We start from the raw sequence: 288,358 nt of genomic DNA, 5'->3' as shown, positions 1-288,358 counted from the left end.
GACCCTGCAGCATAAGTTCCATCCTTCTAACGTGGGTCGGATCCAACGCTGCAGGATCCCCTTTAGTCCTTTTTTATATTGTTGTTGCCCGCCTCCAATCTTCAGGAAGTGGGGGACACCCCTGCAATCCCTCAAGGGCCATAATACTGTACCGGGTGAGTGAGGGACACCCCCACAACCTTCGCTCCCCATGTTCAGTATTTATTACCCAATTTGATCAAATTAAATTGATCAAATGGTACTGGCTGAATTTGGTCAGATGTACCATTCGATCAATAACATTTCATCAAATTGGGTAATACTCCAAACCTTGTCTAAGGCTGTAAATTCAACCAAAGTCTGATCTGAATGTCATCCTTCCACAATTGTGAAATAACCTGTTTGATGGACAGCATTTGATGTTCTAAGGCCTGTCTCTTATACCTTTGATCTATCAGCCTACTTGTTCTAACTACTGCAACTACTACAAGATGGAGCATCCAGACTCCATCTTGGAACACACCACCCGGGCCACCACCCCATCCCCAAACACCCATGTCCAGTCAACAACCTCACTCCTTCACACACCCCTACCTCAGTACCGGTTACAATATTAAGCCCGTCACCACCTCCGACAACAAGCCACATCAAGGCCAATAACAAGAACCTCATTGGTGCCCTGATTAATGCCCTTTCCCTCTCAGCTCACGCCCTTGATATTGCTGATATGATCATCTCTGATAACTTAGACTTCCTGGCCATCACCGAAACTTGGCTGCACAGTGCATCAGGACCCTCACTCTCACTCGCAGTGCCAGACAATTACTCCATCATTAGACAAGACAGGGACTCCAATCAATCCAAGGGTGGAGGAATTGCTGTCATCTTTAGAAGTTCTCTCGAACTTAGAATGATGCCCAACATCCAGATTCCATCTGCTGAACTTCCATCCTTCAAGTTACCCATCTCCCCCAACCAAACTATTAATGTGCATCTCCTATATAGGTCCCCCGGTCCCATCACCTCATTTTTTGATGACATATCATCCATTCTTGCCTCTAGCACCAAGCCGAACTCGCAAATACTTCTACTTGGTGACTTTAATTTAGGCTACCGAGATGTGAATGATCCCAAAGTCACAGACCTTCTAAACATCCTTACTGATTTTGGTCTTACCCAACACATCAAAGAGCCCACTCATATCAAAGGCCGCACTCTCGAATGGGTTGCTGACTTAAACTGCAAGCTTAACCTGATCTCTGTGTCTCCCTGCCTTTGGTCAGACCACTTCAAAATAATATTCGCAATCAACTCGAGTCCTCAAATCCGCAAACCGAACCGTGCCCCTGCCACTCCCACCCGCAACAAGACGGATTACTCGACTGAGAAACTTCTTCCCATCATCCTTCCCCTGCTAAATACATCTCGGACCTCGAGCTATGATCCTACAATCCTAGTCGATATTTACAACCAGGATATGCTCAAAGGCCTTGATACTATTGCATGGTTAAAACTGCATAAACAGAAACCTCGATCCCATCTGAACTCCTGGTTCACCCCCCATTTTAGAGACTTACGCAAAGAAAAAAGAAAGGCCAAGTCCTTGTGGATAAATACACCTTCCCTGGTTAACAAAAACAACCTTACCCAGGTCTCTTGATATGATATGATATGATATGATATGATATGATATGGCATTGGTAACGCGCCTATACACAAGTGTTTCAAGGCGTGATGAGGCAGGGAGGGGGGACACAGGGAAGACAGACAACGATCTTACTAGTCCAGGTCTCATTCAGATCGCGCAAGTGCTTGGGCAGCAGGGAAGGGAAAAGGGAGAGGGGAAAGTGCAGTACAGGGGTAGTAGAATAACAAGATAAATAATAAGGGCCAGCTGGTGGCAATTGCAAGGTAAGTGCAGACAAGTGCTGGGAAGGGAGGCTGTAGGGATACAGAGACAGTCCCGCAGTGCAGGGGTTGCCAGGGAGGCAGTGCAAGGGAAGAGTGGCTTGTCCAGGGACCGAGATCGGTGAGAGTGGCCCAGTTGCAGATTCAGTGCAGTTTCAGTCAGGAATTTAGAAGGGGAGAGGGGGAGAGAAAGCAGAAGCAAAGAGGAAGGTTTTGAGGTGCTTCCGGAACCGGCAATGGTTCTCATCAAGTTTCAGGGAGGCAGGAAGGCTGTTCCAGAGGGAGAGAGATCTACCCCCAAATCGTTGCTTGGAGAAGCGGCTGACCCTGAGGGAGTTGGAGGCGGATGAGCGAAGAGCTCGAGAAGGAAGATATTTAGGAAGAGAGAGTTGAAGGTGTTTTAGCCCCAGGCCCCAGAAAGCCTTGTGGACAATGCAGAGGGTTTTGAACTTAATCCTCGCAGCCACTGGGAGCCAGTGCAGAGATTTCAGTCCTGGAGAGATGCGGTCCCTGGGATTGAGGCCAAGGACAAGTATCGCAGTAGTGTTCTGGATGAGTTGCAGAGGGCGGAGAGTAGAGGCAGGCAGATTTAGATAGAGGCTGTTACAGTAGACCAGCTTAGAGAGAACCAGGGCTCTGGAGACAGTGAGCTTCTGGGGCAAGGAGGGGAAAGGAAGAATGCCTCTGAGGAGGTGCAGCTGGTAGTGTGACTTCTTAGAGACATCAGATATGTTAGGAGGGAAGGAGATTGTGGAGTTGAAGATGACCCCGAGGTTTTTTGCCTTGCAGGTAGGAGCAGGAAGAGGGCCAAGCGAGGCCGGCCAGAGAGCTGCAGGGAAAGAGGGAGTGGGTGTGCCGATGAGTAGAATCTCAGTCTTTCTGAAATTAAGGCAGAGGTCATTGGTGGTAGACCATTCCTGGATAGCAGACAGACAATCAGAGATGAGGGAAGGGGAGCAGGAGGCCGAGGGTAGCCTTAAAATGAGCTGGGTATCATCCGCATAGCACTGAAAGTTGGGGCAGAGAGCAGCGATGCGGTGGGCAAGGAGTGCCAGATATTGGTTGAACAGCCAAAGAGAGAGGTTAGATCCATGGGGGACACCACAGGTAGAGAAAAAGATGTCAGAGAGGAAGGACCCCAGTTGGACCTGGGAGGGATGATTGGAGAGGAAAGAGGTCAGGCACGCCAGAGCCTGACCAGTGATACCCAGGTTATCACGGAGACGGTTGAGCAGGATGGCATGGTTGACAGTATCAAAGGCAGAAGAGAGATCGAGCAAAATGAGAACACACGGAGTGTTAGAGTCAAGGGTGGAGAGCAGGTCTTCACGGATGTTCAGGAGAGCAGTTTCCATGCTTCTGGCAGCTCTGAAGCCAGACTGATGGTCATGAAGACAACCAACAGATTCAGCATGGAGATTAAGCTGGGAGATGGCCAGTTTCTCCAGGAGCTTGCCCAGGAAGGGAGTGATGGAGATTGGGCGATTGTTAGCCGGGCAGGAGGGGTCCGAAGAGGGTTTCTTAAGAAGAGGGTGCACAAGGGAATGCTTAAGGGGGGATGGGAAGACTCCAGAGGCGAAGGAGTGATTACAGAAGTCAGCCAGGGCAGGAGCCAGGGAGTTGATGTGGTCCTTGATAGTTTTGGAGGAACAGGATGTTTTTACAAGACTTTCATAGATCGGACTTGTCTGGAAACCTCATCAGCAGAGAAAAGGGAAAAGGCAAAGAAGGAGGGAGGAGGGGTGGCTGCAGAAGGGCCAGAGGAAGAGCAGGGTATAGAGGGAGGGAGGTGATAGGAGAAGAGTGAGGACAGGATGTCCTGAGTTTTCGAAATGAAGTGAGAAGCCAGTGCCGTGCAGAGGGCCTGGGAGGGGACAGAAGAGGTAGAGACTGCAGCAGGGTTGGCCAGTTCCTTGCAGATTTTAAAGAGTTCAGCCGAGTTGTTAGATGCCGCAGGGACACGGCATGGATAAGGGCTCTCTTCTTGGTGAGAACGGAGAGCCGGTACTGCCTTTGGAGCAGGCGGCAGGCCAGTTTGTCAGAGGATGAACATGAAGCACGCCATTTCCTCTCTGCCACCCTGCACTTGCGTTTTAGGGTGACGAGATCCGAGTCATACCAGGAGTTACCTTTGGCTTTGGGTTTCAGGCGGATTCTCATGACAGGGGCAAGGATATCAAGAGTATCAGATATAGCAGAGTGGAGAGGGCTGTGTCAGGGTGGGAGTCAGCCGAAGGGGTAGGGGGGGAATGAGAAGGTTGCAGCAAAAGCCTCAACTGACACGCGCTTCATGGGTCGGATGACCGAGAAGGAGGGTGGCAGTGATGAAGGTGGCTTTGCCTGAGGGGTAGGGAGGGTGAGGTGGGAGGATAGGAGAAAGTGATCACTCCAGGAGAGAGGAGTGTAGAGAGGGACAGAGAGGGGGAGGTCAGAATAGATCAGAGCATCAAGAGTGTACCCTGCAGAATGAGTCGGCCCAGATGGGAGAATAGAGAGTGAGAGAGAGTCGCAGAGGTCGCAAAAGTGTCCAGAGGGGGGACAGGAGGCATCCAGGTGGATGTTGAAGTCTCCAAGACAGAGGAGTTGAGTGGTTGAGGACAAGAGTGAGGAGGAAAGGTCCGCCCACTCGGAGAGGAAGGAGGAAATCTGACCAGGTGGCCGATAGATAGTAGCCACAGTAAGGGAATGGCTAGGAGAGAGTCGGCAAACAAGGCATTCAAAAGAGGAGTAGGTCTGCGTAGGAGTGACAGTGGCAGGAATCCACTCAGGGAAGATAAGGGCAACACCTCCACCAGCACGGTTGGGCCTGGGCACGAAGAGGATCTTGTAGCCGTCAGGTAGGAGTGTGTCAAAGCTGGTGACAGAGCTGGCCGTGAACCATGTCTCAGTGAGACCGACGACATCAAGGTCCAGTTCCTCAAGAAGGCGACAGATATCAGAGGAATGTTTGACAGCAGAGCGAGAGTTAAGAGTTGCAATGTGGAGAAGGTTGCCATCCTTGAAGGACTTCCAGGGAGGGGTACAGATCAGAGGTACGCCCTGAGGAGGTGAAGAAGGAGCACGAGCGGGGGAAGGGAAGGAGGAGGAAGGCAAGGTAGCCGAGGACAGAGGAGGGGGGACAGCAGGAGAGGAAAGGAAGTTGATGAGGTGCAAGAAGTGTCTATCAAAGAGGTGAAGGTTGGCCTGAGGGCCTTGGACATTAATGATGGCCTTAGAGGAGTGGAAGGAGGCCAAGAGGACATCCCAACGGGTGCCACCATTAATGGGAGAAGAGGAGAAAGGAGCGAGAACAGAGCCCATATGAAGGGTCCATAGGTCAGGTGAAGGCACGACAAAGAGGATGTCGGTGAGAGTTTCCTTGGAGGAGGCACTGGTGTAGGTGTCAGCGATAGGGAGGCCTGGGTTGGAGACCAGGATGTCCTTTTTAAACTTTTTCCTACCAGATTTATTGAGGAGAGCAGGATAGTCAATGGAGAAGCAATTAGAGAAGGTAGGCGAGATAGAGAGCACCCTAGAATAGAACAGAGGGGGGGGGGAGACAGACGAGAGCAAGCGGACAAGATAGCGAGCAGCAAACCAGTAGTGCAGTAGGACGGACTCTCCACCTATAAAACTGCTATTCATGCAGCCAAAAAAAGATGTCTCCAACAAACGTGTCATGCAGGTCCAATCAAATACGAAGGACATTTTAAGATCCTCAAGGAACTAGAGTCACCTGTTGCCCCTCTAGTGACCTGCTCACCTGACGCTGCCTGGTGTACAAATATTCAAAAGGCACTCTTAGATAAAATTGCTCTACTACAAACAAAAATAAATGTTAAAAAGAACAACCTAACCGACCTCACCTCAAACACCCCATCGTTTAACATTCCAGCCTCTACACGCACTATATTACCTTTCAGCTTTTCTCCGCTATCTATTGCAGAAGTGAAAAATTTTATCACAAAGCTTAAACTCTCAAACTGTCAAGGTGATACCTGCCCTGCACCCATCATCAAGGAAGCTGCGCATGGCCTTGAGCCTTTCATCACTACCTTTATAAATGCCTCCTTCAGTTCAGGCATCGTCCCGGATAACCTCAAGGATGCCTGGGTCATCCCATTAATCAAAAAACCCTCCCTTGACCCAAGCAACCCTGCCAACTATAGGCCTATTATTACGGTACCATACCTCCTAAAGATTCTTGACCGGATCTGTTTTAAAGAGGACAAGTTGATTTAAACAACCGAAATGAGTGCCAGTGTTGACATTAAACACTGGAAAGAAGGATGTCGACACAAGGAGTGTTTCAGCCACTGGTAGCTTGACTAGTGTGCTTGGACTTGGGTGGCCTTCATCAGGACAAATGAGAAGGAGTAGTTGTTGAACATTGGACGTGGGATCCTGTCAGGATCTGCCGAAAAACCGACAGAGGAAAGTGTGTCAGGGTGTATATGGCCGCTTGGGACAAATTGTTGGTATCAATCATAAGGCACTAGATGCTCATTATTTAGATACCACTTACTCCATGGAAGAGAGTGGTGGAAGTCTTACCGTGTATGGCTTGTTCACACGGTGTCATTTGGGAATCCACGCTGAGGTTAGTGATGGGTTCCAATCAAAAAGAAACCGTTATGGTAATTAGTGCTTCACATAGGAGAATTACTGAAAGAAATGAGAAAAGCAGTGGTTGCTGGGGGTAGTTCAATCAAGACCTGTCATCCCGTACTTATTCAACAATAGCCGGGGCTACACACTTGATCCGTATTAGCAGTTATGATGTGTTAATAGTGCAGAGATGGCCAAAAATGGTGCCTGCCCCATGTTGGAGGAAATGTTAGTATCCTTTGACTAATCCTGGGTCCAGTACGGCCAACTAGGATTAGTGTTCCTGTGTACCGATACTACTAGCCAGCTTTGATATGATATCATAGTTTATTTATATAACGCCTATACACAATGTGTTTCAAAGTGCTTAAGTGGTGGCTTAGGGGTTATGTACGACTTGGCGTGCCCCATGATTAGTAAGTGACAACCATGCCGGCTATGCTATCTCGTGAAGAATGTATCTAAAACTAACAATTAGTCCACCTATGAATAGGAATGCCATGTACACTAGGATGGACTAAAACAATATGTGTCTTAAGGAACCATACCGACTATCCCCCACTGCCGTAGCGCATATAAGTCATAGGGCTGTGATCTGCTGCTCGGCCCTAGGCCAGACTGCACTATTATAAGCCGTAAAGACCTGTACACAGCCGCGCTGACAAAACACTGTGCTGTCAGTAATGACAAATACGGGAGAACCACTGCACTAACGCGATCAACGAGAGAAAAAAAAGAGTTTAAAAAAAAGTAAAAAAGAGAGAGCCCTAGCTCGAGTATATCAATGATGGGTCTCGTGCTGAGGAAGTCGGATCGATGGGCCAGATCGGCAGGTCCTCACCCTTGGTTGACATGGCGACGTGCCCTGTATTACTGTGCTTGAACCTCGCCCCACCGATTCGTGCAAGTGGTGGGCGCCTCATACGTGGAGCCATGATTGGTATAGGAAATAATAGTGATATTACTTCTGTCCCTAGAGATTCCGTGTCTGCGCTGGCAATATCGAACAGTTGAGCGCCACGTCTGCTCAAACACAAAGCACTGCTGACTGTGCTGGAAGTAAGACAGCGATGGTCGTTGCTATGGAAACCGATCCAAAAAACAAGTCAGCCATGTTGGACTGGTGGCAATATGAGCTCACCATTGTCTGATAATAAACAGTATGCAAAATGTTATCATATTAAACTGTCCATAGTTTCATAAATATGTGGCTGTGAACTGTAGACAAAGTTAAAGTGGTACAGTTATTTACACAGGAGAACGAAAAATCCTATGCGATGTCAATGATTGCGTTGGTTAGTCTGACATCATAGTTGATAATGTGTTTGGAGAAATCATGGTGCATATGAAAAATTCTGTGTCATTTTAAACCAGTTTTTTTTTACAACAAATGCGGACAGACATGGGTATCATTCGAACCTTGCAGAATGATGTAGTATCGTCATCACTCTGGATACAATGAACGAAAGTGCATGTCTAATTTCATATCTAGAAGGGGAATTTCTTGAGCCCTTACCTGATGTTCATGCATTTTTATTACCAGGAAAAAGTGCCTTTAAAACATATGCAACAAAAAGACAAACGTTTTACGACATTTCCCTAGCAACAGCCTACAGCATCTCAGCACGACCGTAAGCGCATTCACTGTGCTATTTGTTTGTGCAGCACCTATGTTTTGATGAGGTGCTGCATACAAAAAATGGCCACAAAAAAGGCAGTCTTTAATAGGGCCTATGAGGTTCCCATACTCAAGAGTTTTGGCAGTTTGAAACCTACTTTTCGGGGTGATGTAGGAGCTAACCTGTAGAACTATAAGACTTAAAGGCATGGTCCAGTAAAAAGTTTTATTGTCCCTATGGGTCGGCCATGTTTTTAGATAGAGGGTGGGGATAAAGGTGATTCAAGAGGCAATCTACTGTGTGCAGCTGCATCACTTTTTAGTGGCTCCAGTTTTAGAAAGTTAGAGGCTTTCTTTCAGTTTGTGGGACTCCATTTCATTTCTAAATCGCTGTACTACATATACCAACGTGATTATCTGTTTCCGGCCATTAGTGATGCTTGGAAAATTGAACAATTGTCTCCAGTAAGTACATTCGAAGGGAAACGTTTCAGGCTAGCCGGCGATGGACAGTGCGACAGCCCTGGATTTTCTGCCAAGTACTTCACCTACCACTTTCAGGACATGGATAGTAAGAAAATTGTGAGTTCGGTGGTCGTGCAGGTAACACAATGTACATCCTCAGTGGCCATGGAGAAACTAGGATTTATAAAATCAGTGGAATATCTACAATCAAAGGGAATGCACATCGACCTCATAGCCACGGACAGACACGTTTCAATTGCCAAGACAATGAGAGAGCAGTTCCCACATATTAATCATCAATTTGACGTATGGCATCTTGCTAAATCAATCAGTAAGAAAATCTCGGCTCCAGGAAAAAAAAAGGTTTTTGGAAAGTATTTTGCAGTGGTCCCAGTCTATCACCAACCATCTTTGGTGGAGCTCAAAAACTTGTGAAGGGTCAGTGGAAATACTACTTGAAAAATGGCGGTCACTGATGCACCACTGTACCAACGTTCACCGCTGGACAGAAAACCAACATTTCCACCAATGTGAACATGGCCCTTTGTCCCCAGAGGAGGCACGGAAGAAGAAGTGGTTGATTCCATCTTCACCGACACACAAAGCCATTGAGAAGATTGTTTTCGACAAAACTCTATCAAGAGATTTGAGAGGACTGACAGAATTCTGTCACACAGGAGATTTGGAGGTGTTCCACAATATGTGCCTAAAGTACAGGCCAACGCGCTTGCATTTTAGCTTTCGGGGCATGAAACATCGCACTCTACTAGCGGTCTTGGCCCATAACAGCAATGTCGGACGTGAACAATCTAGGACTAGGGGTAAAGTAAGGATGCCTCGCTACACTTTGGTGTTTTCAAAACGAAGTGAGCAATGGGTGATCAAACCAGTCTATGATGAAATGCAGTTCGACTTTGTGAAAGGCCTTATTGTTGCTGTGTTAGAGAAGCACAGATATGGAATTTTGGACATTTCTGTGCAGAGCAGTGATCCATTGCCACCGAACATTGCAACTGTGCCATGTCCACCCGAAGCACAGCTGGTTGTGAAGTACAAATCCCGGTTTAAATAATTGCAATACGATTGTGTTTTTGTAAATAAATGCTATTGTACAGTGTACCTGTAACGCTAACCCCTACCTTCACCATCATGGGTGGCGAACAAGCTGGGTGTCATCTTTGAATTCTCTCTATTCACCTCATATATGTGTATGTATATATTTTTCTCATGTCTCATCTCATGTAAATGTAAATGCTGCGCACTGTTTACGGAGGGGAGGCTTGCGTATTGCAAATAATAAAACAAACAAACAAACAATAAATCTCACTTTTAACTCAACTCCTGTGGTACTTTATACTTTCCCTGACCTTCTGCCAAAAATTAAATGTCTCCATAGTTATGATTTTTTGGGGCTGCAAAGCTCGCAGATAACGGGGACAGAATTGGGGGCCTTAGAACGCGCCAAGCGGGCCGTGGCATTTGGGAGAGAAGCCAGTTCGCATTTGCACATTGAGGCGCACTACATAGAGGGATTCTAAACTTCAAGTTCTTACAGATGCCTTTACTACGGGATGTTGCAAATAAAGAATGCGAAGGACAGCAGCTTTGATTTTCAGCTCGCACCCAGAAGAGGCCCACAAGTCGCACTGGAAGTATAAAGGTCTATTGTTTTTTTACTTTGAGACAGGGAGGGACCATGCTGAAAGAACTACATTTGAAGGGGGTGCGCAATAACGTAAGAGACGATAAGGCAGAAAATTCAGAAACTAGACCGAGTTTCATTTTAGTTCAGTATACGAAAAATCGTTGTCAAGAGCACAGTCCGTTTTACAGACTGCATTACGAAAAGACACAATGGAAATTTCAAAAATAATGTGAGTAAATCTTTAGACGCTTTTATACTGGAATGAAGAATTAATGAATGGATGCATGAATAAATGAATGAATGAAGAGCTAGGAAAAGCAAGGAAAAAGTGTTCGTAGTGGGCACATGGGCATGCAGGTCCACTGGTCTCACCGATCTCGGTCCTTGGCCCAGCCACTTTTCCCTGCACTGCCTACCTGCACTGCGGGACTGTCTCTGTATCCTTCAGCCCCTTCTCCCGGCATTTACCTTGCACTTGCCACCAGCTGGCCCTATTATTTATCTTGTATTCGACTAACCATGTACAGCACTTTTACCCCCCTCCCCCCTTCCCCATGCGCGATCTGAAAGACACCTGGCCTAGTAGGATTGTTGTCTGTCTGCCCTTGTTCCCCCCTGCCTCATCGCGCCTTGAAACACTTGTGTATAGGCGCATTACAAACGCCATATCATATATCATTCCACACGCATGTAGACTGTCGTTTATCATTGTGTGTTGGCCTTGAATTATTTCGTTACTTTTCGCATTGATTTTAGAGCCGAACATACTCCATTGAACTATCCTTGCAAGCAAATAGTTTCTGATCGGCCATAATAAATAAAATGAGTAATATTAATGAAGATCGGCTGGCGAGATTAATTATAATTTTTTTGTTTTCATAACAGGTATTTGCTCCCCTTATGCTACTGTCATCGGTTTGAGACACCGGCAGACGGTTTTTTCATGAGACACCTGCAGCTTTGTGTGAACAACTGGAGCACACTGACAATTTTATGGGACGATCGCCAAGGGCCCACATGCCCTTACGCTGTACTAGTGGCTAGAAGCAACATATCAACCTTAACGATGGACTAGTGCCTAGTTGATGGAACAGCCTTGCGGTTCACCGTGCTTCCAAAGTGCTTCTTTTAACGAAAAGCAACACCCTGTGTACCATTGCGGATACAGATAAAAGAAAATAAATGGCTTTCGGAGTTCATATGGCAATTGCTGAATATTCTCTAAACATTTAATGTCAAATAAATGTACTTTACCAAATGTACCGTGTTGCTGTTTGATTTTAAAGTACAGTTTCATATTCCGAATTGTGGCGCGCTGTGTTGTGAGATGGTCTGTGTTGGTTTCCGGGTTCTGTGTGGAGTCGCGTAGAAGACGACTGGGCGCGTTTGCCTACGCAGCACAGTAACGTCACGGAGAGAGGCGGGGAATATGAATGTTTTGATAATGTCAGGCTCAGGGGCAGGGGAATTGATTTAGTGCTGCAGAAGCAGGTCAGCCAGGGCGATGTGGCAAGTGATAGGATTATCACAAAATGGCGGCTCCCTGGTGCCTGTTTTCGCGTGCGTTTAATGGACGAAAACTCGGGTAAGGTCCATAGGAAAGTTTTCTAAAATCAAGCCACTTAGGCTTAAAAAAACATGGCCGACCCGTAGGGACAATAACATTTTTTACTGGACTATGCCTTTAACATGACAAATGAAAAAATATATATATTTAACCTAATAACGAAACAGTGGTCTTGGTTGGCCGGTCAACATTGTGTTTCCGCCCATCAACCAGTATGATCCTGGATGCCACACAATGGGCCTCATTACAACTGCCGCCGGAGTTGCATTTTTACCGGCACCCGCGAATGGGCAAGAACCGGGTCATGCTGAGTTTGGTGGGCCCGGTAATTGCCCATTTGCGGGTGCCGGCAATAAGGACTCCGCCCCCCATAGGGCTGAATGGGAATGGTAAGCTCGGATGCACCGGCACCATTCAGACCTGGCGGGCTGACAGGCGCCCGCAGCACAGCTCGTAGTATGGCAGTCAGGGAGCTACGGTACCGGCATGCTTACCGGTACCATAGGTCCCGGACCGCCATCCTTATAATTAGGCCCAATGTGAATGTCTTAGGGGTTTATTACCAGTTTGACGTTATCCAGTAGAAGAGCCTGTAATACCATTTACCAGTACTTTTAACCATCTGGCAAAGTATGGGTTCTACGGAACCCAATTGCTGGAATTACCAGCGCTGACATGTTCTCACCTGGCATTACCGCTGATTCTAACACAGGCAATGGATATACCGGCAATGCCGAAAATATGTGCTAGTAATACCGGCAAAATGTTATCACCGGCACATTATGAGTAGGATTTACCGGTAATATCGGCAGAAAACCAGCAGTATTACCAGCAAATTCAAGATGGTGATACCACCACCGCAAGGATGCCAGTAAACTGACCCAGCTGAAGGAGATAAGGCCAGAGGTACACCCAATCCACCCATGTGCACCCAATGCACACAGAAACAGTACTAAAGGGCCACACCAACCTCAAGAACACTTCCCAACACATTCATACTGCCACTAACTGTAGCTCACATGTACCTGGAGGGACTGCATGCTGATGTGCCTCTGATGGGGCTGGAGCAGCAGCAGTGGCTACAGGAGGCCAGGGATAGAAAGAGGAGGAGAGGAAGAAAATGATGGGGATAAAGGTGATTCAAGTGGCGAGGTAGAGGCGGGCCACAGTCCCTCTCACAAGGGTGACATCCTAGAACCTCACAAACAGTCAGGTTCACACCCTGTACTGCCTAAACAGGGAGGCAATTTATGACCTGCTGACTCTAATCCAGGCTGACATCGGGAGCTGGATCTGCATCAGGACAGCTATACCACTGCTGTTGAAGCTGGTGTCGGTCCTTCACATCCTGTCCACTGGGATGTTTCAGATTGCCTTCTACAGAGTGCTGGTGCAGGTACTGGAGACCCTGCAGCGCCATATGAGCCAGCACATCGCCTTCCCAACCACCCAGGCACCAACCACCAAAGCCTGCTTCTATGCAATTATGGCCATACCAAATGTGTTGCCAGCATTGGACTGCATGCCTCAGAAGAAGACTACAGAAAATGGACGCAGTTCCATTCCCTCAACGTCCACATGACCTGTGGCACACACATTATAATCACGCAGTGTTGTGCCTAGTTCCCGGATCAACCTATGACTCCATGGTCCTGTGGAACAGCACCCTGCCAGCTTACATGATGCGTACAGAGGACAAAGGACCTGGATGTTGGGTGAGTACATGTACTTTTTCATCTACATTGCAACATGTGTCACAGGCAAAGGGGTGGGGGATATGTCACAAACGCATGTCCGGCAAGCACCCTGCACATGCAGAACAAACCAGGGCACGCCTCAACTGACAGGCCACAACACACAGGAGTAGTACATAACTGGAGATATAGCAGTCACTGACCAGGCCATTTCAAAACCAAAAGGACATCCACGTATAAAGCACTACAGGTACCAGAATGCAACTCCCACTCCCCTCAAATGCCAGTGAATCTGTAAACCAGGCCACCTAGGGCCATGAGATGTATGTCCTGGTTGGGCATGGGGCCTGCATGCATAGACTGACAGTTGATATTCCGCCATCACAGGCAACACCACTGCTGAGCATCTTTAAGCACACATGTAAATGGCAATGTAAATGTTAGTGGGTCTTGTACCATGCACTGTTGTCAGTTGCAAAGTCGCTTTGCACCCTGGTGGGTCTGCAATGGAAGGAGTGTTGGGACGGATTGTCAGTGGGATTGAAAGGGAGAACAGCAAGAGAGCTTTGATCTGCCGTCAGCAGCTTCAGTTCTGACAAATCGTTCACAGAGCACTGGGACGTTTACGGTTGATAGCCGTCATATGGTGTTGATGCATTATAGGGTATGTTTGTATTCATGTTGGGTGGTGTGATTTGCGTGTGGTTAGTGGTGCAGTAGAGTTATGGTTGTTTTCAGTCCAGAGTTTGAGGGTGTGTATGCAGAATGTTGACTTTTAAGTATGGTATTTTAGTGCCAATCAATTTCCTACCCTCAGAAATCCATCCAAGTGTGACACACTTCCCACCCAAAACAATCCATCTAGGTGTGATACATTTCCAGCCCCGAACAAACTGTCACAGGGAGCAGAACCCAGCACAATACAGTCATTGCACAGTGTCTGTCTCGGGGCACCGCAGGAAGCATAAGGTCTAGCTTTACTATCAAACCAGATGCATAATGTGGCTAACCTACACAAACAGGCTAAGTGTAAAATATGGCTAATTCACACAGTTTGGCTGCATACAAGATAAGGCTAAACCTTTCTCCTTACACCCCTGAGAGCTCCCCAGACGCAAGAGGAAACGGCTAGGCACATGTGAGGACCAGGGCGACCATTGAGCAGACCTTTGGACTCTTGAAGGCACATTTCAGGTGCCTACACTGGTCTGGGGGTGCGCTCATGTACAGGCCAGAGAAGCTGGGGCAGATGATAGTCCTGGCCTGTACAATGTTTCATATCATATGCTTCCCATGCAACATACGCCTACCCCCAGATATGGACATTCCTCTGCCAGAAAATGATGATGATGATGATGATGCAGCACCCGGCAGGTCCATGCACGCGGGCATGGTGGCCAGGGATGGCTGCTTGGCCCATCAACAATTCATAGAGAACTTTTTCAGAGCACCCTTTTTACTCTGCACTTCCCTTGAACCTTACTGCATATGATGTGCACACACATAAATACTCGCTTCAAAATAAGAAATGTCCACTCAGTAATTCAAGTGTAAACTATTATGTATTGAAATTACAACACCCTGTGCTCCCTCCCCCTCATCATGCACCTGATTCCCCCCACACCCTCCCCACACACCCTGTCCTCACACACCCTCTTCCCACTCCCAACACACCCTGTCCTCACACACCCTCTTCCCATCCCAACACACCCTGTCCCCACACATCCTCCAATCCACTCCCAACAAACCCTCTCCCCACACCCCTCCTCCCCCTTCCCACACACCATTTCCCCACAGCCCCCACCCCCTCCTCATATACCCTGTACCCATACACACCCGACCCACACATCCTTTTCGCACCTCCCCTCCCCACACACTCCAAACATCCATAAGTCACAGTGCCAAGCACAAAAGTGTAATTCCAGGAGTCATTATTTTGGACTCTAGGCCACTGGGCCCTTGGAAGGACCAGTAGTGGTTGCAATCGGCTGAGAGTGGCGCCTCAAGCGGCCCTTCTGCAAGCTCCCTGGGGTGGTGATGGTTGAGGGCGAGTCAGAATCTTGGACCCCCAAATGCTCCAGGTTCACCTGCAGGATGTGGGAGAGCGACTCAGCCATGGCTGAGATCCCCTCATTGCCCTCCTCGACCCTTTGGGTGAGCATGACCAGGACACCGGTGGAACATCCCTGGGCCCATGCGCTTCTGCTGCTGCTGGCTTGTATGCACTCCCACAGGAGCCATAGCTCATTTATCAGTTGCTAGGCCAATTCTGACATTTCCCTTGTTGCGGCCCGCCATAGCACAGAGCCGCAAAACAATGTGCTGAATGTTGGGCATGGGTGGTGGAAGGGGCTGAACAGTGTGGCCGGGTTAAACGATGTGGTCGGGTAGGGGGTGTGCTCATCCTCCTCCTTCTTCTCCTCCTCCTCCTCCTCCTCCTCTGTGACCTACCTGCCACGATAGGGTGGTGGCTGGTGTGGCAATGGTGTTGTGTAGGGCACGGGAGGGACAGTGAGGTCACTGGTGATAGGTGTGGTCTTGCTTACAGCTGGCAGGGGCAGTGCTGATTGTGCAGCCATCACAACAGGTGGTGGTGGTTGGGCTGCAGGAGTTGGTGGCAGTGATTGTGCTGCCGGAGGTGGTGGTGTGGCTTTCCTCCTTCATGTACCTCGCCTGTTGACATTCCAGCCGTGTCGCTGACGGGGGATGTGCCTGTTGGGGTGGGATAAGCAAGTAGTTAGTCTTCAGTGAGTCACATCTGCAAGCTTGCATTACACTCATGCTACATAGTGTGTGTCCCGCTCTTGTCATGCTGTTTATTTAGTCGGTTTGCTCTGATGTGTGCTTCTACATATGGGTGGTGGGAGTGCACATTGACTGTTGGTCTGCCAAGGTGGCTTGTTGTGTGTGCAGTGGGCCTATGATTCCTGTCCTATTATTCCTTGGCGCACATGAGTGCTCATCCTGTGACCATGTGTGGGACAGTGCATTTTGTCTATGGTGCTTGTGCATAGCTACATCTGCCCGCAACCTGGGCATTTGTGTGGGAGATTGGCCCATTTGCTGTGGATTACATGTGTTGGACCTGTTCACTTGCCAATTTAGTGTTTCTCTGCCTTGGGATTCATTTGTTTGGACACAAAATTGGCATTTACATAGGGTTTGTTGTACTTACCACCATGGCCTTGGGTCCATGCTCTAGCCTCTGCTGCCTCGACTCCCTCGATGCACCTCCATGTGTAGGATGCTGCACATCTCCTCCCAGGGCATCGGGTCAGGGCTGCTACTGTTCCTCTTCCTGTGGCAGCGGATTCCCTCTGATGGGTGGCCAGTATGTTCCTGACCCTCAGCCGCAAGTCGTACAAGTGCTTGTGGCAGTCATGTGGCATGTGTGAGATGGTCCCTTCTGCAGTCACCTTGTCAGCCACCTCCTATCAGATGGCTGCCTTTCTCCTCTGTATGGTCCTGCGATGTCCAGCCCCAAAGAGGGCCTCTGCATTAGCCACCACATTGTCAATGAGGGCAGTCTGCTCAAGCTCCATGAAACGTGGTTTGCGAAATCAGACCTTGGATACTCTTGATTTACCACTTCCTGGCATGTCTCTGGTGTCAAATCGGGTGTATGGCAGCAGGAAGTGACTGATTTTAAGTGGAATATATTTTCACAAAATGGCCACCGGAGAGCTTCCCGTTCCTGCAATGACGATATTTAAGGTGGCGGTATTTCCGGTGCTGGAAATTCTGGTGCTGGAGTTACAGGCACTGGTGATTACAGCAGTCTGGGTGCAGGTATCATTTTTGCTGAAAACACTGGCAATTTGTTATCTTTGACAGTATTTCTGGTGTAGAGGAGCAGTTGAATGACTCTTCAAGACGTCCCGCCCCATACTTCCCATATGCTGGAAACCAGAAATCGTGCCATGCACGACACCAGTGATTGTGTCTATTCCACAAAGAACCTTCGAGAAAAGGTATCCATTGAGAAAACCCTATGTGATGTATTCCCGTAGAGATGACAATCTCTTGAGGAAATCCCCAAAGGAAAATGAAGATGAGAGAAAGAGAAGTTGGTGACATCACAAGAAGCAAGCGTGATGAACTGAGAAGAGTGGTTAAGGAAGAGGATGTATAGACTTTGTGGAATCTGATGACGAAATAAAGAATCGAGTAAACTTTCATATGTAGAATGAAGATTGCACGTGTGAAGAGCTAGTTATACATAGTGAATAAACTGTAGGCGGTGCCGCCATTATTTAGAAGCTGGACATCGGTGTCACATATTTAGTAAGCACAGACCCACGAGAAAGAGGGATCAGAAAGCTGTGTCACAGCAACATGAAGCTAAGAGCATTGAAATGCCTGGAAGAGCTGTCTGGCCTTGTGTCAAAGGATGGAGCAGCCAAGAACTGGTTATCTATCCTTGAAGAACATTAACTGTGAGACGCTGAATCATTTTGTGTTAAGGTATAAAGAAAGAACACTATTAGTGCCAAGTTTGTTAATTAAAGACAATTGAATGCTGCAAAACAGGCTGAAATATGGTCTCCTGTAACGTGGGCTATAGATAGAAATAGAAGATGGGGATGCTGATCCAGACTTGAGATAGCGTGTGCTCGCACTCCCTTTTATTTCCAGGAGCAAGGGTACTCTGCAAGGCCAAGTTCAAAGAGAATCTGAATGGCAGAAGGCATGAGCGATGAGAGATATTGGGCTAATTTGGTGGGGAGACATGGTCAAAGTCCACCCACTGACACCTGGGGTACTGGCTTACATGCTTCTAGTCAGCTGAATGGTCCAGAAGGGTACAAGTGTGCCAACCAATTATAGAGGACCATATAACGAAGGGACTTATATTTTGAGAGCCAATGAAATACCGTGCAACTAATAACTGATGAAGGTGACTTGCACTAGGGGTGAGCATAAGTTGTCCACCTAATCATAGAGACCCAATCACAACCCGTCCTTATATAGAATGAATACTTAGATGTTCCCCTTGAGCGTATAACAACACCCAGTAGGTTTTTCTTATTTGCCACGTAGTATGATGTCATGTATGACAAGTTTTTACTATAAAAGTGTTTTTTTTATGAAATTCTTTGAGAGAACACACGCGATTGTCCGTTGATGTCTGTAGTAACTCCCTATTTTAGATAATTGATAATAAAACAGTTGGATGAGACTTTTTGCCAACTTTCTGAGTCAGTCTTTTTTGGTGTAAGAGTTATTCTACATCCCATCTATGCATGACATGTTACTGATTTAAGGACACCTGGGTTCACTGGTATGACGGTAATCAGGCTTCTGGCAGGGGAGAAAGTGCGTGGCTGCGGACCTGGGATATACTGGTTATTCCAGCTGTTGACCTGCCGGTAACGGTACTACCGGCACAGTGGAATTTCTGCCATTTCTCCAGAAAACTAATTATTAGTGCCTTAGTCTTGGGTTCAGCACATAAGGACACCAAATCTCAAATGCTTATGATCACTTTGACTGTTTTTTGCTATAGCCAGAATGCTTTTTCAGAGCTTCATTGTGAATGCAGGTACAGTTTACTAGGTGCAACCATGAGGCCAAACAGGCACACTAGCAAAGAAATGCTGGAGGCCTATAATGTGCCACATTTGCTGTGCTGCTGGTGGTCAGTAATAACATATCCAAAACACGCTATTACCAAAGAAGTGCTTTCTAAAAGCAGCACCACTCAAATATCAAGAAATTGGGTAAAAGCCATAGAGGGTCTTTACCAGTTTCCCTGTATCCCACCGGTAACACCAGCGGTATACTGGGAAACAGACCAAAGGTTACCAACCCCTGATATCCCAGTATTACTGGGATATTCCAGGTGCCGGCAACAGCAGTAACTACCCATTCCATGGATATGATATGATATGATATGGCATTTATAACACGCCTAAACACAAGTGTTTGCGCGACGAGTCAAGGGAGGGGGAACAGACAACGATCCTACTAGGCCAGGTGACATTCAGATCGTGCAAGTGCAAGGGAAGGGGGAAAGGAAAGTGCAGGGAGAGGGGCAGGGTAAATTGCAGTACATGAGATAATAAATAACTAGATAAATAGAGAGCGGCCAGCAGGTGGCAAGTGCAGAGTGAGTGCAGACATAAGTGCTGGTGGGGGACTGTTGGGATGCAGAAAACAGTCCCCTAGTGCTGGAGTTACCGGGGAGGCAGTGCAGGCGTGCAACTGGCAGGCCTGGGCCCGAGATCAGAAGGGTTGCCAGGTAACCAGTGCAGTATAGTATCAGGCAGGGCTTCAGCAGGGGAGAAGGGCAGAGAAAGCAGAAGCAAAGACGAAGGTTTTAAGGTGCTTCCGGAACCGAAGATGGGTCTCCTCAAGTTTTAAGGGAGGCAAGTAGGCTGTTCCAGAGGGAGGCCGTGGCCGAAGAGAGATATCTATCACCAACTCGTTGCTTGGAGAAGCAACTGACCTTGAGGGAGTTGGAGGCAGATGAGCGAAGAGCTCCAGAGGGAAGATATTTAGGAAGAGAGAGTTGAAGGTATTGTGGCCCCAGGCCCCAGAAGTCCTTGTGGACGATGCAGAGGGTTTTGAACTTAATCCTCACAGCAACTGGGTGCCAGTGCAGAGATTTCAGTCCTGGAGAGATACAATCCCTGGGCTTGAGGCCAGGGACAAGTCTCGCAGTCCTGTTCTGGATGAGTTGCAGAGGGTGGAAAGTGGAAGCTGTAAGATTTTGAAAGAGGCTGTTGCAATAGTCCAACCTAGAGAGAAACAGAGCTCTGGAGACAGTGAGTTTCTGGGGGAAGAGAGGAAGGGAAGAATACCTCTGAGGAGGTGCAGCTGGTAGTTTGACCTCTTGGAGACAACAGAGATCTGAGGAGTGACAGAGAGTGTGGAGTCAAAGATGACACCAAGATTTTTAGCCTTGCAAGTGGGAGCAGGGAGAGGACCAAGAGAGGCCGGCCAGAGAGCTCCAGGAAAGGAGGGAGTGGGTTTGCCGATGAGGAGTATCTCAGGCTTACTGGCACAAAGGCAGAGGTCATTGGCGGCACACCACTCCTGGATAGCAGACAGACAGTCAAAGATGAGGGACGGAGAAGAGATGGCCGAAGGTAGCCTGAAAACGAATGTCATCCGCATAGCACTGGAAGTTAGGGCAGAGAGCGGCAATGCGGTGGGCAAGGAGTGCAAGGTATTGGTTGAACAGCCAGGGAGAGAGGTCAGACTCCTAGGGGACACCACAGGTAGAGAAAAAAGATAGCAGAGAGGATGGACCCAAGTTGGACCTGGGAGGGTTGGTCAGAGAGGAAGTAAGTCAGCCACGCCAGGGCCTGACCAGTGACACCTAGGTTATCACAGAGACAATTTAGCAGGATGGCATGGTTGACAGTGTCAAAGGCAGAAGAGAGATCAAGCAAGATGAGGACAAAGGGGGTGTTAGAATCAAGGTTGGAGAGCAGGTCTTCACATACGTTCAGGAGAGCAGTCATGTGCTTCTGGCAGCTCTGAAGCCAGACTGATGGTCATGAAGACAATCAACAGATTAAGTGTGGAGAATAAGCTGGGAGATGGCCAGTTTCTCCAGGAGCTTGCCCAGGAAGGGAGTGATGGACATTGGGCGATAGTTAGCCGGGCAGGAGGGATGGATTCCCATGGAGTCACATAGGACTGCATGGAGGGTATTGCCAGAAATTCCGGCACCTCTAATAACGGTGACAGAAATATCAGCTGTTTTTTGCCAGTGGGGGCCTCATTTACATCCAGCTCTTGGCTGGAGGTAAATCAAGTAACCCCCACAGGCAAACGTGTAGTTTGTCAGTGAGCGAAAAGTGCAGGTTACAGAATTACTGCCACTTTTAATGGATTTTATTCCAGACTGACAAACCTATTATGACCCCAGTTAGCATTCAGTTTTGTATGGTAACAAATGAAAACATCCAATAGATGCAAGTCACTAACAGTCCCCAGGAGCATCTTCCAACTCATTTTATGATGATTTTCCCACAATAAACATGTTCATGTTGGGTGTGCCCATAAATATTCATGTAGGTTGCACCAATACATGCCAATATTACAATATAAGAACATATCCAGTTAAAAATGTAATATATCCAGACTTGCTGCACCAATGTAGCCAAGACCAGCCACATAAAAGCATTCATAATGTTTGTGTTAATCTTGATGCTCAGTAAAAAATACCATGCCAGATAAAGAAAATGTACCCAGGCTGGCTGCAGCATTGTAGGCCAGTCTAACCAGATCATAAACCTTATTGTGCTTGCTTTTGTATTTGAATTTATTTGAAGAACAGAGATGACAATTATCATCAGAAATTACTTACAATAACACATTTATAGATGGTGGATGCATTCTCACGAAGGATGTCTGTACAAAAGCATAAAGATGAAAACAAACAATCAGCCAGCTTATGAGGGTGTAAAAAAAGACATATACCGGGAAAAAAACAAAACAAACAGTGTACATAAGAAAACATGTGACTTACAAATGTAACATCACCCTAAGGGGACATGTGCCTCAAACTAAAGAGGATTACTAATTAAACATATAACATGACATTATTAGGCATCAGTGGAGGCAGTGGGGGGTCAGGTGGAGAGGATGGGGGAGAGGGCAGGAGAGCTCACTCTTTAACATCTAAGTAGAGTTTAAGCCATGCTTTGAAGTGATCCACAGTCGGGTTGGCTTTGATTGTTATGGGCAGTGTGTTCCAGTGAAGCGGCGAGAGTAGAGAGAAAGAGCAGAAGCAAGATCAGGCAGAGGGAGGGTATTGGGTAGTGATTTTGATTGCAGGAGAGGATTCGAGGGATCAAGATGGTGAGTAAACTGAGATACAATATGACAGGAACTGAGTAGTAAGATCATTAATACCACTGTAGACTAGGAGAGGAAACCTGAAAAGAGAACGGTAGTGCATGGAGAGCCAACCAATATGTTGTCAGTATTTAGAAGTGTTGGCAGATCTGGTTAGGTTGTAGAGAATGATGGTAGCAAAGTTGAGGACTTTGTCTAGAGCAAGGTAGAAGTAGACAGGAAGGTCAAGGAGTAGGCTTTAGCAACATTTCAGTTTGCTGACAACAAAAGCAGAGATTAGAGTGTTTGAAAACTATGACGTTTCTGAATGTTGAGGAGGTTGATACGTGTAGCAGAAGTAGTGTTAGTGAACATTATTTTCAATTGTATGTCTCTATCGGAGAGGACCCCAATATAGTAATCCTTGGGTGGGAGAACATGAAGGGCAGGTGGGAAGGTGATAGGAAAGGGGGGGATTGGCATGGACTAGTAATGACATTGGGGAGCAAAAGGGTTGACAGGAGAACAAGATGGGTTGGAATTGTGAAGGATGAGTGCTAGTTCAATAGGAGACATACTAAAACGAAAGAATGGAGAGTGTCCCAGTCGACTGAACTGCATGTGGGAGAATGAATGACAGAAAAGCAAGTTGCTCTGGGGGCAGTAAAAGCGGGTGCATCTTCCTAACACACCTGTACCTATACGTTTGTGCAAACACACTGCCACACCTGGCGCCTCATGAAAATAAGACAAATGGTTGGTGTTCAAAAACTGGTATAAGTTGTTGGTTTATGTATGTGATACCAACCAGAGGTGTGGATTGGCTACACTCTTCAGCAATCTCTAACAATAAAATCAATTAATAATACAAAATCAATGATACTCAAAGCTGACCAAAATAAATTAATACATTAAGCAAAACATAACATGAAGAAAGGCATATATTTAGCCTAATAAATTGTTAATGATTGTGCCGAACCGATATGTGTTTTGAGGAACCGCTCTTTCTCAGGGCTGTGCTTAACATCTGTATGATCATATAAAAATAAGTCAACACAATGAAAAAATAGTCAATAAGCAAATTGCAGTACAAAGATGAGTGAAAAACATATCAAGGTGAAATAAAAGCAATTGATGGCAAGAACCAAAATAAACCAAAAACAGGGAGAGAGAAAACAAGAAGAGAAACAGCACATTCTACAATTAGTCACAGTTCTGTTCTTACATATTAGAACAGTATATGCATTGTTTACATGGGATTTAATGTGCAAATTATGTCTCGGTATCATGACATTTTATGCCTATGCCAATTCCAGACCACGTGAAAACTAGTGGAAAACATGACACGTTAGACTCTGAGGCGAGGTTCTTTCGATGCAGTAGGTGTCCATGGATTATGGCTGTGGTTACTTGGTATGTTGCCTAGCTCGGCATTGTAAGGGCATGCGAGTGCATACCGAATATGGATTGACTCTTACATATGTTAGTTGTGAGCGTGTAATGAGACGTGCATGGCATGCAAGGTAGTGTCGTGGGCTCAAGGGAGGGGGGATTAGGAACGATGGTAAATAAGCAGCCTCCATACCTGATGGAGGCTGCCCCCTGTTTAGATGGATGTGATCTGTTAGCAATTTAGGGCAAAGACTATACAGGGTTGCACATCTACGATGGACATAAATGTGATGTTGGAAACTTGCTTGGGAAGCGCCTCGCCTCAGATTCTAACATGCAATGTTCTCCACTAGTTTCCACGCAGTCTGGAATTGGCATAGGCATAACATGTCATTTTACCAGGATATCATCTTCACATTCAATCGCATGTAAAAAATTCACATAATATTCTAATATGTAAGAACGTGACTGCGACTAATCGTAGAATGTGCTCTTTCTCTCCTTGTTTTCTCTCGCCCTGTTTTTGTTTTGTTGTTGTTCTTGCCATGAATTACTTTTGTTTCACATTGATATGACTTGTTTTTCGTTCATCTTTTGTATTGCAATTTACTTATTGACTATTTTTTCTTTGTGTTAATTTATTATTATTTGGCAATACGAATGCTAAGCACAACCCTGAGGAACAGTGGTTGCTTGAAACACGTGTTGGTTGGGTACAACCTTTGACGATTTATTAGGCTACATATATGCCTTCCTTCATGTTATGTTTTGCTTAATGTATTCATTTATTTTGGTCAGCTTTTTGCCAATTTGTGTGTTATTGATTTGAATTATTAATTCACATTATTGTGAACGATTTCTCAAAAGTGTAGCCAACCTACACTGGTGGTTGGCATCGCATACATATACCAATGACATATACCATTCTGGAACAACAGTTGTCCATTTGTCATTTTTTCATGAGGCTCCAGGAGTGGCTTTATGTTCGCGCAAACTAACAGGATACATATACAAGTTTAGCTGCATGATAACGCTTATCCTGTTCGCTTTAATCTTGATACCTGGTACAACATTACATCCCAGAGTACGAAAACATAACCAGACTGGCTACAGCAAACTAGGCCAGTTAAACCACATAATAACACTTAATACTGCAGGGATGCGGATTCTGGACCAGGGATGCAGGTAAGGAAAATAAAACTGTTTATGTATGCATGGCTGAATGTTAAAGAATACATGAATAAGTTAATCAACGGTTTGATTCAACCACGATGATCTGTAAAAAGTGAAATTCTACAGTAGGAAATCATAACCAGACTGGCTGATGCAGAATAGGGCATTCCATCCACATAATTACACATATCATGTTTGCTTTAAACTTGTACAAAGTCCTATGCCACAGTCAGAAATCATAACCAGACTGGAGGCAGCAAGGTAGGCCAGTCTAGCCACATAAAAACCTTTATCATGTTTGCTTTAATTTTGAGACCCAGTAAAAAATACCATGCCAGAGTCCGAAAGCAGAATCATTCCAGCTGCAAAAATGTAGGTAAGTCTAGATAAATAGAGCACTTGTCATGTTTGCTTTAAACTTGATGGCCAGTAAAAAATGGCATGCCATAGTCAGTAGAGTAAACGTCGACCCAAACAACATTCACTTATTCCTTCACATTCAGCCATGCATACATAGACAGTTTTATTTGCCTTACCTGCATCCCTGGTCCAGATCCACATCCACACAGTAGAGGCTCCCATGTTGCCTCTCCTGCTCTCTGGCTCCTGCCCAACAGGAACCAGGAAGCAGAGAGAAATGCTTGGTTCTGCAAATGCGTAGAAGAGCTGGTGTGCTCCCTCCAGGTGATTTGAATGGGCGGGGATACACAGCTTCACCCCCGTGCATTTTAAGAGCTGCAATGCCCCCTAGCTTGCATCCCCCATGGGCCATGCAAGACTGGGATATCAAAACACCCCCTATCCTTGCATGGCACATTTGTTCTTGGGTACGAAAACCAGAGGTCGAAGTGGGTCAGAGAGGTTGGGAGCGGTGCTCCCATACCTTTTATTTTTAAGTTTCACTGTTCCTATACTTTTATTTTTAAAAGAACCCGTTCTGGAATGGTTTAGTTTTAAAATAAAAGTAAATAAAAGCAATGCACATTCCCATAAATTGCAGTTGTGTTTGTTTAAGGGTTTGGATTGTGTGTGGGAGGGGGCGCAGGGATGGGGGTTGTGGGGAGTGGGGCAGACCACCAGGGAACATAGTTCCACTACTTCTTTTCGTACACTTCGACCACTGACGATAACTGTCAAAGGGAAACTATGCACTCCTTCAACTCTTGCTGCAGCCGAGGAACCGCTTACTGTTTTCAATGGACTTCGTTGGTGTCTCGTTCGGAATGGGTGGGTTGATATCTCCTTGCCCATTATGGATGTACCACTGCTGGTTGGGATATTACAGAGGTGGCAGGATGTGTTGTCGAGGCTTGTTAGGTCCATTTTACAGAACCATAGGTGAGAAAATCATACGCTCAAGTATGCCACGTAGTCTGAATTTGTGTCAGTAGCAGAGAAGCTCCAGATGGAGCAACTAGCAACAAACAAGGTCAGGGTACATACAGCAAGGGATCTGCTAGAGATCAAACTTTGTCCCATGCTCCTTCCCTGAGAGACATGATGTGTCCACGAATATGGAGGACAACAAGTTGGCCAACTTAAACCAAACCCGTGATTTCAACCCACGGGCATTCCACCTGCAGCACACAAATAGTTGGCAGTGGCTAAGAGAGGGCACCAAACAGTGTGAAAAAAGCATTTCAAAAGAGAGAGCTCTCTATATTTGATTGGAAATCATGTTCTGCTTCATCAAACATAGCAACCACATAATGGAGTCAACCACGCAAGATAGGTACACTAATATATTTACGAACAATTGAGATAATTCATTTACGCTGCTCTGATTTGTGCTGTGATTACATGCACTTTCTGACCACACGTCCATGTAAAGATGTCATTTATTACATAGTTGTGGTGTTACTCATTTCCTTGATAATGAATGAACCGAATTTGTACTGGTGTATTTCATGTTTGAACATGCAAGTTGAAAAGTTATTCGCATGGTGACTATAAGGAATACAGTATAGATTGACTCATCCCATCTCAGAGACATTTTATTGGCTCTCTGGTCGTTGGTGGATTATGCCTGCCTCCCCAAGGACTGAGAATTCAATGGCCATGGAAGCTTGGTTCAGAGGTGTGGTTACTGAACCCTAAAAAGGTCAAATGTCTCCTTTTCAAATTGTAAATAAACAGTTGGTCCAAATACATTGCCAATTTCTTGTGTTCTAATATGAAAGCTCGATGCAGCCTTCCAAGACGCTGATCATGCATACCCTCCAGGAAATTACAGCATGAAGGTTTTAGCGGCATCATAAATGCAAGTTGTGCTTCTTATTCCACAGGGTTCGAAGCACTTACATCTGCATACCTTACCACAAACACGTTGTGAGGAGGAGAAGGAGGAAGAAGACGACGACGAGGAGGAGGAGGAGGACAGTGTGGCCTAGATGTCCTTTCAAGCATATACACGTTCAGGCACTCATCATTCTCTTTTATATTACTTCAGTGGGTGCGAGTTTGAGAGTCTGCCTCGTGTACCAGGAATTGTTTGGGAACCACAGCCAATCCTTGTGATCCCGTAATCAGTTTGTTGAAACCCCCAATCATCTCAACACCGGTTTTTGATCCACTCATCCATGGTTATTTTGTCATACACAGTGGACACGGAACGTGCTGCATTTTCTTTTTTTAATGTATTTATTGTTTTTGTTTTTATCAGATTTTTAGAACAATGTACCAGTCCGACACCTCTGAATTCATATCAGATGGTATTTCCCTGCATGTGTGTTTACCTTAATATATTATTTCTTTCTTAAAAGTTTGCTTTTTAATTGTGCTCGACTTCTAATAAGTTATACGGTAAGCCCAGTGCACCAGAGAATGTGCTCAGCGTGCAGTACATTCCCAGCGGAGCCTTCAGTGGGTGTGATGTGTAGGCACCCTTAAGCACATAGGCTTTAGTGTACACCTCATTCCTATTATTTTGTCTTGGCTCACGGATAGGATGCACATCTGGGAAACTCACAATCAAATGGAACTAGGCAATCACAATATTATTCCCAGTGCAAGCGATGGCACTTTTATGATTTTCCTTTTTAGGTTGCACATAAATAATGGACATGTTTTTTTGAAAAAGTTTTTCTTTTCTTAAATAGAGGAAAACACTATGATCCATTCCAGTAAATTTGTAATATAAAAAAGATCCGCTGAATAAGGCAGGGCATTAGTAATGACAGTGAACTGTCTGAGATCTACAGTGAATTGCTGTGCAACCTTTTCTAAAGAGTATTCTAAGAGTATCAGTAACTGAAGCACCTGTGCTAAGGTCTGTCCTAAAGATACAGGGTGAATCGATATACTCCATTTGGTTCTATGATCATTCATCAACAGTGTTTTTATCGGTGGGTTCTTTGCCTATTTTTTTTTTTTTAAACTCATCCAAAAAGTAATTTTTTTATTTTTGGGGCTGTCTCTCCACAAACCCTCTTTCCCAATTAATGTTATGCTATACACAGGGGGGTTATTTGTGGGGAAGCCTGGGGCCGCAACTGCGACCCCATAGGTCTCCCTTGCTACCACAGTGTTCTCCCTTGCTACCCATAAATAACATTTCTAAAAAATAAACATTTCTTTTTTGTATTTTATTTTTTTAATGCAGGGTCCTGGGCTGTGGCCAGTGCATTTGTGGTTCTTTGCTTCTGGAGTGGCTGGCGTTCTTGTTCAGATGTCTTAAAAATGTATATTTAAAAAAGAACAGGGGTTCCACAAGTCTAACACTTTCAGCAGTGACCCTAAATAAAAAAGAATAGGAATACCAACTAATGTGTCTTTCTGGAATTCTAAACAATAATGCTAAACTCACCACTTACTACGAGATAAGCCTAGAGCGCATGTGAACTGTCTTACTTTGCCCACCAATGCATTGTCACCTAATGAGACTAGCCTACCCTGATTGAAATTGCGCTACCCGATGAGATCAGCCTACCTCCGACTGTGAAACTGCTTAAACTACTCAAAGGAGTAACCCACACTGCCTACCAATGCCGTTGACCAAGGGAAATTACCTACCATGATGGCTGATTTGTGTACACTGATCTCCACTGCTCAGTGGGACTAGCCCACTTTGCCTGTGAAACCCTACACGAATCGCCCATCCACCTACTCCTTAACCAGCCCATACCTGACACACACAACAACATAAACATGGCACACCCACTCCCTTGCTCCCACACCATACCACCCACCCCATTCCTACCAGCACTATACATAGATAGGACCAACCCTTATCACATCACCCACCTTAACAGCAGCACCAACCATACCACCCCACCTACTAAACAACCCACAAATAACCATATCCACACTCTTCCCATGCCCCTCCACATGAGAAATCAAAGACTAGGTGGCCGATCTGCCTACCACACAACCTATACCAAATCTCTGCTTATCAAACACTCCCCTCATATACCAGTTCCAAACAACATCTCAAAGCCAAACACACCTAACATAACCAACAGTCTCCATGGCACCCTTGCCTTAACTAAAACAAAGATTAAAACAAAGAATAGGCGTCCCCGACCACATGAACCCAGGGGAGAACCAAAATAATATGTACCAAGAGGGAAGAGGGGTTCACATGTATGCAACCGGAGAACAAATCGCCGGGATAAACTGCAACAAGCACAGGAGTCAAGTCGGGGGATAGATCAGGTCAAGGAAAGTAGAATTTCATCAATCTTTAATAGACACATATTCAATTATATCATACATAGTGCTGAAATTACAATAAAAGCAGCATAAAAACATACCATCAATACTCCACATTTCCTATTAAAGTGCATATTAGCTTGATAGTATTCCTAACATATTGGAATAAATACACTGGGAAAATTATAATGGTAGTTTGAATTAACTAGAAAAAACAAAAAGGAAAAAATATTCAAAAAGAAAAAAACAAAAAGAAAAAGAAAAAAAAAAAAAAGAAAAAACAGCTGTCTAAGGCAGATCGAGCTAAACCTCCTCTGCGACAACCCACATTGACATCTCAGTGGGGCCTTCCTCCGATTGTAGGACATTTTCCATGTGGGTCCTGCAATGCTTGCAAATTCACTACAGCATGCACTACCATATTCATTAATGGTAGAGTTTGGTCGCTTAGACAACACACTACATGTAATTCCTTTAATGTTGTCTATGTTATTGTCTGCCCATGTAATAAATCTTACATTGGCAAGACAGTTAGACCCATTAAAACTAGAATTTCGGAGCACAAATCTAGAATCCGGACTAGCACTCACAATGCTCCACTAGTGGCCCATTTCTTGGAATTGGGCCACAGCTGTGATGAATTTAAATGGTGGGTATTGGAACGAGTCCAAGGTACTGATCGCCATAACACAGCATCTAAATTAGCACAAAGGGAGCAGTGGTGGATGTACCACACTGACAGTTATTATACTGGACTCAACCACCAAGAAGAATGGCTACAATGTGCTATCTGAGAACCGATCCTGGGACTGCGTTTCTCGTTTCCAATTCTGCCTCGATTGGACCTAATGAATGGACTTTCTCTGTCAATGTCATCAGAGTCTTTTCCTTTCATTTCATTACTTTTCTTATAATTATTTTATTTTTCATTATTTTTTCACTTATCTTTTTCCTAATGACAGGACTATGACATCCATGTCACATGACAACCAGCAACTTCGGGCCTTTACCTCTGTCTCCCTCTCCTCGGGGCTTTCTTTCTCTCTCCCTTTTCTCTCCCGTCTATTCCTCCTGTATGCACTGTCCCTTTAAGGACGTGACTTTCTAGTCCGCGTCATGTGATCTTTGACGGCAGTCACATGGGACGTGGAGACGGTATTTCAGGCATTTTGAGTAGCTCCCTCATTTGACTTCCGGGAACTAAGCCGAAGCCATTGGAGGAACTTTCGCATTCAGCAGCAGTCAGTTGACTCTGACCTGCATAGCGGCTACAGCCTCATAGGAGGACTACATCGTAGATAGGTAAGAGTGGGAGGTTCTACTTAGTCTCTTTCGGTTTTCTTCTGTTGCTCGTATGCTAGTCCTCTCCTTATCTTCTTTAACCCCGGGATGGGTTTCCCTTTTGCAGGATACGGACCGCATTGGGTCTCTAGATGGCCCCACCTTCTCGTGTCCTAGCGAATCCCGCATTGCACCTTTACAAGAATTCGGAGCTGTATTGTTTAGACCCACTCATATTCTGGAGGAGCTCTTTTTTCAATTTGAAGGTACGGGTTGCACTTTTTTTCTATAATTTTACATTGAACCTTTTGGTTGGCTTGCACTCTGCTTTTGAGCTTTTTGACCGACGGGATGACAGTGTGAGCTTGAAATGCCTTTAGGCTCCCTTTCCCGTACTGCCTGGCTGGATTGACTTAACTGCATATTCACGGCATAATAGGCAGGGACGATCAGGCCCCTGGTTTTCTCCCTAAATTGATCGGGAGTTGCTCACTTCTAGTTCTTCCCTAGAACAGATTGTGGGGCTATCCCTGGAGTTAACATAGATGGGAATATGACTTTTTACTGCACGGATAGGGTCACGCATGGGGTTGCTAGATCAGGTCAAGGGAATATTTTAATGAGTGATTTTAATGTTTAAATAAAAAATTGTCTATTGTTCTAATTAGTTCTTTCTCTTTTCTTCTTTCCTTGATGTATATCTTTTTACAAATGTTAGTTTTGAGTATCACTAAGATGGAGAAGTATCTCATCGTTGTGAATTACGGAAGATCTACATGAAGATAAATGTCTGCATGGAAGAATTTTAAAACTATTTCCATATTGCCTGTAACCAAGTGCTTTGTGCCTTGAGATATGTGAAGAAATGAAATGTTTAAATTGTATTACTAAATTATCTAATCTGTCCTGTCCTGATGAAGACGACTGTCAGGCCTTCTCTCTCCTGCTAGGGCAGGAGATAGACTGCCTAGACTGTGCTAATTAGTTGTCGAAACCACCCGTGTATGATACCTAGTACAGCCCATGAAATGGTCGGTTGCTGTACGAGGTACTGGTTGTTGACTATCATGGTCAGATTGGAGACAAGTAATGCTTCTGTTCTATTAAGCTACGACGCGACTATACTTGTCTGTTTCCCATAACAATTTATTGGATTGAATAGGGGACAACTTTTTTACCTCGCAGGAGATACTGAGTGTTCAGTCTTGCCTGGATGAGTGCCCTTGTTTTTCTGTTTTTTCTTTTTTTTTTTTTTTTTTTTTTCTTTTTGGTTTTTTCTTTTTGAATATTTTTTCCTTTTTGTTTTTTCTAGTTAATTCAAACTACCATTATAATTTTCCCAGTGTATTTATTCCAATATGTTAGGAATACTATCAAGCTAATATGCACTTTAATAGGAAATGTGGAGTATTGATGGTATGTTTTTATGCTGCTTTTATTGTAATTTCAGCACTATGTATGATATAATTGAATATGTGTCTATTAAAGATTGATGAAATTCTACTTTCCTTGACCTGATCTATCCCCCGACTTGACTCCTGTGCTTGTTGCAGTTTATCCCGGCGATTTGTTCTCCGGTTGCATACATGTGAACCCCTCTTCCCTCTTGGTACATATTAACTAAAACAAAGGACTACCAGAAAACACAACTCCAGTGCTCACTCATCAACACTCACTCCCTATCAATGCACGTTACAGAGATCCATGATCTCATCACCTTCCTAGACCTAGACATATTAGCCATAACGGAAAACTGGATGCATGACGCCGCCGGACCAGCCATATGCCAAACCCTACCACCAGGGTACATTATCCTATGCCAAGACAGAACATCTGGTAAAGTAAGAGGGGTTGCCCTGATCCTCAAGTAAACCCTCAATGCTAGACAGCTAAAGACCAACGAAGCTGACAACCTTGACTCACAATCAGCCAAAATATCGGCCTTACCAAACAACACCATAACAATACATATTGTTTACTGCCCACCAAGCCAAACCCTCAACTTCCAATCCAACATTACCCACACCCTAGGTGACAACTTAAAATCAAACTCTAAAGTCATACTCCTAGGCGACCTCAACCTGGGCTTTAAAGACCAGAAAAACAAAAAAAGCAAAGCCCTCGCTAAAGCCCTCCTAGAGCTAGGTTTCATCCGAGTCAATGAACTCACCCACATCAAAGGTAGGATCCTAGATTGGATCGCTGACCACAACTGTGAGACTGACATCAGCTCAAACACCCCTGACCACCACTTACTGCACTTCTTTCTACCACTAAAAACAAAAGGTAGCCCACACCCACCTGCTCCAGCCACGTTGGCAAGATCAAAAAAAACTACTCACAGCAGACAGATTAATCCCCCTCCTGGAAATATCAGCACTTGCCCACCTTACATCTAACGACCCAACAACATTAGTCGAGATTTACAACAACACGCTAAAAACTATAAATGAGGTTATACCTCCACTGTAAAAGAAAAATGCCAAAAAGATACTCCATGCTAACTCCTGGTTTACACAAGAACTCAAGGATGCATGTACTGCCAAAAGAGCAGCACTATCCACCTGGCAGGCAAATCCTTCCACTGTCACTAGGGACACATACCTCACTGTAGCTAAACAATATAAAAAAAGCCATAACCATAGCCAAAGCAGCTACCTTCAATGCCAGAATTGAAAAAGATAACTCACATTCTAAAGAGTTATTCACCATCTACAATGAGCTTACGATTTCCACCACCTCAGCACAGCCCACTGAGAAAAATGCCACCTTGTGCAACAACATCCAACATGCTATGCTAAATCAAATCATAACACTAAAAAGTAAAATCAAAACACAATTTGACAAATTGCCCAAACCCAGCTCACCAAAGTCACCTACAGACAAGCCAGACCGGAACACCAAAACTGGTAGAAACACACCCAAACCCTTCACATTTAGAGAAGTAACTACTCTCGAAGTCCTCCAAACCATGAAGAACATCAAACCTTCACTATGCAAAGGCGACATATGCCCAGCCAATCTGATCAAAGATTGTGCAACAGTACTAGCCCCATTTGTCACCACCTTCATCAACGCATCCCTCTCCACCAGCACCGTCCCACTCACCCTCAAGGAAGCTTGGGTACAGCCCCTACTAAAAAAACCTTCCCTAGACCCAGACTCCCCAAACAACTACTGTCCCGTCACCACAGTGCCTTTTCGGTTGAAAATTATAGATAGGGCTGCAAACTTACAGATTCATTCCCACCTAGAAGCACACAACATCCTTGGTAAAATGCAATTGAGCTTCCGCCCCCACCACGGGACAGAATCAGCCTTACTCGACCTCAAAAACCAACTTCTTGAAAAAATGGACAAAGGCAAAACCTCACTTCTCCTACTCTTAGACCTCTCGGCAGCCTTTGACTTGGATGATCACAAGATCCTCTGCAAACATCTCACTGACACAACCCACTTCTCTAAAGGAGCTACCGCCTGGATCACCTCATCCTTGATGGCCTACCATCACCCATTGATTGCAGTCCCACAAGGCTCATGCACTTCCCCCACACTCTACAACCTATTCCCTCTCCCTCTATTCAGAAGAATTCGGCATAGCCTTCACCAACTATGCCGATACACACAAATTGTCATTCCCCTAACTGGCAACTATGAACGAGACCTCAAAACCCTCCAAGACATATACGCCCGCATCCATTCATGGATGGCGGCTAATGGACTATGTCTAAATGGGGAAAAAACAAAAATACTACTGGGAGGCTCCAAAGAAGCCTTAAAAAGACTTGACAACACATACACCTCCTTTATCATTGAAGACACAATCATTACAACATCGGCCTCTGTGAAAACCTTAGACGTCTACTTAGATTCCACATTATCTATGAATAGGCAAGTCAGCTCAATCTCATTAGCAGCTGCACTCACCTCAAAAATCATAAATGCTGTGAAACCCTACCTATCATCAAAGAACCGCCTCAACATTGCCAGAGCCACAATAGGTGCAAAACCTGACTATTGCAACGTCCTACTCCTTGGCACATCTGCAAACAACATCCACCGACTGCAGAGTGAGGTTGTAGATTTCAGCTAGTACTATAGGGTCATTAGAAAATGGAGAAACTAGGACAGGAGACTTAAGGTAGGATAGGAGTTTGTCCTTGGTTAATTTATGGGTGCTCCTGTCCAGTGCTGGTCGTAAAGGTGTTGTAGGCTTTTTGGATTTGGTGGGTGTTGGGATGGAGAAGTGAATGAGATGGTGGTCTGTCCAGGGGCATGTGGTGTTGGTGCTGACTGAGACAGAGTAGTTGTGGTCTGCAATCCATTTGAGGATGTGTCCTTTTGAGTGAGTCGGGTTTGTGGCTCGTTGTAGGAATCCATTGTTATTTTTGGCTTTGACGAGCGAGTTGGCCTGTTTGTCTTGTGAGTCATTAAGTTCTAGGTTTAGGTCACCAGGTAATATGGTTTTGGTGGTAGTTTTTAGGTTTTCTCCCAGTAGGTGGGGTAGGTTTTCCTGGAAGTCTGAACCTGGGCCTGGGGGTCGGAAAATGTTGTGAATAGAAATGGTGCAATTGGGCGATAAAGAGAGTTTGAAGGCTATGGAGTCCGTATTACCTTCCAGCGACGAGTTTGTTTGTCTGATTCTTTGGCTATAATATCTGCACCCCCCCTTTCATGTGCAATCGGTCCTGCAGGTAGATGGTGTAACCTTGCAGGAGGACTATGGAGATAGCAGGGCCTGCAGCCATGTTTCTGTAATGGCTAGGTGGTCTAGGTTGTGGTCGGCGAGTAGGTCCTGGATCTCTATGGCGTGAGCTGGGTAGGACCATGCGTTGGTAAGGGCACATTGGAGAGGGATGGGGAATGTTGGTGTTAGTGGCGGGTGTGACTTGGGGTGACCGGGTTATGGCAATATTGGCCGCTGTTGGTGTGGTGGAGACCTTGTGGCTTGGGGAATGGGGTGAGAAGGACTTAGGGCCTCATTACGACTCTGGAGCTAATGGGTTAACAGCGCCGTAAAAGGCTGCGGCGCCGTTAACCCATTAGCGCCTAATTATGAGGTCCCTTTGCGGGACCCAACCTTAACGGCTGGTCTAGACCAGCCGTTAAAGTAGGGACCCGCAAAGGGACCTTCGCGGTAAGTATGGTACCGCAATTTGCGGTACCGTACTTAGCGCCTTCGCCATTTCCATTATGCCCTATGGGGCAAAAATGGGAATGGGGAAGGGCCATGGGGAAATGGGGAAATACCGCCCCGCCACCCTTGGAATGGGGCGGTATTTCCCCATTTCACCATGGCAGATACGTTACGATACCGGCACCAACCATGGTGCTAATAGCGCCATGGTTTAGTGCCGGTATCGAAATGAGGGCCTTAGTGTCAGCCTGCTTTCTATCCATGTCAACCTGGATAGGCTGGGTGGGTGCTGAGAGGTTTGTGAGGGTGGACTGTGAGGTATGTTTGGTGGGAGAGCTCTTCGTGTTCAATGGGGCTGTGGTCTGTGTGGAGCGCCAGCTGAGTAGATAGTTTCTGTGATCTGTGGGCCTCGGGTACACTGGGTAATGCAGTGGTTGTGTGTGGCACCACAGCATTGCGTGTCTGCGTGCTAAACATTCATAGAGGGAAGCCTCATAATTAGGTTGCTGCATTTGTGGATCAGTGGGAGGACTGATGAAGGTGGGTAGAAAGCGGGTAGATTGGATGTCAGCTGAGTTGGAGAGTTTGGGGGACATGGCAAGCATGCTGGTGTATGGTGCGCAGGTGAGCAATGGTGACGAGCTGGAGAGAGGCATGGTAAGGGGGTGACACCTTATGGTGTGAGCGCTTGAGGCTGGTGTGAGCTCACTGTGTAAGGCACGTGGGGTGGGTGGCTGGTATGGCGGGGGAGGACTGGTCTTGCTTGGCATTGGAGTGGGCGGTGCACTGCTGGGTAGACTCAGGGTGAGGTAGAAGTTAGATTGTTGCCCAGGGTCTAACGCACAGAGTTAATCAGATGTGTGTTTCAGGTGAAAACCAAAATGGGAGCAGGCTATGAGCATTTGTGGATGTGTATACAGTTGTATTAGCTCATTGTGGATGCCAGAAAGAGGCTGTTATAATGTTGTGTGCAGGTAGGCATAGCAGTGCAAGATATATCTTGACTAGTGCAATAGCGGTTTGTGCGCGATGGCAGAAATTCACTAGTAATGTCAATGCAATGGCAGACAGCATTACTGTGCCCAGGCTCAGTGGAGGCTGGAAGTGGTTACCGTAGCAGACTACTAGGACATGCAGGCACTAGCCAGTGCTGTTAATATTGATAGTATTCACATAGTAGTATAAGCTGCTAACACAAAAGTTGGGGCACAGTTAAACGTCTGTGCAGGCAGGAATCAGGCTAGGGAGCTGTCAAAACACGGGCATACATGTTAACATCTTGAGAAGATCATTTTTTATAAGGTGGCAATGCATCGGTTAATTTTTTTATAAACTGTGTGAACAAGACAAGACCAGGTCAGTTCTTTGGCCACATAATACAGCAGTATATACAAGTTTGTGTGTTTCATAAACTCACTATGGCTACGCCTGGATAAGTTGGTAAGTGTACGATCTGCATGGACGAGGATCAGGGTGAAAATGTTAAAGTTGCTCCGTAGCATCCTCCGGTTCAGAGACAGTGCAGCGGTGTAACACTAGGGTAGATGCTGCTTCGCAGATGTGAGTTCCCTTATGCACATACTACATAGAGAGGCACAGACAGGGCCTTCTAAACGGGTCCTTATGAGCAGCGGCCGCCTTCCGCCTGCCGGCAGACTGCTATTTTCTGATATAAGGCACATTGCTAGGCGACAGCATTAAACAGTACTGCTGCACGGCAATGAGTCACAGATGCACTGGACATCTTAGAATATCTGAATCCATGAAATTGGTGGGTTGCTTCGCAGAGCAAGTCAGCTTTTCCATGTGGTTTCATTGGCGAAGGGAGAAATGCCTCAAAGGGGTCTTAGGAACAATGCTTTCTTATGTGCAGGCATCCGCATCAGTTTTGCAAAACTATGTGATGCCACTTCCTGTTTTGTCAAGGGGTGAAAGGTCATGTTCCATTGCTTCCTGTGATATCACTTCAGGGTGGGGTCAAATGACATCACGTCCTGTGATGTCATCAGAGGTCAAGGGTTGTGTGATGTCACTTCCGCTACCCCAGGCATTTTGGTGAAATTATGTCCCTGACTATTTGTGAGCCCCCGCCCCTTATATACCTTTACCCACACCTCCTATATTAATCAATAAGTTTAAAAAATAAAAAAAAGAATTTCGACAAAACCCAAATTGAAAAAAACACTTTAAATGAATGAAAGTCGTACCCTTCATTTCCTGTGTAAATCTGAATGTGGGTGACGGCTTCTGAGAATTGGGGATGAATGATAGCCTACCCTTACTCCTCCCTCGGCAACTACCATTCAAAGTGAATCCTCGCCCCAAAAAGATAGGAGCACACCTTCCTTAAACTCCTTAAGTATGAATGTATTTTTTTCTGTTGAAGACTGGCAAAAAGATTGTAATAAACTAAATGCTAAAAAACAAATGATAAAAACTCCTTAAGCTCCATTCCCAACCCATTCACACCAGACTGCTAAGAGATCTACAATAGTGGGCAAGACATCCAACAAGGTTACTTTCCACTGTTCTTGGCCCTTCTTTCATGTAAAAACTAAAGGCTCATATGCACCCCCTCAGAAACGATGTGCACCTTTTAACCAAGTCTGTCTCTCTGTCTATATTTTTCCACAGACTTATTTTAGAGTAAAATAAACTCCTTCACCTTTTATGGCTACCCTGCCCTAACCCACCCTGCCCCCCTCCTTGCTACCATAGAACCTGAGGAAAATGTTACATAGTCAAAATACACACCATGCCCCTGGTATTATCCTCCGAACCATCCACTGCTTCCTAATCGACACTAAATTGATTATGGCACACGATTTGCTGATAGAGGATCACATGTTTATTTATATGAATTAACGTTATAATAGAATACCCAGCACATAAAAACTCCTCCAGATTTGTACATCTATGGCCCAATGAGTTTAGGCATGGTGAAGTAAAAGAAAAGTGGAGAGTAAAGCAGATGCAGAAAGGTGTTGTGGATCACGAGTTGTATGGCACACCGAGTGACTCTATGCTCATCTTCAAAATAGGTAGCTTTAAAAGGGGTAGGGTAGGAAGAGGAGGAGTACACACATCATGTAAATGACTTAAGTTTCATTGTTTTGTAGAGTGCCTTGTCGATCAATTGTCAGCACCTTATTCAAGTTGGATGTTTTTCTCACCTGGTAAGACAGAAATTGCTGATGTTAACGGATACCTTGCAACAGACCAGAGGTGGTATCCGTGTAAATAGGTCACCTTCACCCCACAGCAATCCAACTCATAATTCAAATGTATTTATTTGTATTTTTATTTATTTGTTTATTTATATACAGAAGGAACAATGTTCTTTTGATCACAAATAAAAGTATAACAGATAAGAAATCAGATTTGACAGGAAGCAGTGAGCTTCTTACACTGGGGTGTGTTTCAGGGATATTCTGACCAGGTTGTGGAGGGGAGTAAATGGAACATTCACCACAGACAACAAATAATTGGTCACAAGTAGATTAAGGACAATGAACATTGACAATTTTTAAGTACACACAGGCAGTGGAGCCAGCTGTGTTTGGGATGTGACCATGATAAGTGAAGTGCAAGAATGGAGGTAGAGGAAGTAAGGGACAGAGGCAGGTTCGGGGTGAGGGAAAAATGCAGGAAGATGAGATGTAGGTTAAGAGGGTAACTCAGAGGTGAGGCGATAGTCTTTTAGTTTGGTTTTGAACAGATCTGTGGGGACTGTTTTTTGAATGTCCATGGAGGGTAAGGAGCCAAAGGGGTAGTCGAGGAGACAGAGCAGAGATTTTGAGAAGGCTTGTAGAGTTGGATAGAGGAGGATAGATGGAGTGGTGCCTTACCATGGCTATAATTGTTAGCCAGGAGAAGACATTTAAATGCGGACATGTTTTGCATTGTCAGCCATTCAATCTGATGATGGTACTATGAAGTAGGTGTTAAGTGAGGGTATTCAAATAGAGTCCTGGTAGTGAAGTTAAGGATCTTGTTAAGGGAACAGAAAGTATAGCTGGGGAGACCAAAGAGGATGCTGGCATATTATTCCAGTTTAGAGAAGACAGGAGTGGTTAAGTAATGCTCAGTGATGCTGAAAGGAATGAGGTGCCTGATTTTCCTAATATTTAGTAGGTTTAGATGAACTGCTGTTCCAGTTTTTGAGATGAAAGTAGAGAAAGTGTGAGAGGGTCATAGACAACACCAGGGTATTTAGCTGAAGAAGAGCAGGGGAGAATGTCAGGTGGGAACTGGATATGAAGAGGAAGAGATGAGAGAGAGCTTTTGGCAGGGAAGAAGTGCACCTCTGTTTTTCTTTTCAGTTTAACATCAGAGTGTTCAAAGCCATCCAATATTTAATGGCAGAGAGACAGTTGGACATTTTGATAGATGAGAGTTCAGAAAAAGAGAAGAAGATTTAGGTGTCATCCATGAAGAATTGGTACTAGAACCCAAAGGAGGAGATTAGTGCCCCAAGAGCAGAGGTGTAAAGAGAAGCGACCCAAGACAGAACCTTGTGAACACCAACAGTTAGAGGAGGGTGTTGAGAGGTGTCATTTCTCCAGGAGACAGAGAATTGGTGAGGTGTCAGGTAGGATTCAATCCAGGCAAGGGCTTGACTGCAAATCCCATGATGAAAGAGAGTATTAAGGAGACCAGAGTGATCGACAGTGTCAAAGGCAGATGACAGGTCAAGGAGAATTAGGACAGAGGATAGGTTGGAGTGCTTAGCAGAGGCAATACAGTTGGACACATTCATGAGAGCAGTTTGTGTGGAGTGACAGGAGCAGAAAACTGCTTGTAGGGGGTCTTGAAGGTTGTGGATGTCAAAGAAATTGGTACCTCTGGCTGACTGACAACCTGACACAGCCCTTTCTAAGCTCCACTCTGTTATCTCTGACACGCTCTATGTCCTTGCACCTGTCATGAGGATCTTCATGAAGCCTAAAACCAAGTGCAACTCCTGGTACGACTCAAACCTCGTCACCCTTAAATGCAAGTGTAGGGTGGCCGAGAGGAAATGGCTTCCATCTTGTACATTCTCTGACAAACTGGCCTGCTGTCTACTCCAAAGGCAATGCACTCTCTCTGTCCTCACTAAGAAGAGAGCTCATACCCAAGCCTGCATTTCTGCAGCATCTAAAACACGGCCGGAATCTTTCTAATCGGCGAGGAACTGGCCAATCCTGCCACAGTCTCTACCTCCCCTGTCACCTCCCAGGTCCTCTGTACGGCCCTGACTTCTCACTTCATCTCTAAAACCCAGGACATTCTGCCCACCCATTAATCCTCTCCTTCTCCTCCCTCCACTCTCTCCTCTTGCTCCAACACCCTGCGGCCACCCCCTCCCTTCTCTGCCTTTCCTCTCTTTACCCCTGACAAGGTTTCTAGACAAGTCCAATCTATGAAAACTTCATCAAAACAGGGTCTTCCCTGTTTCTCCAAAACCATCAGGGACCACATCGACACCCTCACTCCAGCCTTGGCCAACTTCTGCAACCACTCTTTTGCCACTGGAACCTTTTCTTCCCCTCTGAAGCACTCTCTTGTGCACCCCCTACTAAAACAAAACTCAAACGACACCTCTCTTCTGGCTAATTATCACACGATCTCCATCACTCCTTTCCTGGGCAAACTCCTGGAAAAGCTGCCAACTCCCAGCTTAATTTTCACAATGAATCTGTTGGTTGTCTCCATGACCATCAGTCTGGCTTCAGAGCAGCTAGAAGCACAGACATTGCTCTCCCAAACATCCGTGAAGACCTGCTCTCTAACCTTGATGCTAATCTCCCATCTTTCCAATTCCTACTTGATCTCTATTCTGCCTTTGACATGGTCCACCATTCCATCCTGATCAACCGGCTCCATGATAACCCGGGTACCACTGATCAGGCTCTGGCATGGATGACTTCTTTCCTCTCTGACCGACCATCCCTGGTCCAACTTGGGTCTAGACTTGACTACTGAAACAGCCTCTTTTTAAATATGCTTGCCTCTATGCTTCGTCCTCTGCAACTCATCCAGAACAGGACTGCGAGAATTGTCCATGGCCCCAAGCCCAGGGTTTGTATCTCTCCAGCCCTGAAATCTCTCCATCTCTCCATTGGCTCCCAGAGGCTCCCAGTGGCTGCAAGGATCAAGTTCAAGATCTTCAGCATTGTCCACAAGACCTTCTGGGGCCTGGGACCAGAATACCTCTGACCTTTACTTCGGAAGTATCTTCCTACTCAAGTTCTTCACTCCTCCTCCTCCAAATCCTTGATGGTCAATCGCTTTGCCAGATCTCTCTCTTCGGCTGGTGCCTCCTTCTGGAACTTCCTCCTGCCTTTCTGAAACTTGAGCAGAACCATCTCTGGTTCCGGGAGCATCTCAAGACTTTCCTCTTTGCTTCTGCCTTCTCTCTTCTTCTTCCCTACGGATCTCCTGTCTGATATTGCACTGGTCACCTGGCTACCCTCTGAACCACGGGCCCAAGTCCCTGCCCTCCCAGTTGCACCCCTGCACTGCCTCTTGGCTTGGAGGCCCTGCACTTGGGTCTGTATCTGCATCCCTACATTCCCCACTACCTGCACCTATCAGACACGTGTTGTCTGCACCTAACCTTGCACTGCCAACTGCTGGCCGCACTGCTTGTTCTTTGTAGTTTGATCCTGTGTCTTGCACTTGCTCCTCCTCACCTTCTCCTGGCACTGTTCTCCCTTCCCTCTCCCCTGCACTTGAGCGATCCCAATGTCACTAGGCCTAGGAAGATCATTGACTTGTCCTCCATTTGTTTCCCCTCCGTTGCCTCTCTGCGCCGCTTCTTGAAACACTTGTGTATAGGCAGATTATAAATACCATATCCTTTCATATCATATCAAGACGTTTGAACACAACCCTTTGGAGCACTTTAGAGTAGTGTGTAGGGAGAGATGCAGGGTGAAAGTTAGCCGTCAGGTTCGCTTCATGCCCTTGATTTTTTATTAGAGCAATGACCTTGGCTGTTTTGAAAACAGAGGGAAAGCAAGTGGAATCAAAGGACAGTTTGAAGAGTTCAGAGAGCTGAGAGGCCAATAAGGGGGCAATAGGCTTGAGTAGCTGAGGCGCAAGAGGGTCTGTTGGGGCACACGAGAAGTTAGCATTCATCAGTGGAGATAGCAGTTCATCAATATTAGTGTGACTAAAGTGGGAGACAGAGGCAAAGAATTATTTTTAATTTTTTTAATTTTTCTTTATTTGTTACACGCCCAGACCCTTGGATGTCACGGCGAGGTTATAAGACAGCTTTAGAGATTAATACAATCATCATTACATTAGTTACAATGCATTATTAATGGACAGTTGGTGCTAAAATACAATTTACAAATATTCACAATAATGCAGTGATAGGGAATCTTGTTTTAGCTACTAACATTGGTTGAATAACCATGTTTTTAGCAGTTTCTTACAAGCCGTGAAGGAGGTTTATTTTTTAATGAAAGTGGGTAAGGTGTTCCAGTGTTTGGGGGCTAGGGAGGTGAAGCTGCTTCCCCCCGCTCTGGTGGTTTTGAAGCGAGGGAGGGTCAGGAGGAGTTTGTTTTTCGATCTTAGAAATCTCCTGTCAGCTTTGGGGTGTAGGGTATTGTTGAGATAGATGGGTCCTTTTTTGGTCAGGCATTTGTAAGTGATACATAAGGTTTTAAATATAATTCTGGCTTTGATGGGGAGCCAGTGGGCGTCTTTACTAATCTTAGAGATATGATCTGATTTAGAGCTGCCATCAAGACTTTGTTTTGCAGTAGTTGCATTTTGGCTAAATTTGTGTTGGAAGTGCCTAGTAGTAGTACATTGCAATAATCCAATTTCGATAGAACCATAGCTCTGGCTAAGGTGAGGCAGTTTGCTGGTGTGAGAAATTGACAGCTGAGGGCTATTAGTTTGGAAGTGGAAGTGGAAGTGAGTGCGTTGATTTGTTTGGTCATCGTCGGGCTGGTGTCAATGTACACGCCAAGTGTTTTGACGTGCTTCAGCACAGGGATGTTGGTACCATCAATATTGATGGTTGAGTATTCTGGGTGAAGGGTTGCTATTTTGGCTAGAGGTCCTACGATGAGGACTTCTGTCTTCTCATCGTTAAGACACAGGCTATTTAAAGCCATCCAGTTTTGTATGATGGCGTACATTTTATTGATTGTTATGGTGTCCTGCTCATAGTTACCTGTGAGAGGTATAAGGATCTGGGTGTCATCCGCAAAATTTGTGTATATGACACCCATGTCGTCTAATGCTGAGAACAATAGTTTGGTGTAAGCGTTGTACAATGTAGGGGAGAGGCAAGAGCCTTGGGGTACTCCTATGGGGACGGGAATGAGGTTGGCTGCTTCTTTACCTATGGACACTCTGGAAGTGCGGTCGGTTAGGAAAGATTTTACCCAAGCAGTGGCTTCACTAGAGAAGTTAAACTCACGGGCAAGTGAATTGCATAGTTTGTCATGGTCCACCAGGTCAAACGCAGCAGAGAGGTCCAGTAGTAGGAGAATGCAGAGTTTCCCAGAATCTCTGATGGCATCCATCTGGATTTTGAGGTCCAAGAGGGCTGTTTCCGTGCTGTGGTTAGGCCTGAATCCTGATTGTCTGGTGCCGAGGAGATGGTTAGACTCCAGGTGGGTTTGAATTTGGTTATAGGCTAGTTTATCGATGATTTTGAGTAGAAACGGGACCGTGGTTATTGGGCGATAGTTTGTCGGGATGGTGGGGTCTAGGTTTGGTTTTTTTAGAAGCGGGTGACCCAGGCTTCTTTAAAGCAGGTTGGAATTGTATTGGAGTTAAAGGAGGCATTGACAAATTTGGTGATGATAGGGGTCAGAGTGGGTGCACAGGCTTTGACTATTTGGCAGGCACAGTGTCTCCTTTGCAGTTGGACACTTTTAGCTTAGAGATCCTGTTAAATACAAGATCTTGGGAGACGGGAATGAATTGGAAAGGGGGGTTAGAGTTATCACTGGGAGCAGCATAGGGGTTAGGAGTGGGGGAATTTTTGGCTGCTAGGAGTAATCTTTTAGAGTTAATTTTAGTTTGCAACACAGCAATTTTTGAGGCAAGTGCATCTTGTATGGTGGTACACCATTCTTTGCTTGTGTTGATGGGAGTGTCAGTTGGCAAGGGATTTTCAAGTTCTCTGAGGATAGAGAAGAGTTCCTTGGAATCAGATGCTGCATTACTGATGCGAGCATTGTAGGCATTGGCTTTGTGAGTGATAATAGCTGTTTTGTAGATGGTATTGGCGTTTTTGAAGGCGTTAGCCGAGTCAGGGGAGGGGTGTTTATTATGCACATGCTCAAGAGAGCGATTTCTCCTTCTAAGGGCAACTAGTTCTTCCTTCGTTGAACCAGAAGTTGGATTTTTTGTTGATACGTTTTAGTTTAGTGGTGACTGGTGCTATAGTATCAATCGCTATGGAGAGGCATTTGTGATAGTACTCAGCGATGGTAGTGGGATCTTTACTGAGGATTGAGTGGGAGTCTATCAGTTTCTTCAGGGTGGGGTCAAGGTTCTCTACCATGAGCTTTTTAGGATTTCTACTTTCAATGGTGTCCGTGATTTTGTTCTTTGGCGGGCAGCGATCGTCACTAGTGATAGTGAATTCTATCCAGTAGTGGTCTGTCCAGCTAAGTGGGGTAATCGGGCCTATGGTGATTTTGGTGTTGAGGGAGAGGATCCAGTCCAGGGTCCTGCCCTTGGTATGGGTGGGGACATCGACGTGTTGGCAGAAGTTCATGTCGTTAAGTGCCAGGAGGAGGGCTGTAGCTTTGGTCATCATTAAAGCCAAGATTCAAATCGGCAATGATGATACATTTCATTTTGGGTTTAAGGATGGGCACCAGTATTAGTGGGATATCGTATGATGGTAGAGTAGGCAGAGTGTCAAATTTAAGATGAGGAAGTCTGAGGAAGGTCATGAGAGAGTCTCTAATTTGGGAAATTCTGGCAGCAAAGTAGTCAGCTATGTCATTAGCTCTGAGAGTGCCTTTGATTTGACCTAAGAGGAGTGAGTTTAGGGTGCCCTCTAGCCAGTGAGGATGGTTGGAGTGAGAGTCAATGAGGGTTATATAGAATTTCCTTTTCGGTCTATCAAGAGTGGACTTGAGAGAGTTCAGGGCAGAGAGGTAGAGTTGCAAGAGCTCCTTCGTTTGGGAACACCTCCATTTGCGCAGCAGCCAATGCATGTCTGTGCACAGAGAGTGCATTAATGGCGTGACCCATGGTTGAGGATTCTGAGATTTAGGTGTGAAAATAAGCAGTGGGAAGTGAGAGGAGAAAGAGTTATATAATAGTGATTGGAAGCTGCAGAAGGCAGTGTTGGTGGAAGAGGCATCGGGTATGAAGGGGAAGAGTGAGAACTGTAGGTCGGAGAGAAAGAGGGGGGGGAAATAGCAGAAGGTTTACATTTCCTTTTAGTATATCAGAAACAAGCAGTGAGGAAAGGTAAGATGTTGGAAAGGAGATGGTGGTGGAAACAATTGAGTGATAAGATATGAATGGTTTGACATTACTATTGGTGGCTTAGAGAGAGGTGGAGATGAATAATACATCCAAAGAGTTGCCCCTTGTGTGGGTAGGTAGGTTATGGATAGAATGGAGAGCGCAGTTACAAAGAAAAGACTGACCTTCATTCTTCTGAGAAGTGGTTGTAGAGGTAAGGTTAAAGTCACCTAAGAGAATGAGGTGATGTTTAGTTGTAAGAGAATCTCGGAGTTGTCCAAGATCATTATAGTACGGTCCAGTGGGACCAGAATGGCGAAAGATGGAGATGATGTAAACTGAGTGAGGTTGAGCAATAGTAGAGATGGTGAATTCAAAAGAGGTAGGAGAGGCCGTGGCATTGGAGATTTGTGAGACTCCACCCTCTCCTTTTCGCCTCATATTAATGATGTCTCTAAGAAGTCAGACAATAAGCTGCACCTCCTCAGAGGTATTCTTCCTTTTCTCACTTTCCCCCAGAAGCTCACTATCTCCAGAGCCATGGTCCTCTCTAGGCTAGACAACTGTAACAGACTCTTTCTAAATCTCCCTGCCTCTACTTTCCAGCCTTTACAACTTATCCAGAACAGGACTGCAAGACTTGTCCTTGGCCTCAAGCCCAGGGATCGCACCTCTCCAGCCCTGATATCTCTCCTGAGGCTGCAGAGATCAAGTTCAAGAGCCTTTGCATTGTCCACAAGGCTGTCTGGGGCCGTGGACTGCACTACCTCCAACCTTCATTTCCTAAGCATCTTCCTTCTCAAGCCCTTCACTTATCCATCTTCAACTCTCTGAGGGTGAGATGCTTTTCCAGACCGAGAGTAGGGGGTAGATCTCTTTTGTCTTCTGGAGTCTCCCCCTGCCTCTCTCAATCTTGAGCAGGACCACCTCTGGTTTGGAAGCAGCTCAAGATCTTCCTCTTTGCTTATGCTTTCTCTCTCCCTCTCCCTTGCGGATGTCCCTGACTGCTCTGCTCACTGGTCATTTGGCCACCCACTGAACTTTGAGTCCAGGCTCCTGCATGTCCAGCTGCCCTTGCACTACCTCTGGGCCTCCCTCGCACTCGTATCTACAAACCTGCAGCCCCCCAATTCTCTGCTCTTATGAGCAACTTCTGGCAGCACTTATAAGCTACCTGCACTTACCCACCTGGCACTTCTCCCACTCCCTCCCCCCGCACTTGCGCAATCTCACTGACACAAGGGCAAAGTAAGATTGTTGTTTTTGGCCTCCCTTTGTCCACCCTTCTTTGTCTTATTGCGCCTAGAAACACTTGTGTACAGGCACTTTATAAATTACTTATCATATCATATCATTTTTCAGAGTGGTGTAGGGCCACCAGAGTAAAAGTGTCAGATGAAGAAATACAGGTTTCAGTGATAGTATGAAGATCTAGGGGAGGAGAGCTTGATTGAAAGTATTCAGTGATAAATGACGTTTTATTGCTTACATACATTCCAGAGTGAAATGTTCAGTTGTTGAGGTAAAGAAGAGAAGTTGAGTCTCAGAGGAAGAAAGACGAGGTGAATTGGTGATTGAGGATGTATGGTTAGATCATCAGATTTGTTCATTGGAAAGAGGTGGAACAGAGATGGAGTAGTGAGAGCTTCGAGCAGTGAGTTTTATAATAGGGACATGAAAGGAGGAAGTTGTAGCCTGATTGGAGAAAGCATAGGGAGAGGTGAGTATGAGGAGGAGCAGGAGTGAATGCACTATAGGTGAGTAGCACAGTGTGGAGAGACAGTAGAGTAATTAGAAAGCTTGGGGCACACACAGGTGCAAAAGGTAGAAAGGCAAAAGCAAAGACTCATAAGCTAAGAGGCAAAGAGGCTGGTAAATGGCTGGTCTTCATCGATCACTGTTCCGCCCTTAACTGGGACGCCCCAGCTGGATGCCCCATGTTGGATTTTCAGGATACCCATCATTAATTTTCATGAGTTTAATTTGCATACAATTTGCATACAATAAATCTAATGAATATTAATGAGGACCATCCTGCAAAACTATAGGCATTATGGCCCTTGAGGTCTGGATTTGGAAAACCCTGCTCTAACGTTAATGAGTGAGCATATTAGGAGAGTACAAAGAGAGGAAGAAAGCCTGGGTGGTTTGGCTGACTGTGCACCTTGTGTTGCACACCTGAGATAATGCTAATTATTGCATGAAGTATTTCAAATCTGATGCTTGTGTGCTCATTTTAATTTGGGCTATTAGGTGGCACGTGTGTCACCTATGAGCCAAAACAATTGCATTTGGGTACAGATAGGGAGAAATGGAAAATGAGAATGGACACAGCTTGTAGATGCTGTTTGTTTATTTACCCGCCATTTACTGCCCATGGCCATGCTAATTCCAATGGCCATATCCACCCAGTTCCCGCCCCTCTCCGCCCAAAGCACCTCCTCATGGGAACTATTTGAGCTCAGTTTATTCAAGCCTTACCACCTAACGTTGCACTCAAAGTGCCTGCCAGTGTTTTTTCAAAGCAGTCTTTTGAGAGTTAGCGACTTACTTGGATCTGTAAACTCACTACTAGTGTAATTAAAATGCCATAACCAGATCTCCCTTCAGCCTCTCGATTTATAAGCACTAACCGTGTCCTTCACTGAAGTCTTGTTAAAAGCAAGCATTGGATGAGCCATCAGTTTTGGCGTGTGTGTAAGTATTAGGCATTTCACAGGCACTTCTATTAGATGCCCAGGTACTCGCACCATTGTGCACCTGCTACCATCAATGGCCAGTTAATACCACTAAGGCAGTGCCTGGCAAGTGCCTTACCCATGCCTACGCAAAATCCCAAAGTGTCGGCATTGCCAATGCTTGTTCTGATTTTGTCGGCTTTAACTTTTAAGTGGTCAGTGCTCCCTAGGTCACTGCATGTGTTAACGATTATTACCAAAGGCATTATTTGTGTTGCTATGTTTCCATTTTCATTTCTACTTCCAGAAGCATGTTCATGCATGTTTTTACATAGTAACCTTTGGTGACTGGCGCCATCGGTGCATTGACATTATGATACCTGGCCTTAGAAGTTGTGTTTACTCCTAACAAATATGCCCTTTTGTTCCTGATACACCAGAGGCCCTTTCAGATTCAGTCACACATTTGTCATTTGAGTAAACATCTATCCTTTCTTGTAATTGTGTTGTGTAATTTGGCATGGAACCGTGTGACTTGCAAGTGTTTATATTCACTTACAATACAAAGGAAATTAAACTCTTGTGTTTGATAAGAGAATTATTGATAGTGACAAGGAATAAAAGTACCCAATGCAATGGTTTCATTTCACGAAAAAGTGACGTTAGGAATAATACCAGCTACAATTCCCCAATCATCCTAGTAGGGGGCGTGCATCTCCCTTCGGATTTAAATAGTGACATCCCCATTAGCAGTATTGCATAGACAATGAATGAAGAGTATTAGGATGACAAACGATAATGCATGGAATTGTTCTCTTGTGTAATGGCACCGCAGGCATAACATTAGTGCTTTAGAAGTTTGCCCCAAGTCATTCCAGTAGCTATGATTGCCATCCAACCTTCATCTGTCATTCTTCAGTCTGGCATTAGTTAGCACTCCTAAAGTTCCAGGCTCCTCCCCGCTGATTGCACCATAGAGTGTTCTATCATGCAGAAGACATGCAACTCAGCGTGAATGATCAAAATCAAATAATAAATGTGTCATAGAGGATAGAGAAATAAAGTTTTTTCTAATCGGCCAGGCTCTGCCTACTATCAATTTGATGTTCCCTTTCTAGATTAGTTCAATGTTCTGAACATCAATGCTTTGTCGTATTGTCCAGAATAATGCTGATGGCTATGCTTTATTCAAAAACTTCCATCAATCACACAGCGATGTGGGAGCTCACTAGAGCCATTAATTACAGTGTACTCCAATTTGGTCCATTGGCAGGTTGGTGTGGATGGTATGCAGTCCTGCTGTGTTCTTGTCCGGATGGATTGATTGTATACAATCCACACCAACCTGCCAATGGGCCAAATTAGACTACACGTTCTAGCCTTGATCAAGACTATGAGAGGTCGAAACACGTGTCGGCTGACCACCAATCACCCTAATAGAAATGTACACAAACCACCACAAACAAGGATATCAAAACTTAAAATAATTTTCAAAGAACAAGGTACTCGGTACAAACACGTTCTAATGCTGACAAGAGGTGTGGGCAACACCCGTGACCTAGCAGATTAGCCTAAAAATGCACCCCAAAGTGGAGCGTAAGTGGATTCAACAATCCTAGTGCCCAAACACTCCTACTACCATTAATTACAGTGGTTAAGACTATGTTGCTCCCGATCATTTAGTTTAGATTACTCAAATGTTGGGACATGATGAAGCAGATGAGGGAAATCCAGATACATTAGAAGGTAACGTCTGGAGGGCAGGCATGTGGAGGCAACCAGAACAGCAATAACTGCCCTAAGGATTGAACTTGGACTGTCAGTGATATGGCCTTTGTGGATATAATTCCTATTATACAATCACTTAAAGAAGTATTAACTAAATGTACCATTTGAATCGTTGTAAATGAAAATAAACACTTTTTTGAAAATGACTGAAAGCTGCTGTCAGCACGTTTCTAAATCCAAGTCTGTGCCATTTCCCTGAAAAACATGTTCCAAAATGACATTTGCTTCTCTGCATGAGCACAGGGATGAGTAGCAGCTTTATTTGGAGCAACTTGACCATAAAGTCAATTATTTTTTGTATATGAACATGTTCCATGATGTTATAGCAGTGTATGTGAGTTCTTAATAATTCCACATTTAACATATATGAAAGAACTATAACGCTCCTTTATCAAACATATTTTTTTGCAACACATACTGTTGAGTTTATGTGGAGTGCTGAAGAAATGTTAAGAGTTGATAGTGTTAAGGTGGCCCTAAAGTCCTAGGTAAGCTAAGAGGAAACAGACTCAATGCATACCAGACTCAATGATGGAGTAGACAAAGTGCACAGCAAAAGCCAACGTTATTCACATTAAAACAAAGCTCGGGCAGCATATAAGCATTGAAATCTCATCACTCCTGGCATACTTATAAAAAAACATTTGCTTTATTACTACTAATGTGTCATCAATGACGTCAAAACATAATATCAGTTATAAACACCTATGGGTAATGGAGATAGGTTAGTGGGTTCGGCTACATATATATTCCAGAAGTGTTAAACATTTTCATTGGGTCACACATATCTGATGGCTCTATCTGGAAACACCCCTATATTGATAAAGATCAAACTACAACATCTACATGGCAAGGGGTTGGCTGGCATTGTACTTGTTGGGTGGCTTGTTGTAATACTTGAGCTAAAATATGGCTCTGGGGCGCAGTGCATTCTTGTGCGCTCTGAGCCATAATGGATATTTGCTCCTTGCTTCAATGAGAGCTGCACTTACCGTAAACTGTACACTGAATTTCAGCATTGTTAGCATTATTTTATTGGAGAAACATGTTTTCAACGTTATTCGTTGCTTATGTTGGTCTGCATGGCTCATCCAAGGACACAGTGCTCGCAAAAACTGGGATCCGCAGGTGCAGGCTGGTACATGATATGGTTGCTATGGGCAATGTCAAAGTTGAGGATGAGTTACAGAGTTGTTTTCTTTGCTGATTTAAGAAAGGGAAGAGCCCTGCTCCTTGTGGTTGCTGTTCGTCCCTTCGGGCCTGGTACAAGCAGTCAACCACCAATGCGCAGATGCTCAGACTAGAAAGATTGAGAAAATGCCAACAAGCCTCTGCGGAGTGCTTATAATGCAGAACTCTGGAAAAGTCAGGCAGAAAGCAAAGGCCTCAGTCGGAGGGGGGAGGAGGGGTGCTTCGCTCTGAGCCTGTTGGTTGCTGGGCTCTGTGCCTGGATGTGTTCTGAGGCTTTCAAGGTGCTTCTGGCAAGATGAGGAATCAAGTTGCACCAACAGTGGTGTATTCTCTTTAGATTACTGCCTTTTCTGTGATTTACTTCTGTGGCAGTTATTCACTTATGTATGCTCTTTATAAATACATAGCCATGCTCTTTATAAATACATAGCCATGCTCATTATAAATAAATAGCCATGATCTTTATAAATAAATAGCCGTACACAAGCTACGTTATCTTCAAACTGAGTGTGTATGTGTGAATTATTGCATTGCCTACCTGCATCAACAGTTTGCCCTTCTGTGTAATGGTGAAAAAAAGATATATGTCTGTTTGTGCACTTTTTTGGTAGGCAAAACACATGTCTCTGAGGATTTCGGTAGGTTGCCGCATTGCTTACCAACCTGGGACACTTGGCAGGTCATCGGGATATGAGCTAGACATAGAGTAGGGGGAGAGAGGCCCATCGAACATTATTCCATCAGTTATAATGTACCATCCCTCATGTTCAGGCCACAAGACCAGCAATCCCTTTGTACCTGGCCTTATGTGGCAGCTCCAGTCTATGTGTGAATTTGGGGAGTACATCAGGTCTCCTATCTATCTTTGCTTCTAATGAATGGCCAGTGTTTTCCAAGTATTGGTCACATGAGATGGGACCAGATTGGAATAGATGTACCCTCTATTTATTGAAATTTCAGCTAATATGAATGTGTGTGTCATGTTCTCTATTACCATTGGGGACACTCTTGAGTAACTCATCATGGAGTCTTTTGGCTTACTGTTTTGTTGGTTGCACCTGGCTAACAAAGGATGGTTGTGCTCTTATAAAACTTAAATTCATCTAGGAGTATCCTGCTTGAGTCTTGGGAATTGCTATCTCGTTCCTTTGTTCATCTGTACCGATCCACCCTAATTTCACTTTAACCTTGGCAGTTGTTGGAAGCCACCATCAGAGCCCTGTACGGATAAGTATTTCTGTGGATTCAGCCTTTTCAGGTTTCCTGATGCTTTGAGGCGTGTGCTCATTTAGAGACATGCTTTGGCTTCCATTTTTAATATGATGGCTGCCCAACTACACTCTTGCTTCTATGTTTGCAAGCTATATTTGCATGTCATTCATGTTGTATTCACCTTATACGTGGGTCATGTTAGTGTTCTTCATGTCTGTGGATGCTATGTTTATTTTCTTCATGTCCTAATTCATATATCACCTATTGTTGATGTTCTACATATGAGGTGCATATTTGCTTCATGTCCAGTGCATGCTTGTCTTCTGATAGAACATTAGTTTGATTGCTCTCGCCATCTTCAGCTCACATTGCTTACAAACCCTGCTGTACCTGCCGGGGATACGAATGGAACAGCTGTCTCAGTGAGTAATGTCTCTCAACTTTACAGTATTTAAGCAGAGGAGGGTCAGAAGCTATGGATGATGTATTCATCTGCCTCCCAACACTACCCCTTCTGGTTGAGTCCTCAACCACACTCATTCTTCTGCTCTCCCCAAAATATGCAACTTTGGGTACCCATATGTTACTCACCCCCCTCAAGCTACCTTCACATTTCAGGTGTTGGTCTGGACTCCAGGTCATGTAGCAGCAGTCCCCCTCAGAGTCACAATATACCCAGTGCTCTATGTAATTGTGGGGGCCCTGTGGATATGAGGAATTTGACCTGAGAGGTGCAGTACGGTTCTCCATTGTCTGAATATGGGGAACGTCCCCCTTTTATGTATACTCATGCACGTGAGTATCCAAGTGTATCACTATTTTCATTCCTACTGCCTTTTTGGCAGTCTTTTTGCATTGGTGTATTGCTATTCTGAAGACACAGAAAGCTAGTAGTACTAGTACCAGTATGGCCACTAGTATTTTGAATGTGTTAGCCAACCAAGTGGGTATCCATGAGAACAGATATGTAAACCACTCTTCATCTACAAGGTCATCCACCTTCTGCACCATTTTTGTGTGCAATTCATTTAAGGAGGTTATCGCCTCTGTTAGGGTCCCATTTTCCTCATCGTGGGCAGGTATGTACGTTCAGCATACATGCAGAAAGACGGTCCAATATTTGTGCACATGCCACCTTCCATGGCTGTAGTAAGATCAAGCACATATCTGTTTTGTAGAGTCATAAGTCTTTCTCCTCTCAGCTCTTCCCATATGGACTCAAAGCCATTCACAGTGGTATTCATTGTCTGCAGTAGTTCCGACGGAGTTATTTGCAACCACTTGGCATCAGCATGTAATTGCAAGTCGGCAGTAAAAAAGGATGTAAATAACATTTCTGTTCTACTGAATAATTTATGCTCATCTGGTATGGTATCATATTCATTGGCTACTTTTACAGAGGAATAGTTATCCCTCTTTGTGCATTTAAGAGTGAGAGACCTCTTAATTCTTAGATGTGCATTTATCCGGGGAAAATCACCAGTTTTCACCTCACACCTCACTCTAGGGCACTACTAGGGATGGGGCCCTTATTACAAGTAGGGAGCAAATGCCTCCCCAATTCAGAATGAGCTACATGTAGGCTCTGGAAGCACAATCCCAATATTGGTCCATTAATTATGCTGTGCCTCCCTTCATTCCAGGCAAATCGAAAATGCGTTTTCACCCTTTAGTTTTCGCTATTTGTACTGCGCTGGTATTTCTTATGCAAAGAGAGGCATCTTTCAAGGGTACTTTGTGAAGTGGCCCAACTTCATCCTCTACCAATGATAGCATTTTAGTGTATTTAGTCCATTCTTTGAGGAACTCCTTATTTACTTTTTGCACATCCACTCGCGGTTGCTCTACAAGCACCTCTGCTTTGCAGCCAATCAGTCCTTACACCCAGCCTTCTTCGGTAAATACCTGTTCTTCTATTTGTAACAGGCCTCTTTCCCAACATCGCATAATTTCTCTTCACTGTTTGTCAGTGCATTTCAGAAATTGATGGTCTTATTATTATTTCCCCTCTTCTCGAGCTTGGCAATATATAACATATTACCTTGTGTTGTGTTTCGACATTGCTCAATTCTGCCACTTCTTTTTTTAAATTATCTTCTGCTCTGAAATTGCCCTCTGGTCATACATGTTACAAGGTGGGTATGGCAGTGTGCTACGTGTGTGGGTACTTCAGTGGGTATGAATATTCTAGAGGCACTCATTGTGTAGGGTATTATAATGTTGTATTGTGTTGTAACTGTCATTTATATAGCCCCTTTTACCATCATTTTAGTTTCAATACGCTGGTGGTAGGAATGCCGTTGGGGACCGAAGTTCAGAGTATTGGAGGTCACGGAGTAAGATTAGAATGTGTTTATGCATTTGGCTAAATTAGGCTTAGCATGGCTGGCCAGACTCCGGTACAATGTGGATGGGTGCTGAGACGAGTCAGAAGATTGCATGGGTGCTAAAGACTTGGTATTTATTTTATTTTATTTATTTATTTACATTTATAAAGCGCTCACACAGCCCGCAGGCATCGAGGCGCTGTTACAGGAATTGTTTGTTTTTCTTAGTTGCGTAATTGTGTTTTTTTGTCTTAGTTACGTATTTATAACGCGCTTAAACACCCGGAGGTTTCTAAGCGCGGACCCGGGGATCGAACCTGTTGCTGCTTCGTGTCGTCTTGCTTCCAAGACGCGCACGCTGCCGCTGAGCTATCCTCCCGGGACATAGCATGGTATGTGTCCAGTGTGCCCCAATTCATTGTAGGTCTTCTTTGTATACTAATGTCAGCAGTGTTGAGGAATTGTCTGGTGTAAGTAGGCTTAAAAACATGAAGTGTCCAGCTATCCCATATTTTATCATAGGTCATAGCTGCATTCTACTATCAGTGGATGGATAGCCATGCCTGCAGTAGATGTTCACTGAAGTGGTGCATTTATACGTACCAAGAGCCCTGATGGAGCTTAACTTTGATGTTGCTATGTCATCAGAAAATATGTGGAAAAAGACCAGCTACCCTCATAGATTCTTCTAAGCACTATGGAAGGGGATTACCATCAAGTCTTCTAAGCACAATTGACTGACTGACCTAATATATCTACCAGGCGGTTACCACTGGATTTAGGATAGTAGGATTCTCTAGGCACCATGGACCAGCTACTTTTATAGCCTTACTAGATATCTGCATGCTTCTATGTATGCATGTAACATCCGTCTACTTACTGCAATATCAGGATACCGAGGCAGAGATAGGTTCTTTAGGTGTAATGGAAGGATTACCAGTGTAGATCTGGCATGAAAGGCGGGCTAACATTATAGGTCCAGCACAAATGACCATGCCCAAATAAATGTAATGCGTATGCTGGCCACCCTGCAGAACGTCCATTACTATTTTTTAAAGAGCAATACAGGTCCCAGCCGAAGTTCTTTCGGATAAATGAGACTTCTAAACTGCACAGTTTATGTAAATGTAAGCATGCGCTAAACTTCACAATGTTTCAAGTGTAACACATATCCTCTAACAATCCATCTAAGGGTAACACAATTCCAATCCCCCAAAAACAATAACAATCGATCTAGGTATGACCCATTTCCTGCCCTTGCAATTCATCTGAGTGTTACACATTTCTTGTCCCAGCAATCCATCTAAACAGTGCACATTTCCTATCCACGGAAATCCATCTAAATGTGGCATATTTCAAACCCCCAAAATAAGTGTAAATGTAGTACATGTCCTACTCTGCAGTCCCTCTGAGAGCAATACACAGATAACACAATACAGCTAGAATTACTATCCAGGGATTGCAGGGTCAATCTGCAAAATGTTGTAAAATGAAGGTGGTAGAGTAGGAAGGACCGGCAGGGTTTTAAATGAACATACTATTGGCTGCGCTCACGGCCCGTACCAACCCTATATAGAAAAACACTGAGATACAACTTTGGCAGTACCATGCAAAACCACCTAGACTCAACTTTAGCTGTGCAATGGAAAAACACTCAGATTAAACTTTGGAAGTACAATGAAAGAAACACTCTGGTTAAACTTTGCAAGTGCAGTGGAAAAACACTCAGATTCAGTATTTGAAGTACATTGAAAAATCACCTAGATTCAGCTTTAGTTGTGCAATGGAAAATTACTCTGATTCAACTCTGGCACTACTATGTAAAACCAACTAGATTCAACGTTGGCAGTACAATGAATACCAGTTACTCAATTCGGTAGGAGCATTTAGGTGTGAGATATTACTTAGTAAGAGTGAAGGGGTTTAGATGGAGTACAGTAATGGCTGTACTTCCCGCCAAAGCCAGACTTACCTTTTCAGTTGCTGCTAGTGTGTCCTCGCAGCATCAGGAGTCCCAGGTGAACACTGACAAAAACAGAGTTGAGCTGTGCAGTGGGGAGCTGCCCTTTGTTTCTGGCCCTTTGCCAATGATTGGTTGGGCATGGGTGCCATGGTGGAGGCACTGAAAGGAGAGAGGTTCTGTCACGTGCAGTAGCACAGACCCTATCAGGGGACACAGTGGGCGGGTTGGCAGGAGTGGGGAAGTAGGGACTGGGAAAGGGCCTGCGAAGGTCCCACGGTGTCAAAAGGCAAACAGATGGAGGAAAACAAAGCAATAAAAGAGGAAGGGGCAAAAAATAAATGAATTAATATAAACGGGAGATAGGCTGCACAGGGAGAGACTTACCAGCGGATGGACAAGAACCCCGACCGCAGAGCTAAAGAAGGGCCTGGGTTGGCTTTTTTCTTCCACTTTTTTCCTCCATCTGTTTGCTTTTTGCTGCTGCAGTACCTTTGCAGGCCCTTTCCCTCTCCCCAGAGCTAAAGAAGGGCCTGGGTGGTTCCAAAGGTGTGCACTCACCTGGCCACAACCTCCACAGTCACGTGCAGTATCATAAACCCTATCATGGGACACAGTGGGTGGGTTGGTAGGAGGGGGAAGCTGGGACTGGGAAAGGGCCTGCAAGGGTTCTGCAGTAGCAAAAGGCAAACAGATGTAGGAAAAAAGAGGAAGGATCTAAAAAAAAAAAAGAAATACATACAAATGGGCAATTGGCCATGCTGGGAGAAGCTTACCAAGCAGATGGAAGAGATCCCCGGCCCCAGAAATAAAGAGGTATGAGGGAACACACAAAACAGCTCTAATCAAACATCTCTCTTATGTCTCGGCTCATATGCCGATACCTCATATTATTTGAGACAAGAGCAATATTATCAACATTTTGTACCATAAAGTGACAATCATCAATTACACTTCTTTTTGCCCTCCTCCCCGGAGTGCTAGGCTTGGGATATATCTCTGGCATTGTTTAATTTTGCATTATTAAATGTATTGTACTGGTGTTAACATCATGGAGAACATGAAAGGCTCGCCCTTCCTTGCTGTACGAGTTATCGTGTTGCACTGCGAAACAGGGAATAAAGTATAGACACAAAACATAGAAAAATGTTGCTCCTATCATGATTGCTAGGGTATCTTCCTTTTGCAGATACCTATGGATATAGGATTACCAGCACTGTTGTTTCCTGGCCGGCACCCCACCCGCAGAGTTTCACAGAAGCACCGGCACTGTTATTACCGGTGCTAGTGTTTCCATGGTCCCCACTCCCATAGAGTCCTGTGCGACTCTAAGGGAATGGGGAACATGTTACCAGCGCCTGGCAACCGGCCGGTATCTCCAGCACGGTTACCAGCGGACCCGTAATGAGGCCCAATGTCTTATCTCATTCAATGGATCTTTCTGTCAAGGGAAATGTTTTTTTGTTTCTTAAAACAAGGAGAGGAAGTTTCTTTGTAGAGCATTATACATCTTGATGTTCAATACCAATCCTGTTAGACAGACATATTAGGCTTCTAGAAAGGGATAAGTGTTCACAAAAAATGGCAGGACCAGGAAAAATAGGATGGCTCTCGGGTACATTTGCTATTTCTCTTTTACTTTCGAAGGGCCATGCTTTATTTTAAAAAGATGTTGGAACTGCAGTTCTTGTATGTAAGAAAAAATGATGCATCTCTATTTTTCTTATTGCTGATTGGCTCTCGTCATCGATTTTCTCTGAGGACTTTGAATGTCTTCTTCACCTTTGGGCTCAGTATTCAGATACAAGGGGGTCTCGCCTCTACATTGTTTCACGTTGCTGAGGTGGATCAATCTGCATATGCCTTCCACCTATACTTCAGATGGAGCGACAGCTTCTACAGTAAGAAGGGGCCTGAACATGGGGCTTGTGACACTGTCTGATGAAGTAATGGCACAGCACCCTATGATGGGCGTATAGTAAGTGGGGATTTAATAAATTGTCTGAGTCAGAAGGAACACCTTCTTCTTCTGTTGTCTTTGAGCCCCCCTGCTGAGACATACATTTAAGAAATTCTTTCTGTCACAGCTGCCAAATAATTATGCATTTCTTATCGCAACCCAGTTGCAGCATTCTCAGCATCTGCGCCCCGTCACCAGCTCATGTGGAGTCAGGTGATGGTCAAAGCCTGGCTGATTATGTAAGGCAAAGAGTGTCATTTATTTTGCCAATCTGTTCTTTTAATATGCCATATAGCTACTCACAAAGGCTGTTTGCTAGAAGATGATAGGCATTGAGAATTTGTGCTTTATCCCAAAAAGATAGTGATGTGCTCAAACAATTCATTAATGAGTGTGGCAGTTGTCCGCACGGAGCACTTCGCAGACTCTCCATCTTGGAAAAACCTCCTGTATGAGGAATTTTTCAGCCTCATTGCCGTCAGAAATCAGATCTGCACCTCTAGTGTGTGCTGCCCACTTCACCACAATGACATCTGATGGAAGTTCAAGTGCGTCTATGAGCCTTTCTAGTAATGGCACATCCTGTACTGGTGTGATATCTGCGTGCAGGAAGCACCTCCCTTTCCAACATGACAGCCCTGCATGTACTGTAGATGTCAAGGAGCTGGAGTCGGAATACATTGTTTAACGCCTCACAAACATGCTCTTCAAGTGCCAAAATCAAAGCTACCAACTCTGCTGGAAAATGTGCTGGCAGTCTTGCGCTTGTTACTATTTCAAAGATGTCATTCTCTCCTGTCTTCACTACTGCTGTTCCACTGTATCTTTCACCAGAGCTCTGATCTATCGTTAATGACCCATCATTAAAGAGAATTAGCCCCCTTCTAGGGGAGATGCTTGAACACAAGGTACATCATCATAATAGTCAGTGTAGGTAGTATAATCAGGCACATGATCTCCCTCCTTTACTGTTTCTGCTATGAATCTGGCTGGGTTCACTATGTGACACCTGACAATTTTAACCAATGGATTTGATATAAGGACTTCATGGTCCGAGGCTCTCTGTATCGTCAATGTATTTTTTGGCTTTTCAAGGATGGTGAAAAGGGCATGTTCAACAGATAATGTGACTGAACAGCCCATAGTTATGCTTGCGTGGGATAAGAGTGGCACAGCTGTTTCAGTGAGTAATGTCTCTCACCTTTGCGCTATTGATGCAGGGGTGGGGCAGAAGTTATAGATGACATATTCATGTGCCTCCCAACAATAGGGATGGAACAGTCTGGTAAAGTAGTTCTTAGGTGTGAACATGCACTAAGCAAATGGTGTCAAAGTCAAAGCATGTTTTGATAGCAAGTATAAGTGCTGCAAGGAACTGGTAGTGTTTACAACTTGTCAAGCAAAGAACAAGACAGAGTATGTATTCCCGAGTTCTCTGTGGCATTCCTTATTTGGCAGTGTGAAGATCTAAGTGGACTTACTTACATTGGTAGGGCAATTTAAGGACCAGGGATCCCGTTGGATAGGAAAATCAAAGAAATTAGCAGATACAATAAGTCCACATGGGTCCATTCCCTTATCAAAGTAATATTCAAATTGGGTTGAGAATCGGTGCTAGCTTCTGTGTCTTTTGTTGAAGAATTTGCTTCTACAGTTTGTGGGAGACGAGAGGATTCCTTATACAAGGCCCAGAAACAGAAGATCCTTCAATGCCAATTTGGGTCTTAGGCAGATCCACTGCATTAATGTGTGCATGCGCTTTTGGAAGTACTACCTTCAAATCCTTGTTGCGTGTTATGTGTCATCAGCATTTACACCAAAGTATAATTGTTAGACAGCAACATTGATTTTCTTTTCCATTAGATACATGTAAATTGTAAATAGTATTGGCAGGAGTTCTGAATCTTTCTTTTACTTGACATGGACGTGTGGGAGAGATCTAGGCACTCAGGTTCACCTAGTGAGCATAGGATACCCAATGAGGATAAAAAACCCTGCCAGGGATAACAATCAAGAGGGTAGTTTCCATCTCCCAATAAAGGCCAAATTTGCATTACTAATTGCTCTGGTGTCTGTCTGATCACCACAGTTGAGATAAAGTAGTTGGTTGTCACTACCTTTTCCATATTCCTTGCATGCATTCAACAGTCAATACTTCTAAAATATTACACAATCGAGGGAAGGGAGAAGGGAAGTTTGGTCCAGAGTTTTAGACCTTGGGCTTCAATGGTCTTTTCTAGATGGTGGAGTCTCTCTGTTGTGGTCTGATCCTTCAACCTAGCTTTGTTAAAACATGTTTGTATATATCATAGTATATCCAGTCATTTCTCCCAGATGGTTCAGCTCTGCATACCTTACACAAAGCTTTGAATTCGATTTTTGTGCCACTGTAAGCCAATGGTTACGGATGAGACTGGGGGTAATATTCTTGCTTGCTGGCTTTTTGGCCAAGTGTCATTCTCACTGATGGGTTCTATCCTTTGAACATTTCAAGAAGAGGCTTGAAACATTCCTATGATTGCCAAGAAAGAAGAAACCATTGTATATGTTCAATAACAAGTAGAGGGTACCCTAGGCTAACTCTTATTTCATTTCTAGATATTGTCAGCATACATTGTAAGTTCGAAGAGACCCAAATCTGTCAAAAATATAATAGTGTTAACAGGAGAACACAGACTATGTTACAGATTTTTGAAATTATAACATTCCAGTGGTAGTATGTTGTCAAGTATTCTGAATGGCATGTTCACAAATGTCATACTGTACACCAAATGAAGGAAATGCATTGATTGATTGATATTAATTGATATTTTATTTCTATCGTGCTCGTACACAAGTGTTTCAGAGCGCGACAAGTCAGGGGAGGGGAACAGGGGAGAACAAAACAGCGATCTTACTAGGCCCAGTGACATTGAGAACGCGCAAGTGCATGGGAGAGGGGGGAGGGGAAAAGTGCATGGAAGGGGGGAGAGGTGGAAAGTGCGAAGCAGAGGAGAAACAGATAAATAACAATAAATAAATAATAAAGCCAACAAACAGTGGTAATGCAGCCAGTAATTTGAAAGTGCTAGGTTTAAGGCAGCAGACAGGGTAGGTCTGATAGGTGCAGGAAGAAAAAGGGGGGGCTGTATGGGTACAGATACTGACCCCATTGCAAGGGGTGGCCCGGAGGCAGTGCGGGAGGGTGGCAGGATGAGCAGGTACCTGGGCCCAAAAGACAGAGGGTGGCCAGGTGCCGGTGCCAAGAGAGAACAGATCAGTAGGGGGGAGGGGGAGCGAAGGCAGAAGAAAAGAGGAAGGTCTTAAGGTGTAAGTTTTAGAGTGGCAGGGGGGCTGTTCCAGAGGGAGGCCCCAGCCAAAGACAGAGATCTACCCCCAGCTTGTTTCTTAGAAAAACAACTGACCCTGAGTGAGTTGGAGGTAGAGGAGCGAAAAGCTCGAGAGGGGAGGTATTTGCGGAGGGATAGCTGAAGGTATTTTGGACCCAGGCCCCAGAAAGCCTTGTGGACAATGCAGAGGGTTTTGAATTTAATCCTTGCATCCACTGGGAGCCAGTGAAGAGATTTCAGAGCTGGAGAGATACGATCTCAGGGCTTGAGGCCAAGGACAAGTCTCGCAGTCCTGTTCTGGATTAGTTGCAGAGGGCGGAGAGTAGAGGCAGGTCAGTCTTTTAATGTAATGTTTTATTTCTCCACCTGTAACATTATTGTACAAAGCTTATAGAAATATAGTGGACCTAAACAATACCCTGCAGTATAATATCTAGAAAATCAGTGATTCTGTAGTATTAGTTTAAACAATAGGAGTATTTTATTCAGCCTGATATTGTGCTGATCTCAAGTTCACCTGGGTTTTATATACGAGCCAGGTAGCCATCCAACCTTTGGGTGACTTCCAGTGGAGAATGTTAGAAAGGGGCTCTAACATACAAGGACAATAGAATGTGTGGGCATGTTCCGGGACATTACTGTATGCATGGACTCTTAGCCACTCCCACTTAGATGGGTCTATGGTCTCTAGCTCTGGTCACATACACACTATACCTGCTTGTTGTATTGATTGTTGTGGCATTTAGACCATGCTACTATGTTTGCCCCATGGTTGCATACAGACCACACTACTGTGTTGTGCCCTATGGTCGCATTTAAACCACACTACTGTGTTGTGCCCTATGGTCGCATTTAGACCACACTACTGTGTTGTGCCCTATGGTCGCATTTAAACCACACTACTGTGTTGTGCCCTATGGTCGCATTTAGACCACACTACTGTGTTGTGCCCTATGGTCGCATTTAGACCACACTACTGTGTTGTGCCCTATGGTCGCACTTAGACCACACTACTGTGCTGTGCCTTATTGTCGCACCGATGTCCTTCATCCGCCAATCCTCTGCACGGCGCATCACCCCTAGCACACACTTTATGCTACTTTGCCTCACCGTGATCATGTTCCCCTTCTGTGTCATGAAAAGCAATATACTTTGCAACGGTAACAGCTACATAACCCATAAAAATGGACTAGCTAGACCCGCCTGCCCAAGACATTACCCTATCGTCTGCCCCACACCATTCCTGCCCACTACTCCAGCCTTCCTCCCGGTCTCACAATATGCTTATCCTACCCATGACCATGCACAGCTTTATGATGTCCTAGACAATAAGAGCGCAGATAGTTCCAAGCAGAACCCTACCGACATTAGAGCACCCTGCCCCACCCATCATCACAGCCCCTCCACGATGACCGACCTTACTGTCTCTCAAGCAACCACCCTTATCCCTACCGATCGCAACAATAGACTTGGTGCCAGAATCCACTACAAAACTAGCAAACGCCCAGCTAAACTACCCAACAAAACTAACAAGCACACTATAACCCCCATCAACTCTACCCTCCATACACTAAAAGGAGCTCTTCTAAATGTTAGATCACTAGTCGCCCACTCCATAGAAGTCGCTGACATCATTCTGACTAACAACCTAGACTTCCTTGCTATGACAGAAACTTGGTTACATGAGGCTGCGGGACCATCCCTTACCCTAGCCATCCCTGACAACTACACTATCCTCAGAGTAGACAGACCCAATGCTCGAGGAGGTGGTGTAGCCCTCATCTTCAAGTCCTCACTTGATATCAGACTAAGCTCCTCTCCTCCACTCAAATCATGTGAACACCTTACAGTTAAACTACAAACCTCCCCGAAGAGTACTATCACTATGCACCTAATCTACAGACCCCCGGGTCCACCTGGCTCATTTGAGGAAGATATCACCTCCCTAGTAGCCGAAAGCTCCAAACCTTCAGCACAAATGGTCACACTGGGAGACTTCAATCTCGGGTTTAATGACCCTCTTGACACCCCTGCCATTGCCCTAGCCACGGCATTAGAGGAGCATGGCCTCCTTCAACTATGATCCAAACCCACCCACTCGAAAGGCAGAATCCTTGACTGGGTAACCGCCCTCAACTGTAACATCACCCTAAAGGACCCTGTACAGCTCATCTGGACGGATCACCACTTCCTCCCCTTTGACATTAATATCAACAACCTAGAGCACAAAAGGCCTATTATTGCTCCGGCCTGCCTAACTAGGAAAAAGAGCAACATCACAGCTGAAGCCTTAATGCCTCTGGTGACCCCCATTCTGAACGCCCTACCAATTACAACTGACTTAAACTCGCTGGTCAACGCCTATAATGACTCCATGGCTAAAGCTATCGACACCATTGCCCCATTAAAAATGCGCAAAGGGAAACCTAAAGCGCACCTGAATACGTGGTACACCCCAGAGCTCAAACTTCTCCGACTACAAAAAAGCAAACTTGAATCACTGTGGAAATCGGTGCCTTCAGTAGACAATAGAACCAACCTTACCAATATCTCCACCCTCTACAAAAATGAGATCACACGTGCTAAGAAAGAATCTCTTAATTCCAGGATCTCACAGGAAGGCTCCAGTACAAAAGAGCTCTTTAACATCTTAAAGGAATTAGAAAACCCCACTCCTCCCGAAGATACCTGCACAAAGGATAAACCTTGGTGCACAGGGATCCAGAATGCCCTTGCCAACAAAATTTCAGGGCTCCAAACTAAAATTGGAAACAAACGGCAACAGCTCACTCATGACCCCACCTCCAGACCCACCCATCCCCCACTCACCGCTCTAGCTCAGGCTTCACCTTCAAAAACGTTACCATACCTGAAGTACAAAAAATTATAGCATCCTTGAAACCCTCGAACTGCAAGGGGGACAGTTGCCCCGCACAGATTATCAAGGATGCTGCCAGGGATCTCTCCCCCTTCATCACCAAATTAATAAACTTGTCTTTTTCTAACAACATGGTCCCAAGTAATCTGAAACAATCCTGGGTCCTACCCTTGCTAAAAAAACAGACCCTCGACCCAGACATACCCACAAATTATAGACCCATTACCACTGTCCCATTTTTACTAAAGATTCTTGACAGAGCGGCCTATTTACAAATTCAGGATTACCTTGAAACTAACCTATTACTAGGTACTCGCCAATCTGGCTTTCATCCCCAACATGGGACGGAAACGGCCCTTGTTGATCTCAAGAGCCAGATAGACGAAATCAAAGATAAAGGGAGGGCTGCCATCCTGCTTCTCCTCGACCTCTCCGCTGCCTTTGACCTGGTTGACTACAAAATCTTGTGCAACCACTTATCATCGGCAGCACACTTCTCCCACTCGGCGGTCACATGGATCCAATCCTTCCTGGACAACAGGACCATGCGAGTCTTCTCACCCATAGCAGCAGCCGACCCTATTCCCATTACCTGCGGTGTCCCACAAGGATCTTGTGTTTCACCCACTGTGTATAATATATTCACAAAGCCCCTATTCGACAAACTGGACCATCTGGGTGTCACCTACACTAACTACGCAGATGACACCCAGATACTCCTCACTTTATCAGGCAACTACAACGCGGACGTCAACAGGATCGGTGAAGTCTTTTCCATCGTTCAGGCACGGATGGCCACACATGGCCTCTGCCTGAACGATGACTGACTGAACTGCTCCTTGTCGGCTCACCCAACACTATCCGGAATCTCAACCGTAGCTACTCTTGCTTCATCATTGACGGCAACACCATTCCCACTGCCAAAAGTGTAAAAACTCTGGGTTTCTATCTCGACACTAACACCAACTTCGCCAAACAAATTAATATGACTGCCTCAGCCACTGCTTACACTGAGAAACTAATCAGAGCCTGCAGACCTTTGATATCCCCCAACATTTGCCTTACTCTAGCCAGAGCACTTATACAATCCAAACTGGATTATTGCAACAGCCTGTATGTAGGTGCCAATAAAACGGTTGTCAATAAACTGCAAGTTCTACAAAACAATGCACTCCGTGCCGCCCTTAATATTCCCAGAAGAGAACATATCTCAGCCACAAGAATCTCATGCAAATGGCTCTCCATCCAACAAAAAATAGACCTAAAAACTATCTGCCTCACCTACAAAGCTCTTAACCACCTGGCCCCACCTTATTTAACCAATAAATTCACCTTAAGACAGAATATTAGAGCCACCAGATCCTCTAATACACTACAACTGACAGTGCCCAAATACTCCCTAAAAAGAGCCGGTGGTTCCAGCTTCCCAGTTCTAGCCTCACAATTATGGAACACTATTCCATTGGACATCAAATCTACCCCTATATTTCAACCTTTCAGAACTAAGATCATCACCTGGTTACTCAACAAATAACTAACACTGTATGTATGTATGTATCCGCTACGATGTTACTAATCCCACTATAACTGCTTTCATAACTGCTTTTGTAACTATACTTATACTGCACATATGTACAAATGTTCTTACCTATACCTGTAACCTGATGTTTAAGCGCCCATATACCTCTGGGTCAGGAGCGCTATACAAATAAATAAACAAACAAACAAACAAACATGTGAGAGATTTACATTGGGAGTGAACCAATGGTCATTTTTACAACCCAGCCTCAAAAGCAGATTCATCATTAAAAGTGACACCTTTGAACTCTAGCAGACAATACAGCTGGCCATTCGGTAGTTAATGCATTGAAAACAAAATTACCTGTCATCCTATTGCAAATCAATAACTCCTTGAGCCCATGCACTACTTTTGTATATGTGATTAAAGAGCAGGGCACAGGACCGTATCCTACAATTTAAATGCAGGACATGATTCAAATATTATCTTTTACATAGAAAAGGTAAACAAGCTTATAGTTCTGTAGCGATATGACTTAGAAAAATAATGATGGGTGTGCTTTGAAGCTAAGGGTTTCCTCTTCATTTAATATCAAATTCCCATTTAATACTTAACAAAATGAGAACAATGCATCACTTTATAAAGCAATATGCCAAATAGTTCAGCCGCATATCCAATCATGAGCCTGCATGCACACATTTCAATGATCTTGGTTTCAATAAGTTTGCATTTTGTAAAATTGAATTATATTGAAACAAAACAAATATGCATGTAAGTAATTATGGGTCATTTTTCGTCCCCGCCATTTTCTGATCAGAAGTAAAGAAATTAAAATCACCCTATGAACATTGAGTGGGAGTGTATTCAATAGGATTGTCTAACAATGAAGTAGGCAAATGGAAGAACTTGGCCAATCACAGACTGTGACAGAATTATGGCATACGTTTGGGATATGTGGACACTTTAAAATAGTGGGAGCATAGAGAAAAACATTCTGACACTAGGAAGAGTTGCAGGAAAGAGCACCACCTGTTCCTATAGGATTGGATTCAAGAGAGAGAACAACTTAAAGGCTGCAGAAGGGAATGCTTAATTTAGAGGGGTTAATTCTTGTCCACAATGGAACTTGCAGAATACAGTGACTGAGACTCCTGTGGGAACACATGAGAGTTACTCCTGGCTCCTTGCTTCTAATGGCTATTCAGATATGAGTATTACATAAATGATACATGCTCTCCATAACTATTTTCCTGGTAAGTCCGGAAAAAGGGTAGTTTGGGAAGGTGTCATCAAAATACATTGATTGAAATTGGGAAATAAACAGAGTAGTCTCACTTAAATACCCTTGTGAGTAGTGTGTCTAATTATATACATAGTACATCTGTGCATTCAGCACACTGTTTTAAAAAAATGATATCTCATTAAAGTATCCCCAGAGTATTTTCACAGGAACAGTTACCATTGTGCTGTAATGTGATGATGACCATGGCAGAGCCCAATGCCATTTTTGGGGATAATGTCTAGTCTGTGCAGGTTGTAGCTGATTATTAATTAATTAATGTATTTGTTTATTTATTTGAACATTTATATAGTGCACACAACCCAGAGGTATGTAGGCACTAATCTTACGAGATTGGTTGCAGGCATATCAGATTGGTTACAGGCATCTAATTCCGCTTATTCATGAGTGAGTGGTTACAGACATCAGGTATAGTATGGTTACCATTTATCACACGTTCTTATCATGCAATATCATGTACTGTCAAACATTTTTACTGCCTTATGCCAGGTGGGAATGCCTTTTTTTGGCTTCCAGGATCTGCAGAAATTTCTCAAACTTTCCCCACATTGTGCATACTCTTCAGGGGTGCATGTCCTGTAAATGCAGTCCCCATCCCGTCCAGGTCAACCCATACCTTTTTGTAATTTTCAAGATCTTGGGGTTGTTTGATGGTTGTGTGATAGTAATTATCCACTACATCCCCTGTATTATACATGGCCACCATGAGATAATTGGGCTCATCACTCTCGCCAGTTTGTACTTGTGCTTCCATGTATCATGAGGCATCTTCCCATTACCATTTTTGTTTCCTATAGTCACCATCCTCATTGCACTACTAGGAATCACTTCTGCACAGCATTGAACACCTAACTGACACACACAGATCAGCAGAAGGAAGACAATGATGGCCACCAGTAGCTTCATTGCAGTCCTGAGCCATGATAGTACCCACTGGGTTGGACACCACTTCCTTTTTCATTCTCACTCCAAGTTTGTGTACTGCAGCAATTAAGTGAAAAATGTCCCATTATCAGCATCTGAAGAAGGTATAAAAGTGCAACATGCACTCCTGATATTTTGGCACATGCCACCCTCCATTGCTGTGAGGAGGTCCAAGACGTAGCGATTTTGCATTGTCATCAGTCTCAGTGCTCTTAGTTCTACCTTGATGACATTGAACCCTTCATCAGTGTCGTTGACCAGTTGGATGAGCTCCCAACGGATGATCTGGAGCCACTTGCCATTTGCTTGTGCTTGGATGCTGGGAATCAGTGATGCAAAACATGTGTCTGCTGAATTAAAAAGATTGTATTCATCAGGGATCTGTGCCAATAGGTTGGAAGTGTCTTTAGAGACATAGTTGGATGCTCTCTTTTTATGTGACACTTACTCTTGCAGCTTGACGTCTAACAGTATGTCATAGATGGGGGGTTCTTCATTCGTTGGTTGGGGCGCGAATTGCTGTCTGTTGGGTACCCTTTACCCCTTGATGTGTTTCTCTGGAATCACCAGCAGTGCAGAGTGCATCGTTGCCAGAGCACAGTAGCACCTCCATGATGATGGGAGGTGCAAGTATGCCTGTTTGCCACACACCTAGTAGTGATCCATCAGGGCAGCAGTTCATTTACGCATGTCAGGGATAAAAAGAGTTTTATTGCAGCGAGTGTTCAAACCTATGGGTACTTTTCCTTTGCCATGTAAGCACAGTTCAAATTTCTATTCATGCTGGATCTTGATTGGTTTTTCATGTGCAGTGACCCATGTCAGCTTTGTGATGTGTTGATTCCAGGTCTGGGCACTGTCATGGCCATAGCCTCTGGTCCTGGTACTCGGGGTCTCTGGGCCCCATCACAGTGTTCCTGCAGGGCCCCAAGTGCCCAATTATGCCCCTCAAGTCGCTCCTGGGGTCAGTCCTGGCGCCTCTTGTCCCTTTCTGCTTTGGTTAAAGGGGGTCTGTCCCCTCCTAGTTGCATTGGTTCCACAGAACTTTCTGTCCCCCCTAAACATGGTCCTTGGAACGCACGAACGTGGGGCGTGCATCTGGTCTACTTCAATCCGTTCTTCGATCTTGTAACCTATATTTATGATTTATAAATATATAAATAATAAAATAATCAAGTTGAACCCCCAGGTTAATAAACTTGGCACAGTCCTTGGTCGGATGTACTACTTGGGCAAGTACATCCTTTAACTCCCCTCGTAAGCCCCAGTGGAATAATATGGTCCTTTTGAGCTCCGGCCATTCTGCATCGACCACAAGCCTATTGAAGGTAGCTAAGTACGTCAACAGATCTTGGTTTCCTTGACGGAGGGACAAGAGTTCATTGTCTAAGGCCTGTCCAAGGGAACGACGGGCAAAGAGCTTTTCCAGCTCCTGCTGAAAGCCCCCAAAATCATGTAGCCATGGATCATCTCGGCTAATGAAGGGCACAGACCAGTCTGCAGAACTACCACTCAGATAAGACAACACAAAGGCCACTCGCGACTGGTCATTAGGAAACACCCAGGTCTGCAAAGAAAATGGAGGTGACACTGATACATAAAAGTTGCATACTTTCTAGGGTCCCCCGAGAAACGCTTTGGTGGAGCTAAAGGAACTGCTCCAGGAAGGGTGATCTACACCGAATTACTCACTGGGGTTCGCATCGATGGGTTGATCCCAGGCAAAGGGGCTTGGCCGGCCTGTGATTGAAGGAGTTGTCTACCTAGATCATCAGTTTGTTCTTCGGGCACTATTAGCTTTCCGCAATGCTGTATCCTGTCTGGCTGAATGTACCTCCACGCGTAACTGCCCCAGCACCTGCGGAAACTGGTCGGTTTCCGAGGTTTCCATGCTGTGCGTCTGGGTGGATTATAATGTTGAGGCTTTGCGTTCTGTAACGCTCACCTGATATCCACAGGGACGCCACCCGACTTGATTGGACTGCTTCTGACTTGGATTCATTACTTCTGTGTTAATGATTGATGCTGCCTGTGCAGTGTGCCTAATACATATGGCAGCTTATCTACTGTAATACATTAATTACATCTGTGTTAATGAAAGAAGCATAATCCAATTCAACAGATAAAATGTGGAAAAGCGATCACCCAAAGGTCAACCTAATTGAAGAAATGCAATGGGAGCCCAATCTTAAAGTATGAAGAACTAGACATGGCCGGGTGCCCTCCTCTCCCAGTGCCCAGGGGCGGCCGGTGCGCCTGTGCTTGGATCACTCCAGCCGAGCTGAGGGCCATGTTGTAGGAACCAGGGAGGGAATTGACCTCATGGTGTCTGCTGTAAAGCCCAAAGTGTCTTGGATCTGGTGGGCTACGGTGTTATGCGCTCTGAAAATTCACTCCCTTCTGGCCTTCCTCCAACAGGGCCACAGACACCTCCCAAGGGCTGTTTTGCCTCGTCCAGATTAGCACTTGTCAGTTGCAAAAACAAAAACTAGATAGAGCCCCAGGCATTTTACCTGCTGTGCTGCTTTTCCAAGTATGGATGGTGTGATTGTGTTGCCTAGCCATTTTGGCAAAGAATTCATTCCCACATGCGGTAGAATCATGTGGAAAATCATTCCTTTTATGACGCAATTTGAACAGTACCCGAGGGGGAGGTTTTTGTCAAAATGTGATGCAACTTGTACCCTCCCTCCCTAGGCTGAATGTTCAAACATTAAGGCAGCCTGCGCTCCTTTTGAGCCTCCGAGATACTGCTGGCCAGATACTTGTGTTTCGGTGTATCTGGCCAGCAGTATCTCAGAACCTCAAAAGCAATGCATGCCGCAAACATACGTTGTAAAATATAGCAAGCAGTACTTCCCACTGCTGGAAGCAAGGAGAACTAGGCCTCGGTGTGCACCGCACGTGGCACTGTGACACTTGGCTGGTCTGAGGTGCTGGCTCACGCTGGCTCTGCCCTGGGCTCGGCAATGCAGATGTGTGAAGGTGGTGCTGTGTGCCCATCACTCCACCCACACACATTACGTGATTATGATTTCCATTGGCTGAGAAACAGCCAATGGAAATAGTGTTACTGTGCAAGGCATGTATTTATTGTATTTATTTCCACTACTACAACCTGCCTTGCATAGTAACAGTATTTCCACTGGCTGTTTTTCAGCCAATGGAAATCGTAATGTGTGTGGACTACGATTCCTACCCTGAAACTGCATCCACAACACTCACTGCATATGAAATAAATGTAAAACGTACAAAAGTAACCCTAATGCTTGGTCTGTGCTCTTGGGCTTCGAGGGCCACATAAAATGGCTTGGAGGGGCCGCATGTTGGACAACCCTGGTCTAGAGCGTGTTGGAGAACCGTGGCAGAACACACTTTAAAAAGAGCCTGGCACCAGAGGCGCCAGGACTGGGTCCAATGGGACCCTGGGGACGAGGAAGGACTGGCCCCATGACTAGTGGCCATGACACCCTCTCTTGTTCTTCTTTTCTTTCTCTTCCCCTCTCTGCATCTCTTTGTTTATTTATTTTCCTTTCTTCTTCTCATCTCTCCTCCCTCTCTCTTTCTGCCTCTTGTCTGTTCTCCTTCTCCCTTTCTTCTTTCTGCTTTGTTCCTTTTCCCTTACTCTCCCTCTTCTTTTCTTTGCTCTCTTTCTCTTTCCTCCTCCACCGTTTTCTTTTCTTTTTTCTCCGACATTCTTTACTTTCTCTCTAGAATCATTGTTGACCTTTGCATCCAGTTTGAGCATTATTTCACCTCCTATCCATTCATTCAACACAATTGCTTTCTCAAAGCTGTCGTCTTGCCTGCCTCTCTCTCTCTGAACCTGTCCCTCACCTTCTGTTACCTGTGCTTGCAAGCAGCAGTGTTTGTCATATTCTACGGAGGGGATATTGGTCGTTGTGTGTTTATTTGATCTCTGCTTACAATGTCTTCATTGCTGTATGCAGGGGCACATATCTGGGATTTGTATACCCAGCCACTGCTTTTAATGCATGTTTTGGATATAATCCTTGTGCAGTCGAGGACAGATCACAGCTCAGGGAAGGAGGAGGAGCAATGGGCATCATGCACCCTTTGTCATGCTGGCTAAGCATCCATTCTTTCATATCTGGCTCCACCACGTCGTCCCCAAACATTTGACATATCTCGATCATACCTAGTCTGTTCTTTAACTGTTTGACCTTAACAGCGGCAGGCAATTAGGTGCACATGTTTTGCAATACTGTCTTCCAATGAGTGCCTGTTGCGGCTAGAGCATGAACATTTTTCCCAGTTTCTTTAACCCATTACGTATGGTACTTATCTATTTTGTCTTATATCAGTGTGATGACTAACATAAGTGAATGATTGTGGTGTCTCACATGAAGATAACTCAAAAGCACAACTTACCAATGAACACCACACTCTACTTCAATTCCCCTTCATCATTTGACCTCCTTTACACAACCCTTCGCACAATATTTCCCACAAACCTTTCCAGTAGAACACCAAATAGCACCATCTCACTGCTCCCACTGTCAGTGGTTTCAACCCAGCACTCCACCTAAGTCAATGCCTAGCGTGTGATGCCCAGCTAGAAGCCTTAATTATATTTTTTTATGTCTAAAGTTATTTTATTTCTAAATGATGTACACTTATATCACGCCCCTCTCTTTGAACCCCCCCCCCCGGTTTCACTGAACCAAGAAGTAGGTTGTTTTGTAAAGTTAAAATATTTATTTGATGGATTGAACAAGATATATATCACACGTTTATGAATTTGAACAATATATAGATATCACACTTATTGATATTTATACAATGATCACCAATGGGTGATATTACAATCAACAATCTCTTTAATCAGTAGGAGTATGGATGAGAAGAATAATGTGGCATAGAATAAAACTTTGTGTGGGTTCAGTCAAATGCAATGATAGGAAATTAATGCAGCACAGAAATAATACGTTTGTGTGTTCAATCAAATGCAATGTAATCACTCTTTCCCCCTGATACTACTCAATCCCCCCTAATATGCAATATAGAGATGGAATAAGACAAAACAGGTTTCGGGAATATACACACTCAACAAATGCAGTTTCAATCTCAATTTCCCCCAGCAAGCATAGAGAGAAACGGGAATGATTTCAAAACAGGTCAAATGCTTTTGAATGTGGTTTTGAATGAAGGGGAAAAACACTGAAAAATGAATTTAATTCTCTAAATTGGATTCAAAACTAGTGGGAGCCGCTTTCGATAGCTTCACGGCTAGCGGATAGGAAACTGAATTTTGAGGTTGGATGCAAGAAATAGCTATTTTACATGTGATGAAATTGATCCAAATGCAGATTTGCAGCAAACTTTTCAGCGCGTGAGAAACGCGATTACAGAAAAACTATAAGGATATTGAAAATTACAAACAAAGATTTTTTACACAAGGGAGTCTATGAAGCCACAAACTACACGACAGCACAGCCACCAATCCAGTGACGCCCCCGGATGGTTTCTATCTGCCGAGACGCTTGCCTTTCTTCAGTAAATATATTAGCGCAAAAATGATATTATCACTACAATTATCAAAGGACTATATGGGTGAGGTAAAGATTCAATAAAAGACACAAGAGATTCTATAATGCAGTTATAGAGATGCTAGAATGGTTTTGAAATGGATTACTTAAGGCTAAGAGATTGGCTATGGACAATTCTATGCTAAATACTCACAACTATGGTTTTGGAATAGGCGCATCAGGATCTGGTGAAAGGGTTCTGGACTGGGATTCTGCTAGCCCACCGGACAGGATTCAGGCGGTTGGTTCTGCACTCAGCACATCACTCTGGACACTGCACAGCCTCTAGTTCTGGATCTGGAGGTTGGTTCTGGGTTACAGCTCTGCTCTACTGCATTGGATCTCTAGGTTCTAGCAAGAGTTCTTGGCAACAAAGCAGAAACAACACGCTTGGCTGTTCTTTTTGTGGGGTTCCCCTTGGAAGGTTGGGTTAAAATCAGGTTGCAAGATTTTAAAGGCCAAGCTGAGAAAGGTTCAGCTTTAGGATTGGGCCATCTACTTTCAGAGTTCTGGAGTCTTGGATCTGGGTTCTCCTGCAGAGCGCTTTGCCAGTAAATCAGTTGATTGGTGAATGTGTGTCTTTCTCTAGGTCCTAAACCGTCCCTATTTACGTATTTTCGAAAGGGGTGGGTAGGCTGATTATACTAAGCCCACCCTCTAGAAATCCGATTGGTCAGAGTATTTTCCCTCTCCTGATTTGAGAAGGAAATCTAGTGTCACAGTGATGGTGCAATTTGCAATCCAGGGAAAAACCTCCCCTTTGTTTCTACACAGAAAACCTATTTTTCATATAAAGCCTATTTACAATATCACCAACTTGCTAATAATACTTATTCACATCACCTATTTAATAGAGCACGTATCCATCCGAATCCCATCTTCTTGAGAGTTTTGGTTCAAAAGTGACAGTTTTTCACGCTTTTGGTTAGTTACCCAGTGTCAGATCTGTACCCATTTTTCCACATACATGCACACGACATCTGGGCATAATCCTGTAAATGTTCATATTCCTAGCCTTATCACAATTGCTACAACATCAACATTTTAGTGGTCCAGTCTCTGAATATCACAAAGGGTTCAGAGTAGTTTCAAACTGTGAGCAGCAATTTCATATTAACAACCTATAAAATACAGATTTTTACAAGTTTTACACAGTTTTCTATGAGTCTTTTTCCAAAAAGATATTTCCTTGGAGTTTAAGATACACATATTTGTCTAGTCCCGCCTCCCAGGTTGGCTGGGCCAGAGCACTCCCAGGCTTTACTTCCTTTGGAAATTGGTTTCTGTTGACTCCCGAATTTGCATTTCCATTCAGTCAAGGGAGTCTTTTGTCTACACTCAGAGCAACAGGCCAAAATCTCCTCCCACCTCCATTAACAACTCAATGCCAGTTCCTGAGCAGAGAGCAGGAGGAAGATTGCTTTGTTTGGGAAGAAGCTGTGGAATGTTTTTGAAGTCCAGTGTGGCTAACATTAGTTCACTTTTAAAACACTGTTTAAAATGGTATTTTCTAAAATACATATTACAATTTCTTCAAATATACAGACAGATCTCTTCATTCCAGTCTTTTTAAAACATAGAAATTGAATTGTAGCAAACCATATTGCTTTTGATGGCAAGTCTGTTCTTTTCTACAATTTGATTTTAAGACACAAGTTTTAACCGGACAGTATAGGTAGATGACAGCTTGGAAACAGGCGAGCGGCGGTACTGCGCCCATATCTGAAATATTTTTCCCAGGCAAGCACCTTTCGAATGTGGATTTTTTTTATGATGAAAGGTGCTTCTCCTGACATTGTGCTTATGGGGATTCCTTAAATAAGGTGATGGTGAACACCCCACAAGGATATTGGATCGTCTCTGCTGTTTGGGAACCATGATTTTGCACTTTCAACAGTCAAGGAAAAACAGATTTTTAAAGCACTTCTGGATTTTCCTGGCAATGCAGCACTGCCTTTTCAAGTAGTTTCATTTCACTCTGCGGGTAGCCCAGTGATAAGTTTTGCCAGTGTGGTCTCCTGTTTTTACCACTGACATAAGCAATATGGATTGGCGGCCTATTTTTCAGGTTTCCCTGTGCACTTCTTGGAGATGTTTAGCGCATAGGGCTTTTTGGCGGCCATTCTGTTGTTTTTGATGAAAGCAGTGCACAGTGATGTTGCAGGGCAGCCTAGTGGGTAAGAACATCCCACAAGCCACCCCTTGCGATTTGGCGTTTATCGTACATCAATGGGAAGTCGCAAGACTGGGATGATCAGTCTCTTTTCTTTTGGTTCCAAAAATGGCAATGTTCATCATCTTCTCTTCATTCAGGGGTGGATCGACCAGTTCTCCTCGCCCAGTCCTGATGTGAGCATGGAGCGATACCCTGGGCCCCTTGGGTCTTTGCTTCTGGTCCCTGGATGGTCCTCCTTGGTTTTCGTTTCCATGGTTTCCAATTCTAGGATGACAAAGCAAAAACATATTTGTAGACATTTCCCCACCACTATTAATGTAGGGGGGCGGACACATACATTTTGACAAATCAGGACACATTTTTCTATTTGTAAGTTATTGACTATATATGGAATATTTTATAGTGGGAATTTCTATGGAGCTGGAGTGACCCCCTCTGGGGTTCCAGAAGACTCCTCCAGTTGCTGCAGAGTGTGCCTAGGATGGCAACACTTTAGTTGGTTAATATGGACCCACTTATCTTTCCCCTCTGCCAAGCTGCCTTTGGGGATCTGGATTTTGTAGGCGACTAGTGAGAGTTTGTCTACAATTTCAAAAGGTCCCCTCCAGCTAGGCAAAAAATTGCGCTGTTTGGATTGGTTCCTTTGGAAATTGTATAAGTAGACCCGGTCTCCTAAATTGTATTCTTTTCTAGTAGTCTTTAAGTCATAGTGGGTCTTCATGCTGTCTGCAGATCTCTCCAGATTTCGCTGAGCATAGGCAAAAGCATGTTGAAGGTGTTTTCTTAGATTTTCAACATACTCATGTGTTGTGTAGGCATTGATCAAGGTCTGCTATGGGTTCTGTAGAGCAGATGCTGGGCAAGCACCATCCTGTGTGCAGTCATCAGCTCAAACGGTGACACTTTCGTTGCAGATGAGGTAATCGAATGTCCCAACTTGGCCCATAATCTGCCACAAACTTTTTAAATATACTCTCAATTGTTTTATGGTATCTCTATTGCACCACTAGAGGCTAGCCTGCAGGCGATGTGTAATTTCCTTTTCACCCTAAGTATCTCCCACATCTTTGTCATTACTTCGCTAGTGAAGTGGCTACCTCGGTCTGACTCAATCATTTGGGGTAGTCCAAAACTCGAGAAGACGTGGTTGATCATCAGGGTATCTGCTGTTTCTGCCTTGCAGTTCGGGGCCGAGAGACATTTCACCCACTTAGTAAACAAGCATGTCAGGGTCAACAAGTACTTGTTTCCCCTAGAGGAGCGAATCACAGGCCCGATATAATCGACTTGTAAATCTGACCAAGGCAGTGTCATCCCCCTCTTTTGGAGAGGTGCACGGTGTGTGAGGGATGTTGGCTGAAATTGTGCACACACAAGACATCCCTTCAAGTATTGGTCGAGTTCCTGCCCCATGTGTGGTCAGTATGCAACCTCTCTTAAGATTTCAAGTGTTGTATGAAACCCCCTATGACCGGCTGTGGCCGCATCATGGCCGTGACTTAACATCAGGTTTCGGAATGAGGTAGAGACCACCCACTGATCATGGCCAGCTAGGGATTTCCTCACCAACAAACCGGCTTGGATTCGGAACATGTTTGGACATTTCATAAACACTCTGTGGTCCTCTTTCCCTATCTAATCGGTATCCGTCAGGGGAAAGTTCTCAGGGTCCTCAATGTGTTGATAAAACTTACCAATTATTGGATCCCCTTTTTGAGCCGTAATCAAACCAGCATCTGGGGTCTCCTTACGCCATTGTGCAGTTGAGAGTTCATTGTGAGTATTTGTCTGGGACCTAGTGATAGCACTGACCTGGATTTCCCCCAACAGGGACTCAATCTCAAGTAGATCCCCTTGGATGGCTCCAGTTTTGGCCAGCTGATCAGCTAAATCATTTCCAGTTTTGTCCAGTCCCTCTACTTTAGAATGACCTTTGATCTTTTTCCAGTAGATGGACATCCAACTCGAGGTGACCAGATCATCAATGTTTTGAATTAATTTCCCATGTTTCAATGGTTTGTTATTAGCACATAACATGCCTCTGGTTTTCCAGTTAACCAGGTGCTCCACGAACCTGTTCCATACATAATCTGAATCTGTGATTATGACCAGTTCGTGGAGTTGATGTTGGACAGCAGTGAGTATGGCTTGATGCACAGCCATCATCTCTGCCACTTGACTACTTCGGGGACCAATCTTGTACCCAGCGGAGGGTTCTGGGGTGTCATTCACCCATGCATTCCCAACACGGGCCACAAGTTCTTTTTCCCCGTTGTTGTCAACATGGTAAGAGCATCCATCCATATAGACAGTGGGCATTCCCTCACACTTGTCTTCTTCAAAGACTTTTTGTGGGGAATTGAGGTATGCCTCCATGTTGTCCTTGATTTTTAGACTCTCGTCCTCGAGACAGTTTTCTCTGGCACAGTCATGCAAGTCAGCCAGACCTTGCGCAAGGGGACTCTTCTTGTTTTGGCCATATCTGACCTCCACAGGAAAGCCTTGCATTGACAGAATCCAGGAAGTAATTCGGGAATTACTCACATTTCCAGCACGGATTCTGTCACTTTGGGGATATTGCAGAGGCTGGTGTGGAGTCTCCACTATGATGTGTTCCCCCTGGATAAACGGGTGGTAATTCTTCAATGCCCACACCATTGCCAGGAGTGCCTTCTCACAATCGTTGAATTTTTCCTCCACAGAGGATAAGGTTTTGCTCACATAGCAGATTACTTTACTGACCTTGTCGTGCTTTTGATATAATACTGCAGTTAAGCATGTATTTAAGGACCCTGTCTCCAAGAAGAACTTGTTTTTGACAGGGTAAGCTAGGCAAGGCGCTTGTGAGAGGCTTCTTTTGAGTTGTCTTACTGCCTCGGCTTGTCCTGGACCCCACTCCCCCTTGACCCCCTCTTCAAAAGATGAATCAGGTGTCTTGTGATCTCTGCATAGTCCTAAATTAACTTTCTACTGTAATTAGTCAGTCCAAGGAGGTCCTTAGTTCCCGCAGAGTTGTGGGGTCTTTCAATTTCTGGAGTGCTACCACTTTCTTTTCCTGGGGACAGAGACCCTGAGGAGTAATCTCATGCCCCAAGAAATGTACACGGGTTCTATGCCACTGTGCCTTTTGAAAGAAAAGTTTTGCTCCGGCAGCCCTCAACTTTGTCAGAACATAACGGATATCCACTATGTGTTACTCCACAGGTGAGCTTTTGATGAGAACATCATCTACATAGGCCAGGTTACCCTTTTCACCCAGGTTGGGCATGGCCTTATGTAGAAAAATGTTGAATTTATTGCCGGAGTTGATGTATCCGAAGGGAGTCCGGGTCCATGTGTACTGCTGCCACCCAAAGGTGAAGGCCAGCTTGTATTGGTCCTCCCTACTGATAGGTACAGTCCAGTATCCATTGGTCAGGTCTATTGCAGTGAATATCTGTGACCCCTGGATCTGGGTCAGAGGTCAATGTAGGGAAGAGGCCATCAGGAAGTATGGACCCGTTTGTTGAGCTCCCTAAGGTCGGCGCAGAGTCTCCACTGGCCGTTTGGCTTAAAAGATCCCCAGCACCAGATTATTGAAGGTGCTGTGGACTGGACGGATTATCCCACGGGACTCAAGGTTCTTAATTATTTCCGTAAGGGACTCCATTGAGGCGAGAGGCAAGCGATATTGCTTCACAAACACTGGAGACATGCCAGGGTCCGTAGGAATTGTTGTTGTGTGAGTCTCACAGGCATCAGCTAGGTTCACTCAACCATCTGCCTGAAGCCTGGAAAGAATTCTGGTTTTGCTTTCTCAGCAGCCTCCTCCAGCTGGGTGGAGAAGTCCCTGGTCAAAGTGCTGATTTGGACCGGTGGCTTCAGGTGGGAAAGGCAGCCCTCATAGACCTGGAAAATCTCCTCATCCCTCCTGAAGTCAAAAGTCACATCTTTCTTACCATAAGGGCAGGAAGTGTACACCAGGAAGTTCCCCCCATGCTAGGTAAAGATCCTGTCTGGTGTTGTGTTGTCATCACTGTCACTGTCAAAACAGTCCTTGGGGATTGGTCCTAACAGTTCATTTCCTAAATCTATGGAAATATTTCAGTCAACAACCGCCATTCCAATAATGGTGCTTGCGGCTAGAGTGATACTCTTTAAATCGCTGTTATCCACCTCTATTGGAATGGTGCCATTTTCTATATTGACTAGTGGTGTTGGGTTTACCCACCAACCCTTGCTGTTGGAGAGAAGCATTTAGATGAATATAGAGATCAGGGTTTTTCAGTTTCTGTCTTGTTTTAACTTTCACTTCCAGGGAGATTTGTCGGGTCCTTTCTGGGATGGTGACTTCCTCTCCAATCTGAATTTCAACTGCATAAAGCAGCAATTGAGCTGACCTGAATGCTTTCTCTCGGTCATCAAAGCCCATGGGATTATCCGCTAATCAGGACCAAGCTTTGAAGTTTATTAGGTCCAAACTAATGGCCAAGCGATTGAGAATGTCACTGCCTAAGTAAAAGGCATCAGTGACGTCTCGCACGACCCAACAATTATGGACTATGCTCTTGTTGCCTATGGAGATTTTGAGCATACACCTGCTTGGCAGGAGATGTTTGGAATTGGGTGTTTCCAGATCCATTTCCCATTTGTCTTTCAGTTTAAATGTGGGAATGGCTGGATCTTTTGGGAGTTGGCGGAACATGGCTTCGCTGATGAAGCTCTTACCGTTGTTCACACACACTCGGGCGAGAACAGAGTCCTTCCCTTCATTTAACTGAACAGGGATGAACAACTGCTCTCCAATTTGCTGAATATCAGCCAGGCTTTAAGCTGATTTCACCTCTTTCTGGACTATAGGAGTGGGAATGTCTGATTGTGAATTGGTAAATAATTTCAGAGTGTTTCCTTCCAGTGTGGAATGCCATCTTAAACTGGGAGGAAGGTTGCTTTTCAGAAATAGAGAGGACCACCCTTCACCAGTTTGTTGTCCTACTGCTATTACTGTGACGTCTGGGATTTGGTTGTTCTGGAAGTGAAATTCTACTTGGTCAAACTTTGGTTCAACATTGTGGCAGGTGCCGTTTAAACTAACATGGTTGGCACTCTGTTTTAATTTTATTGGTCATCTAGTCTGGTTCCAGAGGACCTGGTTTACGCAATCTGTTAGGGGTGACAACCTTCGCTTGAGGTAATTCCCTAGTAAACAAGGGGTGCCCTCTGGAGTTACAACTATGACCGGGTGCTTCACCTTGTGTCGTCCAATTTTAATATCCAAATCCGCCGTTGTCCATGAAGAAGGGTGAGAGGAATTTGGTAATTCTCCCCCTTTCCTGAATTCAGTTTATCAAAGGCCCTTTTTGACAGATGGGTAGCTTGTATCCAGTGTCCACCAGTGCCAAAATTGTACGCTACCCCTGTATTTGGACCGGGGCATAGAATCTTCCCTCCTTCTCCACAAGGGGTACAGATAATGTAAATTTTTGGACAACTGGTGGGTTAGTTTTTTAGTTTTGGACACTGATAGAGAAGAGATTTGGGCAGAATTCTGTGAGGAGTCTTGGGAATCTGAAAAGAAAAGGTGGCAACTAGATATGGGAGAAGTTTTGGGTTCCCCTGGTTCCGGTGCTGGGCTGTCCCCCATGCCCCTTTTTGGAGGCAGTCACCAGGATGGGTTTGAACCAGGGGATTTTCAGGTTGTTGTTTCTGGGGGTGGATGATGGGCGGTGCTAGCTCAGTCCCCATATCTCCCCAGTCTGGATTTAAATCCTTTGGGACCCATTTCTCTTTGGGAGGAGTTCCCCCATCTCTGAAGGAGAAGATCCTTTTCCCAGGATCCTCTGAGGCTCCCTCACCTTCAAATTGGAAGATTTGTACCCCCTCCTCAAAATGGGTCTGTTTGGGTTCTTTATTTCTCCTACTCCCCCTCTGCTCCTTGGGTGGCAGACTTTCGGGGGCAGGAGATTTCAGTTCCGGTTCCTGGGTTTCCAGGGGGTTTCTACAAGTAGGGAAGGAAGCTTCCTAGAAGGCTTTATACCCCCCTTCTCCTTGTGCCTCCTCCCTGGGAACCGGTGGATTGTCGGGGTTCTGCCCCCGTCATTGTTCTGGAACACCAGGTCCTGTGTTTGAGGCATTCTGTGCCAGCATGCTCATCTGAGGGTTCTGTTGAGCCCTCAGCATGCAACCCAGATCCTGTGCCATGTTTTGGACCTGGCGTTCTAGCTGTGACACCCGCTCAGGCTGATATGGGGTTCTGTTGTCTGGGGGACATGAGGAGGGAAGTTCCCTGGGTTAGCTGCAATTTGGTTAGACCCCCCCTTGGGCTGGAGGAGTCCACACATAACCCAGAATGGGTCTGTTCCCCTTGTAGCGGGGACTTATGTAGTCAGGGGAGAGAGTGATCCCATTTGTGGGACTACCTCCTTGGCTCCCTGTCTGTGACTGGCTCGAGGGCCTTCTGGGCTTGGGATTGCTCTGATTTTGTGAAGGCAGGTTTTTAGGCCCCCCCATCTCCAAATCCAAAACGGGGGCAACATTCACCTCTGCCACCTTGGCAGCAGCAGGGGTGTTGGTTGGTTTGGGGATTTTTGCATTATTCTTGTTTTGTATGGGCTTTTGCACCTCATAAATTCGGGTGACCTGTTCAATGACCCAGTCTAGTGATCTTTTCTCATGAAAATCTCTCACTAGCTGGGTCATGATGTACTTGGGGAGAGTGTGGAAAAAAGTATTGACACATTTTTTGCTGTCTGTGCGCACCTTTCTGGTGGTCTTCGCAAAGGCACGCTTTAATTCCTGCACAAATTCTTGTGGGGCCTGATCCTCCCAACATTGCAAGTTGTAGGCTGCCTTGCGAGCCTCCTGAGGATTTCTGTGCATGGAAAAATGCTTCAAGATGGCCGCCCTATAGGTGGACCATCTAGAATGATTTTGGTCCTCCAGCCCCGCAAAGAAGCTGGAGTATTCTGGTGAGAAGGTCCATTTTACATACTGAATACAGCTTTGGCTGTCCTTCAAATGGAAAGTTTCCATCATCTGCTCAAAGAGCTCTAAGTGCTCCCAAACAGAATACTTAGCATTCTAATGATAGGGCGTGATTACGCTCCTTATCGCTTTGATTTGTTTTAAGGGGTCCTTAAGCAAGGCACTTTTTGCCTTATTGGCTTTCTTGGTTCGGGTAACCCTGGTCCACTCCTCCTCCGACTCAGAGGCACTGCTCCCAGAGGTCCCAGTCTGGTCTTCTAGGTTCTCCCGGATTCTGCGAGCCTGGGAATGGCTGGCAGAATGTGGGGACCTAGTCTCCTGTGCCCCTGGGGCGCTCAGAGGAGTCTTCTGATTCCTCCTTGCTCCCAGGATTCGATGGGTATCCCCCCACTGTCCTAGCTGGGCAGAGGATTTCAGGATGCCCTTTGTGGGCCTACTCTCATGGAGTTCCCCACTAAATCTCACAGTACTGGGTACCCATACCCAGATGCCCGCCCACCCATTCCTGGGAGGTGCTGGTCTATGAGCCCCATATTTCTGATTGGATTGAAATCTGCCATCCCCATGGCCATTGGCCCATGTGCGCCAGTGGACATGGGGGTGGCAGAGTCAAGGGATTGGAAGAGGTGAAGGCCTCTGGTACTAGGGTTCCTGAGGTTATGCTCAGGTGTTTCCCTTTCCCAGCGAACCTCATCTCTATCAGCCCCTGCTCCGTGTTGCCATGCAAGAACCTGAGCTTTCTGTTCCTCTATCAAGGCCTTGCTGGTTTCTATCAATCGCTCTTGCATAGCTACCTGTCTGTGGAGCCTGTCATTGTTCTCACAGAGAGTCTCATTTTCTCTCTGTGCTTCCTGGGTTGTTTTTGAGTACTGGGCCAGTCTTTGCTGCAGAAGGGTTACCTCCTGAGTCCAGTCCATACTGGCCTGGTCCTTCCTTGCTAGAGCCTCCTCCACCCTCCTGGTGTGATCTAGCAATTTTGGATGGTCTTTTTGGAGGTCACCCAGTCCCTGGAGGGCCATTTGATTTTCTTCCAGTTTCTCTTTTAAATAGCAGACTTCCTGGCCTAAGGTGTCCCTTTCCTGAGCAAGAGCCTGCCTCTGTGCCGCCAGGTCATCCCTCTGTCTTTGAAGCGCACCAGCTTTCTGGTGCTCTTCATCAAATTCTGCCTGGGTGTCCAGGTCTTTCCGGATTCATTTATTACTCTCCTCTTTCTCTCTGTATTGTTGGCTTTGCAGGGTGGCTACCTGTTCTGTGCATGCCCTGTTGAAATGTATCTGTTGCTCTAGCTTCTTCTGGCTCTGCAGTAGAGAGTCCAAACTTTCTTGGTGCTCCTTCTGCAAGGCCAGAATTCTCGCATCCTGTTCTGCCTTTTTATATACTGCCTACTTTAATTTTCTGAGTCCTGGCTCCTCTGCAGCCTCTGCTCAGAAGAGTCCAGGTCAGTTTTGGCCTTTTCTAATGCCTGCAGTTGCCTGTTTGCCAGATCTTGGCCCTCGGCATATTTATCCTATATGGCTCCAATATATAGGTATAGATATGCCGCTATTTTGGCTATCTTGTTTTGTTCTTTCTTTGCCTTAGGGGCCATATATAGTTCACTCAGGGCCATATGTAATGGACCCTGATCTTGCCATGTATCTAACCCTGTGCAGTGATCTGTTCTGTGATTGCCTGCAACCACACATCCTGATCCTGCTCTGTCCATTCACCCCTTACAAATAACTTATGCAATAAGTGTTCTCTAGCCATATTGATCGCTACCAATGTCGCCATTCTGGAAATATTGATTTCCTTCCTGACTTACAGAAGTTTATTTTATATTTGCAAAACAGAACGATTCCTTAGAGCGTTGCTATTGAGGGGTGCTTTTCACAGTGTAACACAGCATGGTAGCCCAACAGGGATTTATGTACCCTGTCAGTTAGCACACTGTATTAAGCTGTCACAAGTGGTATATCTAATTCAGAAATCCCGGACACGAGCCCCCAATCTGTAAATTATTTCAACCCAGCACTCCACCTAAGTCAATGCCTAGCGTGTGATGCCCAGCTGGAACACTTAATTATATATTTTTATGTCTAAAGTTCTTTTATTTCTGAATGATGTACCCTTATATCACGCCCCTGTCTTTGAACCCTCACCCCGGTCTCACTGAATCAAGAAGTAGGTTGTTTTGCAAAGTTAAAAGATTTATTTGATGGATTGAACAAGATATATATCACACGTTTATGAATTTGAACAATATCTAGATATCAAACTTTTTTTTTGTTTACATTTTTTATTATTTTATAACAACACACAAAACATTACAATAATTGGGACTTCAATATCCATGTCAAACAAGATAACGTTACAAACTATGTTCTTCAGTCCTGCTCCCTCCCACCCCCCCAACTTGAGCCATAATGTCCATATCATCAGCCTGTGCGTCCTCAGGCGGGTCGATTGTCCTCCTCTCATCCATGTCATCCTCATTGCGATCGGGCTGGGGGGGCCCACCATGGTGGCCACCAATTGCCTCCATTCAATTAGGGGTCCTACTTCCTCCTCTCCTCCCCTGATGACCGCTTTGAAGCAAGCAGCCATCTCAGCCTCAGCCCATTTCAAGAGGTCAGCACACCACAACTCAATTCTGGGCCTATGAGCCACTTTCCAACACATCGCAATCCTCCTTTTGGCCAGGATGTATGCCAAGTCCTTCATCTTGCTAATGTGCCTCCGATGACGTGGCCTAGGGAAACCTCCTAGCATGCATGCCGAGGCCGACTCCACCTCTAGCTCAATGCCTTTTCCAGCCAGGCGTATTTTCAGTTCAGCCCAAAATCTACCCACCTCCGGACAAGCCCAGAACATGTGTAAGATCCCGGCTTCCTCCTCCCCACACCTTGGGCAACTCCGGATCATCTGGCCCCCAAACCTTGCAATCTTACTGGTGGTCAAATATGCCCTATGTGTGATATATAATTGGATCTTCTGGAGCCTTGCGTTACGGGACCCTTTCTTATGATATCTTTGGGCTCTATCCCATAACCCATCCGACATAGGCTCGCCCACCTCCTCCTCCCACAGCTGTCTCATAAGGACAACTCCTTCCCCACCTTGGACCCCAGTAGCTCGTATATGCGGGATATCTCATGCCCACCCTCCGAGACATCATATATCATCTCCATGGTGGCATCCGGTTGTTCCGTGAGCACCACCGCCGGCCATTTTTGTCTCACCCGCTTAACAATTCTGGAGTGGGTTAAACAGACCCTCCAGCTTATTGCGATTTTGCGATCCCGCAAAATGCCGCGAAAACGGCCGTTTTGCGCAAAATTCCGCAAAAATGGCCGTTTTGTGGAAAAACAGCATCTTTTAAAAAAAAAAAAAATTTTTTTTTTTTTTTTTAGTAATCTGCAAAAATTACTGTTTTGAAAAAAAGAATCCTCAGGGTGCCAGGTGCTCAACTTTTTTTTTTGTTTTTATTTACACAAGAAATGAAATCACTTGCGCCCCAAAAATTGCAGCCCAATCCACAAGGGACACATGAATGGGCACATTTTATATGCGCGCCCATTCAGATGGCCTTTTTCACCTTCTTGATCAAATAAAGTGGCGTTTCTGTCAATTTAAAAGCACATCCCTCATTTCCAAGCAAGATGCACTTTTAAATGTGCAGAAATTGTAGGCAACCCTACGCGCACGGGATGTGGGGCTGCCACTGCATGACAGGGTCTTTCCTGACCCTGTCATGCATTTCTTTTAAGGTATGAACCGCTGCTGAGTCGCTTGCATTTCTGTTCCTCAAACAGGATAAAAATGCATTTTTTGGGTCACATTTTACAGCGGCAGGCACCTAGAATGCCTGTCCCTGTGAAAGGCGCTGGGAGCTTGCAGAACACTGTCGGGAGAGCGATTCTATTCAAAGTACTCCCCATTTTGATGACAAAAATCTATCGAATGTTACAATTTGACCAATTACGTGCAGTACTATTCGATCGATTTTTATAAATACTGAACATGTGTTGCGGGGGTGTCACCCGCTCCCCTTGTTTAGTATTTTTGGTCTAGGGTGGTTGCAGAAGTGTTTTCCCCTTTTTCCTCAAAATTGGAGGCGGGGACAGAAAAAAAAGGAAAATAACGAAAAAAGGACCCTGCAGAGTCGGATCCGACCCGCCTTAGAGGGACGGATCCGACCCGCGTTAGAGGGACGGATCTGGCACCGCAGGGTTGCAGGGGAAGCTGCAGCGACCAAGCGGTTAAGTAGGGGAGGGGGTCGGGTGGTGGTGAAAGGTACATTTTGGGTTGTTTGGCTGAAGTGCAAATCAATTTGCAGCAAAATTGACTACGGTCAATTCCGCCGCAAATAATTACACTTCGGTCAAACAACCCAGAACACCATTCAAGGCAGCTGCCAGCGCACAATTTGCGCTACAGCTCAAGCCTGTGGAAATGCGCCGGTCACCTTTGAGAATAAGGTGACCTGCTCATTTCCAAAAATGGGTTGTCTAAAAATAGCATATCCTCCGTTCTTTTTTTAAATGCCCCCTCATTTGAGGAACTGGGACAAAATCTACATTTAAAAAAAAATAATAAAAATGGTTACACTATGAGAGAGAGGGAGAGTGATGGGTGAGATGTGAAGTGATGGGCAAGAAAGCAGAGGAAGAGCAGTGGGTCAGAGGAGGAAGTGCTGCACAAGAGAGCAGAGGAAGCAGTGATGCGGTGGGCCAGAAATCTGAGAGCGAGCAGAGGTACAGAAAGTAGAGGAAGCGGTTGGCCAGAAAGAGGCAGTGAGCTGCAGATTGGGAAAAAGGATGAGGGAAGAATGTGATAGAATGGGAGAAAAGATGCAAGATGCAGAAGCAGCACAAAAGAATGAAGGACTGTATATTGAGGGAGGAATTGTAGAGTGTAAGGTGTGAGTTGGGAATATGATTTGGATTGTGGCAGGGGCTGGGCAGTGCAGATTGTGACTTGACAGTGTGACATAGCACGTGAGTATTTGTATGACAGAGTGAGAGGTTAAGGAATGTAAGTTATGATGGAGAGTTGGTGAGATGTTTGTGGGTGTTTGGGGGATTGGAGAACATAGAAGGGGAATATTTTCAGCATTACAATTGATAATGATCAATTTAGTTAATACTATTAAATAGGCATGAACATTAAACCAGAAATGTAGCCAAATCAAACACTGTTCTGCCAAGCCAGAGACATCTGGGACTCTTCCTATTAAATTAATACAAAAGACACATAATAATGATACCCTGGCTCTCTTCTAGCCTTGCACTCTACCTATTTCCTGCAATGTGGCAATCTTACACCCTCCAGTTAATACAAAATGTCCCGCAAAAATGCCGCAATAAATAAAGGTTTGTGCCGCAAAATTTGCCATTTCATGCCGCAAAATTTGCCATTTCATGCCGCAAAATCCTGGAAGGTCTGGTTAAATGTTGCTCCTTATGCACCCCACTGTCCTCCATCAGTTTCTGGATTTCTAGCGCCACTCCATCCTGCCATATGTCTCCCAGAGTGGCCAGACCCATGGGTTCCCAGTATCTACGGACCCCTTGTATCAGTTGGGGGTCCTCTCTGCATAGCGCCGCCTGCGGCACCTGCATGGAAAACTGAACCGGGTATCCCACCAACTGCCATGCTCTATGCCAGACCTCCCAGCCAAGCACCAACAATCGTGCCATCTCTAGCACCTTAGGCTTATGCAGCCACACCACCTCTCTAAGAAAATAGGGAGCCGGTTCCACGCACAACAGCCTAGTTTCCACAGTTTCTTCCTCAGACAGCCCCCTGGCAATGTATTGCAATTGTCCTGCTAGATAATATAACTCAAGGTTCGGCAGGTTTATTCCCCCCCTGGCACACGAATTCTGTAATTTCCAAAGAGCCAGCCTGTTCCTGGAGTTATGCCAAATGAGGCCCCTGCACAAGCTGTGGAGACTAGCGAAGAAACGCCTAGGGATCACATGCGGGATGTTCACGAAAAAGTGTAACAGTCTGGGCTGGACTACCATCTTGATTAAAGCTGCACTCCCCATCATGGCCAGGGGCAGTCTGGACCAGAAACCCATGCAATTTTTGATGCCTTCAACTGCCTTCATCGTGTTGTGTATATGTTCTTCTCCTATCGTGTGGTATATGTCAATTCCAAGATATCTGAAAGACTTAGTTCGCCAGGGTATTGGCAACACCGGCAAACTCCCCGGCGGGACAAATCTATATCTCCCTAGGGGAAACATGCTAGATTTCTTGGGGTTTACCGCTATGCCGGAAAGGGCGGCATATCGTTCCATCACCTCCAGGATGTATTGTGTGTTCTCTTCTGGGAAGCGCAGGTACAAGAGCATGTCGTCAGCATATAACGAAATGAGATGCGGACCGCCTGCGGTGCGTATCCCAATCTCTCCATATTGCTGTCTAAGACAGACAGCCAATGGCTCTAGCGCTAATATATAAAACATGGGTGACCAGGGGCAGCCCTGTCTGGTGCCCCTGCTGAGTTGCCATTTGTCTGAGATCATGGCCCCCATTTTAACCCTAGCATTTGGGGAGCTGTACACCATTTTAACCCACCTAAGATACCCTCGTCCGCGTCAAGCGAGGCGATCGCCAGCTCAACTGGGTCTTCCTCAGTCTGGTTGATAATGTGATGCAGTCGCCTATGGTTATCTGTTACATTCCTATCAGGGACATAGCCTGTTTGGTCAGGGTGTATCAGTTTGCCGATGACACGCTTAAGCCTGTTTGCCAGCACTGCCGTAAGGATTTACTGTCTTGGTTGAGCATCGACAGGGGTCTGTATGACCCACAGTCTGTGCTCGGTTTACCCGGCTTTAAGAGCGGAATAATCACCGCCTCACGTAGGGACTCTGGCAGCCTGCCCTGATCAAATGACTCATTAAGCATAGCCAGCAACGGGGGTAACAACTCCTGTTTGTAGGTTTTATAGAATTCGCTCGGGAGCCCGTCTGACCCCGGAGCCTTACACGTGGGCAGGTGTCGAATCACTAGTTCAAGCTCTTCTGTCGTGATTCGGGCATCCAGGTCTGCCCGTTCAAAGTCGTCTAAGGTAGGCAGGCCCATTTCTTCTAACGTGTCCCGGATATCTTGGTCCCCAGCTCTGCCTGGGTCCTCGTAGAGCCATTTGTAGTATCTGAGGAACTCGCCATTCACTCCTTCCTGGGTGTCCAGGATCTGACCTCCCCCCCATCTGATTTCCCTGATCACAGGCCTTGGTGCCTCGCTCTTATATAGCCAGACCAGCAACCTTCCAGGTTTATCTGCCCCTGCATGCTGTTTCTCAACGTATTTCTTATAGCTCAATTTACAAAGCCAGTCCCAGTGTTCACAACTAGCTTACTGAAGCTGTCTCATCCTGGCCCTGTCCTCACTAGAGGTGCCTCCCCTACGCATAATGTCTTCCAACTCCTCCTCCACTTTGGGCAGCTCTTGTTCTATGTTCCCCCGGAGCCCTCTGGATTTTGACATAGCCACCCCCCGCACTACCACTTTGAATGCCTCCCACACCGTTCCCATCGATCTGACACTGCCCGTATTAATCTCAAAGTACTCTCCTCCCTTAAATCCTTCCGGTAGTCTGAATCCTGCAGGGCCTCGGCTCTGAGCTTCCATGTCGGAATCCGTGCCCTAGGGGGTTGGTATTGCCACTCCAGAACCAGAGGGGAGTTGTCTGAGAGCACCCTGGCCTTATATTCCGCACCTCTCATCCCGCTTACCAGATCGGCAGCGACGAACCAGTAGTCCAGTCTCGTGTGCTGATCATGTGGTGCCGCATAGTGTGAGTAGTGCCTATCTGCTGGGTGCAGATGCCTCCAGACATCCACAAGATTGAAGTCACTCAAGAGAGCCCCTAGCACCTTTGCAGCCGGGGTGGGCTTGTCTAGCTTATTTTCTGATATATCCAGCTTATGATTCAAAACACAATTAAAGTCACCTCCCCATAGGATCTCGCCACCCAGTAGGGGGCTAATCTTACCATACATGGTCCGAAAGTAGGCCGCTGTGTCCTGATTGGGGGCATATAACTTTACAATACTTACTTCTCGGTTTTCCAACATCCGCCTAACAACGATCAGTCTGCCTCCCGGGTCTCCCATAGACTGAAGCATCTAGAATGGCACGTGGGGTGCTACCCAGGTGATAACTCCTCTTGTGTAAACCGAGTATGTGGCACCCGCTATACTCCCTCTCCACTTTCTTTTAACCACCTCCAGTTTCTCACTGGTGAGGTGGGTCTCCTGCAATAATGCTATATCCACCCTCATCCTTTTCAGGTACATCATAACCTTATTGCGCTTCAAATAACTGTTGAGGCCCCTAAGGCATCCCGACGCCATGTATACAATATCCTGCCCTCGCTCTCCGCCCTCCCACCCGCCTGTTAAGATTCCCTCCTTGGCTCATTCCGCAACCGCCCAAAACAAACCCCCCCTCCCTTTTCCCACCAACAAACCCCCATACACCGCCCTTACCCTTCCCCCAAAACCCCCAACCCCCACAAATGCCCAGCTCCATCCCTGGATCTCATGCAACCCTGTTTCTAGTACTGCCTCGGTGTCGAAGACAGAATCCCGGCAGGGTGTCATAGGACTACCGGTAACCTACCTAAACTACTCTTAATGGGGGTATGAGAACTAGCTCTGTGAGGCTCCCTAGCCAGGCAAAAGTCTCAGTGCTCACGGATCATGTCCCATTCCAACATAATCATACCAGCCCGTAAGATACATCAATTACAATAATCAAGTCCCATAGTCTTAAACTGTGACACCCTCTGGTGCCCCCTCTGTGGATTACTTATCTCTTCCTTCTCCTTCTCCCATCCGGATGCCCGACTCTCGGTGGCAGCTTTGCGTGTCAAGCCACCCCATGGCCTCTTCCGGAGTTTTGAAAAACAAGGTTCTGTTTTTATGGAACACCTTTAGCTTCGCCGGGTAGAGCAGCATGTACTTGTAGCCCCTTTTGACAGTTCCAAAGTTCATGCGGCTCCGTTGCACCATCAGGGTATAATCTAGGTATGCAGTTATATTTGCTGTCCCTCTTTGTATTGTTCCGCCTTAAGGAAGTTTTCAAGGATTTTTTCTCGATCCCGATAGTTGAGGATCTTAGCAATCACCGGCCTAGGGGGGTTGCCCAGCGGTGGCTTCCTCGTTAGGGCCCTATGCGCCCTTTCCACCACGAACCCCTAGGACAAGACTCCTCTGGTTATCTCGTGCAGCAGCATAGATTCAACGAACTCTGTAGGGTTGGATCCCTCGGCTCCCTCTGGAAAACCAACAATACAGATGTTATTCCTACAGGAACGTCCCTCCGCCTCCTCTGCCCTGCATTCTAGATTACCCACACGTTAGGTCTGCTTTATGTGTTGCACAGTCAGCTGTATTCGGGCACACCTCTTTTTCCAGGTTCTCTGTACGTTCTGCCAATGACCTGACATCTTGTCAGAGAAAGTTCACTTCCTCCTGCACTGCCCCAACTTTCAGCTCCAGTGCAGCTTTCAATTCAGTCAAAGCCAGACCCAATTTGGTCTCCCAGGCTACTTTCAGGTCTGCAATCACCGCCAGGACCTCCTGGTTAATGCCCATCGTGATAGCGCTCCCGACGGGGATTTTCTCCTTGCTCCTGGTTCCTTCAGGGCCCGGCAGTGTTCTGGCGTACTCATCCAGCGTGGGCTGCTTACCCTTCGTTCTTAGTGGTTTGCTGGACATGGCGTCATGCCAGGAAATTGTGGGCAAACCCCCCCTCTCACCAGCCCCAGTGAAATGAAAATGATGTTGGCGCCGGGGCCCGGGCGGGCCGTGCCAGGGGTGTCTGGAAGCTGATGAGTAGCTACTGAAGTGGATTGTGACCCTGGCTGCAGGCTCAAGCAAGTCCACCAGCTCTCTGCACGTGATTCTTATGTGTCCCTCTGATTACTCACACTCCCTCGATTCAAGTGCGTGGGGTATCTGCTGCTGTTTGAGGTGCCTAGCTTCGAGAGTCAGTCCATGCCAATATCCTCATTCTGGGCCTACCGCATTATGGGCTCATCAGCTGGCTTTTGTGCTGGCTTTTGTGCTCTTACCACTACCATGGAGTGAGGGATTGTACAATCTGTTATAGTGCCGCCAGAGCAGCCTGAGTGAGGGAGTGACAGCAGTTTACTGTTTCATCAGGCCAACTCACTGATCCACCAGGGACCATCTGCGAAGGTCTGCCGGTCCGCTCTCTTTCTCTTTCATCTTCATTGTCACTTGCCGGCTTGTCTATGTATCCATTCAGCGCTCCCCAGCTGATTTTTGCCTCCTTAGGCCCGCGCTCTCAAACATAAAGCCGGGTCGCTCTGCCCGCCTTCTCTCTCAGGCCGCGGGGTCCAGCTGTTCATACAGGTCCAGCTTCACAGCAAGTCTGAGCACCGCTGCAGTATGCAGCGCAACCAGGGCGTCTCACCTTAAGCCCCCGGGCCGCCACGGAACACTGAAGTCCCCTGGCCAGGAAGCCCGTGGGCGGGTGTTGCAATACTAGTGCTGCAGTCCCCAGCTCTCGGCGGACCGCACAGGACTGGAGTCTGCTGCTCACCCCCACTAGCCCAGGAGGTGTGGGGCGCTTCTTCAATTCAGGCAGCGAGGTCCGCTTCACCCGCTACAACCCAGGCGCAGTCCTAGCGCCGGCCATCCGTCCGCCTCAGGCGGACTTCAGAACTCTTCCTCCACAACTGGGGCCAACCATAGCAAGCGTGCGCTCCTGCGACATGCCAAAAGGGGGAATGTTCACCTCACCCACCTTGCCTCACGGCCATACACATGAGGGGTGCCGCAGCAGGTCTGCGTGTTCCTCCTTCTTTGTCTGAGCGACCACCATTTTGTTTCAACAAGTCTTCGTCCCCGGGAACGTCGCTCGCCGCTATCTGGCGTTTCTTAGATCGTATGGGCTTCAGATTATCAGCAACAGCTCTGTATATGTTCATAAACTGATGCCTATGTTTTTATCTCCAAAAGGCTAGTGCAACTGCACTTTCTCTCCAGATAAATTCAGGATCACCAGGAGCTCCTCCAAGAGCACGTCTGTTCACATGGCCTTCTAGCCATGCCCCCTAGATATCACACTTATGAATATTTATACAATGATCACCAATGGGTGATATTACAATCAACAATCTCTTTAATCAGTAGGAGTATGGATGAGAAGAATAATGTGGCATAGAATAAAACTTTGCGTGGGTTCAGTCAAATGCAATGATGGGAAATTAATGCAGCACAGAAATAATACTTTTGCGTGTTAAATCAAATGCAATGTAATCACTCTTTCCCCCTGATACTACTCAATCCCCCCTAATATGCAATATAGAGATGGAAGGTGAGAAAACAGGTTTCAGGAATATACACACTCAACAAATACAGTTTCAATCCCAATTCCCCCCAGCAAGCATAGAGAGAAACAGGAATGATTTCAAAACAGGTCAAATTCTTTTGAATGTGGTTTTGAATGAAGGGGAAAAACACTGAAAAATTAATTTAATTCTCTAAATTGGATTCAAAACTAGTGGGAGCCGCTTTGGATAGCTTCAGGTAAACACTAGCAATGAGGATTGAATGTCTAGCAGATAGGAAACTGAATTTTGAGGTTGGATGCAAGAAATAGCTATTTTACATGTGATGAAATTGAGCCAAATGCAGATTTGCGGCAAACTTTACAGCGCGCGAGAAACGTGATTACAGACAAACTACATGGAGTTGCAATGTTTTGGGTTAGTTTGAAAGCTGAGGATGTTAGCTTCAATCTGACACTTAAATTGTGTTTCTAGCATGTACGGTTGAAAAGTTACAAAGGTTTTAGAGGAGGTCGATTTTTCTCATAAAGAGTCAAGATTTCAAATGAAAGATGCGCTTTTTAATTATTTCAAACAAAGATTTTTTACACTAGGGAGTCTATGAATCCACAAGCTGCACGACAGCACAGCCACCAATCCAGTGACGCCCCTCGATGGTTTCTATCTGCCGAGGTGCTTGCCTTTCTTCAGTAAATATATTAGCGCAAACATGATATTATCACTACAATTATCAAAGGACTATATGGGTGAGGGAAAGATTCAATAAAAGACTAAAGAGATTCTATAATGCAGTTATGGAGATGCTAGAATGGTTTTGGATTGGATTACTTAAGGCTAAGAAATTGGCTATGGACAATTCTATGCTAGATACTCACAACTATGGTTTTGGAATGGGCCCGTCGGGATCTGGTCAAAGGGTACTGGACTGGAATTCTGCTAGACCACCGGACAGGATTCAGGCACTTGGTTCTGCACTCTGCACGGCACTCTGGACACTGCACAGCCTCTGGTTCTGGATCTGACTGGTTGGTTCTGAGTTACAGCTTTGCACTACTGGTTTGGATCTCTGGGTTCTAGCAAAAGTTTTTGGCAAGAAAGCAGAAACAGCACGCCCGGCTGTTATTTTTGTGGGGTTCCCCTTAGAAGGTTGGGTTAAAATCAGGTTGCAAAATTTTAAAGGCCAAGCTGAGAAAGGTTCAGCTTTAGAATTGGGCATTCTGCTTTCAGAGTTCTGGAATCTTGGATCTGGGTTCTCCTGCAGAGTGCTTAGCCAGTAAATCAGTTGATGGGTGAATGTGTGTCTTTCTCTAGGTCCTAAACAGTCCCTATTTATGTATTTCCCAAAAGGGTGGGTAGGCTGATTATACTAAGCCCACCCTCTAGGAATCCGATTGGTCAGAGTATTTTCCCTCTCCTGATTTGAGAAGGAAATCTAGTGTCATAGTGATGCTGCAATTTACAATCCAGGGAAAAACCTCCCGTTTGTTTCTAAACAGAAAACCTATTTTTCATATAAAGCATATTTACAATATCACCAACTTGCTAATAATACATATTCACATCACCTATTTAATAGAGCATGTATCCTTCCGAATCCCATCTTCTTGAGAGTTTTGGTTCAAAATTGACATTTTTTCGCGATTTTGGTTGGTTACCCAGTGTCAGATCTGTACACATGTTTCCACATACATGCGGATAACATCTGGGCATAATCCTGTAAATGTTCATATTCCTAGCCTTATCACAATTGCTACAACATCAACATTTTAGTGGTCCGGTCTCTGAATATCGTACAGGGTTCAGAGTAGTTTCAAACTGTGAGCAGCAATTTCATATTAACAACCTATACAATACAGATTTTTCCAAGTTTTACACAGTTTTCTATGAGTCTTTTTCCAAAAAGATATTTCCTTGGAGTTTAAGATACACATATTTGTCTAGTCCCACCTCCCAGGTTGGCTGGGCCAGAGCACTCCCAGGCTTTACTTCCCTTGGCAGTTGCTTTCTGTTGACACCCGAATGTGCATTTCCTTTCAGTCAAGGGAGTCTTTTGTCTCCACTCAGAGCAACAGGCCAAAATCTCCTCCCACCTCCATTAACAACTCAATGCCAGTTTCTGAGCAGAGAGCAGGAGGAAGATTCCTTTGTTTCGGGAGAAGCTGTGGAATGTCTTTGGAGTCCAGTGTGGCTAACATTAGTTCATTTTTAAAACACTGTTTAAAATGGTCTTTTCTAAAATACAAATTACATTTTCTACAAATATACACACAGATCTCTTCATTCCAGTCTTTTTAAAACCTAGAAATTGAATTGTAGCAACCCATATTGCTTTTGATGGCAAGTCGGTTCTTTTCTACAATTTGATTTTAAGACACAAGTTTTAAACTGACAGTATAGGTAGATGACAGCTTGGATACAGGCGAGCGGAGGTACTGTGCCCATATCTGACATATTTTTCCCAGGCAAGCACCTTTTGAATGTGGATTTTTTGTATGATGAAAGGTGCTTCTCCTGACATTGTGCTTATGGGGATTCCTTAAATAAGGTGATGGTGAACACCCCACAAGGATGTTGGAACTTCTCTGCTGTTTGGGAACCATGATTTTGCACTTTCAACCGCCAAGGAAAAACTGATTTTTAAAACACTTCTGGATTTTCCTGGCAATGCAGCACTGCCTTTTCAAGTAGTTTCACTTAACTCTGCGGGCAGCCCAATGATATGTTTTGGCAGTGTTATCTCCTGTTTTTACCACTGACATAAGCAAAATGGATTGATGGCCTATTTATCAGGTTTCCCAGCGCACTTCTCAGAGATTTTTAGCGCATAGGGCTTTTTGGCGTCCAATTTGTTGTTTTTGATGAAAGCAGCACACAGTGATGTTGCAGGGCAGCCTAGTTGGTAAGAACATCCCACACCACACTGGACCACACTCCTCAGTCCACACCACCACTTCGCATCCTCCACAATTTCAAAGAAAATTACGTTTAAAATCCTAAGCTATCTCACAACATAAGGCTGGCACCAGCAATAATTTCACAAATAGAATGCATCTGTATTCTCAATTCTCAGTGAGGTATCCATCTCTTATTATTTCCCCGTAATGAGGCTTACACATGATCATTTCCAACCCTTCTTGGAAGATTTCTCTTGTTCAATTTCTTATTTCTTCACAAAAGTCGCAATGTACAACAAACCCCCTCTCTTTTCTTGCCATGTCTATGTCATACTTACTTCCATGGATCTGCTGAAGGTCTTTGGAGTAGAGTCTCCACTATCAGCCTTCTGTCCCCCACGCCTTAAAGGACGGCCTGCGGGACAAGTCTTTTCTTCAGACGGGGCTCCTGTCAACCTCTCTCTGTGGCACGTAATCTCATTCTCCACAGGTCACCTCTACAGTCCTCGGAACACAGCAGGGACTCATCGACCACCCAATGACACCTGCTACCATGTGCTAAAATGGCACAGGTAAGCCCAGAGGAAACAGAATCGATCCAAACCAGACTCAATGACGGAGAAGACAAAGTGCATGGCAAAATCCAATTTTATTTGCATTAAAAAAAGCTGGGACAGCATACACACTTGGCAGTTGCTTTAGTACTACACATGTTTAATCAACAATGTCAAAACATAATATCAGTTTACACAACCTATAGGGAATGGGGATAGGTTAGTGGGTTTGACTACATATAGATTCCATAACTGTTAAACATTTTCATTAGGTTACACATATCTGACGGCTCCACCTGGAACCGCCCCCATATTGATAAAGATTAAAATACATCATCTTCCTGGCAAGAAGTTGGTTGGCATACTACTTGATGGGTGGGATGTCCCTAAGGATTTAGATAGGTTGGCACATTGCTTACCATCCTTGAACATTTGACAGGTTATCAGGATATGAGCCAGACATAGAGTAGGGGGAGAGAGGCCCATAGAACATTCTTCCTTCAATGAAATTTACCATCCCTCATTCTGAGAGACTAGCAATCCCTTTGTACTTGGCCTTGTGTGATGCCTCATGTCTACGTGTGTGTTTGGGGACTGCAGCAGGTGCCCTATCTGCATTTGCTTCTAATGAATGGCCAGTGTTTTCAAATTATTGGTCATGTACAATGGGACCGGGTTTGTAATAGTTTTTCCCTGTTATTACCAATCGTCCCTCATTTCACTTTAACCTTGGCATTAGTTGTTAGCCGCTGGCTGAGCTCTGCATGGATAAATATTTCTATGTTTTCAACCTTTTGAGATGTTCTGAGGCTTTGGGGCCTCTGCTCATTCAGAGACGTGCAGCAGCTTCCATTTTTAATAAGATGACTGCCCAATTACACTCTTGCTTTTATGTGAACGAGTTATATTTCCATGCCATTCATGTATTCACCTTATCCATTGGTAATGTTAGTGTTCTTATGTTATGCTATGTTTTTCATGTCTAAATGCATATGTGCATATTTGCTTTGTGTCTAGTTTGAATGCTGTTGCCATCTTCTGCTTGCATTTTCCCAAATCCTGCTGTACTTGCGGGGGATAAGAGTGGAATGGCTGTCTCGGTAAGTAATGTCTCTCACCTTTGCGCTATAGTTGCGGGGGTGGGGCAGAAGTTATGGATGACATATTCATCTGCCTTCCAACAATAGGAATGGAACAGTCTGGTAAAGTAATTCCTAGACGTGGACATGCTCTGACATGTTCACAAAGCAAATGGTGTCAAAGTTAAAGCATGTTTTGATAGCGAGTATAAATGCTGCAAGGAAATGACAGTGTTTATAACTTGTCAAGCAAAGAACAAGGCAGAGTATTTAGTCCAGAGTTCTCTGTGGCATTCCTTATTTGGCAGTGTGAAGATCTAAGTGGACTTACTTACATTGGTAGGGCAACTTAAGGACCAGGGATCCAGTTGCATAGGAACATCAAAGAAATGAGCACACACATTAAGTCCACATGGGTCAATTCCCTTATTGCAGTAATATTCAATTGGGGTTGAGAAACGGTACTAGCTTCTGTGTCTTCTGTTGAAGAATGTGCTTCTACAGCTCATGGGAGACTAGAGGATTTCTTATACAAGGCCCACAAACAGAAGATCCTTCAATGACAAGTTGGGTCTGAGGCAGCTCCACTGTATTAATTTCTGTATGCACTTTTGGAAGTACTACCTTAAAATCCTTCCAGCGCTTTATGTGTCATCAGCATTTACACCAAAGTATAGTTGTTAGACCGAAACATTGATTTTTTTTCCATTAGATACAAGTAAATTGTAAATAGTATTGGCAGGAGTTCTGAATCTTTCTTTTACTTGACATGGACGTGTGGGAGAGATCTATGCACTCAGGTTCACCTAGTGAGCTAGGATAGCCAATGAGGATAAAAAACCCTGTCAGGGATGACAATCAAGAGGGTAGTTTCCATCGCCCAATAAAGGCCAAATTCACATTGCTAATTGCTCTGGTGTCTGTCTGATCAACACAATTGAGATAAAGTTTTTGGTTGTCACTACCTTTTCCTTATTCCTTGCATGCATTCAACAGTCAATACTTCTAAAATATTCGATCGAGGGAAGGGAGAAAGGAAGTTTGGTCCAGAGTTTTAGACCTTGGGCTTCAATGGTATTTTCTAGATGGTGGAGTCTCTCTGTTTTGGTCTGATCCTTCAACCTAGCTTTGTTTAAACATGTTTGTATATATTATAGTATTTCCAGTCATTTCTCCCAGATGGTTCAGCTCTGCGTACTGTACACAAAGCTTTGAATTCGATTTTTGTGCCCTGTAAGCCAATGGTTAGGGATGAGACTGGGGGTAATATTCCTGCTCGCTGGCTCTTTGGCCAAGTGTCATTCTCACTGATGGGTTCTATCCTTTGAACATTTCAACAAGAGGCTTGACACATTCCTATGATTGCCAAGAAAGAAGAAACTGTTGTGTATTTTCAATAACAAGTAGAGGGTACCTTAGGCTAACTCTTATTTCATTTCTAGATATTGTCAGCATACATTGTAAGTTCGAAGAGGCCCAACCCTGTCAAAAATATAATAGTGTTAACACAGACTATGTTACAGATTTTTGAAATGATAACATTCCAGTGGTAGGATGTTGTCCAGTATCCTGAATAGCATGTTCACACATGTCAGACTGTACACCAAATGAAGGAAATGCATTATTATTCAGTCAGTCTTTTAATGTATTGTTTTATTTCTCCAACTGTAACATTATCGTACAAAGCTTATAAAAATATAGTGGACTTAAACAATACCCTGCAGTATAATATCTAGAAAATCAGTATAATATCTAGAAAATCAGTGATTCTGTAGTATTAGTTTCAATAATATGTGTGTTTTATTCAGCCTGATATTGTGCTGATCTCAAGTTCACCTGGGTTTTATATACGAGCCAGGCAGCCATCCAACCTTTGGGTGACTTCCAGTGGAGAATGTTAGAAAGGGGCTCTAACATATGAGGACAATAGAATGTGTGGGCATGTGAGAGATTAACATTGTGAGTGAACCAATGGTCAGATGTACAACCCAGCCTCAAAAGCAGATTCACCAATTAAAAGTGACACCTTTGACCTCTAGCAGACAAACAGCTGGCCATTTGGTAGTTAATAGAGTAAAAACAAAATTACCTGTCATCTTATTGCAAATCAATACCTCCTTGAGCCCATACACTGCTTTTGTATATATAAAGGGCAGGACACAGGACTGTATCCCACAGTTTCTATTGATTGCTGGTGTTATTGGGGAAAGCAGAAATGTGACTGCATGCATGCGTAATTTGGAGATGATTTTGTGAAGAAAAGATTTTGATATATTTTGATACACTGACCGACAAGTGGTAGAAGAACAAATTGAATGTCTGGTTAAGTTTATTCAGAACTTAAGATATATACATAATGGATCAGGGGAATTAATGCATGTGTGAGAAATAGTGGGATTCATTAAGGCAGGTTAATTTGGATTTGCTTTTATGCTCGTGTGAGGTCAGGGATTTAAAAACAATTTTCAATTACTTGTTTTTCTGTCTCCAATCATCTTTGCTATAGACCCTTCTCTAGGAGCAAGACTCAGGCAATCCAAGAAGCCTTAGCGCTGATGTTCAAGGCCATGAGCCCTGTTGTTATTTTTGTAACCTAGCTACACCTGGGCAGGCTAGGAGCCATAATGAGCACCGGACCTTTTTAAATCTATTGGGGCAATATCGAATTGTATGAATAAGCAGTGATTTTAATGTGCTATTGACATTTTTAACCAATGTTTAAACTGGCATTTCATTAAATTGCTGCTGTTCTATGTGTTTCTTGTGAAATACATGTTATGGGCTCTTGTTCTGAACAGTGGGGCAAGAAAAGAAAAAAAGCAAATGTAGAGAACAACAATAAGATCCAAAGTCAAACAAAGAAGATCAGAAAAGCGAGAAGAAAATGCCGATCAATTGACAATTCTGGAAAAAAGAGCAGGAACTGGAAAATCAATTTAATAGTGAAAGAATATTGCATAGAAATACAATTAGTTAAACATAATACAATAAGGATTTTATTGGAGAGTGAGTGGTCTGGAGGTGATTTTTAGTTATGCAATATAAAGTTATGAAGCACCTCAAAAATGTAAGTAAAAAGAAATCAGCTTGGTGCTCCCTGACCTTATAAAGAAACTCAGAATTGCACGAGGAACTCTTGGGATTTGTAATATTCTCACGAAGTTCACTTGGTCGACTTTTTCACACATGAATATACTTGTTTATTAATTTAATTATTTTGTAAGTGCAAAGCAATCCTGTTCAGACGTTGGCATACTCCTTTGGAGGCCAGCTACAAGTGCATTGCCATACTCTGCGCTGAAAAAACGGAGTGTCTACAATAAAGGGTACAGGCTCATTTGAGGGGATGCATGATTTCCTATTGGGCATAGTAGGTGGTGTTGCAACTGTTTTCTTCTCAGTACGTTGTTGATGAAAATATGCTGCAGTAGTGTTCTATCAATCAGAAGGCCCTGGAATTTGGTTGAGGTGATATGCCTTGGTGAGATCCTATTTTTACTAGCAGTCCTAGCCAATGACGATGATGAAGAGAAATGGAAATAGTGCCTTGAGATCATTGTGTATTTATTGTATGCGTGTCATTATTAATTGTTCAATTTATTCAGAAACGTTTCAAAAGTGTCACATGTTGAGTGCTGAAAAAGCATTCTGCATATTGAAGTCATACACTCCCCAACACGTCAAAAAGGAAAAGGACCAAATAATGTACACACCCCACTAGGGAATGAGACCAGGAGATGGATTTCAAGTGAAATAGGTTTATATAAGATAAGTTTTGCATGTGGAGAACTCTGCATACCAGAGAGCGCTCTGCCAAACATTACATGGGCAACACATTATAAGTCAAAATCGAGTCACTAATGAAGCCACACTATAGGTAGACAACTCTGCAATATAATTGGTGAGACACAATGATAGATTATGTATCCATATGGGGTGACCATGTTGGATTGGCTGTTGCTTGGGTGTCGATCGCGCAGCACTTGGGTCAGCTGGGCTCATCTCTGTGGGGTGAAGGTTGTGTTGGTAAAGTGTTACATTTCTAACTGTCTAAACTACGACAAATGGATCTGAGAGCATGAGACAAATTGCAAACATAAATGTTTGGCATGAATGGGGTGCTTTCAGAGTTCACTGACAGGTTAAATAGACATTCTACCCTCAGCACCTAAACAATCATAAGACATAATGCTCCAGACCCAGGTGCTCCACTTGGGGGTTTTGTTCTACCTGATGCCTCATGATACAGACAGACATGGGTTATTTTTATAGAGAATATATTAGTGTGAGGGATTAGTGCTATGGTGGGTGTCCTCATATGGTCAATGCAAGGTGTCAGGTGCGTATCTGTATGAAAGAGCAGAGGGGCACTGGTCCAGAGGATAGTGGCTTGACGGGGTGGGGGGTCAAGGGAGCACAGGCAGGTTAGTGGAGATGGTATTCTTGGGTTGAGGCCTGCTTCGGCCTCACACAGTGCAGTGAGCTCATCTTCCCCCGGGCGATACTGAATGTTGCAACAATTAATGGCTGGACTTCTGTGGGAACAGGACTTCTGCATAGGTGGCAGGAGGTGGGGGTTGCCTGGGATGTTTGTGCGAGGCACTGGGCAGGGGAAAGACAGGTTTCTAGAGATCATTTTCAGGCCTAGTAAAAGATGGTGTCTGGTGTGTCACAAGATGTAGTCTTTGGTCTTCAATAAGGCTTGGTTACGTGTTAGTCTTTAATAGTGGTTAGAGGTTGATTAGTACACATTACGCACAGGAGAGAGGGGGGCGTCTCCCCCTTTAGCATACGTGGGATTTATCCAGTGCAGGAAAGGGGGAAGAAAAGACCACCTCTCCCCCAAAATTCCCCCCTTTTGTTACTACTAAAGTAACAAATACCCTCCCCAGTACGTCTATGTACCTCTGTCCTTTTTTACTGCCTTATCCCAGGTGGGAGTTCCTTTTTTTGGCATCCAGGCCCTGCACACATTTCTCAAACTTTACCCACGTCGTGCTTACTCTTCAGGGGTGCATGTCATGTAAATACAGTCCCCATCCCCATCCAGGTCGACCCATACCTCTTTGTAATTTTCAAGATCTTGGGGTTGTTTGATGGTTGTGTGATAGTAATTAAAAAAATGTCTCTGCTGAATTGAAAAGCTTGTATTCATCAGGGATCTGTGCCAATAGGTTGGAAGTGTCTTTAGAGACATAGTTAGATGATCTTTTTTTTAACATGACACTTAATCTTGCAGCTTGACTTCTGACAGTATGTCATAGATGGGGGTTCTTCATTTGTTGGTTGGGGCGCCAATTGCTGTTAGTTGTGCACCCCACCCCCTTGATGTGTTTCTCTGGAATCACCAGCAGTACAGAGTGCAGTGTTGCCAGAGCACAGTAGCACCTACATGATGATGGGAGGCACAAGTATGCCTGTTTGCCCTACACCCAGTAGTGATCCATCAGGGCATCAGTTCCTTTACACATGTCAGGGATAACAAGAGTTTTATTGCAACGAGCGTTCAATCCTATGGGTACTTTTCCTTCGCCATTAAAGTACAGATCAAATTTCCTGATTGGTTTTTCATGTGCAGTGACCCATGTGAGCTTTGTGATGTGTTGACTCCAGGTCTGGGCACATGTACCATCAGTCCATTTCAGTCGCCCATCCAACAAACCATGCAGTGCTTCAGCTTTGCACATGACGGTTGCATCTTGCAATTTATTTTCTGCAAACATTGTTCCTTTTATTGTAAAAGCTGGCTCCTTGAAACACGTTGCGCCTTTGTGTTTGTTCTTGCAGATTTTCTCGTCTGGAGGAAGCAGTTGTAGTTGTAGTGTGTGTGTGTCTGGAAGGTGCTCCTGATTCTACATAGTGCAAGATGAAGGTGCTTCTACTATTGGGGTATCTTGAGGTACTAATACCTTAGGTGTCCCTGATGCATTAGGTATCAGTGAACATACATAGCAGCTACCATTCGGGGCATGTCTACCCATGGCACTCATGTCAGAGTACCACTTGTTAGACTGGTCCGGATGACGGCGGTCTTCTACCTTATCCAACCCGAACCCATGATATGCATCATATTTGTGTTGTTGTGCTTGCCTTTTTGATTTATTCATTAATTTAATTGTATCGCCAGCAAATGACCTTCTGAATCATTTATTCACAACCCCTGAGGTTCCGTGTGCATTCATTGTATTGAGGTGATAAATAGGAAAAATGCCCGTATCCGAGTTTACATTAGTGTCAGTACTAAACTGCCAGTATTGGAGGGTAGGGAGAGCATATGGTGTGGCAGTCCCGGGAGGATAGCTCAGCAGCAATGTGCTCGCCTTGGATGCAAGATGACACGAAGCAACACAGGTTCGATCCCTGGGTCTGCACATAGAAACATCTGGGTATTTAAGCATGTTATAAATACGCAACAATAAAAAAAGAAAACAATTCCTGTCCCAGTGCCTTGATGCCCGTGGGCTGCGTGAGCGCTTTAAAAATGCTCCAAAAAAAAAAGGAGGAAGGCAGAGTACACAGAATTTCAAAATTTGAGTTAGGTTCTTCATTTGTCTGTAAATCACTTTGTTGCACTATAAACATTGCTGGGGTAGACAAATCATCGTTTTGTACATAGATTACTCTTTCACTTTCATTAATTACCACTATCCCAAGCTGCGGTGCAACCTTTGTGTAATTGTTGTGTAAGGTAGTGAGGTTTGACAATGCGCTGTTGTCCCATATCAGTTTTACACCATCCCATATTAGCTTTCCCCCTCTTGTATCAGTTTTCCCTCTCATCCCCTTCTTTTATGTCTCCCACAATAAAAAATATGCTCCAATATATTCCTAAACTTAGCAGAATAATTGAAAACACTATTGCTGTGAAGTACAATCCACAGTTGTATGAATACACCCTAGTGATACTTATTTCATTCCGACTGCTATCTAACTCACTTCTAGTAGTAGAGAGCGGCATCCATTACACCATTGTTGCACCAACAGAATGGGTTAAATAATGGTTGAGTGTGAGTAAGATATGAGAATGATAGAGAGAGAGACTGAGGAAAGCATGAAACTAAGCATCGCTAAAAACTGCTTTTCATAGTTCAATACATTGATAATTTTATACATATATGTACATATTGCTTAAATGATTGCATTACTCTTGTGCTTTCGCCATCTCTGTGTTCTGCCTTATCTCACTATTTCTGTAAGGCACTGCTGCTTCTCCTACATTTTCTTGTGCTGTTTCTGGTGTTACACTTGTATGGGCCTTCCTAAAATCTTCTCTGTGGGCCCAATATTTCAGGCCCTTCACCTTTACTGCTTGAGGGGTGCAATACACTACTTCATATGGGCCTTGAAATTTAGGTTAGATCCACATCCTTACGAAGCTGCAAACGTACACCAGTTCTCCAGGCACTAGAGGTTTTGTTGGGCTATCGTCTGAGGCAGTGCAGGTATCTGTTTCATTTTCTCTGGTGAATGGTGGCACTCCTTGTTTTGCAGTAATTCTTACTGATCTTGTGAGTTGCATGAGATATTCTTTGAACTCCTCACCCAACACTGTTGCAGTTCTATGTGCATCGGCCATCCCTCTCACAGGAACAGTGGCATTTGCATGCGTCGCTCAGTTACTATTTCATGACGGGGCAAGTGGTGGTCCTTACTGGGCGCAGCTGAAATAAGGCCAATGGAAGACAATAAACCCAATTATTTTTAAGAGTGCAGCAAAGTTTGGACAGTCTACTTATAAGGAGGCCATTTATTTTCTCGACCACCCCATTTGCTTGCCGGTGTTAAATCAAACAAATGTTATGTTTTATTCCCAATAAGGTTGTTACTTCTTTGAAGAGGTCATTCAAAAAGTGTGTCCCATTGTCGGAGCGTATTACATTGCATATGCCCCACCGTGGGAAAACTTCTCTTATTAACTCTTTTGCTGTGCACTTCACATCTGGGTGGGCGCAGGGCCCTGCCTCCACCCAGTGTGGAAAAGGACAGACCACCACTATCAAGTATCATGCCCCATTGCACCTCTGTCCCATGTCTGCATAATTGATGTGCTGTTCACAGAAAGGTCTAATTAGGTGGGGCAATGTTCCTTGCAGTGTCCTGAGAGTGATTCCTGAATTAAACATTCAATGGTACATTTAGTAAGGTATTCTTGGAAGTTTGGAATGAACCAATCCTCCTTGCTGTCTGCGGTTATGTGCTGTTTTGAGGTGTGGGTGGGAAAGTGTAATTGTTGGAATGCTATTCACAACAATTCTACTGGGATTACTTCCTTTCCTGTTGTGTCCTTCCTCCATAGGAGATCTGTGGGTGACTGTGTGCATCCAATTTTGGCCAGAGTTCTTGTTCTAGCAATGGCACTTTCTTTTGGAGATCCATTATTTGTGTGATTGGCAGTGCATTATATGCTTCTCCTCTAGGCTCTTCATCTCTACTCTTTAGCACACAGTATGTGGTTGTTTGGTTTTGGAAGTAGGCTGCTTGCTTTGCAGCAGGTTCTGCCTCTGCATTCTGCAATGATATTTTGTCACTGTTGTTGCTATGAGCTTAACATTTTACCAGGACCACTATTGATGGCTCTGAAAGGGCTATTATTAATTCATTTAATAACTCAGCATGTTGTACTGGGGACCCATCAGCTCTTCTGAAACCCCTTCTTCTCCATCAAGATAATCCAGCATATACCGAGTTGGTTACCAAGACAAAACGGAATATCTGGTTACTGCGTACCCCTTTGCTGCATGTAGGGTCTCGATTAGTGCTACAAATTCTGCTGCTTGGGCTAAATAGTGCATTGGTAAACGTTTTTGCACCAGGATCTCATAGTATCCCTAATCCAATCTCACTACTGCTGCGCTAATATGTTTTTCACCAGTCTTTGGGAAAATGGATGCTGAACCATCTACAAAGAACATCCCCCACGCTTAATGTGTTTTCATTTGCTTTGGGAATGTCGTCTCCTTCCCCCTCATAAGTGGTGCAATCATGGTCTTGCATGTCCTCCATTGTACATGTTCCTCTGAGGAATGTGGCTGGGTTCACCGTTTTGTGATATATTAGGTGGACATTCAGGCTTGAGACAATTATCTCATATGCTGATGCTCTCTGTGTTGTAAGGTTGGATTTGTATCTCTCCAGTATGGCAAACAAGGAGTGTTCAATGAACAATGTGACGGAACATTTTATCACAATTGTGGAGCTTTCTTTCAATTGTTCAGGTAGCGGCTGCAAGAGCCTGTTCACATGAAAAGTGACCCTGCATTACTGAGTCAAGAGTACTGAGCTATAGCATGCTAGTGGCTTGTGGGCCAAGGATGTTTTCTATGTCAGTACTGCGGTCATCAGTGTTCCATTTGACTGTAAGTACACAAACAATTCCTGTTCATAATCAGGTGTGGCTAGGACGGGAGCTGTACATATTAGTTCTTTTAATGTTGTGAAAGCAGTGTGCATTTTCTGGTGTTGCTTTTCTGAGATTCTTTTAATGCTTGTAACATAGGTTGTGTGTAGGCGGCAAAATCTAGTATCCATGCCCTGCAATAGTTACATATATCAAGGAACTTCTGAATGTCCTTTATAGTATGGGGCCTGGTTGCTGATAGCACGGTTGCTGCTCTGTCGGGTATTATTCCTTTACCATCCTTTGAGATCAGCTGTCCTAGGTATAGCACCACTACCAGGCAATATTGGAGTTTGTTCTTATCTACTTTGTACCCCTTGTGGGGCAGCAACTTGAGCAGGGTAACAGAGTCCTTCCTGTAGGCTTCTTCCCCCTCACTGCATATTAGGAGGTCATCAAAGTATTGAATGATAGTGCTTTGAACATCAATATTGCTGAGATCTTTGTGTAATATTCTGTTGAAAATGCTTGGGCTGTTGCAGTACCCCTGGGGCAATCAGCGTTCTTCAGGTTCACCACGGCAAAGTGCGTGGCCTATTTTGGAATACTGAACAAAACAGATGCCGGGTTTGGAACAAGAGGGAACTCTTTTTGGACAATGTCATTAAGAGGGCAGAGGTCCTGGACCATACACCACGACCACCCTTTTGCTTTTTTAATCAGATAAATCACAATATTGCATGGGGATTCAGAGGGGACAATAATACCCTGTTGCAGTAGTGCACGAATTGCGCATATGGGGTGACCACGTTGGATTGGCTGTTGCTTGGGTGTCGATTCCGCAGCACATGGGTCAGCTGGGCTCATCTCTGTGGGGTGAAGGTTGTGTTGGTAAAGTGTTACATTGCTAACTGTCTAACCTACAACAGGATCTGAGAGCATGAGACAAATGGCAAGCATAAACGTTTGGCATGTATAGGGGTGCTTTCAGAGGTCACTGACAGGTTATATGGACATTCTACCCCCCTGCACCTAAACAATCATAAAACATAATGCTCCAGACCCAGGTTCCAAACTTGGGGGTTTTTGATATACCTGATGCCTCATGATACAGAGGGATATGGGTTATCTCTTATGGAGAATATGTTGGTGTGAGGGATTAGTGCTATGGTGGGTGTCCTCGTATGGTCACTGCAAGGGTTCAGATGCATATCTGTATCAAAAAGCAGAGGTGCATGGGTCCAGAGGACCGTGGCTTAATGGGGTGGGGGTCAAGGGAGCACAGGCAGGTTAGTGGAGATGGATGTGTTATTTGGCTGAGGCCTGCTCCGGCCTCACACATGCAGTGAGCTCAGCTTCCCCTGGGCGATACTGAATGTTGCAACAATGAATGGCTGGACCTCTGTGAGAACAGGACTTGTGCAGAGCTGTCAGGAGGCGGGGTGGCGTGGGCTGTTTGTGCAAGGTGCTGGGCAGGGGAAAGACAGATTTGTAGAGATAATTTTCAGGTCTAGTAAAAGATGGCGTCTGCTTTGTCACAAGATGGAGTCTTTGGTCTTCAATACGGCTTGGTTACATGTTAGTCTTTGTTAGTGGTTAGAGGGTGATTAGTACAAATCACACACAGAAGAGAGGGTGGCATCTCCCCCTTTAGCATATGTGGGATTTATCCAGTGCGGGAATGGTAAGGGGGCAGAAAATACCACCTCTCCCCCAACAATATCACAACATAAACACTGGCAGAGTACATGGTGAGTATATCTAGGGTCGCTATAATGAATGGGTGATTTACCTGTGGATTATGGCATCTATTGCATTCAACATCATCCCAGCATTTCATAGCCATTGTTTAGCTAATGTCTTTGCATGGTAACCATATTGACTGAAAAATACATGAACAATGTCACATGGATTTTTTTGGTGTCATTTGCCTTAATAACAGTTGTTCACGTTGTGTTCTTTGTTGTGTTAAGAACCAATGTTCTTATTTTTTTCATTGGTGGCAGTGGAGGATGTTCCCCATTGCTATCTTCATCACATTCTATCCACATTATGTTCTTCTTTTGAAGTAAAAGAGCATTCTAATTTCACTATCACTCCAAAAATAATATATAAACTATCACAAACTACCAATACTCTGCACGGGTTCTGTAGACAGAGATGATAGCAAACTCATCAATTGTTGAAAATCAATAATCCTGTAGGTGGCTGTTCCAAGTCACTTATCGCTTGATGTGCTTTGCACTCTGAAGTAAAATGCCTTGCGAAAGGGCGCGTGTGGCTCGCTGACATTCCCCAGAGCAGACGTGGAAGGGGGGCGAGAGTTGGCATGCTGCAGCTTACTGTGACCTTCTGTGCACTCTCCCCACCTGTCGCCTCACCCTTGCGTGGTGCAGTTTGTTGCGGTGCATTGCAGTGCACATATTTCAGAAAGAGGTGTCCTAGTGCCTTAAAACGTGGTTTTTGAGTTTTGTTCCTCATGTTTAGGCGCTTAACATGAGCTTTGTCCAGTCCTCCTACGACCACATTGATGTTTCACCGATTTCAGGCAACCGTCTCATGTGTGAAGGGGCTGAAATCCAGGGAAATGCTTGTGGTGTCCAGATGTCATGCTGCAAGTAATGTCCGCAGCATCCTAACAGGTTACTATGCAGAAGGTGGTGCAGATTGGTGGAACAGTGTGGAATTGTATAAGGAACAAACTAACAGATTATCTGCTTTATATATAGAGAGAGTTTAAAAAAGGTGGGTTTGGAACCAAACATGTTAAATCACTTTTCTGGTGCAGAGACCCTTCTCCTTATAAGCAACTTTAAATCACAAGCCATAATATGGACTTAATGTTGGAGAGACATGTTTTTCTTTTCAGAAAGTTAACATTAAACCTTGTTCAAAATGCAATATTGTATTTCATTATGTTTTTGTTTATATCTTGAATAAGCGATTTGATGCCAGAGAAATTGTTCCATCAGTTAAACATGAAACGCAATTGATTTGAATTGAAAATGTAGCTTGTATCGAATGCAATAAATGACAGAGACCCATCGCAAGTCTATAGTCCATTCGTATTGCAGTAATCGCGCACGTGCGCCGCCGTGCCGCCCGGAACGCTTCTCAAGCTGCATCTTCCAAGTCCATTCACGTGGGGAACAATGCCGGGGCTTGTGTTGCAGCAGGTCCTGGGCTGTGGGAATGTTTATTCTGCCTTCAGTATGTGTGTGGGAGGAAAGATCATAATTTAAGGGCTCAGTGTGCATAGGCAGGTAATGGGAGGGACTCGTTTAAATAGTTGTATGATTAGCAAACCTTTGAATTGCATGGAAAGGGAGACATGCCAGGGAGATGATTAAGGCATCTGCTTGGAAATGCTTCACCACCAGGCTTTGCATTCTTGTGGCAAATGCATAACTTCCCGCATTGGATGTGCGGAGGAAGTCAGTGATTTGTGAAAGGAATGTGTGGGGTGCTTTATATAATGCCTACCTAAGAAGGAAGTCAGCTCTTCAAAGCACACGCGTAGGGCTAATGCAATATCATCTACCCTTAATGAAGGATAAAGGTAGCTTTTTTTTTAACATCCCCTCAGAGTTGTATTACTCACTGCATGCTTTTCACCAATGCTGGCACAGTTTGTTCTAGCAAGTGGCCACAGTAGCACAGAATGCGACTTCAATGTGTACTGAGTGTTTGATCAGAAATGAAGAAGTGGTTTGGCATATATGTTCTAAGGTGTCGTCAGATAGCAGTAAAGTAATCCAGAATGCTCGAGGACCCAAATTAATGCAGAACCATGCAAATGTCCTGCAGACACTAGAAGGACATGGCCTGGTTATCCTTCCTAAAGTATTAAGCTGCATTCCAGTTCCTGCCCACTGTACAGCTGGATCCTGTCAAGCTCTTACACAGCATCTGTTGGGAGACAGATGATCAAGTCATCCAAAGCTTCTGTCCCTCCCCCGCACCAATACAGCAAAAGTGAGAGACGTTATTCATTGAGACACCTGTTCTGTCCTTATCCAGCACAGGCACAGCGTGGCTTGGGGACAATGACATCTGAAGATGGCCAAAGCATTCAAACTAACATTGTAACAGTAGAAAATATTCCATTAGACAGGAAATAAACGTGGACACCACTTGAGGAACATGTACAATAGGTAATATATGCATTTAGACATGAAGAAAATGAACATAGCATCCACAGACGTGAAGAACGCTAAGGTGAATGCAATATGAAAGGCACACGAAAATAGCTCATTAACACAAGCACAAAGTAGAACAGCCATCTTATTAGAAATGAAAGCCACAGCACATCTGTGAATGAGCACAGACCTCAAAGCCTCGGGAAAACTCAAAAGGCTGAAACCACAGAAATACGTATCCTTGCAGAGCTCAGACAGTGGCTGGCAATACAATCCAAGGTTATAGGGAAATTAGAGAGGATCAGAACTATGGAACGAAGGCTCGAGATTGCAATTCCCAAGTCGCAAGCATTATACTCTCAGATTAATTAAAGCTTTATAAGAGCACAACCAGCCTTTTGTTAGCCAGGTGCAGTACAACAGTAAGCCAGTGACAATAGAAAACATGACACATGCATTAACATTAGCTGAAATCAACACAGATGGGGCACCTGCTATACTCCCTAAACACACAGATAGAAATGAGGCTCCTCACAAGGCCAAGTACAAAGGAATTGCCCGGTCTCATGACCTGAGAATGAGGGATGGTAACCTATAATTGAGGAAAAAACATTCCACGGGCCTCTTTCCCCCTATTCTGTCTGGCTCATATCCTGACAACCTGTCCAGTGTCCAAGGTTGGTTGGTAATGTGCCAACCTATCAAAATCCTTAGAATCATGACTCCCAGCAAGTAGTATGTCAACCAACCCCTTGCCGTGTAGATGTCGTTTAACCTTTTGTCAATACAGGGGTGGTTCTAGATGGAACCATCAGATACCTGTAACACAATGAACTGTTTAACCTGTATGGAATATATATGTAGCCAAACTCACTAACCTATCCCTGTTCCCCATAGGTTTTGTAAACAGATATAATGTTATGACATCAGGGAGGATAAGCCTGTCGAGAGCGCTGAGATTTCAATGCTTATATGCTGTCCCAGCGTTGTTTCGATGTGAATAAAGGTGGGTTTTACCGTACACTTTGTCTACTCCATAACTGAGACTGGTCTGGATTGAGTCCAATTCCTCTCTGCCTATATGAGATGTTGGGGCCACCTTAACACATCCACATACCTCAACATTGTACTCCAGACTGGATGAAGCATACACATGGGTCATCCTGGAAAGGAAAGACAGGAACCTGTAGCACTGATGGGAGAAAACCAAGAAAATGGAAACCACATATATTTTGAAATCATATGCAAGAGTTAGCCACTTATGTGTAAAACTGCAAATCAAATGCCCTACCAAAGGCAAACCATCCCATGCATAGCTATCATGGATCTGGGGGTTGAGGCTTAAGAATAGAATGTGCATGGCCCACTAGCATTGCTCAGCCCATCTCGCCTTCTTTGACACAGAGAGAGTGGAAATATATATGTGTGTTCATTTGGTAAACTGGAAAATATTATTGTTCCTTCCATTTCCCTATTGCATAAGGCATACTTGCCATTTTGTCCCCAATGAGCCTCAGCCAAGTTGTCAAAGAACCAGCAGCTTTAACATCTCTGCTGAAAAATACCTGTCAGTGTCACTCAAGTAGAGCTTTGCATCTCTGGGTCCCTAGAACTAACTACCTTACCTACCCTGGCAATATACTAAAGCCTGATGTATTAAAACCCTCCATATGAGATACCCTACACTTAACCAACACATCAGCCTTTCTAAAACCTGATTTCCAAACTTTTTTCCCAGGATAGATTATGGATTACAGGGTTGACACACCAAATACACATTGTCATAAAAACTCACAACATGCTCACTGACTGTATATTCACCTTTAAACACATGAGGAGTATGCAGCCCTCCGTGATAAAAAATAAGGAATCTGTTCCTAGGCAGTGAACTCAAATAGGCCTGCATTGTGGATGTTGCAGGAATATTCAGACCTATATTGAACTGTAGGATATTATCCTTTTAGAGCACAGCATTGATAGGCATGGATCTCAGACACAACCCTGAATTGGATTTGATCCGTTTTGGCTGACTCCAATCACCACTGCCCCCTTCCTTCTGAAAATCCTCGACAGAGCAGCCTACCTGCAAATTCAGAACTATCTGAAGTCTTATCACATCTTGGGCATGTGTCAGTCGTGCTTTCGACCCAGCCATGGAACTGAATCAGCTTTACTAGACCTAAAGAACCAGCTCGGGGAAATCAGCGACAAAGGCATGCCAGCCTTACAGCTACTGCTCTACCTATCAGCTGCATTTGGTCTGGTTGACCACAAGATCTTCTGCCACCACCTTACATCCTCAGTACACGTTCCCCAAAGGCAACATTGTCGATCACCTCCTTCCTGATCGAGAGACTCATGAAAGTATTCTCAGAGAACGCCAGTGCCCCTCTGGCCCCCATCACCTGCGGTTTGTCTGTTTGTTTGTTTATTTATTTATAGCACGCGTCAGACCCGAGGGTATCCGGGCGCGTGTTCAAGAATACTTTAAGCTTACATATTACGGTTACACATTTCAGGAAAGTTACAGGGTACATTTGACAGTAAGTGATGACAATATACATGGTTACATACACCGGTGATTGTACACAGGTGATTGTACACAGGGATGTATACACAGTATACATTGAGAGTCGAGGAGCAAAGGTGGATTAAGCGGGGGTGATGAGCAAGGAAGTAAGCGTTTTGCTGTAGATTAACAGGGTGGGTCAGGCATGAGTAGTCGTAGTGTAGTCAGTTATAGGTAATTTTCTTTGAGCCATTTAATGCAATTAAGTCTGAAGTGTGGATAAGATTGGTCAGACCTTAAGGAAGAAGGGATGGAGTTCCACAGCTGGGCTGCTTTGACAGGGAAGCTGGTGCCTCCGACTGTGCTCAGCTTGAATGGGGGCACAGCTAGTTGGTTGGTGTATGCTTCTCTGGTAGGGCTGTTGGAGGTTCTTTTTTTGAATTTTTCTGTTAGGTATTTGGGGGCTAGGTCATTAATACTTTCGAAAGTCAATGATGCTGTTTTGAGTTTCATTTTATCAACTGTAGAGAGCCAGTTAGATTGTCTTCTGACGTCTGAGATATGCTCTCTTCTTGGGATTCCTAGGGTGGCTCTAAGGGCATTGTTCTGCAGGGTTTGGATTTTTTGCAGTGTGTGTTTAATGGACCCTATGTATAGTGCATTGCAATAGTCCAATTTGGATAATACCAGGGCTCTTGATAGAGTGAGGCAGCTGGCGGTGGATAGATATGGTTTAGCTGCTCTAATCAGCTTGCAGGTGTAATCGGTGCTAAAGGCCATCGCATTCACCTGCTTTGTTAGGGAGAGGCAAGAGTCGAGGTAAAAACCTGGTGTTTTTACTTCTTTCGCTACTTTAATGGTGTTGCCATCTATGAAAAATGATGAGTAGTCATTGTTCAGTCTATTGATATTTTGTGTGTTCCCCAGTATGATGAGTTCAGTTTTGTCATCATTCAGGCATAGACCATGACGGGCCATCCATGCCTGGATGATGAGGTATATCCTGTTCACCAAGGCCAAATCCTGTTCATAATCCCCCGAAAGTGGGATGAGAATCTGAGTGTCATCTGCATAGTTTGTGTAGGTGACACCCAGAAGGTCCAGATCATCGAACAGGGGCTTCGTGAAGATGTTATACATAGTCGGAGAGACACAGGAGAGACACAGGATCCCTGGGGGATGCCACATGTGATAGGTCAGCCGCTTAGGAACAACCTGATCCATGCAATGGCATGTGTGGAGAAGTGGGCTGCTGTTTCCAAATGGGTACAGAGTACATCATGATCCACCAAGTCAAATGTCGCTGAGAGGTCCAATAGGAGGAGTAGGGCAGTTTTTCCAAGATCTCTAAGTTCATCGACTTGGGTTTTGAGATCGATAAGTGCAGTTTCGTTACCATGTTGAGGCCTGAAGCCTGATTGTCTGGTACATAATAGTTGGTACATCTCCAGATATTTTTGGATCTGTAGGTAGGCCACTCTGTCTAGGATTTTTAGCAGAAATGGGACTGTAGTGATTGGCCTGTAGTTAGTCGGGATGGTGGGGTCCAGGGTTTGCTTTTTAAGGAGGGGGAGGACACATGATTGTTAAAATTGTCAGGTATGGTGTCTGATGTAAAGGAGACATTAATAAGTTTGGAGATAAATGGGGATAGGTCCCTGGCCGTGTCTTTTATCAGTTGGGCTGGGCATATGTCGCCTCAACAGTTGGTTGGTTTGAGCGAAAGTATCATTTTTTCAATCTCTACGATGGTTACTTTGGTGAAGTTGAATTTATATTCTCGTTTGGTGGAGGTAGGTGGTTTACCACTTCGATTGTTTGATTGGGGTATATTTTGTTTCTTTTTCTCAATTTTGGTTTGGAGTTTGGCAATTTTGTTGTTTAGGGCTTTTTGGATATTAGAGCACCATGTTTTATTTTTGTCACAGTTGTCTGGAGCAGGGATAGGGTTTTCCAGTTCCTTTATTATAAGGAATAGTTCTTTGGTTCCAGATTTAGCCTGTAGTATTCTGTTGTTAAAGTTCTCTTTTTTGGCTCTCCTTATTTCATTTTTGTAGATCTTAGAGGCATTGATGAGAGCTACTTTGTTAGTCTCTGATGGAGTTAGGCGCCAGACGGATTCGCATTTGCATTTTTCAATTCTTATGGATTTGAGGTGAGGAGTGAACCAAGTGTTTAAGTGTGCTCTGGGCTTGCTTTTTCTCATTTTCAACGGGCGATCGTGTCCAAGGCTATGGCCATGGTTGAGTTCAATTCGGTGTACCACAGGGTTCCTGCTTATATCCAACCCAGTGTAACATTTTTACTCCACCTCTAATCGACCTTCTTGACTTTATCAGCATGTCATACACAAACTATGCCAACGACACACAGATCCTCCTTCCACTCTATGGGAACTAGCATGATGACTCCTCAGCCATAACTAATTTCTTGACCATCCAGGCCTGAATAGCCGCCCACCGCCTTTGTTTGAACGACAAAAAGAGAGAGATATTCCTGGTAGAACCCTGTATGGTGATCAAAAAGCTAGATCCCCCATACTCATCCTTCAACATTGACTGCATGCAAATCACATTCTCACCCGTAGTCAAAACACTAGGAGTATACCTGGATGCCACCCTCCCACTCAGACGTCAAGTGAACGCCATTGCTTCCTCTGCTGTGTACACCATGAAAGGTATAAATGCCTTGACACCCTTCTTATCCTGGATAGTTGCCTTACACTTGCTCAAGCTACCATTGGATCAAGAGTTGACTACTGCAATGCACTCTTTTCCGGTACCTCTGAGCAAAATATCAGAAAGATGCAGTCTATCGAAAACAATGCTCTGCAAGCCGCCCTGAACCTAGCGAAACATGACCACATCACCTCAGCCAAGAGAAAGGCCCACTGTCTATCCAATCATGAGAGGATCCTGTTTAAAACACTTTCAATCACTCATAGGTGTCTCTCCAATGAGCACCCCCACCTTTTTCAGAAGATCTCCAAAGTGACCTCTCTCAGACCCACAAGATCTAAGTACACCCATTGACTGGTTCAGCCCAAATTTAAAAGGGTGAAAGTGGGGGACTCCGTCTTCCCAACCATCGCTGCTAAACATTGGTAAACATACCCACCCCACCCACGCCATGCACTCAGACTCCTCCTTTTGGAACTTCTGAAAATCCCTAAAAACTATTTGCATGAATAATGCACCTGTAACCCAAGTCATTGCCTAACATGTTTATATTTTCTTTAAAGTGTAACTGATTCTGTAATAGCACATTGATGTCCCAGGCCTTAGCACACTTTACAAATGCATACATAAATAAGTAAATACATACACATATCTACCTAGAAGGAACCTATGATCAAGTAACACCAGATCAACTTACGAAAATGGAAGGAAATAATTAGGGCTAAGGACTTTCATTTCTAGAATGTACTGGAGATCTAGAAAATGATCTAACCAACCTCAAAAGCCAGTGAAAATAGCTCTATTTAATGAAGTACTTGTTTTGCCTTCCCATCCCATTGGTCCCTGGACCCCTTTCTAGGGATGAATCAGCCCAATTAATATTCTCCTGTAGGTGTGGAGAGCATTCTTCTGCCAAAACCATCAAATGAGATACCATTCAGGAAGGTTCTACTCAGCCATCTGGCAGGTTGCTACGTTCTGAGCTAACATCTGAAAAACATTCCAAGCACAAGAAAGTGTCTGAAATGCAATAGATACAGCATGTTCCAGTGACGCTGAAACCCAGCCTTCATATTTAGAATGTACTACGTTTATGTGTCCTATCCTAAATCATTTTACTAATTACAATTCCCTTTCAGTGGCACCCATTTTTCTGTACTCTAAAGCTCAGAGATAGAATTGTATTGCAATCATAGATGTAGTGACATACTGCCACACTCTTTGTTATCAGTCAGGAAGCCTTTTAGGGCTCTGTAAGGCCAACCTGTTGCCAATATCCTAGGCATACCCTGGACAGATGCCTAGTATTATCTTGTTCTAAACTAGCCTTGTATATTCTGTTGCCGTTGTCTTGAAAAGTGACTTGCCACACAATTATGCAGTGCACTCCAGGGTGGGGGAAATGCTGGTTATTAGGTGCCAGTAGAGCCTGAATTAATTACCCCAAGGTAGGCAGGGGTGGGATTCCATTGATCACTGTAAAATAAGTAAGAGAAGGTTTAGGAGTGGTTTTTGTCCAAGTTGCCATGGAGAGAAAGCATGGCATGTGCAAGCACAATGTCCCTCAGCCCCCACAGCTGGAGACAGAAACCAGAGCGGGTAGACGATTGGAGATAATGAAATTATCAGCCCGGGATGCAGTTTTGAAATTGAACAAACAAGGAGACTGCACCAGCATGCCCACATGAGCGAAAGAGGAGGGAGCCAGGGAGAAGTAAGGGTAGCAAAGGATAAGAATCAGCAAATTGAGGAGAATATTCTGTGTAATCAGTCATATGGAGGCATCATTTCTGGACTATCTGAGCCTGCAATTCCGAGATCCTGATTTCCTTAGATGGACTAAGTATTCGGTAAAGGGAGCTAGTAGTGAAAATGAGAATACATTGGCTGCCTCTCGAAATTACGTCAAGCAGATACATTCAGAGTTCTCATATTTACTAAATTATTATAATCCATTACATAGGTACATTCATTTCCCATTTCATTTTTCTTTTAATTCTTGATCATTCATAATTTCTACCATTTCAATTCAAGATTTTCAAGGAAACATCTTCTATTATTAAACCAATGTGTACTAGGGAAATCTATCCAATTTTAGAATTAATATGACTGTATTATTTTGCCATACCAGAGTTTCAAAAGATATAAGATATACGTGTCTATTATATCCTATACGATGACGAAAACCCTAGTTCAATTTTGATTCCTGTCACAATGGTGCTCCTTAACACACCTACATTTCTCTTCCATTTGGTACATGACAGGCCATCGCGGAAGGTGCGCAACCATACCTCAGCCCCAGATAAAATATTCTGCTCTACTTTCCCTCTATATGTTTCTATCTTTCTGTTTGATACCTCACAACATGAAAGTATTTCATAAAGTACTTACTGTATGTCAATGGAAGATTTGCAGAAATTGGAAGTCAATTAAAGTTTTGGAAACAAGAGACAGACTGGATATAAAATGGACAAAATAACAACTATGGCCACTTGTCTCAAAAATGCACATGTGAGTGCTGCCTTTTCTCCATTAGATACAAACACGTTACATGTAGCATTACAGATTGCAAAAAGATGATCTATTGTTTTAAATGAGTGCCCAATGGTTTAAACGATTTGTTGATTTTTTGTCCATGTGATTATTGTAGTTTGATTTGTGTATCTTCAACTTTGCACTACTGAAGCAAAGGGGGTTTCACATGTGTATTGTTAAAAGTATCTGCAAGCCACCATATTAGGCAGGCTCGTCCAACCTTTTTGAATGTGGAGCCGAGCATTAACTTTTTGTCCCCCAGTGGGCTGGCGAGCCAAAAGTCAACAACCTCACCCAAAGCAGTATATTAAAAAGCGATATTGTGTGACCTTTGACACAATACCATCACAGGCAGTGATGCGCCATGCGGTCCCAAAGATAGCTTTTGGTGAAGGGGCAGTGAGTGTCTAAGAGATCACCTCCATCAAATGATCCAAGGTCTGTTGCTTGTGATTTCTTTCAGTGTTTATGTGTTAATATTTTCCTGAAATAGTGGGGGCGACCAAGTGTAGCGAGGGAGCTATACGGATCTAGGGAGGGTTTGGGGGGTACCCTCCAAGAATTCTTTTTCAAAAATGGGGTTGAAATGGTGCATTTTACAGCAGAAAAACTGACCAAAAAGCCATACGTTTATAATCAGTTCTAAAGGGGAACATAAAAATTCCAGGTCACCAACAGCAGACAAGAACATTTTACAACACAACACATTTTAATGATCTATGGGTCCACAGTGTAAGACAGCACTGCCACTGATGTAACACATCGTCATGCTGGTTTTGCTCAAAATATACCTCTGTAGCAACATGTCTATCCTGGCTGTTCCCAATGTAGGCCAACATTGTCCTTTACAAAGCATGATTGATGCTGCCTGAGCATGTGCAGTGTGCCCAATACATATGCCAGCTTACCTCTGTAATACACATTCATGACTTCTGTGTTAATGATTGATGCTGCCTGTGCAGAGTGCCCAATACATATGGCAGCTTCTCTCAGAAATACACATTCATTACTTCTGTTAATGATTGAAGCTGCCTGTGCAGTGTGCCCAATACACATGGGAGCTTATCTCTGTAATACACATTCATTACTTATGTGTTAAAGATTGATGCTGCCTGTGCAGTGTGCCCAATAAATATGGCAGCTTATCTCTGTAATACACATTCATTACTTTTGTTAATGATTGATGCTGCCTGTGCAGCGTGCCCAAGACATATGGCAGCTTATCTCTGTAATACACATTAATTGCTTCTGTGTTAATGATTGATGCTGCCTGTGCAGTGTGCCTAATACATATGGCAGCTTATCTCTGTAATACACATTCATTACTTCTGTGTTAATGAAAGAAGCATAATCCAATTCAACAGATAAAATGGGGAAAAGTGATCACCCAAATGTGAACCTAACTGAAGAAACGCAATGTGAGCACAATCTTAAAGTATGAAGAACTAGACATGGCTGGGTGACCTCCTCTCCCAGCACCCAGGGGTGGCTGGTGCACCGGTACTCAGATCATTCCAGCTGAGCTCAGGGCCATGGTGTAGGAACCGGGAAGGGAATTGACCTCATGGTGTCTGCTGTAAAGCCCACAGTGTCTTGGATCTGGTGGGCTACTTTGTTATGCGCTCTGAAAATTCACTCCCGCAGCTGGCCTTCCTCCGACAGGGGCACGGACACCTCCCAAGGGCTGTTTTGCCTCTTTCAGGTTAGCACTTGTCAGATGCAACAAAAAAAAACTAGATAGAGCCCCAGGAATTTTACCCGCTGTGCTGCTTTTCCCAGTGTGGATGGCGTGATTGTGTGGCCTAGCCATTTTGGCAAGGAATTAATTCCCACATGCGGTAAAATCATGTGGCAATTCATTCTTTTTGTGATGCAATTTGAACAGTACCCAAGGGGGAGGTTTTTTCAAAAAGTGATGCAAAGTGTACCCTGCCTCACGAGGCGGAATGTTCAAACAGTATAGCAGCCCACGCTGCTTTTGAGCCTCCGAGATACAGCTGGCGAGATACTTGTGTTTCGGTGTATCTGGCCAGCAGTGTTTCGGAGGCGCAAAAGCACTGCATGCCGCAAACATATGTTGGAAAATATGGCAGGCAGTACTTCCCACTGTTGGAGGAAAGGTGAACTAGGCCTCGGTGTGCACTGCACGTAGCACTGTGAACATGGGCTGGGCTGAGCTGCTGGCTCACGCAGGCTCTGCCCTGAGCTCGCAACGCAGATGTGTGAAGGTAGTGCTGTGTGCCCGTCACTCCACCCACACACATTACGTGATTATGATTTCCATTGCCTGAAAAACAGCCAATGGAAATACTGTTACCATGCAAGGGAGTTATTTATTTTATTTATTTCCACTACTACAACATGCCTTGCATGGTAACAGTATTTCCATTGGCTGTTTCTCAGCCAATGGAAATAGTAATATGTGGACTACAATTCCTACCCTGAAACTGCAGCCACAACGCTCGCTGCATATAAAATAAATGCAAAACGTACAAAAGTAACCCTAATGCTTTGTCTGTGTTCTTGGGTTTCGAGGGCCACATAAAATGGCTCCGCATGTTGGACAACCCTGATGTAAGGTATACATTGGTTGCTTCTTGATGGAGAAAAATCTATTAAAATGTACCTTTCGACATAAATACAGTTGTGTAAGCAGATAAATATAATGTTTTCAAAAAACACAATTGTGTTGTCTCTTGCACTGAAAGGCTGCTGTATAAATGGAGGCTATATATCTAGTTAACTTTCTTCATTAAGAATACTTGCTCTGTTCATTGCACAAATCAAATTAATAAGACAATTCATCACAATTCAAAATTCATTACAAAACCATGCACACAATGATTTGAATCCTGATCTCACTGTCTTCAACTTCCTAATGATTGTTCTATAAAATACTCCTTAAGTTAGCATCTAATTCTTTTAATCATACATTAAATGCAATTGCACATTAAATTACACTCCTATTAATATATCTTTTCCAATCAATGACAGAATTAATTAAATACAGGTATTCACTGTAATTAATACAAATTAAATATTGATCAAATAATTCAAGGTACGCCCAAACGAATATTTGGAATTTTTGTGGTAGGGCGTGATGACGCTCATAATAGCTTTTATTGGCTTCAGGGGATCGTTGAGTAAAGCCCTCTTAACTTTGTTAGCCTTTTTAGTTCTCGTCACCCTGGTCCACTCATCCTCTGACTCAGAGGCACTGCTACCAGAGGTAGCTGTCTGATATTCTAGACACTCCCAGATTCTGCGAGCTTGGGAATGGCTGGCAGAATGTGGGGGCCTAGTCTCTTGGGACCTGTGGCACTCAGAAGAGTCTTCTGACTCTTCCTTGCTCCCAGGATTGGCTAAGTACTTCCTCTCCCCCCACTGCCCTAGCAGGGAGGAGGTTTTTAGCATGCTCTTAGTGGGCCTGATCTCTTGGTATGTTAAATTTCTGAGGATCCATTTCTCTGATTCTCCCCTCACTGGAGTCTCCCTGATCAGAGAAGGAGGCCCTAGCACTTGGGAACTTGTACAGAGATGCCCGCCCATCAATTTCTGGGAGGTGCTGACTTATTAGCCCCATATTTCCCATTGGGTTGAATTCTACCATCCCTGTGGCCCTTGGTTCATGTGAGCCAGTGGACATGGGGGTGGCAGAGTCCATGGAATTGAAGAGATAAAAGTCTCTGGTGAGAACAGAGTCCCTGAGGTTATGCTCAGGGGTTTCCCTCTTCCATCTGACCTCATCTCTCACAGCCCTTACTCCCTGATGGCATGCAAGAATCTGACCCTTATGTTCTTCTATCAAGGCCTAACTGGTCTCTATTAGTTGTTCCTGCATGGGTATCTGTCTATAAAGCCTGTCATTTTTTTCACAGAGAGCCTCATTGTCTCTCTTTGCTTCCTGCCTGCTTTGGGAGTATTGGGCCAGTTTTAGCTGCAGGAGACTCACCTCCTGAGTCTGATCCTTATTGGCCTGATTATTCTTTGCCAGAGCATCTTCCACCCTCCTGGTATGCTCTAACAGCTTTTCCTATGTCCATTTTGAGTTCACCCAGTCCCTGAAGGGCCAGGTGATTTTCTTCCACCTTGGTTTTTAAATGGCTGACTTCCTGGCCTGAGGCATCCCTTTCCTGAATTAGAGTATCCCTCTGTGCAGCCAGGTTGTCCCTTTGTTTTCTAATGGCACATAATTTCTGGCGCTCCTCATCAAAATCTGTTTGAGTGTAGAGATCCTTCACTATTAATTTATTATTTTCCTCCTTTAGTTCAGCAATCTGCCTTTCCAGGGCGATTATCTGCCTTGTGCTGTCTCTATTATAATTTAATTGCTGCTCTAGCTTTTGTTGGCTCTGTTGTAGATAATCCAACCTCTCTTGGCACTCTTGTTGCAGTGTCAGTAATTTGGTATCCTACTCTGCCTTCTCTTGCTGCAGGAGATCCAGATCTTTCTTTACTTTTGTCAGGTACTGTCTGGTTTCTCTGTCTGATTCTTGCCTCTTTTGTAGCTTTTGCTGTGCAGAGTCGAAATCAGTTTGGGTTTTCTCTCAGGATTCTACTTGCCTCTTTGCCAGATCTAGGTTTTCGGCATATTTGTCCAGTATTACTCCAATGTGGAGGTATAGGGAAGCTGCTATTTTGGCAATTTTACATTGCTCTTATTTTACTTTTGGGGCCATATACAATTCACTAAGTGCCTGGTGTAATGGACCCTGGTCCTGTCATGTGTCTAATTCTATGGCAGTGACTTGTTGTTTGATTTCCTGCAACCAAACATTATCATCCTGCTCTACCCATTCACCCCTGACAAACAATGTGTGCAGGTGTTCTTTTGCAATATTGATTTCCACTGGGGTCGCCATTCCGGAAATATTAATTTCCTTCTGACTTACCTCAGGGTTACTTTACTTTTGGAAAACTGGCCCAATTCCTTTCAGTATTTCTATGGAAGGGTCTTTTTATAGTGTAGCACAGTATGGTAGCCCAACAAGGTGTATATACTCCGTCAGTTAGCACACTTTGTTATACTGTCACAAGTGGTATGTCTAATTCAGGATCTCATGACGAGCACCCAAGCTATAAGTGATTTCAATCCGGCATACACCCAAGTCAACGCCTAGCATGTAGTGCACAACTGAAATCCTTATTTATTTTTGTCTAAATGTTCTTTATTCTGACCGATATACCACTCATATCACTCCCTCTTCCTGGATTCCCCCCAGTAACACTGAACCAGGAATCAGGCTGGTTTGCAAAGGTAAAGATTTATTTACGTATTTAAAATGTTATCACAATAGGTTTTAATAGGTACACCACACTCACCAATGGGGTGGGGTAACACAAAATAATCTCTTTAATACACAAGGAGTAACAATGAGCAAACAATTCAGCACAGAAAATATGTGTGTGTGGTTTCAGATCAGATAGCACTTTGGTTAAAAGTCCCCCCTGCACACCCCTCAACTCCCCAATAGGCAATGTAAAGAGATAGGAGGAGAGAGCAGGTATTCAGGAATGGCAGAATTCAAACAGAATATCAATCCCACTTTCCCCCAGCAAACACAAGAGAAAAACGGAATTGACTGTCAAGCTATCAGAATGGCTTTTAAAGTTATCCTTAGAATGGACTGAGCAAAAACACTATAGTTGCACACAAACACAAGCAATGATTTAATACCAAGAAACAATTTGAAATCTTAAAATTCTAATTGGAGGCAATTAATAGCTGTTTTATACGTGTAAGAATTTCCCAAACAAAATTTGCAGCAAACTTTTCACTGTGTGATATTCGGGAGAACCGTATGTATTTAGGGTACAATTTAAAGCTGACGATGTTAGCTACGAGCAGACGTTGACATTTTGTTTCTAGCACAACAACTGAGGGAGTTATAGGCGTTTTAGTAGAGGTCTTTTTTTCGAGATAGGCGCAAGAATGGAAAACAGGAATGCACTTTAAAAATCACAAAATGGTTTCTTACATTATAGGATGACTATGAACAAAATGAATACCGCACAGGAACACAGTCACTTGATCAGAGTGAATGCCTGCTGTGGAAACTCACCTTCTTCAGATGAGAAAAGATCAGTGCAGAGATAGTTTTAGCAATAATAGTACATGAAGAGGATATGATGGTTTGGATAGAGAGTTCAGACAATTCAAAAATACTCCTAACAATACAGGTTCTGAATACAAGATATGATGGGTTTAAGATAGGGATTGGACTAAACAAAATAAATATACCAGTGACACAATTTTTCTTACAGATATTCACTGGATATGTTTTTAAATGGAACCATCAATTCTGGTCAGGGTATTCTGGTCTAGGACAGACAGCTGGGCACATCGGATATGATTGGATCTACAAGGCACTCTGGTCACAGCACGGCACAGGACTGGATTGGATCTGCAAGGCCCTCTGGTCACAGCACGGCACAGGACTGGATTGGATCTGCCCTTCTTGGTTATGATGATATTGATTTTCAGCAGGCAAGCAGTACAGCACAGCCCGGCTATATATGATGCTTCCCCTTAGGTTTGTGGGGTTCTGGTTCTGGAAGTTTGAGGCCTAGCTGAAAATGGTTCAATGATGCAATGGGTTTCTGCTTTGCCAAGTTTCTGGAGTCTGGAGCAAGGAAGATGTAGAGTTCAGCAGCAGGGTGCTCCGAAAGCATCGGATAGTGGGTGAATCTGTCTGTCCTTCTGTGTGGTGAGCTGTCTCTATTTATCCTATGATAAAAGGGGGTTTGTGGGCCGGTTTAGCCTAAGCATGCCCCTTTGACAGGTGATTGGGTCAGAGTCTACTCTCTGCCTTGATAGGAGGAGAGAATCAGTGTGTCACCTTTATGGTGTGATTTTATGAGGCTGAGAATCCACGCCTTCCCCCTGGAACACAAAATCCACTTTTGGCACAATACATATTTACACATGTACAACCTCGATAAAAATCACATATACAGATTACATATTTTCCATAGCAGCTACTCCTCAAAATCATGTAGCTGTGGGATTTTGTCTCCGCCTTTCACAGAATCTTGCCCTTTTCATCTGGAACACAATGTCCAATTTTTAAGCAAATTCCTACAAGTGTGCGCGTTTAACATGGGCATAAGTGTATAAAGTTTCATAATTCTAGCAAAAATACATTTTGCATAAAATCACATTTCTTGCCATTTCTTTCCACAACATGTCACATGATTTTGCCGTCTCTTGAAACGTGCAGCCACAATTTAGATTCACAAATCGGTTACTTTTATATTTTTCACAATTTTAAACAGTAAGTTATCTGTCTTTTAAAATGTGTTCTTTGTAATGTTCAGCCACAGATGGTTGTTTGGGTCCGCCTCTTTTTGTCTCACCGCAGTCCAGTTGCATTCTCCTCCCTGTTTTCTCCTGGCAGAGGCCATTTCCGACTGTCTTCACACCTCGCATTTCCTTAGCAGCAGCTGTTCATTGTTCCTCATGCCTCTGCAGACCAGGTTATTTCCCAACCCCATAATTAGAGCTTTTGTGTGATTTCCTGCTGGGGGGAAAGACCTTCCTTCTTTGAGAAACCTGTTATTCCAGTTTGGTAGCTTCAGCCAGGTTTAACTTAACTGTTAACTCTGTTGATTTTTTCTTAGCTTAAAACAAACTTGTATCAAATCACAGCTAAAATTCTCATTCAAGATTTCCAACCATGGGATCAAAACAATTACAATATGGGTTACTATCAGTAACAGTCCTCTTAGATTGCAAACATTTGATTTCAGTTTATACATGTTAAAGTTTAATCAGGCAGGCTCCTGACAGCTTTCATTCAGGTGGCCCAGGGTACTGCACAGAGATTTTTGACAGATCCACATACAGGCCATTTTTGCTGTGGAAGTCTCTTTATGCTTTCAGCTTTTCAGGGCCTTGTAAATTCACAATGATTTCTTAAACTAAGTCAATTGTAGCACCCAGTACGAATATTGGATATTTGAGGGTGTTCTGTACGGCATTCTGCAGTTTTAGCCACCAGGAAAAAGGGATTTAAAGCAAGATTTTGGGGTTTCTTTTAGCAAAGCACTGCCTTTTCCTTCTGTACTCCATTTTACATTGTTGTGGAACCCAGTGACATATTTCAGGAGTGAGAGCTCTGTTCCACCATTGACAACATGTGTGGCAGTTTGGGCAGCCATCTTTTTGTGTGTTGCAAATGATGATTTTCAGAGATTCTGGCGCAGCTATTTTGCTGTTTTCTCGCACCATCATAACACAGTGATGCAGCATAGCAGAGTAAAAGTGGGTAGGTGCATCCCACAGAGAGCATGTTCATCACATGCGTACAGGTGGAAAGCCAATCAGCACTTCTTCCGTCATGCAATCTCCCTTTATCTGTCACCTTCCCAACAACTTTAAACTGCCTGTTGATTGGAAGGGGTCTATGACAGGATCTCATTAGGTACTGATACTCCTAATTATCCTCCCCTGTGCTTTGATTGGTCCAATGTATATTGCAATGTGACAAGGGGAGGTATTTCTCTCCTCCCTGCCAGAATGATGATCAATTTGTAATGAGATATATATTTCCCTTATATTATAATTTCTTGTATGGACCTGCCCCAAAATTGAGACCTATATACTCAGAATAATAAGAACATTCTGAATTTGTGGATATCCTTCATGTTCCAGCAGCTGATAATTTGAGAACATAATTGAAAAACCATATGTATAAATATTTCAGACATACTAATATATCATGTTTATAGGCAGATGAAATGGAGCACTTTGATGAGTTCAAATTTATGTTAAGATTTAGTTTTTAAATCCACCAAAGCCCACACAAGGTATAGCTGATAATATGATTTCATTATTTGGTACTTTAAAAACAAAATAACCAATTTACTTCATTTTCAATGGTTTGCAAGGCATGTTTATTGGAGTTCAACTTTAACAGAAACAAATGTGCTGAACAAATGCTCTGAGAATCCAGTCCATGAAAGAGACACATAATAGATAATAGCTTATTGCACTGCCTCAAGTCACGCATTCATTATTTATGTAGAGATCTGGACATTTAAAGCAACCTTACTAAGGACTAAGGGAACAGATTCAATTCAAATTAAAAGCAAAATATATAAAAGGGAAGCGTCACATACATGTTTAACCTCTGTGAACAACCTATGTGCATTCCATAAAAACACATTGATTAATGAAATCACAGAATTAGAACATTAATAACATAACAAAAGCACTATATTACACATATAAACACATTAAATCCACCATTCCAAATGAATCATTCCAATTTATGTTTGATTTCATGATCCTTGCTGGCAGTTCGACAACAGTGGCCAAGACACTTTGGATATTTTACAATTTGCATTCCTTCAATGTAGTAACTATATTCCCACTGTTCCAAACATGCCTGATTATTAAGAAAGGTCTATTGAATCATCAGTCAACATAAATGTTGGCATACTGGCCAGGCACTGCACTCACATGTGTTGCTCAGGGCTGCAACATTTCTGATGGTATGTATAATGTATCATCTGTCATTCTAACATGAGCAGGTGTAGCAAATCACACAATGTCCACATTGAGTCAGTAGTTGCATAGGCATCCCTGAGTCCAAGGTTTCTGTTGACGGATATAAAATAAACAAATTAAGATTTTGAATCATGTTTGCATAGTTTATTAGTCCATAAAATGGGAAAAACAGAGAAGAGTGGAAAACATATGTAACCTATTCTCAACAAGTGGGCCATTAGTACTATCAATGTTGGCCTTGAAAACTTTATTCAGGTTAACTCTAAAATGTTAAATGTGATCAATCAAAAATGTTCATGTACTAGTGACTCTGTTACCTCTCCAATAGACTGAAACATAACAGACTGAAACATACCAGACCTACCAGAGCCTTGAGAACCTGAGAACCTGCAATCCTCTTAAAAGGTATCATGAATAATTCAAGGAAACAGGTTCAGCTGACAGGTTCCTGGTGACACAATGACACAATGACAGCAGTTTTGGAACAACCTTGCATTAGACAAAAGACAAAAATGGATCTACACATGATTCAAGATATCTCTGTGAAAATAGTAGCTCTTGGATAACTTGAGCATGCCGTAATAAACATTTTTTGTGTTACAGATCAAATTGCATTTTTTTATCACAAATGATTAATTTGTTTTTTTTACAATATTTACTGTTAATTGATGCCTTGAGGATGCAAGGTTTTTGCCACATATGCACCTCTTGAGTGAATCACGTGCCAGCATGTGTACATGTTTCACAGTAAGCATGCAATAAGCTACTTTAAGAATGGGCATAATAAATTAAGCCTGTCCTATGTAAAGGATTTTTGGAGAATATGTGAAAATACATGTGTTTTAATGTATGATAAAGCATAAATACACTGTTCCTAATTAGCTTTTAACTCCTGAGAAATATCTAAGAATATCCGCTCAGTGGTACGGTATAATATTAAACTAAAGAGATAGCATGCAGACAGTGTCTAGCCCTGATTCCAAACATGTTCCGAAATGCATTGGTATACACTGTGTGTGGATGCATACTGCCTAGCACAACATTAAAAATCTGGAAACTATTCTGATCCAACCAGTGATGCATTATTATTCTTGGAACTATACATGAAGAATGTTCGTACGGCAAGAACATATATCTGGAACTTATGAGCTGGGATGCTTCCCTGGTTCTTTTTTCTGCAATAATATTAAGTTCTAACATAAATAAACACTAAATGATCAAGGATTTTAGAGTAGTGGGAGGAGGCAGTCAGCCCAATAGTTTGGGGAAATTGGGGCCAGAAAAGGTCTTTCAGTTTGGGTGGAGCAGAGGGAATTATTTTGCAGGCAGGGAAGATCGTCATGGCAAAAGAGAGAAAAAATGTGAACCAGGGTTTCAGACAAATTTAGGGGTGATTGTTTTGTGATTGTCTGTTTGGAAAACAGGTTCACGGAAGCACACAATGTGTTGGCAGTCTGGATGGTAGGAGCTGGCTCAGTACAGATAGTGTGAGAGAGAAATTGTCAATGGAAGGAACAGAAGAAAAGGATCATGGGGCAAAACACAAGTGGAGGGGAGGATTAGCATAGTGGCAGTGTAACTCTTGCCTTTGAGATTTTTTGGGGTAGAAATTAGATGCAAAGTCACTGGCAAGTGCAGAAGAGAAAACCAAAATGAGACGATGAGGAGTGAGCATGATCTGAAAAGTAAAGGATAATTTCAGGGTATGGTTGTGAGGAGAGACAACACAGTTGACAGATGAGTTACGCTTGCTCAAGAACAGTTTAAACACAACGCATATCTGCCAGCATCACCATAAAGATGTAGTTGGTGTTTTTACCTTATCTATGACTGGAAGACAAATCCTTCAATATCAAATCTTGTGCAAGCTTGATTCAACCCTGCCCTTGCTTGCTTTGACCTATGGACCATCAGCTCCGTTATGGAAGAGTGTGAGCACAACCATATCTGCCAGCATCACAGTAAAGACTTAGCTGGCAGATTGGAGGTGTGAAGGTTGTCACTTGGGGGATTTGTATTTAAAAAACATGTTTTAATAAGCTAATATGTTTATTTTCAAAATGTTCCCCCTCTTCTTCCTGCACCAGGAAGATTATGTTATTACTGTGCCTTCTTATAATTCTACACTGCCCAGGCGGACCAGGACCTCTGACAACAGGGAGCTTGTTTGTGACTCAAGTGATTCGTGCATGCAGCAACACATTTCGATGAGGAACAGGTTGATGACTTCTAACCCATCTTTTGCTTGCGTGTGCAGTAATCTCCTTCTAGAAGATGGCAGCATCCAGTTTCCTCCTACCCCACTTTCTGCTTCAGTTCCCTTGGGCACCTCACAACAGGCAGATATTGTGTGACTCAGCCTCATAGGGGGTCATTTTGTGTTAATGTGAAAATTGCATGAAGTGAACCTCATTAATATTACTATTCAATGTTTATTACACGCCACATGCTAGCGGGCATCAGGGTGCACAAAGCGTACTTCATTACACATCATTCCCTTTCATATATTTTAGTGATTTGTAAAATGAAATGCAACAACATGTAAGTTAAACCTGACAGATCCGGGTGAACAGACATTTTTTTGCACTGGGTAGTGCAAAGAAGTGGAAATACCTTCCCCAATGTACATTTGTAGAAGACATTTCCAATTGATTCCTATGGAGTACGCATGACACTGTTGAATTTTATTAATGTATTTGTATTTAATTGTCTATGTTTTCTTCATCATATATGAATGCACATTACTGTTCAACAAGCAGGTCATGCCTGAAATTCCTAGAGTGCAAGATTTAGAGAACCGCAACTGTAATTTCTTGTTTTTTCAACTGTTCCTATCAGTTTTAAAACGTATACCATTTTCACCCCTAAATACTACTGGCACAAAGCAAGTTGTTCTTACACTTCTTAGTTAAAATGAACATTGAGAAAATAAACATATTAGCTTATTACAACATGTTTTTAAATACAAATCCCCCAAGTCACAAACTTCCCATCTCCAATCTGCCAGCTAAGTCTTTATTGTGATGCTGACAGATATGCCAAGCAAGCAAGGGCAAGGTTGAATCATGCTTACAAAGGTTTTGATATTGAAGGATGTTGTATCCCAGTCTTGGATAAGGTAAGAATGCTTGGTACATTCATGGAAGTGCCGTTAAATGCTAACACCCATGTAAATTATGTAGTAAAGACCTCTCATTATTACTAGAAGGTTTTGAGGCAGATTGGCTCTTTGGTCACCCAAAAGAACTGTGAGAAGCTAATTTGGGTGATTATTTTACCAGGACTCAGTTATTGTAACTCCCTGTTGGGTGGGGAAAGCAAAGAGTGCTTGGGAAGGTTGCAGAGGTTTCAGCGTGACGCTGTTCACGTGATCTGTAATATCCCTAAGAGAGAGCTGGCATCTAGGGCTCGGAAAGAGCTCCACTGGCTCCCCGTTGCAGCAAGAGTGCAATTTAAGATTCTTATTTTGAGCCATAAGTGATGGTTTGGAAATGCCCCTACTCATTTGAAGGAAAGATTGGAAATGTATAAACCTGGCTATAACTTACAGTCTTGTGATGCGCACTGTCTCATCATTCCATGGTGTAAGAGAGTCAGAGGGAACAGTCGTTCTTTTCCTGTGCTGGTCGCACAGTCATGGAATGAGCTACCTATTAAATTGCGAAAGAGAAGGGACCATCTTGCCTTTAGAAACGGCTTAAAACATGTTATTTACCTAGTACTAGTCAGACCCTCCCTCCCGTGTTTCTTGGACTACCTGTGTCTTTGTGTGTTTCTGATACCCACAGGCTTTGGCGCTTAATAAATCACTATAACATACCATTACATAACAAAAGGACAACACCATCCAGCAACCCAAGCAGCTAGCATCCACCCACAAAGCAATCATTTGTATATTTTGGGGGGGTGGGAGGTTCTAATGTCAAAGCATACTGTCTTGCTACTCAAATGATGGTCAGGTGATTTTTTCTTATGCTGTCTCTAGAACTTTGCAACATGAGTTACTCCTGCACAGCTGATTGATAATATGTGTGTTTATAGGCATTTAATATAAGCAAAAGAAAGTTGTTATATCCGGGCACAATTACAATTAAAAAGTAAATGCAAAGAAATATAATAGAAACATATCTAAAAATGTGCCAGGTATTCTGCTTTTTCTGGAGTAGAAATACGCTTTGAAACCTTGTAATTTAGTATTTTGACCAGAAGCAGTGCTATATCATGACATTTGGGCATTTTGTGTAGTGTACAGCATACATGTCACACCTGGCATGCAAACTCTCACATATAGATTGGCATGCACTTCTTTAGAACACTAGGGTTTATACAGTAATTTACTAAGCTTATACATTCAATATAGGTACATATATCATTACTGAAGTGCCAAAACAAGGCCTCAAATAACAGATGCATTATATCATAAATATATCAGGACAAGCAAACAGAAAATTGGCAAGAGAAATATAAGGGTAACTGGGACGTTAATGTCACTTGGCCTAGTAAGATCGTTGTCTTTGTCCTCCCTCTGTTCCCCCTCCCTTGCCTCGTTGCGCCTTGAAACACTTGTATATAGGGCTGTTATAAATACCATATTGTATCATATCATATATTATTTATTTATGCATTTATTTTTTATTTGTATAGTGCATTCCAGCTTGTGGGAGCAGCATGTGTAAAGGATCTCTGAACAACAGCATCTAGTTTGCCCGGGGTTTTGCAGCAGGGCAATGTTTCTTTACCTCAGGGTCTTTTGGGCCAGCAGTCAAGAGAGGCAAGTGGCCAGATAGGCAGATAGAATTACGTACAGACATTTATGTGTGATGCATTGGGTGCAAAAAGAGATTCTGATGGCAATAGGGAGCCAATGCAGTGCTCTCCTAGCCACTGAAATATGATCCCTCCTGTTCAGGCCTTCTACCACTCTGACTGCATTATTCTGAATGATCTGAAGATGCATGATTTCCCCCTTGTTTATGCCTTGTAACAGGCTAGAGCCATGGTCTAATTTGGCTCTGATAATCATCCGGGCAATCATAGCACAGTTTTCACGGGACAATAAGGGCCTAAACTGTGCAAGAAGTTTTAAGAAGTAGGAGGTGGACGAGACCAGATAACTTACTTGAGCCTTCACGCTAAGCTCCTGGTTAACCACCATGCCCAATGTTTTAACTTTCAGGAGAGTAGTGATAACACAGCTGGAAAATACTCCTTGTAGCCAGGGCTCAATTTCATTAGTCATGCGGCTGTGCCCACCATAATTATCTATGTTTTTGTGTCATTGAGCGCTGATGTAATCTCCTAAAAGTGAGATGAGACACCGAGTGTCATCAGCATAGTTTGTTGTATAGCAGTCCTTTGGAATCAAGTCATTCAAATAGTGGCATGGTGAATATTTTAAAGAGGGCCGGTGACAAACCCAACCCCTGTGGGACACCAGAGGACACTGTCTCATCATCAGCTTTGTGATCACCAGCAAAGACCCTGGCCGGGCAACATTTTAAGAAGGAATCCACCCATCTTGCAGCTAAAGGTTAAAAGTGGGCAGAGTGCATGAGCCTGGTGACCAACATAGCGCGGTCCACCAAGTCAAATGCCGCTGAAAGATCGATAAGCATGAGATGTGCTGTCCAAACTCCATTCAGGCCCTACATCCTGACTACATTGTAGCTCATTTAGATCGTGTGTCCTCTCATCCTGGTGGTAGTGTGGCCCTGATTTACAAATCCAAATGCATGGTGTTGTCCACTACTCCTATTCATTCCCTTAAAATGGAGTGCCTTTTGTTTCGGATCACGGTATCATCTAATGATACTCTCGCTGTTCTTCTCGTATATCGGCCCCCTGGCACTGGTAGTGGTTTTTGCATTAGGTTCCCTGCACTGGTACTTGAACTTCAGACTACATATCCTGAACTGATAGTTTTTGTTTTTAATCTGCCTTCTACTCCTCCCACGGCAGGACAAGTTGCAAACTGTATGGCCACTATGCTAGATTTAGACCTTCCTCAGAGGGTTACATGTTCCACGCATGTACACAGAAATGTTTTAGATCTGATCTTTGCAACTGACAGCCTCATTAATGTCACCCCCGCCCCCCACACCCTGTGGCTTGGTCCGATTATTTTCTTGTGCCTTTCTCCTGTGAAATAAGACTCCTCCACCCCCCTGTCCTAAGCCAGCTACTTTTAGAAGTAGCCAGTGGGGGGTCAGCAATTATGAGCCTGCTACCTCTTTGTTAGCTCATTGTGGTCATGCTGACAACAGTTCACTGCTCACTCTGGAGAAGGCGTTTACAGCCACAGCCGACTTATTAGCACCTATGAAATTATCCAAACCAAGGCGCCGGGCCGGCCCTGTGAACCTTGGTTTACCATGGAACTTTGTGCTCTTAAACTTCAGTGTAGACAAGCCAAAAGGAAATGGCGTGCTATGTACTCCTGCAAAGCAAAAATTTACTTTCGTAGTACTCTTGGCACATATCATGTAGCTATTACCAATGCTAAGAAAGCTTATTTTAGTCACACAGTCGAGGAGTCTTTAAACAAACATAAGGCCTTATTTGACCTAGAGCAATCAGATTCTACACCCATATCCACTCATCCTTTGGTGCCATCTTCTCAAAGAGGTACCTGCCATATTATATGGCTGTTAGGTAACTACGCTTGCGGAAGACAACGATTTTGCCAAATTAGAGGGTTTTATACAGAGGAAGGTTTTGAGTCTTCCTAATTGTGTGCCTACCCTTCATTTGCACTACGAGCTGGGCCTCGCCTCGGTTTGCTGTCTGAAGAACTGGAATATGCTTCGTGAGCATATGAAGTTGAATTTGTCAAACCCAAAGTGCCTGCATCACTTAATACACAGGCTCTTGATGAATTTAAAAACGAGACATACATCTTTTTTGGGTAACTGAGCAATTAGTAAACAAGATGGCAACTACGTCAAGTGAAGCTATTTTTGCCTCAGCATTTGACACTTGAGATTACATTTAATTGGTCCTCACAAGGATGACATTTAAAGAAGTTTAGCTTGTGAGACCATCTTCAGCGCCAGCTAGCTAGGCAGAGAAAACATGCCCAGTTGATCTGAAGAGAGAAGAACCTCTGAAGGGACCTGAAACATCCAAGAAAAAGATGCCTCCTGCCAGGAAAATGAAGGCATGGGTATGATCAAGTCAAGCCGAAATTCAGAATGAGAGAACTCAGGTTAGAGGTGCAAGGCAGGCACAATTGGATCTTGAATGGGGCACACCTCTAGTTGACATCTAAATTTGGGTTGGCTAGAGCCCGCTTTGAGATGGTGGTTAGTTGCTGAGGCACACTGTTCTTGTATGTGTAGCAAATCTGCCCATGAGTGTGACTTTGCTTACAGTCACTGCAAGCACTAATAGTGCACATAGGAAACTACAGAATCTTTACTTTTGAATATCACCTGGATGGTTTTCGGTTTAGATTGATCTACATCGTCTGATCAGTTGGGTGCATCATTGTAAAATCATTGTAAAATTGTCATTGATGTACAGTTTGGGTTTATAGAGTGTGTGGGAATGGCTAAGCAGGCCCAGAAACTTCATTTTATAATGTAATGGAATTGGTTGTGTATGGTATGGTTGTGTATGGTGCCCTTTTGCCACCATTGGTTGCCTCACTGCACTTGGCTCTGTAAGAAAAGTGGGGTCATTAGTGGGGCAGTGGAAGAGGCAGATGTGAAACCTGTGGTGTTGATCGGTGTTGATGGGTGTAGGTCGGATGTACTCAGTGGGCTTCATTACGAGGTTGGAGGTAGCCATGGTGCTATTGGCGCCATGGCTGCCTCCAAACTCGTTCCGACTTCGCCCTGGTGAATGGAGCAATTACCGGTCCATTCCAAGGTTGGTGGGACCGGTAATTCCCCATTCACCAGGGCCATTCCCATTGAGCCCTATAGGGCTCAATGGGAATGGGGAAGGCGCTAATAACGGTACCGCAAATTGCGGTACTGTTATTAGCTCCAGAGTCCCTTTGCGGGTCCCGTCCTTAAGGCCTGGAAAAACCAGGCATTAAGGGAGGACCTGCAAAAGGAACTCGTAGTAGGGCAGTAAGGGATTACCGGCACTGGTGCTCTTACCGGTGCCGGTAATACCTTACCGCCCACCTCGTAATGAAGCCCAGTGTCTGTGTTCCAATCTTCTTTCTATGGGTTTTGTGCAGAAACCTGTGACTATGTCAGCCATAGGGAAGAGCCCAAGGTGTGATCATTGAATAAGAACTGATCTACATTTCTTTGGGTCACTAGTCATTAGCCGCAGATATGGGAAAGTATAATCGGGCTAATTTTATCTGTCTCTTAAATTATCTTCATTACCATCTATCAATCTCTTTCCTTTATTTATTTTTTCTTTCCAACCATTTCTTTCGATTTCTGTCTATTTCCACTTCTCTTTTTTCCTTTCTCTTTCTGTCTCTCATTTAATCGATTACTTTGTTTCATCTTAATTTTCATCCATCTTTCCTTCATTTGATGTATTTGATTTTCTATCCATCTCTTTGTTGCTTTCTTATTCTCTTCCAATGTTTATTTATGTCATATTTCTTCCCATTGTTCCATTTATTTTTGTATTCAGTCATACTTTATTTTTCTTTCCTTCTTTTCTCATTTTCTTTCTTTGTTTCATTCATTTCACCTCGCCTTTCTAGATTATTTAAATTTTAACCTTGCATTCTTTCTACTGACTCTTCTTTACTTTTTCCATAGTTCATTTGTGTTTCCTTTTTATATTTCATTATCTTCATCCCTGTTCTTTCTTTACTTCTTCCTTTATTTGTATTTCTAGTTTTGTTTGTGTCTTTATTTCTAGTTTTGTTCATGTCTTTGTTCCATTCTGTCTACCAACTGTTTCTTCATTGTTTTCCTCCTTCTCATCTATCCCTATATTTATTTTCTTTTTTGTTCTCACTTTATGTCATTTTTTTAATTGCATCCATCATCGTTATCCTCCTCTCTTTACTACGTTCTTCTCCTTTTATCTTTCATTATGTGTGCCCTTTCCTTTTTTTGTTTTCTTTGTCCTGTCTTTTTCACTGATAAACAGCACTTGTCTCATTATATGAAATATTCTTCCAGTTCAATTATCTGGTGTATACCACTCTAGATAATCCGACAAATCAAACTGAAAAGAAATTAGGAACAAGATAAAAAGTGATGCAAGGTAAACATAGTTGAGGACACAAGAAAAGACCAGTGCCAGTCTTGACTTCAGGGTTCAGGTTAGACAAGTATAGGGGAATACTGAGAGTGAGGGGAGGGAGTGTCGGAAACAAACTAAACACCTGCTTCCTTAAGCTAGAAACCCTTTCTGTGTCTTCCTAGTTGTTCCGGAATCATGCCCTTGTTTACAGCAGTTTTGGTGCATCCATGGGTTGTATAAAAAATCAAAAAGAAAGCATATAGGGGCCATTTAAAGAAAAAGCTAGTTTATATTCCCACTTGCGCCAAAAAAGTAGCATCCCAATTTACAAAGGGCATCTGAGCCCATCTAATATGGGTTCATTCAGATGGCCTCCTGCCCACTGTCACAAGCGGGATGTGCCACCCTGTACCTTTCAAAAGAGGGACAGGGAAGGCATAAATCATGTCATGATTTTGATGATATGTTTTTGATGATATGTTTTTTTTTTTGTTTTTAAGTGTGACAACCGCGGTTCAAACTCTGGCTGTCTCACTTGCATTTACATCCCCAAACAGGAATGGAAATGATTTTTGTGCAAGCATTTCTCCTATACAGACCCTTAAAAGGCCCATAACAGTGAAGTGCATTTGCAGCAACCTTGCATGCTCCCAACACTAATGTGTGCAATGGGGCTAGACATGTTTGGGCCACTGCCCAGCCCCCCCTTGCATTGCTCAGGTCATCTTTGAGAACAAGGTGACCTGGACATTTCAGAAAGTACCGCAAATGAAGCGTGCACATTCGCTGCACTCCTTTCTTTTGCGCGACTTTTTTAGAATATGCCCCATAATCTTTCTTCTCCGATAACAGTATTTTAGTTAATGCTAAAAGAAAGTACAGTCCCCTTAAGGGTCACGGGAGCTGGCCTTGATCTGGTCCACTGTAATGTTCAATCAGTAAACCCTCTCTTTGTCTTTGGGTTGTGGGTTTGTCATGTTCCCAAAACCTCATCTGTTCAGTATGAAGATCAGGGAGTCGCGAGGCAAAATGTCTTGTGTTTTAAAAAAACTGAAGAATTGCTGCATGAGGTTGATATGAAAGTTGTATCTCTCTGGCACTGTTTTGGTATCCCCTGTTCTCAGAGTCAGATCCAGGAATTTCCCTGTCTGCTGTCCAGCTCCTTGACCTAGGGTCCTGGTTCCAGCGACAACCTCCGTGTGACCACACTTACTATAAACCCCCCAACCCCAGTGAGATTGCACCCTTGTGTATCTTGTCTCACTGGCTCTGGAGTCTTCCCTGGATGACTTAGTTAATCAGAACCTCTCTGATCTTTCTCTCTAGGAGCAGTACCTGTTCTCATCCTGTCTCAACGTTTATGGAGGTTCAATTTCCCCATCTAACTCGTCTCTCTCCCCTGTTTATTTGAGTGCCTTTCACCTCCTTAACCTTCATGTTGGTCTCCAACCGCCAACACTCTCTCATTCTACACGTAGCAATCCCCACGCAACTGTGTTTATTTTTCTGATGGTGCACATTCAGCATATCCCCCAAAAACCTTCTCCGCCAGATTACAACTCTCTCTTCCTCCAGCCTCCTACCTTCTCTCTCACCAACCTCCAGCAGACTATATGTGAAACCTCCAGCTATTGCCTTCTGCTGGCCTCTCACTACTCTGTGCATAACTCTTTCCTACAACTCCTACTCAAATTAGGAACAGAGCCAGCTTGAACTGCCTGTTTTTAATAGCATGATCTCTTCTCCCTCTTTATTATTCATGGCGATATTGCGATCTCATGTGTACTGAGGGTTTGCTGTTCCATGAATTTTGGTCATATGTTGGTTCTCATGTGGCTTGCTTGCAAGGACCGTGTCTGAGGTTACACGAAGGCCTTCTGAAATCTTGGATTTCAAAAAAGGAGATGAATAGGTGTGGAGTCTCCTTCCTATCACATGGAAAATTGGTTTTCATTGCCTCTTTTAGTCTGGGTCTCTTGGTGTTCCCAGCATGCAAATTCAAAGAAGGAAACATGATTGTGAAATCATGGCAAGCTGTCTGTTCCATATTAAATTCATTAATAGTGGGGAATTTTATAATTTTGTAAAACTCACAATGTGAGATAAAATGGTGTTTGCACATTCTATTAAAGAGGTGTGTTTGTTTTCTTGTTTGTAAGTTGAACACACATCAGTTCTTCATTGTTTTAGTGCCGCATCAGCAGCGTACACAGCAAGCTTATCAACCCTGCAAGACAATTCCTAACCCCTGAAAGTTGTGTTACCATTGCTAGAGCCACAACTGGAGCAAAACATGACTATTGTAATGTTCTTTTCGCTGGAATCTCAAAAAAGAACATCCAGATCATTCAAAACAATGCCCTGCGGCTGCCCTAAACATCCCTATGAGAGACCACATTTCTGCCACCAGAAGAAAAGTGAATTGGCTCTCCATAAAAGAAAGAATCGTTTCCAAAACACTCTCCATGGCTCACAAGTTACTGAGCAATTCTACTCCGCAATAACTGGCTCTGAAAATTGAAAGAGCCAACTCCAATAGACCTGTTAAAGCCATCTACGCCCACCACCTCTCTGTCTCCAACACCAAAAGAGCGAAAGGAGGAGGGTCCAGCGTCCCAACGGTTGCAGTCAACCACTGGAAGACACTCGCCTCGGAACTAAGGGCGGAGAGCTCCTACTCGACATTCCGCAAAGCACTGAAAACCTGGCTGTCCACCCAATCTAATTAACCCACGTAGGGTTATAGATACTTGCTCACCCATTAAGAATTTCCCCCACTGTGATATTGTATTCTTCTGTAATTGTTTTATTAAGAATTCCCCCCACTGTGATATTGGGCCTCATTGCAAGTCCGGCGGTAACGCTGCCGGTGATAACTTTGGGTTGCTGCCAGACTTGCAATATTTACTGGTGCCTGGCTTGCTGAAACATCAGGGGATTACCAACCCAGCGTTTCGGGAAGTCAGGCGCCAGTAAATTGGTAATCTCCAATCCCTTTTGATTCAATGGGATTGGAGTCCATGGAAGCAGCGTTAAATCACGTTATAACGTTATAACGTTGACGGTGCTACTGCACTGGCTTGCTTATCCTGGCCACTGTTTATGGCAGGGGCTGCCCTGTAGGGCGCAGCAGCTCCAGCAAGCAAACCTGCAGTGTGCCAGTCCAGTGCCAGTCCAGTGCCAGCTTACCGGCACCCGTTGTTACCGGACCGGCACACTCGTAATGAGGACCATTGTATTCTTTTGTAATATTTTTAAGTATATATCATGTAACTGGTTTACGTAACAGTGCCCTTGTGCCTCAGGGTTTGGGCCAATTACAAATGGAAAAAATAAATAAATACATAGAGCTGAAGGAAAACATATATTTCTTGCTCATCAGGGTCTTTGCAATGTGTTCCCCTTAAAGGAAGATGTTTATTTCCTAATGATAAATGTTTTGATCTGTAACAGAAGCAAAGACACTATCTGAGTCAGTGGGAAGGATGGCACACACTAGAGGCGCATTTTTGGAGCCATGTCACATTCATTTACATATCTGTTAGTATTGTCCAGTGTATCACTGGTAAATCCTTAACAGTTTTAAAATACAATATTTGATGACAGGTTCCACTAATGATGAGTTGTACTTTTTAATACCAGTTTGATAGTGTCATACTTAACGTAATAAAATACATTCAAGGGGAAAATGTGGCACTGGATGAGTATCAATATAAACATTTAACCCCTTAAGTACCAGGCTAGTATGCAAGTCTATGCAAAAAGGACGAGCATACTCGTCCTTGGCACTGCTCTGTCCCTGTTTTTCTAATCAGTAAATATGTTGTGGGTTTGACTTCATGGGAGCTTTCCCCATCAGACTCATATGACTAGTTAGCACAGACATATTGTTAGGCCTGCTATGCGCCTCACTCATGCACATACCATATTAAAGACACGGAGCCTGATGTCCTGTGAACTTGCTTTATTCAGACTCTCACACTTTCTGCCCTCCTTCCTCTTGTCCACTCCCCTCCCGCTTTCCTCCCGCTCCCTCTGCTTGGTCCTCTTAAAGGGGCCCTGTCCTTTTCCATCTACAACACCTCCCCCGTGCTTAACATGAAATTCCAATTACATCTGTTCGATGAGTCTCATTGGCTTCTTTATTGTCAGAGGGGGTCTTCCTGGTGATTCGCGGCTCTCGCCGGTTGATTCCACTGCGGCTCTGTTTCTTCTTCTTCACTATTTATTTATTTATTTATTTATTTGTTTATATAGCGCTATAGCCCGCGGGCATCAGAACGCTTACATATAGACAGGACAACAAAAGAATGAAGACGGGACTAGGCGGGAGAGGCCTAAATCAGAGTGATACAATGTGTTTCCAGGATTTACTTAAAAAGTAAGGTTTTCAGTTTTTTCCTGAAGTTAAGGTAGTTAGGCTCAAGTTTTAGTGAAGTGGGTAGGTCATTCCATTTACCGATGACTATTGTCGGGAAAGCCTTGCCAAGGCCATGTTGTTTTTTAGTAGTAATGGTTTGTAGTTTGCCTGTATTTGATGATCTGAGGCTCCTAGATGGTTCGTACCATTTAAACTGTTTCTTGAGGTAGGCCGGGGCTGTGCCATAAAGGCAGCGATGTACTATGGTGAGGGACTTGAAAGAAATTCTCTCCTCCATAGCCAACCAGTGGAGGGCTTTCCTTTCTCCGGAGATGTGTTCTCTCCATGATTTTCCAGTGATCGTTCTGATGGCGTTGTTTTGGATGGTTTGACATCTTTTCAGGCACTTGCTGTTGGCTCCCAAGAGTAGGGAGTTTCCGTAGTCCAATCTAGATAGAATAGTGGCCCTAGCAATGATGGTACTATTCTTTTGGTCTAACAGTGGCCTGATCTTTCTAAGGAGAATTTGATGGTATTGGCAGTTTTTTTTAAGGTAGTTTGTGTGTGCTTCAGCTCCAAGGGAGGCTTGAAGATACACACCTAGGGTCTTTACTTTTGCTGATATTGGGATCTGGATGTTTTTGATGGTAAATGAATTAAAGGCAGGGCTCAATTTCTTTCTGGCTTGAGTGGATCCGAAGATCATGACCTCGGTTTTAGAGCCATTTAGGCACATCCAGTTTTCTTTCATCCAGTGTTCGATGGTGTTGTAAAGGATAGTAAGTTTATCATTGTCTATTTGGTGGTTCCCACTGAGTTCAAATACCAGTTGGGTATCGTCAGCGAAGTTGGTAAAAAATATGCCCATCTGGGATAGCATGGTGCATAGGCATCGCATATAAAGGTTAAAGAGTAATGGGGAGAAACTGGCTCCCTGAGGGACCCCGCAGTCGACTAGCTTGGCGCTAGATGCTTTGTCTCCCCAAACAATCTTAGATTGTCTGTTTTGCAGAAAAGAGGCGATCCATTCAATGGCTCCCTTTGAACAATTGCCTGATTTTTCAAGGGCCTCGCGGAGTTTGACATGGTCTAGCAAGTCAAACGCCGCTGAAAGGTCTAGCAGTATCAGCAGCCCTGACTTGCCTCTGTCCAAAATGGAGAGCATTTCAGTTTGGAGGTCCAATAGTGCCGACTCGGTGCTGTGACTGGATCTAAACCCAGATTGTTGTGGATGAAGTAGGTTGTTTTCATCTATGTAGCTTTGAAGTTGGTCAGTAGCTATTTTATCCATAATTTTCAGCAGAAAATTGCAATTTGTGATGGGCCTGATGTTGGCAGGGTCCTGTTGATTAAGGTCTGGTTTTTTTGGTAAGGGAGTGACTGTAACTGTTTTGATGGTGTTGGGTACAGTGTGGTCTTTGAATGAGGCATTTACCATTCTTGTGAGAAAGGGACCAAAGATATCAGGGTTTTCGAGAATGAGCTTAGGGGGAAGAATGTTTTCTGAACACGAGGTACACCTCATGGTGGATAGTGTTTTCTTCATTGTGTTGACTGTGATGGGTTGAAATTGAAATTTAGGGACTTCTGTCTCGATGTTGTGTTCTATGAGGAGAGTCTTAACTGAGGTATTTGTGGTCTGGCAGTTAATGATGGTTTCTCTGGCTTTGGTTATTTTGTTTTGGAAGGCGGTCTGGACATTCTCACAGTCTGTTTCGGTTGGTTGGAACGGTGGTGTGAGTGTTGTGGGCTTATCTATGGATTTAAGGATTTGGAAGAGTTTTCCAGTGGAGTTTGCCGCGGTACTTATGATGTCATTATAATGGTTTTTCTTCAAATCCACTAGTTTAGATTTATATACGTGGTCTGCTGTCTTCCAGTTACTTTTATTAGTTTCTGTGGGATCTTTTAACCATTTCCTTTCAAGAATTCTTTTATCCTTTTTAAGCTTGATGGCTTCTGCAGTAAACCATTTTTGGTGATTTGGGTTGGGTCTAACTTTTTTGTCTTTCAGAGGGGCATAGGTGTCTAACAGTTTTGACATGCCTTGGTTGTAAGTCAGAATTATGTGTTTACTATGGTCTTCGTCCTTGGTGGAGCTCATGATTTTCTGCATTTCCTCAGAGAGCATGCTACTCGTGATCTTTTTCAAGTTTCTGGCCATAACTGATTTGGGTGAATTAGCTGGTTTTCCCTTATTGAATTTCAATGGTAGAGAGATTTCGATTTTAAAATGATCTGACCATATGCAGGGGTAAGTGCCAAGCATAGTTACTTTGGGATTGTTTGTAATGATCCAATCAAGTTGGTTCCCTGTATTTGCAGTTGGCTCTCTATTGATGATAATGAAATCACTGTTCTCCAAGTCCTCTTCTAGAGTGATGGCTAGCTGGTCCTGTAAGTTCCCCCTCCATCTGTTTATATCGCCTAACATTATAGTCTCTGTGTTGGTTGATTTAGTGCTATTTAGTAGGGTCATGATTTCATCGTTGAAATCGGATACTAAAGATGGGGGTCTATAGATAGTGATTATATTAATGCAGTTATTTGGGGTGGGTTTGAGTTTGAGGTGGATGACCTCACAACCTAGACACTGAATAGGAGAGGCAAAGAGTTTAAGTGAATTTTTTGCGATGATCGCCACACCTCCACCCTTTCCTGTATCTCTATTTTTTGTGTAGATGTTGTAGTTTGTCGGAACTGCTGTGTCTATCGTGGGTCCAACAGGATCTTGTAGCCACTAATGTTCTCATTAGGTGTTTCTTGTGTCTGGAGTTCCTCTAGATACAATTTCTTGAAGAATGAGGAGTTGCGGGTGATGTCTCCTAGGTCTCCGATTGCTGTGACCATGGGTCCCTTAATGGCCGTGATGATTCGCGATTCGGGACTGTACCGGGTGTCTGTTTTCTTGCGCTGCTTTTGCCGCACTAGGACAGTTTGTCCGATCTCTAGCTGTTGTTCTTTCGCTCTCCTTCTCGTGTCGGCCCATTGCTTTGCTTTCCTCTTCTTTTCGGCGTCTCGTTCTCTGATGGCTAGGTCTTCTTCAGGTGTATAATCCTCCCATCGGGGAATGCGCGTTCTGGGTTGGTATCTCACCATGAGTTTGGCTGGTGGCTTTCCTGTCGCGTCATGTTGGGTATTCCGATAGCTCCGGAGCATGCTGCAGATGGCCTTCGGATGTGGCGTCTGCTCCGCCACTGCCTTTTGTCTTGTCAGTTTGATGGTAGTCATAAAGCGTTCCACCATCCCGTTGGCTTGGGGCCACAGTGGTGTGATCGTTTGGTGGTGGAATCCTAGGTGGCTTGCAAAGTTTGCGAATTCCCTTCCATGGAATGGAGATCCGTTGTCGGTTTTGACAACGTTGGGGATGCCCCATTCGCTGAACAGTTCGTCCACTATGGGTGCGGTTTCCTCGAATGATGTTGACATCGTTTGTTTGACAAAGGGGAATCTCGAATACTCATCTATTATCACTAATAGATAACCCCCTTCTTCTAGGGGTCCATAGAAGTCCATTGCGACTTTTTGCCAAGGTCTTGTCGTGAGCGTTGTTAGCTGCAGAGGGTTTGGGTTCGGTCCTTGCGCTGCTAGTTGGCAGGGTCTGCAGTGTTTGAACATGTCCTCGACTATCACGTCCATATACGGGAACCAGACGTAGTTCCTGAGGAATCCTTTGGTGTTGTCTATGCCTCTGTGGCCTTCATGAGCTAGCGTTGCCAGGGTCTTTCTCAGGTCTCTTGGTGCTACTAATCTCTTCCCCCGTAATAGGAGTCCTTGGTCTGTGGCTATGAGTTTGTCGTGTATCTTGGACAGCCGGTCAAGTTCTTTCTGGTCTAGCTCCTCCATTTCCGTTTTTCTTGTGCGACGCTCTCTCCATTTGTTGGAGCGGGTGAGAGAGACAGCGGCTCTGATTGTCGGGTCCGCTTTGCTTCTTTCCTCAAATGTTGTTAAGGAGATGGTGGGTGGCGTGGCATTTGCTGACAGGTATGAGATATATTCAGTGGCTTCATGTTCTAGTGTGTCATTTTTGTCCCTTAGGGGGTGCCTGGATAGGTAGTCTGCTGGATTGGCGTCACCCCCTGGTTTGTGGATAATGGAGTAATCGTACTCTTGCAGTCTTATCCCCCACCGTTCAATGCAGGGCGGTATTTTCGTCCTGGGGTTTCCAAAGATTGATAGCAGGGCTTGGTGGTCCGTGACCAGGGTAAATTTCCGACCGATGATGAAATGGTGGTATTTTTCACATGCCCATACAGCGGCTAGGCTTTCTCTCTCCGCTTGAGAGTAAGCTTTTTCAGTGTGTGACAGGGCACGGCTAGCGTATGCAACTATTGCGTGATGAGTACTGTCCAAGGGGTCGGTCTAGGCTAGGATGGCTCCTAGTCCTACCGGGCTTGCATCAACTGTAATAATGGTATGCCAGTCTGGACAAAAATATGCTAGTTGCCGGTTGTTGGAGAGGCCTTCCTTTATTGCCATGAACCTTTATTGCCATGAACGCTTCCTGGCAAGGTGCGTCCCAAGTAAATGGTGTATTTTTCTTTAGGAGGTTGCGGAGCGGGTCAGTTATTGAGGCATAGTTTGGGAGGTAACGCGCGCAGTGTCCTGCCATTCCCAACAGGGAGCGTAGTTCTGCAGTGGTCGTAGGTGCTTGGAGTTCGGTTATTCCTTTACTTTTGTCCGGGTCGGCTGTTATGCCCCTGTTCGAGAATGTGTGTCCGAAGAATTTTAAGCTTGTCTTGTTGATGTCGCACTTGGGCTCGTTGAGGGTCAGTCCCGCATCTTGTAGGATGGAGCAGACGGTTCTTAGGGCTCTGTCGTGCTGGTCCTGATCTCTCCTGAATATCAAGATGTCATCACTATAGTTTAGTGCATTCATCTCCGATGCTATGAGCCATCTGATGGTCTCTTGAAAGATCTCTGCGGCAGACGATATGCCGAAATTTAACCTTTTATATCAGAATAAACCATCGTGCGTTGCGAATGTGGTGATTCTGGATCCAGGACAAGTTGATGATATCCTTGGTTGAGGTCAAGCTTCGAAAAGAACCTGGCTTGGTTTAACCTGATCAGCATGTCTTCCAAGCTTGGGCCCGGGTGCCTTTCCCTTTGGATAGCGGTGTTTGGGATGCGCATGTCAACGCATATGCGGAGACGACCATTGTCTTTGGGGACAATGACTATTGGCGATACCCACGGTGTTGGTCCATCTGCTTTGTCTATGATATCATTGGAGAGAAGAAGTTGTATTTCCTTTGATACTTGTTCCTGAAGGTGAAAACCCACTTTGCACGGGTGTTGTGGGACCGGCCTGATGTTGTTGTCAATGTGCATCTTGATGCATGAGTCTTTTAACATGCCCACCCCTTCAAATAGCCTGGGGAATTGGCGTTTGAGATCTTCTTTCGATAGGGGCTTGTCTGTTATTGACCCGATGAGTCCGTGTGGCAGTGGTAGCCCTTCTATTTCTTCTGACTGGTCGTAGTGTAGGTCAATTAGGGCAAGGGCCTTAGCTGTTCGGTAGCTGAGGAGGCAGCGGCCGACGGACGGGCTCCTTATGACATGTATCGTGGCTGGTATTGTGATATTTCTATGCCGTAGATTACATTGGAACTTTCCTTTAGAAGACATGGGTTGTGTCGCTCCCCATTGAAAAATGTGTGTTCTGGATTCTTGCAGGGGGTATGATGAGGCTATGTTACGGTAGATGTCTTCATTCATGACATTTACTGTCGCTCCTGTGTCAATGATGAATCTGTTTCTGATGTTGCCCAACTGGACCGTCACTCTGGGGGCCGACGTGTCTTCATCTTCAACACTGAGGAGACATACGTACTCTCTGTCGTAGCCATCTTGCAAGTATTGAGTGTGGTCATTCCCTCCTGGGTGATGTTGGGGTGGGAAGCTGAGGTATGGGTCTCTGTCTTGCTCACACGGGCTTGTGGTTTCTCCCTTGTAGGTCACTTCATACTCCACGTTTTGCATGACGTTACTCCTGTGCGTGTCATATAGTTCATGATCTTTTTTGTCTGGCTCGATCGGGAGACCTTCAAGGGCTCTTACAGTGTTCGGGCGTTGATAAACATTCGCGGAGGTTGAAGTGTTTCTATCCGTCTGGCGAGGTTGGTCTGTGTGAGTTTCCATAATGCGAGTGGCAGGTCTCAGGCGTGATGATCCTCCTTCCGCTAGTAGTTCTTTACACATCACTTGGAAGTGATTTTCCATGCCGCATCTCATGCAGCGTTGGCCGATGGCAGGACAGGGACCTCTGTGTGGGTATTCAAATCCACAGCAATAGCATTGGTGGTCACTTTGTTTCCGTTGTGACGGGTACCTCGTGTTCATCCTTGTTTGGTGTGCTGTGTTTCGGGCATAGGGATGTACTGCTGCTATTACCTCTCCCTTCTTGGGGTTCTCAATGGCCGCTGCTTGGATGTCCACTCTCTCGTAAACTCTGGCTAGGTCTAATACTTCCTTTAGGGATAGGAGCATCTTTAGGAGGTGTTTCCGGAACATCGACGATACACAGCCTTCTATTATACGTAGCCTGATGGCTTCCTCATCATTAAAATTGGCGAAGTCGCACTTCAATATTTTTCTTTGAAGGCGAATGACAAATTCCCCTATCGATTCGTGGGGTAGTTGACTGCATTGGTTGAACGTGTATCTCTCGTAGTCGCGATTGGGTGAGATGACAATTTTGTCATTGATGGCTTGTCGTAGTTTTGCATACGTGGAATGGTCCTGTAATGGGATCGTGCGTATGATGTTCTTAATTTCTCTGCCTGCTACGTTTGCGAAGATGCTTAGTATGTTGGGGGGTTGTTGCGTGCCTATGGCACCTACAAAGTCCTCAAATTCTTCCATCCACTCTTCCCATCGTTGGCCCTGGTCATGGTGTGGGTTTAGAGTGAACGGGGCGGGTCTCCTCATTAGGCTGGCGTATGAGGATGGTATCTCTAGTGGTGCTGGCTGTGCATTGGGGTCTGCGGCGTCTGGAGCTGACATGATGGTGCCACTGAAATTCCTTTTGTTGGTTAGGTGGCACTTAGGTGCATATAGTGGTTAACTATGGTGTTATGGTCCTTTGTACAGCTTTCACGTGGGCGCAGGCTTTCCTTTCTCCCGTGTGGTGTGGCGATAGTGTTTTCCCTTTTTGTTTTTTCCTTTATGATTGCAAATGTCACGTGGGGAGACACGGGGATTTCTTTTGTGGTAGCTTCCTCGTATAAATTGCAAATGTCACGTGGGGAGACACAGAGTTTATTTTGTGGTAGCTTCCTAGTATAAATTGCAGTTTTCGCGTATAAATTGCAAATGTCACGTGGGGAGACACGGGATTTCTTTTGTTGTATCTTTCTCTTGTGAATCGAAAATGTCACGTGGGGAGACACGGGGTTTCTTTTGTGGTAGCTTCCTCGTATAAATTGCAGTTTTCGCGTATAAATTGCAAATGTCACGTGGGGAGACACAGGGATTTCTTTTGTTGTATCTTTCTTTTGTGAATCGAAAATGTCACATGGGGAGACACGGGGTTCTTATTCTCCTGTAATATTTGCGAGTGTCATGTGGGGGAACATGGGGTTTCTTCCCCGAGTTACGGTCCTTCCAGATTGTTTTAAATTGTCACAATCGGGAGACGCAAGGTTTCCTTCACCCCCCCTTACTTGAAGCGGTCGTCGCGGTCCACCAGTCTTCTTGTGTCGGTGTTGGCACTTCTCTCCTGGGCGCACGGGCCCACTCCGGTCCTCCGGCGCTCTCTCCTCACTTCTCCGGCACGCGGGCTTCACTCCCTCGAGGCGTGCAGACTTCCTCTGTGCGGGGCGCACGGGCCGCCGGTCGATGACGGGCACATGGGCCCTCTCCGTCCACCGAAGCACACGGTCCTCTCCCACCTGAGGCACACAGACCTCACCTTCTCGAGGCGCACAGGCCTCTGATCAGCAACGGGCACACGGGCCTTCTTACGGGGCTAACACGCCGCTGTTCACTTGTGGGCGCACAGGCCCTCTGTTCAGCTGCAGGGCACACGGGCCCACCTCAAACTGCCAGGCACACGGGCCCCCCTGTAGCTAGGCACAACGGGCTCTCCTAGACTGCTGGGCTCACCGCCCTCCTGCTACTGCTGCTGGCACGCGAGTCTTCGCATCGGCTTCGTCGCCAGTGTTAGGCCTGCTATGCGCCTCACTCATGCACATACCATATTAAAGACACGGAGCCTGATGTCCTGTGAACTTGCTTTATTCCGACTCTCACACTTTCTGCCCTCTTTCCTCTTGTCCCCTCCCCTTCCGCTTTCCTCCCGCTCCCTCTGCCTTGGTCCTCTTAAAGGGGCCATGTCCTTTTCCATATACAACACATATTTTGCCACTTGGATGTTACAATCCTTCATTTGACCCTCTTGAGTCCATCATGAAAAATGACCTCCAGCGCAGTATGGCAATTGTGAAATCCTAGGATACTTATTTCTGCATTATTTGGCATACCCACCTCCCAAACTTCCTGGGTCGAGTAAGGTGTGCCCCTGTGGGACACTTGCCCTGTGCCCCTATCCACATGCTAGTCCTTCACCTTCTAAAGGTAATGTTATAGTGCCTAAAGGACACCTGAGTATGAGCTATGATCAGTATCCTCACACTTCTGGTGCCCATTCATCTCTCACCTCGCACAACTCCTTCCTCCCGTGCTTTAAAAAAAAACTCAAGTAAATAGAGGTCAAATTAATTAGTAAGTGTTTTTCACTCATTTGTGGAAATATGAATCTCTTCAAGACAGTGGTCCAAGTGGGCGGGAGCGGCGCTACTGTTAATATACTTTTATTTGTAAACAAACGGTTCCAGAATGGTTTATTTTAAAAATAAAAGTGTAGGAAGTGTTGGAGGAAGTTTAAACTGCAAGGAACATTCCCTTAAACAGCAGGTGTGCATGTGTGGGGGTTTGGATTACACGGGGAACCGCAGGGAATATAGTTTCAGTACTTTTTTTTCGTCCACTTCAACCACTGCTTCAAGAAATTAGTTAGCTGTGTGAATTTCCCATCATAAATGTGTGCTGGGCGCTCTCAGCATAACAGCTTTTGTTTTCTTCAATAAATAGACGGGAAATCATAAAACCTTTGATGTCCTGTTTTTTTTTTTCTCTCTACTAACTCAATATGCTGCTACAGAGTGCGAGCACCGTCAATAATTCAAATGTCAATCTCTATATAATTTTATCTGAGAAAAGTTTCGTTGAGTTTGAAAAACAAGTGACTGACAGGTGGCCATGAAAGCTTCCCAGGAAACAGTGAACGCGATTGCTTCAGAAGCAGGTGCTTCTTGTTACTGAAGGCCATTTGTTTTTTTTTTTTCAGACAGCGAAAGATATATTGGATAACAGCCAAGTACAAGGCACAGTTTATGGCTATAACTGTTCTCATGACATATTTATTGAATATATCAACCATGGATAAGTCGAAGAACATTATAGTTCAACCCCTTTGTGACAAACTCTGGTTCAAAAGGCCTGATGAATTAATGCAATAGCAGTGTGAGAGTACTGCTGACAATTGTGAGTGAAAGGTGAGTTACTGGGCCTCATTACAAATTTGGCGGTAACCTTTCCGGTAAAACCGGCAGGCTGCCGCCAAACTTGCACATTTTTCCGGCCCCTGGCAATGGGTAAATACAGGGCCATTACAACCCTTGTGGACCCTGTATTTCCCCATTGCCAAGGGAGGGAAATGTTTACTCCCCATTCCCATGGGGGAGTCAGATGCACCGGCACCATTCGCAATGGTGCCGGTGCATCCGACATGCTCTGCTCGCGGGTGCCGGTACGGCCGCCAGGACAGACCTGCCGGCCGTACCGGCACCCACGAGCAGAACTCATAGTTTGCCGTTCCGGGAACTACAGTATTGGCAAGCTTACCAGTACCATAGTTCCCCGACCGGCAAACTTATAATGAGGCCCGCTGTGTGAGAAAATGAGTATGGCAACTTCTAAAGCACAGAAAGCAGAGTGCATGTCAATTGAGAGATCACGATCACTAAGAGTGCACATTTAAATTCTGATTTATTGTGGAATGAACTTGTTCGATCAAGAAAGGGAACAATGGTTGTGGAGACAGCTATTTCAGATTTATTATTCATTATTCATGAAGAAGTTTACGTTTAGGGTTGCTTTGGCTCGAGAAACGTCAGCAGTTACAACGCAGATTTGGAAAGCCATGAGAACAGGTTTGCTCAATGTGCATTTCCTGCTACTGTCTGGTCGTTTGCATTTCTGTAGGAGACGGTCACCCTAGGTTAAACGTTCATCTAATAGACACGCTGGGGGCAAGGATCCTGCATTTTATCAGCTGCATTTCTACTCATATTTATTCTGTTGGTGATTTATATTACACCTAATGCGGATTGAACTCATGTTGCACAGCATCGTCTTGTTCCCAAGTAGAGTGTGTCGCACCTAAACTGTCCCCCAAGGCATTGAGAAAGCATTGCTATGTTGTCCTCATCAGTAAATCAAACCAGATGATGTATCTCAATTAAGGGTCTCCTGGATAATGGAAAGATGCCAGCTCTTTTAGCGAAAAGCTAAACAATCAGAATTGCTAATTCCATCACGGCGTTATATGGTTAAGGATTGAATTGTAAAGATGAGTCAACCCTGGATCAGAAATGAGTCCGCTGATACTTTCTCCAGGTTCTCAGGGCAAAGTGAATGCACTGCGTCAGAATGCATTTAATGGTGACAAGGAATAGACATTTACTGAAGAATCTGCTTCAGCATGTCCTTTTGTAATACAAAGTAATACACATGTAGTTCAGATAACAATATCACTTTCTGTTTCCTCAGAAGCAATTGCAATTTATACTGTAATGTGTTGATCTTTAATGTTTAAGATAGTGGTGATGATGGGGTGTGAAAATGCTGCCCGCATTGCATCTAGAATCTTCTATACTTTGCCTGCCATACTTCCATGACAGTTGTGTTATTCTTTTTCTTGAGAAATTAGTATTTTTTCCTATAATAATAATTATTATTAGAATTATTATTATTATTGGCATATTTATTGAACATGGGCCTAGCTTCAGGAAGCAATGGAGTGCTTTTCAATCATAGGGGGAAGAACTCAATGAGGGAAGCAGATAAACAAGGAAACGGCATGGGGGAATGGGAGGGGCAAGGGGAGAGAAAGGGCAGCCATTTTGGCAACAAGGGATGTAGAAGCAACCAGATGGGGAAACAGTGGGGAGCATATCACCCAGTCTCAGGTAGGGTGGGGAGTGGATGGCCTGTGGAAGTAAGTATTAGGGAGAAGCCATTCCTTGATTTGAGCTCCTTCCTGAACTGTAAAAGGGATGGAAGTGAGTCTCATGATGAAGATGAAACAGGCTGCAGCGGGAGCCAATGCAGTTTGATGAGGGTCAGGGTTATGTGGTTGAATTTGCAGAATCCTTTGATGAGTCGTGCTGCAGCATTCAGGACACAATCAGAGATGCCATGGTAGACAAGAGAAGGCCTTCAAAGAGGCATTGCCACCATCCAGGTGTGTGAGGACGAAGACTTGGACTGCATATCTGAAGTGGTTTCCTGGGATGAAGAGCATCATTTTCCACAGGAGAGAAAGTTGGTACCAAGCTGTTTGTGTCTTCCTTGCTATGTGCTTTTTGAAGGAGAGGTGTCTGTCGATGTTGAATCCAAGGGACTTGGTGCAGGAGGTCAGCCAGGTCTGAATGTCAGGGTGTTCTTTGTTGTTGGTCTGCAGTAGCAATTCATTCTTGGAGGGGATGAGCTTCAGGTAAGCACTGGACATCCGCAACTGGGTCGTTGTGAGGCAGGCCTTTAGCCTGTGAATGTGTTCAGTGCAGGATATCTTGAGGTAGAGTTGTGTGTTATCTGCATATCGGTGGTTATAGGTGTTGTGTGGAGCGACGAAGGATCTGAGTGGTTCCATGTTAAGAATTACGATCTTGGAAGAAAGGCTGGATCCTTGCAGGACTCAACAGGTGATGGGTAGAGTTGGTGATCAGGAGGAATTCATTTGCACAAACTGGTGGCTATTAGCAGGACAGAATTTGAACCAGCTGTGGATGATATCACTGATGCCCATGCAGTGATACATATTGTTAATAAGTGTCTGGTGGTCAACTGTGTGAAGTACTGCTAAGAGGTCAAGAAGAACCAGGAGGCAAGGATGACCATCATTGAGGATTCTAAGGGCATTGGAAATCACCCCAGAGCCATTTTACTGCTGAATCTTGGAATGAAGCCACATTGTTAAGACGTAAAGATGTTGTTGGATTTAATGTGTTTGAGGAGTTGTGTAGCTACTGAAATTTAAATAATCTTACTTAGGAAGGAAAGATGGGAAGTTAGTTGCTTGAAGTTGTCAGAGTCCAGTGCTGGTAGGCATCCTCACCTGCTATATCAAAGTATGCACCACAATTCCCAAACAATCTTTTCCACTTGGAAGTAAGGCAGACTGACAAACCAAAAAAGATACATGGACCCTGCCATGATGCCATCTAAAACATAATCATCCTAATGGAACCTATGCCAACAATGACCTATCTGGAATGAAGTGCCCCAGAATGAGCTGTTTCCTCTACAAGGTGATATGTGCGAAAAATGGTGGGGGATATTCTGCCTTGAGTTGTTGATTATTGCCAGGTAGGGGAGGAGTGCTTCAGTGTGAAGTGTCTTCAGTATGAAGGCAAGAAGAATGTCATCCACATATGATGTGGCCTTGCGTGATGCTATGTTGGAAGTGAGGTCTTCCACTGTAAGTGACTTGAAAGTTGTCCAGGTAGTTGTGGGGTTGGTGTGCATGTGTTGGTGGATCATGCTGATCTTGTTGTTGAAGAAAGAGTGGATGACAGTGGATTGTGTCGATGGAGTGTGGTACTGGTGGGTCAGGCAGAGGGTTGATGCAGTGTTTGATGGATTTTAATTCCCAGCCACTATGAAGTGACCTGCCACAGTACAGACCATTCGATTTGTATAGCCTCTTCTCTTTTCCTTTTGATCATGACTATTGCCATTTCTCATGGATAGCTCTTGTATTGGCATGGTACACATATGTCACAGGCTCCATATTCATTTCCGTTTATGGACCCACATATGCCTCTAGATCATTGGGTTGGTCTCAGAAACCCCAGAGAAGAAGGCCAAGGCATTTTGTTTCTGACCACTTTCAAATAGTTCATATTTGACACATATGTGAAACATTACACTGAAGAAGAGATCCATATGCTCATAAAGCCGGCAGAAAATGATGGGGGGCTAGATCGTTAAAGGCATCATCTTTGCAAGATCCTTTGTTGTTTTTCGCTTTACACTTTCTGTTTAGCTAGACCAGTATTCCTATCCTAATTTTTTGGTTCTAGGGCAGGGGTACAGATTTAATGGCACAGGAGGTCAATTCTGAGGAGTAATTAAAACAAAGATGATTAGGTTTTATTTTAAGGTAAGGGAGCAGACTGTGCCAGTGCCAGCGACACCAGACACTGAAGCATCTGCCACCAGGGGTAGAGTGTGAGATATGAGAGATGGCCAAGAGGCCTTTACAGAGGATCTTAAAGTGAGGGAGTCATTAGAATAGCAATATTATGTGCACAATTGTGAATATGACAATTACTGTTGTGTCCATGTGGGATCTATTCATAAGTGCTAGGCAGTGCCATACTGCATAATTCAGAATATGATGGAGCTGATGGATGGAGGCAGCAAGAAGAGCAAAGTACAGCAAGTTGGAGTACATTAAGCAAAGGTTAGTCAGAGCTCTGACAACTGTGTCACTCTTGGGTTTGGGCTGGAAACAAACAGAGTATAGGTATAAGTGGCACCATGTAAATCAGCTAGACTGTATTTATTTGGGGTTGAAGAGGCATGATGGGCCTCATTACAGGTTTGGCAGTGTGGCCAAATATGGCGTTAATACATAGGCGAAGGAAAAACCTTCAGCAGATTTATAGAGGTAATTTCTCTGCTTTACCGATGAAAAACTGCTGAATTGGCAGAATTAGAGTCAGAGTAATTACTGCTGGTGCTAATTCCACGGAAATCCCAATGAAGTCCTATGGACTCCAATAAAAGGGGACTATCATAGCCTATCACCACTTGTAATCCAGCAGTAATTCCTACGGACCAAGTACCTGCAATGGTAAATCCAATGGTCAGGAAATGAGGCCCATGGTCAGGTAAAGCTGGAAACTGAGGTCACAGACCAACATAGAAGAGAGCAAGCGACCATTGATGAAAGGGTGTAATGGACATAGAGATTAACTCAGTTTTATCTTTGGAAAGCAGTTGCCAGCTTGAAGACATCCAGTCCTTGATGTTTGTCAGGCAGCTGATGAGTTTGGTGTATTGTTCTTTTGTTTTCACTTAGAACTAGCTTGATTATTTAAATATTGTGAAAACAGAGAAACAAGACAGGAGGTAAAGGTTAGAAAAGATGGGGGCATGTCCATCATAGGCCCCTGCACATTCAAAGCACATCACACTGGCCCCCATCAAAGTGCACTGGCTCCAACTACATGCATGTATAGATGCATCTCCGATTTACTGCCTCTAGGGACAACGTCACGTAATGAGTAGTGGTCCCTGGACCCAATGCTATGCCCTGTTTTATGATTCAGCCTGAAACATGGGACTACATCATTGAGTGAGGATGTCGATAGGTGACAATGATTGAGGAGATGGATTGTGAATTGAGAACAGACAACAATGTGTGACAGAAAATAAAGAAAATAAATTTAAAGAAAAAGAAAAATTACATTTTTTGTAATATATTCTAATGCTCTAGCTTCCAAAACAATTGATATAGATCAGAGATCATATGTTTTTAACTTTATTTATTACTGATATTTTTTACATCTGATGCACTTTCCACCAACATGATTACATTAATTCATACTTAGCTGTCAAACCTCCTCCAGTACTGATAAATCCAAGCAATTCATTATCCAGCAATCAATAATAAGTGCCTAAAATTACAAAATTATGTTGAGCAATCTCCGAATGCAGTACCCCCGATAAAACCAATATACACTCTATGAATCATCATGCGAAAAGTCCTCCAACAATTTCAAGTGCTAACTCCCTCAACAGTACTTCACTACACTAAAAAGACCCATTGGGCCTCATTATGAGTTTGGAAGTAGCCATGCCCTTAGTAAGGGCATGGCTCCCCCCAAACTCGGGTCCGGCACCAGGTCCCTCGAAAGGGGAATAACCAGGGCCATTCGACCTTTGCGGGCCTGGTAATTTCCCTTGTGCGGGACCAGGTGCCGGTACGTCCCCATTCCCATTTGAGCCCCCATAGGGCTCCATGGGAATGGGGAGGATGGTAGCAGCGGTACCATTCATAACAGGTTGTTGTTGCCTTACTTTACCGCCACAGTTATAATGAGGCCCATTATTTCATTTGTATGCAACCATTTTCTTTTTATTTTTTATTATGTTTTTTTTTATTTACACAAAACATTTTACAAACATGACATTATCATTATTTCAAACTAGACACATTGTTTAAATCCAACATAAACCAAAATAATGAACATGTAAAAACATGTTGTCATTGTTAAAAGTCACCAATTCACCAATACATTTGATAAATTTCATTCCTGCTAAGAACAACCCTAATTTTTCCCCAATTAAAAACATCTCCCACTAGTCCAAGCCGATAGGAAGCTTGTATGTTTTGTATAGGTTTCCAGATAGGGAGTCCTTATTTCCACCAAGGCTTCACAGCTCACCACCAAGTGAAATAACAATTCTACCCTCCCGTTTTCTCCACAATATCTACAGAATGCATCCTCCTTTTCTATTTGTCTCCTGGCCAATTGGACCTCTCTTGTTGGGAGAATATTGAGGCAACATAGCATGATTAGCTCATGGTAGTGAGCTGATGGAAACCTTTGTAAATAGGCAGGGATTTGATTTAGCACTCTATTTGCTCGGTTCGATAATAGTGTCTAATTATGTTTCTTTCTGGAATCCAGAGTGGAGATCCAGTTCCAATCTTGCATTTTTTTTTACCTTTAAAGGATTATCAATCAACATTTCTGATGGAACGTCACAGGACCTCAAATAGGCCACACATTATCCTTTCACATTACGACTGAATCCATAGATTGCAACTCTAGTGCAAATCAGGTCATAGTTACTGGCAATGAGTTGGGCAATCTTAATACCTTTCACCAGAAGTACCCTTTCAAAAGCCCCCATACTTTCCATGTCAAATTCAGCATAGGATCTGCTCTGTAGGTTCAAATCTGAACCACTTTTTGCTTATAAAAAGCAAGCTGGGGAAGCACTGAAAAGTTCCTGTATCTCCTATGAAGAGCGGTTCCATGTATGCAACAATAAGAATGTTTAACATGCTTTTAAATGGCTCTGAATCTCCACACTGGTAGGAGGGTTTAAGCTTCCTGACTTCAGAAAGTATCATTGGGTAGATATGAGAGAAGGACCACCATAGCTTTGCCACATGTGCTCTCTGGCCTGGTCATCTATCTGTTTATACTCCTGGTACATTAAATATTCAGTTCAAAATGTAAATCCAAAAACCTAAGCCCAAACTTTCTGTACAATATGTGGCACAATGTTAGTAAAGATAAGCAAATTGCAAAATGATCAAACATTATTCCTTGTGGAATAAATAACACGTCTCTCAAGCTCTTCTGTTTCTCACACCCTAATAATAAATACTGGGCACAGCAACAATATAAATGATCTTGATTTTCTTATAAACAATTATCATACTATATAAAACAAGACCATATGTATGTTTGTCCAAAGCCGTCCTGCCCACTTCACCTGATATCACCACTAGAGAGAGATGTTGCCTTGAGCATACAACAATAAAACTTCATGTTCATCTTCCAGGTGAACAAAACATATAACAACATACAATTAGCTGCAGAAAATGCACACTAAGAAAATACATACATTTAAGAAAAAAAACATAAACCGATTAATTTCATTAAGCTCTATTTTTCTAACAAAATGAATTAGTGTTTTTTTCAATGTACTTATGTATTATGTAATTATTAATTGTAATATTTCTTGGTATGTATTATATCAATAATATTCTTCATGTTTGTTTTAAACTTTGTTTGACTTTATATGTATTAACATGCTCAAAACATCTTACCTTTATGCACATTAGCCAGTGTACAGAGGGTTTTCCACTAGTATAGTATAAATGGAGGAAAAGTAGCAAGAACATCCTATACCACTATAATGTTGCTTCAACTAACTAGAAGGGTGAAACTACCTATACATTCTAAGATTTGGTCAATCTACATATTCTATCTCTATATTTGATGAATACCAAACCATTAGGTAAATCGCTCAATCATACTATTCGCTCATGAATAGACCATATGTGTTCCACATTATCTTGTTATCGTGCCATTAATAGAAGCAAAACTACAAAATACATTATACCACATCCACACATCATTAACACAGGCTAAACTTGAAGTGCAGTATGTTACAAACAAATGTTGAACTATGCAACATCGCTTGTCTCAGGCTTTAAATTGTTCATGACAATGCAAGGGCAATAATGAAACTTTAACTTGTATAGAACTTGTCACTGCTTGATATGTATTAGCCAGGAAATTAATTTAATCATAGCTTCATGCAATTGACCATTGATTTCAGTAACTATGGAAAACTATTACTACAAAGTTTCAATTTATAGCATCCTTGGCTAACACGAATAACTATGCAAAATATGGGTTTCTCTAGCCGATTGCTGACCTTTGTATTATCTAAATTAGACACGTAATAAACATATACGCGCAAACCCAGCAGGTCCCAGAAGTCCCGCTTTGCTGCGGGAGACTCTGCTGCTGCACTTTTCTCTGCTCCTCGGATTGCCTGCTTTGAAGCGGATTTCTACTGCACTACAACATCCAGAAGGCTATACCCTCACTCAGGGGAGGGACTACATAAGGGAAGCTGTGCGCGCACTGCGCATGCGCACCCAGCAAGTCCCAGAAGTGCCGCTTTGCCACGGGAGACTCTGCTGCTGCACTTTTCTCTGCTCCTCGGATTGCCTGCTTTGAAGCGGATTTCTACTGCACTACAACATCCAGAAGGTGAAAACCATCACGGACATTAGTTATAGTACTTATAGTACTTTTGGACTTTAGTATTGACACGCATTTCTCCTTTCCCTAGGCTATACCCTCACTCAGGGGAGGGACTACATAAGGGAAGCTGCGCGCGCACTGCGCGCGCGCACCCAGCAAGTCCCAGAAGTCCCGCTTTGCCGCTTCGCCGTGCTAGTCACGGTAAAGCGGCGAAGGTCTGCTCATTTTCTGGTTTCGTTGGTATTACTCCTCCCTTACAGCACCTATTTTGTAATTTAGATTCTGTGCAAAATGAAACGAGGCATAACCTCCTTGAAAGCCGGAAAGCCGGTGGTTACTGCATTACATAGCACTAACGGTGCAAGTTTTTCTCATACGTCTTCTCCTGAAGTTTCTAAAAAACCCTGCTTAAGCTCTACTCCCCGCGCATGCGCTATTAAATCTACAAAGAGTAGAGCTGAGCTACTTCTAGGTATGGACATTCGATCCTTTTGCAGGGACTCCAGCTGTGGGGAAAATACCACACGCACCACTGGAAATCCCCAAGCAACAATCCCTGGCCATCCGGTTACTCCATCTACGGGCATAAAGGACTTTTCGCTTGGACATGATATGAATAAAATCGAAATTGGAGGAAGGATCAAATGGACAAAAAATGCCCGCGGATGCTGCAGCAGAAGGCCTCTCTGGTGAGACTTTAAAATCTGTGCCATCGTCAGGGCCTATAGTTACCTTTGCAAAAGAAAATGTCTTCCTTACTGATAGCATCATATTAAGAAATGTCTTAACTGGTGTTGTGGCCCCATCTGGCGAAGCACCTAACATTTCTCTTTCAACTGTAAGCGATACATCTAGTGCTAAAATAGTTTCTAGTCCTGTCTTAAAGGACATACCTGTAATTGACCTAGACACACATGTCTCGGCTTTCTCACCACATACTGTCTCCGACAATCTCCCACGCTTTTTACAAATATTAGCGCTGCCAATTCTGTGGCAAATTTGTCATTTAGTGCACCAACCCCCAGAAAACTGTCCGGAAAGGGCTCCTCTGATGTTGGTGGCAGTGAGACTCAGAATGTATGCACTAGCATTGCGCTCACGTCCATGAATAATGCCATTTTAGCTCTGGCTAAGTTGTTTGAAGTCTTAGTTATTAAGGCTGAAGTCCAGTCTAATCAACTCAACCAGTTACTTGCTGAGCAACTTACAATCTCAAATAGACTTGAGAGCCTGAGTCACTCAGAAAAAGTATCAATCATCAAAAAGTCTGTAATGTCTCAGACTTCTGTGGATGCTGTTCCTCCTATGCAAACATATCAGCCCATACCTTTCATACTCGATCCCATAATTGACTTAACAGACAATATACATGAAACAACAGCTCATCAGCAAAATAAAACATCTTATTCACTTTTTTGGGGCAAAAATCAATCTTCCTGATACAGTGAAACCATGCCCCAAAAAGAAATCCTTACCAAAAGAAAAAAAGAAACCTAAAAACATTAAATCTGTATCAAATCACACCTCTCAAACCAAAGCTTTTATTAACAAACTTTCAAACTCGGTTTCATTCACTGTCTCAGCTTCCAAAGCCATAACAAAAAAATACTCTCAACAAATGCAGGCTAAAAAGGCAAAATTGTTGCCTGCTCCAACTGACCCTGTTATGGCATATAGCCCTTTGAGTAAACTGATTAGTGTGGCTGACCAGATGTCACAAAAAACTCTCACAAAATTAACGTCAAGTAGCCTCACTTTCAATGCTTCCAACACCTGTAATTCTCCAGCAAGTGGCTTCATCTTCAATGCCCCAACGGCCCTGAACACACTGAACGGAGAAAACCAGCGTAAAGAGATAAGAAAGGCAGTTGAAGAGTATTTCTCTTCAAAATCTATCTCTAAAAACCTAACGTTCGCGAAGAGTACACCTGCTCCTTCCCATGAACCATCTCCCTTAGTGGTTCTGAACTTGAAAAGAGCAGGTATGTCTGATTCGATTGATTTAGGGAAAACTGGGTCCCAGGCACCTCCACAAAAGGGAGAAATTGCAAATGCCTCTAACTTTGTCACTCCCGGTGATTTGGAAAGACTGGTACAGACAACTCTGACCAAGTTTTTGGAGGCCTCTCAATTTGCTACACAACCTAAAGTATGTAATGGTCCTCATTCAATCCCTAATGAGCTGCTACTATCATTCAAACAGAAACCTCTCACCGCGCGATTTAAGTGCCCGGCGGTGCATTCGTTGACCCTTAGTTGCCAACCCTTGCCTGCCAAACAATATATCTCAATCGGGCCTCTGTGTTGGCGATTTTCCGTGAGATCCCAGAGCTTGATGATATTGGCACCATAGAAATTGAACTTGTTGAGTTCCTAAACCCATCAAAACGGTCCTCTGTAAACCTCTGGATTAACTCGAGGGTTGTGGTGAATGCTATCTGGGCCGTGAAGTCCCAATTTGTAGACCTTGGCTGTACCCTAATGCTAACTCCCGACGCCCCAGATAGCTTAACTACACCTCGTCAGGATGCGCATCTAAAGCAAAACATGACTGAGTCCCAAGTACAATCTGCACAATCCTGCAACTGTCACTGTCAGAGCATTCAATGTTAGCAATTTAATTCCTTCAAAATTAGATCTTTCCTTTGTCAGCTGGAATTCCAGAGGGAATCGGCACCTATTGAACAATTTCACCTTGCAGATGTCAGTGCATGATGTAATTTTGCTTCAGGAATCCTGGCTGACTAGCCCACCATCATGGAACAACTATGATGTTTGTTTGGTTCAAGCTGTGAAGCGCCTTTTGGGGCGTCCAACCTCTGGCCTGTTAACCGCTGTCAAGCAGTCATCCTGTTTAAAAATTGAACCGTGGTATTGTCCAAATGATTTTGTACAAATGTCCCGAATTGTGGGGGAATGCTTTACATGTGCCGCAATTAATATTTATTGGAACCCAATGGGCATTTCTGATGACTGCTTTATGGAATCGGTAAACAAGGCCGTTGATATTGTCACTCTGGATGCGCACACAGATCTTATCTATTTAGCGGGTGATTTAAATTTAGATTGCTTGGGTCCTCGCTGTCAAACAGAACAAAAACGCCTTGAAATGTGGTTAACCTTCACTGAATCCCGCAATCTCTACATGTTAAATGGTGCCTTTCCACAGGATATTCCACCTAGACCTACGTGGCACCGTGCATGTAGTAAGGGGATCACTGACTTTACCTATGTCAATGCTCATATGCTAAATAAGATTACATCCTTTCAAATTATTGAATCGGAAGCGAGTGACCATAATATTTTGCATACTACTTGGCGCTCGAATTTGATCACACCCAACACAAAACCTGCGTATCTCAAGGGATCTTGTAAGGTAAATCCAGCTAGAATCGCCTAACATGGACTGAAACCTCCTTGAAAGCCTTTAGGCTATGCTATCAGGCCGAACTAAAGAATAATGCTGTGAGTGATTCTTCGTCAATTGTTGTGTACTTTGATCTAATGCAGCTTTTCCAACCGAGTTCAATTGCGCACAAAAAAAAACAAACACTGCATCTACATATCACTGATCACGAAATTAGACTCAAGAAAGCTACGGTTTGGGCCGAACAGAGGAACGCCTTAAAGCTTCCCTCACATTTACGATCGGTTGCCCTCTCCCGCATAAAAACTAAATACAGAAATTGGGTAAGAGGCATGAAGGCTAAACTCTACCAAACTGAGGGAAGTAATATGCTGGCATCCTTGGCATCTAAAAACACTGCCCAGTCTTGGAATATTAAAAACCAAGCAACAGCAGGCCACCAGGTTGCTGTCCAAGCAAATGATCTGTCAGAGGATAGGTGGGTACATTTTTATTCTGAGTTATTCGCTCTTCCTCTGGCACTCCCCTCTGCACCTGCGTTGGAGTCTGAGCTTCCTTTCCATCTATCCTTTGACAAAGATGACATACTATATTTCATAAAACAAGCAAGCAATTCTAGGGCTCCCGGCCCTGATGGCCTATCGAATGTACAATTGAAGCAATTCCCCGATATCTGGGCAGACATATTATATCTTATGTTCGATTCTATTAACACCTCCCAAAAAATTCTGACATCATGGAAGCAATCAATTGTCATTCCGATTTATAAGAAGGGTGATCGAGCCAACCCGGCTAGCTACAGACCCATCTCTTTGCTCGACGTCTCGGGCAAGATCTTTTGTCGTCTTATTCTTAGAGAACTGAATAACTGGACAAAAAATCATTTTAAAAGGGATCCGCTTCAATCCGGTTTTGTCAGTGGTCTTGGTACGATCCCTAACATAATCACCATCAATATGCTCAAGTCACAATATGCCTCCAGGAAGCAAACCCTATATTTTGCGTTTATCGACTTCCGGTCAGCCTTCGATTCAATAAGTCGTGACCTTCTATTCTCTAAGTTAAAAATATTGGGTTGTGCATCCTCTCTTTTGGCCTTAATCATTCAATTACATACGGACACCACCATGAGAGTTAGGCTCACTCTCGAAGGCCTTTTGTCCGCCTCTTTTCCGACCTTTGTGGGCCTCAAGCAGGGATGCATTTTGGCGTCCATATTGTTTAACCTATTTATCCTTGATATGGGTCTCTCCTTCCTTGGAATTACAGTTGATGCTCCGGAGTTGGGTGGCCAGCGCATCCCGTGGATGCTCTATGCTGATGACCTTGTTTTAATGTCACAGACTCCCAGAGGTCTACAGAACTTGCTGACCCACTTATCAGATTATGCTAAGATAAATCATCTAACAGTAAACCTCTCCAAATCTCAGATCTTGGTTTGTAGACCTCTTGGTAAACATAAAACTTACAATGGGTGTTGGCGCCTGCAACAGGAACCTATGGAAACAGTTTTCGAATATAAATATCTGGGTATCTTCATTCAAAACACTTGCAGTGATGGTAAATTTCTGCATACTTTACAGTTAAAATTACTGACTTTGACATCACAGGCCAAAATTCTTGAATATAAGTATGGGAAATTCACGTTGAAACATCTTCTCATGTTTTACGAGCAAAAGGTGGTTCCCATTCTACTTTACGGTGCTGAATCTAAGCTATACTCTAATGATGGCTCATGGAATAGACTTGAGGCCAACTTTTGGAAAAAGGTTTTGCATCTTCCAGATTGTTCACCTTTGCCCATACTGCGGTTCAAACTGGGTTTGAACTCACTATGTAGCAGAGTTAAATGGAAAATGTGTTCCTTTTCTCGTAAAAGCCTGCTTGGAGTGGCCAATACAACATTCTGAGCACGGTAGCTCACCATCTGTCAGCTTCCACTTCTGTTTTTCCCTTAAAATGGCGAAATCATGTTTTGGACACCCTAGTCGAAGCTAACATCTCATTACAGTTCCTCATTGAAAACCTGATCCGTGCTAAAAAAAATACTACCAATGGGATTGGATTAAAAACTATGAATTATGTGTAAAATACAGGGACTTTGATGCCAACCGCTTTGGGATTAAATGCGTGGGTCCAGTGGCGGACTATCTTTTGAAATGTCCATCTGCAAAAATCTGCAATAAATTATTGCGGCTGAGACTAAATTAATGGTCGACGAGAGAAGTGTTGGCGAGGCGTAAAATGATTCACGCCGACTCAAACTTCTGTCGCTTTTGCGAGAACCAAAGTGTAAAAGAAACCCTGCAACATATAATTGTGTCCTGCCCTAATCTGAAGGCTATCCGAGAGAAATATTTTAATAATTTGTTGAATTTGCATATGGAAATGGATGAAAATGAGATATGGAGCATTTTATTTAAGAGTGTCAGATTTGCGGTTATGAAGGCGCTGGTGCATTTTTTGGAAGCTGTTCTACCTGCTGAAATATGTATCTAATCTTGACGATAATGCTAAGATACTACATAGCAGTTTTGTGAACTGTGAAATAATTATCATCACCATTGCCTTGTAATTTATTTGTCACCTATTTTAGTTTTCTCATTCAATTGCTCGTTTGTATCTCATTCTGTGTGTTTTAATTTGTAAATATTTTCCCTTTCTTGGCATGTTTGTCTGCTATTGTGTTAAATGAAATTGTCATTTCAGATGTGTTATTGTTTTTGAAAAGTTGATTAACTCAGCTGTATCAAAATAAAAAAAATTAAAAATATAAAAAATAAACATATATTTAAAGAATTAATATTCATAAAAGTGCTGGTACTTGAATTCAGATCCCAATGTCAATGTTTCACACTGAAAAGAACATTAGGTTTACTAAACATGTTTTTGTAAGAGATAAATGAGACCACTTTTAAAAATATATATCGAGAAAACATACATACGAAAATCATTATTTTTAAATGTATTCAATGTATATGCAGACATATTTAGCAATATTAGAAAACACATAATGTCTTTACAGTTGCTTCTTTGTAATTACAGCTATTAGAAATCTTTGTTTACATTGGTATACTTAAATATGTAAGCAATATTAATATGAGTGGAAGAACGCTCATGGTGTCAAAATATTTTGAACATTTTTTGCTACATTTTTAGATTATAAAATCTTTTGTTAAAATTCAAATGCAAAATAGGCATTAATACCAAATAAAATTGAAGGTCTAATTGATGATAAGGACATGCTCATTGCAAACATCCATAGGTTTAAGCTACACATATGCCAAATAATTGAGCATGTCCCACTTGGAATCACCGAAATTCTCCTCTCAGTCAATGGAAAGTGATCTCAGTTGAATTATGATCCTTTAGTCAAAAGAGTTCACCTTTGCACATTCTGTCAAGCTGAGGCCAGGCTGGACCCAGGACCCATGTAAGGCATTTACTCATATAGGAATCTTAAGAGTATGTGTTTTGTATCAACACACAATCCTCATAAAGAGACAGTTCTTTCTGGCCTCATGTCTAGGACTTAGGACTCTTCAGCTGTTGCTAAACAATGTACCTCCCTTCCAGTTTTCCTCCTGCATTCTGCTGATGTTTCACTGCCTCCTCCTGCTAGTCCTGTGTTTCCTCTGAAACTCCACCTCCAAAGGCATCTTGCTGTTTCACCACCTCATCTTTATATCCGAAACCTCTTTTCATCCATTCTTCACAACCTTCCTACACCGTCAACTGCTCCCTTCCGATCTCCACCAACAACCCTAGAACTGTTAACAGCACTCTGTTAATCTCCTCCTTTAGATATTTCTCAACCACCTCTAGTAACTATCAAACAGCGCTGAATACATCTCCAACCTCTTCCTTCAGTTCTTCCCCAAACTATCCCAGTAATTCCCCATCCTCCAGTTACTCTCCAAACTCATCCAACAAATATCCAATTTCGACACTCCAGAGATCAGTTGATATGGTATCTGGTAGCAGATCCAGGACCTCAGAATTTCTGGTGAGTTGCCCGTGTATTAATTCCTGATACCCTGCCAGGCTAAATGTTAAAATGGCCGTCACCCCATTTAGAGTGGGGAGGAGGTTTTCCTCTTGCCACCTCTCCCATCCTGGGAAAAGCTGTACAATGGTGTTTTCTTGCAGGGACTATAATCTGGACAGGTTTGGTCTGAACACACCTTTCAGGGAAGAGAGGGATTCTGAGTGATGTAATGCCTGACCTTGCTATGCTGCATGGCATTGTTTGAAATACTTCCAGTACACTGCATCCAGGTCGCAAGTACTGAGGTGTAGGAGGGGTCCTTGGCATCTAGTGACTAATGTGCCCAGAGTCAATTTGTCGCAATTTGTAGTTGCATGGCCCTTTCATCCAGTTGCTTCTGGTGCTAAATAGTTAGACTGGCGCAAAAGGGCATGAATTCATGACACAGATTCATTCTTCTTCTTCCAAGAATAGTGAAGAGTTCTAACTATGTATTTCCACCAACATGATCAGATATGAGTAGCAGTGGTACTCCTTTGGCTAGATAATATATTCATTCATTCACTCATTTTATTTGCCTTAAATCAATACAAAATCTTTAGGCATACACACATTAAAATACCAAATTGCACAACAATATATAGCAAACATAAAACATGATAAAAACCTGCAATACATCCCAAAGAGCTCCTGGCCACTATGGTCCTCCACTTCGCCTGTGGCAAGAAAGCAACATGATGAATCATACAATGAGACAACAATACATTGCTTTTGCTACTGGGGGGTAGATTTGAATAGTTGATGTTGTTTTGAGCATAGACCACCATTTAAGCCATGCTCTTTACACGTATTTGGCAACTGCCTTACACCATCGATTACAAATCTTGGTTTCAAATATGTCTTCTAAAGGTTCAGATATAGTTGACCGATACGCAAGAAATGTTATACTGTTTCAATTGCAGGATTACAGTGAGGTCATTTGTTGGACACACTTGTGTTCCACCTATTCATGCGGTGCACCAGGGGTAAAATCCCAAACCTGTACTTTACATACTATGATCTCATGCATTTAGGTTTCATTAACTCCAGGTACTCCTCGTAACCCTGGTATAATTTGTTCAATGTTTCCAGTAGGTCAGCTTTGTTTTTGGTAAAGTAGTCTTCTGTTTCAATCAGTTTAGATGTGCAGTTTATTTCACATTAGTGGAAAAGCATGTGTACACAGGCCAAAGTTGTGTTGGATGGAGGCTTCCCATCATTGTTTCTGTTAGATTTCCACTGAGTGGCATTTTCAACAATTTGTTGCGTTCACAATTGTTTTCCCCTTCAAGAGCTCTTTCTGCGCCAGTAATTTTTATTCTATGGGCTTCAGAACATGATTGTTCCATGTCCCTTTGGAGATCTGTTTCCGGAGCTGTTATATTGGCCCTATTTTTTCATTTGCTTGCCGTATTCTTTTCATTTTGACTTGCCCTTTGTTGCTCAGTCATATTTGTCTGATGAATACGTTGAGCCTCATTTCTTCAGTGTTTAACGCATTCTGCATCTTCATGTGTTAAAATCCCCTTAGGAGGCATTGTGGAGGAGTGACATGCTGAAAATAATTGTATTTACAGAAAGCCCTGTATATGGGGGAAAAAGTACTTTATTTTGGTATGTTAGAGAAATAGTGCTTCATCAAATTGTATTAGTGAAATGTTTCCATTGTCATACAACGTTATCAGTGGGATGCAGAAGACACAGTAGGTTGTCATTAACACAGTAGGACCACTGTTTACCCTAAGGCAACATCACCCTCAAGTGGTGATAATGGGTGAAGTGGCAGTCTCTACTGCACGTAATTGCATCGTACAAGCATACATCTGATCTTTTATTATATTGTATGATAAATTAGTCCAGAATTCATTTTGCCCAATTTCGTGCACAAGTCCTCACATGTGTGCACTAAGGTGTCAAAAGCTCACCTTCCTGGCACATGAGGTCTAGCGCAGCTTCCCTGTATATGCCTAATTCAGGAGAACAAAAAAGTCTATGTGAGTATAACAGAGGTCTAAGGGCTACAATGTGCCTAAAATAACACAGGTTTATCTCCTTGTGCAAGGGAATTGTTGGGTAACTAAGTGGGAAGCACAGTACCCGCTTTAGAAAGCAATTCTCTAATACCCCTAGAGATTCACAATCTGTATAGGCCCAGATCTCTGCTCCACAGAGCACTGATGATCTTGCTAGATAATACAAAATGGTACAAAGGTGGACATTTTAGAAAATGCAAAACATGAATATGTCTGTAGTTTTGCCAAGATAGTTTCGCATGTCAGCTGGGCCTAACTTTTCATGTGCTGGGATGCATCCTTTGCTAGCACACTATCATGGGGAACATTTCATATTCTTATTGGAGACTCCCCCATGCAAATGAAGCAACTCTCAAATGCTTGTTCCCCGGAGCTTCCAAAACATGCAGCAGAAGGCCTCCTACAAACATTGAAAATGTGGCAGGTGAATGGGTGATTGTATGGCAGCTAATCGGGAGTGCAGCCATGTCCTGTTATAATATTTCTTCCAAAAAGGTTACAAATTGACAAATGGGATGAACAGAGGGAGTCTAGTCTAAGTGTAGGTGTACTTTGCATGTAACTTGGGCAGAGTCCCACAGGTGTAGTATTATACAATGCCAGTCTTCGTGTTGTGTAATTCCCATTTCAGCAAAATTTGTCCAATAGGTTGCTCCTAACCTGTCATCACAGTTTAAACCAAAATGTTCAAATGTATGCTGTAGGGTTAACCATTTTGCTTGATTAGATAATTTTCATATACATTTGGGTGCAGGAGAGGAAATCAACCTAGGCACATAGGTCATTTAAAACATATACACAATGGAATCCCAATTCAGGGATACTCTGTACCCTGCACACCTTGGGACTGGGAAAGCCAGTCATAATGTACTTTCCTTCAATATGAATGTACATCAATTGTTGTCAAACATATACATTCCAATATCATGTGTAGAAGTATTTGAAGGTAATTATCCAGACTCCAGTGTAATTTCAAAACACTGTTCAGGTTTATTGAAAATATGCTCAACTTCTTTTGGGAACACATTTCCATCAGCAGGAGCAGCAATATTTTCTGTCAGCAATATATGCAAAAGATAATTTTACTCGAAGGTACTGATAAATATTAGGATTCAAGTTAATTTGAGCAAGTATGAGAGCTATTCTGGAGCATTCAATTTGATACCCTTTTGCCAAACCTATGAAGGAAGAAAACTATTTCAGCTGTTAATCATATAGCAATGTGTGTGTGTGTTATAACAGTTTATCATAGTCCCTTCGATTGATGTGAAGCTTTGGATCTTGCTGATTCATCACTGGACATTTTGCTGCAATGTCATATTGATTTCAATCTAGATTTGGTGGTGAAAATGATGGTGTCTTAGTGGAAAATAATAGATTGTGAGTGTTTATGATGGAAGTTATTGATCAATGGCTATTTTTCTTTAATTATTCCACCAAATTGAAATATTTTCGGGAAATTCATTTTCCACATTTTGCTATTTCTCTTCATTTCCAACCTTTTGTTCTGGTTTTCTCTGGTAATAATTGTGAGCATTATTTCTTACCTTGTTGTACATATTTCACTAGATACTAATATATACAAAGGTTGTTTATTTTATTTCAAACCTTTTCATATTACTGGCTATGTCCTTATAACATGGCTGCCAAATTACTAATCAAGGGCACTATACACCATGAGGTCATCAACGATGTTGTCATTACGCATATTATGTCATTATGTTGTGTTACGTGTTTCATGCAAATTTGGCCATCTTTGCCATTTAAGTCTGTGCGCTACGCGATTACCTTTTTGGCTGCTTACTCTTCGCGGGAATCAAGTGGACCAGACTCTGGTATTTACTCACTTTATTTGCCTCTTCACTATTTAGCACTTTGGTGTTTTATCTTATCTCCCACTGTAATTACATTTACTTTTTCCTTGTATCTTTACCTATAGCTTGGATGCTTTATTATGCTGGATTCGAGTATGCCTTTGAATATCTCTTCAAACACTAAAGGTATTTATCCTTCTTTTCATATCACTCTGGTCTATTCTATTTGTATATAGTTAATTTTTATCAAAACACTCTTTTACCTCCTTTATGTATAGCTCCAGATTTGTCCCTTGGAGAATTATACTCGCCCATACTATATAGATTCGTATTATTAGGTACAATAATTCATTATAGAATTTCAAGTTGAATCATTTCTATGATTATCATGAAGAAATACTGATCAAATTCCTATGACTATGTCTACTGAATGAATTATTTACGGGTTTTAAATATTATTTGCTAATTGTCAAAATCATGTGCTATTTCTATATCAATCACATTTTTTATGGAAAACGTATGATGGCATTTTAAGGAATTTCCTCATTGTCACCATTGAGTGCACTGGTTAGAATGTTCTGATAATTGCTAAACTTTACTGTGATCTCAACATGTATCTGTATTTTGCCCTAAAATTATCTTATGTTTATATTGTTGACAGAACATTGGCCTTCTCCTGGATGACTACCTTGTAATATTTATAAGCTTGATTTTGGAATGTATATATTTTGAATAATTCATTACTACTGGTTTTCCCAGTCCCAAGGTGTGCAGGGAACATGAGTGTCCCTGAATTGGGATTCCTTTTTCAATCATTATAACTTCACATCCCATGGATAATGGCTCCACTCTGAGATACATTTCCAATGCATAATAACATTCCCAGTGACTAAAACACATCAATGAAAGTGGAATCAGCCAAATACCTGAGAGGGTATTTTCATTGGGAGCTCTGATGCTGATTCACCCAGCTAGATCATACTAGCAGACCTTAGCAATGTACCTGCTACATGCATGGTGGGGTGCCCTCTAGAGAGCATGTGTCACCCACAAATGTTACAGACTGCTGTTGAGTTGAGCATACAGAAATCAGCAAATAGTACCTCTCCTCATTGCTGGCTCCACACTAATCCAATATTGTGAACTGTGTCCAACCAGAGACAGGCCTGGCCAACTACTGGGGATTAGTGAACCGGCCAAATGTTGAGTGGAGTGCTGAAACTTGGCCATAGACATGAGTTCGGCACAAAGTGGACCTAGAGAATTACAAATGCATTGGTTCCTCCGCTGTTGAGGAAGGTGACTACTCATATTTGACATTTACTGAATAACACACAACTACAGGCCCTGGGGCTTGTGGTGTCCCCATGCAAATTAAGTTTCCTAAATGATGTGGCTTATCTACAGAGAAAAAAATAAAAAAACCTGCATTCTACATGGACTACATTGGTTTCCTCTCCAGGCCAGGTACCAGTCCAGACCTCATGTAGCTTCTACAAAGCAGTCACAAGTAGAACACTAGCTAACCTGGTGGCTTAACTCCACATGTCTGGTGACACACTCTCCTCGACCACCAAATAGACCAACACGCTCAAATCCAAACTCATCGGGAAAGAGAGTACCCAAAAACAATCTTCTCTTGTCACGTACCCACCCTCTTGAAATTCATACAGTTATCGGCTCAGAATGTCCCCACGATTCTGCAGTTTGTCAAGTCTCTGAAACGTGGCTTTTTCAGCAACACCCGACCAACGTCTAATCCAAATGAACGCACATACTGATGCACAGACTACAATCCACAGTGCTAGTACTGTCCACTGTTAAAAAACTGACTACGCACACCCAGTACAGAGCTTTACTGCACGCGAGATATGTCTGTGCTTCAAACAATAAAAAAGAATGAAATAAAAGATATGATCAAGAATATATCAATGCTGAAAAGAAAGAGTGCAACTAAGAAAAGAAAGGGTGGCAACATATTCCTCTAAAATAAGCAAAATTATAATGTGCTTCATGACAAAAATGAAAGAAATCCCAGACAAACATAACCCAGAAAGAAAACACTTGAACAAATATTCTCAAAAACCATCAGAAAAATATCTTCAATAGACCAGAACAATGAGGTAAATGAGCTATGGTGCTATTTTAATAAAATGGCGTGAACAAAATGTGTTACCTGAACAAACTATTTAACTACTGTGTTTGTTAACACTTGCCTTTCCAGAGCCTACAATTGCAGAATGCATCAAAAAAGGGGAGATTCCTGTATTGCCTCTAAACAACACAATTCATATTTTGTTAAAAAAAGAACACATTTTTGGTATCTACTAATCAACCTCAACACAGTGGTTTTACATGTTTAGCATACTGTTTGTGCTGTTTTCACTTATTTCTGTATGTTGGTATACAAGTTGCAGAACATGGAGCTCAGGTAAGCAGCGATATGGCAGCAGGCTAACGTCTGAAATCGACTAGGTCTCTGACGTAAAGAGTGCAAACCCGCCCGAGAGCACCGACCACTACACACGTGTAAGACAGTGAACACAGCGGAGGATGGGGCTGGGAAGGCTGTGCTTCATAAGCATTCTGTACTTATTGGGCAATACAAGATTCCTTGAAGAACAGCGTCTTCGGTACAATCCTGATGTGCAGGAGGACGTGGATTAACCTATTCTATTAGCAGGTATATTGTTGAGTATGTGTGCACATCGGGAAATTACACTTCATGCGTTCAGTCTGCAGATGCATTTGCTCCTGATATTACATTGCCCTTCTAATATGAGGAGATCCTCAACCCGGTGTGACAGTATCTTTGATATCAGTGCTTTACAGTTGGTGCAGGCTATCTTGATGTGATGCTGGCTTGGTCAGTAGTGAGTGAATCTGAAATCCGGGGCGAAATGGTGGAATTTTCTTTGCCCTGAGATGAGTGGTGTTCTGTGTGCTGGTTAGCTTTCATGCAGCCAGTGCTACAACTGGGAACCCTTACAATGAGGGAGCTGCCATTATTGAGGTAGAAAAACACCAATGCGTTCCTAATGGTTCTGAATCCTCAGGTGGGAGATTAATGTCTTGATTCTGCAGAGGAGTGAGAGCTGGTGCCAGGTTCGCTATGGCTTTTTTGCATTGTGTGTTTGCAATAAGAGGTTGTGTAACTGAGGGACTGTGTAGCAGGGCCAAGTTGTGGTGGGAGGCATTGTGTTCCAGCACCTTCTGACACTACTGGACTTGGGTAAATGTAGGGGTGCCTTCATGGAGGGAGTACTCCGTTTTCCTTGGTTTGTGATTCAGGTGGGTACTTGTCATCCAGGCTTACATTTTAGAGAACACAGGTTTCAGTTGGTGAAGGCTGCATGCCCCATTGACCTTCTGGTAGAGCTGATTGTCATCAGCCTACTGGTGGAGTTGGAGGTTAGCCAGGAATGCCCGCATTGGCTCTAAGTAGAGGTTGAAAAAGAATGACTAGAGAGAGGATTGATTCATGTGACTATCCACTGGTCAACAGACATTATTGGGACCTCCCAAAGCTGACATGGATGAACTGTGTTCTATCATAAGCTATAAGTCAAACCAGCGAAGGCTGTGGCATTATCGACACCCATGGGGATGCAATGGATGTTGAGTATGATATGATATGATGATATGATATGGCATTTATAACGCGCCAATACACAAGTGTTTCAAGGCGCGACGAGGCAAGGGAGGAGGAACAGAGTGAAGACAGACAGCAATATTTCTAGGCCAAGTGTCATTCAGATCACGCAAGTGCAAAGGAAGGGGGGAAAAAGAAAATTGCGGGGGGGTTTAAGGGGGAGGAGAAAGTGCAGTACATGGTATAATAAATAACAAGATAAATAAAAGAAAGGCCAGCTGGTGGAAGTGCAGGGTGAGTGCAGCATAAGTGCTAGTGGGGGGACTGTAGGGATACAGAAAACAGTCCCCAGGTGCAGGGGAGTGCAACTGGCAGGGCTAGGGCCCGAGATCAGATGGGTGGCCAGCTAACCAGTGCAGTCTCAGTTTCAGCCAAAACTTCAGCAGGGGAGAGGGGGAGAGAAAGCAGACGCAAAGAGCAAGGTTTTAAGGTGCTTCCGGTACCAAAGATGGCTCTCCTCAAGTTTCAGGGAGGCAGAGCAGCTGTTCCAGAGGGAGGCCCCAGCCGAAGAGAGAGATCTACCACCACCTCGTTGCTTGGAGAAGCGACTGACCATGAGGGAGTTGGAGGCAGATGAGCGAAGAGCTCGAGAGAGAAGATATTTAGGAAGAAAGAGTTGAAGGTTTTAAGCCACCAGGCCCCAGAAGGCCTTGTGGATGATGCAGAGGGTTTTGAACTTAATCCTTGCAGCCACTGGGAGCCAGTGCAGAGATTTCAGTCCTGGAGAGATACAATCCCTGGGCTTGAGACTAAGGACAAGACTTGCAGTTCTGTTCTGGATGAGTTGCAGAGGGTGTAGAGTAGAAGCAGGCAGATTTAGAAAGAGGCTGTTGCAATAGTCCAGCCTATATAGAACCAGAGCTCTGGAGACAGTGAGCTTCTGGAGGAAGGAGTGGAAAGGAAGAATACCTCTGAGGAGGTGCAGCTGGTAGTGTGACTTCTTAGAGATGTCAGAAATGTGAGGAGAGAAAGAAAGTGTGGAGTCGAAGATGACCCTGAGGTTTTTAGCCTTGCAGGTGGGAGCAGAAAGAGGGCAAAGAGAGGCCAGCCAGAGAGCTACAGGAAAGTAGGGAGCGGGTGTGCCGATGAGGAGTAGTGCTGTTTGGTCAAGCATGCCAAATGCAGCAGAGAGATCAAACATGACCTGTCCATATTATAAATGATAGGAAAAGAATCATCTGTTAACTGGATGGTAGCAATCTCAGTGGTGCATCCAGGATTGAATCTGAACAGGCACTCCAGAAGTAGATTGAGTTGAATGATATTGTGAAGTATCTAAATGGTGTCAGCCTTTGCAATGAATTTCGAATGCACTGTAAGTGGGTGGCAAGGTGGTAGGTAGGCTGTCAGAGTCAAGTGTGCACTTCTTTTTAGCAGGGGAAGGATATGGACATTTTCCATTGTGTCAGAAAGATGGCGTATGTGAAGTGATGCATTGATAAATGGGAGAAGAGGAGGGAGCATGTTTCTTGTGTTTCCTGGGAGGTTTTCCAAGATGAAGGCTAGCATGATGTCAATGTGGTCTTGATAGATGTTAGGATATTTCTAAACTCTAAATATGTCATTGCCTAGAAACCCAATCATTGTTAAAGTGGCATGGTAGGATGCCGGGGATGTCTTTAAATCATTGCATATCATCAATGCGACTTCAAATCGTGTCAGTTTTGTCTATAAAGAACGCATAGATTGCATTACAGGTGGATCTTTTCTTATTGTGCCTGTTGTTGTTGAGTCCTATATACACCAGAGACAGATGACTCCACTTCACTGGTTTAGTGGCTTCACTGGCACTTGGGTGTTGGCACTGGAGGTTATCCTGGTGCTGAGCTTGTCAACCGGGCTATCAATTTTGACTCTGTGTACTGTTTGATCATTCCTACAATGCAGACGATTTTGGGGCTGATTCAACAATGGGCTATTTGGAAGGATTAAAGGGGCAGGATATCAAAAAGAGACAGAACAATAACACAAGAGAAATTGCTTGAACACATTTGATTTATCAACTTATATTTCACTCACTCTAGATGGTGTAAATATATTTTGTTTACACTCATAATGTACACTATTCTATTTGTTTTATTAAATTAGGGTCAGAGGATTGGATCATGTAATTTGCCCTTGAACAATTAAAGTGTGTTATTTTCTTAGAATAAAACTAAAAACTAAAAAGAGGACAATACCTCTTCTATCATGAATATTTAAAGACAGACATGTTCAACATCCGTCTCAACTTTAACAAAACCTTCATCGTGATGGCTTAGGCCTGATTGTGATGCTGGAAACGCATCGGAGGGACTAGGCCTCCGTATCCTTGTCCTTTACTAGTTTTTTAACATGTGTTCTGTTGTGTTTTCCGCGCAGGAGTTCATGTGGGACTCCTGGCGATGCAGCTCTCTCTCTTTTGGTTTGGTGAACAGACCCATGGGATACCCTTATGGCACCCATGGGTATGGGTACAACCCTGTGCCCCTAGTGTATGTTTTTGGGCACCTGTGTGTGACCCACAGAGCAGGGTACGGGCTAGTGGCAGCTCTGTGCTGAAATGACTGGTGCCCTGAGCGTCCTCCATTTTGGGATGCCCAGGCCCTGTCATTGGAATCGGTAGATTCCTGATGGAGACAAAATAGCCCCCATGGCCTCTTGCCTTCCATCACCTCTTACCCTGATCTACCCGAAGTCCCGGGAAGCCCTGGCTCTGTCCCTTCCCCCTGACTGGCTGTTGGGTGGAAGTTCCGTATATGGTAGTGTGGGGAGGTGCCGGCCAGACTGGCTGGAGCCTTCTCAACAACCGTATGTTGTGGGTACGCCTGTGGGTGGGACCTACGTGAATGGAGTGTGTAACGAATATACAATCCATGTTGTGACTATCTAGTATCTGGTGTTTGACACAATGGTTGAGACAGCCCTGCCCGAAACCGGTATGAATGCAGTTTGAAATGTTGAATGGCTCGGTACTTGTCCCAATACACATAACTTGTTGTGAGTGTCTGAAGAGAAGTGAATGGCCTGAATACCTCGTGTACCTGATTGGCTGCCTGCCTGCATGAATGCCCATAGTCGTGACTGCGACCCAGCAGAATGAATGCGAGATCAACAGTATATCTGGGGACCGCTCACTGCTAGGAATCGGGTTCAGAAGCTGAAATCCACTATGACGAGTAACTGGAGTGAAGCTTAACCTTGAGCCCTGTTGGACAAGAAGAATTGCTGTTGCTCTCCTTTGCAATCTGAAAGCTGCTGTGCTTTAAGAACTGACCCAGAGAGGACCTGTAAGGCGCCCTCTTCCCGAGCTACGAGGGACCATTGTGCACAGCTGATCTTTGCCTAAACTCCCTGGTAGACAGACCTTCGACAGGCTGCATACCCGATATGGGGACTGCCGCGCAACTCCAAGGAGAAGCGCCCGGACTGTTGTCCGTCACTGTCGTTGACCGCCATCGCCGACTGGAGCCGCCGTGCTCCCGTTGCCTAAGAAACTTCAGTGATCCAAGGACGCTCTCGTCTGCATTGTCGCCACTGTATCCTGCTGGAGAAGGCCTGATCGTCGATAAGCCGAGGAGCATCCACCGGTGGGTTTCCCGCCACCCAAAGACCACAGAGACGCCGACGACTCGACGCCCTTTCTGGGCCACAGTTCTTCAACTCTTTGTGGTCCAGAACTGTTGACACCGAGGTGCCCCGCATGCCTCTTCCTTGCAGGATGTTTACGCTTCCCCGTCAACGAGCACAGCTAGGAACGACACGGCCACTTCACCGTCGTAGCTCGACCTGTTCTCTGTCGGATGTTCGATGACCCGTGACTCCTGCCTGAAGGGGCGGACACTCAAGAAGGGTTGTCGATTTCCCCGGCGTGGAACACTACAACACCAAGGTACTTTGGGGTTGCAGAACTATTGGGAAGTTCAAGGGTGAACAATATATGGACTGGGCTTGTATCTTTCTTCCATAGGTTGCCCATGTGGGGGGATCTCCACACAGAGCTGTGTTTAACGGTAGTTACCAGTATTCTGCCTATTGCTCAACCATCCTGCTTTCCTTCCTCTCTCTACTGCTGGTTTCCTCTTTATTTTGATCTGTGTGTCATTCTGACCGTATGTACTTTAATAAGATCGAGTAACGTTAGTGGTACCACTTTAGAACTGTACATATTTACCATTGTTGATTTTCGGAGCACAAAGTGAGTTATCGTGATCGTGTATATGACTTTGAATATTAATTATATAAAGACTGTGTTTTAACCGATACAGTGTGTGGACATTCCTTCGTGGGTGCTTGGGGACTACACTGTACTTAAGAACCAGCTCGCATCACCTCCCGAGAAGCTAGGCCTTGATTGCTCGACTATGTTACCATAATAGAGAATCTTGGCAGGGGTCTCTGTGCCTCCCCTCTACCATATAGAGAGCGGAAGTGCAGACCCACCCTCCGGTCTTTACACTGATCCTCAAACATAAATGCAAAGTCAAGGCAGAAGGCTCATGTACATAACACATGATAAAACGTTTGGAAAGTAAAAATAAAGATAGTGGCTATTAAACAACATTGTGATGTGTGTCCTCCTGGTGGCAATACTGGTCAATATCCAGGGGAGCCTCTCTGCAGGGAGTGAGCATTGGTACATCAGGAAGGACCCCACCACACATTGTGTATAGGTCAGTAGAACTAGACAAAATCCTGCTGCCAGGAGTCCCGTTCGGAATGAACAGTGAGGAGGCAGACCACATTTCCATGGGGTGTGCTTCATAACATGATTCTCCATCCCTCTGATTCAATGGTACTGTTTGAGTTCGGTTTCATGGTCAGGTAGTGGCAAACTCCCTGGGCCCTGTCCAAACCTATGTCACTGGACATCCTTACCTCGTACACGGATCTGATCAGAGTGGCCTCTGATTAATTTCACCTTGAGGCTGTACTCTGCCTTTTCACCCCCATGACTCATTTCTGCATCCTGAACATTTTCAAATGATATTTGTCCAAATTCCAGAGCCTTTTGTGACAGAATGAACACCCAATATATAAGAAGAACATTGTACTGCATTTGAAAGTGTACAAAATAATGGAGCAACATATTCGATACTGAATATGAAGTGTGCTTTGCCTTTGCAGCATTAACAAGGGCTATACAAAAGGACACATTACACCTCCATCACACAAGAAACCCTCATATCAGCATTCTCAAATGTTGTAATGATGATTAAAAGGCCAGGGTTCAGTTCACTCAATATGGCAAACACAATATGATTTATGTTTGTGTTTTTTGTTGTTTCTTCCATGTTCCCACATTGTTTGTTCCTATTACACTGGCAGACTTAGATCCATGAGATCCCTCTTTTGGATCTTCTCTTTGCTTTCTTCATGTATGGAGTATCTTCAAACTATTTTGGTTCCTAGCTACAGCAGTCTGTTAGACACTTCTGATCTGCTGTCAATTTTCGGGAGCTTTTCTTGGATGATGTCTGTTGTTGCTGCTCTTTCCACTTCATTGGTTTTAAGAATGCCCTTGTCTCTGGGTTGTGATTTATGTGTCATTCCACGTGAGTTAGGAAAATCCATACATTGATTGCTTTTTTTTGCAGCAGAGGATTATTGCCTCAATTCTTGATCCAGGTTGCTTCTATTGCCACATGCTGCAATGCAATCGATTTGAAGCTGAGGATTCATCGATTCAATACATTCTAAGCAGTTTTGAGCCCTTAGCCACAACGTTACCAGTGTCAAGGATGTGTGTGAATCATGCTAGGAACTTTCTGCTTGGTGCATCATAAGGTTCTACTTTGCTTGGTTTGGTTATATCAACCATGACCAGGTTACTCCTGTCCTAAACTAAATACCAGATTTGTTTCTATGTGCATTTGGGCAATTCCTCTTTGTTCTTCAAACGTTTAGAGTTGTGTGACACGTTTTGGCATCAGGTAATCTATTTTTCTCAGACTTGCTTTATTTACTATGGGCCCTACTTTCTGCCAGATTCTCACAGGCACATCCTGAACATATTCAGCTAGAACTAGGATTAAATCTACCTGTGTTTGGAGGTGGGTGCTGAAATTATATAAGTTGGGTATTTAACTCTGGTAACTGGTGTAGAGCTCTCCCATTTCTCGGAAGCCTGTTTCAGATCCTTCTAATATGTCCTGAAAGTTTTCACTATGAAAATAAGCTTTATAGAATATGGCCTAGTCTGGTTTTACGGCTTCCCACTTCATTATCTTGATGTCAACATTGTCCTCACACTCTTCAAAAACAAATATCTTCTCATTCTCCATGTGATATAAGAGCACACCATTTTCTCAATCTCATTTCTATGCCCTGGGACTGATCTCATTCGTGAGGCAAATAACCTTATTGTTGTAACTAGTTTGGCTTGGGTAAGCATTGGAGTTGAATTTGCTGAATAGGGAGGAACGACATGTAAGTGGCACGTAGGACATGAAACTGTTGTGATCTGCACATTTTCATTCATTGCATTCTTTTCATCAATAAAAGATCATACAATCATAACATGAAGCCAATGAGGTGCATCTTGTTTGGTTGGAACCGACTTGCTAGTGGTTGATGAATTTATGTCCCGCTTCTATTTTAAGTAAGTCATCAGCCGAGTCCTCACACAAACATGATTCTTGCTCTGTCATTAGGGTGGTTACTTTTCATCTTTCTTGGGTCCACTGGGCCAACGATTTCTTGGAAGATTTTTATATAAGACAGGTCTTCTCAGCGCATGAACTTATTTTTCATATTTTTCTTTTAATGCACTAAGAACCAAAAGCATCCATTTTGGTTCACTTTTTCTATGTGAAAAATGGGACGTAGCATTGAAAACCGGTTCATTTGAGGTCACACCTCTCTCTCCATCTGATGTTTCTTTAGCGCCTCGCGAGCACTACTTGGATAATGGTCTGCGAGTGTGCTTTTTAGGTACATAGGGTGGCGCAGAGGTCTGCATAGCCGACTGCAGATCTATCTGGAGAATACAGTTATCTTTCGTTGAAATGGCTCGGTGTGGCAGAGGACCTAGGTGTGGCTTTGCATGAACTGCTTTATGACTCATATTGGTATGATCACAGTGGGCATTGGACATATGAGCACTCGTCATGCGCAGGGCGCATGCACCACACACACAATGCCCTTTCTTTGCATTCCCTTTGTTCAACCTTAAATCTCCAAACAAGGCCCTATTGTAGGGAAGGGACAACTTTGAGACCCATACGTTTTAAAAGATGTTCACGGTATTGAGGAATAGCAGGTTTCAATGGACACGTTGGTTGCATGTAGAGGGCGCGGCGCGTTCAAGCAAGGGAAACAAGCTGGCACAGCGGCCTAATGATGAGATTGATAAACCAGATCAGAAACATATGTTTATGAATTTCAAGCAATTGCTAGCCAATTGTTGATCAGACTGTTAGGAATAATTATAAATAAGTTCGAATTTATCTGAAAAAAAGCTTAGCGATGCTGGCAATGAGACCTGGTACTAATTGGCCACATTCACATGCAAGCATTGCCCGTGCCTTTCTACTTTGGAAGCCCGCCACACCTGAAAAAGACTGCCTCACCTCTTCAGCTCTACAGCGCTGTGACCCAATACCAACGTGCCACGTGGCAGGTCCCTTGCTGCTGGGCTTGGGAAAGGACAGAGGCAAACTGGAAAAGAAGCCCAAGTGAGACACCGGCAACACAGGCGAGAGAACCGCAGAGCAGCAGCAACATTGGAACAGAAGGAATAAGGCTGCAACAATCACAAGAGTGTGCCACATGGGTGCTCTCATGGCGAGTTCTAGTGTTAATCTATTGGCTAGTCATTTGTCACATCAAGTTCAATTAATGGCCTTCTGCCAAGTAGTGACAACAACACATTTTATATCGTGCTTCAGGCAAGATACTGTTGCTTCTCCCTGCTCATAATAGCAAATTCATTACTATTCAATAATGTTGACAAAAGGCACACTTCAGATAACGGTAATATTGCTATTACAACAATATGTATCCATTCCTGATGAAAAGAAAAAAAAACTCAGGAACTAATTTGTATCAAATCATTAATAATGTGTATTTTAACATATACTTACAAAATGCATTTCTCAGATGTTCGCAGTGTATGCTCCGTTTCACTCTGTGTCATAACAATGTTTCTCGGGCACACAATGGTGTCCCTTTCACACTGCGCACGTTTTCCTTTCCCTCATAAGTCATGCTTTGGCATCACTGCTTTTGAAGCTCAAAAGGATTTCCTCTGGCCCGTTAGGATGACTTGCTCAGATCCTTTGCCTGTATTTGCATTGCAGGAAATGGTCATAAATTGTGAAGGATCCCTGTGATGCAGCGCCTCTGTGTGGCACTCACCCCGTGCTGATCACGTCCTCCCTGCAGAGCTGCCTATAATAACAGAAAGGTCCTCCGCTTGTTTTTGCAATGTGGGTCGAATGCCCTGTCCTTGTTGCCCCTGTCCAGCCACTATAAGCGAGACATGGATGTCTACTGTGAAACTCTGCCATCCATTTTAGAAATACTCCATTCCACCAGCTGGGGCCAACTCTTCTAACACGTGCACCTGTGCTAAAAATGAGGAAACTGCACATAGAATTAGTTTTGCTGCCTGTGTGATAATGAATGGAGCAAACAGATTTTGCCCCAATCCATACTTCATTTAAATGCATTCAATGGTGTGGAATGGCTTTGCCTTTTTTCTGCCAGTGTGATTAGAGATTAGAGCCAATATGGCTTGCTCTAAACCGGAGACTCCCCTAATTCACTGACGTCGCTTCTTTGCATTTGATCAAAGGGACATGTTACTACATTGTATAGTGGAATTTTTAGGCGAGTGCAGAGCAAGGTAATTGTTTTAACTGGATTTTAATTTCGTAGGGGTGGTGATAGGGGAGGGGGTGCATAGGATGGCAGGTATGTGGTTCTTACCCCCCTAACAATAAACCAACATTTGCAGTAAGAGGGCCCATGCAGTGAGTTGCCCCTGATCCCCAAATCTAGCCACAAACCCATTAAATCACATTTAGAGTGAAGGCAAGATGACCAAGCACATGAACTTTTTTTCACTAATAGACAAACAAATCAATGTTGCTGCACTTTTTCTATGTGAAAAAATGGGACGTATCATATAAATCGGTTTATATGAGATCACACAGCAACTTGGTTAAAACATCACAAGACTGTGGGACCGATTTACTTAAGCTTTTTTTTACAATGGTGCAATACAATTGAAAAACACATTGTAAACCAGGTCTTGTGTCTGTTTTGACAATGTTCAAATTTCATTAGTTAATATTGATTGGGATAATGCCTGTTTATTCCATGCTGCATTACAACCCAACAAAAAAAAAGTGCTAAGAGAATTTGATACATTTTTGGCACTAATACAAACATTAGATAATCTGGCAGTCCTTTTTTCAGCCATCATAACAGACTTTGCCCTCATTACAAGTTTTACTTTATGATGCCTGTGATTCCACCAATACGGAAGCACCGTTACCGGCTACCGGCATGGTGGAATCAACGGCATAATACAACACCTCTGGCGTGCGTATCCACCAGATCCGGAAACAGGTACGGCAGCAATGCAGTAATAGGGAAAGAATTACGGTGTCAACGCATGAAAACACGCTGTTAACTCCGGATCTGTATTCATGATGCCGGAACCACCGGCACCAGAAATAGCGTCATCGCAGGAAATGGAAGTTGGCTGGCGAATATTTTGGAAAAAACAATCAATTTAAATCAGCCATTTCCCATAGGTATCTACACCAGGAAATACCACTAGGATGACTGGAAGCAGCAAGAGCAGGGTCCCAGAAGTCCAGCTCTGGATACCCCACTTTTCAGAGGCCGAATTGACAGCCTTAACAGACCACATTGCGGACAATGCAGCCAACGGCACAAGTCAGCCATATGGCTGGAGTTGGCCAGTCAAGTCATTGCCGTGAGGTCCGTCCCCAGAACATCAATGGACTGCTGCAAAAGGTGTGATGACCAGTGGCTGCTGGTGCATAACCTTCTGAAAGCTCACCATCGAGAGTCAATGGCAACAGAAGGCTGGATGCTCTCACCCATCCATCCGATACCGTAAAAAGAGCGATGCAGCTCTGTCATGCATCTGGAGCGCATATAGGGCCTCATAGAAGCAGAGGCCCCAGCTTGGATCTAAGGGGATGGCGCTGAGTACAACAGCCACACCAGAATGCCCTGCACCACACAAAAGCTGAACACAAAACAGTCCAGGGAAACGTGCACAGGGAAAGGAATAATATTAGTGACATCAACGTCTAAAGTACCCATGCACGCAGATGGCAGGGGTCGGGCTAAATGTAAAATATGCAATACCATCATACCCAACAAGTAACCATGCCCATGTGCACATGTCATGAGCACCAGGTCATGAGTGGACAGTTAGCACTACCCCAATGTACACAAAAGCAAACCACCTTGCCATGAGTCCAACACATATGGACAGACCAAATACATGCATGCACTCAGCAGTGTACAATCCGCCCCCCTCCCACATCTTCACCGGGCCAGGGAACATGCAATGTCCAAGTAGCATAATGCAAGTGCATCAGAATTACACACAGGCTTCTAACTGCTATGTTTTGTCACCCTAACAGACACATTAACTGAGAGTGACGGTCCATCCACAAGTCATGCAAGGCCCAGTCAAGCTGCCCAACGGCCCACCTGTCCAACTACTGTTGCAACGCCGGCCTCACAGGCCGAGCCAGCTGCCTAGGAGGTGCAGCCACCACCACTAGCACAGCCACCACTGCAAGAATAGCCACTCCCACAACCCTAGTCACCACCGCAAGCCCAGCCGGCTGCCCCAGAACAGCAGCCTTCTCCAGAGGCTCAGGCAGTGGCAAACCCATGGCGGCCATCCAGAGCAGCCATCGGCCACTTGGCCCCCGCATCACATGGCACCACCTCTGTGAGGCTGATGCAGCATATGGTGGGCAAGACACAGATGACATGCCCAAGTGCTCCACTTATCCCTCCCCTAATTTCAGTCCATCCACCCTGTTAAAGTCTCCTATCAAGCAGTCCCACTAAGTCAGTGCCTTGTCTAGGATTGCTCAAGGGAAGCCCTTATTTATATATTTTTATGTCCAGTTCGTGTACTTAGGACGACCACCCTTATATAACACCCCTCTCTTAGAATCCCCCTGACCCCACTGAGCCAAGAAGTAAGTTTGTTTTGCAAATGTAAAAGGTTTATTTGAGAATTAAACAATATATATATATATATGTATATATATATCACACTTTTATAATAAATTAATAATTGATATCACACTTGTGAATATGAGCAGTAATCAGCAATAGGTAATCCTACAATAGCACAGTTCTGGTGACTTATGACTAGGAACAGGGGAATAAGGTATCAGAGAATGCTTTATATGGTACAAGGAAATGCAAGGGGGAAAAGAAGCAACACAGGAATAAACTTGATATGATTTCAGCAAAACATAATATAATCACTTTTCCCCTTTTGGCAATTCACCCCCCCTCTATGCAATGTAAGGAGGTGGAAGTGACACACACAGTTCTTCAGGAATACAATCACAGTACAATCCCAATTCAGTTTCCCCCTAGCAAGCTTAGATCAACAGGGATGATTTTAAACACAGACAAAGTACTTTAAAGGTGGTATGCAAAGAAGTGAAAAATATGCTAAAAATTATTTTAATTCCCTCTAGAGGTTCAGGGTGAGTGATAGCTACTTTAAATTAGTACAGGATCACTTTAGCAAAGCTCTATGAATGATTTTCAGGTTGCAAACTAATTTCAGCAAAGGAAAGCAAGGACAAATATTTTTACACGTGGCTGAAATGAAGCAAAATGTCAAATCGCGGCAATTTATTTGCGTGCGTCGAGCGCAATTATGGAGGAAGTATAAGGAGTAGCAAGTCGGCTTAGAGCTTGTTGGAAAGCTTAGAATTTCAGCTTCAAAATGCATCTCGCTTCTACCACAAACGGTTGAAGAGATACGGACGATTTCGTGAAGGTAGATTCTCAAAAGAAGAATCAAGCTCAGAATGACAGATGACAGTTTTCAGGTTTGAGATCACAGAAGGAACACAAGATTTCTAGGATGCAGTTCTCAATAGGTTAAAATACTTTGAATTAGATTATTTTAAACTAAGAGATTGGGTTTTGCACAGTTCTGGCGGTACTCACACTATATTTTGGACAGGAATGCGACTTCACCACGGATCGGGTCAGGATTGGACCGCGGTTCCCTCGCCACGGACGGTCTCTGCCTGGTTCTGCTCACAGCGATCTGGGTCAGCTCTGCTAGGGGCACTGCACAGCGGTCTGGATCTCTGGTTCTGGCAAAAGTTCTTGGCACTGCACGGCAGTCTGGTCTCTGGTTCCGGGTACAGCTCTGCTTTCTAGGTGTTTCTGGCACAGGGTTTTAGGCCAGAATCAACAGCTCAGCCCGGCTGTTTTACTCTGATGTGCCCCTTGGAAGTCTGGGGTAAATCAGTTTGCAAAAGATTTTGAGGCCTGCTGACAAATTCTGAAGTCTGAATTCAAAGTTCTGGTCTCTGTCTGGGTTTGAAGTCTAAGTGCTGGATCTGGTGTCTTCTGGCAAAACGCTCCGCAAGAAATCAGCTTGAAGTGGGAAGTGAATGTCCCTACCTGTCCTGCACAGTCTCCTTTTATGTGTTTAGAAAGTGGGAGGGTCGGCTCATCTTCTATGCCCAACCCTCTCAACTTATCATTGGCCAGTTCCTCCTCTGTCCCTTGATTGGGGGAACTGGGTTGTGAGTCAGAGTGATGAGGTAGGTTTATGGTCAGAGGATCCTCCCCTTGTCAAATTGCACACAAATCTATTTCTGATCCAAATACATATTTATCTATGTACCATTTTTCTAATATTATATGTCCAGTTAACATATTTTCTGTAGCACCAAAACATCCGATCACTGTCTTTGTAAGATGTTGTGTCCACTTATGACAGAATTCTCCCCTTTTCATCCAGATAACGACCTCTAAACCTTTCCAGATTTTACACAAATGTGCACCAGGGATATGGGTTTCTTATGATAAAGCGTCAGATTTTTAACATGCATACATTTGGAGTAACAACCTTTTTTTCCGCTACTATCCCAAGAACATACCCCAGAGTCCTAACACCTCTTAAAATGTGCACAGAAAAATCACAAGTATGATGATGTTATCTATATATTTTTTACAAGACTGCACTATGAATTATCTATCTTTTTAAAATTATGCTCTGGCCCCAAAGGGGTGTGGTTTTGCAAAGCACATGGTGGAATTGCTGGTTTATCCACTTCCCCCAAACTCAGCTGGCTCACAGATGCAGTGCCCCGTCCCGATTCCTTCCAAGAGGAAGCCATTTACGACCCCCCTAATTTAACATTTGCCTGGGCTTTGTTTAGTTTCCTGTAGTCCCCAGGTGCTCCTCCCCTAATTCAATCAGAGAGGTGTCATCTCCTTTTGGCAGGGGCAGCAGAATGCAGCCAGGCCTGGGAACACAGCTGCTGATCAAGTTTCAACTCCTGTCGGGGGTGGTTGTCAGGCAGAATTCAATCTCTTTAAGCCAGGCTTCAGCTAAATGTCACTTTGATACCCAGTTTTCTACATTCAAATCAAACTGATAATTTTTACACATGCAGCTAGAACACTGATTCTAAGTTCAAAACTATGACATTTCAACAGTTGCAAACTATGTGACACTCAACAGTAGGTCACTCATTTATTTTAAACATTTAGATTTTAGTGTCTTTCAGTCCAAATTCACTTCTGCTGCTGACATCCACAGCTCAGCCAGTTTTGTTATAAACATTGGGCTCTTTCTCTTTCCAGATTTAGTATGCACACAAGAATACATTCTGCCAAATGTCTGCTGGTGTTCATTGAGATTTTTGAATATCTTGCAATGTTTAAAATAGGCATTTTTAGCTTGCATTTCAGAGAAACAAAGGTGATTTCAAAGCGCTTTTTTTATCACCGGCACTGCTGTTTTTCCTTTAGCACACATTTCACTCATGGCACTCCTGGCCCCTCACGCTCGCACTGGTGGGTGGCTGGTCAGGTGACCATTTTGGTGTGCGCAAAACTGCGCAGTTCTCCTGGTTCTGGGATAGAATCATGGGCGGTGACAGCTCATCCCCACATCTACCCAGTCTATTGATTTAGTTTTGTTCTGGGATAGAATGATGGGCGGTGACAGCTCATCCCCACATCTACCCAGTCTAATATTTCAACATGGGTCAAAACCCTTGACAAGCCCCCCTGCCCGACTGCGCTTTGATTTCGAGTTGAGGGGGAGTCGGGTGCAAAGGATCTTTTGATCCATGCGCTAGTATGTCCGCATCATCTTCTTCCAATTCCGTAGATGGCACAGTTCAGCATCTTTTCCTCCCTCCAGTTGGATCGATCGGTTCTCCTTGCCGGTCATGATGGGAATATTGGGCGGTACCCCGGGCCCCTCGGATCTTTGCTCCTGGTCCCGGGGTCGTTCTCCTTGGTCAGTATCCATGGTTTCATCTCTCCTAGGATGATAAAGCAAAAGCGGCAATATCTATTCGCAGACATTTCTCCCCCACTATTGATATAATGGGGCGGCATATACATTTTATAGTCAAACATATGAACATATGTATTTTTTTAAATCAGGAGGCAAGAACATATTCAAGAATCATAGAATTTTATAGGCTATATGTGGAATATTTTAGGGTAGAACTGAATTACTCTGGAGCGGCCCCCTCTGGGATTCCAGAGGATTCCTTCAGTTGATGTAGAGTGTGCCTGGGATGGCAACACTTTAGCTGATTTATATGGACCCACTTGTCTTCCCCTTTCGCCAAACTACCTTTGTGGATTTGGATCTTGTATGCAACTGGGGAGACCTTGTCTATAATTTCAAAGGGTCCCTTCCATGTAGGCAAAAATGTTCGCTGTTTGGCCTGGTTCCATTGGAAATTGTATAGATAGACCCGGTCCCCCAACTTATATTCCTTCCTAGTGGTCTTCAGGTCGTAGTGGGTCTTCATGCTATCAGCTGATCTTTCTAGATTCCGCTGAGCATAGGAAAAAGCATGTTGGAGGTGTTTCCTTAAATTCTCCACATACTCATGAGTTGTGGAGGCATTTATCAACGTCTGCTCTTGGGTCCTGTAGAGCAAATGCTGAGGAAGCACCATCTTGTGTCCAGTCATCAGCTCAAACGGTGACATGTTGGTTGCAGATGAAGGGGTCGATCTGATGGCCATTAGGACCAGAGGTAATCAGATGTCCCAACTTGGCCCAGAATCTGCCACAAACTTTTTTAAGATGCTCACAATGGTCCGGTTGTAGCGTTCTACTGCCCCAGAAGAAGCTGGCCGGTAAGCAATATGTAACTTCCTTTTGACCCCCAGTATCTCCCACATCTTTGTCATTACTTCACTGGTGAAGTGGCTACCCCTGTCTGACTCAATCCTTTGAGGTAGACCAAAACGGAAAAAGATGTGGTTAATCATCAGGGCAGCTGCTGTTTCTGCCTTGCAGTTTGGGGCCGGGAGACATTCCACCCACTTGGTGAACAAGCATGTAACCGTCAACATGTACTTGTTTCCTCGAGACGAGCGAATCACAGGGCCTACAAAGTCGATTTGCAAATCTGACCATGGCAGTGTCATCCCCCTCTTTTGGAGAGGCGCCCGGTGTGTGAGGGATGTTGGCTGAAATTGTGCACACACAAGACACCCCTTCAAGTATTGGTTGAGGTCCTGCCCCATGTGTGGCCAGTATGCAAACTCTCTTAAGATTTCCAGTGTTGTGTGAAACCCCCTATGACCGGCGGTGGCCGCATCATGGGCGTGACTTAACATCAGGCTTCGGAATGAGGTAGGGACCACCCACTGATCATGGCCAGCTTGGGATTTCCTTACCAACTAACCGTCTTGGATTCGGAACATCTTTGGACATTTCATCAACACTCTAAGGTCCTCCTTCCCAATGTAATCGGTATCCGTCAGTGGAAAGTTCTCAGGGTTCTCAATGTGTTGGTAAAACTTACCAATTATTGGATCCCCCTTTTGAGCCGTAATTAAATCAGCATCAGGGGTCTCCTTACTCCATTGTGCAGTTGAAAGATCATTGTGAACATTTGTCTGGGACCTAGTGATAGCAGTGACCTGGATTTCCCCCAACAGGGACTCTATTTCTATTAGATCCCCTTGGATGGCCCCGGGTTTGGCCAGCTGATCAGCTAAGTAATTTCCAGTTTTGTCTGGTCCCTCTACTTTGGAATGACCCTTGATCTTTTTCCAATAGATGGTCATCCCATTCAAGCTGACCAGATCATCGATGTTTTGGATTAACTTCCCATGTTTCAAGGGTTTGTTATTAGCACATAACATGCCTCTGGTTTTCCAATTAACCAGGTGCTCCACGAACCCGTTCCGTATATAATCCGAATCTGTGATTATGACCAGTTCGTGGAGTTGATGTTGGACAGCAGTGAGGATGGCCTGATGCACAGCCATCAACTCTGCCACCTGACTAGTTCGGGGACCAATTTTGTACCCAGCGGAGGGTTCTGGAAACTCCTTCAGCCATGCATTCCCTACGCAGGCCACCAGTTCTTTCTCCCCATTGTTGTCAACATGGTAAGAGCATCCATCCACATAGACAGTGGGCATTTCCTCACATTTGTCTTCTTAAAAGACTTTGTGTGGGGAATTGAGGTATGCCTCCATGTTGTCCTTGATTTTTAGACTTTCGTCCTCGAGACAGTTTTCTCTGGCACAATCATGCAAGTCAGCCAGACCTTGCGCGAGGGGTCTTGTTTTGGCCATATGTGACCTCCACAGGAAAGCCTTGCATTGACAGAATCCAGGAAGTAATTCGGGAATTACTCATATTTCCGGCCCGGATTCTGTCACTTTGGAGATACTGCAGAGGCTGGTGTGGAGTCTCCACTATGATGTGTTCCCCCTGGATGAACGGGCGGTAATTCTTCAATGCCCACACTGTTGCCAGGAGTGCCTTCTCACAATCGTTGAATTTTTCCTCCATAGAGGATAAAGTTTTGCTCGCATAGGAGATTACTTTATTGACCTTGTCATGCTTTTGGTACAATACTGCCGTCACGCACGTATTAGAGAACCCTTTCTCCAGGAAGAACTCCTTGTTTCTGACAGGGTAAACTAGGCAAGGTGCTTGTGAGAGGCTTCTTTTGAGTTGTCTTACTGCCTCGGATTGTTCTGGACCCCATTCCCACTTGACCCCCCCTTCAAGAGATTAATCAGGGGTTTAGTGATCTCTGCGCAGCCCTCAATGAACTTTCTGCTGTAATTAGTCAGTCCAAGGAGGCTCCTTAGTTCCCGCAGAGTTGTGGGGTCTTTCAGTTTCTGAAGTGCTTCCACTTTCTTTTCTTGGGGACAGAGACCCTGAGGAGTAATCTCATGCCCCAAGAAATTAACTTAACACGGGTTCTACACCACTGTGCTTTCTGAAAGGAAAGTTTTGCTCCGGTGGCCCTCAACTGTGTCAGAACATAACGGATCTCCGCTATGTGTTCTTCCACAGATGAACTTTTGATGAGGACATCATCTACATAAGCCAGGTTACCCCTTGCACCCAGGTCGGGCATGGTCTTATGTAGGAAAATGTTGAATTCATTGCCGGAGTTGAGGTATCCGAAGGGAGTCCGGGTCCATGTGTACTGCTGGCCCCCAAAGGTAAAAGCCAGTTTGTATTGGTCCTCCCTACTGACAGGCACGGTCCAGTATCCATTGGTCAGGTCTATTGCAGTGAATACCTGTGACCCCTGAATCTGGGCCAGCCCTTGGTCAATGTAGGGCAGAGGCCATCGGGAAGTATGGACCCGCTTGTTGAGCTCCCTAAGGTCGGCGCAGAGTCTCCACTGGCCGTTTGGCTTCAATATTCCCAGCACCGGATTATTGAAGGTGCTGTGTACTGGACGGATTATTCCCCGGGACTCAAGGTTCTTAATTATTTCAATAAGGGACTTCATGGATGCGAGAGGCAAGCGATATTGCTTAACAAACACTGGAGTCATGCCAGGGTCCATGGGAATTGTTGTTGTGTGGATGTCGGTGCGACCACAGTCATATGAGTCTACCGCAAAGAGATCTTGGAAATCCAAGAAAACTTGTTTCAACTTTTGCTTCTGTTCCAGAGTCACGCAGGTATCAGCTAGGTTGACTCTCTCTTCCACCATCTGCCTGAAGCCTAGAAAGACTTCTGGTTTTGCTATCTCAGTGGCCTCCTCCAGCTGGGTGGAGAAGTCCCTGGTGAGTGTGCTAATTTGGACTGGAGGCTTCAGGTGGGAAAGGCAACCCTCATGGACCTGGAAAATCACCTCATCCCTCCTGAAGTCAAAATCCAGATCTTCCTTATCATAAGGGCAGGAAGTGTACACCAGGAAGTTCCCCCCCTGCCGGGTGAAGATCCGGTCTGATGTTGTATTGTCATCACTGTCACTTTGAAAACAGTCCTTGGGGATTGGTCCTGACAGTTCATTTCCTAGATCAATGGAAAAATGTCGGTCATCAATAACCATTCCAATAATGGTGCCTGCGGCTAGAGTAATACTCTTTAAGTCGCTGTTATCCATCTCTATTGGAATGATGTCATGTTCTATATTGACTAATGGTGTTGGGTTTACCCCCAATCCTTGCTGTTGGAGAGAAGCATTTAGGTGTATATAAGCATCAGGGTTTTTCAATTTTTGTCCTCTTTTAACATTCACTTCCAGGGAGAATTGTCGGGTCCTTTCTGGGATGGTGACTTCCTATTCAATCTGAATTTCAACTGCAAAAGGTAGCAATTGAGCTGACCTAAATGCTTTTTTTGGATCATCAAAGCCCATGGGATTATCCGCTAATCGGGACCAAGCTTTGAAGTTTATTAGGTCCAAACTAATTGCAAAGCGATTGAGAATGTCACTGCGTAAGTAAAAGGCGGCAGTGACATCTCGCACCACCCAACAATTATGGACTATGCTCTTGTTGCCAATGGAGATTTTGAGCACACACCTGCTTGGCAGGAGATGTTTGGAATTAGGTGCTTCCAGGTCCATTTCCCATTTGTCTATCAGTTTGAATGTGGGAATGGCTGGATCTTTTGGGAGTTGGCGGAACATGGCTTCGCTGATGAAGCTCTTACCGTTGTTCACACATACTCGAGTGAGAACAGAGTCCTTCCCATCATTTAACTGAACAGGGATGAACAACTTCTCTCCAATTTGCTGAATATCAGCCAGGCTCTGAGCTGATTTCACATCTTTCTGGACTATAGGAGTGGGAGTGTCTGATTGTGGATTGGTAAAGAATTTCAGAGTGTTTCCTTCCAGTGTGGAATACCACCTTAAACTAGAAGGAAAGTTGATTTTCAGAAATAGAGAGGACCCCCCATCACCAGTCTGTTGTCCTACTGCTATTACTGTCATGTCTGGACTTTGGTTGTCCTGGAAGTGAAATTCTACTTGGTCAGATTTTTGTTCAACCATGTGGCAGGTGCCATTTAAACTACCATGGTTGACACTCTGTTTTAATTTTATTGGTCGGCTAGTCTGGGTCCAGAGGACCTTGTTTACGCAATCTATTTGGGGTGACAACCTTCTCAGGAGGTCATTCCCTAGTAAACTTGGGGTGCCCTCTGGAGTCACTACTATGACTGGGTGTTTCACCTTGTGTCGCCCAATTTTGATGTCCAAATCTGCAGTCCCCTCGACAGGAATTTCCTTCCCGTCAAAGTCCTGCAGTTGTCCAGGAAGAGAGGTGAGAGGAATACGGTAATTCTCCCCCCTTCCTGCATTTAGTTCATCAAAGGCCCTTTTGGACAGAAGGGTAGCTTGGGATCCAGTGTCCACCAGTACCAAAATTGTACCCTGCCCCTGTACTTGTACCGGGGCATAGTATCTTCCCTCCTCCTCCTCAAGGGGGCACAGATAATGCACATTTTTGGACAACTGGTGGGCTAACTTTCCGGTTTTTGACATGGCGAGAGAATAGATTTGGGCAGAATTCTGTGGAGAGCCTGGGGAATCTGAAAGAAAAAGTTGGCAACTGGAAATGGTTTTGGGTTCTGGGCCGCCCCTCCCTTTTTGGAGGCAGTCATCAGGATGGGATTGACCCATGGGATTTTGGTATTGTTGGTTCTGGGAAAGAATGATGGGCGGTGACAGCTCAATCCCCACATCTACCTAGTCTAGGTTGGAATCCTTTGGGACCCATTTTTCCTTGGTAGGAGTTCCCCCATCGCTGAAGGAGAAGATCCTTTTCCCAGGATCCTCTGAGGATCCCTCTCCCTCAAATTGGAAGACCTGTACCTCCTCCACAAAGTGGGTCTGTTTGGGTCCTTTGTTTCTCCTACCTCCTCTCTGCTCCTTGGGTGGCAGACTTTCAGGGGTATGAGATTTTGTTTCTGGTTCCTGGTTTTCTAGGGGCTGTTTACAAGTTGGGAATGAAGCTTCCTCCAAGGCTTTACACCCCCCTTCCCCTTGTGCCTCCTCCCTGCGAACCAGTGGGTTATCGGGGTGCTGGTCCCGTCATTCTTCTGGAGCACCAGGCCCAGAGTTTGGGACATTCTGTGGTGGCATGCTCATCTGAGGGTTATGTTGAGCCCTCAGTATGTGACCCAGATCCCGGGCCATATTTTGGACCTGGCGCTCAAGTTGGGAAACCCTCTCAGGCTGATACAGGGTTCTGTTTTCTCCCCTTGGCTGATCCCGGGAAGGGTAGCTATCCATTCTCTGGTAGTACCCTGGGTTGGGAAGATTTGGTACCCCTCCACCCTTGCCCTCCCCTCTCCCAGATTAGGTTGTCTGGGCTCAGGAAAGTGGGGAAAGAAGAATAGATGATTTCGGGGCTGGAAGTTGGGTGGATACCTGGGAAAAATGTTCTGCCCAGTGTTTGGGGAATTTCTGCCCTCCTGTGGGAAGTTAGGAGGGAAGTTCCCGGGTTAGGCGCTTGGCTGAATCCCCCCTTGGACTGGAGGAGTCCACACATAACCCAGAATGGGTCGGTTTACCTTGTAGCGGGGACTTGCATAGTCATGGGAGCGGGGGGCCCCATTTGTGGGACTACCTCCTTGACTCCCTGTCTGTGACTTTCCCGAGGGCCTTCTGGGCTGTGAATTATTTGGTGCAGGCAGGTTTTTAGGTCCCCCCATCTCCAAATCTAAAACGGGGGCAACCTTTACCTCTGCCACCTTGGCAACAGAAGGGGTGCTGTTGGTTTTGTTTTTTTTTTGGCTGATTCTTGTTTTGCCAACAGTTTCTGCACCTCATAGATGTGGGTGGCTTGCTCAATGACCCAGTATAAAGATCTTTTCTCGTGAAAATCTCTCACGAGCTGGGTCATTATGTATTTGGGGAGAGCATGGAAAAATGTGTTGATGAATTCTCTGCAGTCCGTGCTCACCCTTCTGGTGGTCTGCGCAAAGGCACGCTTCAATTCCTGCACAAATTCTTGTGGGGCCTGATCCTCCCCACATTGCAAATTGTAGGCTGCCTTGCGAGCCTCTTGGGGATTTCTATGCACAGAAAAGTGTTTCAAGATGGCCGCCCTATAGGTGGACCATCTTGAATGATTTTGGTCCTCCAGCCCCGCAAAGGAACTGGAGTATTCTGGAGAGAATGTCCATTTGACATACTGGATGCAACTACTGCTGTCCTTCAAATGGAAGGTCTCCATCATTTGCTCAAAGAGCTCCAAGTGTTCCCACACAGAATACTTGGAGTTCTTGTGATAAGGCGTGATGACACTCCTGATTGCCTTAATCTGTTTTAAGGGGTCCTTAAGCAAGGCCCTTTTTTGCCTTATTGGCCTTCTTGGTTCGGGTAACCCTGGTCCATTCATCCTCCGACTCAGAAGCGCTGCTCCCCGAGGTGCCCGTCTGATCTTCCAGGTTTTCCCGGATTCTGCGAGCCTGGGAATGGCTGGCAGAATGTGGGGACCTGGTCTCCTTTGTCCTGTGATGCTCAGAGGAGTCTTCAGATCCCTCCTTGCTACCAGGATTTGCTGGGTACCCCCCCACTGACCTAACTGGGCAGAGGTTTTCAGGATGCCCTTGGCGAGCCTACTCTCCTGGGGTTCCCCACTAAATTGCACTGTGCTTGGGTGCCCATACCCGGATGCCCGCCCATCCATTCCTGGGTGGTAGTGGCCGATGAGCCCCATCCTTTTGGCTGGATAGTAATCTGCCATCCCTGTGACCCTGTGCTCATGTGCGCCAGGGGACATGAGGGTGGCAGAGTCCAGGGACTGGGAGAGATGAAGGCCTCTGGTACTAGGGCTCCTGAGGTTATGCTCAGGTGTTTCCCTTTCCCAGCGAACTTCATCTCTATCAGCCCCTGCTCCTGGTTGCAGTGCAAGAACCTGGGCTTTCAGTTCCTCAACCAAGGCCTTACTAGACTCTATCAGACTCTCCTGCATGGCTACCTGTTGCTGGAGCCTATCATTGTGCTGACAGAGAGCCTCATTCTCTCTCTGTACCTCCTGATTGGTCCTGGAATACTGGGCCAGTCTTTGCTGCAGGAGGGTTACCTCCTGAGTCCCATCCCTACTGGCCTGCTCCTTTCTTGCCAGAGCATCTTCCACCCTCCTGGTGTGCTCTTACAAGTTCTGATGCTCTTTTTGGAGGTCACCCAGCCCCTGGAGGGCCAGGTGACTTTCTTCCATTTTCCTTTTTAAGTGGCAGACTTCCTGGCCTAAGGTATCCCTTTCCTTAGTAAGAGCCTGCATCTGTGCCGCCAAGTCGTCCCTCTGCCGTTGAAGGGCACCAGCTTTCTGGTGCTCTTCATCAAGCCTGGGTATCCAGGTATTTCAAAATCATTTTATTGCTTTCCTCTTTCTCTCTGTCAAGTTGGATTTGCAGGGTGGCTACCTGCTCTGTGCATGCCCAGTTGAAATTGATCCGTTGCGCCATGTTTTTTCTAACACTGCAGTAAGGAGTCCAAACTGTCTTGGTGCTCGTTCTACAAAGCCAGAATTCTGGTATCCTGGTCAGCCTTTTCCTGTTGCAGGATATCCATATCCTCCTTCATTTTAATGATGTATTGTCTACTCTCATTTTCTGACTTCTGGCTTCTGTGCAGCCTCTGCTCAGAAGAGACCAGGTCAGATTGGGCCTTTTCTAATGCCATCTGTTGCCTATTTGCCAGATCTTGGCCTTCAGCACATTTGTCCTGCATGGCTCCCATATATAGATACAAATATGCCACTATCCTGGAAATCTTATTGTGTTCATCTTTGGCTTTAGGAGCCATATATAGTTCACTCAGGGCCACTTGTAAGGGACCCTGATCTCTCCACATATCTGACCCAGTTGTAGTGACCTGTTGTGTGATTGCCTGCACCCATACATTTTGGTCCTGTTCAGACCATTCACCTCTCACAAACAGTTTATGTAAGAGGTGCTCCCTAGCTATCTTCATATCTACCAAGGTCGTCATTCTGGAACTTGATTTCCTTCCTGACTTACAGAAGTTTGTATTTTATTTTGCAAAACAGACTGTTTCCTTAGAGCGTTCCTTTGATGAGTGCTTTACAGCGTACCACAGCATGGTGATCTAACCGGATATGTATCCTGTCAGCTGGCACACTGTATTAATCTGCACAAGTGATAGATATAATCCGGAATCCCCGGCTACGAGCCCCCACTTTGTTAAAGACTCCAATCAAGCAGTCCCACTAAGTCGGTGCCTTGTCTGGGATTGCTCAAGGAAAGCCCTTATTTATACATTTTTATGTCCAGTTCGTGTACTCTGGATGACCACCCTTATATAACACCCTTCTCTTAGAATCCCCCTGACCCCACTGAGCCAAGAAGTAAGTTTGTTTTGCAAATTTAAAAGGTTTATTTGAGAATTAAACAATTTATATATATATCGCACTTTTATAATAAATTAATAATTGATATCACACTTGTGAATACGAGCAGTAATCAGCAATAGGTAATCCTACAATAGCACAGTTCTGGTGACTTATGACTAGGAACAGGGGAACAAGGTATCAGAGAATGCTTTATATGGTACAAGGAAATGCAAGGTGGAAAAGAAGCAACACAGGAATAAACTTGATATGATTTCAGCAAAACATAATATAATCACTTTTCCTCTTTTGGCAATTCACCCCCCTCTATGCAATGTAAGGAGGCGGAAGTGACGCACACAGTTCTTCGGGAATACAATCAGAGTACAATCCCAATTCAGTTTCCCCCTAGCAAGCTTAGATCAACAGGGATGATTTTAAACGCAGGCAAAGTACTTTAAAGGTGGTATGCAAAGAAGTGAAAATATGCTAAAAATTATTTTACTTCCCTCTAGAGGTTCAGGGTGAGTGATAGCTACTTTAAATTAGTTCAGGATCACTTTAGAAAAGCTCTATGAACGATTGTCAGGTTGCAAACGAATTTCAGCAAAGGAAAGCAAGGACAATCTCAGCTTTAAAATAAAAGTTAAATCTCGCTTCTACCACAAACGGTTGAAGAGATACGGACGATTTCGTGAAGGTAGATTCTCAAAAGAAAAATCAAGCTCAGAATGACAGATGACAGTTTTCAGGTTTGAGATCACAGAAGGAACACAAGATTTCTAGGATGCAGTTCTCAATAGGTTAAAATAGTTTGAATTAGATTATTTTAAACTCAGAGATTGGGTTTTGCACAGTTTTGGCCGTACTCACACTATATTTTGGACAGGAATGCGACTTTGCCACGGATCGGGTCAGGATTGGACTGCGGTTCCCTCGCCATGGACGGTCTCTGCCTGGTTCTGCTCACAGCGATCTGGGTCAGCTCTGCTGGCGGCACTGCACAGCAGTCTGGATCTCTGGTTCTGGCAAAAGTTCTTGGCACTGCACGGTGGTCTGGTCTCTGGTTCCGGGTACAGCTCTGCTTTCTGGTGTTTCTGGCACAGGGTTTTAGGCCAGAATCAAACAGCTCAGCCCGGCTGTTTTACTCTGATGTGCCCCTTGGAAGCCTGTGGTAAATCAGTTTGCAAAATATTTTGAGGCCTGCTGACAAATTCTGAAGTCTGAATTCAAAGTTCTGGTCTCTTTCTGGGTTTGAAGTCTAAGTGCTGGATCTGGTGTCTTCTGGCAAAACACTCCCCAAGAAATCAGCTTGAAGTGGGAAGTGAATGTCCCTACCTGTCCTGCACAGTCTCCTTTTATGTGTTTAGAAAGTGGGAGGGTCGGCTCATCTTCTATGCCCAACCCTCTCAACTTATCATTGGCCAGTTCCTCCTCTCTCCCTTGATTGTGGGAACTGGATTGTGAGTCAGAGTGCCTAGGTAGGTTTATGGTCAGAGGATCCTCCCCTTGTCAAATCGCACACAAATCTATTTCTGATCCAAATACATATTTATCAATGTACCATTTTTCTAATATTATATGTCCAGTTAACATATTTTCTGTAGCACCAAACCATCCGATCCCTGTCTTTGTAAATGTTGTGTACACTTATGACAGAATTCTCCCCTTTTCATCCAGATAACGACCTCTAAACCTTTCCAGATTTTACACAAATTTGCACCAGGGATATGGGTTTCAGATGATAAAGTGTCAGATTTTTAACATGCATACATTTGGAGTAACAACCTTTTTTTCCGCTACTATCCCCAAGAACATACCCCATAGTCCTAACACCTCTTAAAATGTGCACAGAAAAATCACAAGAATGATGATGTTATTTATATAATTTTTACAAGTCCGCACTATGAATTATCCATCTTTTTAAAATCATGCTCTGGCCCCAAAGGGGTGTGGTTTTCCAAAGCACATGGTGGAATTTCTGGTTTATCCACTTCCCCCAAGCTCAGCTGGCTCACAGATGCAGTGCCCCTCCCCGATTCCTTCCAAGAGGAAGCCATTTACGACCCCCCTAATTTAACATTTGCCTGGGCCAAGGACAGGTCTAGTTTCCTGTAGTCCCCAGGTGCTCCTCCCCTAATTCTATCATAGAGGTGTCATCTACTTTTGGCTGGGGCAGCAGAATGCAGCCAGGCCTGGGAACACAGCTGCTGATCAAGTTTCAACTCCTGTCGGGGGTGGTTGTCAGGCAGAATGCAATCTCTTTAAGCCTGGCTTCAGCTAAATGTCACTTTGGTACCCAGTTTTCTACATTCAAGTCAAACTGACAATTTTTACACATGCAGCTAGAACGCTGATTCTAAGTTCAAAACTATGACATTTCAACAGTTGCAAACTATGTGACACTGAACAGTAGGTCACTCATTTATTTTAAACTTTTAGAATTTAGTGTCTTTCAGTCCAATTTCACTTCAGCTGCTGACATCCACAGCTCAGCCAGTTTTGTTATGAACATTGTTTTGGGCTCTTTCTCTTTCCAGATTTAGTATGCACAAAAGAATACATTCTGCCAAATGTTGCTGGTGTTCATTGAGATTTTTGAATATCTTGCAATGTTTAAAATAGGCATTTTTAGCTTGCATTTCAGAGAAACAAAGGTGATTTCAAAGCGCTTTTTTTTAGCCACTGCTGTTTTTCCTTTGGCACACATTTCACTCATGGCACTCCTGGCCCCTCACGCTCGCACTGGTGGGTGGCAGGTCAGGCGACCATTTTGGTGTGCACAAAACTGCGCGGTTCTCCTGGTTCTGGGATAGAATGATGGGCGGTGACAGCTCATCCCCACATCTACCCAGTCTATTGATTTAGTTTTGTTCTGGGATAGAATGATGGGTGGCGACAGCTCATCCCCACATCTACCCAGTCTAATAATTCAACATGGGTCCAACCCCTTGAAAACCCCCCAATGCGCGCTACGCCCACCAATGCCGTCTATCAGGGAAATGGACGCGAGCATACGGCAGATGTAGGCCCGCCATGAGGAGATGGTTGGCATCCACCGGCAGCAGCGAGTGAAGGCGCAGCTGATCAAGGAAGCTATACAGGCTGCTGAGCCCTGCTGTGCCCGTTCCCTGGGCTTTACCATTGCAGCCCTCATTCAATTTGCCAAGAGGATCCGTGAGGGGAAAGAGGGAGTGTCGTCACTGGCAGAGTCTGTGGCATTGTCTGTGCAGACCAAGCTGGAGGGCATAGGTGCACAAGGTTCAGACCGCACCTCCAGCACGGTGTGCGCAGCCCCAGGTGCCGATCCCAGAGACATTTGGAGGCACCTGCCCATGGCAAGGGTGCTCATGCCAAGAGGCACAGGGAGTGAGACACTGGACTGGGACAAATTACAGCTTGTAGTAATGTGTTTTAGGGAAGGGGTGGCATGTGTGTGCAAAAGGGGTGGCGGGCAAGCTATTTAACCTTTAGTATGTAGTTATGTTCAATACATTTCACTATTTACTTGCAACAATAAGTCGACAGCCGTTATTCATGTGCATGCATTTTATTGAGTGAGCACATTAATTACATTGACATATTATGGGTGGTGCACAGTCAGGGGACCTCAGCAGTAGCTGTCTATGATTTCTTGTCATGCAATACGCCTGTCCCTGGCATTCCTGTGCATGTGCCCATGCCTAGCTGGTGCTGCCTTGCCAGCATCACCATCATCATCACCCTCTGGTCTTGGCATGTCGAGTCCTGGGGGCAGATATTATGCAACATTGCACAGGCCAGGACTATTTGCCCCCCCCCCTTCTCTGGCCTGTACATTAGTGCCCACCCTGACTGGTGTAGGCACCAGAAACATACCTTTTGGAGTCCAAACCTCTGCTGTATGGTTGCTCTTGTCTGCACATGGGCACGGTTGTATGGCACGTCCTTTGGAGACTGTGGATCCCTCAGCAACATTATTCGATACCCTGATACTCCATGCATTCAGTACCATGGTAAGTATGTGAGTCATGCACTGTGAGGCACCCTGTGATGCCAATTGTGTGTCATCTGCACAAAGATATGTTGTTCTCCCTGGGGTGTATTGATGTGGGTGGGAATGCAATAGTGATCAACAGGTCCAGCATGCATGTCCCCATGGTGTGGTGTGTTAATCGCCATGACACCGCACCTAAAGTGTCTGCACATACCACATGACACCTACGCTGCGGTCTGGACATGCACTGACATGCTTCTACGCGGCATGAGGGCACACATGCACAGTACGCACAGTTTACCCATTACTACTTTGCCGTCACGGTAGCTGGCGACAGCACTCCATGGACGTGTTGTCTGTCTCACATTCGACCCCACTGACTTACACCCCTGTGCTTGTCAGATATCAGTCACAATTGTGCACCGGCAATCAAACAAGGGTCAGTTGTACACTGCATGGGGCACTTTGACTTTTGCTTTGATTGAGTGTATCCATGGCGAGTGGTACACAGCAGTGATGTTGCTGGTGATTGAGGGTTCCACATGATCTGACCATGCATGCAACTTGCTATGTCATGCCTTCATTGGCCTGGGTGGGATGGTGCCTACAGGTATGGATTTTTGGAACTGGCAGTGTTGCATTCTGGTACGTCTAGTGTGTTGCATGTTTGATTCCTCATGGTCGATGTGTGTACTTGCCACGGACTAAAACAGCAACATTCTGGTGTTGAACCTGTGCTTTGTGGACTGACTTTTGGCCATGCACTGGCCATACCCTCTGATTCTTGGTGGTTGTGGTTCATGCATTAGTGTCATGCCCCCCCACATTGACCTGTGCACCATGCAGCAATGTGTGGGTACTTGTCTGTGTACTCACTCAACATCAAGGTCCTTTGTCTGCTGTGCCGTGCCATGGATGCTGGCAGGGTGCTGTTCCATAGAACCATGGAGTTGTCGGTTGACCCTGGGAACCGTGTGCTTGATGGTGAGGTTGGTCTCACAGGTCATATGTAGGTGATATGTACGTTGAGGGCATGGTACTGCTTATGGTTCCTGTACACCTCCTCTGTGGCACATGAGGGCAACAGCTCCACATGTGTGCAGTCCAATGATCCACACACGTTTGGCATGCCTGCAAGTGGGTAAAAGGGGGCCTTGGGTGTCCCGGGAGGATAGCTCAGCGGCAACGTTTTCGCCTTGGAAGCAAGACGACACAAAGCCACACAGGTTCGATCCCCGGGTCCGCACGTAGAAACCTCTGGGTATTTAAGCGCATTATAAATACACAACTAAAACAAAAAAAAACAAATACGCAACTAAAAAAGCAAAATTCCTGTAACAGCACCTCGATGCCCGTGGGCTGTGTGAGCGCTTTAAAAATGCAAATAAATACATAAATAAAGGACTTGCCCTTCCCTTGGTGGTATTCACCTGTGCCAGGGTGACTGGGAGGGCTATGTGCTGGCCCACTTGGCACAGAAGGGCTTCCATTACCTGCCCCATCACTCTTGAGAAGGCGGGCTGCAATATGTCATGGAGCCGACCCACGACACGCTGGAACATGCCTCTGGCTAGGAAATGTAGGACCAACACCAGCTTCAGCAGAGCTGGTGTGGATGTCCGGATGCTGATCCTGCTCCCTATGCTGCCCTGGATTAGAGTCAGTAGTTCTTGAATTGTCTCCCTGTTTAGCCGGTGCAAGGTATGTATATGCCCATCTGTCAGGGCCCAGGGTGAGGCCCTTTGTCCGGGGTATGACTGCTTGCCTCCATCTCGCCAGTTGCATCCCAGCTATATTCCCTATCCTCCTCCTCTCCCTGGCCTCCTGCTGCCATTGGTGCTGCTTCAACTCATTCAGCTGCACTGCAGCGTGCAGTGCCTCTATGTCTATTTTTATTTTTTTTTAAGTACATTTTTTAACAAAATGTGCAGACATACAATGAAAAACACAAACTTGTAATGAGGGCCAAAATATACCTTTATCTGATGATAATGTGCGTTAAACACAATAGCAAAGCATAAATAACAGTGGAACCTTTACTTATGCTAACACATTATTATGTTAACAGGAAGGAACAATAGGCCTCATTACGAGTTTGCCGGCAACCTGCCTGTACTACCGTTGGGTTACTGGCAAACTCGCCTTACCATTTACCGGAGCCCGTTATCCCTGTGTTAGTGGGATATTACAGATAAAGGCAACAGCGGTAAATTCCCATTCCATGGAATCCTATAGGGCTCCATGGGATGGGATCTACTGAATCACCAGCATTGTTGTTAACGGTTCCAGTGATTCAGTAATTTCTCTGCGGGTAAGGGCCTGAACTTCCGGCATGTCAGGCCTGCCAGGCCTGCCAGTAGTTCACTGCCCCCACCGGCATGACTCGAAGTGAGCCGGTGTGGTAAAATTGCCACAGACGGTAGTATCAGAATTTTTTCTGCCATTTTTACCGGACTGGCTCACGCTTAATGAGGCCTATGTTCAAATGACAGTCCAGGGAGTAAAATCAATGATTGTGCATGAAAGAATTGTGTACTTCATTGTATGTCTGCACATTTTGTAATAACATGTACTTAAAAAAAGAAACACAAAAAATAGCATATGGCTTGTTAATTTGAGAATGTGCACAAGTGATCGAGTGTAGCAAGGGGGCTACTACCATTCAAGAGTCAAGTTTGGTGGCCTCTCCCACCTGAAATATTTGTATAATAAAGTTTTTCAATGTGGCACAGTACAGGATACTTTCTGTGTAAACAAAATGGTAGAAAAACATCTAATCTAAAATCAGTTTTGCAGGGTAAAATTAATAGATGCCAGGTCACCAACAGTGCACAGCAATATTTTCCTACATATTTTACAATTCCTTTGCATGCTATATATGTCAGTATTCTACCTTTGTAAAAAATAAAATCATATTGGCTCTGCAAGAACATTCACCATTATCTCCATGCAAGAATACATTCATATTTGCTTGACCGATAATGACAGAAATGATACTTTAAGAATGTTTGCTGCACCAATAAATTCCAGTATCCCCATGTACAAATCTACTCATGTTTGATTTGCCCACATTTCCAGTAAACATGCTATGCTACTGTAAGAAAGAATGTCAATTCTGGCTCTAAAAGTGCAGGTCTGTAGCCCCACTTAAGCAAACTTGTCATGTAGACTTTGCCATTAATGGCAGTCAAAACGCTATGCCCACAAAATAAAATAAAACTCTTCAGTACTGGCTATAGCATTATAGACCAACATTCCCACTTAAGAACATGTATCATGTTGGATTTGCCCCTAATGATAGTAAAAAATACATGCCATGGTAGGAAATTGTGTCCACACATATGTGACATATAGACATCCTCGTCCAAACCCAGTGAGCGAGAGAGATCCTGCTCCCAAGCTGGTGGCCTACACACACATTCATGCACATTTACAACGCACTTTAATTCTACATTTGCATGATGCTACAATATTCACACTGCATGTTCATTCTCCCATTTACATACTAACCCATATGCCACTAAAAACGCACTGCACTCTCATTCACACACACATGCAATGCAATACACAAATGCACTCTCATTAACATAGACAGACTTACACAGACACAACTACTTGCATGCATGTACACATTCATACACATACATGAATACTTGTTAATTTCCTTACCTGCATGACACCAATACCTCAGAACGCCGCACACTGCCAGGGTCACAAGATATGCTTCCTCTATGGTCCTCCAGCTTTCACACACTTTGCACACAGGAGCCAGAATCACACACCTCTCGATTTCTGGTTCCTGACATTCATGGCTGATCCTGAGTGCCTCCAATCTTTTCCTCAGCCCCTTACAATTCTTGCAGAGACACAGTTGCTCCCCATATGTAGTTTTAGGCCAGCAGGTCACCAGTCTGAATGCCCAATGGGCCATTCAATAGTAAGAAAGGAGATTGTCCACAGCTTTGTTTGACTGTGGCACTATGCTAGCAAATCCATCCCAGGAGTGCATCCACAGCTACTTGTCATAGCTGAAGGGGCTCTCGGTGCTTTCAGTAAAATAGAGATTATGACAATAATAATAGACCTTATTCTGGCTCTTCCATAAAGGGTATGTTTTACCCCCCAAAGAATCCAGGATACAATAACGAGTTGCACAAATTGCATAATGACAGCTCTTTAATACATGCAATTAACAGAAAGGAGAGTGATCAGTCCCAAGAGATCAAAAGGCAAAGGAAGCTCACTTTCGCTCTCAACCTACCCGCATCCGGTTACAGTTGTCATGGACAAAAAACACCCCATTACAATATTCCAGAAATTAAGTAAATAGAAATCCCTATTCTCCTGCTGGCTCTCAGCATTTACAAACCTAAAGATCGACATACATTACTCTACTCTATTGGTTAGTAAATTACACGTGACATTCTAAATCCATCCCCCTGCAGATGACCTACATGGGCAATTAGCAAAAGAGAAATTAGCACCTTGTGGAAACAATAGTAGACACACTGACATCCTCTCCCATGACACCAGACTTTTTGGCACCCTAGACCGTTCCCAGATCTTGCAGCTTCCTCACAGTAAAACATATATTTGCAATGAGTGCATGGATACATGTTGCTGTACCCATTACTCTGCTAGGCCAAGGACAGAAACTGTTAGTTTGCAGGACATTCGTCTTGATTGGGAAAGAGAGTTTCTTATAATAACACTTGTAACAGAAGCCCTACTCTCGAGTAGCCATTTCTTCAATTATTTGTGCTACCAAACCACTGTGCAACAAAATCAGCAGTCCATAGACTCCTTTAGAGTGCAGTAGATTTAAAGCCTGATGCTGACAATACATTATTAATAGTATGTCAAATGTAATGTATGTAAAAGGTTACAATGTTGCTCCTAAAAGTAAGCTAAACTTCCCCTAATGTGATTTCTAGTGCGAGGACTCAATCCATGAATTTAATTACAAGCACCATTTTTACTCATATTTCAGCTTTGTTAAATGTGCTGATCTAACTGTCTGTTTGGTAGACAGGTATATTTTCTAATCTCAATTCATGGCAAACAACATAGTACAAAAACAGGTAAAGGTGCCAAACAGAACACACATTATTCCAATAGCGTGTGTGTTATTACGAATAAACAGACACATAGTACATCATATTTGTTATTCATATATCAATTCAGACAGAAATGCATTTATAAAAGAAAAATAACTCTAATGTTTCCTATTCACTTTGAATGAATTAGTGCATTGGTCCTACGTGCAGTAACAAAAGAACAGCTACAAATAAGCTACAAATAAGTAGGTGACCATGAGATCAGTCCCAATAACTGTTTGCTAGCTAGGAGGACCAAACCATAGGTCAGCTAAACATTTAGCTGACCTATAGTTTTGCACTACTTTCTAGCCCTACATCCTTCCACATAGAGGGCTATCGCTTTCATTACCTGATTCAGTATTTTGGCAGTGCCAGAACCTGAGGCCTAGTTCACACCAGAATACTTCTCTTTAAACCATTGTATTCCCATCTGACTAATACTAAAGACATATATCATTATTGCACTGTGTGTTTAACCTCCCTGGGAAAAGCTTCATGAGAACGGATAACAGGACCTTCTTCTTTGAAACAATAGCTAATAGGATTCATATTTGCATTGCTTACTATCGAGCCACATACTTGGCAACATAAAACGCTTCTTTTGTTCCAGCAGAAATGATGGAAGGGGAGGCTGGAGTGCCCACTCCCAAAAAAAGGAAGAAAAAGGGGTGCCATGCCATACTCCACAACCCAGAGATGGAAGGGGAGACTGGAGTGCCCACGCCTTGATGAAGGAAATTACGCCGAATGATGCTCCACTCTTCCCTGCTTTTCCCCAACAGAGAGTCATCGAAGAACAGGGGTGTGAGGGAGGGGCATGTGTGGTGCATTTGAAGGCCCGAAACAGAAGTCCCTTTCACACGAATAGCAAGATTGTAAGCACTGAAACAAAAACGGCCTGGCCTTTGTTTTTGTTTTTCAAGTAAAATTAAAGAGCCATGTGGAAAGAGGCTAACTTCTCATTACCAATGGACAAGTAGCATTTTAATTTACAAAATAAGGAGGAATCAAATATCCCTGCCAGATGGAAAACAGGATTTTTACACATTGAAAAGAAAAACAGTCTGCACATGTGTGTGCAAACAAAAACGGTAAAGTAAAAGTTAAAACAAAATACTGCTGACAGAAAAATGTCAGGAAAACAAAACATGATTTGTGTGGGTTGACAAAGAGCAATGTATATTATGTTTCACCCACAAAACGCATGTGACATTTGAAGAGCCAAATCGTCTTCATGGAAAATGTCAGCCCAAGGCAGAACCTTTTGCTGGCTGTGGGCAAAACTTCAGAAAGGAAAACTCCCACTCTCCAATCTAATGAACTACCACAATAAAATTGTCCTGCTAATGGTGTAGAAATTCAGTGTTCTCCAGACCTGCTGGCTCTGAAAGCATGAACTATCAAAAATGTCACCCTTGGCTGGAGAACAACTAATATGTGTGAAAATGGGGGCACCCACTTCAAAGAGCAAGCTTACAACACAAAAAAGACTGATAAAGGCACAGGCTGACGCAGGGATGGCTGGAAGATAGGAAGCAGGATCATTTGTCTCATTTGAAGATTCACAATTTATTATCATTTAGGCCTTTTTCTCAGCCATCATAAGGCAGATGAATTTCATCTATGTACCATTTTTTATGTGATTTCCATGTGATTTGGGGGATATACAATTCAACTTCATGTGACTCTTGTAATTTTAATGGCCAGTTAAACTAGGTTTCTGGCTGATCTGAACATGTTCCAAATGTGAGAGTTGATGAGAGGGTGGAAAATGAAATTAGGGATATGCTTAATAACTTACATATGCATAACTGTTGTGCTTTTTATGGAAACGGCAGAAAGGTGCCACATGGTCGTGCTACATGATACAGATTTGGTGGTTGGCTTATCTAATTCCCCATGATTAGCTGAAACAGAAAATGTGTTTACTTTGGCAGTTACCAGTAAAATTCTGAAGTTGTGATACATAACTAGTTTTTGCCAAAAATCTGAAAGGAGAACAAAGGATGGTGACAAATGGGAATTGACAGATGTTGATCCAGACCCCTAAACCAATCCTGACCTAGAGGCTGAGTTTGGGCGGAGAGAGAAGTGTAACTGTCCAATCCTATTGGCAGGAATTATTGCAGGGTACCTCCTCAAGATTGTAACATTTGTGGTGTCATCACTGCTATATAAGGGGGCCTGCACTCGGAAAGGGGATAAAAGACAGGAGGACAGAGAGAAGGGACTGACCATCAGGAAGCCTGCTGAACTTACCATCTGACAGCTGTAAGGAGACACCAGAGGAGATTGCTGAGAGCGCATTTGGGTGGAGCTGTCTATCTCTAGGAAGGCCTCAAAGCTGACTGGGTGCTATGGTGGAGAGAGCAGGAGGCCATCTTTGAGAGTGGAATGACCAGACCTTTGCCCTATCTTTCCAGAGTGTCCTTAGATGTAGCTGGTTTTCCTGAACCTTAAACAGCGACTTGCTATGTAGGCAGAACTGAGCCCTGGGAAACCAAAAGGTGGGGGCGTCTTTGTTCTTAAATAAGTCTAACCTTTTATCCAGCTTCCCCAACACTGGCCTTTCAGTAAGGGATGTCTAAAATCCAAAATTCCCCAAAGCATTCCAATTTTTCTGTCTGACTTCCCAACATAGACCAAACCAAGGGGGGTCTGAAAAACAAAGCAATACATCACCCTGTGTTTATTTTAAACCAAAAGTGTGGGTGAAATTATAATTGCCATATGTATTTTTACTAATCTTGAAATCCTACTGCTACCCTTTTAATCCTGCAGGAAAATCAAAATCACACAATGTTACATAAGTGCATTTGTTATTGATCAGTGTAATTATTTCGTAAAGTAACATTAGCAGAAACGTAAGAATTGTAATGGTGTTCTTTTTAGCTCACTTTTGTGATTCATTTATGCTGCAAGAAGTTGATTGTGTGGTGCCACAGATAAAGTGGTGTTCTTGACTCATTGTTAGCTCACGGATGAGAGATCTAAGGGGCATGATATGTGTCTGAGATAGGGCTAAAAAATAATCTGTTAAACAGTTTGTTGAATAACCACTTGATTGTGGAGGGAATGAACTTGCTGTGTTGAGGGTGGCTTCTCAATAACTCGTTACATTTGGCACAGTCTCCGGTAGTACTGCAACATTGCAACTTTCCTCTAAAAGTGGCGCATGCCACCGACCAGTGAATAATCACAGCGCTGTTGAAGAGAAGGTCTGGGTCACTGCCCTGCTTCCCTGCACTGCTTCTCACCAGAATCATCACTCTGCTGAGTTTAGACGACACTTAAAATGTGGTCACAATATTTCCAATGGGCAGATATATGCAGTGGTCGAAGTGAGCGGGAACGGTTGGGAGCGGAGTTCCCCTACTTTTTTTGGTACACTTCTGCCACTGGATATATGCAAGATTTTCAACCCCAATAATGAGTATACGCAGAAGAACAATTCCTGGCTCAGTGACTAGCAAAGAACATTCACCTTGGTATCTTGCAGATAGCATGCTTAATACCTCACCTGGATGACAGAACAGTACGGCTACACAGGGGGAGCGTTGCGATTACATGTGCCACTAGTGAAAACTGGTATTTGTCTTTTATTGTCACTCAACAGTGTTGTTTGACATCATACTAATGAATGGAATGCTCCTTTGCTAAGGCCAAAGATATCACATGACCATTCATCTCTGAAAGTTAGGCTAGACACACCCACTCAATTAGGATAAGTGATGATCGGTGCACCAATGAATCAAGCTAGACAGTGATATACAAACTCCTGTGGAAATGAGATACTAATGTTTGAAAAACATTGTATTCCTGTGATTATGAAAACCAAATTACATTTGAAGTTGTACCATGATAAAAACAAGCATTGGCAAAGCAAACAGTGTTGCTTCTTGTATGTCAAGCAATGCTATTATATGACTGTATATTCACACCGTTTACCATCTGTTGCCACCATATGTAGGGACCATAATTATGGTGAAAGGCGCTATAACAAATAACAAAATGAATGAATGAATGAATATTCTTCCACGATTGTCCCGGTTCATAGAAACTAGCATTATTTGCAACATGACATGAAAGACAGAGTTGCTATATAACTGGCGTTGCCATCATTTGCCCAGGTTCTAACATCATTCCCAGCTATTGGTGTCAAACCTCCCTGTACTCACACTGTGGTAATACCACATTTACATATATCCTATGTGCAACAACTGACACATAGTGTGAGTACCTGGGCAGTGTCCAGCAAATACCTTCCAAATCATTTTGGCTTTGCAAATGCTTATTCCTGCAGCAACTTCTCCAGGCAAAAAATCCCTGAGCTAATGTTGTGCAAAGTGGTCACTAAACGACCAGTACCTTTAAGAATTCTGCACGCAAGAAAGGCATGATAGCAAACAAGTAGCACAGATACCAAACAGCATCCACAGGCTGTGTACCCTACTCCTATCCATCTCATCTCTATTTACACTCTCATGCCAAGAATTCTGCCCGACACGGGTAGAATTTCGACAGCTTTGAACCAAGACTGGAAATGTTTCTCCCCTAGGCTCCTAGCATTGCCATTCTGCTGCCACCTTAACATACTTGCGCCTGTATAAAGTGAACTGTCATCTTAATGAGCGGACTGGTATTATTTTCTTATGACCTAAAACATGTAAATGACCTGGCACATGTTGTGCGTCTGTAAATATCAGTCCACCGTTCATACATGCATGAATTAGTCAGCCAGAAAAAAAGGACGTCATGGTACTTTCCTACTAATGAAATTCAAACAGAAATATTTGTCAGGAATTGCAAAGCCTTGCAATGTGTCGCAAATCGTTGCAATTGGGAGCAGTGCTTGTGTGATTGTGAGTTTCTCAATTAGAATTTCACTTCACCTCAAACATTCAGAGAAGAAGATTATGTGTGCAGGCGCAGTCACTTGTGACCTGTTTTCCCCCGCCTAACCTGCCTGTGACCCTAACGTTCTCTGCCTTTACTCTAGCACTTCATCCTTAACACTGCTGCCTTCACCATCTACCTGCACTTAAAACTGTCTGATGTTGGTTTGTCCTTAATCTAAGTGTGTGCACCCATGCATTGTCCATGGTAACTGGTCCACGTACTCCCCGCCACAACCTGGTCAGAATGTCCCTCAAACTCACCCTCATTGTAAAAAGTTCACCGCTTCCCCTCAAATCTGATTTCTTATCTATTGTGATCAAAAGAGCTTTATTCCTCCCTTTAAATAAATACATGAATCCTTTGTCTAGCCTATCTACTCCCCAATACAAAACCAGTCCATTCTCCACCCCAGCGTGTGAGAATGGATCCCCCACAAGTATTACATGGATTCCCCCGAATTCCGCCAAGCCCTCGGAATTGTTGGCTGTCAGTACTTCTCCCGTTCCAGAGAAGAACAAGCCAAAACTAGCACCAAAAAGTGACTCACTGCTCAACTATCTAATCTCAATTATATAAGGGTCTATCGGAAATAAACAAGCACATCCCTTGATCTTCTGCAGCAAGCTATTATAGAATGTCTTCTTGGGATACCAACACGGGGTTAAAAAATATACATATATCTATCCTTTTTTTGGTGTGGAATGTGCACTGCATTCACCCGCAGTGCAGTAGTCAAGTAAGCCAATAATTGTGCTATGGCAACACACCCACGCCTGGTTAGAAAGCGGCATGCTTTTAGGACAGTTGAACATTCCTGCGGTTTGCCTGAGCCGAAAGGAGAAAAGGGAAAGTGGGGCAGCGGTCATTGGCATTGTGGCTGGCGTAGGAGGTGGGACAAGAGCTTACGTTCATATCTGTGAACGTTCGCCCTGTGCAAAAGCAAACACTCGGTCCCCTTTGTAGAATGTTTAACCGGTGTTTATGCGGCTGTTAACGTTTCCGCAGGCCATGCTTTACTAAGCAAAGAATGGCCCCGGCGAGATTGACTTCACAGCAGGCATGAGCAATGGCCCGGGCTCACATTCCAAAGCCACGCAGATTGCAGCATGCCCACATAGCTTGGATAGGAGCTAGCCACTGCATTAAAACCCTGTAAAGACCACCTGGTTATCATAGGGCGACTGCCACGAAACTGGCCATTGGCATATGGCTCCCATTGCCTCTATACACGTTGAGCCCTTCTCACTATGCTCAAGCTATGACAGGTCCCCGGAACCCAGACTCACTTTTCTAAATTGCATACCAATCGATTGCTTTTTTTCTGTCCTCTCTATTCTTAATTATTTCGTATTTTTTTCCTTTTTCTTTATTTTTCTCTTTTCTCCTTTTTCGCTTGTTTTGTCTTTGGATACATTTAAAAAGTCGTATATTGATTGAAACACAATAAAACAAATAAAAAAATGATATACCACTGCCCTCATTTCACCTACTACTGATTGTGTCCCACTAGTCTTTAGCAACTTCCCTACACAAACCTTTCAGAGCAGTGGGCTTCCTGTGCACCGTCATAGATAACAATGCAATATAAAAATGCATGTTTTTAAAATAATGCCTAATGACAGATTCCATTAGGTTGCTAGCATGGTAGTCCCAGGTATTAGTATCACGATCAAATGTAATTGTGCGCAATTCGGCTTATCATGTAAGTCCCCGCAAATTACGCAGCAAAGACTGCACACCTTTGCCCTTGCATGCAGACAGGTCCACTCTTCGGATTTTCAGTATTTGCACTTCAAAGTGCAAAAGGGAGGTTTACAGATTCCCTTTGCACTCTGCAGTGCAAATGGAATAAACTCTGCCGGTCATTTACCCCCACTTAACACCTCCCTTTTGCACACCCGAGTGCACATGATGCCAATTACGTGAAGGGATCCCATTTGCACTCAAGTGCACGTGCAAGAGGTCAATTCTATGTAATTTGTGTGGATTCCGAATATAAACCCCAGTGGATTGAAATGGAATCCTCCTGCTTTTTGCTGGTGTAGATAGAGTGGATTCATAGGGAATCCACAGCGTGGTTTGCAGCAGCATGAACATGTCCTGCTGGTGTACATTCTGGAGTATGATAGAGAGTAAGGGGGGGGTGTAATCATAAAATAGGATCCAGGCCTGACCTCTCTTCAACACAAATACATTAATGTGATTAGTAACACAAAGTTCATGCATAACATGTGTACAGATTACTTACACGTGAAGCTCGTGTTAACCATTCCAGAACATGAGCTACGACAAATCCACGTCAGAATGATGAAGGAATAAGTTGGTTCTGCCACAGGATTCCACTCGGGGAAGTGAAGGCTGGCCCCATGTCCGGGCAAGGCCTTCACTTCTAAATTATCTAGCATATCAAATTATTTGTCTGCTATTAAGCATCACTATGCCCTAACATCAGTAACCACAAAGCTGGCAGATGAGCACAACATCTGCTTGGGACGGATGTGACTGTAGTACACTCACCACAATCATCCTAATTCAAACTAGTATAATATACAATAAGCCCTTTTTAGCCACCCATGGATTATGTGGATATGTATTGTGTGTTGAGCGGCGTGCTAATCCACATATACTTACTTTATAACCAGGATCTGTGAAGACAGACATATGCCATCACAACAAGTTTATTGATGCATATCAGCACTTCCACTGCGTTGGAATTCGACGGGGCCTGCAAAGGGGTGGCTGTTTGTATTGCCTCTGATGGGTTTGGGGTTGAAGATGGTGATGTTGCTGCTCCGGCAGGATGAGCAGCCTTGTTCTAGGAATTGTGAGCATGTCCCCAAGGAGGAGCATTATTTTGTTTGGATTCCTTTGAGAGGGGAGGGTCTGGAGGGGGGGCACTCTTAGGTGACCACGTTTTCAAAACCGATAATTGGGACAGGCCACCAGCTTCAGGTCATGTCTCCATTTCAATAGTATCTGCCAAATAGGACTACAATTCAGAAGAGAAGTGGGGAGGGGTGGGGCGTGGATTAATAAACAAATGTTTAAAAAAACATGATGTGGATTAAAAGTGAGTTTACTGTAGGGAAATATCACTGAAAAATGGCATTGAAGACATTGGGCCTCATTACGAGGCTGGCCGTAGCCGCTGCCGCCAGTATTCATTTTTTTCCGGAGCCCAGAAAAGGGCAATTACCGGGTCATTACGACCTTGCCGGACCCGGTAATTGCCCTTTGTGGGCGCCGTAAAAAATTATTCCCATTTGAGCCATAGGGCTCAATGAGAATGGGGAGGGTGGTAGCACCAGGACTGTTAATAACGTACCGGTGCTACCGTCATGTTATGCTGGCGGGTGCCGATATGGCACCTGTGAGCAGAACTCGTAGTATGGTGGTACGGTAGCAACGGTGCTGGTAGTGCTACCGGCACCGTTGTTGCCTTACCGCCATACTTATAATGAGGCCCACAGCCTCTTTAATAGTAATTATCTGGTTACAAGATCTGCTGAATTTGTTTAAATTGGAAAGAATTTCTTGCGTGTCTGAATATGGAGCACCTTTACAGAGCACAATTCGTAACTACATGAAGTGCCCGCCAACACCTGATTCATGCCATCATGAAGAATCTGCCCAAATTGAAACTATGTTCATGAAACCCCTTGCACCCTCTGGACTTGTATGCTTATCTTGGCTCACTTAATAATACATCAAACGCGTCTACTGCAGAGTATCTTGTAAAATGCAATGCAATGTATTATAAAAGCAATCTTTTGTATTGAGTGCAATTGTAAGGCGAAGTGCTGCAACCTCAAATGCCCAAGTACTGCCAGCTATTACCAGATAATGATGTTTGTACCCGGTATGGTCATCATTTGTGTGCTACGGTGTTACATGTCAAGTTGATCCTATCATGCCAAGTGTAGCTCAAATACACACACCCATGACATAATCTGCCATTGTGATCCCGAATCACCTCACTTTTGTCACCTGCATCACACGCCGCACAATCCTTCACCTTCCCTTCTAAATCGCTCTCCATCCCTAGCCACCAATACGACTCCCTCAGTCTTCCATTGGTTAATGATCTTCCCAAAAATCCATCATGTGCCAAATCTACCAACCGTATCCTCAATGACTCCGGAGATATCAATCCGGCACCCCTGTTTACACCCCAGGTCTCTTCTGCCAGTGGATCCCAACACAGGAAAATAACTATTGCTTTCAACAGCATGTTCAACATTTCTCCAACCTCGTGTGAACCTTCCCTAATCCTTCTTAACTCTGTGTCACTTTCACACTTCCTCAACCACTCAGACTTTTCCAAAGCAGGAATAACACTTGCTACTTGTGTGCTGCTCACAACATCATCCCTACCAGTAGAGCTATATAGCAACCTTGTTAGGTAATCACCACTACATTCTTCTGGTCTGCAACATAATCTACGCAAACATTGTAAGTAAATGACGTAAATTGTAAATGCTAGTCTTAGTCATCTTTGATGTGGTGCTGGCTCAGGTGCTGCTCTCATTTCCAGTATTGGCTCTGCGTGCCCTGGTGAACCTCAGCCCTTCTTAGAACAGGAGCTGGGAGAGCTGAAATAGCAGTGCCAGCTGCCATCCTCTAGAGCAGTGCACACGCTTTTCTTCTCTGCACGCATGCAAGATGCCCTCTTTCCCTTTCCTCTTCTCACCTAAAATGGGTTAACAATTGCTGGTGATTGAGTAAGTGTGGAAAGAGGAGTTCTCGCCTTCTGGCATTCTTGCCACGTCACCAGCACATGACAGCTGTGGAGTTAAGGAAGTCATGAACTTGCAGAGATTAAACATGGCTTTTCAGAACACGGTTTGCTCCTTGTCACTGGCACAGTGTTGAAACAAGCACTGTCGAAATGGAGAGTCGTGTATTCCATGGACCCCTCAACTCAGCCAGGAGACAACTCGCTCACTGGAATCCCACCCTCCTTTACCTTTAACAGTTGATGCAGATTGATCTAACTAGTAGTAGTGAGAATGCATGAAGGACAATTAGGCATTTGAGATTTGATGTGGAACTATACACTAAAATATTACATAGAGTGGGATAGAAGAAAAATCAGACAAACACATAAGGAACGGAGGGAAGCAAGTCGACATTGTAACCACTGTAATGGGAATCCAACAGTGTCATAGCAGGTAGCTCTGTGAAGCTGACTATAACACCCCCCCCCACAACCCATGCAAACGACAACTGGAATTTGAGGGGATCATTTGTTTAATTTACAATGTGGATTAGCAGTACACATAACATAATATTGATTTTTTTTAAAACTGCTGTAGAGAATACAGCAATAGATGTGGTTATGAAACTGTGGTAATAAAAACACCCCACAAAACCAACCCCTGCACCCCATAGAGTAAGAGGGTCTAATGCTGTTCGAAACACTTAATATTTACGTTTTATTAGAAGGGACCTGCTTCTTGCTCAACGAGCCACACTCTCATTTCCATGTGGACTCACTGTGAGACCTTCCCTCATTCCCCTTTGCTGTGTCCTATTGTACATATTTCCTACCTCAGTGCCATGTCGTGTGGCTCACCGTCGTACACCTCATCAACAGTTTCATATCCTTGTGACTCTACCACGTCCTCCAACACAACCCCTGCCTGTCACCACCCCTCGCCCTATCAATGTTGCTCTCTTGCATCGAGATTCTCCGCTTACTCCAACGTGAGCCATCATCCAAACACACATAATCCTAACCTATTTTCATTACCAGGTGGGGTGGCATGAAACGACTCATGCCATCATCCAAACGCACATAAACCTTACCTATTTTCACCACCAGGTGGGGTGGCATGAAACGACTCATGCCATCTTCCAAACACACATAAACCTTACCTATTTTCACCACCAAGTGGGGTGGCATGAAATGACTCATACCATAATCCAAACACACATAAACCTTACCTATTTTCATAACCAAGTGGGGTGGCACGGAAACACTCATGTCCTTAGGCACACATATAGGATCGTGCATCCTAACCACATCACTGATGCACATCTCGGTGGCAGGCTTAATTTAGCTTTTAAGTGTAATTTCTGGTTGCCTTTGCCATGCCTTGTCTGGCAGAACAGACATGTCCATCTGGGCATCTGGGTAGTAGCGCCACCGCCTAGCTCCACCGGCCTTAGTTTTGTCCCTACCTTCCTACCCCTGATAAATTCGAAAGGAGAATAGCCAGTGAAATTTGATTGGGTATACCTGTAAACATTTAAAACGACTTTCCAATTTAAATTATTTGCATTTCTCAACTGTATGGGATCTTTAAAAAACCTGTTGAGTCTTTCCACCAACACATTTGCAGCAGGATTGTACTAAGTTGTCCTGTGGTGCCTGATGCCTATCTTGTCAAAAAATCCTGTCATTTGATGCAATACAAATTGCACTCCATTATCTGGGACCAATCTGTAGGGCACCCCTTCTCTATCAAACACCTTCCTCAAAAATTCAATGACTTTATCAATTGTCATCGACTCCAACGCTGTCACTTCCACCCATCTCGAAGTATAATCCACACGTTCCAATATAAATCTTAATCCTCCCTTGAGTACATAAACTGGTCCCATAATATCATGAGCCACCTTGGTCCAGACCTCTCCTGATACCTCAACCGGAATCACTGGCTGATCCCGAATCACCTCACTTTTGTCACCTGCGTCACACGCCGCACAATCCTTCCCCTTCCCTTCTAAATCGCTGTCCATCCGCAGCCACCAATAGGACTACCTCAGTCTTCTATTGGTTAATGACATTCCCAAATGTCCATCATGTGCCAAATCTACCAACCTTATCCTCAATGACACCGGAGGTATCAATCTGACACCCCTGTTTACACCGCAGGTCCCTTCTGCCAGTGCATTCCATCACAGGAAAATAAATCTTACTTTCAACTGCGTGTTCAACATTTCTACAACCTCGTCTAAATCTTCCCTAATCCTTCTGAACTCTGTGTCACTTTCCCACTTCCTCAACCACTCTGATTTTTCCAAAGCAGAATAACATTTGCTACTTGTGTGCTGCTCACACCATCATCCCTACCAGTAGAGCTATATAGCAACCTTGTTAGGTAATCACCACTACATTCGTCTGGTCTGCAACATAATCTACGCAAACATTTTAATCCTAAATGTCCACCATTCTTCTGGAAAGCCTGGGAGACAGTGAACCCAAACCCTTTATTGCCATTAAGTACATGAGCGGCTTCTGATCCGTCCTTATTGCACGCGGAATCCCCACATGACCATCCTTAAATGTTTGAACAACCAACACACATCCAACTCTTCCCTTTCTAACCCTGCATGTCTTTTCTCTGCATCTCTGAGAACACTGGAAGCAAATTCCCTCTTGCCACTGGCCCACTTGACTAGTATCCACTGTGAGGAAGGTTTTGCAACTGATATTGAATTAAGCCAACGATTGTACCCTGACCACATCCATCTTCAAACCACAACATTCCTCCTGTCACTGCTGCAACCAAATGAATGGCATGTTTTTCTTTAATAACTCTCTGATGTGCACTGTTTTGTCTGCATAATTCAACATACATGTCACATACTGCTCTGGAATATCTAAAAGCAACAGGTTGCTCATTGGTCATATGAACAGGTGCTCCTTTCATTAGCCTGACCAAACCTTCCTTTGGCCTTATCCCGTTAGGATCTATGGTATTACCCAAATAAGTTACACTTGGGACTCCAACGTGACAACTGGCCAATTTGATAGTCAGCCCCTTCTCCTGCAATACACTCAACACTTTGGGCACTCTCTCATTATGTTCATGCACGTTTCATCCCCATACCAAAATTTCAACTAGAAAGTAGCTCAAACTTTGCTCATCTGCAAATAACGCTTGCATTAATTTATTCATGTATTTATTTACTTATTTTATTTCTTATTACGCGTCACATGTCCTAATGCCTCTGGCTGCACAAATAACAGGGACAAGACAAACAAGACAAACAAAACAAAGCCGAGATCGAGAATACAGGAACCACAGGAAAACAGCAGAGGCTGATGCTAAACCGTATGGCATGCGACAAAATCTGTACGCACCAAACGGGGTCACAAACGATGTAAGGGGATGAGATTAATCATATAAATCAATCTGGTGGTACGCAGATGACACATCAAAAGTTGGAAGCCATGCTGCCTGAGACCGATAGTCAATATATTTGTGAGGGGAAGTCTATCGTCCCATATGTTTGCATTAAGCTGCCTTAACTCCACACACAGCAAAGAAACAGAGAGTGTTCGAATAGAGACCAGTTTATTCCCTGGACACCAGAGCTCATCCAGCAGATAAATGGTTCACTGGAATCCCACCCTCCATCTATATGCACAGAAAGTCAATAAGTGTTTGTTTGAGGTGGGATTTGTGGTGAAGCGTTGTTCCTTATACAATTCCACACCATTTGACCTAGGTGCACTACATTTTGCATAGTTGCATGTTAGGACCCTCCAGACATTACTGGCTACATGACATTTGGACACCCCAACCCTTTCCCCGGATATCAGCAAAAGTCAAAATGGGTTTGGGGTTTGTGGCAAAGCATGGTTCATTATACAATTCCACACCATTTGCAACACATTTTGCATAGTTACCTGTTAGGACCCTCTGGAAATTACTGGCTACATGACATTTGGACACCCCACCCCGTTCCCCAGATTTCAGCACAATTAAAAATGTGTTTGTGGCTTGGCAAAGCGCTGTTCCTTATGTAATTCTCCACCGTTTCCCCAATCTGCACAATTCCACATAGTTTCACCAATCTGCACAACATTTTGCATAGTCACCTGTTAGGTCCCTCTGGACATTACTAGCTAAATGACATTTGGCCATCCCACGATTTCCCCTGGATTTCAGCACCTTCACACATGAGATGGTTGCCTGAAATCGGTAAACATCAATGTGGTTGTAGAAGGACTGGTCCCCACATGAGGACCACAACTCGAGGTCCAGGACCTAGGACGCACAGTTTATAAGCTATTTACACTGCAATGCACCACAACAAACTGCACCAGGCCCGGGTGTGACAACAGGTGGAAAGAGAGCACAGACGGTCCCAGTATGCAGCAGCACACCAACTGTCGCATCCTCCCAACCTCTGCTCTGGGGTATGTAAGCCAGCCACACATGCCCATTCTCAGTGCAATTTACTTCAGGATGCAAAGCATATCAAGCGATAAACAATTCTGAACAGTGAGCTACAGGATCAGTGTCATCATGTCTCTACAGAGCCCGTTCGGAGATCGGGTACTTTTGCTTGTTATCTATAGACAATTCTACATTCTAATGGAACACTAACAGCGTTATAACGAGGCACTCTGTGGCGCTAACTATAAAATGCTGTCTCTGTGACACTGGATAGCAAGGGATGTGCCAGAGGTATCAAATGGATAACCAATAGTAACATCTGGTACGACCATGGCAGTGGTAACATCTCTCGTCTGCTACCATATGCATACTGCAAATATGTCACTATCCTGATAAGGGCTAAGAACAATCTTTGCCAGAGCTCGTACTGCAAGAAACACAGCCATTATCACATAGGGATCAACCAAAGCATGTGTATGGTACTTTGGCTATCTTTTTGGTAACCTGGACACATTCAAAGGTCATCTCTGCAGAAAAGGCAGGAGATTGGTGGAAACCAAAAAATAATGCATAGCTGTTAATAGGCAGGCATTATTTGACATGGGGCTACAGATCCAAGGGTGAGCGCCGGCGCATAGCAGACATTTTTTGCCTGGGCATGCCAACGTGTTGGCAGGATTTGCTGCTTTGTTTCATCGCGTTCTTGGTGAGATTATTATTTTGCACTATGGCCCCCCCAATTGTTGCTTACCCACCTGCTGTAATCAACGAGGCGAGGGATAAATCTAAGGTTTATGCTAGAATGGATAACTTCTGCCGTCTTCTGAAGTGAATCGTGCAGGGGCTAATCTTGTAAAACAGGCTGTGCCAATGTGTGATATAGGAGAGGTAGGAGAGGAGCATGTGGCTGATCAAACTTGAGACTTTGCTCAGTCTGACATAAATTCAATTAATATAATCCCTGATATCAGTATTAGTTTAACTGGTAGACCTATAATGGCAAATTTGGGTACCAACCCGGAAATACAGACTTGTGATAAGGGTGCACCTGTAATACGTTTGGATACAAACTCGGCTGCTTTTCTGTCTAGTACTAGCTCTAATGTTGTTAAATGTGGTAATTTAAACACTCGTTCTATGGTTAAGCACAATATTGAATTATACGACCTGCTTCGTGGCACCCGCTGGTTCCATATGATAGTGTTGTTGCAACTTTCCTTTCTAGCCCCTAAAATGTGTTCCCCAAATATTCTAGGAGGGGTATCATTATAAAAGATTACATCCAATCCTAGGATATTACCTCCAATCCTAGGATATTTGGGTAAAGTGTTTAATTGTCTGAATGGTGTATTTCTAGGGAGATTTCGGCACCTGGTGGCCATTTTCACCACAACATTATGACTGGATACCCACCCATTTTGGTATATTTATGGCTACTGAAACGTGGCTACAGGAATACCACTGCCCTGTTGTACATTCTGCTGTTCCAACTAATTATACAATGTTTCATGAAAGTATGATGGTGATCTGTCTGATTTTACTACTGAAAATCATGACACCCTGCTTTCCCTATTTATCACTAACATCAAATGTGTTATTGCAGGTGATTTTAACCTTGGATTTTATGATATTGAGGATAAAACGGCTATGGATTGCATTCAAACCTTACAAAAAATAGGGTTCACTCAGCACACTATCAGTGCTACTCATTCACGAAGTTGCACTCTAGACTGGGTACTCACAAACAAAATGAAGGAGGCATAATCCTCCTTCCTTCATATCAGGAGGGACAGGACCGGAAGAGTTGATGGAAAACACACTGCCCTAGGATCCCGTACTTGGCATTTTGACCTGGCTGCACCCAACAGCACAGGGAGCCTCTTGTGGAAAAGGCAGTGATTTTAGGTGTTCCCTTTGCGTTGATAAAAGATTAGAGGTATTGACTGCCACCTAGTCTTTTGGTTGGCGGAGATTGGGGGCTGGTGTTCTCTAATCTTTCAGAGCTTACCTCAGTTCTTCCATTTAGTGGTCTTACTTCTCAAAGCATACTTACTTCTCGTAGACATGTGTGGGCATTACTTACCCCACTCTCCACATCTCCAACTGCACTTGCCGGGCAGAGAGTGCAGTCCCTAAATAGCATGTTTTGCACCCTGCAGGGTTTTTAAGCCCCTCACTTCCTGTTGGTGTGCCATCATGTTGTGGGCACTGAAATGAAGGAAGGATATCAGGTAGCGCTTTAACAATGACAGATGGAGGAAAGAAAATAAACAAGGAGACTTCTCGTTGGGGAAAAGGCACCAGTCCATCATGATAGCCTCCGTCCAATTGATCTTTTCATCCAATTCCCACTTAGTTGTGTCTAATTCAAGCTGTTGACTCCCCAAAGAGTTCCTTTTACTGTGTCTGTTCAATCTTTATGTGACAGCCAATGAGGCTGGAACATTTTGGGGGTGCTTGTAGTCTTGTGCAGAAGGGGTGTGACCTAGCATTTCGGCCTGGACTTGCCCTTTGAGGGTGGGACCAAGCATGATTTGCATATGGTCTTTCCCCTTTTGTAATGGCTTGACAGGCAAAGAACGATGGTCTGGAGGGTTGCCCAGATCAATGACAGAGTTTAAGATACATGCTAAACCTTTCCAGTCGCCATCTCGTTTGTATTGCTGTAGTCATGCCGAGTGGAACGGGTATGCCAAGATGTGGCTCCCGTGCCTGCTGGGATAACAGACCCAAGCTACTCCACAATGATGAGATGTAACAAGGCCAAAACATGCATGGGGATGATTTTGGTCTCGTGCAGAAGGGACGTGACCTTGCAGTTCGGGCTGGCCTGTCTGTTTTTGGGTGGGTCCAAGCTTGATTTGCATATTGTATTTCCCCTTTTACATTGGCTTGGCAGGTGAAAAACAATGATCTGGAGGGTGGCCCGGAGTCAGAGGTTATGACTCATTCCAAACCTTCCAGCCATCACCTTTTTTGTTTTGCTGTAGCCGAAGAGGGAACAGGCAGGAAAAGGTAAGTGGGGTGGGGGCAGGGAATTGAAGATATTGAAAAGAGGGGTGGGGAAGAAGGGGCAGGGGACACGGGGAAGAACACTTACCTGTTACCCGGCGGGGGAAGATGGCGGCCTCTCGCTGTTAGGAGGCTCGAAGCAGGATCTTTCCCTGTGTGGTAACGACCCTGTTCTGAGCCTCCTTATTGAATGGGAGGCCACAGCCCCCCTTGCTCAGTACAAATATACATTATTTAATATATTGTAAGTGCAGCCCAACTTTCTTTCATGATTTGGCTATTTGGGCCGAAAGTTCCCGGTATGTCAGCAGTAGTGGAATTACTCCATACCAATCTCAATGACGGAATAGACAAAGTGCAAGGCAAAGTTCAGCTTTATTATCATCCAAATAAAGCAGGGACAGCATACAAGCATCACAATCTTGAATCTCTCTCCGAATTCATACAAAACAACACTTTAAGTGCCTCTGAAACATCATCTCTCACGTCATACATCATCACAATTTTACAAAACCTACAGGGAATGGGAATTGGTTAAGGGATGTGTCTACATATGGATCATAAAAGGGTTACACAGTTAATTGGGTAAATGATATCCGATGGCTCCTCCTGAGACCATCCCAATATTGATAAAAAATGGAAAACATATCACTACTAAGAAAAATAATTGGCTGGCATATTACATGGTGGACGGCATGACACTAAGAGATTCAATTGGTTGGCTTCTTGCTAACCAATCTTGGATATTTTGACAGGTCATCAAGATATATGCCAGACAGATAGTAGGGGGAGAGAGGCCCATGAACTGTCTTCTATTCATTTGAAGAAATTACCATCCCTCATCCCTTAGACCATGAGCTCGGGCAGCTCTATGTTCTTGACCTTAGGTCTGTGTGTGCTTTTAGGGAGTACCACAGATGTCCTATCTTCTGCTGGCACCTAATGAATAAAGAGTTTTTCCCAATTACAAATCAAGTGCTAGAGGACCGTGTATGAAGAGGAATTACCTCTTATTTATTGAGAATTTAGCTATTATTAATGCATGTGCTGCGTCTTCAGTTGCGTCTGGGGACACTCTTGAGTTATTCTCCATGGGGTCCTTTCTGCCTACGTCCTGGGAATCACTATCTTGTGCCTTTGATCTGCCATTCCCATCCAGCCCATCTCCTTCTGACCCTGGCAATACCTGCCAACTACTGCCTGTTCTTTGCACAGCTCTGTATTTCTGCAGATTCAACCTTTTGATTTCTCTGAAGGCCTCAAGGTTTTGTGTTTTTAAATGCATACTACGTCTCTCACTTTAAAGAAGATGGCTCTCCTATTGCACTCTTATTTCTATATTAAAGAGCTTTACTTGCGTGTCATTTGTCTTGCATTCAGCTGATACATTGGTTCTGTTAGAGTTCTTCATGTCCTGCGGTTGCTATGTTAATATTTGTCATCTATAAATGCACATTTGACTTAGTGTATGTGTTCTTCATGTAGAGTGCTTATCTACTTCATTTCTGGCACGTGCGCCTACTAATGTTACAATGTCAGCTTGACAGCTTTTGCCATCTTCAGCTTAGATTGCCTCTATGTCTTGTTGTACCTGCCTTGGATAAAGACAGAATGGTTTTCTGAGTGAGTAACGCTTCTCACCTGTGCGGTATTGGAGTGGGGAAAGGGCAGAAGCTATGGATGACATATTCATCTGCATCCCAACACCTTCACAGTCAGAGGTAATTACCACACAATATAGGATGAGGTGGTGACCACTGCACACTACCAAGAAATGCTGTTACCATTGAACACTAAAGGTTTGTGAGCTGATACATTTTGTTGAAGGCGAATAAGGCACCACATTAAGTTGTGTAACAACCCTAGCCTTAATCAACCATGCCAACAATTATACTCCCAACTTTTCCTAGTCACTATCCCACTAATAAAAGTCTTGTACTCAAAGCGTTTCAAAAAGTATAGTGTGAAAGACATCTCTCTTGAGCCTCTAAAATGGCTCAAAGGCATATACCACATAGGCCTATAAGTGCATTCCACTTGATGAGGTACACTTAAATGCATAAAGACAGAATGTTCCCCCTACACTTAACTTGAGAATCCAGTTAAGGGAACAGCAAGGTTACCATGAGGGACTGTAGCAAAACGCCTAAATAAGCCTGGACGAACCATGGTATTAAGTATATTAAGTAAATTATAGGTGTATAGGTTAGGTAACCAGATATGATACAATAAGAGTGAACACTACCTTATTCTCTCTCTCTCTCCTCTCTCTCTATGCAATTGTGCTTTTAGAGCTAGATTCATCAATTCATGTTCTTTTACAACTAAGCATTATTATAAGCTTAAATAGGAAAATAAAATAACAGGTGTGCAATAGTACAGGTTTTTAAAACAAATAGACAGTCAATCACATACATGGTATTGCTGTATAGCAGGTAACAGGAGCAAGGGTATGGGATACAAGGCATATAAAAGATGGGGAAGCACCAGTGAAGGAAATGTCACCTGGAAAGGGAATGGTGGCACAGAAGGTCATATACAACAGAGGGATGGGCCCTAATTGTGACAATATGGCATCTGTGAGGGTGTTCAGTGCTGAGCTTTTAGATTTGTGCTGTACAGAATGATATTGGGTTCTCCATCAGAAAATCAGCTATGCTGAACAGAACTAACAGGTGTGAACTATACCTTTAGCATGGAAGATTTGCTGAGCCATGTCTACTGACACACCAGCACCTGCAAAGGCATTTGGCAACTTATCATCTACAGAATGGCATGTGCATTTCTGATTCAGCTTGCTGGAAACCCATTATTTCAAATAACCACGGGATACCTTTAAGAGTCATAAACATGTTTCAAGCTCTATTTCAATGCATGACCTCATGGCCTGGTGGCAGAACTTTGGTCAAATATAAATATACATCTCTCTCTACCGTGATATAGTGGCGTACGAGGATATACAGTTAAAGCTGCCAAAACTGTATGATTTGTTTTGATTATTTTCGCTTGGTTTCCATTTGCCTACAGCTGCAGGGCCATTCGTGTTTTGTGTCTATGCCTGGAAGGTTGACCCACACCCAATGGCTCCCCCATCTTCAATATGCTCAGGCCACAATTCTACTTGCATTCACCCCAAACTTCCTTCAGATAAAACACTCCAGGAAATTACCTCACAATAAATAACCTTTTTACAACAGCAAGGATGGTACCTTTACAGAAGCCTTTATTGGACCAAACCACTGTGGAACAAAGGCTCAGTTTGAATGATTGTTCTTCCAATGGTCTTGAAGACCTCTTGAAGGGATCATCTTTCAGCATCCTGTTTACAAGATTTCACTCAATTCTTACTTGGGTAAAGACTGCCCAAATTCCCAGCTATTGAGAAGATGAACATAAGGAATTCCAAAGTGAGTGCAGACTCTTCCCCCCAAACACTTCAGGGAACATTTCTGACAACAGACTTACCTTTTCTCAGAGAACCAGCAGAAGGTCTCCCAGCAGCCCAAAGGTCTAAATAAGCTACCTTTGGCTCTCTCTTCAAATGTTAGCCACTGCCAGTGCTCCAAATGCCTTTGACCCGTTGCAGAGGCATGAGAAAGCTGCCTTTCATACTCTACATTTTGAATCACATTGAGTACAATGTAAGCTGTAGCAAACTGAACACCTCATGCCTCTTTCAAGATTTTTTGAACCTCAAACAATTGCTGCTTGTCAAACCACATTGCGTGGTTAAACACAGTTGAGCCAGCTCATTGCTAAAGTAGAATCATTGTTTTCCTACATCAAGATCTGTGAAGTCGTAAAACTATAATGCTACTCACACAACCTGCCAGTCCAAAGCTTCTCTCAGTTGATGGCCATTGTCCCTTGCTGAATCACACTGCATTGCTGAATACCATAGAAGCAGCTCAACACCTTGAACCTGAGCGTGCCCTGAAACCCGGCTCAATGGTGTTGAGCTCCTGAACCAAGACAAAAGTTAGAAATCAGTGGTTATGTCCCGAGGGTGTCTTTCTATAGACATTAATGACATCTAATGCTCCATTTGATGGGCCTTATCACGATTTTGGCTTCATGTGGGTGGTATTTCCTCTCAGCGGAAATAGCGCTACATCACAAGTAAGCTGGCATGTGCACCCTGCCGGGTGATAACGGTAATTGCGCCTGATGGAAACAGCACCGTAATGTGGACTACTGCCCAAAAACCCAGCACTAGTAGCACTACTGCCGAGCGCTGGGGAAATTAGCACACACTATTAGCTCTGGCAGGAAATGCAGCAGCCATTTTGGAAATCTCAATCCATCCAAAATCAGAGCCCCTGTCAGCCATTCAACATGTCTCAGGCGATGGCAACGGGCAAGGCAGCACAAGATCGTTTGAGAAAAACCTAAGTTTCAGAGGCAGAACTCATTGTCCTGGTGAATGAGGTTGTGGCCCACTATGCCGAGCTATATGGAGCCAGGCAGAAGAAGACATCCACCCAGTGCCACAACCAAATCTGGAAGGCGGTGAGCCAGCGGGTGTCGGCAGTTGGCCGCATCACCCAGGACAGGGAAAAATGTTGGAATGACCTGCAGGTCTCGTTCCGGGGATACTTGTCCCACCATAGACAGGACATCATGGCCACAGGACCAGGCTCACCACCAGTACTGGACCTGACACCCTCGAGGAAAAATGTAGCACCGTGATCGACATGGACAGGATTGAGGGAGTTGAAGAATCCAAGGTGGGCATTGGCACTCAGAAGGCAGAAGGTGAGTCAACCCCCACCCCTCTTTACATGTAACTACAACAGCTCAGCACAGCATCCCCCAGTAGAACTACCCATGAGCTGGGCTCTGTGACTGGAGGCAGCGCATGGGAGCCACCACAGGCACTTATGGCAGTACCAATGTGCCAGTGCACCAAGACCACCCCTGTGAGCTAGAGCAGTGGGGTTGGCAGCCAAGGGACACATCCAAGCACCAGGCATCACACAGCCATGGCAGGGGCACAACAGTGCCCATCGGGACCTGGCCGTGACAAGTACCAGACCACCCCCTTAATTATCATGCATGCATAAAAGTCTAGTTGTAAATGGGGACCAGAAGCTTGCAAGCAAAGCAACGGATAGGCCACCAATGTACCCCTGCCATACCACCACAGCCAATTGCATTGCCCCAAACCCCACCCTCCAACACATGTCCCCATTGTAGCCAGTCCACTACCAAATGCAAGTGGATTAAGCCCGTGCATCAGTGCAACAGCCCCATGCCACACCACTCACCATGTGATTACTCTCATTTATGCCAAACCACGTGAGGATATGTGTCCCAAAGACATCCCCTATGCCCCCTGCAGGCACACAAGCTACAGCAGAGGTGTCATGGGATGAGGCCACAGACCAACACACCCCGCGGCAGCAGGAGCACCCCCAAACCACAGGCGCAGCAAGCCCACAGGTCCCAGCACGCCGGCGGCACCCACACACCTCGGAACAAGGCACCCACACCAGCGCCTATGGATCCCCAGTTGGCAGGCCCACCAGGTGACATCCCTCCCTCACCATCCCAGCTGATGGGCGCTCCGGGAGCTCTCATGGAACAGATTAATGTGATGGAGGAACGGCAGCACCAAATAGAAATCATTGCGACTGTGCAAAGTCAGCACATGCAGGCTATTAGTGATGCCATCCAAGCGACAACAAGGAGGATGGTCCTTGACAATGCACGGACCAGGAGCGTTATCAAAGCCTGCACAGCCTCACAGACAGTGTTTGGACAGAGGGTGCCAAGATGTGCGAAGGGGTCTATTCCCTAGCAGAGCAGATGAGGGAGAGCAATGCCCTACAATGCCAGCAGCTGCAGGTGGCAGCCTTTGTGGCATCCACCTCCACCACCCCCATGGAGGAATCACAACAAGGCACACCTAGGTGGTGGGATGGAGTTTGAAAAAGTTACATAAAATTGGTTGAACAAATAATATGCAAGGACATTCATCATTGTGTTCTTGTGCTCTTAATTCACACTGCACAGGTTATGTACTGGGTCAGGTCAACAGACTAAATGTAATTGTCTATTAGCGCCCGTTGGACCACTCTCCATTCACGCACTTCATCCCTGTGGATGTCTGCCCTGGCTCCTACCACATGATTGTCATCTACATCTTCCTCTGAGTCTGGACTGTCAGCATCGGGGGGTAGGGGCACATTCCTCCTCAGGAAAATGTTGTGGAACATAGCACACACCAAGAATATTTTCCCAAATTTGTCAGAGGCATACATCAGGACCCCTCCAGTGCAGTCTAGGCACCTGAATCATGCCTTCAGGAGTTCAAAAGTGCGATCTATGCAAACGCGGGTCCGGCTGTGGGCATGGCTGTAGGTGGTCTCATGTGGTGTACACAAGCACAGGAGTCATCAGCCACGTGAGCAGCTGAAATCCTGAGTCACCTGCATGGGGTGGAATACAGACATCATTGTCACATGCATGGGTCTGCAGTCTCAATGTATCGGTCAATTGTTAGCTGTGAGCATTCTTGTGTGCATCCGGCTGATGCAATGTGTGTGTGTGATGAGTGTGTGTCCTTTCTATATTATTCCATGATTTACTAATCCTGTACATGTACACAGTTACTTTGTGACAGGTGTTCGTTGGCATGTCCGGATTGACTGCCCATGGGCAGGCGGCTGTGGCACGGGTGGACATGCTGTTGGGTGCTGAAGTGTAAATCTGCGCTCTGCCACAATCAAGATGAATTGTGGAACATGTCGTCTGATGTGTCATTGTGATGGCAGCAGTATGTGCCCATCACCATGTGTGTGCCCAGGTGTGTCAAACATATGCATGCACCCTTGGCTGCCTCTATCGATGGTGCAGGGGCAGCATGGGTGCTGCCAGTGCCTTCTCTTAACATGCAATGTTTCCTGTGGCTAAACCCCCTTCCTTGTACTTCAACTTGCATATGTGGCAGGGTTTGTACTTTTTTATTTTTTTAAATTTATTTTATTGTTTATTTATAACAAGCTTCATACCAGCAAGTGGTGTCTCAGTGCGGGATCAGGATTCAAACCTGTGTTGCGCTGTGTTGTCTTGCTTCCAAGACAAACACTTTGCCCCTGAGCTATCCTTCCTCCCTTACGCACTGTTCTCTATGCCTCTCCATGTATCCCGGCAGTGTGCTGTTGCGTAGGACCATCGAGTCATGGGTGGATCCTTGGCAACAGACACAGCAGTGGGTTATGATGAGGCCAGGGCCACAGGTCACCTGCACATTAACAGGGTGGTAGTGCTTGCAGTTCTTATATAGTACGTCACAGGCCTGGGGCGCCACTAAGGCAACATTGCTGCAGTCGATGGCTGCCATCACATTGGACAGTTGTGCAGTGGCATAAAAGCGTGCCTTAATATCATTCACATGGGCCTGGGAGGTGGGCAGTGTGATGTGTTGGTTGACATGGTGTAGATGGGTAACCAGCATGTGGCCCAGGACTGCTCTGAAAGTTGACTGTGCCATGGCATGCATCATGGCCACGGAGTGCTGAAAAGTGCCCATCCACAGGAACTGCAGGACTGTCACCAGCTTCACCAGTGGGGGCACGGCTGTGCGGATGTCAATCCTGCTTCCAATATCTTTGTCATGATCTCTGCTTCCAAAGGGTCAGGGTTTTCCCAACTCCCTTGGAAGCAGATCCATAACCCAGGTTCCGAGTGCCAACCAGTCCCAATTGGGACCTTTTGGACCCAGTCCTGGCGCCAGTGGCACCAGGCTCATAAATATGCCCAGTCCCAGCGCTGGAAGCGCCGGGCTCATAATGCTTGGGTGGACTTACCTTCAGCAGACCATGCTGCTTACTTGCCTGCCAGTTGAGCCTCTGATCCTCTTCTGTTTGGAACTACTTTTCCTGTTGGGTGGGGCTGGAGCCACTCCCTAGATTCAGAACACTGGAACTCTTCTGGAAGGCAGGAACTCTTTTCTTACCAGGAACTCTTTTCTTACTTAGGCGTGGCTGTGGAAGGAGACACCTAAGCACTACAGGAGGCTATTTAAACCACACCCGGTGGATGAATCTTGCTTTGCGTTATTCTGCAACCTCTGCAGCAGAACGCTCATCGTGTCTTCTGCATCCGGTCCTGGGCCTAAGGAAAAAGGCTTACCATCCTGAATCCAGTCTTCAGCAACACCTATAAAGACCAGAAAGAACAGGTTAGCATTCCGGCATCTGAAAGGCAAAGGCTTACCATCCTGAATCCAGTCTTCAGCAACACCTATAAAGACAAGAAAGAAAAGGTTAGCATTCCGGCATCTGAAAGGCAAAGGCTTACCTACTCTTCGTGCGCTCCGGAGGTCTTCACACTGCATTCCGGCATCTGAAAGACAAAACAAGGTGCGTTTAAAGACATTGGGGAACTTTAATACTCACGTGCCATTACTCCTTTCCACATCTAATCCAGTGGGTATTCCGGCACCCTGCAGCCGCTCTGAACTCGTACCTGCAAAATAAAAAGACAGTTAGAGCGCATAGTGAAGCAGGCAACAAGCGCTTACTTACGTGCTTCCAGGCGCTTCTATTCATCACACGGGCTCCATCTTCAACTCACTTCAGCCCGTCATCCGCCATCGCCGGAACCCTGCAAAACAAGAGACATCATTACTAAAGACTTTAAAGACATTTGAATGACTCGAAACTTACCGTTCGTGCAGTAAACGACGGACAGCAGTCCTCTGAAGTCAAGAGGCCTGCGCTACCTATCCAGTGAAGAAACTGGTTACAGCACCCTGCCCCGAGGCAGATGGAGAGCTCGGCATTCACTTACCTAAGGTGAGAGCGTTAACCTTTGGGGGTCTACAGGAGAGGAGAAGAGGAAAGAGATAGGGACACCCCAACAACCCCAGTTCATTAACCCCATATTTTCTATCTGCAGACATCTTACTCTACACGTCAAGCATACAGTGCACAGAGGTCCAGCCCAAAGAGCCAACCGGGTGCTACACATCACCTTTGAAGATACGGTAGTCGCCCAGTCAAGACCGGCGCCTCTGCGAGAATCAGGTGAGCGTTACAGAACGCAAAGCCTACCGCAAAACTCTCGCCCAGGCGCTATGGAAACCTCGGATACTGACCCCCTAGCCCGGTTACTTGGGGAACTAAGGGCAGAAGTGCATGCAGCTCATCAGGAAACGAATGCTCTAAGAAGGGAACTAATTATTTCCAAGGAGAGAACAGACAATCTTGCTAGACAAGTGCTACAGTCACAAGCCGGACAGACCCCGTTACCCGCATCAGGGGCAAATCTTCCTTCAACATCCTCTATGAATCCAGTGCAGATCAACCTACCTGGGAATGTACCTCTGGCTCCGCCCGAACGATTTTCTGGTGACCCAAAGAGGTTTGCAGTATTCATCAATCAGTGCCGGTTGCACTTCTTATGCCGGCCAGCAGCCTTTCCAACTGATCAAGCAAAAGTAGCTTTTGTACTTTCGTACCTTAGTGGCAATGCGGCAGACTGGTCGATCCCTCTAGTTAATCAAGATGATCCGGTTCTCCATGATTTTCAAGCCTTTCAGCTTAGTATGGAAAAACTGTTCGCAAGACATTCACAGGGGCAGGCCTTGGACAATGAGCTTCTTTCGTTGCAACAGGGTAATCAAGACCTTTTGGCTTATATTGCATCTTTCAATAGACCTGATACCTGGATCTACTCCTCCTTGTAGTAGAATTTATGCCCTCACCGAGCCTGAGAACCTTCACCTTCGACAATACCTGGATCAATACCTGGCAAATGGGTTTATTCGTCCTTCCAAGTCCCCTGCTTCTTCAGCTTTGTTCTTCGTTCCAAAAAAGGAAGGAACCTTAGAACTTGTATCGATTATCGCTCCCTGAACCAGATCACCGTTAAGAATAGATATCCGTTACCTTTGATCCCTGAACTCCTGGACCAAGTCAGAAAAGCATGCATATATACAAAGCTGGATCTTAGAGGAGCTTACCACTTGGTACGAGTAAAAGAGGGCGATGAATGGAAGACGGCCTTCCGCACCAAGTATGGGCTATTTGAATATCAGGTCATGCCCTTCGGACTTTGCAATGCCCCGGCCGCCTTTCAATATTTTATGAACGATGTCCTCAGAGAGCTCATAGATGTATGTGTTGTTGTTTACATTGACGACATCCTCGTTTATTCTTCATCGGAATCTGAACATCGGAAACACGTGAAAATGGTCCTCGAAAGATTGCGTCAACACAAACTTTTCGCTAAGTTGGAAAAATGTGTTTTCAACGTGATTGAAGTTGAATTCTTGGGATTCATATTATCACCTGGCGGAGTGCGTATGGATTCAAAGAAGGTCGATGCAGTTCTCAAATGGCCATCACCATCCTCCGTAAAAGGTGTGCAAAGCATGTTAGGCTTTGCTAACTTTTACCGCAGGTTTATCCCCGAATTCTCTCGAATAGTCCAGCCCATCACTGCCTTGTTAAAGAAAAACAAACGTTTTGAATGGTCTACCGAGGCGGAACAAGCTTTCCAGGATTTGAAGACTAAATTTATCTCTGCACCAATCTTAAAACACCCTCGCCCCGAACTCCCCTACATCGTGGAAACTGATGCTTCAAGCCTTGCCATGGGGGCAGTTCTATCACAAAAGGACCCGGTAACCAATCAGTTGCATCCCGTGGCATTTTGGTCCCGCAAATTCTCGCCTCCTGAAATCAATTACACGATTACTGACAAGGAACTTCTGGCTATCAAGTCTGCCTTTAAGGCTTGGCGGCATAATCTGCTGGGGGCCCGACACACCGTTACTGTGATTACGGATCACCGAAACCTGCAATATTTGAAGACCGCAAAAGCCCAATCCCCTAGACAACTCCGTTGGGCATTATTCTTTGCCGAGTTTGACTTCATAATTACCTATCGACCTGGTACAAAGAACGGTAAAGCCGATGCCCTTTCTCGGATGGGAGTGGAAGAACACTTGGTCAACCCTAAACCTGTACCAATCATTCCCGAACAAAGAATTCTGGGTGTAATCGCCACAGAATCCATAGAGGAAGTTAAGGATAAAGCCAGGCAACTTGTAACTCCAGCAGACATACAGAATTGGCATCTGCAGGGAAAGGACTTTGCAGTAAAGGACAACTTATTGTATTTCCAAGAACGATTATACCTACCCAGCACAGATTTACAGAAAAAAGTAATCTCTTGTTATCACGACTCTTTAATGGAAGGTCATCCCGGTATAGCCAAGACCTCAGAAAAGATCAAGCGCTACTTCTGGTGGCCGTCTTGGAAAAAAGATATCAGAGACTTTATAATGTCCTGTGGAGTATGCGCCCAAAACAAGAGTCAAAAGGAAAGACCAGCAGGCCTCTTACGCCCTATTGACATCCCACCTCGCCCTTGGCATACGCTTTCTATGGACTTCATCACCGATCTACCTCCATGCTCCGGATACAATACGATTCTAGTAATCGTGGACTTATTCTCCAAGATGGCGCATTTCATTCCGCTCAAAGGCTTGCCAACAGCAGCAACTCTGGCCCGAGAATTTCTCGAAAACATCGTCCGACTGCACGGTTTTCCTTCGGTTCTAATTTCGGATCGAGGTAGTCAATTTATTTCTCATTTTTGGCGAAGTTGCTGTCGGTCGGCTCAAATTGATGTGAGACTATCGACCAGTCACCACCCTCAGACCGACGGACAAACCGAGAGGACCAATCAAACTCTGGAACAGTATTTACGCTGCATGCTGCAACAAACTGAAAAAACTTGGAAAGATATCCTTTGGATAGCCGAGTATGCCTACAATAACTCTGTCCATTCGGGAACTGGGAAAACCCCGTTTTTTCTTTTGTACGGCAGTCACCCTCGAACCTCGGAGTTGGATCCCCTCCAAGATCTTGAAACACCAGCAGTAGACTACCTGCATTCTACAATCACCCAAGCCTTTAAGGAAGCTGTTTCTCACCTTCAAAGGGCTAAAGAACAATACAAGAAAGGAGCAGATCAACATCGGAAGGAAGCCCCTCACTATCAAGTAGGGGATCAAGTCTGGTTATCCACCAAATATCTATCTCTAAAAGGGCCACGCACATTCAACCCAAGATACCTTGGTCCCTATTCCATCACTACCATAGTAAACCCAGTAGCGGTCAAGTTGGACTTGCCCCCGCACATGAAGATACATCCGGTCTTCCACGTCTCTCTATTAAAACCCGTGCAACCTCAAACCCGACTAACCAAATCTCCAAAACCTATCCTAGTGGATGGAGAACTCGAGTTTGAAGTCAAAAGCATTCTGGACTCCAAGATCTCCAAATCTAAACTATTCTACCTAATTGACTGGAAAGGCTACGGCCCCCAAGAGAGATCCTGGGAACCTGCTGAATATGTCCACGCTCCTCGCCTAATCAAAAGATTTCACCGAACATTTCTTGACAAGCCAAAACCCCCGGAGAAGCCCGGTTTGGGAGGGGCCTTGAGGGGGGGTACTGTCATGATCTCTGCTTCCAAAGGGTCAGGGTTTTCCCAACTCCCTTGGAAGCAGATCCATAACCCAGGTTCCGAGTGCCAACCAGTCCCAATTGGGACCTTTTGGACCCAGTCCTGGCGCCAGTGGCACCAGGCTCATAAATATGCCCAGTCCCAGCGCTGGAAGCGCCGGGCTCATAATGCTTGGGTGGACTTACCTTCAGCAGACCATGCTGCTTACTTGCCTGCCAGTTGAGCCTCTGATCCTCTTCTGTTTGGAACTACTTTTCCTGTTGGGTGGGGCTGGAGCCACTCCCTAGATTCAGAACACTGGAACTCTTCTGGAAGGCAGGAACTCTTTTCTTACCAGGAACTCTTTTCTTACTTAGGCGTGGCTGTGGAAGGAGACACCTAAGCACTACAGGAGGCTATTTAAACCACACCCGGTGGATGAATCTTGCTTTGCGTTATTCTGCAACCTCTGCAGCAGAACGCTCATCGTGTCTTCTGCATCCGGTCCTGGGCCTAAGGAAAAAGGCTTACCATCCTGAATCCAGTCTTCAGCAACACCTATAAAGACCAGAAAGAACAGGTTAGCATTCCGGCATCTGAAAGGCAAAGGCTTACCATCCTGAATCCAGTCTTCAGCAACACCTATAAAGACAAGAAAGAAAAGGTTAGCATTCCGGCATCTGAAAGGCAAAGGCTTACCTACTCTTCGTGCGCTCCGGAGGTCTTCACACTGCATTCCGGCATCTGAAAGACAAAACAAGGTGCGTTTAAAGACATTGGGGAACTTTAATACTCACGTGCCATTACTCCTTTCCACATCTAATCCAGTGGGTATTCCGGCACCCTGCAGCCGCTCCGAACTCGTACCTGCAAAATAAAAAGACAGTTAGAGCGCATAGTGAAGCAGGCAACAAGTGCTTACTTACGTGCTTCCAGGCGCTTCTATTCATCACACGGGCTCCATCTTCAACTCACTTCAGCCCGTCATCCGCCATCGCCGGAACCCTGCAAAACAAGAGACATCATTACTAAAGACTTTAAAGACATTTGAATGACTCGAAACTTACCGTTCGTGCAGTAAACGACGGACAGCAGTCCTCTGAAGTCAAGAGGCCTGCGCTACCTATCCAGTGAAGAAACTGGTTACAGCACCCTGCCCCGAGGCAGATGGAGAGCTCGGCATTCACTTACCTAAGGTGAGAGCGTTAACCTTTGGGGGTCTACAGGAGAGGAGAAGAGGAAAGAGATAGGGACACCCCAACAACCCCAGTTCATTAACCCCATATTTTCTATCTGCAGACATCTTACTCTACACGTCAAGCATACAGTGCACAGAGGTCCAGCCCAAAGAGCCAACCGGGTGCTACACATCACCTTTGAAGATACGGTAGTCGCCCAGTCAAGACCGGCGCCTCTGCGAGAATCAGGTGAGCGTTACAATCTTCTTGTATTGTGGCCAGAAGCTCAGTAAGGATTTCCCTGTCCAGACAGTACTCAGTTACCTACTTGGTGTCAATGAGGGCCCAGTGTGATGGCCTGACCCTGGGGATGGGTTCTCCCCTTGCTGGCGCGGCTCTCCTTCTCCTCCTGCACCCCCTCCTCATTCCCCACCCCTGTACTTCATGTGCCCTGGCCTGGTTGTCCTGCATCTGAAGGTCTAGGCGCGGCCTGAGCAGCTGCCTGTCGCAGCTAGCAGCAAATAATGGCAGCATGATGGAGGAAACAGTGTTTGGAGCCTGGGTGGGTCTTATATAAAGCGCTGGTGTGCATTATGGTCACATATGGCTTGACTCCTGGCACCTGGGTAAATTTACCTACAGCTGGAAGCTGGCAGTAAATCTTCGTGTTGTCGGCAGCTGCAGTAGCACTGGCTGTAATAGCGCTGGCTGTAATTGCGCTGATACGTTTTGGTTCCGGCGGTACGTTTGCTGACTCGTGATGCAGCGGAGCGTATTGGCAGCGCTAATACCGTTATCGTCGGATTTAAGGTCTACTGCCCAACTCATGGTTAGACCTTATGCCTTAAAACATATTCTTCAGCTTGTTAGAATGTTCAGCAAGACTGTTTTCCTGCACATCCTTGTTCTCCAAATCCCTGAATGCCTCTTACTCCCGAAGTTTGCATTCATAGTGTATTTCCTTACAGGGATCAGCTGTTAAGGTTTTTAATAGTTTGTCCTTTTAGTTTAATGAAAGTTTTAATATTATGTAACCCTTACTGTGCATTTCTTATATTTTGTTATTTACTATATTATTGTTGTTTGGATTCTTCCATGTTCACTCACTCCCGCTTCAAGAGTATAGCCTGCCAGCAACCTATGCTACCTGAAAGAGGATTCATGCTGTACCTGTTCCACCTTGATGGCTGAGACCACTGCTGGTTTTGTGATAATCTGGGTCTGCTTAGTGCTGGACACAACATGTCAGACAGCACAGAAACTTAAGTTCATCTTCTCTTCTTTCTGTTACAAGAGTTTGAAAGAGGCTGAAACAACTAATGTAGGATTCAAATGCCTTATTGAAATGAAGGAAAAGTCATGTTTAGCCTCCCTCAGGGGTATCTGTTGCTCATTCTAGCGAACTGCTTCTACAGTTTCCAGAGTTCTGACATAGATTTATTTTTTGCTACAAGCACCTTTTGCTGAAAGTACCCTGGATGAGCACCCCAAAGCAGCAGAGCACAATGGGCCGAGATAGCTACGAGCCAGAGGAGAGATTGTTCTGTCAGGTTGACATGAGCTGTGGTGTCAGATCAGCCTAACAGCCTTATTCTGAATACATTGGATTAGATGAATAAGGCATTAATGAAGCCCGTTGCGTAGGTTATTGCAATAAACGAACCTGGAAAATACCATTGCTCTCATCACTTCCATTGTGAGAAATGTGAGAACGTGCTTAAGCATGAGCAAGTGAAAGTGGGATTGTCTCGGGGACAATTAAACTTCGGAATGAAAGAAAACATCAAGCTAAGCTGATAGCATTTTTGGCATAGGGAACTGGAGTAAAGGGGGCACCAATGCAGCAGACCTATTGAAAGGGGGAGAGGTTGGAAAGAGGGTTCCAAATAGATTATCTCTGTTTGTAGGCATTTAGAATATCATAGCATCATAATTCTGCATTCCTTTCACAAGTCCATGTTCTGTAATCGAAACAGATAATACTCACTAATTTACAGGGAATACTTCCATGTACACCATAGAATGCACATCATGAAAGGTGTAAGCACTTCAACAGCGCCTGCCCATTAAGAATTATGTAAGGTACTCCAGGATCTCTTCAGGACCTGAATTTCTGTCAACTTCATGTCAATTTCGAACTGACACTTGCAGTAACATACCAGTGCAAAATCGGCATTGATCTGAATGACCAGTGCAGAAACTACATCGACACTAACTGTCAGACTCTCAAGGTTCACCACATTTTGGACTTTTCAGCCTGTGTAAATATTGATGCTAAATTGGCCATACTCGGTACAAAGTTGCTGGTCATCGGTGCAATATTTGTGATCTGGACCATGTAATCTGGAATGGGATACGGTTTCGGAAGGTGTGGGGTATTTCAAGAAGAATGATTTTTCACAGCATGTCAAGCATTTCAAAATGGCAAGCCAATTCTTTATAATGAACCAGCTAGGAATTTAAGCAGGACCAAGGAGGTTTAGCCAATGCACGTCATGCCTAAGGAGGTATGAGTAATGGGAACATTTGACTTCTCTAATATTTAGTCCACCCAAATATTTGGATTGTGCAACCTTGGCAGAATGAGGTTCATTTTCCTGAACTCGTGAACTTTACAGAAAATAATGTATACACAGAGTACTATGTTGACAGGAACTCGTTTTCCGTTTAGCAAACTCCCCCTAAGGCCTGGGCATCATTTACTTCTTAAAGGTTTTTGGCAAGAATCACTTATTTTTGTAATCAACCAAAAGTTTAGTTATTGTTACAAATGAATTTGTTTTTTAACGATTTTTTTTTCAAAGAAAACAATATTATTTATAACCACTGCTTCTTTTTTAAATCAATTCGGTTTTGTAAGAAGTCAACAAGTGGCCATTTTATGAAAAATGTTGATGACTCAATTTGCTGTAAAAAAACATCTTGTGCCAAACTCCACACATTCTATTATGGCCTAATTGCTCTTCCCCAGTCCAACTCCTGGCTATGGGGTGATTTATTTTAGTGCAACAGTGCTTTTTACTGAACAATACATCAGTTGTTGAAATCTAAGTGGGCACCTAAGTGGGAGAGCCAATAGACCACACATCACAGAGACATTATCAGTGGTACCAAAGGGATTGCCTGGGTAGCAGCTGGAACCTGCGGCTATCCCCAATTCATGTCCATTGACATCTAACAATCTAACGATCAGCCCATGAAGTGGTTTCCACAAACTTTGATTCTTTCAAAATTGGATTTGCACAATGTTACCAAATGACTTTCAGGTAAACATAGTTCAGTAATTGAGTTCTTTAGTCTTTATGGAATTATAATGTAGAATATAGATCTAGCGTACAGGACAGCATGCAGAAGAAGAATGCCTTTTTATACTAGAGGGACAAAGCCAAGGAGTAATGGGGTTCACAGTGAAAGTCTAAGATGAGGCATGTGCCTTGCATGCAGGTATTAGTGTGCTTGGGCCGAGGATCCACAGGAGCAAGGACTGTGAGCATCCTGGAACCCATGGGCCAGCATGACATGAACAGAGCTTACAGCAGTGAAGTTAAGGAGTATAAAGGTAGACCACCTTTATGGGCCAGAAAACATCGATAGTGAGTGCTTAATTGGATGGGTATGCACAGCTTCACTGCACCTTCATCCTGGAAACTGGCTGGCACACACTTCACATGGTCGCCACAATCTTCTCTGGCACTGGTCCCACAACTTCCAGAGTGTGAGCTCCTCTACAGATGGCGGATGAAATAAAGACCTGGCCATGAGAAAATGATGGCATAGGCACTTGGTTGAGGGACGAGGTACCCTGATGGCAGGCAGATGCCAACATGGTATGATGCTGACTGAGAATTATCCTGGGGAGCATGCTGTGGGTTGGGTGCTCCCTTTTAGTATGGTCGGAGAATGGTGAGATGGAAGTTCCTCGATGGGAGCCTACATGAATCCTCCAAAGTTGGTGTGATGATCCAGCTCAGAATGTAATTGTATTTAATTTGACATTTTATAGGCCTAGCTGGAAAGGGGAAAGTTCCATGCAAACCTGGGCAGAGAGAAAAATTGGTTGTTCTGGATAGAAGAAGGAGACCATTTAAAATCAGCTACATAACTGAAGCAGGTGGCGTGGAGAAAACGGGTGGATGTGGTAATGGATACATTTTAGGTTGTTTTTCTTTGATTTGCAGAAGTGATGGTGTTAACCTGATATCATAGTTCATAGAAAGGGAGCAAGAAACGGAGGTATATACAGAATAAGAAAACAAAAAACGTATCAGAAAGTTTTAATACTTCATTATCATGGGCAAAATTACAATGGGCCATTCACATATATGCACCAGACAATATACATGAAAATTAGAAAGTGACAAAAATATGAAACAAATCATGCTGGACACATTAATCAAAGAAATAAGAAAGCAGAAGGCTACACAATGGTGATATCAAGTAGTACATGTTTTGTGCATGATAAAATACCCAATACACATTCCTTGATCAACAATGTAATTCTGCAAAACTACAAATTATCTCAGTACTCACCATCAACACAATTATATATTTTCACAAACAATCACATATTTTATTGACATGCATTTTACAGAAGTTACTCAACCCTTTACCCTACTTGTTTGTCCTGCAGACTTTAACTAGATAAGCAAAATGCATTACATAGCACCATGATCATAGATGTGTTCAGAGGGTTAAAACTCTTAGAGCTAATTCATTCTCCTGTGGAAGATAATCCAATGATCTGGTGAGTCTTACGACTTTGTCAGCATATAAAATGTAAGAGAAAACGTGATTATTTCATTCAATATTAAGTGTTTAATTCTGCTCAGAAATGAGATTTCAAACACACCAAGAACTGAGAAACTATAAGAGAAAAAGACCCTCATTACAGGTTTCCCGGGAACCGGCGGTAATTCCGACGGGATACCGGGAAACTTCCCTACAGTTCCCTCTGCCTGATATCCTGAAATTACAGGTGACGGAAAGGGTGGTAAATACCCATTCCATGAAGTCCGATAGGACTCCATGGAGGGGTTAGCCGGCCGGCACTGGTAATTCCAGTGCTGGTAATAGCAGCATTTATTTCCTGGTGGGGGACTGATTCACCTCCAGCTCTTCCCTGGAGGTAAACCAGTGACCCACACAGGCAAATGTATATTTTACCAGTGCGGAAAAGATCCAGTGACAGAATTATTAGAACTTTTACCGGCAAAATTGTAATAATAACTTTAAGTGTGAGGAAATATTTTTTTCAAAATTAATATCTATAATAAATACATTCCAATCCAATCTCATATTTCAGGCTACAGTACTATATCTTGTAAAGAATCAAATCAGAGTGTCTGTCACTTTTAAACATGCGAAAGAGAGAACATGATGGCAAGTATTCTTGTGTGGAAAGCTAAATTGATACATTCTAATTTGAGAAGACTAATTTTAGGCAAATTAGTTTATATTTTGTGAGTTATATTTGGGAAAACCTATCATAACCGTGAGGGCAAAAAGGATCAACTTAATCTGTATTGTTTTGTGTTGCTGATGGATCTGATACAGCACTTTCCTCTTTGTTCCAGGTTCTTTTCCAAGTTGATTATGTGAAACCTATCTATAAAAATAATATTGAAGTGGTTGGGCAGAACTGGAGGGCGATTGAGGGAAGATTCTCCAATGGAGAGCCCGTATCTATGACAAAGGCTATTTCGAATTTCGGCACCAATAGCAAGTCTGTCCCATGACACAAAACATTTAAGGAGTCTATCTGGCCTTAGGGGTGTATTCTGGAAGTCGGAAGCTCGGCATTACCACCACCCGCAAATGGTCAATTACCGGCCCACTCATCTTGTAATGGGGTGGTTATTGCCCAATCACGGGAGGCGGTGTTGGTAGCGAGCATGGCGGTAATCGTGCCTGCCATACAAGCACGCTACCGCCATGCTCGTAATGAAGCCCAATGTGTTTCGAGGCACAAGATGGCCTGGAAAGTCCCAAATTACACAGAGGTTCTGGATCCAGTTCAACCCAGACTCAATAACAGACATAGACAAAGTGCAAGGCAAAACCCAGCTATATTATCATAAAAAAAAAACAGGTACAGCATACAAGCATGGAAGTAATGGCACTCTTGCTGGTTACATAAAAGACAATGGTTTATAAACTCAAAAGTTGTCATAACTGACATCATACTGTCATCTTATTTACCAAAACCTATGGGGACCAGGGCTTGGCTAATAGTGGTGATTATATATACATTCTATAGGTGCTTGATTTCTAATTGGGTAATGCTTGTCTGATGGCTCCTCCTGCGACCATCTCTAAATTGATAACGGTAAAAAGATACCATCTCTGCAATCTGTAATTGGGTGGCACCTTGCCTTATGAGCGGCATGCCATTCAAGATTTTCATTGGATGGCTTCTAACTAACCAACCTTCGAAAACTGACAGGTCGTCAAAACATGAGCCAGATAGGATTAGCGGGAGAGAGGTCCACGGACTGCTTTCCTTCCAATTAAAGAAGATAGAATCCCTAATTTCTAGGCCATGAGCCAGGGTGATCTTTTGTATTGGCCTTTTGTGGTGTCTTGTGTCTAGGGAAACGTGTAAGGAGTAAGGCGGGTATCCTACCTGTGTTTGTTGCTAATGGACTTTGTTCTTCAATTAAGGGCCACATGCGATGGGATCGTGCTTAGAATTATTTCACCCTTCAGTTATTGGGAGTTTAGCTAATATTGATGCACATATTATGTTCTGTCTTGCCACTGGGGACACTTCAGTTACTCTTCACGGAGTCCTTTGGCTTATAGTTGTCCTTCACCTGGCTTACAAGGGATAAAACTTTAATTCATCTGGGAGAATCCTTCTTGCATCCTGGGAACTGCTATCTCGATCTTTCACTGAAATGTTCTGACCCTTCCTTAATTTGTGGAAACCTTTGCTGTGGTTGCCAGCTTCTGCCTGGGCTCTGCATAGATCTGTATTTCTGTGTTCTCCGCTTCTTATGCTCTCCCGAAACATTGAGTTCTTGTCTATCTGAAAGCGTACTGTAGTTTCCATTTTAGGAAAGATGGCTGTGTTCTATTCACATGCCGTTCATGTTGCAGTCAGATTATACATTGCTTATGTTAGTATTCTTCATGTTTTATGGATGCTATGTTAATATTCTTCATTTATAAGTGCCTATGTTATGTAGTGCTGCGTTCTTCATGTTGAGTGCACATTTGCTTTGTGTCTAATGCATGCACATGTATTGTCACAACGCTAGTTTGGTTACATGTGCCATCTTCAGCTTAGATCATGTCCATCTCCTGCTGTACCTCGCTGGGAAAATGGTGCTATGGTTGGATTAGTAGGTAACGTTTTTCACCCGTGTGGTATTGAGCTGGGGGAGGTGCAGACGCTGTGGGTGACATATTCATCTTTGTCTCATCAAAAGAGTGTTCAATATAAGTGACACAAAATGTGTAATTTCAAACAGAATCTTACACATACAGTTGGTTGCATTCTAAACCCTATGCATAGCCATTACATGTTTCTAGAGTAGACCCAGGCTCAGTCAGAAGATGCCTTACTAAAAGCATACCAAATGATTCTTCCTGGTGGAAGATGTCTGCTGCCAATTTATGGGTGGCAAACATATCTCAAAACTGTCATTACAGCTTGGTTTAAAAAAAAAAACAAAAAAAAAAAAAACAGATGTCAACTCTGACTCAGATGCCGTCCTGAATAGGATAATGCATGGATGCAAGAAACAGATACATTAATCCTACCAAAAAACACAAATTGGCCATTCCAGAAGAATGAAAAAAGAAAATGAACCAAGGTGAAAACGTCTAGGTGGTTGGTGCACCCCAATTAGCATCAATCCACTGCAGTCTACATAAAATACAGTTCTGTTTAACAAGTCTGTATAAACAAATCATACTTTTTTACCAGCTGCTTACAAGTCTTCTAATCAAATAACAAAGATTTCTAGAAAGGATTTAGAGGCAAGTGTATGGTTACAATGCATTCCAGATTTTACAAATCCTTTGTCAGGCAGGAGTATTCAATGCAGTACAAAAAAAATGGTCTCTACAATCTATACAAAATCTGTCCTATTAGAATAAGGTTTATAGCTGTACATACATATTTCTGAATATAAGGATAAAAAGGAAGAAATATACTCTGAATCCAAGAAAAATAATACTTCAATCTCATATTTCAATTCTACAAAAGTGCATCACATTTGTAATTCAGTACATTTAAAACAAAAAATACCAGCTTAGAATGGTACATCATACCTCTAAATGGACCCTCAGCACCATTTATGGACAAGACTTGCAAAACAGGTTCAAATCCAAATAATTACAAAATAAAGAATCTAAAAAAGATGTAATGGTCTCAAACCATTGGAAAATAATGTGTATCTTCAACATGTTTAAGATGACCCAAAACAGCAAACAAGAATGGCATGTGTTTGAATAATAGAATTATTTGAAAAGAGCAAATTCAAAAATAAACTTTGAGTGAGTAACAAAACTTCCAGAACATCTAATTGAGTTACATGGTGATGTAATTTCATGACGGACATGCTGTGGCAACATGACGTTACTGCACAAAATGCACTGGATGCGATGTTAGTAAACTTGGAGTACAAATAGAAAAAATAAAAGTTACCAACCGGCAGATGTGCAATATGTGTAAGATATAAACAAATACAAATATATGAGTAATTTAAAAAAAATAAAATTCAACAATGTTCAGTGGCCCGGCAGCACAGCACTGGGGAACCGTGAAACTGCTAGACTGCCCGCCCTGGAAATACAATAAAGGTCAAGAGCAGGAACGGTGGGTACCCTGACAGAAGGAGGAAGGTGGCCTGGTCCCAACCATATTATTTGTAGTGTTTGTTTGTATCTCAGTGCAACATACTCCTGTGCTCTCTTGTGTGGGATGCTAAGAGAGTTTCTTTACTGAGACTTTGGGCAAAATCAACCTGACCCTGTGTTTACAGACAGTACTTTTTCTTCCTCGCTGCTTGGAGGGCGCGCCAAATCTAATAAAATCGACTTCTCTGTGGAGTGCTCAGAGGGTCTCTTGTGTCGAGACTTTGGGCGTAATCAACTTGACTCTGTGTTTCCAGACTGTTTCCTTTCTATTTTGCTGTTTATACATACATTGGTAAAACATGACGTTTTCTTGGACATGGCCTCACTGCCAAGAACGAGTCAATACACTAAGAGTCTTGATTCCGGGAAATCTTTATTGTACAGAAATCAAAGCCCAGCCTCAGTTGCCCTCTCTTGTGACCCAGACATTCCAAGGTTGCAGGATGCAGTTTCTAAAGACTCAAACGCTCAGATAGAGTTAAAAGATCTAAAAGATGCCGCAACATGGAAAGCAGACAGTTCGACTTGCATTGAATGTTCAGGTTTAGCCACTTCATTAAAGGTTAAAAAGTCACCTAGTAAATCTGTAAAATCATTTCTTTTTACTGATCCAAACCAAGAAATAATTCAATTTAAAAGTCAAGAAGGTTGAAGCAACTGTCCCACCGAGGCGTAGGAAATCGCCTCATCCTAGTTTTTGTCAAGCACCCCGATTGGAAAAGCTAGGCTAACTCCCAAGTACTTGATAATGAATGGTGATCCTGACACAAACGCAGTTCTACAAGATACCCATCAGAATATAACATCCGGTACAATGGTCTCCCTGGAGTTGTTAGATCCTGCAATAACTGCATAAGATGCAGAAAATCGAAGGGAAAAAATAAAGGAACTTCCTATGCTAGCTAGACAATCCCTACTGAACGAAAAGATGCACATAGATAGATATCATATTGCATTCAACCTATTACTGAAACTACTCCGCTAACTTTAGCAGCCAGGCTGCCTCAAGACATTGTGGCTATTAAAGGATTAATTTGATGTAAAAACAAACATACTGAAAGCAGAACTTACACAGAGCAACCGCGAGCTCTATGACACCAGGGCGAAGCCATGGGTGCTTGCTTGAGATATCCCTCCTCTCTGAATATCTTGGCAGGAAATAAGATTTATTTAGAGACCAAATTATAACCTAGATAAAATATGAAGAATGCAATCTCTCAACCACACCCTCGGTTGATTTTCTTTTCAACAGAACCGATTACCGCCTTATCAAACAAATCAGTAACTTCTCTTTCTTTTGCCTCTTCACTTGAGGACTATTTAATTAATCAGTTACGCTTTGTGGGCCCTTAAATCCGCTAAATTCTACAGCGTTTCAATCACATTGCAACATGATTTCAGTTCTAACAATATCTTTGACACCATTTTTAAAACTATATGAATTGATTAATGAAAACTTTAAAGATCAAGCGACCTTACTAGCGATGACAAATTCCAAAATGATATTTATCGAATCGTTTCTTTCAAATCGAGAGTGGATAATGAAGCAGCCACTTCATCGTATGTACATAAACATTTCAAGATTCGCTAGAAAATGAACGATCTGACAAAAAGAAATTACTGACATTGCTGATGGATATACTACAGGGGAAAAAGGGCTTTGATGAACACAAATCTAGATCGGTCATTAATCGATGCAGGAGGCTGAAGAAATCATACTGCCATTGTGATGAAGCAGAAGATATTGATTGACCTGACTGCAGAACTGCCACTCAATAATGTGAGAAAAGATTCTAAATCAGCAACCAATTCATTTGACATGGCAAAAATGGATGATATCAAGAGCCCAGCTTCTATGAGTATATTTGATACATTAAGAGAACCTTCATCAGTGGATGAAGTGATTACACTCACTAACACTGTGGTGGAGATCTCGATATTATCAGAGACGGAACCCAATCCTTTCCCCAGCGAAAATGTCAAAGAATCAATACAACTTAAGAAATCAAAGAATGTCCAGCAACATAAGAGCCCAAAAGCCAATGAGATCAAGGCCTGTTTGCGTAAACTTTCTACAACACTGAGAGTCCGGTGTAACACCTTGGGGGGGGGGGGAATTTAGATTGGTTGCACTCATTTGAAATGTGGAAAGAAGCTGAAGAAGGGAAAAATATTAATTCCTTCAAGTACAAAGGCAGAGGCCATGGACGAAAAAATTGAAGATCTTAATTTCTCTACATATATAATGGAGGGAAACTTGGACGATGGAAATCAGGCGATTCAAAGCTCCACAGAACGAAAAAAGCAGCCTCCTTCCAAGAATAATTATGCACAATCTCCTATGCAACACTGGTATAACAGAGAGTTTTGCACTTTAGCTGATAAAAGAAGGGCAGCAGATATTATATTCAAGATGAGTGCTAAAAATGAGGATAGCATCCATTTTAATGTGATTGACTCACAAACGAAGAGAAAGGGCTCCGAGTTGGAACCACAATTTCGAAATCATGAAGACTTGATCGCTCCTGCCAGGAAAGCTTGCAATGACTTTAACACCCATACCTTGCAAATGGAGCAATTATTATCAGCCAAGGATGGTCTTATCTTTAATCTCTCGAACATCTCACATCTCCTTATTGAGATTTGTGAGCACAGAGGATTTAAAGATTGTATAATTTTTGAATGAGTTCCATTCAGATAGAGTCCAATTGTATTTTAACTCCATCCAATTGCATTTAAACTCCAACGCAATCAAAGCTTCTTTGGTAGAAGCTGCACACCTTCTGCTACCTTTGGCCTTTTACTAAGCTAGTCAAAGACGCAAGACAATCAAACAACTGTAACAAAAAACGATTTTACATCAGGTAATATTGCCAGCTTCATCTTACCCTACACCCTTTAAAGACAAGGATGACCCAATTAGACGAACAAAACAAAACAATAAAGGGACTTATTCTGTGCATAGAACTAACAGACTCCCTCTGACTGTTACTTTTAGTTGTGAAACTTGAAACCAGGAACTGCCCAGTCGACTTGCTGGCTGCAATCAAAGCACTATACAACGCAACTAAAATTCGAGTAAGACTCAATGCTGAAGGTCTCCTATCCAAAGAGATCAAGACAGATAGAGGTTGAAAAACGGATGCCCTCTGTCCCCTACACTTTTCAATCTTTTCCTCTCTGATCTAAATAAATCACTGAAACTCACTCGGTTCCCCCTGGCCCCCTAAAATCAGGGTTCAAGAAATAGCATGGATGCTATATGCTGATGACCTAGTTCTGACCATGCCCCGATTGGATTCCAAAGCAGCCTTCTTGATCTAAAAGAATATATAATCAGAAATGGGTTGGAAATAAACACCATAAAGACTAATATCTTGACTCAGGGCTCAGGGAGAGGGGGACAAAAGAAATGTTTCCAATGGTATCTTGGCAAAGAAATATGAATCAAGCTAACATTGATTAAATATTTTGGAACATGTTTGAGTGCAAGTATAAATGATGCTCTGTGGCAGTTGGAATTGAAAATAAAAGCTATGAATTTAATTGGTCAAGGGCTCCTAATTCCCAAAAAATATGGAAAGTTTTCACTCATTCCAATTCTCACATTCTATAAATCGAAAGTGGTTTCAACACTTACACATAGGGCTAAAGCTTTTTGTTGTACTGCGGCAGGTATTTGGCCCGTCTAGAGGGTATGTTTTGAGAAAGATCTTGCGACTTCCGAGAGGAACACCAACCACCGTAATGCGATAGAAACTTTGTTTGACATCCATGTGTGCGAGAACTGTTTGGAGATCTCTCGCCCTCTTCAGAAGATCCACCTCTGACAAATCTGCAACCTCATATCAGATTTTGAGGCTGAAAGTTGCGATGAATATATCAAACACAATTGAACAATGGAATAAGCGCTGTTTAAATATTTTGGAGGATCTGTGAAGCGACTCAGAAAGGCTCAAAGCAAACCCAGAATATGTCAAAAAGAAAATATGTCAACATGACTGGATTCAAACAGGGGAAGCTAAAAACAGCTAAAAACACAATTCAGATACAAATTACTGCAGGAAACGAAATGAGTGTTAATGGAGATATTCCGAGATATATGCTCAAATTCCCTTACTCTCTCTCTAAATACGGGTTTATGAACTTTCATCTAAACCTTTATCCTCTGAAAGAACATTTGGTTATGTACAACTAAATAGATGATGACCTGATTTGTAGATGTTGCGACAAAGTGCCAGTGGAAACTTTAAAACACATAACATTGTTCTGTATGGGGCTAACAAATTTAAGAACTAGATATCTGGGAGAAATTGTGAAAACGAGACAATCATACAGTGCAGATGACAGGTGCAATGTGTTTTCGATGAGTGAACATGTGTCTTTTATTTTTGCATTGATGACATTTTTATACAAGGTATTTAAGTGTTGTTTGCCTTCTGAGGATAGCACGCCTTAACGACAGTTGGTATACATTGCTGTATTTTTTGTTGTTGTTGAAAACATGAATAAAGTCTTTTGCAGATATGATGGATCAGGATAAGATGTAAAAACGACATGAATGTAAGTGAAAAAGCTTTGACAAAGGTTTGTAATAAACCACATGTCTTAAAAAGAAAAAGAGTAGCCAAGTCATTCTCACCCCTATGTGTCTCACTTGCCATCCCCTGATTGGGGTGAACCTTTCTGCTATCCATCCCTGCCATGTCATGAGTGTCTCTTCTCATCATGGGACCGCCTGTGGGTGCTCAGATGAAGTGCCAGTGCCATCCTGTTGGAAGAACTCGTAACAATCCCATCAAGACTGCAGATCCACACTCTAGCTGGAAGCAAACCCGACATCAACATCAGCCACTGCATCCGCACCCCCAGAATCCCTACAACTATAGAGAAGTGGTAGAATGAAGTCACCCATAGGTTTCTGAGTACCCTATGGGTGGTCACACAGAAGATCACAGTTAAGGGCATGAGCCTGTATACCACCCTACACCCTCAATAGGAATTATAGGGGCCCGAGGTCCACTCCATAACTCTCCCTTGTTTGGTGATGATAGGTGGATTTCAGAACAGGGATCCCCTCTGGGTGCCCCCTAGTGTGCTGGGATTAGGAGTGTACCCCTATATCATATTCACATACCTTAAAACTCCAAAATTGCTTTATATCTGGAACTGTACTTATCTGTTTCCTGTGCTAAATTGTGTTGCTGAAGACTTCCTCCTACCTACTCAGGTACTTACCTGGAACCATGACAGATCTGAGGCATTAGGGATACTTACCTGCTAGTGAAAGTCTGCTTAATCTAAAGGGGCCTTGGCTTTATTAGGCAGAACATATTGTTTAGGATTGTATTGCATTGTCTTCTCAAGTAACTTTACACGGTTTACTCTACTTCTTTCTGAAGTACCTGTTTCCTAGCACTCAATGCTACTGAATCACCCTGTGTTCCTCTCTCCCTACTCCTCATGAACAACACAACAGCAATTGTATGTCCCCCTCCATCATTTGTTCAGCACTTTCTTCACCATCCCGTTGCTATGTCTTTCTGTCCTGTCCTCGTCCCTGGTTTACGTTTCTGCCTTCCCCTGCAACATCTGGTCTTCAAGTCACATTCTCTCACCCCAATGACCCATGTCCTACACTCTGTTATCAATGAGAAATCATGTAAGAGTTTTTGTGCTAAAAAAGCATTGCCTCCCGGGTGATTTTTTAAATTAATAAATAAATACCAGGTTTCAACTGTTTCAAATAATTTGAACTGGTTTTACTCTTACTAGTGCAAAGTACAGGTGATGTCCCATTGAGATCACCAAATGTGTATATACCCTACCTCCTTAGATTTTAAATATCTATTAAATTATTACATTTGTGTTCTTCTTTGTTACTTGATTTATTGTGTGTTCTTTGTGTGGTTAATAGTCCATGCCTATGTTGATTAAATTTGGCTAGACTTAAGCGTCAATTTCCCTGTTTATTGATTAGGGAGAACTCTCAGAATCCTCCCACAGGTAATGGTTCTGAAACTTCATCGTAACAGAGTGGTTTGGTGAAAGGGCCACATAAATACCAATTATTATCATTATTATTATTATTATTATTATTATTATTATTATTATTATTATTATTATTATTATTATTATCATCATTATTATCATCATTATTATTATTATTATTATTATTATTATTATTATTATCATTATTATTATTATTATTATTATTATTATTCATGTTGTGCTAATATATGGTGCTCTCCTTTTATCCATCCCAGAGGTTAATTGACATGGGCCTAGATGCACCTAAATTTGCCCATGCCCATTATAAATCTACTTCAGGAGATCAGATATCAGTAATCAAAATCATAGTCCTTCTATTTCCTCACAGTATTTCTCCTGCGTCAAAGCTCTTTTCCTTCATCACAGCCCTTCTTCATCTATTTTTTTCAACATAATTTGTCCTTGCTGTATTCCTTTTTCACAGTCCATCTTCATCGCAGTCATCCTTCATCCTAGTCCTTGCAGTTAACAACCTGCCTTACCATAGGTGAGGTGTGATTCCGGTGTGAGAAGAGGTAAGGTCTGCCCCTTACAGATATCACTTATTTCCCTGGTGCAGACATGGCTTGCAACATGCTCAGCACCCCTGAGTAGAAAGTCCCTAAGCAGAGACGCTTCATATAAAGGAGCTGGTAAGTATGGACGTCCATGGACAATATAGGTGTGGCAGAGGCTGCTCGGGTGAGAGGCAGAAAGTAACCTGTTTTTCAGTGCAGATCTTTCCAGCAGCGGATAGCTTGACAGAAAAGAGAGTGACAAAGTTGCCAGCTAGAGGCAGCTTAAAAGCTAAGTACAGATATGTGCAATGCATTGAATGGAAGGCACGTACAGCTGACGCAGCTAGAAATAACTGGAAAAGGAAGAACCAGAAACCTGAGGGGGACAGAAGGGGAAATTACCTGGACAACAGACAAGCTTACTGGTCATTTGCAACATGAATGCAATAGCTGGCAGGGATTACAAATGCCCACACTGGTCACCTTTCCCACAACGAAGTACAACAGCCATCATAGGGATGGCTGTAGTGCTAATGTTGTTGCCATGTTCGAATGGTGTTCCATCGACACCACATCAGTGGTTCCAAACTGAGTACTCAGGTCCAGGAGCCATTGGAGTCGTGATGGTATGCCCCTGATTTCCCAGGATTGTTGTGATGAAACATCTGTATCAATGCAGGGGCATGCATGTGTCGAACAGGTTCCTAAATCCTGTCACAGGGGAGTGCCCTTCCCAATAAGCTACATATAGGAACATCGCTCACTGCTACCTAGAGACACAAATCTGGCTTGTTTCATATTGAGTACTGGTATCAGAAATGAAGGGCGGAGTGGGACCTTGAGGTCTCTGAGGGATGTGTCCCAAAGGTATGTCTGAAGAAGTGATACATGGAAAACAAGATGTATGTGGCTCTGAGGGAGGACGTTGTAACTTAAATGCCACAGGATTAATTTTTTGGGAGGATGCAAAGGGATGCAAAATAGTTAGGTACGGTTTTGATCCATGAAAATGCTGGCAGCAGCAGACCCACCAATGCTAATACCTTTACTGTCATCCAAATGGTGGTGCTTGTGGGATGTTTTTACCCATGCATCCGAGCCCTACCAAAAAAAAAAAAAACTTGTGCATTACTGGCATTGAAAACATCATGATGGCCAGAGCTTCCCAGAAAATGCCCAGGGAAATGCATGAAGAATAGGCTGCCACCCATTTTTGCCGATGTTATGGGCACAGAAGGGCACTGCCTAAAACCACCATTGGACTACCCACACAGTAGCCTGAAACCATTGGGAATGACAATGCTGATTGCCAAAAGCAACCTAGAACTGTGCGGAATTCATTTTCTTAAATCCCAAAAATGGTTGCATTACCAGTACTCACCACTATCAGAAAGCCGGCGTTTTAAAACAACACCAGACATTTGTGTAAAACTGAATAAATGAACCCAAAGCAGGCCAAAGAAAGACTTACTGAGAGGTGGATACAATGTAAAGTTATATTCTGAAGTGACTTGAAGGTTTATAACAAGACTGGCTGAGCTCTGCAGGTCTGCAGTGGCTTAAACTGAAACTGGATTTAAAATTACCAAAAATTGAAATGTGTAAATAAACTGAGGGACAGACTTGTGACTGCCACATAGTTTGTCACTGTTAAAATGTCATAGTTTTGAACTTAGAATCAGCATTCTAGCTGCATATGTAAAAATTGTTAGTTTTATTTGAATGCAGAAAACTGGGTAACTAAAAGTGACATTAGCTGGGGCCTGGCTTAAGGAACTGGATTCTGCATGACAACTTCCCCCCAATTGGAGTGAAACTGGATCCACAGCAGTTCTCAGGCCTGGTTGCATTCTGAGGGGAGGTTACCCCTCTCTGATTGAATTACCAAGGGACTGCTAGAGACTAAACAAAGGACTGAGGCAGAGGGTTTATTGGGGGGAGGCCATAAATGGCTTCCTCTTGAACAATGGGCCTTCCAGGGCCCAGGCAGATGGTTTATTAGGGGGACCGTAAAATAGCTTCCTCTTGGCAGAAGCTGGGAGGGGCAGGGTCTCTGATCTTGGCAGAAACTGGATAAACTGGTTTCTACACCATGTGACCTGAAAAGACACACCCCTGTTGGCCAGAATATGATTCTAAGAAAGATGTATAACTCACAGTGCGGACTTGTCAAAATTATTTAAATGATACCATAATTCTTGTGAATTTTCTGTGCACGTTTTAAGACGCGTTGGGAATTTGTGTGATGTTCTGGGGCAAAACCCCCCTATTTATGGATAATACAGACTCTGGGTTTAAGCTAGAGACATGGGAATTTACTGGAGTATGTACGGACAGGCCGTGTATATGTGTATAATTTTTAATGAAGAACCAAGGTTGCATAACCCACTAAAATCGAAAATAAGTTGCCATTTTTGAATGCAAGTCCTCAGGAAGAGCAGAGTTTGAACAGAGTATACCTCATGTGATAGGTAATATGTACATGCAATGACAAACCACTATGTATTTGAGAAATGTGTATTTTGATCAAATATAGATTTGTGTGCAATTTGACAGGGGAGTGTCCTTTCTGCAAGCCATTAAATGACATCATTCTGACACACAATCCTGCTCTCCAATGAGAACGCAATGAATTCTCCAACCTATCAGAACTCTGAAGGGGTTGGGCCTAGAAAGCTAGCCTCTCCACCCACTTTCAAAACACATAAAAAGAGACTGCTGGGACAGGTAGGGACATTCAATTCCATTTGCTGCGGAGCATGCTGACCGACGACTTCACATCCAGAGATCCTACACTTAGACTGCCAAGCTAAACTGAGACTACAGAACTTTGAACCAAGAAGGCCCACTACAAGCAAAAGTATTTGTCAGCAGGCCCAAAAATCATTTGCAGACTATTCACAGCCGGACCCAGGTGTTGATCCTGGCCTGAAACCCTGTGCCAGAAAGATCCAGAAGCAGTGCTGTACCCAGAGAAAGCAGAGCAGTATCCAGAACCACAGGCCAGAGATCCAGATTGACCCAGACCGCTGTTAGCAGAACCAGAGAGCTGACCCAGATCACTGTGAAGTGCAGAGACCAGAACCGGAGTCCAGTCCAAAATCTGACCAGATCCGTGGGGAAGCCTATTTCAAAATATGTTGTGAGTACCTAGCAGAACTGTGCAGAACCAGACTCTTAGTTAAAATAATATAATTCAATCTATTTATTTATATCTCATTGCCATAATCGTGATTCACGCATTCGCGAATTTTGCCGCGATTCGCGATTTGGTAAAAAATCCAGCCACGTGTGAAAACAGCAGCTTCCTTGCTTTCCTTTGCCAAAAATTCGTTTAACCTGCTAGTTACTCCTAGATCCTTGCTAAAGTGAGCCTGAACTCATCCCAAGTATATTTCACTCACCCTGAACCTCCTAAAGGGAATTAAAACCATTTTCAGCATATTCCTCACTTCATTGCCAGCACATATAAAAGCATTTTGGGCCTGTGTTTCAAACTGCTGTAGTCTAAGCTTGCTGGGGTGAACTGAATTACATTTGATTGCATTTCTGAGAACTGTGTGCTTTCCTTCCATTTCCTTGCATTGCATAAAGGGGGGGAGTGGATTGCCAGAGGAAAGTGATTACATTGTTTTGTTGAAATCATATTGAGTATTTTCTGCATTGCATTTTCATTCAACATTGCATCCATCTGAAACTAGATAAAGCATTCTCTACCACCTTATTCTTCTGTTCCTATTCCCAAGCGTGCTACCTCATCCTTTATACTACTCCTGGGTAATCAAATCAGTTTATTAGTAGAACATTACCCATTGTTGTTAACTGCTCATGTTCTGAAGTGTGAAACTAATTATTGATTTATTATAAAGTGTGATATATATTTATTGTTTACATTCTCAAATAAACCGTTTAAACTTGCAAAACAGAACTACTTCTTGGCTCAGTGGGGTCAGGGGGGTTCCAAGAGAGGGGTGTTATATAGGGGTAGTCATCCAGAACTCATGAACTGGACATAAAGATATATCAATAAAGGTTTCCATTCAGTATACCAGACTAGGCATTGACTTAGCTGTAGTGCTGGATTGAATCCTCTTACAAAGTGGGGGCTCGAGCCGGACGTCTGGGTTAGATTTATCATTTGTGCAGATTAATACAGTGTGCCAGCTGACCAGATACACATATCCGGTCGGATCAAACGCTGTGTTACGCTGTAAAGCACTCCTCAAAGGAACGCTCTAAGGAAAAGGTCTGTTTTGCAAAAATAAAATACAAACTTCTGTAAGTCAGGAAGGAACTCAAATTCCAGAATGACGACCTTGGTAGATACGAAAATAGCCAGAGAACACTTCTTACATAAGCTATTTGTGAGAGGTGAGTGGACTCATCAGGACCAAACGGTCTGGTTGCAGGCAATCGCGCAACAGGTCACTGAAACAGGGTCAGATAGATGGGGAGATCAGGGTCCCCTACATGTGGCCTTGAGTGAACTATATATGGCCCCTAAGGCCAAGGATGAGCACCACAAGATTGCAAGGGTAGCGGCATATTTATATTTACATATGGGAGCCATGCAGGACAAATGTGCTGAAGGCCAAGATCTGGCGAATAGGCAACTGCTGGCACTACAGAAGGCCCATTCTGATCTGGACTCTTCTGAGCAGAGGCTGCTCAGGAGCCAGGAGTCAGAAAATGACAGCAGATGGTACATCACTAAAATAAAGGAGGATATGGATGTGCTGCAACAGGAAAAGGCGGACCAGGATACCAGATTTCTGCAGAAGGAGTAACAAGAAGGTTTGGACTCCCTACTGCAGAGCCAGAAAAAGCTGGAGCAACAGTTAGACTTCAATAGGGCATGTGCTGAGCAGGTAGTCACCCCGCAAAGCCACCTAGATAGGGAGAAGGCAGAGAGCAATAAACTGATTTTGAAAGACCTGGATACCCAGGCAGAGTTTGACCAGGAGCGCCAGAAAACTGGTGCCTTCCAAAGGCAAAGGGACGACCTGGCGGCACAGATGCAGGCTCTTAGTCAGGAAAGGGATACCTTAGGCCAGGAAGTCTGCCACTTAAAAAGGAAAATGGAAGAAAATCACCTGGCCCTCCAGGGACTGGGTGACCTTCAAAAAGAACACCAGGACTTGTTAGAGCACACCAGGAGGGTGGAGGATGCTCTGGCAAGAAAGGAGCAGGCCAATAGGGACACAGCTCAGGAGGTAACCCTCCTGCAGCAGAGACTGGCCCAGTACTCCAGGACCAATCAGGAGGCACAGAGAGAAAATGAGGCTCTCTGTCAGCACAATGATAGGCTCCAACAACAGGTAGCGATGCAGGAGAGACTGATAGAGTCTAGTAAGGCCTTAACTGAGGAACTGAAAGTGCAGGCTCTTGCATTGCAACAGGGAGCAGGGGCGGATAGAGACCAGGTTCGCTGGGAAAGGGAAACTCCTGAGCATAACCTCAGGAGCCCTAGTACCAGAGGCCTTTCTCTCTCTCAGTCCCTGGACTCTGCCACCCCCATGTCCCCTGGCGCACATGAGCACCGGGCCACAGGGATGGCAGATTAGTATCCAGCCAGAAGCATGGGGCTCATAGGCCAGTACCACCCAGGTATGGAGGGGCGGGCATCTGGGTATGGGCACCCAAGCACAGTGCAATTTAGTGGGGAACCCCAGGAGACTAGGCCCATTAAGGGCATCCTGAAAACCTCTGCCCAGTTAGGTCAGTGGGGGGGTTACCCATCAAATCCTGGCAGCGAGGAGGGATCTGAATACTCCTCTGAGCGGTACAGGACACAGGAGAACAGATCCCCACATTCTGCCAGCCACTCCCAGGCTCGCAGAATCCGGGAAAACCTGAAAGATCAGACAGGAACCTCTGGCAGCAGTGCCTCTGAGTCAGAGGATGAATGGACCAGGGTTACCCGAACCAAAAAGGCCAATAAGGCAAAAAGGGCCTTGCTTAAGGACCCATTGAAGCAAATAAAGGCAATAAGGAGTGTCATCACGCCTTATCACAAGAACGCCAAGTATTCTGTTTGGGAACACTTGGAGCTTTACGAGCAAATGATGGAGACTTTCCATTTGAAGGACAGCCAAAGCTGTATTCAATATGTAAAGTGGACCTTCTCACCAGAATACTCCAGTTTCTTTGCGGGGCTGGAGGACCAAAATCATTTAAGATGGTCCACCTATAAGGCGGCCATCTTGAAACATTTTTCTGTTCACAGAAATCCTCAAGAGGCTCGCAAGGCAGCCTACAATTTGCAATGTGGGGAGGATCAGGCCCCACAAGAATTCGTGCAAGAACTGAAACGTGCCTTTGCGCAGACCACCAGAAGGGTGCGCACAGACAGCAGAGAATTTGTCAATACATTCTTCCATGCCTTGCCCAAATATATAATGACCCAGCTCGTGAGAGATTTTCATGAGAAAAGATCTTTAGACTGGGTCATTGAACAGGCTACCCGGATCTATGAGGTGCAGAAGCCCATAGAAAATAAAAGCAATACCCAGAAAAATCCCAAAACCAACAGCACCCCTGCTGCTGCCAAGGTGGCAGAGGTAAAGGTCACCCCCGTTTTGGATTTGGAGATGGGGGGGCCTAAAAACCTACCTGCACCTAATAATGCACAGCCCAGAAGGCCCTCGGGCCAGTCACAGACAGGGAGTCGAGGAGGTAGTCCCACAAATGGGGTCCCCCGCTCCCCTGACTATGTAGGTCCCCGCTACAAGGGAAACCGACCAATCCTGGGTTATGTGTGGACTCCTCCAGCCCAAGAGGGGGGGTCCAGCCAAGCACCTGACCCGGGGAACTTCCCTCCTAACTTCCCCCAGGAGGGCAGAAATTCTCCAAATCCTGGGCAGAACTTTTTCCCCAGGTATCCGCCCAATTTCCAGCCCCAAAATCCTCCACCCTTCTTTCCCCAATTCCCTGAGCCCAGACAACCTAATCCGGGAGAGAGGAGGCCAAGGGTGGAGGGGTACCAAAATCTTCCCAACCAGGGGTACTACCAGAGAAGGGATAGCTACCCTTCCTGGGATCAGCCCAGGGGAGAAAATAGAGCCCCGTATCAGCCTGAGCGGGTTTCCCAGTTAGAGCGCCAGGTCCAAAATATGGCACGGGATCTGGGTCACATACTGAGGGCTCAACAGAACCCTCAGATGAGCGTGCCACCGCAGAATGCCCCAAACTCTGGACCTCGTACTCCAGATCAATGACGGGGGCAGCACCCCGATAACACACCGGTTCCCAGGGAGGAGGCACAAGGGGAAGGGGGGTGTAAAGCCTTGGAGGAAGCTTCCTTCCCAACTTGTAAACAGCCCCTTAAAAACCAGGAACCGGAAACAAAATCTGCTGCCCTTGAAAGCCCGCCTCCCAAGGAGCAGAGGGGGGGTAGGAGAAACAAAGGACCCAAACAGACCCACTTTGTGGAGGAGGTACAGGTCTTCCAATTTGAGTGCGAGGGATCCTCAGAGGATCCTGGGGATGGACCTTCTCCTTCAGAGATGGGGGAACTCCTCCTAAGGAAAAATGGGTCCCAAGGGATGCCAATTCAGACTGGGGAGATATGGAGACTGAGCTACCGCCGCCCATCATCTCATCCCAGAACCCACAATACCAAAATCCCCTGGTTCAAACCCATCCGGATGACTGCCTCCAAAAAGGGCGGGGCGGCCCAGAACCGGAACCAGGGGAACCCACAATGGCTCTGATCTCCAGTTGCCAACTTTTTCTTTCAGATTCCCAAGGCTCTCCACAGAATTCTGCCCAAATCTCTTCTTTCGCCATGTCCAAAACCAGAAAGTTAGCCCACCAGTTGTCCAAAAATGTGCATTATCTGTGCCCCCTTGAGGAGAAGGAGGGAAGATACTATGCCCCGGTACAAGTACAGGGGCAGGGTACAATTATGGCACTGGTGGACACTGGATCCCAAGCTACCCTTCTGTCCAAAAGGGCCTTTGATGAACTAAATGCAGGAAGGGGGGAGAATTACCGTATTCCTCTCACCTCTCTTCCTGGACAACTGCAGAACTTTGACAGGAAGGAAATTCCCGTTGAGGGGACTGCAGTCTTGGACATTAAAATTGGGCGACACATGGTGAAACACCCGGTCATAGTAGTGACTCCAGAGGGCACCCCTTGCTTACTAGGGAATGACCTCCTGAGAAGGTTGTCACCCCTAATAGATTGCGTAAACAAGGTCCTCTGGACCCAGACTAGCCGACCAATAAAATTAAAACAGAGTGTCAACCATGTTAGTTTAAACGGCACCTGCCACATGGTTGAACAAAAATCTGACCAAGAAAAATTTCACTTCCAGAACAACCAGATTCCAGACGTGACAGTAATAGCAGTAGGACAACAGACTGGTGATGGGGGGTCCTCTCTATTTCTGAAAATCAACCTTCCTTCCAGTTTAAGGTGGTATTCCGCACTGGAAGGAAACACCCTGAAATTCTTTACTAATCCACAATCAGAAACTCCCACTCCTATAGTCCAGAAAGATGTGAAATCAGCTCAGAGCCTGGCTGATATTCAGCAAATTGGAGAGCAGTTGTTCATCCCTGTTCAGTTAAATGATGGGAAGGACTCTGTTCTCGCTCGAGTGTGTGTGAACAATGGTAAGAGCTTCATCAGCGAAGCCATGTTCCGCCAACTCCCAAAAGATCCAGCCATTCCCACATTCAAACTGATAGACAAATGGGAAATGGACCTGGAAGCACCTAATTCCAAACATCTCCTGCCAAGCAGGTGTATGCTCAAAATCTCCATTGGCAACAAGAGCATAGTCCATAATTGTTGGGTATTGCGAGACGTCACTGCCGCTTTTTACTTAGGCAGTGACATTCTCAATCACTTTGCCATTAGTTTGGACCTAATAAACTTCAAAGCTTGGTCCCGATTAGCGGATAATCCCATGGGCTTTGATGATCCAGAAAAAGCATTTAGGTCAGCTCAATTGCTACCTTATGCAGTTGAAATTCAGATCAAAGAGGAGGTCACCATCCCAGAAAGGACCTGACAATTCTCCCTGGAAGTGAAAGTTAAAAGAGGACAATATTTGCAAAACCCTGATGCTTATATACATCTAAATGCTTCTCTCCAACAGCAAGGGTTGGGTGTAAACCCAACTCCATTAGTCAACATAGAACATGACACCATTCCAATAGAGGTGGATGACAGCGACTTAAAGAGTATTACTCTAGCCGCAGGCACCATTATTGGAATGGCGGTTGATGACCGACATTTTTCCATTGATTTAGGAAATGAACTGTTAGGACCGATCCCCAAGGACTGTTTTGACAGTGACAGTGATGACAATACAACACCAGACAGGATTTTTACCCGGCATGGGGGGAACTTCCTGGTGTACACTTCTTGCCCTTATGGTAAGGAAGATGTGACTTGTGACTTCAGGAGGGATGAGGTGAATTTTTCCAGGTCCATGAGGGTTGCCTTTCCCACCTGAGGCCTCCAGTCCAAATCAGCACTCTGACCAGGGACTTCTCCACCCAGCTGGAGGAGGCCGCTGAGATAGCCAAACCAGAAGTCTTTCCAGGCTTCAGGCAGATGATGGAAGAGAGAGTCAACCTAGCTGATACCTGTGTGACTCTGGAACAAAAGCAAAAGTTGAAACAAGTTTTCTTGGATTTCCAAGATCTCTTTGCGGTAGACTCATATGACTGTGGTCGCACCGACATCCACACAACAACAATTCCCACGGACCCTGGAATGACTCCAGTATTTGTGAAGCAATATCGCTTGCCTCTCGCATCAATGGAGTCCCTTACTGAAATAATTAAGAACCTGGAGTCCCGGGGGAATAATCCGTCCAGTTCACAGCACCTTCAATAATCCGGTGCTGGGAATACTGAAGCCAAACGGCCAGTGGAGACTCTGCGCCGACCTTAGGGAGCTCAACAAATGGGTCCATACTTCCCGATGGCCTCTGCCCTACATTGACCAAGGGCTGGCCCAGATCCAGGGGTCACAGGTATTCACTGCAATAGACCTGACCAATGGATACTGGACTGTGCCTGTCAGTAGGGAAGACCAATACAAGCTGGCTTTTACCTTTGGGGGCCAGCAGTAAACATGGACCTTGTCTCCCTCCAGCAATGAATTCAACATTTTCCTACACAAGGCCATGCCCGACCTGGGTGCAAGGGGTAACCTGGCTTATGTAGATGATGTCCTCATCAAAAGTTCATCTGTGGAGGAACACATAGCAGAGATCCGTTATGTTCTGACCCAGTTGAGGGCCGCCGGAGCAAAACTTTCCTTTCAGAAAGCACAGTGGTGTAGAACCTGTGTTAATTTCTTGGGGCATGAGATTACTCCTCAGGGTCTCTGTCCCCAGGAAAAGAAAGTGGAAGCACTTCAGAAACTGAAAGACCCCAAAATTCTGCGGGAACTAATGAGCCTCCTTGGACTGACTAATTACAGCAGAAAGTTCGTTGAGGGCTACGCAGAGATCACCAGACCCCTGATTCATCTCCTGGAGGGGGGGGGGTCAAGTGGGAATGGGGTCCAGAACAAGCCGAGGCAGTAAGACAACTCAAAAGAAGCCTCTCACAAGCGCCCTGCCTAGCTTACCCTGTCAGAAACAAGGAGTTCGTCCTGGAGACGGGGTTCTCTAATACATGCTTGACGGCAGTATTATACCAAAAGCATGACAAGGTCAATAAAGTAATCTCCTATGTGAGCAAAACTTTATCCTCTGTGGAGGAAAAATTCAACGATAGTGAGAAGGCACTCCTGGCAACGGTGTGGGCATTTAAGAATTACCGCCCGTTTATCCATGGGGAACACATCATAGTGGAGACTCCACACCAGCCTCTGCAATATCTCCAAAGTGATAGAATCCGGGCCGGAAATGTGAATAATTCCCGAATTACTTCCTGGATTCTGTCAATGCAAGGCTTTCCTGTGGAGGTCAGATATGGCCAAAACAAGAAGAGTCCCCTCGCGCAAGGTCTGGTTGACTTGCATGATTGTGCCAGAGAAAACTGTCTCGAGGACGAAAGTCTAAAATTCAAGGACAACACGGAGGCATATCTTAATTCCCCACACAAAGTCTTTGAAGAGGACAAGTGTGAGGGAATGCCCACTGTCTATGTGGATGGATGCTCTTACCATGTTGACAACAACGGGGAGAAAGAACTGGTGGCCGGCGTAGGGAATGCATGGGTGAATGAGTCCCCAGAACCCTCCGCTGGATACAAAATTGGTCCCCGAAGTAGTCAGGTGGCAGAATTGATGGCTGTGCATCAGGCCATCCTCACTGGTGTCCAGCATCAACTCCACGAACTGGTCATAATCATAGATTCAGATTATGTACGGAACGGGTTCATGGAGCACCTGGTTAATTGGAAAACCAGAGGCATGTTATGTTCTAACAACAAACCCTTGAAACATGGGAAGTTGATCCAAAACATTGATGATCTGGTCACATCGAATGGGATGACCATCTACTGGAAAAAGATCAAGGGTCATTCCAAAGTAGAGGGACCAGACAAAACTGGAAATGACTTAGCTGATCAGCTGGCCAAAACCGGGGCAATCCAAGGGGATCTAATTGGGATAGAGTCCCTGTTGGGGGAAATCCAGGTCACTGCTATCACTAGGTCCCAGACAAATGCTCACAATGATCTTTCAACTGCCCAATGGAGCAAGGAGACCCCTGATTACAGCTCAGAAGGGGGATCCAATTATTGGTAAGTTTTACCAACACCTTGAGGACCCTGAGAACTTTCCCCTGACGGATACCGAGTACATTGGGAAAGAGGACCTAAGAGTGTTGATGAAATGTCCAAAAATGTTCCGGATCCAAGACGGTTTGTTGGTAAGGAAATCCAAAGCTGGCCATGATCAGTGGGTGGTTCCTACCTCCTTCCGAAGCCTGATGTTAAGTCACGCCCATGATGCGGCTACCGCCGGTCATAGGGGGTTTCATACAACACTTGAGATCTTAAGAGAGGTTGCCTACTGGCCACACATGGACCAGGCCCTTAACCAATATTTGAAAGGTTGTCTTGTGTGTGCACAATTTCAACCAACATTCCTCACACACCGGGCGCCTCTCCAAAAGAGGGGAATGACACTCCCATGGTCAGATTTACAAATCGACTTTGTAGGCCCCGTGATTCGCTCCGCTAGGGGGAATAAGTACATGTTGACTGTGACATGCTTGTTTACCAAGTGGGTGGAATGTCTCCCAGCCCCAAACTGCAAGGCAGAAACGGCAGCTGCCTTGATGATTAACCACATCTTTTCCTGTTTTGGTCTACCTCAAAGGATTGAGTCAGACAGAGGTAGCCACTTCACCAGTGAAGTGATGACAAAGATGTGGGAGATACTGGGGGTCAAGAGAAAGTTACATATTGCTTACCGGCCAGCTTCTTCTGGGGCAGTAGAGAGATATAACCGAACCATTGTGAGCATATTAAAGAAGTTTGTGGCAGATTCTGGGCCAAGTTGGGATATCCGATTATCTCTGGTCTTAATGGCCATCAGATCTACCCCTTCATCTGCAACCAAAATGTCACCATTTGAGTTGATGACTGGACGCAAGATGGTGCTTCCGCAGCATTTGCTCTACAGGACCCAAGAGCAGACACTAATAAATGCCTCCACAACTCATGAGTATGTGGAGAATTTAAGGAAACACCTTCAACATGCTTTTGCCTATGCTCAGCGGAATCTAGAAAGATCAGCTGAGCGTATGAAGACCCACTATGACCTGAAAACTTCCAGGAAGGAATATCAGTTGGGGGACCGGGTCTATCTATACAATTTCCAAACGAACCAGGCCAAACAGCGAACATTTTTGCCTACATGGAAGGGACCCTTTGAGATTATAGACAAGATCTCCCCTGTGGCCTACAAGATCCGCATCCCCAAAGGCGGTTTGGCAGAGGGGGAAGACAAGTGGGTACATATAAATCAGCTAAAGTGTTGCCATCCCAGGCACACTCTGCAACAACTGGAGGAATCCTCTGGAATCCTAGAGGGTACTGTCTCAGATTAATTCAGTTCTAACTTAAAATATCCTACATATCGCCTATCAAATTCTGAGTTTCTCAATGTGGCTGTTTTGGTTTTTGAATGCAAAAAGAAATGTGCATGTTCATATGTTTTGACTATAAATTTATGTGCCACCCCACTATATCAATGGTGGGGGAAAAATGTCTATGAATAGGTATTGCCGCTCTTCCTTTGTCGTCCTAGGAGAAAGAAAACCTTGAGACTGGCCAGGGAGGACGATCCGGAGACCGGGAGCAGAGACGCAAGGGGCCCGGGGTACCGCCCAACCCTCCCATCAGGACCGACGAGGAGAACCGATCGATCCGACCGGATGGAGAAAAAGATGCTGAACTGTGCCATCTATTGGAAGATGAGGAGAACATCCCAGATCTTGCGAGTTCCATCAGTGAAACAGAAAGGCCATCGCAAGAGGGGGGCTTGTGGGATGTTTTTACCCATGCATCCGAGCCCTACCAAAAAAAAAAACACTTGTGCATTACTGGCATTGAAAACATCATGATGGCCAGAGCTTCCCAGAAAATGCCCAGGGAAATGCATGAAGAATAGGCTGCCACCCATTTTTGCCGATGTTATGGGCACAGAAGGGCACTGCCTAAAACCACCATTGGACTACCCACACAGTAGCCTGAAACTATTGGGAATGGCAATGCTGATTGCCAAAAGCAACCTAGAACTGTGGGGAATTCATTTTCTTAAATCCCAAAAATGGTTGCATTACCAGTACTCACCACTATCAGAAAGCCGGCGTTTTAAAACAACACCAGATATTTGTGTAAAACTGAATAAATGAAACCAAAGCAGGCCAAGGAAAGACTTACTGAGAGGTGGATACAATGTAGAGTTATATTCTGAAGTGACTTGAAGGTTTATAACAAGACTGGCTGAGCTCTGCAGGTCTGCAGCGGCTTAAACTGAAACTGGATTTAAAATTACCAAAAATCGAAATGTGTAAATAAACTGAGGGACAGACTTGTGACTGCCACATAGTTTGTCACTGTTAAAATGTCATAGTTTTGAACTTAGAATCAGCATTCTAGCTGCATATGTAAAAATTGTTAGTTTTATTTGAATGCAGAAAACTGGGTAACTAAAAGTGACATTAGCTGGGGCCTGGCTTAAGGAACTGGATTCTGCATGACAACTTCCCCCCAATTGGAGTGAAACTGGATCCACAGCAGTTCTCAGGCCTGGCTGCATTCTGAGGGGAGGTTACCCCTCTCTGATTGAATTACCAAGGGACTTCTAGAGACTAAACAAAGGACCCAGGCTGTTGGGTGTCCTGACCCACGTTTGAGCTATCATGCTGCAACATTTGGTGCTGTGGGCTTAGAAAATCCAAGATGGCCAAAAAGCCCACAAGTGCGCCAAAATCCAGGAGAACCACGCAGTTTGCGCGCACACCAAAATGGTTACCTAACTTGCCACCCACCAGTGTAAAGAAAGATCTTTGTTAACAAAATCCACTGTTACTGATGTCAAAAAGTTGCTGAAATCGTGGCTCATTGGACCACTTTAAAGATTCAACCCTTTTGTGGGGTTCCACATAACCATCTTACTGTAAGGAGCCCCATCAAAACAATGTTAAGCAAGGATTATTTACTACTGTGTAAGAACCATTCCTGTTTAGAATGCATTAATCGAAGAAAGATCCCAAATTTGCATGCAGTACCAACAAAATCCTCAAGGCGGCGCTAGCGGTCTAAACTCTGACAGGAGAACTAAGTGCAGTTGCTGACAAAGGGATTTGACTCAGCTGACTTCAAAGGCTGCATTTTAATTAAAAATTAGCCACCTGCTGTTCCCAGAGGCCTGAAGCCTGGGAAACCCTCTCACCTCCAGAGATTCACACCAGGAGTTAGAATCTCACATGACCTCTTGATTGATAGAAGGCAGACTGGCTGGGAGCCTCCTGGAGACCACACAATAGGCTCTTGCAATTGAATAGGATATGTTGATTTTGACTGTTTCCTGTCAACAAAGGCCTGCCTGCCAGAAGACACATGTGACTGACCCACCCAAGTCTTGGAGGCGGACTCCAACACTCTGAGAACTGAATTGAAAGCAAAATATATATTTTACAGAAACACTGATAACTCTTTGTAATCAAATGACAGGAATGTATAACTTTGAGAGCCTTCATTTAAAAAATGTACCTTCAATTCAATCCCAAACTCCAATTTGTGTGATGTTCTGGGGCAAAACCCTGCTATTTATGTATACTACAGATTCTGTGTTTAAGCTAGAGACATGTTAATTTACTGGAGTATGTATGGACAGGCCGTGTACATGTGTACAAATCTGGAGAAAAATCTGATGTTGCAAAACCACTAAAAAGCACAAAATATTGCCATTTCTGAATGCAAGCCCACAGGAAGAGCAGAGTTTGAACAGGGGCTACCATCAGTAAATGCATGATGGGTGCATGTAATTTCAAACCACTTTGTATCTATGAAGTGTGCATTTTGATCAAATATAGATTTTGTGGGCAAACTGACCAGGGGAGGATCCTCTGACCCATAAAACCTACAGCATCACTCTGACTCACAATTCCTTCCCCAATCATGGGAGAGGGGAGAATTGGGCCAATGGGCAGTTGAGAGAGGGGCTGGCTAGTGATGCTGCACACACACCCACTTTCAAAACACATAAAAGCAGACAGTCAGGACAGATAGGGACATTCAATTCCATTTGCTGCAACAGGTTCTGCCGGACCACACAACATCCAGAAGATACTAGATTCAACACTTAGACTTTAAAACTCCAAAGAACTTGATTCAGAACTCAAAGCAAGGGCCTAAACCCACAAACTGAGAACTCTTCTCAGTGGGCCTCAGCATCCAGCAAACCTAACAGCGATAGCAGCATCCAGGAGCCGTGCAGATCAGCGCTGGGTCCAGAGAAAGCTGTGCAGAAAGATCCAGAAGCAGTGCTGTACCCAGAGAAAGCAGAGCAGTATCCAAAACCAGAGGCAGAGCAGAGCTGACCCAGACTGCTGTTCGCAGAACCAGAGAGCTGACCAGGACGCTGTGCGCAGAGACCGTCCGTGGCGAGTGAAGAAAACCTGACCAGATCCCTGGCGAGGCCCATTCTATTTCTAAATATATTGTGAGTACCTAGCAGAACTGTGCAGAACCAATCTCTAAGTTAAAATAATATAATTCAATCTATTTTAATCTAACCAGAACTGTCTCCTAACTGTCATCTGTCATTTGCAAAGCTGTCACCTGTCATTTTCTGGTTGCAAGCTGTAACTTGTCACTTTGAACTTTTAAAATTTCAAATCTGAAAAACAACCTTTACCATATCGCTCATATCTCCGTGACTGTTTGTCTTAGAGACTTGCAGTAACATTCCTCTGAAAGCTGGGAATCTTGGCTTTTTAACGAACCTAGAACCGCTTTCCTATTCCGTATACTTTTGCCGCAATCGCGAAAAACGCACTCGCGAATTTTACCGCGATTTGCAAATTTCTCCACGTGTGAAAACAGCAGCTTCCTTGCTTTCATTTGCCAAAAATTCGTTTAACCTGCCAATCATTCCTAGAACATTGCTAAAGTAAGCCTGAACTAATTTAAACCAACTAATCCTCAACCCGAACCTCCTGAAGGGAATTAAAAGCATTTTCAGCATATTTTTCACTGCATTGTCACCATATTAAAAGCATTTTGAGCCTGTGTAAAACTCATATCTATTCTCCTCTAAGCTTGCTGGGAAACTGGAACTCTGTATTACCTTGTGATTGTATACCTGAACTGTGTGCTCTTCCTTCCATCTCCTTACATTGTATAGGGGGGGTGAATTGCCACAAAGGGAAAGTGATTACCTTGTCTTTTGTGAAACCATATCAGTTTATCTTCTATACTGCATTTCATTCATTCAACCTTGCATTTCCTTGAACCCTATAAAGCATTCTCTACCACATTAGTCTTCTGTCCCTATTTACCAGTGTGCTACCTTATCCATTTCATGTCAACTCCTTAGTGATTATAAAGAAGTGGGCTAGTGCCAGATTCTCCATTGTTAATCTTTATCATATCAGATTAAGTGTGATATTCAATTATTAATTTATTATAAAGTGTGATATATATATATATATATTGTTTAAATTCTCAAATAAACATTTTAACTTGCAAAACAGAACTACTTCTTGGATCAGTGGGGTCAGGGGGATTCCAAGAGAGGGGTGTTATATAGGGGCAGTCATCCAGAACGCATGAACTGGACATAAAGATATATCAATAAGGGTTTCCATTCAGTATCCCAGACTAGGCATTGACTTAGCTGTAGTGTTGAATTGAATCCTCTTACAAATTGGGGGCTCGTAGCCGGGGATTCCGGATTAGATCTATCACTTGTGCAGATTAATACAGTGTGCCAGCTGACCAGATACACATATCCGGTCGGATCATCATGATGTGTTACGCTGTAAAGCACTCCTCAAAGGAACGCTCTAAGGAAAAGGTCTGTTTTGCAAAAATAAAATACAAACTTCTGTAAGTCAGGAAGGAACTCAAATTCCAGAATGACGACCTTGGTAGATATGAAAATAGCCAGAGAGCACTTCTTACATAAGCTATTTGTGAGAGGTGAGTGGACTCATGAGGACCAGACGGTCTGGTTGCAAGCAGTCGCACCCCAGATCACGGAAACAGGGTCAGATATATGGAGAGACCAGGGTCCCTTACATGTGGCCCTGAGTGAACTATATATGTCCTCTAAGGCCAAGGATGAGCACAACAAGATTGCCAGGGTAGCGGCATATTTATATTTACATATGGGAGCCATGCAGGACAAATGTGCTGAAGGCCAAGATCTGGCGAGTAGGCAACTGCTGGCATTACAGAAGGCCCAATCTGATCTGGACTCTTCTGAGCAGAGGCTGCAGGGGAGCCAGGAGTCAGAAAATGAGAGTAGACAGCACATCATTAAAATAAAGAAGGATATGGACATCCTGCAACAGGAAAAGGCTGACCAGGATACCAGATTTCAGGCCTTGCAGAATGAGTACCAAGAAGGTTTGGACTCCCTACTGCAGAGCCAGAAAAAGCTGGAGCAACAGTTAGACTTCAATAGGGTATGTGCTGAGCAGGTAGTCACCCTGCAAAGCCACCTAGATAGGGAGAAGGCAGAGAGCAATAAACTGATTCTGAAAGACCTGGATACCCAGGCAGAGTTTGATCAGGAGCGCCAGAAAGCTGGTGCCTTCCAAAGGCAAAGGGACGACCTGACGGTACAGATGCAGACTCTTAGGCCCTCATTACGACCCTGGCGGAAATCGGAAAACGATGGCGGAGATGCAATACCGCCATCGAATAGCGCTCGGTGCGACTATGACCCGCCACCGCAAAGTACGAAGTCATTAGCGACACCGTAGTGAACGCCAACGCTAACTGCACCAAGCACGCGCGCGCGCGCCATGCCAAACCGTAAATACCACCATGGCGCAAGGGTACGCGAATTCCGACCCTAGCGGACATGTACCTAACGCCATCAAGCATGGCGGAAAGCACCATTCCGCCATGGTGAGAAGTACGGCATCGCGAATCAACCGTAAACGGCCCCACTGAGTGCCTGTACACCGCTCCCTGCCCACAAAGCACAACTCCTCGTAGGTGCAATGAAGTCACAATGCTACCAGTGAAATGTACAAGTCACCCATGCATGCCAACGAACAAAAGATCCACAAGAGGGGCCAATGGGAGCTGCAGGGCACAGATGGCACGAATACAGAAGCCATTCCAATGGACATGACCACAGTCCCCCCCCCCAGAAACGCACGCAAACACAGGCACCTGTGACCAGCAATATTACGAAACTCACAACATTCCACCAGTCCACCTGGCTGACCGTCGTCTGTTACACAAAACCCAATCCCCCGCCCCTGAGCATGACAACATCCAAACAGTCATATTGGCATCCCCCATCCCTGACCTCACTGTGCTCCGTAGGCAAACGCGCCCAGCACAGTACCACGCCACTAAAATCCGAAACCGGAACCCAATGCAGATCTCCTCACAAAACATCGCTCCCCAAATAGGAATATGCCACATCACTCGCAAAGAAGAACGCTACACGGGCCATATCAGAATAGAAATTTAATGCACAACTAAATCACCAAGCTCATACAGCCATCAGTCCATGAACCCCAAAACACATATCACCATTGTGGGCTGCATCCGCAAGGAATGACCAGCTACTACTTGTGTGACGCCCTGTCCCATCATGGCACACAGAGCCACATACACGTACGAAAAGGCAACATGGAAGCGCACAGAACCGCAGGCCCGCCCCAATGGGGAGGCACTAGTCCAACTGAAAGGCCGAAATGTTGCTCCGAGCCACTAGTACTGCGTAAGGGCATGTGGCCCATTGGCGATCGTCCCATAAGATCGTAATGCTGCTCCACTGATTAACACGAAGCAGCAGGTGTCGTGAGTAAACGCCATCTGCAGGAGTGGCATACAGATGGCAGTGGCAAAAGGGTAGGAGATACCTGTCAACAAAAAGAAAAGAAAAAGAACAGAATGGCCATCAGAACTACATTCGAACAACTCACTCCAATGACCACACTAAATCCACAGCCATATGCATGCTAGCCCACTCCAAAGGATCATCACCACCCCAAAACCACTTGCCACTCATGACTATCTATATCGAGGTGTAAACACCATCCCAAACGAGTGTACCTGTGCATGCGTCTGCCAAAACAGATTCCATCAGATGGGAATGTCAACGTGCATGGACACAAGTGTCTGAAGGCGCGTCGAGACAGGGAGGGCTCAACAAGGCCAGATAGACGATGGTGCCACTATGGCAGCCCTGCATCACATAGCGCAGGGGAGGCGGATAGATTCCAACAAGCCCTGTACATGGCAAACCCTGTATCAAATGAGCTGGCCATGCATCCATTCATCATGCCCTCATCCTGTCATAAATACACCAGAATATTTACTCACAAGACATTCGGGATTTCCATTGAGTCTGTGCGTTATGCAGCCTGCAAAATCCACAGTGTTCCAGCCCGTAATATCTGTGTTGTGAAGTTACATGATTTTGGGAACGTCCGGCCTCATCGCCCACGTCAATATAGCGCATCCCAAACTATTCATATCAATCATTGCTTCCTCGCCATGGCCTCTGTCTCAAGGACATCGAACAATAGAACATTATACTTGCAGTCAGACCTGTGGGCATCTCCTCTCAGCTAGCCGAAGACCGAAAGCGCCGGCCTTCGAATTCCTCATTTGCAACATCACGTCGAAAAGGCATCTGTGGCCGTTTGAAATCACAAATTAATCCAGCTAGTGCAGCTGTGTGTGAAAATGTCAACTGCCATCACCCACTAATGGGACGCCCCGCCCGTCGTTTCAACCCTGTACAGTGATGCATGAGGGCCCACCGTTACTCGAGTACTACGTTCCACTGACCCATCACAAGTCTGTTCGCGACTGCAAAGATTGTATGTGAAACAATGTGACCATAGCCGAATGTACAAATCAACAAATGTAACACGGCCATCGGGTACAAATACATGATTGCAATAGCAAGATGCCGTTCCTCGATTAGCAGCGTTGTGTGCGGGACGTGCTCGCCCAAAGGGGAGAGCAGCTTGCACAGGTGGAATGAATCACCACAGGTGGAGGCCATACAGCCTGAAAACACATAAATTGCACAGCCAGTCTCCTGCCACAACCACACCCACTCCGAAATGCTACCGGCAGGACTCGCGATGTTGGCCCTGGGGGACCTGATAGCACTGCAAGTACTCCAACTCCAAGAAGAAGACGAACACCAACTACAACCGGCCGCACGGAGGAGACGCAGGAGGAGGAGGAGGCCAAGGCAGGGCCCGCAAGGGCCGCCAGCACAGCCACTACCACCACGCAGGCAGCCCGCAATCCCACGCCTCCGAGCACATCCGTTCAACCTCACTGATGAGCAGATCCACACCCTCTACCGTTTGGACCGGAACACCATAGCCGCAATAGTGGACATGACACAGGCTGACCTTGTCAGCATGATAGACAGCCCAACCGCCATCCCACCCCTACTGAAGGTGGTGTCTGTACTCCACTTCCTGGCCACGGGCACCTACCAGCACACAGTCGGACAGTTGCATGGCATTTCTCAGCCACTGTTCTCACGGACACTATTGCAAGTGCTCGATGCCCTCCTGAAGCACGCAGACGACTACATCTCTCTACCACGCTCGGAGCAGGACATTACCAACACTAAAGTGGGATTCCATGCACTTGCCGGCATACCGGGTTGCATTGGTGCCATCGACTGCACCCATGTGGAATTGGTCGTCCCACATGCCATGGAGGCCCAGTACCGCAACCGAAAACAATTTCATTCCCTGAATGTACAGATGGTGTGTGACTCCAACAGGATCATTACACATTGTTGTGCCAGATTCCCTGGATCAACCCATGATTCTTTGGTCTTGAGGAACTCTACTATACCACGCTACATGGAGCGACACGCAGGGAACAGATCCTGGCTACTCGGTGAGTCTCTTTTCATGCATGATGATGTGGGGTATGTGATGCGGCAATGACCTGGCAGGAAGGGGGGGGGGGTGCGTACGTAGCAATGGCATTCCACATCATACGTTTATCGTCCACATACAGGTGATGCTGGGTATCCACTGAAGAGATGGCTCCTCACACCAGTCCGGAACCCACGGGACCAGCATGAGGAGGACTACAACCATGCCCACTCACGTACCCGTGTAGTCATTGAACAGGCATTCGGCCTACTGAAGACTCGTTTCCGCTGCCTCAGCAGGTCTGGCGGGGCACTCCTGTACCGCCATGAGAAGGTTGCAAAGATGGCGATGGCATGTGTCATGCTCCACAACATGTGCGTACGTAGAAATGTGCCCATGCCCCCAGACGCAGAACTGCAAGCACCTGATGATGGTCATGATGAGGGTGGGGATGTGGCAGAACCCAAGGAGTCTGCGAGGCACCGGAGGGCCGTGACATTCGTCAGCATGTCATTGATGCATGCTTCTGGCACTCACGCCTGGTGGCTGATAGATGGACACGGGACTCGTGGCACTGTGTGTGTCTGGTAGATGCACAATATGGACTATACGCCTAGGATGGCCTAGTACATAATGATCATTGTCGACACATCTCATTGGTTGATCGTGCACTTGTTCATGGCATATGTGATATCATGGTGTACACCCTATCGACCCGCCACCCAAGTGAGCCCAACACACCCCCTCCACCCTCCTACCTCCCCCCCGAACACCAGTGTCCAAAGATGCTCATTGTCAGTGGACTGTCGCTATTGCAAGCCCCCTCTGCGGGTGTCAGGGGCACCCCTGCCTGTGGAGCGCAGGTTCCTCCCAGATCTACGTTGGGGGCTGCCCTGGACGGAACTAGCAACGGAAGATGTCTCTGCCTGCTCACGTCCATGCATGTCCCTAAGGGTTTGTGAGAGCTCCGTGAGCACACGGCGCACTGCAGCAAGTTCGGCACATACATCTTTGGACGTCGCATGCAGTTCCCCCCTCAGGCTCTCGGTGCTTCTCTCCATTTGGACTCTCAGGCTCTCGGTGCTACTCTCCATTTGCGCCCTTAGTGTCTCTGTACCTCTCTCCATTTCTGCCCTGAGTGTCTCAGTTGATGTTTCTATGTCTGCCTTAGTGCCCCCACATTCATCGGCATGGTCCTTGAGGAGCGTGGCCAGTTGCTGCTGTTGCCCGATTGACTTGTCGAGGGACTGTTGCCTCTGCTGGGCCATGGCCACTTGCGGGGGGGTCACAGAGGGGCTGTTGACCTCATGTTGCCTTGCCACAGGGCTTGGGGGGGATGGCCAGTCGTCGTCTTGTGGGTGCCCCTGCGTGGTATTCTCATGTTGTACGGGATGGGACAGACAGGGGGATTGGGACAGGTCATGGATGGATCTGACTTCGACATCTCCGTCTTCTGTGTCGGAGCATGCTGCCATCATTGGGGTGTAACCTATGGTGCTGCTGCCACCAGAGCCAGTGCATTCTGTGGCATCCGTTGGGGGGACCTGTGGTGGTGGTGTAGTGGGCATGCTGGCTGCTGGGGTGCCTGTTGATGTTCCCTCCTCTGTGCTGCCACCTGATTTGTGCTGCTGCCGTGTCTTGATGCGTGCAGCTGAGGTGGAGGGTCTTTGGCCGTTGGTCTTGGCCCTCTTTGCTGGTGTGCTGGTAGGGGTGTCCTGATGCTCGTCGTTTGGATCGGACCCTGTGGTGGAGTAAAGGAGGGCGAGGGTTATTAATGGGTCTGTGGGTATTGGAATGGCATTGTATCACATGCATTGGGGTGGTACATGAGGGTGATTTGGGTCGGGGCCTTAGAGGTGCTTTCATTTGTGTGTGGGGTGAGGGTGCAGTTGTTTGGCAGCCTGCAGTTAGGGTGTGCCTGCTGGACGTGTGGTGGGTGTATTAGGGGTTTTTAATTGTTTATGTATTTATTGTGGTTTTAAGGTGCGCTATGAGGGCGATGTGTGTGGACGTTCTCCTGGACATGTGTTCCTGTTGCACTATGTGGACACATGGTACTTCACATGATTGGACATTGTGGTTTTAGCATTATTTTATCTGGCCCACCTACCTGATTCTTCTGATGTCTGCACTCCTTTCTCCATCCCTCCGACTCCCTCGATGCTCTCCATTCCGATGGTGGAGGCACAGATTTATTCCCAGGGGGTCAACTTGATGGGTGATTCAGGTCCTCCCCCGGTGGCTGTGGCAATGTTGCGGTTGGCAGAGAGTATGCTGCGGACGCGTATCCGCAGGTCGTCCCACCGCTTTCGGCATTGTTGTGGTGTGCGGGGTGCGGTCCCCACCGCGCTTACCCGCTGTGCTACCAGAGCCCATATGGCCTTCTTGTTCGCAAGTGCCGTCCTGGTCATTTGCGTGGAGAAGACGACGGCACCATTCTCCTGGAGGGTCTCTGTTGGCACGGTGAGTTCCTCGCGGGAGAAGTGGACCTGCCGCTTGCGGTCGCACGCTTTCTTCGCTGCTTTTCCAATTTTACTTGGTTTCGCTAGGGTGGATGACGGGTTGGGGTGTGTCTCAGGGTTGTGTTTTTAGTGGTAGTGTGGTTTTAGTGGTTTTATAGGTGTACGGCGGCTTGTTTCCCGTTCCGGGCCCATGTTTTTGCTTCCGTTTCCGTATATTTCCGGTCACCGTACTTTCCGGTAGGCGCACTCTGCGGTGTCCGCTGTGATGGGTGGCGGTATTGCACCTAGGGCGACGTACGGCGGCGGTGTGGGCCGTTTTGGGGCCATTTGCGCCATCGCGGACTTTGCACTTCCGCCATGGCGTGGTGCTCGTGCCCGATGGGTCGGAATGGGCCGCTCTTTGCTCCTTCGTGCAATGGCGGAAACGCTATTTACGCTGTTGCGGTCCGGTCAGTCACTTTCCGCCAGGGTCGTAATGAGGGCCTTAGTCAGGAAAGGGACACCTTAGGCCAGGAAGTCTGCCACTTAAAAAGAAAAATGGAAGAAAATCACCTGGCCCACCAGGGACTGGGTGACCTCCAAAAAGAACACCAGAACTTGTTAGAGCACACCAGGCGGGTGGAGGATGCTCTAGCAAGAAAGGAGCAGGCCAATAGGGACACAGCTCAGGAGGTAACCCTCCTGCAGCAGAGACTGGCCCAGTACTCCAGGACCAATCAGGAGGCACAGAGAGAAAACGAGGCTCTCTGCCAGCACAATGATAGGCTCCAACAACAGGTAGCGATGCAGGAGAGACTGATAGAGTCTAGTAAGGCCTTAACTGAGGAACTGAAGGCGCAGGCTCTTGCATTGCAACAGGGAGCAGGGGCGGATAGAGACCAAGTTCGCTGGGAAAGGGAAACTCCTGACCATAACCTCAGGAGCCCTAGTACCAGAGGCCTTTATCTCTCTCAGTCCCTGGACTCTGCCACCCCCATGTCCCCTGGCGCACATGAGCACCGGGCCACAGGGATGGCAGATTACTATCCAGCCAGAAGCATGGGGCTCATATGCCAGTACCTCCCAGGAATGGAGGGGCGGGCATCCGGGTATGGGCACCCAAGCACAGTGCAATTTAGTGGGGAACCCCAGGAGAGTAGGCCCATTAAGGGCATCCTGAAAACCTCTGCCCAGTTAGGTCAGTGGGGGGGTACCCATCAAATCCTGGCAGCAAAGAGGAATCTGAAGACTCTTCTGAACGGTACAGGACACAGGAGACCAGGTCCCCACATTCTGCCAGCCATTCCCAGGCTCGCAGAATCCGGGAAAACCTGGAAGAACAGACGGGAACCTCTGGGAGCAGTGCCTCTGAGTCAGAAGATGAATGGACCAGGGTTACCCGGACCAAAAGGGCCAATAAGACAAAAAGGGCCTTGCTTAAGGACCCCTTCAAGCAGATTAAGGCAATCAGGAGCGTCATCACGCCTTATCATAAGAACGCCAAGTATTCGGTTTGGGAGCACTTAGAGTTGTTTGAGCAAATGATGGAGACTTTCCATTTGAAGGACAGCCAAAGCTGTATTCAATATGTAAAGTGGACCTTCTCCCCGGAATACTCCAGTTTCTTTGCGGGGCTGGAGGACCAAAATCATTTAAGATGGTCCACCTATAAGGCGGCCATCTTGAAACATTTTTCTGTTCACAGAAATCCTCAAGAGGCTCGCAAGGCAGCCTACAATTTGCAATGTGGGGAGGATCAGGCCCCACAAGAATTCGTGAAAGAACTGAAACGGGCCTTTGCGCAGACCACCAGGAGGGTGCGCACAGACAGCAGAGAATTTGTCAATACATTTTCCATGCCTTGCCCAAATATATAATGACCCAGCTTGTGAGAGATTTTCATGAGAAAAGATCTTTAGAATGGGTCATTGAACAAGCCACCCGCATCTACGAGGTGCAGAAACCGGTGGAAAACAAAAACCAGCCCAAAAACCCCAAAACTAACAGCACCCCTGCTGCTGCCAAGGTGGCAGAGGTAAAGGTTGCCCCCGTTTTGGATTTGGAGATGGGGGGGCCTAAAAACCTACCTGCACCTAATAATGCTAGGCCCAGAAGGTCCTCGGGCCAGTCACAAACAGGGAGTCAAGGAGGTAGTCCCACAAATGGGGTCCCTCGCTCTCCTGACTATGTAAGTCCACGTTACAAGGGAAATCGACCTATCCTGGGTTATGTGTGGACTCCTCCAGCCCAAGGGGGGAGATCCAGCCAAGCACCTAACCCAGGGAACTTCCCTCCCAACTTCCCACAGGAGGGCAGAAATTCTCCAAATCCTGGGAAGAACTTTTTCCCCAGGTATCCACCCAATTTCCAGCCCCAAAATCATCCATCTTTCTTTCCCCAATTCCCTGAGCCCAGACAACCTAATCCGGGAGAGGGGAGACCAAGGGTGGAGGGGTACCAAAATCTTCCCAACCAGGAGTACTACCAGAGAAGGGATAGCTACCCTTCCAGGGATCAGCCCAGGGGAGAAAACAGGGCACCGTATCAGCCTGAGCGGGTTTCCCAGTTAGAGCGCCAGGTCCAAAATATGGCACGGGATCTGGGTCACATACTGAGGGCTCAACAGAACCCTGAGATGAGCGTGCCACCGCAGAATGCCCCAAACTCTGGACCTGGTGCTCCAGAACAATGACGGGGGCAGCACCCCGATTACACAACGGTTCCCAGGGAGGAGGCACAAGGGGAAGGGGGGTGTAAACCCTTGGAGGAAACTTTTTCTTTCAGATTCCCAAGGTTCTCCACAGAATTCTGCCCAAATCTCTTCGCTAGCAATGTCCAAAACCAGAAAGTTAGCCCACCAGTTGTCCAAAAATGTGCATTATCTGTGCCCCCTTGAGGAGAAGGAGGGAAGATACTATGCCCCGGTACAAGTACAGGGGCAGGGTACAATTTTAGGGCTGGTGGACACGGGATCTCAAGCTACCCTTCTGTCCAGAAGGGCCTTTGATGAACTGAATGCAGGAAGGGGAGGGAATTACCAAATTCCTCTCACCTCACTTCCTGGACAACTCCAGAACTTTGACGGGAAGGAAATTCCCGTCGAGGGGACGGCAGATTTGGACATTAAAATTGGGCGACACAAGTTGAAACACCCAGTCATAGTAGTGACTCCAGAGGGCACCCCTTGTTTACTAGGGAATGACCTCCTGAGAAGGTTGTCACCTCTGATAGATTGTGTAAACAAGGTCCTCTGGACCCAGACTAGCCGACCAATAAAATTAAAACAGAGTGTCAACCATGTTAGTTTAAACGGCACCTGCCACATGGTTGAACAAAAATCTGACCAAGTAGAATTTCACTTCCAGAACAACCAAATTCCAGACGTGACAGTAATAGCAGTAGGACAACAGACTGGTGATGGGGGGTCCTCTCTATTTCTGAAAATCAACCTTCCTTCCAGTTTAAGGTGGTATTCCACACTGGAAGGAAACACCATGAAATTCTTTACCAATCCACAATCAGAAACTCCCACTCCTATAGTCCAGAAAGATGTGAAATCAGCTCAGAGCCTGGCTGATATTCAGCAAATTGGAGAGCAGTTGTTCATCCCTGTTCAGTTAAATGATGGGAAGGACTCTGTTCTCGCTCGAGTGTGTGTGAACAACGGTAAGAGCTTCATCAGCGAAGCCATGTTCCGCCAACTCCCAAAAGATCCAGCCATTCCCACATTCAAACTGATAGACAAATGGGAAATGCACCTGGAAGCACCCAATTCCAAACATCTCCTGCCAAGCAGGTGTATGCTCAAAATCTCCATTGGCAACAAGAGCATAGTCCACAATTGTTGGGTCGTGCGAGACGTCACTGCCGCTTTTTACTTAGGCAGTGCCATTCTCAATCGCTTTGCCATTAGTTTGAACCTAATAAACTTCAAAGCTTGGTCCCGATTAGCGGATAATCCCATGGGCTTTGATGATCCAGAAAAAGCATTTAGGTCAGCTCAATTGCTACCTTATGCAGTTGAAATTCAGATCAAAGAGGAAGTCACCATCCCAGAAAGGACCCGACAATTCTCCCTGGAAGTGAAAGCTAAAAGAGGACAACATTTGAAAAACCCTGATGCTTACATACATCTAAACGCTTCTCTCCAACAGCAAGGGTTGGGGGTAAACCCAACTCCATTAGTCAACATAGAACATGACACCATTCTAATAGAGGTGGATAACAGCGACTTAAAGAGTATTACTCTAGCCGCAGGCACCATTATTGAATGGCGGTTGATGACCGTCATTTTTCCATCGATTTAGGTAATGAACTGTTAGGACCAATCCCCAAGGACTGCGTTGACAGTGACAGTGAGGACAATACAACACCAGACAGGATTTTTACCCGGCATGGGGGGAACTTCCTGGTGTACACTTCTTGCCCTTATGGTAAGGAAGATGTGACTTGTGACTTCAGGAGGGATGAGGTGATTTTCCAAGTCCATGAGGGCTGCCTTTCCCACCTGAAGCCCCCAGTCCAAATCAGCACTCTGACCAGGGTCTTCTCCACCCAGCTGGAGGAGGCCGCTGAAATAGCCAAACCAGAAGTCTTTCCAGGCTTCAGGCAGATGGTGGAAGAGAGAGTCAACCTAGCTGATGCCTGTGTGACTCTGGAACAAAAGCAAAAGTTGAAACAAGTTTTCTTGGATTTCCAAGATCTCTTTGCGGTAGACTCATATGACTGTGGTCGCACTGACATCCACACAACAACAATCCCCATGGACCCTGACATGACTCCTGTGTTTGTGAAGCAATATCGCTTGCCTCTCGCATCAATGGAGTCCCTTACTGAAATAATTAAGAACCTTGAGTCCCGGGGAATAATCCGTCCAGTCCACAGAACCTTCAATAATCCGGTCCTGGGAATATTGAAGCCAAACGGCCAGTGGAGACTCTGCGCCGACCTCAGGGAGCTCAACAAACGGGTCCATACTTCCCGATGGCCTCTTCCCTACATTGACCAAGGGCTGGCCCAGATTCAGGGGTCATAGGTATTCACTGCAATAGACCTGACCAATGGATACTGGACCGTGTCTGTCAGCAGGGAGGACCAATACAAACTGGCTTTTACCTTTGGGGGCCAGCAGTATACATGGACCCGGACTCCCTTCGGATACCTCAACTCCGGCAATGAATTCAACATTTTCCTACATAAGGCCATGCCCGACCTGGGTGCGAGGGGTAACCTGGCTTATGTAGATGATGTCCTCATCAAAAGTTCATCTGTGGAGGAACACATAGCGGAGATCCGTTATGTTCTGACCCAGTTGAGAGCCGCCGGAGCAAAACTTTCCTTTCAGAAAGCACAGTGGTGTAGAACCTGTGTTAATTTCTTGGGGCATGAGATTACTGCTCAGGGCCTCTGTCCCCAGGAAAAGAAAGTGGAAGCACTTCAGAAACTGAAAGACCCCACAACTCTGCGGGAATTAAGGAGCCTCCTTGGACTGACTAATTACAGCAGAAAGTTCATTGAGGGCTACGCAGAGATCACCAGACCCCTGATTCATCTCCTGAAGGGGGGGGTCAAGTGGGAATGGGTTCCAGAACAAGCCGAGGCAGTAAAACAACTCAAAAGAAGCCTCTCAAAAGCGCCTTGCCGAGCTTACCCTGTCAGAAACAAGGAGTTCTTCCTGGAGACGGGGTTCTCTAATACGTGCTTGACGGCAGTATTATACCAAAAGCATGACAAGGTCAATAAAGTAATCTCCTATGCGAGCAAAACTTTATCCTCTGTGGAGGAAAAATTCAACGATTGTGAGAAGGCACTCCTGGCAACGGTGTGGGCATTGAAGAATTACCGCCCGTTTATCCATGGGGAACACATCATAGTGGAGACTCCACACCAGCCTCTGCAATATCTCCAAAGTGACACAATCCGGCCCGGAAATGTGAGTAATTCCCGAATTACTTCCTGGATTCTGTCAATGCAAGGCTTTCCTGTGGAGGTCCGATATGGCCAAAACAAGAAGAGTCCCCTCGTGCAAGGTCTGGCTGACTTGCATGATTGTGCCAGAGAAAACTGTCTCGAGGATGAAAGTCTAAAAATAAAGGACAACATGGAGGCATACCTTAATTCCCCCCACAAAGTCTTTGAAGAAGACAAGTGTGAGGGAATGCCCACTGTATATGTGGATGGATGCTCTTACCACGTTGACAACGACGGGGAGAAAGAACTGGTGGCCGGCGTAGGGAATGCATGGGTGAATGAGTCCCCAGAACCCTCCGCTGGATACAAAATTGGTCCCCGATGTAGTCAGGTGGCAGAATTGATGGCTGTGCATCAGGCCATCCTCACTGCTGTCCAGCATCAACTCCACGAACTGGTCATAATCACAGATTCGGATTATGTACGGAACGGGTTCGTGGAGCACCTGGTTAATTGGAAAACCAGAGGCATGTTATGTGCTAATAACAAACCCTTGAAACATGGGAAGTTGATCCAAAACATTGACGATCTGGTCACCTTGAATGAGATGACCATCCACTGGAAAAAGATCAAGGGTCATTCCAAAGTAGAGGGACCAGACAAAACTGGAAATGACTTAGCTGATCAGCTGGCCAAAACCGGGGCCATCCATGGGGAACTAATTGAGATTGAGTCCCTGTTGGGGGAAATCCAGGTCACTGCTATCACTAGGTCCCAGACAAATGCTCACAATGATCTTTCAACTGCCCAATGGAGCAAGGAGACCCCTGATGCTGATTTGATGACAGCTCAGAAGGGGGATCCAATTATTGGTAAGTTTTACCAACACCTTGAGGACCCTGAGAACTTTCCCCTGACGGATACCGATTACATTAGGAAAGAGGACCTAAGAGTGTTGATGAAATGTCCAAAAATGTTCCGGATCCAAGACGGTTTGTTTGTAAGGAAATCCAAAGCTGGCCACCATCAGTGGGTGGTTCCTACCTCATTCCGAAGCCTGATGTTAAGTCACGCCCATGATGCGGCCACCGCCGGTCATCGGGGGTTTCACACAACACTGGAAATCTTAAGAGAGGTTGCATACTGGCCACACATGGGCCAGGACCTCAACCAATACTTGAAGGGTTGTCTTGTGTGTGTACAATGTCAGCCATCATCCCTCACGCACCGTGCGCCCCTCCAAAAGAGGGGGATGACACTGCCATGGTCAGATTTACAAATCGACTTCGTAGGCCCCGTGATTCGCTCTGCTAGGGGGAATAAGTACATGTTGACTGTGACATGCTTGTTTACCAAGTGGGTGGAATGTCTCCCAACCCCAAATTGCAAGGCAGAAACTGCAGCTGCCCTGATGATTAACCACATCTTTTCCCGTTTCGGTCTACCTCAAAGGATTGAGTCAGACAGGGGTAGCCACTTCACCAGTGAAGTAATGACAAAGATGTGGGAGATACTGGGGGTCAAAAGGAAGTTGCATATTGCTTACCGGCCAGCTTCTTCTGGAGCAGTAGAGAGATACAACCGAACCATTGTGAGCATATTAAAGAAGTTTGTGTCAGATTCTGGGCCAAGTTGGGATATCCGATTACCTCTGGTCCTAATGGCCATCAGATCTACCCCTTCATCTGCAACCAAAATGTCACCATTCGAGTTGATGACTGGACGCAAGATGGTGCTTCCTCAGCATTTGCTCTACAGGACCCAAGAGCAGACACTGATAAATGCCTCCACAACTCATGAGTATGTGGAGAATTTAAGGAAACACCTTCAGCATGCTTTTGCTAATGCTCAGCGGAATCTAGAAAGATCAGCTGATAGCATGAAGACCCACTATGACCTGAAGACTTCCAGGAAGGAATATGAGGTGGGGGACCGGGTCTATCTATACAATTTCCAAAGGAACCAGGCCAAACAGCGAAAATTTTTGCCTACATAGAAGGGTACCTTTGAGATTATAGACAAAATCTCCCCTGTGGCCTACAAGATCCGCATCCCCAAAGGCGGTTTGGCAGAGGGGGAAGACAAGTGGGTCCACATAAACCAGTTGAAGTGTTGCCATCCCAGTCACACTCTGCAACAACTGGAGGAATCCTCTGGAATCCTAGAGGGTACTGTCTCAGATTAACTCAGTTCTAACTTAAAATATCCTACATATCGCCTATCAAATTCTGAGTTTCTCAATGTGGGTGTTTTCGTTTTTGAATGCAAAAAGAAATGTGCATATTCATATGTTTTGACTATAAATTTATATTCCACCCCACTATATCAATGGTGGGGGAAAAATGTCTA

Source organism: Ambystoma mexicanum, chromosome 5q (assembly GCF_040938575.1).
Source record: "Ambystoma mexicanum isolate Mex_15411 chromosome 5q, UKY_AmexF1_1, whole genome shotgun sequence".
Lineage (NCBI taxonomy): Eukaryota > Metazoa > Chordata > Amphibia > Caudata > Ambystomatidae > Ambystoma > Ambystoma mexicanum.
Note: the sequence above shows the minus strand (reverse complement) of the source record.